Source organism: Gasterosteus aculeatus, chromosome 15, assembly GCF_964276395.1.
Source record: "Gasterosteus aculeatus chromosome 15, fGasAcu3.hap1.1, whole genome shotgun sequence".
NCBI classification, from domain to species: domain Eukaryota; kingdom Metazoa; phylum Chordata; class Actinopteri; order Perciformes; family Gasterosteidae; genus Gasterosteus; species Gasterosteus aculeatus.
Genome location: NC_135703.1, coordinates 3252377 through 3481363, shown reverse-complemented (window position 1 = coordinate 3481363; position 228987 = coordinate 3252377). Strand labels below are relative to the sequence as shown.

Here is a 228987-nt window from a genome sequence, read left to right as displayed (position 1 = left end):
GTGGAAGACGAGGACAGCTTCCATAATTCAGATGGCCGTTTTTTAACTGTGAAACACAGGCCGGAGTCGTCGGAGAAGATGCTGAGCAGATACCCACTAAATAGGAAAGTACGTCATTTGCAAAGCATTTTGAATTGCTGTTCATCAGTACGTGTGTGTGTGTGTGTGTGTCTGCGTGTGTGAGCAAACTGACATAAAACACACACTGCAGCACTGGCAGCCCTCGTTGGCAGATGTGTTCTTCCCTGAAGGACCCTCGACATCAATACAGTCCATGTGTGTGTGCGCTGTCATATCATTATAGTGACATTTTATTTCATAGTTTATTACATCTTTCCCTCCGAACGCTGACATCTGTCAGTCACACCACTTGTAGTATGTTATTGAACTAGATCCATCAGTCACGGATCCTTATTGGGATGCTAGAGGTCTGACGCCGTCTTTCTCACTCCCAAGTTCCATATTTATGTTTTACACGACAAATACCTGCATATCATCTCCTGGATTAATGACCTCGTCCTTCGATTTCTGCAGAAAAACAGGTCTCATGTTCTCGTCGGTGGAAGGAGGGGGGGGGTCACGGGGGGGGGGGGGATCCGTTACACGTCCAAGGTCAGGACGTGACCGCGGCTGCTGACTGACGGAATGCTGCTGATGGCCGCAGTGCGGACGCACAGCGATGTGAAGGTGTGAGCCGTGCTGAAGAGGCGGCTCGTGTTCTGTTGCGCTGATGGGGCGAGACGAGTGCACGTCCAGCTGTGACGCGGGGACGCCAGACTGGAGGGGGACGGATGAGCAGTAAGAGCAGCGTGCAAATGGGACTCTCCAAGCTCGTACATTGTGATTGGGAATTAGAAATATTCATTACAGAAGCTCATCAACCTGAAGAATCTGTATCGCACACGTCGTCATTTTGGGAAATGTCCACCTGTGTCTTTCTATTGAAAGTGACTGACGAGGTAATCAGTATTTTATGTCTGTCCATTACTTTTAAAGAGGAAATTGTAGGCGGGGTTATATAGTTGGAGGTTTTTAAGAAATTTAAAAGTATTCCCAGAATGCCAACAATCCCTTTGACCCAAACACAGTGATCCTAATCACGTTTGACTTTTCTGCAGGCAATAAACCCTTCGATGGGATCCGAAGATATGTGGGCTTAATCCTGCAGACGAGCACGGAGAGGGTGAGAGCATCCCAGAGAGGATCAGACAGTGTGTGAGGCGAGGAGAGAGATGCACGACTCAACCGTATCGCCGCCTCACCTTCAACCTCGCTTCACCCGATGACGCCAACACCGTTTTCTGATTAACACAATATTGCACCATGAGACAAAGAGAAACACGGATGCCACACGTGGACCATCGAGGGGTACCAACGCGGTCGCTGATCACGCTATTCAACCACCAGGTGGTCCTGGCCGCTTCATGCAGGTGAAGATAATTACAAAATGCTGATTTGATCACACGATCGAGTGCCTCACAAGTACTGAAGAGCGATAAAAATAAATAAAAAGAACTTGAGAGATGATTTGCGGCAGCACTTGAGCCGTGAGCAGAAACACATAACCGATGATGACAATGAAAAGAGTAATTGAATAATTTAATCTCACTTGCTCCTCCTGTATGAATAATGCATGCTATTATCCCCGCAGCGTCTAAACGGGGCTGACACTGATGCTGACTAATGCAAGTCGAGGAAGGACACGGAGGTAAGTCTCTCAGAAGCTTTCCAGGACCCCCCCCCCCCCCCCTCCTCCTTCTCCATTCTTCTGAGCAGCTTTGGTCTTCCACTCCATGGTCCATTTACTCCTCCTGGGATGTCGGCCAGAGTCCGCTTGCGTCCCTCGGAGGAGCGCTGGGGGGGGGGGGGGGGGGGCGAGTAGGGAAACGGGTCCCTGGGTGACCTTCCGTCGTCGGCTGCCGCCGCTTAGGTCGCCCGAACAGCACGAGTCACCCGAACAGCACGAGTCACCCGAACAGCACGAGTCACCTGAACAGCACGAGTCACGCTCTGAGGGAGCTAAATGCTCAACATCGGCTCACCGTGCTGGTGTTCGGCCGGTGTGCCTCAAGGCCGCGTGTTAGCGCGCCAACGTGTGCCCGGTTGTCAGTGAACACAGTTCTACGGCTGTGAGGAGGAGGCCGTTGGTTTGCTTCTTCGCAGTGGTTTGGTGCAAACAAAGCACTGGTGGATTGAAATGGAACCCCGTCGTGAGTCTAATTCATTTATTGGTGTGGGGGGGGCGGATGCAGCGGGAGCAGCAGCTGTTGATGCTCAAAACGGTATCTGAACTCAACCGCTCGCCGTGGCCACGATTCAAAACACAAAGCACCGATGTTGCTCCTTTAGTGCTCTTGAACCTGTTTTTTTTTTTCAATTATTTGTTTTTTGTGTTAGAGGACTTCCTTTCGCTTTACCACCTCAGGCACAGCAGGCGAGTGATGTCTGAAGAGGGGCCGCTCCATCTTTATATCTCTGAGCGGCCCTGAGGTTCATAATGTGGCGAGCGATTCGATAATTTTTGCTCTCGACGGCACCGAAAAGGGAAAACAGATACGGGAATGTCATCTGATCCTCCGCGGAAGCCTCAAGTGCGTTCCACAGGTCATTTCCGCGTGACACCCGCTTATAAAAGCAATTTACTGATGTTTTTCACTCAGCTTTATTATTACATTTTGTGCCCCAGGACGTGGCTGTTAGCTTAGACAGCTTTAGGTTATTGTGCACATAAAAACAAGGCAGGCCGTTGTCACCAGAGTCCAAATCCCGTATTAAAGTTTTGTTGTTATCTGAAATGGGTTTTGTGGTTCCGTCGTTATCTCGCGCTGAAATAAATGCAACGTTAACTTATTGATTTAAGGTACAACTGCGGCTGCATTATCCCCATTGACCATATTTTACTTCTGTTATTTCTGACAGCAGAGGAAACATTGGAATTGTAATATAATAGCGACAGTAAATCTGCAATCGATTTTTTCTTTTTTTTTATGTGACTGGGAATAGTTGATAAATATGCGTTTGCGGCAGTTTGCTTAAACCACTTCTTAAGAAGTCTGGAACAAAGCTTTGCACACATCTTCACACCTTCAGAAGAAAGCCAGAGCAGCTACCTCGGACTTTCTTCTCACATCGCTCCCACCCAGGAGCTCAGAGCAACTTCGACCAATTAGCACACGGCACCACGGGGAGTGAATCTCATCAATAAACCAGGGCACATTATTTAGGATGGAAATGAAAGATTCATGCTCGGTTGAGACTCCTACAAAAGACAAGCGGAGCTCTTTGAACCATCACAGAGGACTTTACGAATTACCCCGGGTCCCTCCTCAAACTTGTGAAGGGATGTCACTCGACATTTACGGCATTGGCCCGGCTGTACGAGGCCACGCTTCCCACAGCCGGGGCGTCGCCACTTCTCAGCAGTCGGGGGGGGGCATCTGTGTTTATTTTCCATTAAGAGTGGCTCTCTCATCTCCCTCCTCATCAAGGACACGCTTTAAGGTATGCGCGTCAATTCATTATTTAAGGGTGTCAAAGTGGGCAGACATCACGGAGGAAAATCAAGGAAAGTCGTACACTGCACTGGCATCTCGTGCCCACGGCGACGTCAGGCGGCGGCAAGACAGCGTGGGCTCGTCGGCGGGGAACTCGTGTGATTCAATGCCCGATTCCTGGAGCAGCGTATGCGTGTGAGGGCCAAGTCGTTCGGCCGCTCGATGGTCGGAATGCTGAATTGTGTGTGTGTGTGTGTGTGTGTAGCACGCGGGGGCCGCGTGGCGGGAACTGGCTACGCGCCCAAAATAAACACCTTGGAGTTGCTTAAGCGGCCCGCGGGCGTCGGCCCGCTGAGGACTCCTGACAGACATCTCAACCAATTAGCATTCGGCACCTCGCCCCCGCGGCTTTGAACGGACTATTTTAATGCCGAGAACAAACAGACGATCGGCGACTATCGCGCGCGCTACACCTGGCGAGCCGCTCAAACACGCCGCCGCCGCGGAGATTCTCACTGAAACGGCCGTCGTCAGCGGTGCCATGACGGAGGAGAATGGCGGTGACGGTGGATTCAGGAGAGTCTGTCGGTGTTTCTGAGCGTCAGCTCGAAGGTCGAGGGGCTTTGAAGGGGCTTAACGCGACAGCGTCCCGTGATCTGGAGGGGTGTGAAAGGCTTCGACAACTCGTCGTGGCGACGGCGTGTCTCGCGTGACATTTAGACAGAGTGCGTCACGGGTTCTTTTATTTGTCGAGGCCTTCTGAGGAGCGTGATGGTTTTTGCCATTTTGTGTTTGTTGAAGACACTTTTGAATTGTTTTAAACACAAAGACTGAAACTGAATTTGATGATTTCAAACTTTTTCTGCAGGTGTCTTTTGAATGACGTTCAAGTGTGAAGTGTGACCTGAGACGATAACAGAACCGTCGCTTGTGGATCCCTGTGAGGAATAACCTGTCCGAGAAGTCTTATCTCGTTAACATATTCAGCAATGTGCAATTTGTCGACAGGTTGATAAGACACGCAAACCCACCGGTGCAGCCGGAGGGACAGAATGTGACCGGAAGCTCTTCAGATATCTGCGTCGTGATGAGGGCAGGAGGAAGAAGGACGTTAATCTTTCTTATTCTATTCTAATAAAGGTCCATTAGATATAGGGAGAGAGAAAATGAACAAAATACACTAAAGAGAGGACATTGTGGAAAAAAAGAAGCTTTTGAGCTTTTGTTTAAAATGTTTAATTCCAACTGGATTCATTTGCGATTTACACAATAATGCTGGGGTTAATTGAGGTGTCTGTTTAAAGAGCTTTGGGAAAATTATCTTATTTAAAGAAAAAAAAAGGAAAAAAAAGTACAACCACATTTAAAAAGACTGATAAAAGCAACAGGTGGAGAGCAGCATGAATAACAGACGTGTGAAGTGTATTAATTTGATTCTGCAAATGTCATTTCCCTCCCTGCTGGGCTGCGCTGTTGTTAAACTCCAGAAGAAATCAACGTTTGTCCACGGAAAGTGACAAAAAACTGACTAAATTAAGAGAAAATTCACAACACAGGCGGTGCTGGAAGTTGACTGCTGCCTAATGTGTTGCAACCTTTAAACATCTCCACTCAGCCTGCAGGGACGTCTTCTTAAACCTCCATCCTCATCGGGAGCGACGGAGGAACCGCCTTTGAAGCTGCTTTTTTGGCCCAACGCATGTCCAACTCCTTTGTCCCTCTGGCGCCATTAGAAAGGCCCGACCGCGTTGGCCTCTCGGCCCAGCGAGGGGCTAAGCTGCTGTGATTTGTGGCTTCAGAGCAGCGAGCAGAGGCGGTCCCGCCATGTGGCCGTCGGGGGGGCCCGATAATGAGGGCAGGTTGCCTCATTAAAAGCCACGAGGTTGGCACACAACGGAGGGCCGACATCAAAAGCCCCCGCGCTGACTTTAGGTTTGCCGCCGCCCACATTCCTTTGACCGCAGCGCAAACGCCACGCGGAAACGCCGCCGCCGCCGCCGCTGCACTCGCATTCTGTGACCGTTAAAAAGGCAGCTGTGTGCTTCCTTCTGGGAGTAATGAGTAACTAAGAATTAAAATGAGGAAACTAAATGGTTTCTGGTTGGGGACGCAGGTCCGTGAACCCGAGATACCGTCGAATGAACCAATTCGTACCCTTCAGGTCCTTTCGAGTGATTAATAAAGTAAAGTGAAATAATTGCCTTTTGAAGGCGTGCTGCGATTTGGGAGTCAGGAAGCTGCCGTGTTCTTCTTTTGCACAATAACATCATTTACACCTGGGGTTCCGTTCCATACTGTTCCGCCATCGACTGAGTCATTGAAGAAATACTGCTGTACTCCTTCAGAAGGCATTTGGCCACTGAGCTGTATGGAGTCACAGGGGGGGAGGAGCGTGGAGGGGGAGGTGGGGGGGTGATGATGGGGGACGATGATGGGGGTGATGGTGCGTGAGTGCGACAGGAAGCGGAGGAGATGAGCTCTGACAGCTCCGCTCCACCACTGCTGGACAGCAAATGTCAGCAGCCAGACGGCACGTGCACAGAGCGGCGGGGAGGGCGAGGAGGCGGGGCCTTCCTGGTCATGTGTCCGTCATCTTTTCCCCGGGCTTTTTGACTCAGGTGTAGGAGATTTAACGGGCTTCCGGGCACCGAGCGCTTTGAGGGCCCCCCCCCACCCCCTCCTGAGCGTGTCCGTCGGCGGGTGAGTGCTGCAGACACCTGGTGGTCCTGAGGCCACGCGGAGGCCGCTGGGGGGGGCACGAACGAAGAGAAGCAGATGCACTTTGCACTCGGGCATGAAACGCTTTCCGTGGACTGAGATACGGAGCGAGAGGGGGTGGGGGGGGGGGGAGGGCAGATAGACAGCGAACAGCGACAGAAAGAAGACAAGTTCAGTGAGTCACTAAAACGTGAAACACTGTCTGTCTGTTCTCGTGGAGATGAGTCACGGTGGATTAATGTCTTATTTTAAAAACGTTTTCCCCATCGTCATGTCGTTGCAGCATGAATGGCATGGTACACTTCGGAGATATGTTAATTCATTTGTGAATATTTCATCCAGACTTAGAGGGTATCTCTCGGAAGGTTGAGAGCAGCAAGCTTGAGCCCACAGTGAGAAGCCTCCTCCTCCTCTTCTTCCTTCTCCTCCTCCTCCCTTGCACCCGGTGATGCCAATACTCAGAACGAACATTGTCGAGTTAAAAATGCAATGGATAAATCATTTCCTTTTTCACAAAACAATAATGACAACAACGGCACGATGCCTCTGTGCCTCGTATCCTTTTGTCCCCGTTTGCTCGGCGGCTCTGTGCCGCGAGGAGCGGCTGCTCGTCAGCGTCCGAGTGACTCATTTAGTTAGTTTTTATTTGAGTGTCGTTTGTTTGCAGACTCGAATGAAGAAAAAGAGCAAACGAGAGCCAGCAGCAGCTTTTCCCCCTTATTGCTTGTCTTTGGATCTGGCACAATGAAATGGATTTTTTTTTTAAAAGGACATTCATCTACAATGACCCATGTGCTGCATTTTGCAGCGAAACTGTTCCTGAATACTGTAATGCCAATAAAGAGCTGAGCTGACCCACTGGTCTCATGTATAACAGACCCACTGGTGGAATCGATTGCCTCATCTGGCTCGAGTTACCAACCGTACGTGTACCCAAATTATTCCTACTGAACAATCAGGTAATGTTCCTCGTTTGATGAATACTAGATTTAGTGAACTACCTTCAGGCAAGTTAAAGAAACATTTAGTAAATAATTGTTTAGAATGTGATCATACCGTGGTTATCGCCATCTTACCTGCATTTTCTGTTTTAACTTTTTCCGTTAAGCCAAATTATCCGGCTTCCTATCGGACGAACACGACACCAGATCACACAAAGCGACTAGTGAGGCGTCGTGGAGTCTTCTCAAATAGGCCTGTGGGTCAGCCGGCGTTCTCACTGTTGGGAGGAAGAAAACTCTAAAGTGGGTCGTGCTGTTTTCGGTCGCAGTATCGACAGTAATGGTGTCATCCGAGCCGCGTGTGGGAATGGATGTTCAAATTAAAAAGTATCTGTGTGAAAGCCGCCCGTTCTGAGGGAAAAGTTATTTTCCTTTGATTAAGTAACAAGTCGCAAACGTCGCAGCGCTTTGAGGTGACGTTTCCTCTCAGAGCTGGAATGAGTTCTGTCTTTTGGAGAAATCATTTGTGTAATTGCAAACAAAAGCTGGACCACTTGTGTTTGCGTGGCCGGTGGTTCAGGAGGACGGAATTTAATCAGAGAGGCTCATTTCTTCCGAACAATTAAAGACGATATTCTGTTGATGCAATTTTGAGCAGAATGAGAAGTTGGTGAGCTCGAGTGTGAAATTGAGAGTTGGCTCAAACTTGATGGGACAATAAAAGGCTTTGTTAATTAAGGCAAATTGTGGTGTTGCAGCGGCCGAGTCACATGACTCGCGTAACAATGCCTCAATATGTGTAGAAAACAACAACAACATTAAACAGTATCCTCTTTCGGCTGAATGCCGTCACCATAATCAACTAAACCACGACACAATTGCAAAGCTTCCGCTCGCGGAGACGCGATGCAGCCTGAGCAGAAACTGTGGCTGGCGGCTTATAGATTTTTCCACTTTGAGGAATCGTGGATTCACCGGAAACATGCTGCACCTCAGGATACCGCGTGAGAGACGGGCCCCTCCTACGAGGACACGGTCTGCGGATGAAGCAGATTAGAACAATGTCCCGGGGATGGACAAAGGAAGTCCTCTCACCGGGGCAGCAGAGGGAACAAGCCGAGCCACTGGGACGAACTGTGGGTATGAATTAGTCAACAGGGTCCTGTTTTATACGTGTGTAAGTGAAGACTTCTTGTCGCTGCGACGTGAAGGATCTGGTTCACTGAAGGTCGGATGTGGCGCCTTCTCTCTCTGTAGGAGTTTTACGTCTGAGGAAGCGGCAGATGGAGGCATTCAACAGGTGGTCCCGAATTACAGTGATTAAAAAAGACACTGACAGTCGTGCAAAGGAAGAACAACGTGGGAGCGCGGCTGAGAGAGGGAGGGATCGGACACTTATTCATTATTTCCACTGTCTCTTTCTCCGTTGCTTTCTTCTCTGGCTGCATGGGGCAAGCTTTCTTCCAAAGGTGTTTCATTTTCCTTTCTTCTCCTTTCAGACGGTGGAAAATTTGGCTCCCGCTCACAAGATTCTCTGCCACGTTGGCCGAGCTCATTTGAAGCCTCGGCACTCTTTTTTTTTTTTTTTTTTTTGGTGGCCGACAGATAATAAAGACAGATGGTGACTGGACGACCTGATAGGGACTGGAGGGTGTCTGGACATGTTGTACGCAGTGTCCAGAAGGGGATTTGTGTCGACACGACCACGTATGAGTATCACACATCTGCAAAGACGATGCCGCCAAATGGGAAGTAAACTCTGAGCTGAGCTTACTTGTTTTTCTGCAAACATGCAAGCGTGCGTGTGTTCCCCTAAAGCACGTGCTTTCCCTCTTTTCTTTTTATTCATCCCACCAAATGATACATCAGAGAAATTCATATTAATATTTACTGCATAAATGATGACGATCAGACTAAATAACACTTTAGTGACCTGAAGCTTTACCACAATGGCAGACAAAGACAGAGCTTATGTCTTAGTCTTGTTTTTTTTTGTCCGTTTCCACCCTTATTTTGAAAGTTAATGTGTCAGGTCTACTTCCTGGCCTCTGTCTTAACCCACCTGCTTTTTTTTCCAAAGCACACCAAAGTGCCGTCGGTCAATTAGTTCCTCGTGCATTTCGAGTGTGTTTTCCCGTGTCAGGTCAGGCCTCAGCAGCTCGTCTCTGTGGCTCAGTCTTGTGCTTCCTTTCACTTCTAGTTATTGCAACAATAGCAGCTCAATCAAAACTGCCTTTACCACCCAATCTCCTCTGTCCTTGCGACATTAAAGTTGCATTATGGAGAGGGAGGCTGAAGGCTGTCTGCTGCATGGGTGAACAAAAGAGGTGTCTCGCTCCTTTGCAGCGACGTGGATGCTGCTTCTTGACTCTAATGTTGGTGAACACTTAATGCCGTCGTGACTCAAACGCAAAGCTTTGATCAAAATGAGGTGATTTGCTCAAAAGCGCCACGATCATCAGAAGGTGTGAAACAAGGTTATTTGTGCAGCAAATAGCTGGAAACAGGAGGCCGTCGTGTGCATCCAGGTTGTTTATACCCGGAGATAAAAGCGAGCGCCGCGGGGGACTAATGAATGAACTGAAAATACGACGTATCGGCAAATCATTATGTCGAAAGGACCTTTCGCTCGGGGAACATGGAGGCAAGCCTGCAGATGAAGATTTGTTGCACATCAAAGCCTTGATGAGAGAAGGACATCAGAAGAGTAATTTCTTTCGGCCATTGTGCAGAGACACGTATGCCGAGGAGCGAATAGATTAAAGGGGCATCCAAAGTGACATATTGATTGTTTCTGGTTTTTCTGCCGGATCTTTGTAGTTAAAAAAAGCTACTCTCTAATTTGGCAAATCAAGGAAAGTATAAGGGCAATATAAAATGAAATGAAGTTGCATTTCAGGGACACAACGCACCTTCACGGCAAGTAAAAACACTTATTTCTTTTGACATGTGGCTGCACAATTGGGTTATGAGATGAACCAGCGGCCGTGGACGGTGCACAGATGGAATCCATCTCTGCCTGTGTTCAAGTCCTTCGCCATCTTTTCTCTCTCAGAGGAGTGAAGCGAGCAGACAAGTGACCTGTGGGAGAAACAAGCCATGCGTTACGGAGGCAGATGTGCAGAGAGGATGATCTCCAGAAGTAAAAATCCCTTACAGGTTTCTTGTGTTGGAAAACACTCATTTGTTATCAGAGGGGCTGCTTTGTTTCACTTATCAGTTTTTAATGAGAAAGTTAAGAATTATTTCAATCAACAGGGCAGATCCTCCCTGTATATCCAATATGAATAAGCTCGTGAGGCTATAACGTGTTGGTTGTCCGCACCTGCTCTTTTTGTGCTCTGAGTGTTGACGTGGGGCTTAAAACACACGACTATGCAGTAAACTTTGAGTCGGTCAGCGATTTGACGGTAATGGTGAGCCAGGTGTCTGTCCTTTGGCCGGATGCCTGGAAATGGCTTCAGATTGGACTGTCAGCCAGGATGGAGCGGTCGGGTGGAGACACGCGGTGCTCCGTGGAGGGATTTTCATGAAAGGCATCCATCATGCCATTGGTGCGTCGCTCTGACCTGGTCGCAAAATCATTTCAGGGTGGGAGCTGCCCAATGTTAAGTGTCAGGAGCGTCATCTATCTATCGTCTGCTCACTGACTGTCTGTATTTATTGATATATTATTATTTTTCTAGATCGTTTAATAGTAAATACATTTGATTTAAATTAATTGGGCCGAGCGTTCTCAACCTTTTTGGTGCATCTCACATTAACAAAAAACAAAATTAGAGAGAAATCAATCATATGTTTTCTTATGTTCTGGCATCCCGTCTGGACTGTGTTGGGAAACACGTTATTAGACTATACAATATATTTGCTTTACTGTAAATCCCGATAAATTAAGAAATTAAGAAAACTGGATCATTCTTTACCAATATTGGAAATTGGATCAAGAGCCAATTTCATCTCCGACCTCATGAAAACGAGCCAGTGACATAAATGAAGCGAGGGAAAATATGCTCAGTGTATTATACAATTCACAAACTGGATTCATTAGTTTTTCATTTATTAATGTATCTCTCTGGGGATTTGATGGGACCTCATGGGACAGATCAGCAGCCATCATCTGGATTAAAACATACGAGGACTTTTTGTCAATCCAGGTCATCCGCTGAATGCCAATCGAATAAATCCACGATCGGCACAATGCCTGCTGTATATACACGTGCGCGCACCAACACACACGTGCAAAGGTCCCATTAAAAAAAAAACATCTGTCACTTCAGTGGTCTGCTTATCTCACCCAGCCATGTCGCCCCCCCCCCGAGAGCACAAAGGCATCGGCGGTGTTTAATGTCCAGCAGATGAGTTTGTCGCTGCCCACGACGCTGATCACACACAGCCGTTTCCGTCCAACGCACACGCAACAGACATGCCGTTGGACGTAATTAATGCCTCATGTGATAAAACCAGACAAAAGCAAGTCATGGCCTCACTTCACTCTGACTTAACGCCACCCTCAGCCAGCTCCACACACACACACACACACACACACACACACACACACACACACACACATCGCACACCTCCCTACCGCCCCCACACCTTCCTAAACAGACCCATAGTGACTCGGCCACCTCCTCACCCCACCCCCTCTGTGGACTGAGCTGCATGCTCACTGTCCCGAAAACATGATGAGCCAGAGCAGATGCAGCGGCAGCAGTGGCAGCAGCAGAGCGGCAGCGGCAGCAGCAGAGCGGCAGCGGCGGCAGCAGAGCGGCAGCACCTGGCTCAGGCGTCACGCAGCCTCTCAGTGACATTCTGCTTCGACTTGGCTGAGAGAGGCAGCTCATCCAGCTCAGCTCCCGCTGGGAGGAAAAGTTCTCCCATGTCCTCTCTCTTCGGCTGCCGAGCCGATTGTCATAATTAGCGAATGACTGAGGGAGGATGCTCTGCAACTTGAGGACACTTTTCTCATCTGGTCGCGGCGCGGCAGCGTCAGATGGCCGAGGGGGAACGTGATGCCGTTACTGTGTGCCTCCTGGTCTCCACCCTCATCCCGCTCTTCGTCCGTTTTTTTTCCTCCTCTGCCTCCGTGCGCAGACTTTTGCCTCGGACCATTCTGGCACGCGAGGGTCGAGCGGGCAGGAATTTCCCATCCACCTCCAATGCTCTCTCCAGCTGTGTGGTGAACCTGCTGCTCAGCGCCACACTTGACCCGAAGGCTTCCCGGGCAAAACAAAGGAATTAACCATGAACTTCACTCTCACCAGGAGACACAGTGTGCCAATGGACAGGGAGCTGTGAGATCTGTGGAAAGTTAACTGTGAGTACGTCCGTCTCTTATTACCTCTTATTTTCCATCAGTGACTCATTTCACATCCGCCAGAGAATTGTGATTGATTGAATATGCACTTTTGATGAATGCACAAATGCATGACCTGGATTTAAGGAGATGCAGCATCATCATGTGTGCACCAGTGCATGTCTGAGAGGTCTCCGCATGTATTTTTAATGTGGGCTTTTACCGTAATGAAAGCAACACAGGATGTGCTGCCTAACAGATTTGTGTGCTTCTCTTCTTCTGGAAGACGTTGTTGTATGCAGAGATTAGATCAGATTGCACAAGTATTTATTTAGTTACATTCCTGATGCATTTGAAAGGCTATACTAGTTATTTTTGAATTCATCAAGGGAATGTGTGCTTCCAAATGCTGGTCGGTAGGTCTGTAGAAAAATCCTCATTTCAACTGCGTAGAGCTAAAATTCCCCCCTAAAAAATTGAACTGCCTTTTGTATTTCTTTCCACCCCCCAAAAATGAGATCAACCAACGTTTCCTGGTTCTCACCGCCTTTGCCCTACTTCTCCTCGGTTTGGTGGAAATGAAAAAAGCACGAAGTGAAGCGTGATTTTAACGACCACACATGCCTCACAAATGTAAATGTAAAAAAACAAGAAGTTGTTACCGTAAAAGAAGTAATGGTTTGGTGATTAAATTGTGAAATTATCGATGGTGGTCTAGGATTTGTCCAGCAGAGAACAACTACAGCACCAGATAATTTGCTCTAATTTCACATATAAACGTATATTTAGTGTATATTAACAATGTAGTGAGTGTACCCTCAAGGGGCAACACTTCCATCATTTGAATGGAAATTAATATTTGAACAGTGTGGAGATTATTCAAACTATTACACTTGTTAGATGTGACATCAGCAGAAATTAGGTGCACTACGAGTTGGGAGAAATTATAGACACAGAGACACAACAGACAATCGTCTTTAGAAAGCTACTACAAGAACGCAAATTACTTTATAGCCTGATCATTAACCAAAATGATGGGGCGTTAATGAAATGTTCTTGTTTCTCATGAAAAATAACTCCCTGAAACGTTCTGCATTTGTTTTTCATTCCCTTAAGTACCTGCCAGAACCACTGGAGCGCCCATAAGCAGATCACAATATTCATCTAGTGATCAGCGGTTCTCTCCGGGGAAGAGATTTAGCCTGAATGATGATCCAAATCAAAAGAAGGGAAGACATTTTAACCTTGAACAAACAAAAGGCAGAACGCATTCCCCCTTTTGTTTGCCACAAACAATGGCCCACTGATAAATAATTCAGGTTGCATGTGTAGGTCCCGGGTCTCGCATTTAACATTTAGAATCCTCTTTCATTCTCCTCCTCCCGCACAACACACAGAATGATCCCAGCATTACTTGTATTCTCATCCTGAACGCCACATGTGCAGGAATCTCAAACACGGGTCAGCGAGCCGACGACGGCGGGATGTAACGAGCGAGCCAAATAGCTCCGGGGCTCATTTGCATTTCATACGTACTCGCCACGCGGACAGACTTTGACTTTCCTTTGCTCCCTCTGTCTCCTTCTTTGGTTCCTCTCATCTTCTTTCCCTTTCTTCCATAAACGCCGAACACACACACACACAATTGATTTTCTGTTTGCAGCGTGTAGATAGAAAAAGGTCACGTATGACTGGGAGGCCAAGTGGAGGCCGGCCTATGGCGAAACATGCCCTCAGCACGGAGGCACCGGACAGATTTTTGGACACTTAATCAGTGGATCAATGACCATTAGTTTGTGCTTTGCTCTCACAGTATTCTAAGTGAACGTCTAATACTCTTAGGATGTATCCATAATGAGAAGGTTTTCATAAAGAGGGAGGGGAAGACATGTATTTGGTATTGATTTATTCTCATGGGTATTACTTCTTTATTCTCGGACACTGCGTGACCCAGGTCCCGATACAGGCGCCATGCTACCAGATGTTATGCAGCACTGCGACGCTTTTATTAACAGACGTTTTGACCAGACAGCATGCAAAGCTCTCTCCCGCCTCGTGATACTGAACTGCATCCAAAACAAAGTTGGTAAAGAGGCCACAACAGAACACATTCTCTATTTATAGCGATGCAAAATCCGTGTTTACCCCACACTCTGAGCTCTGAGTGTACCATCAAGACGCTTCCTGCTCCGATTTAGAAGCTATTAGCAGGCTTGACCTGTTGAGGTCAGAAGGTTAAACAAGTCCATTCCAACGTGTATGAAGGTTATAACTAATTCATGATTCTTTGTGTCATCACAAGGTTCATTTAGTTTTGGTTCAGAATAGAAACACTAATAATAAAACCCACCACCCTCTTTTCATCCCGTCCTGTGCTGCACTGACTTTGGTCCCTACAGTTTAAAATGAGTCATAGAAGACTACAGAGAGCACAGAGTGCTGCGTGGATGACGTACTTTACCATCTCACTGGTTACCGCCACAGAAAGCCGATGGAATTCTCCTTCACTGGATTTTGGAACACTTCAGAAAGTCTCAAGTCACAAAATCCTCACAAATAAACAGCACTTTCAAGATTTTAAAAGTTGAAAGTTGAACAAAAGCGCATTACTCAGAAGGAGGCCGTCAATGCTGACTTGTTGCGAGGTCATTAGCTATTCAGCCCCTTCATAGTTGTGTGTTGTTGTGCGAGTGGTTTCTGTCAAGACAATCGATAAGAACGGTTCGTTCATCCCAGGAAGCAGCAGAGACGCATTCATTACATCTTCTTCACTATCAGTGTGATGATGTGGGGCTTTTGAGAGATGCAATATGAGAGGCGCCATTCTGCAACAAGAGGAGGACAACCCCAGTCCAGCGGGAGGACCCCCCACTCGGTGACAGGAATGTTATTTGTGTGGCCCCTCTGGCTGCTGCTGGCACGCCGGTTAACCATGGCGCCGTCAAACGAGTGAGGAAATTATTTTTCTCAATTACCGCGAGGTGATTCGCCTCAAGCGTTGCATTGTGGTCTGAATTGTGATGGCACTGGGGACTGCAGTTACCTGTGAGCGCTTCACATTCGTCTTTGTTATTTTAGACACGTTCAATGCTGATTAGTCCAAAGCTCATTATGAAGAGAACACACAATGTGATTTGATGTACTGAGTTGGACGTAATCTATGTTTGGCTTTGGATACAGAAAGACTGACATTTAGTTGTTTAAGCAATGTTGAAATGAAAATGTTTAAAGAGAAAAGACGAAGTATAGTGCAGGAAGAGGGAATGGCTTCGTTGCATTTTCCAGGAGATGCAACTGAAACGTCGTAGCAAAAACGATAGCAATGGAATATGTATGTTTTGTATATTTCTTCTTTTAAGGATGCATGACAAACACCGGTTTGACATTTATTTTTAAAGTGCAAAACATGAAGGTCTTACACTATTTTCAGTCTCCAGCATGAATATGTGACGCTCATTATGCTGATTTAATCTATTTAGTGGCAGCAAATAAACATTTAAGGAATAACATTTTGCTTCTTCTTCTCACCAGGAGACCGGAAATGCCAAATTGAAACACTCTTGTCATGATTGGATTTTAATTAACAAAAGGAGACCATGGAGGGAGACGGCGTCCTGAACTCCACTGTAAACACCACCGCCATGGATTTCCACCCGGTCAGCCACAACCTGTGGGAGGTGATCTCCATCGCGACTGTGTCGGCCGTGGTCAGCCTCATCACCGTCGTGGGGAACGTGCTGGTGATGCTCTCCTTCAAGGTCAACAGTCAGCTGAAGACAGTGAACAATTACTACCTGCTGAGTCTGGCAGCCGCCGACCTCATCATAGGTGTCTTCTCCATGAATCTCTACACCTCGTATATACTGATGGGCTACTGGGCCCTGGGGAACCTCGCTTGTGACCTGTGGCTGGCGCTGGACTACGTCGCCAGTAACGCCTCGGTCATGAACCTGTTGGTGATCAGTTTCGACAGATACTTTTCCATCACTAGGCCGCTGACCTACAGGGCCAAGCGGACCCCCAAGCGAGCCGGGATCATGATAGGTTTGGCCTGGATGGTGTCGCTTGTTCTGTGGGCCCCGCCTATTCTCTGCTGGCAATACTTTGTGGGGAAACGGACGGTCCCTGAGAGGCAATGCCAGATCCAGTTTTTCTCTGAGCCCGTGATAACCTTTGGGACAGCTATCGCCGCCTTTTATATTCCTGTATCGGTCATGACGATCCTATATTGTCGAATCTACAAGGAGACAGAGAAGAGAACCAAAGATCTGGCAGAGCTGCAGGGGATTAACTTCCCCACCGACGCCGGGGTCGCCCAGCCTCAGAAGCCCATCGTCAGGTCATGTTTTAGCTGTAAATTGAGGTCGACCTCACACGACAGGAATCAGGCCTCTTGGTCCTCCTCCAGCAGAAGCAATGCGGCCAAGTCGGCGGCCACCACCAACGACGAGTGGTCCAAAGCTGGTCAGCTGACCACCTTCAACAGCTACGCCTCGTCCGAGGACGAGGACAGGCCCGCGTCTCCGGGGAGCTTCCAGCCCTCCTTCAGGAACAAGGCTTGCGAGACCATCAAGGGTGGAGTGGGCAGCGAGAGCGAGCAGCTCAGCAGCTATGAGGAGGACAGCTTCTTCCAGACGCCACCCAAAAGCAGCTCCAAGAAGAGCGGCAAGTGCGTGTCCTACAAGTTCAAGCCTGCGGCCAAAGACGCTCCCGTGGAGCACCGCGGCAAGAACGGAGACACCAAAATGGCGTCGTCGGCGTTCTCCTCCGCCGAGTCCATGAGCGTCCCGTCCGCCTCCTCGACGTCTAAGCCCATAGACGCCACGCTGAAGAGCCAGATCACCAAGAGGAAGAGGATGGTGCTGATCAAGGAGAGGAAGGCGGCTCAGACTCTCAGCGCCATCCTGCTGGCGTTCATCCTAACGTGGACGCCTTACAACATCATGGTGCTTATTTCCACCTTCTGCTCGGACTGCATTCCCCTCTCCCTCTGGCACCTCGGCTACTGGCTGTGCTACGTCAATAGCACCGTCAACCCCATGTGCTACGCCCTTTGCAACAAGACCTTCCAAAAGACCTTTCGAATGCTCTTACTTTGCCAGTGGAAGAAGAAGAGGATTGAGGAGAAGCTGCACTGGTACGGACAAAACCCCGTCGTCAGCTCCAAACTGACATGAACTATTGTTATTTTTAAATACAGGATATTGCTGTAAATAAAATGTTAATCTTGGCTTCACGAACTATATCAAGGAGCTGGTTCAATTTGTAATTTAAATGGTTCATTAATCGATAGGTCTGCAGCAGTATATGTTGATTACTGCTCAAACATTGGAAATGGAAAAAACACATAAAATTGCCCCAACAAAGTCAAAACAAAACACATTTTAGGGATTCCGTGGGTATTGTGCCAGTGCTGAAGACGCACATTTTGGAATTGTGGTTTTATTTTAAAGGGCTAATACATGTCGTCCTGATGTCAGAAACTTGATGATAATCAAAGCCTTTTCACGTGTGCTATTGCAATTTAAGGATGAGCGAATATGCCTCCAACTTCCTTGTTTTCACGTCTCATCCGCTGCGTTTTCTGTCCTGCTTCATCTCAGTGAACAATATTGAGTAATAATTCCATAAATTAAAATACAAATATGACTCAACGCTTCTGATCCAGCGCACAAAATTAAATACTTATTTTACTCATACTTGCTAAATAATGTCAATGTTTACAACTATTGTGGAGGATTCAAAAGTACACTTTGTTTCTTACAAGTTTATTAGTTTTCCTCCTCCGGATATTTTCTTTTTCCATGAGCATTGAAATACAGTACAATACATTTGTTTTCTGTGAATATCTGTAGCTTAATCAATATGCCATCATATCTTCACTGTACTTCTGGCAAACTTGTAATGTTCTGTGACAAAGAAAATGCTGTTTGTGAAATGTTCTTCTGTGTCAGCATTGGATGGGAGCTATTTTACATCCTTCATAAGCTACAATGTCATGAAACACTTTTTTTGTAGTCGTGATAATAAAGAAATATGCACTTGCAACGTGGGGAATGGTGACCTGCTTGGCTTCATGGTGATCGATGCAGACAAATCTACAGCTAAAACCCGCCAGCATTTTTATACTGTGTTCAAAATCTGTGATCCACTTTCCTGTTCTCTGTATTTTGTGATCATTTCAATAAAACGTGGTGAATTTAATGTCCAGACAAATGGAGTGATGCAGCTCTCTGTTGGGTTCGCTGCAAAGAAGACTTTTCTCTTGGGCCCCCCAGTAGTTGCCAAACTGTCACAAACCCTGTGTCCTCACAGCTCATCCTTCTTGCAGGTTTCGCTTTGAATCAGTTTAACGGTGTCCGTGGGCCTCACCATCATCCACGCGTACTTGCACAGCCGCTCCTTGTTGCAGTCCTTCTGCCAGTAGATGACGTTCCTGCGGTTGAGGTTGGCGCCGGCGCAGGCGTCGTACCACCAACCTCCTCCCGGCACCCCCTGAAACTCCAGCTTAGCACAGTTTTGGAAGTAGTTGTCATTGTCTCGGTCTTTGGTGGTGAATCTCTGGTTGTCGTGCAGGTAGTTCTCTGTGTCCAGGGTGAGAGCGTCTACAGCCGTGCCCTGGAACAACCCCAGCCTCAGCCTGTAGGCCGACGATTCGTCCTCCACCAGGAACGGATCGTACTCCCCCGTCTTGGTGACGGCGTCTCGGTCCACCAGCTTCACTCCCAGCTTAAAGCGCCCGGGGCCGCTGGTGAGCTGATGGAGGTAATTGTTCCCCAGCCAGTGGTCGCCGGTTACGGCCCCGAAGCCGTCCTTGTACTCAGCCCAGGTGCGATCAAAGTTCACGCTGCTGTTGACGGTGATGTGCTGCACCACGGTCCAGCCTCCCTCCTGCATTGCGCAGTAGACCACGATGGGGGAGTCCCCGGGTTTGATCAGGTACACACCGTCCAGAGCCTGGCCCGAGGACCTCATCAGCATTTCATGGCAGTCTCTGGGCAGCACTGTCGGGTAAATAAACATATTAGGCCATAACTGTCTAGATCGGAGTGGAGACAGACTGTACACCAGTGCCATTTTTTGGTATTTTTGTGTTTCACCATGCTCACATGAAAACATATTTACAGGTATTTCTATTGAAGTTAATTCATTTCAAATAAATCACATTTTTATAATAATAAATTGACACTTTGTTGTCAAGAGCGAAATGAGTAAAAAAAGTCTTCTCAACCAACTCTTTGCAATAAAATAACCAAATGATTTGCTGCCACTCTGTGAACAGTTTAGCTCACAGCGCGCTGGTAAACAACAACAATCCGTCATTACGTTGATGGCATCTCAAAGTCTCCCAGGTTCAACCTTGACCAATGGCAGGACCGTTCCCTCCGCTGGTCTGACATGCTACGTGACTAAGATACGGGATGAGCCGTAACATGTGTCATTAATGAGTCACTGAGAAATTCTACAGGCTGGAATTTGACCCACAGGAGAATCCACACTGATATAATCTGAGATAAAGGCGATGCAAACTCTAAAAGCAATCGCTGGATTGTTTCACACCCTGAACCACCGTTGCCAGCTAGAGTTTCTAAAGATTCTGGACGGATAATAGGAACCAGAGAATTGAGATAAAACCAGCAAAGAGAAGAGGATTGGTACGCGCCTCTCATCCCGCGGTTCAGCACCACGTCGTGTGCATCCGGTGGAAGGAGGATCAGGTTCTCGGCTTGGAGACGCTCCCCGACGACTCCGGTCACACCGAGCAGCAGCAGCAGGGCCTCCGCCAGCAGCCAGCACATCCTCCGCTTCATCCTCCGCTGTCCTCTAGTCGTCACAAAACCACGGCCTTCAGTCAACGGCCCCGAACGCCCGAACCCAGCTGACTGTAATAATAAGCAGCGCGCTAAAAACATTACAGCACCGAGGAAAGTGTTACCTTGAGTGAATGCGGCGTGGAGACGTGTCGTCCTCTCCCACGCTCCCCCGACTGCGGTCGAATGCAAACAGTCTGCTGCTGACAGTTCACAGAATGGCAGGTCTGTTTTTTTTTTTTTACACAGCTGCCCTGTCACAGCTGGACTTCAGCCTCCGGTTCACATCTCGACGCGCAGACACCCACCAGTCACTTATCTGTGTCAAGTGAGATAAAGCCTCATGTGAACGGGGCTCGGTAAGCCCATATCTCTTGACGTTACCAAATCCCGTCAGGACTGAATGAGTCTGAAGTCCGGGTGACGCTGAGTCGGTTTGAATTAGATGCGTCGCTGCTGATCAGTAGCCGTGAATTCAAGTGAAGCCCATTGATGGGTTAAAAGTGCAGCACGTCCGGGTTAAAAACACGTCAGCGCTATCTTCTCCCACCGGAAAGAGGCTGATCACAACTGTGTTGATTGTAACAAATATAAATACCAACAATACACTAAAGTTGAAAAAAAACTAACTTTATTCATCATCAGTGGTGCAATAACATACAACAGCTACACACAGAAGCCTCTTATGTTTTTTTGATTCAACTTGAACTGCACAGTGATGAAACTCTTCTCGTTGCCCATAATTACAACATCCTATAGTAAAAACGTAAAGAGACAATTAAGTAAAATTCATATTGCACATTATCAATATTTCAACCGTTCAAGTTCATCTGCCGGCCCAAAAATCCATCACGATCTAGAGTTACAGTACGGTAAAACCAACTCCAACCGAGAAAGATCCGCTGTCCTTCTCTCTGTCGCCGCTAGGTAAGTTGAGACAGGAAGGAGTCAATGACCTGAGGGAGAAGAATGAGAAAATGCAAAGGCAACAATGGCCGGGGTAATGATTTTATTCATCTGTGCGGCTCTGACCTTTGTCATGTCTCCAGCAGGTCCGGGAACAGATTTTAGTAAAGGTTCCTGGTGCCAGAGCTCCGCCAACTGCTGATTAAAGGCCTGGAAATTTCTGTAATGAAGTTTAATAAATACTTTGTCACAAAGGTTGCGTATAATAATCTACACATTAGGCCAAATTTTTGTTAGGCCACTTTTGTTAAAAGGGGCAAATTCTGTCAACCGCTGAGCCATGCTGCGTGCATTTATATTTGGTCGACTGTTTCAGTTAAATACATGCAGTATTTATTCGTCTCAATGATCATACAGCTCAGGAAACAACACTTACTTATCCAGCGGAAGTTCAGTCGATCCACCATAGCCGCTGGTTTTTAGGTCCCGCCACCAGTTCTTCAAAACTGAAATTATCCACTTTAACCCAACTATTAAATACCTGTGAGAATAAAAGGCAATACTTATTTGATTAGTGTTTGTTGTCATCATCCTTCCACGTATTGTCGTTTTATAATGACTACAGTGCAAAGCCCTACACCGTGGTAGGAATACTCACTCTTCATATGGATTGGTGAGAACCTTCCTGACTAAAGGAAAGAGGTCAACACAACAACCAATGGTGACGCTGGGAGAGGCCTCGTCAATGCTGCAGAGGAAAAGTGATCGAGTTAATGGCGGCTCCACTTGTGGACGGTGTCGGCCCGACATATTTCACCCACCTTTTGATGATCAACGGGAGGAGATCAACAAACACAGCGATGTCTTGTATCCTGTGCAAAAACAGGGTGCTTTAGAGACCCAAGCAAAAATACCGCGCGTGGCGTTTTTTTAAACAGACTGGACCTAACGTACCTCAAAAAGTACGTCAGCAGCTCTCCGACACTTCTCCGCCACAACGTTTGAGATACTTTCAGTCTCAGATTTCTTCCAAAGAGCACATTGGACATTGTGCTGTGGTCCCTTGTGAGCTGAAACACATGGTGTGGTTCACATTACCACAAAGAAACACAAGAGACAGAAATACAGTCTGAGCTGGGAAAGCGTTCCTGACCTCAGTGAGTGAACTGTGGGCGGCTAGTTCAGAACCAGTCTTCCCAGTCTCTGGGTTGTTGTCGACTTGGAGTGGGAACTCCCACAGGTCCACGTCCTGCACGCACTTCATCTCATTCTCCTTATCGTGCATTTTCCCGATGGCGGGCTGCTTCCTCCGGGTCACTGTCAGGTGATGGGTCTTCCTCTTACAGGACACCACCCGCTTCACTTTACCCGGGTTGTTCCCAGAGCGACTCACCGGATGCCTGAGCAAGGTCAAATGTTCAAAGTTCATTTGAAAACCAAAGCGCATCATGTACTTGCAGTTACGTAGCCACAAAACATGCAACGACATACCGCTTCATGTTGAGCTGCTCATTTTTACCGCAGTCCATCTGCACAGAAAAATACATTCAGCACGGTGACAAATAACACATCAAAAGAGGCTGAGCTTATTTAACTACGTCAGTGTGTTTTCATGCATTTCCAGCTCACAACTTTTGTGTCTCTCCGACAAGGATGCGAGTCAGGTTCCAGATTTTGGTACTCTTCATCCTCACTGTTGGAGTCCATCATATCTAGACGAAAAGAAACCTTAATCAGTCTTAATACATTTCTAGACCTAATTAATACGAGCACACAGATATTGGGGTAAAGTCACCTCAGTATGAACATCACAATGTATGTTGCCCATTATTCCCAGCAATCATTTTGTCTTTAGTCGTTTAAAAATTAAAAATTAAAAAACTAATGCAGTTTTATTGGATTGTCAGACCAAAACACGTGAAAACACCATTTCCCACAAGCCACCTGCGCGTGACGTAACAAGGAACTGCTCCCCGGCAACAGCCGAGTTGTGTTGTGAGTGTTTGTTAAGTTAGTCATTTAACATTTAGCTGAATTATTCGCGTCAGCGTGTGTTCGAGGCCTATTGTGCGTTTAGTTCACAGAGATGAATGAAACTAAGTTATTGTATTCGCAGCGTTAACTTACGGACGCAGCGCCTGTTAACAACAGTGAGCAACGTTAAATATGTCGCCTGCTAACAGCTAACATTAAGCTAACATTAAGTTAACATTAAGTCGGCTGACGTTGGATAGAAATGCTTCCGCAAATAATCCATAATATGACAATATGTGACACAAATCGCCTAATTTATCCCGGACGGCGTCGCTCACCTTGTTTTCCATTCCTACGCGGACACAATACTATAAAACCTTCCCTTTGATTCTTTTTAGGCTACTGACAATTACTTGTTAACATCCGATTCCAGCGGCCGATTGTCCGCCCGAATCAGAGAATAAAGCGTCCCGTTCATGGTGCAGCGTGTGGCGCGCGCCCTCTAGCGACCACCGGGACACTCGTGGTGCGAAACCCCAAAACCAAACCTTTCGTTGAGGTGTCTATTATGATTTGTGCTTAGAGGCCTTCCCAATTAGCTGTAATGCGTTCAGCGTAGCTACTGAAAAGGCGTCAGCTGATCCGGGTGTTTGGGCTCAAATGAGCGTGTGCCTTTTCTTTTATCAGCACCGGAGCGGTTCTGCAAAAAAGGCGCTTCATTGACCTCAGTCAAGCTGGGGCTTGTGAGATCATCTCGGCCGTGCTTGAGCTCACTTCCCTGAATGCACAATGAAAGAGCCTCGGCAGCTTCTGTTGACACGTCGTCTCTGTGTCTAAGCTGACTCCGTGGTTTCAGTTCTGCAGGCTCATCGTCCGGGTTGATTGCTGCAGAGATCATCATCATCATCATCATCATCAGAGAAGCGAAACATGGCCTTCGCTGTGTGAACTGGCGCTGAGGTCAGGCCTGATGTTGACTTTGCAAAACAGCCTCTATCAATAGACTTGTCATGTGATGTTTGGCACGAAAGCCTTGGGCCATGTGATTTCAGCGACAGGATTGTTTCATTTCCTCTGTGCGTGTGTGTGTGTGTGTGTCTGTTGCTACTTTAAACAGGTTGCTGTTCTCGCAGGGCAGCGTTGATTAAAATGATGTCCGTTCAAGCTGCCTGTGCCTTGCTCAGCCTTGCGCCCCTGTTGGTGCTTGGTGATCCCCCCATTTGGACCCAGCCAGAGCAAGTGCACCTCTCTTATCCAGGCAAGTGTTTGAACAGTTTCCATCAGCCTCCCGTCTTTTTCATTTAGGATACACTTTTCTGTTTCACGGAACAGAAAAGTGTTTGTGGACTCTGGCGAGGAAGAGCGAAAGATGTACATCCACAGGGTCACTCTCACAGACCTCAAGCCTGCCGCTACCTACGGTGGGTGCCGCTTAAATACGACTCGCTTCCTCTCACAGCACCACGCCACCATGTCGGAAAGGCTTCTTTTTTTTCTCACTCACGGGTCATTTCAGTCTACCACTGCGGGAGTGATGACGGCTGGAGCGATGTGTTCTCCTTCGCCGCTCTGAACGACAGCGCCAGCTTCAGCCCCCGATTCGCTCTGTACGGCGACCTGGGCAACGAGAACCCTCAGTCGCTGGCTCGGCTGCAGAAGGAGACTCAGCTCGGCATGTATGATGCCATCCTGCACATAGGTGAGCTCTCCGCTGATAAAGAAGATCGCCAAAGGTCAAAGCAGTCAGGAAGGCGACGTTTTAACAGCTGTTTTCTCAGGCGTTTGTGATCCACAGATACCTGGCACAACACTAGCATGAATCCAAAATGTGTTATTATAATATACTGATGGTTGCGTGCCAGTCATTTGCTCCCTCCATTGCTTGTGGGCACTTGGAATCTAAAGAGATAATAGTTGAGTCAAAATGAGTTTGCCTAAAAGAAAATGAAAGAACATTATCTTTAATTCTTTGCCTTTTGTTGGCTTTTCAAATGAAACGTTACGTTAAACACTGTTTTACAGCCACTTTACACGGTTACAGAGAATATAATTCTTCTTTTGTTTGAGGCTGGCCACAGTCCGCTTGTCAGAGTATTCAAGTTATTGGTCAATATTTTAGTTGAGAAGATTGATAGCATTGTTATGACTGCACACAAAGCACAAAGTAAATCAGCCAAAAGCCTGCTGGCGTCTCTAAAGTTCACCATATGAAATTCGTTTTAAACCAGTAAACAAATTGTCAACTATCCATTTTGGATTTTGCATTAAACACAATATAATGTGTCAGGTAATGAGCTTTAAGCGTGCTGGCTGGCAAGTTTATTAACTATGTTTCCAGTCGTAATGCTTATTGAAGCTGGCTGTTGCTGTATAATTAGTGACATACATGAGAACATTATTTTTGTGTGAAATTGTTCTGCAAGAAATCTATTGAGTGTATTTCCTTAAATGTTGAACTATTACATAATAGTTTAATAAATGTAATAAGTGCATTATTCCTATGATCAAGATGTAAGCGCAGCTTGTTTCTGCTGCACAGATATTTCTATTGCTTTTACTGTGGGAGAGAGAATCACCGTTCATCCCCTTTTCTTTTGTTTCCAGGTGACTTTGCCTACGACATGCATGAGGTACTTTACTCTTCTGTCTTTTCAATATCATTAACTGATCCTGATTGTTCCCAGTTAAGGTAAATGACAGCGAATGTCTGTCAGCAACAGCGTATATTCTTAAAGCCCTTCTTCTACTCCTCTACTTCCACAATGACGGATGAGATAAGCCGCCTCGAGACTCGCCGCAGTTTGTTACGGGTGGATATGAAGGCTCTCGGCTGCAGTCGGGACACGCAGCTCATGATTAGCGTTACTCTCAAGCGCCGTAAGCCTGCGGTGAAAGATGATAGTCGGGGTCATGTCGCCCAAGTATTTCTGAAATCCAATAAGCGTCATTCAAAACCCAGATTGTTGAGTCTCAATAACACATTTGCTAATCTGAAAACACCGACTGTCTGTGATATTTGGCATAAATTTGTCTCGGATACTTTTTCCTGAATTTACGCCTTGCATTAATCATGTATTTTTTGTTTTTTTCTCCTAAAAAAAAAAAAAAAGACCCTGAATGCTGACATCAGACTACTGCGCACATAAATAACCATAATTCCTCCAAGCTGCGTTTTATAACTGGAATGTGAAAGTAAAGCTTCTGGCTGCACTGATATTATGAACAGAAGAACAGAGAGACGATTTCATCCGAAAGGTCATTCGTGTTTGTGGCAGTTAACCCCCGACGCGCCATCAGAAGCTGCACATCCGTGTTGTTTGATTATGACGCAGAACTTGAATAGGAGTAAAATAAAAACGTGAGGTTCCGCAGTGACAGACGCTACAAACTTTGCGGTCAAACAGGATAATTTCTACGTCGCTTTTCCAGGACAACGCCAGGATCGGAGATGAGTTCATGAGGCAGATTCAGTCCATCGCCGCCTACGTGCCCTACATGACCTGTCCAGGCAACCACGAGTCGGCATAGTAGGTGCAAGCCCGTTTCCTTTTTTGTTTTTCTTCAAGGGGCCAGCGTGTCGGACCCCCTGGCTCGTGTGGTTTCAGATGGCGACCCGTTGGAAACCCGTCTCTAAAGACGGTGTTGCGGTTGTTGATTTTTTTTTTGGACTCTGTGAATATGACAGGGCTCATTCTAGGCTCATAAAAACACAGCAGAGCTTTGATTCAGCTGATTATACTTTGATGAAAAACATGATAATAAATATTGTTTATGCCAATGGACGTCCCAAAGCTTCACGCCGTGGGACGTTCACAGTCGGTGAGACAACATGGAAGCTGTGCGACTGTCTCCTGTCTGTCTTCTGCTCTCGATTAGCTAACGGTTTCCTTTGTGTTTACATATTAAGCTGCCACATTCTGCTCCGGGGCCTAAGTATGATTAATGGGTTTTGGGTAAAAATAGCAGTGCATCCACATCGGTGAGAGACGCTTGCCAGAGACCTCGTGACTAATTGCATTCGGAGCTGGCGACTTATTTCTGTGTGGACCCGCGAAAAAGAACCTTTTTCTAGCGAAGCCGCTCGTCATCGAACGCGTCGCTTACTTGAGAATTCTTCCGGGCCGAGAGACAACAGGACCGATGAGTCCATTTGCGCAACTTAAAATCATCGTCATTTGATGATGTTTGAAAAAAACGAAATCTGAAACGTTTGCTGGATCCAGCGTCACAAATGCGAGGATTTGAATTCGGCCTCAATGGAAGTAAATTGGATATCTTTCAATTTTCAAGTCCGGAAGCCAGATAAATTGTATTTTGACGATGACACGTCGCATGTTGAATAAAAATATGAATTTGTTGCAGCCCTAAACAACTTAACAACCTTATAGTACATTGATGTGCTGACATTTATATTATCTTGGTCCCTGTTAGCTTTTTTTCATGCCCCACAATGTAAATAATTATTTTGTGTTTTACATTTTTGACCGAATAGCAAAGAAAAATGTGCTGCTTGTTTGAAATATTATTGCAAAATACCCCATAATAAGTCAGGTTGTTTTGTTTAGGATGATTAAAGACGTGGGGAGACGAAGCCCCAGATGCTTTTCCTCCCGAGGAGTAGCAGTTTAATGAATCCATAAATTTCCAGCACATGTGCCGGAGTCACTTGTGCGTTCACAGCTGCCTGCATAATATTTACCCGCCGCTGCTACGCTGAGGCGCTGCTCGCCGTGTCAAATGTGACTGCTGCCTGCTCTCTGTCGAGGAGCTGCTAACGGTAGTCTCTTTTTCTTGGCTCCGCGTCGTCATATCAAGAACGAGCTCGCCGCGTTACCCGACCAGAGATCCCGCTCCCCTCGCTCCCTCTCTAGAAGTGTGTTTTGCTCTGTGGTTTTGTCTGGAATCCAAATATTTCCTGCAGTTCTCTTCCTAGCGGCCCGGCGCGCTCCCCCTCGCTCCGCTCCTCTGTGACTTCCACTGCTTCCTTTTAATGTCCGTGAGCGTCTGGATTAAAGGGGAGATTTGATTGAGAGGGAGAAATCTTGTCGGGTCAGTTTAAGACTTGATTTTGACGATCGCCCATTTTATTTTATTTTTTTCCATCATGTTGGAATAGAAAAGCAAACACACATGGGAATAAGCAAACCTCTTATTCCAGAGGAATGTGCTACGTTGGTCTCCCGTAGTGCAGGTTAATGGAACTCATGTTCTAGAGACCTTTGATTCATTCAAATGGATGCTAAATGTGACGTTTATTTCGATTGGACGCTGCACATCGCTGCCCGTACGCGTCCTCTCCACACGATGGGAGTGTTGACCCATTCAGGGACTGTTTGGTTCAATGCTGTGACCGAGAACTTCAGACCACGAGTTTCTGTCGATGCATTTGGTTGCAAATGCAAATTTGGTTGCAAATGCATCGATGCTCATAATAGTTTGACACCTTTTGAGATCACAGTCCACAGGCTGCCTCTGCTGGGTCATCACACTGACTGTCTCATCATCGTCAAACTCATCTGTATTACCAACGGTCACTCATGATCCATTTCCATCCCTTGCCGTTGACCTCTGACCCCACTGGTTTCTAGTTACCCCTCTCCCTACCATAAAAACAATTCTGCCCTTTGTTTCCTCCTTATGTAAGATTCTTAATGCCCCGTTGAGAGGAATGGCTCCGGCTTTAATGCTTAAATTAAAAAGCGTGTGAAGAGACTGGCGAAATGGCGCGAGGGACAGCTCTGCATGAAGATCGCTGTGATTCTGCACTCTTGGGTGATTTTGAATGTTTCTCAATGATGTCGCCCGGAGCCTCGAAAGGAGTTGTGAAGAAGACTGTAGCTCACTGCGAGCATCTTCCCGTATCTGCACCGCGTACGAACCGCCGCGCCAGGGCTGAACCGCCCGACGTCCATCCCATCTAAATCCGTTCCTTTCAAGAGGTCCCACGGTTTTTTAGAGGGGTATATTTAGAGGCCTTTCTTCTTGATTGACAGGTGTAGTGCGCTCAGCCCCGATGCCTCCAACTCGCTCGACCCATCTGGGGCCCGCCCGCGCTGCCCGAGTTTGAGCCTGCGCTTCGAGCCCTCCTATCGGGAGCCGATAGGCTGAAGCCGCAGAATCTACGTCCGTGTTTTTCTGCAGCCTCTCATTTGGACAGGCAGCCACTGATACGTTGGCGACAGCAAATTGTACGGTTTCTCAGAATAGCTCTCAGTTTGAAGCAGATGTCACCGCCACAGCTTGACGGTCAACTTTATCCACTGATTTACCACCCAGAGTTTTCTACAGAGATGAGATGAATACAGAGAAGTGACACGAAACAAATGAACTGCACCAATACGAGGCACTTACTTTAAGAAATGCTGGCTAATTTTTATTTCATAGCAAAGCTAAAAATGTCATTCATGCCACGAAATGAGTGACCGTGCCGTCAGTCCCTCTAACTCTTGTCATACCTTTTTGTTTCTTTGCAGTAACTTCTCCAACTACAGGAATCGGTTCAGCATGCCAGGCCGGACTGAGAGCCTGTGGTACAGGTACGGCACAACAGAACCCGTTGGCTTCATGGAACGACACGATGTCTGGCTGAGTCAGCTGTTGGGCTTTGATGGGTTTAAACAGCAGGTGAAAAGTGAAGGCTGGCAGCTCAGACACAGAATGAGTGTGTTTTCCAACCCGGGCCCCATGTGAAGCATCAGCGGAAGGTTTACCAATACGCTGCTGTGCGCATTAACGAGCAGGAACGCTCTCCTGTCTCAGGGACCTGGGGACCGGTACGAATGGGCCAGACATCTATCCAGTTGACTTATAGTCCTCCTCCTCTCACAACGTAAGATAATACCTGGCTGGACCACAGGCGGCTGCCCGCTGGAGGAGCCTCCTGGCTGAGAGCCTGAAACCCCGCGCCTGCCACTGGAAACTGTGGGTTCATAACATGTCGCACACATGTACAGAACACGTGGTTTTCCGTTGCCGTGGAGGACGAACACGTGGGCACTCTTATTGCAGCAGGGAGGTGGATCTGCATTCAGCAGCAAAATGTCGAGAGACGAAACGTTGCCTGGACTTTTCACACTCATGCGGCATTTAAAGGGGGGGGGGGGGGGGGGGTTCGTTCTTGCCAACGCGCCGACTTTCAGCGGGCCTTCTCCACTGTGTCGTAGTCGGCGTATCATTTTAACGAATCATGTGTCCGCAGCTGGAACCTGGGGTCGGCGCACATCATCTCCGTCTCCACTGAGGTTTATTTCTATCTGGAATTCGGCCAGGATCTGATCTTCAAGCAGCACGAGTGGCTGAGGAAAGACCTGGAGGTTGGTGACCACACCAGTTACACGTGTGAGCGACGCTGCCCTCCTTTGTTTTCACACGTTTTCCCTCTTCGTGCCGTGGTGCTGGTTAACCCCTAACCTGTTTCTCTCTCCAATGTAAACCTACCGATTTCCATTTTCTGTTGCAACACTCGAGTGTCCTCTGCGAATAGCAACGCGCCATGAGGTACGCATGTCTTCACCGCTCCGTTCTCCCACCCTAGGAGGCCAACAAGCCAGAGAACCGAGCCCTGCGCCCGTGGATCATCACCATGGGACACAGGCCCATGTACTGCTCCGACGACGACCAGGACGACTGCACCACGTTTGACTCCTATGTGTGTGAACCACACGCTCCATTACTTCTCCCCATCTGCTACCGCGTTAACACACATTGGCATGTTGTAATGACAACTACCGGTTCTTTCGCACCGCCGGATAACGACTACTGGTGATCAGGTCGACTCCTTCAGACAGGTCGGTTTTTATTATAAGAAACAAGGAGTGAGGAGAAGCTGCGTGAAGCAGGAGGCAACTACTTTGGTCACAAGTGTGGATGTTCCTGTTGTAATGACTTTCGCTGCATTCCAGACAGCAGACTTTTTTATTACCCAAAATGTAACTATAGATAGTTTGGTACGATGAATATGTCCCAAAATATATTATATCGTCACCTTAAACGTGTTTTATCGCCTACAAAGAACTCCTAGTTTATTTTCCAGTGTGTTCTTTAGCAGCACTTGTGTCTCTCCTTAGGCTTTTATTTTATCACGATTAAGCTATTTGTAGGATTTGTTCTGCTGACTTTAAATACCTCTGGAAGGAGCCCATGAGCCCATTGAGGGAATGCTCTCATAATCACTGCAATTTGGACCAAATAGCTTCCTCTCAGACTTACTTCCTTCAGCGCTTGGCACAGTTTGGAATGAGGCTCTCAGTTTGTGCTTCAAGGTCGCAGGTAGTGCTTCAAGGTCGCAGGTAGGGTTTCATATGCTAATATCAGGTCACGCTGACATCGTTCCTCTCTGTTCTGTAGGTCCGACTGGGACGGAATGACACAGAACCGCCAGCTCCGGGTCTGGAGGATCTATTCTACCGCTATGGTACGGTCTCTATTCGACAACCAGCCCTGTGCTGCTAATGGGTGTGTAAGATTACAACCTCAATGGATTAATGAACCAACAGTTGCTGAGAGCAGAGAAATCCAAACATCCTTTATTAAAAAAGCAGGACTTTGTACTGGCTGATATCCCAACAGCCCATTTTGCAAATGTTTTTTCTGTATTATATTTCCCAGGCTTTTGTTCATTGCTTTTTAATTTATTTAACTTGTGATGGTGGAAGCTTTAGTTGCTCTGATTTTAGGCTTTCGTTAAGATTGTTGAACAGCTCTCAAAAGGCAGAGGATCTGAGGAACATTCGATTACACAGCAAAATGTGAAGGCCCAAATGAGCTGGGCAGATATCTGTTTTTAATGGGAGGCTGCTCAACATCATCAAATCTTCTGCACAGGGGTGGATGTGGAGTTGTGGGCACACGAGCACACGTATGAGCGGCTTTGGCCCGTCTACGGCGACCAGGTCAGCACCTGCATTCTTTATTCGCCACACATTCTTACATCTGCCGTCTTTGTTTTGAATCAGTGAAAGACGCTTTGCATGTTTTTCTCTTTTAGGTGTACAAAGGAAGCAAAGAGCAGCCTTATGTGAACCCGAAAGCTCCCGTGCACATCATCACAGGCTCCGCTGTAAGTCACTTGACACCATTGCTTTTCCCTCGCGGATCAACGCGGAAATTGACGGCGGCGTTTACAAAAACAATGTCACGTATTGTTCGCAGTCTCCGCGTCCCTCTGTCTTCCATTTAGTTCAGCACCAGCTGTTCTCTGATGTGGTGAGCGCTGCGTGCTTCATCCCCCGACCACAGAGGGATTAGTCGTCGGCATCGAAATGCGGCCGGAGGCACGCCGGGGCTCGGCTACAGCAGTGGACGTGACGCAGAACGCGGCGCATCGCCGTCGGTTTAATTTTGACTGCTGATTTCCCCCCCGCAGGGCTGCAGAGAGAAGACCGACAGGTTCAACCCAAACCCCAAAGAGTGGAGCGCTTTTCGCAGCACGGACTACGGCTACACCCGCATGCAGGTGGTCAACGGCACCCACCTTTACCTGGAGCAGGTCTCCGATGACCAGGTGAGCACACGTGGAGAGCAAAGCTTCTAAAGGTCAAAGAGAATTGGGTAATAACAAAGAGTTGTCTGTGTTGCAGTACGGGAAGGTGATTGACAGCATATGGGTGGAGAAGGAACAGCATGGCTTCTCTGCGTGGAAATAAGGACCGCCGTGGATAATTTAAACTTAAGACAAGCACACTTGTTCCGCTGCGTCATTGTGCACTCGAGATGGAGGTATTCATCCTTATTCATTCAGCTTTCTAAATTAAGATGCAGTCAAACCTTTGATTTCAGATATTTTTCACCTTGTTTTATCCATTTAGAAGAAAACTTGATCACCTGTAAATGAATATAATGAAACATGGGTTTAAATCATTTTTTCCTGTAAAAACCATCATCTATGTAGTCCTACTGGAGCCTTTAGTTGAACTCGTCATTGCTGCTTGAATACCCCCAACGGCCCCTCACGCACAACCTTATGATAGAAGTTCCTTTGGAGAAAAGGCCCCCCGACCACTGAGTTCCTCACCTTCGACCTGCTCGTGCTACACTCCGTACGCGAGGAAGTGCAGACTGCATAGACCGGGTGGAGGAGGTGGGAGGAGGGGGGAGGGGGAGACTGTGGTCCAATTGTTGTAATTATTTATAATTCTTAACGGCCACATTTATAGTCTAGTAAAAGATGGTTATTTTCCAGTCAGTCATGCATGTCCAGCGCATTGTGCGAAATGGACGGATGGAAAGTTCTTGCCTTAAATAACGAGCCCGTTGCATCACGTTCCTCATCACTGAGAAAACGGACGAAAACCCCCCCCCCGCAATGCAGTGAAAAAAAGAGCCGGGAAAAGATACCAAGTTCCTTCAGATCGCCTGCCTGATTGTCAACCATGAGGTGCGTTTTACCGGGTATGGAGGAACTGCAGGTTTCTAACGAGGCTACAGACTTTCTAGCCCTTCCTCTTGTGCTCCAGTTATTCCTCTCAAACAAGTCAGATCTTCTTTCTTTCTGTCTTCACACTTTACCCATTTACCAGAAACAAAACCGACCAAAAACCTATTCACATACCAGCTGCTCGTCACCGGTTGTGTACAGTGGATTTGTTGTAACCAGTGGAAGAGGTCGAGGAGTTGAGGTGTCCTCTAACGGCAGTTTAATGTGCAGCATTTGACTGGAATGTGACCCATTAGTCCTCATTAGGTCAGTGCAGCTCTGCCACAACCTCACAGGGAACTTCATTGCAGCGCGCTAATTTCCGATGATACGTCAACAGCTACTTATCCTATCCTGAGCTAATGGCTCAATAAACTAAAAGCAATGAGCTCTCTGAAGACCGCACGAGAGACTGGGAAGTATATTTCTCTTTAAATACACCGAACAGCCGTGAAGCGACTCTACAAGACTCCCTCCGAATTCCCTTCAGTTAAAGTCTTCAATCAATTTCTCTCCACGGGTGATCAAGGGGCGGCTTTTGATCACAGGGTTGAAGTGGGCAGACTGAGGACTCGTGTAATGAATTCAGTGCCCTCAGACGCCGGATCTCGGGGACTTTTCATCCATCCAGAGTCTCCGTTTACTTCCAGAACCAGAGCGCCGCTATTAAGCACCCTCAGACCACCAGCTAGACAGACCGCCAAGTATTCTCGTCGTGATTGTACTCACAACATCAACACCGCAATGAGTTACAGGGCATCTGGATAGGACATCAACAGGAACACAGCATGCACACAATATATACTATATATAAGTCAATCCGAGGCAAACGTAAACCAGCTGAACAGCACAGATTATCACCTTGTTTTGTTTGTTTTTCCTTATGTACCAAAATGGGACAACAATCTGTCTTTCAAACTGCAACTCTTGTTTTGTACAATGCCTCAACTTGAACCTTTAATAAAGTTATGAACAATCAAATTAGTTCTCTTTAACTTTAGTTGTAATGTCAGGCCTTTTTTCTGTTATGAATCACTACAGCCGTGTACTGGCATGTAGCTAAAACACTACAGCCGTGTACTGGCATGTAGCTAAAACACTACAGCCGTGTACTGGCATGTAGCTAAAACACTACAGCTGTGTACTGGCATGTAGCTAAAACACTACAGCTGTGTACTGGCATGTAGCTAAAACGCTACAGCTGTGAAGTGGCATGTGGCTAAAATACTACAGCTGTGTACTGGCATGTAGCTAAAACACTACAGCTGTGTACTGGCATGTAGCTAAAACACTACAGCTGTGAAGTGGCATGTGGCTAAAATACTACAGCTGTGTACTGGCATGTAGCTAAAACACTACAGCTGTGAAGTGGCATGTAGCTAAAATACTGCAGCTGTGTACTGGCATGTGGCTAAAATACTACAGCTGTGTACTGGCATGTAGCTAAAACACTACAGCTGTGTACTGGCATGTAGCTAAAACACTACAGCTGTGAAGTGGCATGTGACTCAAAGGCAGGAAGATGAAAGGAGAAGTCTTAAAGAAATAGACGAATGGTAAAAAATGTAACCAAATGGGTGGTTGACACAACTAAGGATTAGAAAATAAATGGCTTATAAAGATCAGCAGTGAGAACAAAGCTTGAAACCTTCTCGATCCTCCTGCTAGATTAAAAAAACTTGACCAGAATGAACTTAATTAGGCCCATTGACTGTTGGGTTTCATGATCAGTCTAGTAGCTTGATTCACCATTCATCCAACAAATATAGTGCACGTTCTACCACTATTTACAGATGGAAATGTTCCCGTGCAGTTCTGACCACAAGCACATAAACAGGCGTTACCAGAAGAAGCTCCGTGGCTCCCTGCAGACATCCATCTGAGCCCTGCAGACATCCATCTGAGCCCTGCAGACATCCATCTGAGCCCTGCAGACATCCATCTGAGCCCTGCAGACATCCATCGCGATGCGCACTGCTGCGATTCATCAGGACGACATCAGGCCAACCACTACTCTAAGAAGGACGCAGCATAGCTCTTGTCCTGCATGCAGACGAGACACTAAGACTCCTCTCAGTCTGCAGGAAGTGCTGCCTTCGAGCCGGGGGGGGGGGGGCTGAGATTCAACTCATTAACTTTTGAGCCTCAACACTTCAGGGGCCTCGAGAGCCCAACGCGCCGCGTCCCTCGGTTCAAGAAATCTGTGTTTGGGTCCGTTGATTCCCCAAAAAATTGTCCTTCAGCATCCACGCTTAATGCGGGGACGCTGAAATCACTCGGCCTGATCCGTCAACATACGGCGGGCGACTTCTCGCCGGTGACTGACTGTGAAGAAAGCCTCGCTGCGCTGAGATGAGCGGAGATCGTGCGATTCAGAAACTATGTGGCGTTGTGGGCTTTTGTCTTGTGATCACACCTGACCTTCAGCGGGAGCTGGAGACGTCCCCTGCTCCTTAAGTGGTAGAGACGACTTGAGCTGCAGAGAGCTTTTGCTTTTCTCACAGACTGTCTCTGCTGTCCAAGTGCTTTCCCAGAATGCAGCGTGCTTTTTGAGAACAATGCCGGGCTCGTTACTCCTATCCTGTGTCCCAAATGTTACGCATGCCAGGCCGTCCATCTGTCTGTCTTCTTTAACTGTGATTGGTGTTATTATCTCAAGTTTGGCTCTGAATATCAGCAGGGCTTGTCATCGTTGGACCTTTTGTTAACAAAGCAACGCTCCTGCCAATCCTGGTCTGATCTGGAGCTCAGGCTGCGTGGAGGTGAATAGTCTACCTTTGTTGTTTCTGTACAAAGGCATCACTCTATCGGCACTTGAGATCTGAGCTCTAGCAAAGGAAAGGTCAGCGCGGGGTTTACATGACTGGTGTTTTACAGGAACGGTAACACAAGCCCTCCTTTAAAAGCTCTGGTTTTGAAACCGTTAAGATGGGAATGAGGTGATTAGCGGTCATAATGGGTTTTGCACTCAAAGCTCTAAACCTTTTACCCCTTTTAAAAATGTCTTGAGGAGAGTCTGAGGAGTCTTTGAGTACGATTGAGGCGTGTGTGGACGCCGTGCTTCACATTTGGGACCAAATAAAAGGGGTGGAGCAATCCAGGAAATCATCTAACGTTGTAACAATATAAGACACAAGAGAAAAATCTCATTTTAGGCATAACATGTTACCTTATTTTCCTTAAGAAACCGATGCAGGATCTAATGGATCTTTAAGCGCTCAGCTTATGTAAGATGTTATTTTTACCCATCCACCTGAATTACGTCTGTCATTAAAGACTCGCCTCTCACCTCCAAGGTCGTGTGGGTTTGGAGTGCAGCAGTGAACACGAGAACACTCAGGGTAGCTCCATGTCATCCCCAGCTTTTGGCAAACGTCTTGGCCAAAAAGTGTTGCTCTGGATGAAGTGGACAGATATGCAGGGGATCTTTTGAACGCTGTGTCCACCTTAAAAGCCACATTTGGTGCTGTAGAGGTAATCATCCCGGGTAGACCGTATCCGGTGTTGTTTTTAAAAGAGTGCGATCACACTGGATGGTCCTTCTGACGATAAAGTGGTTTTCAATGTTTACGGAGAAATTCAAAATGTGTGATCTCCGGTGTACTTTGGAAAAAGAAGAAGCTTGTCGGGTGGGAACGGAGTAAAAAAACAGACGTCTCCGATCCCTGGACAGAAGATATTCAAAGAATCTGTTGCGCAAAAGTAGACTGTTTTGTCATTAGAGGACGTTCGTGTCCATGGCCTGATGACGTGCTACATTCAGAATCAGACACAGCACCTGTCCTCCGTCTACACTCGTTACCTCAGCTCTGTCTGCGCAGATCATCTACACCAACCTGGGCTTGGATTTAGGGATGGTGCAATGTATGCTGTGGGTATCAGCACTAGGGAACTATGGTCCTTGCGCGTCCAGACTGGGGATCCCTTGACTTGTCCTCTTGCGCCACCATCATGGAACCCAACTCTTTCACACGCGTGGCAAAGGCCTCGACCACCTTGATACTCAGACTATCGACCCAACTAACCTCACTCCTCATGCCAAACCCTAACTAACCCAACCACCAAAGGCTGGTGGGTCATGCCCACCGTTCGGGGGGGGTCCGATGAGTCGTTCTACTCGATAAGTAGCCATGTGCTCCATGTTTGTTGGAGGGAAAGTGCGTATTTTAGGAACAATGGGTGTTTTGTTTCAGCACAACGTGCCAACCTTTTGGGTAATGACGCGCAGCAACAACAGGAAGTTCCCCAACGGTTGACATTTTTCTTCATCACAAGCGGCAAAGGCAGCTAACAAAAACCCGTCTCGGAGCGTTTGTTCTACCTACCAATGGGTACGTTTGATCACCCATTAAATGGACGAAGGCATGAATATCGAGAGAAGCAAATCCTCGCGTGGCTGGGAATTGGTTTTGTGTGGCCACTGGCCGCCGAAGGTGCTTGTTTAAACAGACCCAGACTGAAAGGCTTAACGACCACGCTGACAGCAGTCATTCGAGATGTCTAGAGGCTGCAGCGCTGTGGCCCCGAGAGCGAGAGAGCGGGCGGGCGAGAGTGAAAGGGGGTAGATGTTGTGGTTTGCCGTGTCTTCATTTACGCTCCAGAGAAAAGAGACGCACGAGATTCGTTTTTAAATGTGACTTAAATATTTGTTCTCCCACCAAACCTAAACCAACAGAAAGAAGGATACACAGTGGACGCCCGCTGTGTTTTTCCCGCCACCTCAAACGTGTTCTGCCGTTTGCTCCAATGTCATCTCAATTAAACATAAGCACGAGGACGGAGAGCAGCGCGGACTTAAAAGTAGGTTCGTGTTTTTGGAAGGTAGTGGTGAGCTTGGATTACATCCTAAATATAATTGCACATATATTTTGGACTAACTTTTGCTGATTTGATTGATTCCCACAAACCCATGAGCTATTTTCTCGTGCCTAACATGTGCTGACCCGCGTCGGATGAGCATATGAAGAGACAGAACCAAGTATAGCCGTCCATTTTCCAAAAATAAAAGACAGTGCTGCAGTCAAAGGTTTGTATTTTCACTACATATACCCCAAAGGTTCTTTAGCGTAATAATCACTGACCTGATCTTTAGCTATGCCAATCCGCAGTCTCAGTCTCTGCAGGAGTTCACCTGTACATGAAATGTTGTACACATTGACATGTGGGGTTTAATGGCTTATCAGAGCTTTTGTCTCATAATGCACCAAAAGAATGGTTTAAACTAGAGATTACCATAGAAGAAGGGTTCAAGAAAGGCTTTGAAGGTGCACGATGCAAGATGTGGAGCGTTTCTCAGCGGCTCGTAACCAACAGTGTTAGCGGCGCCAGCTGCAGGGAAAGTGCTGACCGAAGCAACAGCGCTAACCCGCGTGGAACCCGCGTGGAACCTGAAGGGTCGGTTCCGAATGATAATGCTCCGACTGTCGTATATTGCTCAAGGTCAGCAGCAGGTCTGCGGAATTTCAGAATGAGGCACGATGGGAAAAAGAGCTTGAACAAATGCAACAGAGTGAATAGAAGAAACCCCCGAAAAGCCAAATCCTGTTTGTCATTGAGGGCGAGTGCTCCCAATTTTGCAGAACCGTGGCTTCGCCCTCCACATTCCAGCATTAAACTGTTCCTTTTGGAAATCTTTTTTGCTTTATCTCAAAGTTCAATGAAGTTTTTTTTTTCCCCAGACTCAGCAGCCGTCCACAGTTCGTCCCCCCCGCTTTTTGAAAAAGGGCCGTCTTATGAGAAGTTTAATATGACGTCTGGCTTCACTTTTAGGCATGTGGTTAGTGCAGAGGAAGACACGGGTTGATGCTTTAAGCAACAAGGATGCAGTATCACATGTGGGATGCACATGATGGAGCAGCGGGCCGCTGCTTTAGTCCGTATTGCGCCACCAGACAGAAACACACTCATCTGAACGATCCATCTGAAAGAGCTTACTTTCGCCAGACTGCAGGAAGTGACGGGAGAAATAAGCTGTGTCAGCAGCTCATTGCAACACCTCTCAAGTGTCTTAATTTTGGCGAACATAAAGCGTGCACGAGGCCGGCCGAGGGTCAACATTAAGGTGAGATCTTATTCTTTGGGTTTGGGTTAGTACTTCCTGTCTTTGATCTGTGTGTCCATAAGATTTGTCCTCTCTGCCAGACGCAAACGATCATTGACTGAGACACTGAGACCCCCTTTTTCCCTTCAACAGAAAGTAAAGGCTCCAAACCCCAGTCGCTCCGTCCTGCGCGGAGGCCCGATTCGCTCCTTTCAGCTGTGTGACGGAGAGCCCTCGCGTCTCACTCCCACTGTCCTCCATGGCCTCGCCGTTTGACCCGCTGCCAACTTGGACGCGCTTCCTCCCAGTGAGCTTCACATGCAGCCTTTCTGCATAGCAACAGTTTGTGGACAGACACTCTGAGGAATACACATGAAAAAGAGCACAAACAGATGGGCTGTGGAAGTGAAGTGATTTGCATTTTTCCAAACGATTGAACCGCCCTTTTCTGCATGTTGATTCTGGAGAATTTTAATCAAAAATGAAAGTTCCCGGATCAATGATACTGGCACTATGCCGTCTCCACTAGTGAGCATCAACACGTGCAGAGCGAACAATTGACTCTTTCACGAGGTGGCAGTTGAGAAAATTCCATCGAATTGGTCCAACAATAAAAAATAAAAAAAACGTGCAAGTTGTCGGATCCAGCTGAAGTGTTGCACAAAGACTGAGCCCTGAGAAGACAGGAACAAAGGAGCGGGACTGCAGATGTCGAGGACTTGTTTGTATTTGTCAGAATTCAGAGGGAGAGAGCAATAACTGAAGGCTTACGCAAGACCGGCCCTGCAGCGCCGCCTTCGTCGGCTCCTTTATGAACTGATCTCAGCGGACTTTCCACAGCAGGATGTTTGAAGAGACAAGAAAAAGGAACCCTGATTGAGACGAAATGACCTCAGAATCCAGAGACACTTTCTCCCCCCCGAGAGAGCTCTGAAGAAGGTTCCCACTTTGTATATTTGCGAGTTTCGAACTAATGTCTTCCCTTTCTCACCTGATCTGTGCGACGTGGAATGTCCGACTCAGCAGTCACGGAAGTCAAGTGGGAGGAACATTTACTCTGGCCGGTGTACAGACGCATGGTGTCATTCAGGCCACATATCAGCTTGTACTTGGAGGCAGAACCCGGACATCATTAGTAGATACATTCTGGTGTCAACTGTGTTTGGTCATTAGTTCCACAGCCATTCCCTCACCGGGACGACGCCGCCCTGCAGGAGGACGATGAGGACGATGAGACCTGCCTGTCCTTCGGCCAGTGGAATGAGAAAACGAAGCACCTCGGTTTTTAAAAACATTCAATAATGGAGTCCAGTCGTCCGTGATCAAAAGCTCTGACAAAAAACAGAGACTTCCCTTTGGTGTTATGATGTGTTTCAGTTCCGTGCAATAAGATGAAGAAGGTTCCAACTCACGGGATGCATCTCCAAAATAACCCATCCGAGGTTGTCCACATGCTCCCTTTCAGTGCAGCTGCCTCGTGGATGAGCGCCTCCTGAGCGTGCAAGAGGCGCGAGCCTCACGCCGTGACGAGGGAGACCTTCCACTCTGCCGATTCCAATTAGAAAAGTCTGTCCTTAAATACCCCCAAACACGTTCACTTTCTAGATCGCTTTTAAAGTTTTTACAGCCATTTGCATCCCGCCGGGAAGTTCGATAACTTTAATAGTCTTTTTCTTTCTCCTGCCCTAAATCTGACGTGTCTAATAATTTGGTTTATGGTGCGATACCTTTTAAATCTTTATATGGTATTCACGTCCATACGAGGCGTATAACTTTTAACGGTATTGCATCATAAGCCAAATTATCATTACCAAACAGAATACCGTAACGTGTAGTAAGGAGGTGTTCAGTCAATCGGTCCTTGTTGCTCAGACAGTTGCTCATTTTAACCCTGAAGGTGGCCTCCCAAAGAGAAAATGGCGCCGAACCTCGACGGCGCGTTCACCTTCGACTGCCACTGCGGGGAAAACAAACGCTTGAAAGGAGGCAGTAAAAATAAATTTGCAGCATTAGTGCTTCGGGAGCCAGAACACACAAGGTTTGTTTGAACAAAAAGCCATTAAACAAAACACGTGAATCACCGTTGGCCTTAGGAACACAAGTGTAATCACGGGTTTAATGGTTGGAGGCCTTTTCGCCTGCGGCGGACGCGTCCGTAGAAGGGCGAAGTTGGGGGGGGGGGGGGGGGGGGTGATGTCAGAGGGTAGCGATCCGGCAGCCGGTCTCTTGCGGATTCCCGGGCGATATCGGGGATGACGGAGACCAGCTGCTGGCTCGGTGACTCACTTTTACCTCAGCGGGGAGAAGGAGGGAAGGAGGGAAGGAGAGAAGGAGAGAAGGAAGTGGGAAAGCGGCGGCTTTCGGGGCCAGACAAAGAACAGACGCGGCGGGGCGAAGAGGCCGAAGCGACACTTTAAATCAGCTCGTGCTGTTCTTTTCCTTTGGCAACCAGCCGACCGAGTAAACAAAGTGTTATGTAAAAGTATTCCATCTTTCCGGCTACCTCTGCAATCAGCGGCGCGTCACAGGAGGCTGGAAACTTGGAACGGTTTGTGTGGCCTTTATCTTTGTGTCTAAATCACAGCAGCCCACATGTGCATGATGCGTCACTATACGATAATCGTGCGTTCCGACGGGTGAAAATGGATCAGCGGCGCTGGTTTTCTTTCCGAACCGGTAGGGACACATATCAAGGTGTCCTGGACAGAACTGAACTTCTGCTGTCCTCGGCTTAATGGAGCCGTATAGGTGCTTTTCAGCTCATTGTCTCACAGTCGTCATCGGCTTTGTCTCCACAAGCAGCCAGATGTTTCTGTGTGCCGCTGAGCCCCGTGTGGAATCACAGACGGACGCGCTTGGATACGGAATTATATGAGGAATTATTCGTCTTATTGTAGTCACGTCTGATGAGTGCTGATGTTGTGTAAATAGCCGTTTGTTTCCTGACAACAGCTGCATCCTCCTGACGGTGATGTCATGTCCGAAGCCTGTTGTTCTGCCTCCAATCTCCCGGATGTGAATTCACACAGTGTCTTAAAACAGTAAGATGAAAAGTTTTGACCAATAATATTCGCCGAGGCCAAGGTTTTTATACCTGTGCTGCTCCTCCGGCGAAGCCCCGAGCTACTGTGTGATTCTTACTTTTCACACAGCCGGTACGAAACTACTCAGTCACAGCAACAAATGTACTTTTATCCAACGGGCGTCGCTCCCACGGCTCCTACGGGCTTGTTGCCGTTTCCCCGTTCGAATGGAATCCACTGATACGGCCGCATTGTTGACCGCAGCCGAACCCGATTTAATGCATGAACTCCGGCATCCCTCACACACGCACAAACTCACACACACACTCACACTCACACACACACACACATTTCCCTTTGAAATCAACGAGCCAGTTCTCCTCTAAGATTTCCCCTTGTTAAAGGAGCGCAGAGCTTTAAGGTCTGATGGTTCCACTGTGACGATGTTTGTCCCAGACGTTACGTGTGTGTGTGTGTGTGTGTGTGTGTGTGTGTTTGATGAAAACAGCCTTGGCTTTGAGGCCTTCCCCCGCACAACTTGCCACCCCCGCGAACAGAGCGACTGGGTTTACACACACACACACACACACACAGTCGCCCTCGCAGCTCAGTAGCTCGTCTCCGGGTCCCACTGGGAATATGACTCAACCGGGAGCGACAACCAATCGGCGCATTCGGCGAGCAACAATCTCATGACATCAGCCGTGACTGCGTCGGAAAGAACCTTCGGAGGATAAACACATTTGGGACTCTCACAGTCTGCGAATGAGACGGGACGGACACGGATAGAACTGTTCCTCCGGGAAACTGATGCAAACGCACAAACAACAAACACGCCACGGCGCAGATAAAAGCCAGCAACATGGCGGGGAAACGCGGCACGTACCAGCGTGTCTCGGGCCTCGCGCGGAACCCGCCGTCCTCCGTCGTGCGTCTCCCACCGTGAAAAGGTCTCAGAAAATCAAACACACCGGGACCACTCGGCCGGGAGTGTGTGTGTGTGTGTGTGTGTGTGTGTGTGCTGGATTTGTCAATGGAGGTGGCTGGAATGTGTGGTATGGCTGACGGCGGAGCCACCAGCAGGCAAACGGGAACAATCTGCTGCCCGTTAATCCGCCGCGAGAACAAACAAGCTGGTTTTGTGTTTGCCAAAGCGAAGTTGTCGAGCTCGTGTGACTCAAAAGGAAAGAGAGACGAACACGCCGGACTGCGCTGATACCGGTGGTGGTTTCGGCAGGACGTGACTTCTCAAATGAAGGTTCTCTACTCGGCCCGTAACGTCCGAGGGGCCGCTCGCTTCTTGATTATCTGATGGTGCGTTTGCTGAATTTCCAATGAGTCAGATGTTTCCACAAAACGAACGGCCGGTTTTAATTTTTGGAACAATGCGTGCAGAGAAATGTGATTCGTCTTTTTACAATAAACGATCTCGTGTAAAAACTCCGAGACGTTGATTCCAGAAATGATCCTGACGATGCTGCTACGTTGTTTTGTTTCTCCCCACAATCACATTTCTTCTGTGCTGATTAGTGAACATTGTGATTGTAATACTATAATAATAAGATATTAACCCTTCTTTGGGAATAAGATTACAGAAACATAAGAAAGGACAATAAGAGAACAGATTTTTCAATCTGTGGATATTTGCATATACCTGCAATGAATACGCACGGTGAGAATGCAGTGTTTCACAACAGTACGTTGCAGTAAAAAAAGGATTTTCTAGCAGGAAGTGCAAACGATGGATGAGAAGGCGAGCGCAGCTTTAACGTGCTGATTACTGGAAGCACAAGCGTCGTGTGAGCAATCTACAAAGGTTCATCGTGTTCCCGAGCAGGAGGGGGAACATTATCTCGATCAGCTCGATGTTCCCCTCAGACGCGTCGGGGAGTTTTAGTGTCTTTGAGCTGATTGTTCTGCATTTCTCTACCAAACCTTCACGCCATCTGCACAGAACCAGACAACGCGCACAAACAGTCCGCAAACCAGCAGACGGTAAGTGGTGAGATTATTGGACTTGGCCAGACACTCGACACCACGCTTTTATTCCCTCACGCCACATTCAGTTGGTGCTCGGCGGAAAATAATACAATGTGCTTCGTGCAGAAGCAGCTACGACCACTTGTCTCCAAATGTGACGCGCGGTTTGTGACATGAATCGGTGTAAATCAATATAGTTTCACACCGTGAGGCAGGAAAAGCTTTCAGTTTGGGACGTGACGTCGTACATTAAGCTGCGCACAGCAAAATTCTTTCAGTTCGTCTTCCGGTGTTCGGCAAAAGTGTTGAAATCACACCGCAGAGCGTCGATTCAACTCTTACAGAGTCAATTGTACAAAAGAGCTGGAGTCAATATTCAGTGTCAAGATCAGATTCATTTGCGACACTTCGTAGAGTTAAATGAGCTCTTTAATATGTTTGAAATGTAACCGTACGGCGTCACACTTGGTGTTAAATCTACGTACTGTGGAGTAGAGATGGTGACCCAGGAACCACAAGGTCGGTGGTTTGAACCCCGACTGCTACGTGTTCCATGTCAAAGTGTCCCTGAGCAAAACACCTAAGCCCTAATTGCTCCTGGGCTAAAATGTAAGAACCATGGGTTAAAAATGCAATGCAAACACTGGGCAGATTTATTTTTGACACCTATTACTTCGTTGAGTGTTGATTTAACACTGACGAGATTGGGACAATATAACCACCAGCTTACAGTTCAAATTGAATCTCACAGAGTCACTTTAACTCTCTGAAATTCGCTGCGTGAAGAGGGAACTTTGGTAATGAAATAGAGCAAATAGCTGGTGAACAAAGCCGGCTGTTCTTGTTGGCTGCGCATTTCTTCCCGGCAAGTGTCCTGGACGCTTTCCGAAGTGTCTCCCAGCAGAGGCCTGAACTCCGGGCCGTGATGAACGAGTGCTGAAATTCCCTCTCACTCTCTGGTGGTTCTTTTAAACACAGCCGATGTCGTCAGGGGCCGCGCTCACACGGAGTTCAGATGAGGACGACGGGGCAGAACAAATCGTTTTAAAGCAAAGGCGACCGTGTTCATGTGCAGCTCCTCTCCGGTGGGCCACGGCGTTCCTGCCCCGAACGCCATCACACTCACGCCTGCTTGCAGACAGACACCCAAACAGTATTTACATTTGTCCGGGTGACCAAAGCATTCCGCCACCAGCCAAAGCCGCTTGGACTTACGTAACGGACGTAACGGCGTGGTGTTTAATCCCAATGAGCGGATGAACTGCTCGCGGTGACGTCGGCACGGATCCGTGGCGGTCAGGTGACTTGCTTCTGCTCCACAAGTTCAGCTTGTTTTCGACAATAGATGCGTGGGAATAGGAATTTAATAAAAAGCTCCATGAAAGGAGCATTTGGGGGCGAAAAGGAATCCTGGTGGTGATACGACTTCTCTTTAAAGGAGTCTGTGGTTTTTAGTTCTTTGTGTGTGGCGCATATAAAAACCTGAAGCAGCATAATTACTCTACCTGAATGCCAATACACAATTTGGGAGGAAATTAAACTAATTTACAAGTTTTATCCACAATGTGAAATATATAGAAACCTTTATTTCATTTTCTAAATTTAATTTAAGCGATCATTCGACTCCGGCTGCACGTTATGGCTTCGTTGTTCATTCATTACTCATTGAATGAGACGGATGATAGTTTACTTTATTGAGAGAATTCATGTCAATCCACCCGATGGATGTTGAGATATTTCAGAGATGACATCATGAGAGCAGCTTTGTGTGAGTCGTTTGAGTCATCAGCCCATTGAGATGAATAAATGTTCATAATTAGGCCTCAACAAGCAGTTTGAGGATCACGTTTTGCCGCCCGTGAATAGACGATGGTTCGTTTTGGCTCTAAAATGTCGATACTTAATGTGTATTATTGAGTAAAACGCGCTGCGGAGACGTTTTCATTCTGCAATGCAACGCTTTCATTTTACGTGCATAATAAACTTAAGCACAGTGGTAAGTTGCGAGTTCCAAATTCATTTATTCCCTTTATAGTGCTATGCAAATAAAATTGCCTTGCCTTAATTGAGGGCAAACAGGGCTCGTTGTGGCAGCATGGGCTTTTGCACTAAATGCATTTCTTTTGTGTGAATGACTCCTTTCCACTGACAGACACGGCGGTGCAGGCGTCACAGGGCGATAAGAGCATATTAGGGATAAAACTATTGCACATAATGAATTATAAATAATGAATATGACGTAGTTTAATGTAGGACATTTTTGTTGTTTCTTTCCTTAATTAATATGTGGAGGAAAACGCACCGATACACAAAAAGGTCCCTCGCCAGATTTGAACTGGTGAGATTATATTTACCACGTTTAGGATGTGGACACATTGCTGCGTTATATATCTTCCTTGTTTAAAATGACCTCTGACTAGTCAGACATGAGTGGTGTCCATCTCAAAACGACTGCTCCAATCCCTTTAATTGAAGTCTTAACTCACCTTTCTTAATTCATGACCGGAGCAAATGAACTAAGTATTTATTGTTCCCCGATGTGCTGACCGGCTGCTAATCTTTGCCATTTCCTTCACTTAGAACCCTCAACCACGTAGTAATTGTTATGCTGCTGCAGACTTATCTAATGAGATCCCCCTCAGAAGAAGCCCTGAGAGGTTGAATCTGCCCCGGAGGCCTTTCTACGATAGAACAAGGAACCACTGCACGGTGCCGAGCCACGGAAAGTCTCCTTGTTAATGAGGATAATTGAGCTTATGTGGTTGTCTTAGCTTTACTTCCCCCTGTTGTGTCTGTTTACAATGAAGCGGGTCGTTTTGGCGTCGACCAGTGGAACATTGTATGTAATTCTCACGTGTTTACGGCTCTTTGTTAATGTAATGAATGGAGTCATTGTTCCCACCTGTGTCCACTCACCTGTAAGCGGCGCGCTGCCTCGCGCTTTGAGCTCGTCTGTGATCCTCCGGGATGCGTTGTTGATGAAGACCTTTATTAAAGCAGCGCTTATCAGTTTTTCTCCCTTTCAACGTGGCTCTCAAAGAGCAACCAATGAGAAACGTTCCCTTTATTCCGACCCTTGAAGCGCCGGCTCTGTGATCCGCGGCCGATCTCTCTCCGACGGGGCGACGGCCACGTGCATCATCGCCTGGAGGCTTTAAAACGGTCGATAAGGCTTCGCTTCAAATTCTCCCCTAATCTCAGAAACAGACACGGGGCAGCGTGTTGTCCTCTTCGGATGTCCTGATCAGTGGAGCATGTGTGGGGTGTTTTTTATTATCTATCTGTGACATGTACCTGGACATCAGTTTTTCCCTTTCGTCCCGTGATGTTATCGAGACCACAGACGAGAGCGTTACGTAGCTTCCTGACCTGGCACACACACACACACACACACCCCGCCGTCCACGTGTGGCGGCGGCAGCGGCGGAGGCTGTGATGGAAATCTCTGTTCAACCTGGCGGCGAAGGCCCCGGGCGCAGAAGTCAGAGTCGCTAACGGGCCGGTGCCCAGTATTTGCGGCGCGGGTGTGTATTTCCCTGCCTCTCCAGAGCAAAATCAAAACAAAGGCAGCGGTGCTATCGGAGCACTAAGTGATTCAGCAGAAGGAAATCGGTTGTCTGATGTCTACGGAGAGCTTTGTGCAGCGGCATGCGCACAAGTTTTCCATGATTGCATGTTCAAATCACAGTATACCGCTCTCTGTGAGCTACTGGAATGCAGTGTACACATATATATATATATATATATATATATATATATATATAATGTGTGTGTGTGTGTGTGTGTGCAGCCATGTTTCCAGGATCTAAAGCTATTTGGCCTCTTAAAATAAATGGTGGAATTCTTCTTGGCTGCACATTTCCATTCTCGCCCCGGATGTCTCCGTGTACCTACGCTGAACAACGGGAGATTTTCCTCACGCCTGCAAGCGGCGCGCCAGCCGTAACTCAGCCGTACGGTAAATGATACAAACTGCAAATGTCCACAGAAGTGGAAGGAACGGTCCTGACATTCTTTTCACCGCGGGGGGGTTTCAGCGGCGCGGAATCGTATTTGTGTTTCGTCACCAAACGGGAAACTTCTTGCTGTTTCACGCTGTGACTTTGAGTGAAACACAGAAAGAAACAGTGTGAAAATCCTGCTTGGACGTCGACAGACTGCAAGAGAAGAGCTGGAAGCAGGAGGCCGCTCTCGCTCTGTTGACCCCCACAACTTTCCAAGAGGTTTTTTTTTCTTCAGTTAAGTTGAGTAGAAATTTGGCTGTGAGATCCCCTATTACTGTTGTAGGTATAGGCACAATCAGCTTTTCCATGTGGTGGACATTCCAGGCCACATCTGTTTTCAATACAGCCAAATGTCCAGCTGTTTCAGACATACAGGCTACCAGTCTTCTCCCAGTCAGTCCACCGGAGCTGCAAATCTAAATCGCATCAACGTTGATTGAATCCTTGCTGCGTTTTTTAGAACAGGCTTATTGAATATACATATATTGTTGAGCATTTGCAGCAGCATATTTGGGTCGATTAAACCTAAATATATCCGAACCCACTTGTTTACTCCTTTTCTGACCCTGCGAGCATTTTTTTTTTCTCTCATGTCGAATTGAAATCAAACGAAACCATGGCGTCTTTTGCCGTCTCGCCGTAGAGCGCTTTGTCCTCTGTGGAGAAAGGTGCTTCCGGTTGACCTCCACCAATGAGCGGGCGCTTCACTGCCTCTGGGGGGCAGTAACGAGCTGGGCCTCCCACAATGCACCAAACGGTCCCCCCCCCTCCCCCCCGAAACGAGGCTCCGTGCGGCCTGGACACGAGGCTTTGACTTTGTGACGCCACAACTTGTTTGGCGGCCGATCCAGAAAAGACACAATGGCGACATGCAAACACCTCTGAAGGCAAAAGGGAAGTCATCTAAATGTTTCCTCCCCTTATCATCCCCAAAATAGCCCCTTTGCCGTCAAGCTGCACAGGTCCCTTCGTTTATCGATGAACCCGCTCATTGGGTTTGTTGTATTTGTGGGTTTAACAATCAACACATCTTCCTGCCCACTTGACAAACAGTCAAACTAATTCCCACAATTCTCAGTCCGGGGAGTCGAGTCCTGATTTACAGCAAGTCGACGAGCTGTGCGCGTCCACGTCCGACCGCTTAAGTCAATAAGGGCCTGATCGGCTTCCAGCGCCCCCCCCCACCCGTCCCCCCCCGGGGCGCAACTGTTTTACAGATGGGGAGCGCAATGCTGATAAATTCATCCCCTGCAGCTTTGGCAACTCGCTTATTTAAAAACCTCCCTCGGTAATGTGGACCGTCGTATTTTCAGGGAAATAAAAAACGATATTCAACCGCTGCCTCAGCAGTTTTAAAGACAGATTCCAGATAAAGGGTCCTGCAGTAAGGGAGGGAATTACCAGCCTGGAAACTACTTGTTTTGGGATTTTTTTCTTTTAAAAAAACATTCCTGTCAGTTTCTACAGCGGGCCGATAAAAACTGCTCTGAAACGTTTTTAAAGCAGGGGAAAGCTTACGTGACTTAGTGAGAGGTGAACTATAAACTATATGAAAGCTATACAGCGGCGCTGGGTAATAAGTGAAAATTAGTGTGGTTAACACTTCCATTTGCCACGGCCAAAATATGAACTGAATTATAGGTTGAAGCATTCAAGTAATTCATGCCCCATAAATGCAATCCGTGCTCCTTTTGCCAAATATCCGTTCGCTCCAGATATAATATACTCACGATATCCTTCACTGTATTGGGTTTGACAGGTTTGTCACCATGTGGCCTTTTCTTTTGTTTCATTCATACTTACGGTTTGCTAATTTTCCATCGCTGACTTTGCATTCGCCGGCCACCAAGTCCACTTCTGGCTCCGCAGGCTTTTTTTCATAGTTCTAGATTATAGACGTTTGCAATGCATCAGATTATTTCTACACCAACTGATACTTGTTCTTCATGAATGTAATCTAACATCACAGGTCGTTCCCTTCTCCAAACAGTGATGTATTCTTTGGCTTGGCACACTGCTCGGTTTTTCCCGACTTTTTGTTATCATGAGTTGCACGTCCAGGTATCAGCTGCAATCATCAAATGTGGATAGTTCAAAAAATAATTCCTTTTTGGAAAAACAGAAGGACTAAAAGCCACAGTAACTCACGTTCTGTTGGAAAAATCACTGCTACTTGACCACGTTCACGGCCTGTTAGTTATGCAACATGCCATGTAAATTCTACACAATCATTACATGCAAGCATTGCTATGAGTGGTGATACAGATCTAAGAATATTCTAGTATGTTATTGCATTCAAATTTGTATCCATTTAAGCCTCTTCAGCGCTGATCGGCTGATGGGAAGAAATGGGTAAACAAAGATGCCGCTTCCTTAAATTCCAGCAAACCTGGCATGCGTTCTTCAGTCGGAGTGGACGCGGACCAGCTGGGCCTCAGCGGTGGACCACACTGGAAAATCTTCTGTCAGCGACGCCCATCAGGCCCCCGTCAGCCAGAGGGCGGACTGCCTGCCGTGCGCCCAGTCAACAAAGAAGGGAGACAGACGAGTGGAGCTTTCGCCCCAAAAATAAAAAAAAAAAGCACCGAGGTGACTCAACCGAGGTTGGCCGTGAAGGGGGTGTCGGCGCCAATTCTGTACGGAATGCTCAGCGAGTTAGTCAGAGCACAGCTGCAGAGATTAATCTTCCCTCTCCAAGGTGTAAAGAAACAAATATTGTTATGTTCATTTGCGATATCCTTTTAAAATAAAAAAAAACTCATAAATACGCTATGAACTGACTAGTTTCAGTAACAGCCCATTCTCTAACATTTTAAACTGTTAAACTGCGGATATGCTGCTCATGTCACGCAGTTCGTTAAACAATTTGTTCAAAAGGTCAAACTTTATTGAGTAATTAAACACAACAGGTCAACATTTTACAAGGACTGGCTGTGAATCCTCACCTTCAACCCAACTCTGACCCCTGCAACCAGAAACACCACAGAGGACACACACACACGCACACGCACACGCACACGCACACACACACGCACACGCACGCCTTGAGCCGGTGGTGGTTTGCGTTGCTGAGGTGTACAGTAACAGCGCTCCTGTGCAGACAGGAGAGGCGGCGGCGCTGGCCTGGGACACATGAGAACCCCCCAGGGGGCAAAACGGGAATCTAATAAATCCTTCAGCCGGCAGAGAAGGAGGCGCTGCGTGAAAACCGTTAAAAGCGCTCGGCTCCCGTGGCCTCATGTTCAACACTCTGCTGTCAACCTCTTTTGTGTTTGTTGGGATGCTACAAATGTCTTTTATAATGTCACGTGACAACTGAAGGAAGGTCTTTGTCGTACGGAGTAAAACACTTCAGGTTTTATCATGATCCATATGGATCAGCCAAACGTTATTCAAATATCATTAATAATGAGATTACAGTGATTTATGGGTACTAAGGCTCTGTTGTCATGACTAGGATCACTGTCAGTAGGGGCTAAAACTTTATGATATATTAAACCTTTACGTCAGGAAGCGGAGGTGAAAATGAGCACTTTGTGAATCTGTTTCTGCAGAATCTGTTTATATCATTTCAGGTATGTGTGTATGAGTTTGTTGGACTTTTAGGATAGACCCGTCTCTCCTTATTACAACCTAAAAGATAAATAGATACCGTGATGACAAGTGAATAATACGGGGCCTTTGGGTCTTTGTCTGCAGGGCGCCCGGGTCCTACCGGCAGCTTTTCCTCACCTTCTGCTGTCTAATGGGGTTTTGGAAACACACATTCTTGCAGGGGGCTCCAGTAGCTGCTGCTGCTGCTGCTGCTGCTCATTGCAGCGACCCAAGAGGCAACGCACCCCCCTTTATTGACCCCCCCCCCACCGGTTGGAGCGCCGCCGGAAAATGTCAGTCACGAGACTCCAACATCTGCAACCCGAGGGAGGCAAAACACTCCGCTTCAGTTCCTCTACTTTCCCCCCGACGCGGCACGTCGCTTGGGCCCGGACCCCCAACCCCCCCGCGGAGTATCACACGCAGAGCGCTGAGTGAGGAAGTCTCGCCTTGAACGAATCGGTGGGTTCGAGACGAGCTCTGCTCTGGTCTCACCTGTCAGCGGCCTCAACCGACATCACCCGCAGGTCTCTGGGTAACTCCGGCTTCGACCTTTCCGGTGATTTGGAACGTTGTGCAACCCGTGGTATTTTTAAATCTCTATATTTAAAAATATCGAGAGTTCTCGCCCCTTTTCCTCCCTCTACAATCATCTGTTAAAGATATCTGTCTTCAGACTTTTGGACGTGGTACTGGACCGTGAAGCTGTGGATCTGTGGTGCAGATTTGGAAATAAAACACACCGACGGAGCTCACGGAGACAGAAAACGTTTATGTGATTAACAGGGGGAATAAACCAGAGAGGTTCATACTGTAGATAATGCAAACTGCAGCCTAATAATCTCGTGGTAGGAGCCTTTAAAACATAAAGAAGTCAGGGGGGCAAATGCAGGAATGTGTCCAGCATGTGTTTTTGTTTAGTTGCTCTGTTACCTTTAACACAAAAAAAGAGTCCTGTGCTGCCCCGCATGCACCCGACGTCGACCTGCATCCAGATCTAATGGAATAAACACCCAAGCTGCTCCCCGATCTGTTCACTGACTCAGAGGAGACATGTTTATACTTTTTTTTATATGCAGCTGTCTGCTGACTAAACAGAGCGGCGGTGTGCACATTTCCATTTCATGTGAAGAACCGTATGAGCTGGACTTTCTTTAGGTTTAACTTAACTTGGCGAATACGTTTTTCCTTTCCTCCTTGTTTGTAGAAGCATCCAACCTCACCTCTACTTCAACGCTGCCGTGCAACAAAAAAACACAAAAAAAACATGGCGTCTCCACTTGGCCCCCGGAGGCCTGGCGGCGCAGGCTTCAGCTTTACCGTAAAAGCTCAAACATGACAGGCAGAGAGTTACAGCTGCAGCTGTGGAGGGAACCTCCGAACTGTGTGGCACGGAAAACTCCGAACAAGAGGAGGGGTTTCCTGGTACCCGATGACCTGATGCTTCGGGCCCATATTTCGGAGAAATCTCCCGCGTCAGGTCAGAGAGAGAGACCCTAAAAGGCATATTTTTGCTTGTGCTAGTAAATCTGTTTGGGTGTCGTTTCCTGGCATAGTGGGGGGGGGCACACTTTGGACACCATCATGATCCAAAACGTCTTATCTGATTATTGGGACAACGCAACACACATCTGGCAAACACATGGAGTTTAGCAACTAAAACTGAAATCACTTCACAAATATTTATCTATAAACTCTTCATAAACTCCTCAGTCCTCCCTACTTTCCAGCGAACGCTTGGAAACGTGTAATTATTTCCTCACAGTGTCACAATATGTGTTTGGTTCAGACGTGTTCTAAACTGACCGATTTATCGGGAACCTTGGGAGTGTTTTTGAACGTCAAGCGTAATAGGTCTTATCTTGAACATGACGAACATCAAAAAGAGCAACGAACACCACCTGCGTGTGCCAGCGTGTCCCCGCATTAGACACCGTTTCATCATCGCTTTCCCAGCAGCCGGTACACGAGTCGTCCCTGTGGCTCGGTAGCAGGAACCCTAAAGTGAGGCTCATATTTTACACGGAGATGGGCTTGAGAACCAGTGCCCCCCCCCCACCCCTCTCTCTCTCTCCAGGGATAAATAATACAGTGTAAATGTAGCAGTGGAAGCAGCAAGTAGCAGTGGAATCTAAAAAAAACATTTTATATATATTCCATACAACCCTTTTCATTTTAAGATGATTAATTACCGGCCCGTCGCGCACAGCTCCACGTTTATTGCTCTGCTTGGCCTGTGGTGGTTCGTTGATGGTGAACCACCAGATGTTTTAGTGGCCTCCTGAGCAGCCGAGGCAACAGAGACTGAGCTGCTGCTGCTGCTGCTGAGGGAGGACTCGCGTTCGGACGAGCTGCAACAACATCCGGCGTGTAATGTTGAATTTAAGGAAGTGAGACGTGGGAGCTCAGAAGTCCATGCCCCCCCCCCTCCGTGAGCTCCGTCGGTGTGTTTTATTTCCAAATCTGCACCACAGATCCACAGCTTCATGGTCCAGATCCACGTCCAAAAGTCTGAAGACAGATATCTTTAACAGATGATTGTAGAGGGAGGAAAAGGAGCGAGAACTCTCGATATTTTTAAATATCGAGATTTAAAAATACCACGGGTTGCACAACGTTCCAAATCACCGGAAAGGTCAAAGCCGGAGTTACCCAGAGACCTGCGGGTGATGTCGGTTGAGGCCGCTGACAGGTGAGACCAGAGCAGAGCTCGTCTCGAACCCACCGATTCGTTCAAGGCGAGACTTCCTCACTCAGCGCTCTGCATAGGATACTCCGCGGGAGAGGGGGGGGGGGGGGGGTCCAGTTCTTTTGAGTCGCGTTAGGTGTCCCCGCAAAGCGTCTCTCCCTCGTCCGCGTTGTGCAGCACGAGTGGCTCCACCGCCATAGAACCACCTGAAACGACTTCTTTTTTTTTTAAGGGAGCACCAATAACTCATCTCAATGTAAACATGCACAAGCATGACAGGCTCTCAACAGCCCCCCCGCAGCGTGTAGGAAGAACACTGTGGGGATTGCAGTGATGCATTTTCAAGATGTAGGGACAACAAACAGCAGTCAGCACTTCCTTCAAGTGCTTTGCAAGCTGCTGGAGGCCTTAAAGGCCCAGCGGTAACAGACAAAGAGCCGGGACAATATCTGCGTCGGGTCCGTCCTCGTTGACTTTGTGGATTATTCACTGGGAGCTCGTCCAAGGAGCTGATTGACGGAAAGTAGAACGAGAGGAAAATGGAAAATTCGAGGGGTTGAGGCCGCAAATAACGCATTTGTTTGAATTGTTTTGAATGTGCATCAGCGCCTCATGGCAGAGGACAGCTTGTACGTTAAAAGTTGTTGTGTCTGATGCTTTTCCGGTCCGACCTGGCAGACGCCTCGCGTCTTCTTCCAGACGCTGACTGGAAGAAGCTCGTGCTAAGACAACTAAAATAAACTGCTGCCATTACTTAACTTCTTCCTTGTGACCCTCATAGTCTGTTGATGAGTTTCCTGGGGAAGAGCAGCGGAATGGCTCTGAACGCCCCCCCCACGTGGACCCCCGCTCCGCTCAGCCGACTGTTTTGAATCAGCGGTAAATTCTGCACGCTGCAATTACAGAGCGACCGCTCAAGCGTCACGTGCGTGGAGCAACCAGAAGGGCTTGTGTGTGTTTGTGACATTACAAGAAAACACCCCAAACTTTATGTTTTGTAGTTTAAACCTGTAGACATCTCCCGAAAAGGAGACCGGAGGCAACCGGTGCAGAAGTGTGTGACCTTGAGCTTCAGGCAAATCTCTGCGATAAAGCTACTGGAAAAGAAGAAATCCCTCCTGGTTCTGCTCAGCAAAAACATCTGCATGAATGGAAGGAATTCCAAAAATAGGGCAGATTTAGCCGCTTAACAAAAATATTCCTACCCTCCAAAAACAATGATGAAAAGGATCTGCAGCGGGACTTGAAGAGGATCCCACTAATCTCAGGGGAAGGAATGGTGCCCTTTGAGTTGTGTTGATTCAGGTCGAAAATGAATATTTGACGGCACTGCGCAAGTAGTTATTTTGTTTTTTTTATCTTCAGAGTAGGTCAGGCGTCAGTGAGGGACTCTTCATCCTACACATACGCAACGATGTCTTTCAAGAATGCTCTCTGTTTGTTCTTCACACCCTGTTACTTCCAAGCACCTGAGTAAGTGCCCAGGAATGTGAGAAGTAAAGCTCTCCAAATAAATGTATGTGGCCTAAAGATTTGTGAGTGTTTATTTAGTCTGGACCTGTGGACGAATGGAGCCTGGAGGATGAACTTCTCGCTACAACGTACATTGTTTCTTTACTATATGTCAATTTTGCGCTAAAACAGAAATAAGTAGTAATACGCAAGAGATGTGTTGCTCACACACTCTCATTACAAGGTGATAATAAGCTCGCTTACGCCGCGTTTTATGGTCCCCGACTATATGATGTTTAAAGCAAACCTCAATGATTTGTATATCGGCGTTTTTCATCTTAATAAGTTGTGAAACATTAAGTTTTTTTAGGCTGCACACATCAAATACACTTTAACACACACTATGCTATGATTGTGTTTTCGGAAGCTGCACTAAAGTTTCAGATGCATTTCTGAGGGTTTGAATGAAGTTTAGAATTACCGCCTGACTTGTGCAACGACATTCTCTGCATGTTTTCCGACATTGTTGCGTTTTGAAAAATCCACAAAGTAATCTGGGACTAAATAGTTTGCCCAACTTCAGAAGTCGTGCAAAGATCCAATTAAAAGCCGGCCGTAGATGCAGCATGGCAGGACTTCCTGCGGGCTCGTACCACCATGGAGTTATTGACCTGTGATGCAACGGGAAACATGCAAAGTGTCCGGGTCAGAATCGCGTGAGCATACTTCCTAAAATTGGTGTGGAATTTTATGAGAAGGACAAAAAAAAAAACATTTTTTAAAAACTCTTGTGTTTTGCAATAGAGCCGGATGTCTTCTGACCGATTCCTGATGAAAGAGCCTCCACGCAGAGCTTACTGTGAAGGAGAAGATTGCAGCGGGACCTTTGCACCTGAATGTTTCCATTTTTGCATCACATCATCTAGCAATAAATTTTGAGTCAGCCGCTTCCCGTTACTGGATCTCCATGACTCCTCCATGGCTTCCCTTGTCAAAGTAGCTTCTAGTTGACACTAGTGGATCGTTTTTTAATAGCCAGATGTCTTTGGTCTGTAGCTCAGCTGAATGAAAGATAATCTTAACAATCTGCTGGATGTGTGAACCGGCGACTGTTTGCTGACTTAACTGACCCCTAATTGATCAATAACTAAGTCTTCTTGAATAAGGCTCTAATACGTATTGGCCTCCTGACTTGGTGTTGTCCTGAAGTCGAGTTTCCATTGAATCAAGTTGAGCGGTGAGCAGTTGTTCATCCGTCGTGCGCCTGCGCGGTCATGAGGATTTCACAAACCCGAACCAAAACACCTTTAGATCCCTGCGCGGGTTCTTCTTCTCGTCCGTCAGCCCGCTGGTCGAGGGTTCATCGAGCAGAGGGCCGACGTGCCCGTGCTCGAGGAGCCCCCCCTCGGAGAAACTTCTCGGAGAGTCCGTCCCACATTTTACGACTCCGACATCACTTGCCGGAATCCAGCCGACTCAACTGCAACCGATGAATCGCTTTCCTCCCATGCACACGTGGAGAGGGGGTGCTAGCTTAAACGCCGCCGCCGCCGCCACACAAATCCTCCTCTCGGGTCGTTCGGGCTGTTCGAAGCGTCAAAGGCAAGCGATTGATTAACGTTTTAGACATTCACACACAGACGGAACAGGCTCTTATAATACTGTCACGCCAGCCCCGAAGCCACTGGTAATATCCATATTTCCTCCTCTCGTCCCTCCAACGCCAAGGAGGGATCACAATCAATGATTTACGGAGGGTCCGGAGGGTCCAAGTCACTCGAGTGTTCTGTCATCTGCCCAAAACAAAACAGAAAAAGCGTTTAGTCTGGCGACAAATGGTATCGTACAATTCCCAGATCTACTTGGAGGAGGATTAAGCCACCCTGTTATATGTGAGTTATTAAAGTATGTTGCGCACAAAGTTCAACACAGAGCCGACCGCGGAAGATTTACGGATCCATTTAAACAGCTGGCGATGATGGTGATCGCTGATCAAAGGTGACCTCGCCGGCGACCTTGCCCATGGTGCATCAGTGACTCGTGTTCTTCGTGTCCGTCACTGGCAAACCTGACAGGCCCCTTACGCACACTTTCCACTTCCACCTCTCGAGCCGCTTTCTTCTTCGAAAAAATGTGAGTCACAGGAGGCCGGTGGCCCCACGGGGCAGGTTCTGTGGCAGATAAGAGCGATGCGTTGCAGCAAGCCCCCCCCCCCCCGCTTGCCAAATCGAAGTTGTCAATACACGCCGCTCCCTCCCAACACACGCGCTTCTGTTTTTTTCTCTCTTTGTGTTTAAACGCACGTATGTGGACGTCCCGGTGGAGCCCATCCAGACGAACGGTGCCGCACGTGTCTGATGAATTAGTCATTGCAGATGACGGTGAATTTTGGGAGAAAGTCTAAACCTGTCTGTTGGATAACAGCAACACGAGTGCGTCATATGGACCCTAAAAACCTCCGGCACGCTGTTACCATGCTGTCATAAACACACGCACAAAAACAATGCTGCTTTTAATGCTCACGGTGTGCAAGTAAGGTTTTAATTTAACATGAAATAAATTATTTGTGTTACATTGTATTGTAAGTGAGTAGTAATGTTTATGAGTGGAGTGCGAAGACAAATCCGCTCAAGCCCAAACCTATATTTATTTGGTTTTTGTTCTCATAAACACTGGTGGTACCACCAGCTGAAGCCTGAGGCGACGTAAAAAGTTAAATACTGCAGAGTAATGACTTTTCAATCTCTTCACCTGCCTGCTGGATTTCACCTTAGTCATCAATTAACCGGTGTGTGTGTGTGTGTGTGTGTGTGTGTGTGTGTGTGTGTGTGTGTGTGTGTGTGAGGCGTAGCTCCCCTGTTGTTTGTGGGAACGTCTCCGTTGCCGTGGAGTTCTGTCCTCCTCGAGGTCAGAAGTTTGGATTCGTTTTGGACTTCAAGCACAATTTGGCTGGTTTACGATACGTCCCTTCGGCGTCATGGAAACAGCGCTTCTTCGTTATTACCTCTCAACGCGTCCCGGGGCGCCGTGTCTCTATTTGACGTCTCAGGTTGGCCTGAGCGTGTTCCAGCAACGGTTGCTGCTCACGCCGAGTATCTAATAAACAAAAAACCTGCACCGGCTGGTTCTTAATCAGCACGCATCTCTAAACAGACCTACTGGGTTTAAATATTAGAGATGTTGTCTTCTTTGACAGAGAGCCGTGTGTTTGTGTGAATATATTATACATTAAACAAAGTCAGACACATTCAGCTGAATCGGTGAGGTACAAAGATCCAAACCACATGAGGTCACCGTTCCCTGTCAGTTTTTAAGGGTTTTTTTTTTTATCTTGAGCTCATGCAGAAAGGAGCCGACAAATTCTGCGATTAAACGCAAACAAACTCTCCCACACACTGGCGAGCCGCTGGCGAGCCCGCCCCCGCTCGGAAACTAACGCGGAGGGACACACTCCGAGTAAACACTCGCTATCTGTCTGCGCTGGCTCCGGCCAGCCCGCTCGAGTGCTTTCACCTCCAACACGGCCTTGTCAGTTGCACACCTCCCACGCCGCGAGCTCACGGCCCCACGCCCGCTGCGACGCCGCCAGTCACACCTGCCCCCCCCCCCCCGATGCCCCAAGGATTCTTTCCCCCACGAAGAGGCCGGAGGCTCCTTTGCCACCTTCGTCCCATTTCACAGCCGCGCAGCCGTTTTTCCATGTGAGAGACAATGTGAGCAGTGAAGCAGCATCGCTGCCGCGTCACTTCCTGTAGGAGGGTTTTTTTAGCCGAGGGGGGGGAGTGTTAAGCGGCGTGGGTCCAAAATGGCCCCGGGGGTGGTCATAAAAAGTGTGGCGTTTCCGGTGGTGCGCACACACCGGCTGGAGAGCCGCCGTCCAGATGTTGGGTCGCATCGTAGCCACGGCTGAGGACGGCGCTGAAGTGACAGCAGTCTGTCCCGAGGATCGGTCTGGGAGAGAAGAGAGAGAGAAAGAGGGCAAAGGTCAACTGCTAAGCCATAAACAATGGCATCATTTTGAAGGAAACTGAGCAAATGTTTTAGTTTATAAAAATCGATCAAATGGTCAGTGGTGAAAAGTGACTTTGAGTTTTTTAGGTGCTATTTCACTTTTCGTCCACTTTATACTTCTGCTACACTACATGTTGGGGACATTACTGTACACGGCTACAATGTTAACCTTACAAACTTACATTTTAAATATATTTAAGCAAACATGCCGAGTTAGTAAAATACACACATGCTTGGTGTGAACGTGCGTGTTTCTGACATTCAAATAACTATTTTTACACTTTATAGACATAAGGGGACCTTTGAAGCCACTACATAGTCATCACTCAGTGAGTGAATGAGAAGAACACATGAAACCAGTAACCTAATTACATTTTTTATGCCATGAATCTAAGCTGGAATTAATTCATATCAGGGTTAGGCTTCAAGGTTATGGAATACAATGTTTTACATTACTTCTAAATCCTCTAAAACCAGTCTACCGAATTAATTGGCCTGCTCATTTAGAATCATTAAAATATCTTTATTTATTTATTTAAATGACAGCCTTATAAAGTAAGGACCATTCGACTCTGACTTGACCGGAAACGACCAAATCTTGGCGCCGGTGCGTGTGCTAAATATTTGTCCGGTGATGGAAATGTCTCAGGAATGCCTTTTTTTCCTCCTCCGTGTGTGTGTGTGTGTGTGTGTGTGTGTGTGTGTGTGTGTGTGTGTGTGCGTCGCGGATGTTCCTCTGACAGGCTGTGAGGTAAGAAGATAAGCCCCGCCCTCTTTTCCACGCAGCCTCCCCATTGGTGCAGACGAGCCCTCAGGAATGTCCTCGGACCGTTTAAGTAGCGCTCGTATCGCTGAAACCAGTCAGTAGAATAAGTCCAAGCAGCGGAATAAACCCCGGAGAGGAGCTCACGGAGACTTTTCACCCGACCAGTTGATGCGCTTCAACGAGTTCTAAAGGAAGAGAGACGGGACACTGAGTCCAGCAAGCGAGCACTTTCTTCTCATCTATTTTTGGAGGGGATTTTTATTTTTTAAAAAGGTTTGTAGACTATTTTAACAATTAACGTTTTTTTTTTTAATGGCAATATGTCTCACAGATGTGTCCCGTAACGGCGTGTTTGTTGTTGTGTTGTCAGCAGGGGCCACTTGAGGTTTAGGAATGATGCTGTGGGGCATCTGTGTGCTGTTGATGCTTTGGAGCTGTGAAGGAGCCAGATTGGCAGGTGAGAAGGGAAACGTTTGTTATCAATCCTTCCTTTTTTGGCCTGTAAAGGTAGTTCCCAATTTAATAAAATAATATAATACCAGTTGGGACGCTATAGTATCATTTCAATATAATAAAGTTTCTTATAATGATTTTATTTTTGGTAATACTAAATATAATATACATGTATTTAATTTTTCATTTTGGTTTAATGCATTTTCATGCACACGGTCATTATGAGATTTTTTTTTTCTTCTTTGCCCGCAGAGAGTCGAGGCGATAACAGTGTATATGACCTATTTGAAATGGCCCGGGTAAACAAGAGACACAACGGAGTGACTTTGGTCAAAGGTGTCGACCCCCACAGCCCTGCATACAAGGTCCTCAACGCAGACCTCATCCCCCCGGTGCCAGACAGCTACCTCAGGGACCTCCTGGACTCTATCCAGGCCGAGAGGGGCTTCCTCCTCCTGGTCAACCTGAAGCAGTTCAAGAAGACCCGGGGCAGCCTTTTGACCATCGAGAAGAAGGACGGCTCCGGATCCATTTTCGAGATCATCTCCAACGGCAAGGCGAACACTCTGGACGTGGTCTACTCCACTCTGAGCCAGCAGCAGGTCGTGTCCATCGAGGATGCTGACTTGGCCACCGGACACTGGAAGAACGTCACGCTGTTTGTCCAGGATGACCGGGTGCAGCTTTTCGTCGGCTGCGAGGAGATCAACGTGTCAGAGATGGATTTGCCAATCTCCAAAGTGCTGTCCCAGGAGTTGGCCGACGTTGCAAGGCTCAGGATCGGAAAGGGAGTCGTGAGAGACAAATTCATGGTAAGTTCTAAGTGATTCGGCTCGCCCAATTACTTGCGATGAAAAGTAACATTTGGTCCTGTAAGAAAATGTCTTGACTGTAATTCATTGTCCCGCAGGGAGTGCTTCAAAACTTCCGCTTCATCTTTGGGACCCCTCTGGATGCTATACTGAGAAATAAGGGATGCCAGAGTGGAGGTACGTCTGAATAGATCAAGACCGTTCGTCCGTCGACTGACTATCTTGTGCTCCAGTGAACAGAAATTAACGTGTCCTCTTTCCTCTCTGCAGCTACCTTAACTGACGTCCTCACCCTGAACAACCCGGTCAACGGCTCCAGCCCAGCCATTAGGGCCGATTACACCGGCCACAGAACCAAAGGTGAGACCCCCCCCCCTCGACCCCACCCTGAAAGTTTGTCTCCGTTCCTCTCAACCGGTGAAGTCAATCATTGGACCGTCCTTCCCCTGCATTCAGATCCGCAGGCTGTCTGCGGCTTCTTTTGTGAGGACATCGCCGGAATGTTCAAGGAGCTCAAGGGACTCGGCGTTGTCGTTAAACAGCTGTCGAATGAACTGCGCAAAGTGGTAAGCTCCAGGCTCTGCTCTCCGTCAGCATTTGCTCCTTTTTCTCCTCCCGTCTCCGTCTTTAAAGCATTCCCCGGCCACTTGTCGCTGTAATGGCGGTCTCTGGCCGAGTCCTTAATGAGACCCATCTGAATACACAAATATGTTTGGCTCTCGGTCACGTTTGCACTGCTTCAATAGCGGCAAGGCGATGTCTTAATCACGCTGTCGGTCAGTGATTCATTTGAATCGGAACTTTGGCAGAGGGAAACTTTTCCGTGCTCCGTCCTGAGAAACTCTCTCTCTCTCCCTCTGTTCCCCTCCAGTCTGAGGACAGCACGCTGCTGAAAAATCAAATGAACATCCCCGGTGGAATTTGCATCCACAACGGATTCGAACACAAGGACAAAGATGAATGGACCGTGGATAGCTGCACCGAGTGCACCTGCCAGGTGAGCGTCACACCACACCTGCTGGAATGCGACCTTTAAGCAAGCCGGCCCGAAGAAAGACGCCGCCGTGTCTCCTGTGTCCCTGCTGTTATGAAGTGATAATAGTGTCCGTGTCAGCGCCTTGCTCTGTAACAGCATCTATTCTGCCTGAAAGCCTCCAACACTTCTTCTTCATTAGCAACAAAGCAGCATGGGGGCTTTTCTTTCTTCCTCCAACAACCTCTAGTGAAGGTTGCTCATGCATTGTGTAATTAGTTAGAGTGTGAGTGAGGATTAGGTTTTCTATCAAGGTGTTATGTCACAGATAAACATCCCTCCATCATGAATCAGAGCATTAAGGCTTGGAATAGCACCAGCTCAGTCGGCTCCCACATTATTCTTGGACTAATTCAACTCTTCCTCTGTCCAGAACTCTGCTACCGTGTGTCGCAAAATCTCCTGCCCTCTGATGCCGTGTGCCAACGCCACCGTGCCAGATGGAGAGTGCTGCCCTCGCTGTGGACCAAGTGAGACTCCTTCTGAATCTGCTTCGGAACTTTCATCTCATTGTCTTGGTTCCCCTTTTGAGATATCATTTCCTCCGTACAGTCACAGAGGATGGCTGGTCCCCCTGGTCCGACTGGACCCATTGTTCGGTGACTTGTGGCCGGGGCATCCAGCAGCGCGGGCGCTCCTGTGACCGCATCAACAGCAACTGCGAGGGCACCTCCGTCCAGACCCGTGACTGCTACCCTCAGGAATGCGACAAACGCTGTAAGTTCGCGCAACATTTTAAAATATTTTTTTTTTTACCCCATTGCGGCGATAGACGTTCACCGTTTGAGAGCGCTATGAATTAATCGGGCATGCGTTGCTCACAGTCAAACAGGACGGCGGTTGGAGCCACTGGTCTCCCTGGTCATCGTGCTCCGTGACCTGCGGCGAGGGCGTCATCACCCGGATACGCCTCTGCAACTCTCCCACGCCGCAGATGGGGGGCAGGGACTGCCAGGGGGAAGGGCGTCAAACGGAAATCTGCCAAAAGTCACCCTGTCCTGGTGGGTTGAATTTCAGTTGCAAAGTATCAACAATGTGTGAGTGTATCTGGAGTCAAGGGAACAAACTGAACAATGTTTTCATGATACCCTTTAGTCAATGGAGGTTGGGGACCTTGGTCACCATGGGACACTTGCACTGTTACCTGTGGCGGAGGAGTCCAGACCCGCAAACGTCTCTGCTCCGACCCTGTCCCCAAATATGGAGGAAAGGATTGCGTTGGGGATGCCTCCCTGTCTCAATTGTGCAACAAACAGGACTGCCCTATTGGTAAGCAGGCTTTGATGTTCAACCAAAATCAGATTAAGTCATTCGCAGCAGCTTTCCCTTTTTTAAAGTGCCGTTTATTTTTCTCTACAGATGGTTGTCTCTCCAGTCCTTGCTTCCCCGGAGCAAAGTGCGCCAGCTTCCCCGACGGCTCTTTCAGGTGTGGCAGGTGTCCACCCGGCTTCTCTGGGAACGGCGTCGCCTGCAAAGACATCGATGAATGTAAAGAGGTGCCCGATGCTTGCCACACCCATAACGGAGTCCATCGCTGTGAGAACACCGAGCCCGGTTACAACTGCCTTCCCTGCCCTGCGCGCTTCTCTGGTCCTCAGCCCTTCGGAAGAGGAGTGGAACAGGCGACTGCTAAAAAACAGGTTAGAGTTATTACTCGCTCACTGTGCCTGTGGCTTGTAGGTTAGCTGCTTCCAGTTTCTTTTTTTTTAACAGTGTCATTTTCTTTAGGTCTGCAAACCCCGTAACCCCTGCCAAGACGGGAGCCACGACTGCCATAGGAATGCAAACTGCATCTACTTGGGCGTCTTTTCCGAGTCCATGTACCGCTGCGAGTGCAAGCCAGGGTACGCTGGGAACGGCCGTATTTGCGGAGAGGACAGTGACCTTGACGGATGGCCAAACATTGACCTGCATTGTGTGGAGAACGCCACCTACCACTGCAAGAAGGTAGGCAGACCCCACATGGACCGGCGTGAATATCTGGACTCTATTGTTGTAAAGAGTGTCTCCTTAACTGCTCCTTTGTTCCTTTACAGGACAACTGCCCCAACCTTCCCAACTCCGGCCAGGAAGATCATGACAAAGATGGCCTGGGTGATGAATGTGACCGCGATGATGACAACGATGGGATCCCCGATGATAGGGTGAGTCATCACGGCAGTTTATTTAAGCCCCAGAGTGTGCTTTCCTCAGAGGCCAGACGTAGCAATCAGACGCAGCCATGATTCCTTTGGGCAGTAGGAATGTAAAGTCTCTGTGTTTTTGTGCTTTCACCAGAGTGGAAAACATGTAGCAGTGCATGAAGCCAGGATTAAGAACTCTGTGGCTTTTTGGCCATATTTCTTAGTGTGGATTTGGAAAGTTAGGCGAAAAAGAAAAATGCTGTGCTTGCAGTGGAACATCACAAAAAGTAGAACAAGTAGAGTTTTGTTCCTGTACATACAGTTGATTTCAGTAATGATCCATTTGAGTCATTTCATTGTGGGTTTTGATTTCTCTTTAAAAATTAGGACAACTGCCCAAGAGTGTACAACCCTGCGCAGTATGACGCAGACAGAGACGACATTGGCGACAGCTGTGACAACTGCGTGTACGAGGCCAACACCGATCAAACGGACACTGACAACAATGGCGAGGGCGATGCCTGCGCTGTTGACATTGATGGCGATGGTAAGTGTTTTTTTCTTCAAATGCCTTTCATTCAGTTTTTTTACAGTCCTGTGAGCTTAAATGAGTCGTAATCGTGTCACCCATTAGGCATTCTGAACGAGAACGACAACTGCCCGTATGTTTACAACGTGGATCAGAGAGATACCGACAGGGACGGGGTGGGTGATCACTGCGACAACTGCCCTCTGGAGCACAACCCCGACCAGGTAAACTACACTCTCGTCCGTCCATAACAACCCATGCTGGTTAACGTAGATCACTGTTTCGCTTGACTATGTTCAGATAGTAATGTGCCGACTTTGAGGGTAAAATACCACAGTGCCTCCTCTCCATTCATCCCGCTTTGGAACAAATATGTAATTCTGATGAAGTGCAAGGGCACCGCTCGCTTGTCTGAAAGGACATTGCTTGCATACCTGAAAACAAGGGGCTTCCTTCAGACCAGCGGCACCTGATACATCAGTTGAAGCGAGGACAAGAGTCTTACAGTGTGAGCGGGAAATCTCATCATAAAGGAATTCTGTTCTCCTGCAGTTCGACTCTGACTCAGATCGCGTAGGAGACAAGTGCGACAACAACCAGGACATTGACGAGGATGGTCACCAGAACAACTTGGACAACTGCCCCTACATACCCAATGCCAACCAGGCGGACCACGACAAGGACGGCAAGGGTGACGCATGCGACCACGACGACGACAACGACGGCATTCCCGACGACAAGGACAACTGCAGGCTGGCGTTCAACCCGGATCAGCTGGACTCTGACGGTGAGTCATTCTGTCAACGTTGTGTCATGTGTGCTCTTTTGTTTGACGTCGGTGGAATCTACCTGATAAATAGTCCCTTTGTTTAGTTTTGTTGCTCCTTTTCCATCTTTGATTTCCATGTTCCGTCTTTTCCTCTCAGGCAACGGCCGCGGTGATGTGTGCAAAGACGATTTTGACCAAGACAACATTCTGGACATCCATGACGTGTGCCCGGAGAACTTTGCCATCAGCGAAACAGACTTCCGCAGATTCCAAATGGTTCCTCTGGACCCCAAGGGCACGTCCCAGATTGACCCCAACTGGGTGGTCCGGCATCAGGGCAAGGAGTTGGTGCAGACCGTCAACTGCGACCCCGGCATTGCTGTTGGTGCGTAATACACAGTCAGACCTTCTTCTGCGTGGACATAAAGTGGTAGCAAACCTCCTCTAAACCATCTCTTTAATGGATTCAGGTTACGACGAGTTCAGCGCAGTGGACTTCAGTGGAACGTTCTTCGTCAACACGGACAGAGATGACGACTACGCTGGTTTCGTGTTTGGCTACCAGTCGAGCTCCCGGTTCTACACAGTGATGTGGAAACAGATCACACAGACCTACTGGTCGCACACGCCCACAAGAGCTCAAGGCTACTCGGGCCTGTCAATCAAAGTGGTCAACTCCACCACTGGGCCCGGTGAGCATCTGAGGAACGCCCTGTGGCACACTGGAGACACCGCAGGACAGGTTGGTGTACATTCATTGAGTTTGATATTGTTCAACTAGTTGGATCCTTTTCTGAGTCTAAGCATGGAAAATCTTACTTTTCAGGTTCGCACTTTGTGGCACGACCCCAAGAACATTGGCTGGAAGGACTTCACTGCCTACAGATGGCATCTGACCCACAGGCCCACGTCTGGACTTATTAGGTGAGTTCAAAACCTCAGAGGCACGACCCCTCGTTCAGTTACAAGATCTGCATCATTTGTGCCATAGTGGCATTGAGCTCATGTGACTACATTTTCTTTTTTAGAGTGGTCATGTATGAAGGCAAGAGGATCATGGCCGATTCTGGGAACATCTACGACAAGACGTACGCCGGTGGGCGACTAGGGTTGTACGTCTTCTCTCAGGAGATGGTTTACTTCTCAGACCTCAAATACGAATGCAGAGGTAAGCACCAAGCGATTATTTAATATTTTAAAAAGAACGGTTACATTTCCTTTCACTTTATTTTTAACATATTTTCTCCTATAATTTCTTTCAGATACATAATTGGAGCACAGGACCTTCTAGCAGACTGTCCGTTGGTATGAATATATAATACAAGACCTGGACCGATATCTCTTTAACCTTTTTTCTTTTGAGAACTGCACATTGGAGGAATGACGAGCAAGTGAGTTAATATGAGGTAAACTGACCTCAGGACATAACGCCAAATGAAAGTTCAATGATGATTCTGCACCAAACTCCACATGAGCACAGCTCTGTTGAGAAGAAATTGGCCCTCTCACTTTGTTGCTCTGATCCGCGTTGAAGGGGGAACCCGCGTCTTGTTGCTTTGCACAACTTAACTGTCGGCAGAATTGTTCTGCGGACAAATGACCAAAGGGGAGAGTGTTACATGGTTTTAAATATTATTTTTGAGCATTAGTAGACATCTGCTGTGGTATGTCGGTATGAAGAGAGCAGTAGGACAACTCCTTGGCTTGAAGGAACTGTTGAGGGACCAAACTGACTGTTGCTATCAAAGAGAGTGAATGTGGTTTGTGTGTTTGTGCATGTGTGCCACCCAACGAGACAACTGTATTATGAGTTTTCATTTTGACTTCCTTTAAAGACCCCGCCACCCAAAAACATTCAAACTTCTTCTCAGGAAAGAGCACTAGAAGAGACGAGGAGAGCACAAAATTCAGGACGGCACAGGGCTCTGGAACAGCTGCACGTAACACTGCTTTGGAGCCACGATTCTTAGTAAATATTATGTTCATACCTCTAATCTTTACTGAGTGTGTGAAGGGATTTATACAGAGCGGGCCAGTCTTTTTCCTTCCCGAGTAAACCTTTGCAAGTAGGGCTGTTTTTGGCTAATGGCAAGATGAAACAATACATTAGACCCAAACAGTTAAAGATCACTTATAGTATCTGTAAACATCCATATCGCGTGCATGACTGGTGTGCCTGAGCTTTTGTTTATAGGCCTACATTTCTGACAGGGGGAAATCAAAGGAAACCCTTCATGTACAAATATTACCTCATTAATTATTTTTGTATTGAGGCCTGCAATGCACAAGAATCACATGTCTTAGCATCAGAGTATAAATTGGTTGGCTTATATATTTTTTTTAAGCGAGACTTTAGTATCATTTTTTTATTCTGTGTGTATATAAGATATTTTTGTAGAAGCCCAAACAGGAACATAAAGGATTAAATACATGTTATCTGAATGTTGTGCTATATGTATTTCCTGTGCTTTTGTTTTGATAAATTATTGTGTTTGTTTTATGTTGAGTTTATTTCATTTGTGTAGATGTATGCTATTTAAATAATTTATCTAGAAGCGTAGCCTCATATGGAAGCGTTTCTGTCTGTAAAAACTTATTTGCACACTGACATGAGGATGTCTTTGTTTTTTTGTATGTCTTTTTTAATTATCAGTGACGCTTTTCTATAAACTTTGTACTATAGTTCCTACCCAAAGTGCCGTTCATTTCTTTTACATATTATTTTGTAATGTCAACTGAACAATAAACACTTTGAAAAGGTGCCGTGGTCGGCTGATGTCATTGTGGGCAAAGAGTTGAACAGTTTCACTTCTTTCCCAATGGTCTCTGGACGTCTTGCACTCTGATTGAAGCCCTCTCCCAAGAAAAGCAGAGGGAGCCGAGCCACGCTGGAATCCACTAGTTGAGTCTGGTGAAGCTTTGGGGAAAGGGAATATTCTTGGGAGTCAGCTGCAGGAAAACTCAACATGAAGTATAAACTGCTTACAGAGCGCGTCCATGCAGATCTGCTCCGCTCCTACCAGCGAGAATGTGCATTGACATTCTACAGTTTCTCGTGCGAGGCCGCTGATGTCTGTGCTCCACAGGGCCTGAAATAAGCCGCAGCCCAAGGCAACGGTGAAAACACAGACGGCCTCAGCGCGCCGCGGCTTCCTTACATTAGAAGTGATCTCATCCCCACCGCATAAAGCTCCCTGTGTTTCCATTGCCCCAAATGAGTACCATATCTTCCAGGCATGTTGTGCTGCACTCACAAAGTGTTGTGAATCTTACGGACTGAAAACTGATGTCAGTTGTTGGTCTGATGTGTGCTCTGTCGCACCTGTTCTGATCCCCGGGCAGATAACGCACGCTTGACCTTGGAGGATCACCTGTTTTCAGCCCAGAGGAATGTGGGATAATTCCTGGCCGGTTAGAGGGGGTGGGGGGGGGGGGTCTCAGAATGTCTGGGTGAGGGGAAGGGTGAGGCGAACAGGCCCGTAGGTGTCCCGTGCCGGTGAGAGAGGGGGGCGAGGCGAGGAACCCTGGAGCCGAGATCGGCCAGCTGGAGACGCGAGAAGGAGAAAGTGGGAACCGTGTCAGCAGTGTTCAAAGTCTCCCCAACAAACGACGAGTCAACATCCTCAATGCTGCCCATCGTCTGTCCGTTTCAGACACTTCAGTAGAAGATCCCACTAATCTGTCCCGAACTGGAGCAGATCACCTGCGGAGGCAGGAATGACAGGAATGCCGAGATTTTTCTGAGTGGGACTTTCGATCATCACTCGTGTGGGGAAAAGCTCATCCCCGTTTTCCTCATTAACGAACAAGGCAACTTCAGAACTTCTCTAGTTTAATAAAAGTAAACCGAATGCAGTGTTCAGATTTCACTGTTTTGAGTTTGTATGTGAGCTGTAGAACATTCTGCGGCCACAGTACCCCGTTATTACATTTAATAGCTGTGATTTTCTGTTCTCATCTATGATACTCAGGTTGTTGGAAGCCTGCAGTGCTGCTGCGTTTCCTCGAGCAAAGGACTTAAACACAAAATAACAACAATGGGACGCGATCCTGCTGCATATTGAAAACAAGGAAACCAAAAATAGAAGTTCACAGGGTGGAAGCAACACATTTCAACATATTCTCATTACAGTTACAACGCAGAGGGAGTCCTGATGAATTGTGTGAGAAAGAAGAAAGGAAACATTCAGTAGCATCAGCAGGAAAAAGCTGAGGGTGTTTCTTCAAAAGCACAGGAAATGTTTGTTATAAATGTTACATTACATTACAAAATGTATGAGTAAATGGGTTCAAATCAGCAGCACTTTTATTACAATATTATAGTACTGTTTACAGAATAACCGAAAGTTAGAAAAGCATTTAAAAAATAAAAGAAGACCCACGGCTTTCTTAGGGCCTCATTGTGTGGTGTCAATTGTCTCGAGATCCTGGGTCGGTTCCTCCGTCAGCTCACATCCACCCAGCAGACTAAGTAACTGCTCCTCCGTCAGGTCTGCCGAGCCGTTCTGCAGGAGGACACAAATATAACGTATGTAGGGGGATTCAAGAAATATATATATGATTTTAGACCACGGGGGGAAATGAAAAGAAGAATATGTGCACACAGAAGCGTCTTACAAGCAACCGTGTACAGTACGCCGCATCCAGGTCACATGGCCTTATTACAGGATATCCGCAGCTTAGCAGCTGTCCCCAAAAATCCCCCCAAAATGTGTTCCCAGTAAGAACATCCTTCGCTGGGCTTAAAACTCAGTTCTTGATAATGTGTTGGATGAATGCATGAACTGTGATGACAGTGGCAGTTAATAATAATATTGCCGCGCCTCTTCCTTGTGCATAGTTGGAAGTAGTCGGGGGAAAAACACTTCATGATATCAGACTCCTATTGGAAGTGCAGGAGAGTTGGAAGGGAAAAGCCAACCTTTTTAGAGTGGATTATGAGGAAATGGTTCAGAATGAAATACATGTTGTCTTATTATGGTGATAAACAACTACTAATTAGACTAATTAGAGTTTATGTGGATCCTTGTTTTTTGTTACTGCTTATTTACAGTTATTTGCTCTTGTTTTTATCCCGTGTTTCCCTCCTGTGAATTTTCAGTTGCGGGACAAATAAAGGATTATCCTGTCTTATAATAATAATAAGGTGAAACATGATCAATTTACCTATGCTCAAGTGCTCATAGTTGGCATCTGTTCACGTGAGAACATTACGTTCTCACTTTACATTACATTACATGTCAGTTAGCTGACGCTTTTATACAGAGCGACTTTCAATAAGTGCATTTCAACCATAAGGATACAAACCCAGAAGAACAACAAAGGGCAATTTCGAATGTTGTACTTTGCTGCAAGAACCCAATATTCTAATAATATCGACTCATTGCCTTTCATCACCTTGACAGTCTACCAAAAACATGTCACGGCTAATAATTATCCTCCTTCTTTTTGCATGTGCACTTTTGTTCCCCGCCGTCATCACGTGCTGAACAAAGTGTCCCTGGCCCCGGAGCAGAAATGTCCCAATTATCCCGTCCCTGATTCAGACGCCAGTCAAGGCAGAAATAATAGATTCTTTTGGCAGCGGAAGGAGCTGTGAAGACAGCAGTGACACATCACCAATTTATGAAGTGTAAAATAGCGTGAGTGAGTCCAATGGCCGCTCTCCTTTCCGACGGGTTCTGGTCTCCATCAGGTCCTGAGAGAAACATCTGTAGCTGCGAAACGTTCCCACTGCGCTCACCAGTTCAACCGCTAACGTTGTGTGTCTGCTGTGTGATGCACGGGAAGGTGGGACGGCCCACTCACAGCGTCTGCCTGCAGAGAATCTGTTTCAGATTAGCACAAAGACACATCGCACGGGCGTCAACTCACTTCATCTCGTTTTGGATCAAACAACACGAGACACCACGCACTAATTAGTGAGCTTCAGAGGAGCTGGATGGGTCCTTTCTTTACTTTTGCGTTGTGCATCTAATTCTCTGCAATGAAGAGACAAAGAGTATTTCCTCTAATGTCAAGTTCATCATTAGAAAAATATAAATTAGTTCAAAAGCAAACCTGAAAAGTGTGTGCATCCTCTCAGACTGAGTCCTGAGAGAATATTACGCCCATGCAGTTGTTTTCCAGACACTCGAGACACATCACGTCGCTGTTTCTTATCCGTTACCACTATAAGGTAACGCTGTCTATCGTCTGTATTCCCCATAGGACCCGACCGCCCTCTAACACCCTTCAGCCCCTCGGCGGGACCCAGTGGCAGATAGACATCTCTACCAGACAAACGCTTATGCGTGAACAAAGTCCTGCAGAATGTAATAACAGACACCCGTCAGATCACGACAGGTTGGGCCACGTTGCTCATTCAGACCCGAGCAATTACTTGCTCTTTCAAACGTAAAGGAGGCCGCAGGCACCGTGGACACATTCCATGTTTTTATCCTTTGAAATGCGCGGAGCAAGACACGGCCCTTTGCCTGTAGACTTGACCTTGACCTCCACATAGTGGAAGGGGAAAGGAAAAGAAAAAAAAACATATCCAATGGTTTGTGCACCAGCAGCACACTTAGCGTCTAGGAATTTGGGATTCACTCAGCTGCCCTACCAGGTTCATTGTGTGTTTTAATAGGTACAACTGACACCCGCCCACAGAAAAAAAGAAAACTTGCTTGGAACTGTATCATAAATTTGCACAGACATCAGCGAGGCATTCCTGCAACTTGAAACTCATGGCCTCCCCCCAAAAAAACACTGGTCAATTACAGGTCTGTCAGGATTTGACTGCTCAAGGGGCAATAAAAAAAAGAACCCCACTGGCTAGAGCATTAATGGCCAGAAATAACTTTAACTGGTCCCAGCCGGTTCGATGGGAACTACAAGTTAGACTTTCCAAGAAAAGAAGATGTAGGAGAATAAGTGTTTTGTTTTTTTTACGGCTGTGACAGAACGCTGTGAGTCTTTGGTTGAACCTCAGGTGCCCTCAGTGGGCGGGAGGCCGAGGGTGACTTCCTGTCCGTCTAACACCAGTACCACAGTCCGCCTCCCAGTTAACACCGCTAGTAAACAGCAGACCGAAGCACCGCGAAACACATCAAGGCTGCGCAAATTAAATACCCAATGTGATAATTGGCCCTTTTATCGGAACTTTTTTTTTTCAGCTGCCATGAATGTCTTGTCTGGTAACCGTTGGCAACGCCGAGTGTAGCTGTGTAATGTGTAGCCGTGTAGCTGTAATATCCAAACGGAACTCTTTTGGCTCAAAGATGACCATCTTACCTTGACAGCTTTCTGGAAAGACGGAAACTCCATCGTCCATGTTTTGCTAACACTGACATACTGAACACATCCTGAGAAAGGAATAACAATGGAAAAAACATGCAAGCATAACAATATATGGTTTTATAATCACCTCTTTGTTCAAATGCATTGAAATACTTTCCCCTCACTTCTTTTCCCCTGATGCACAGAGAGATCTTGTGAACATTTGGATCGATTCGAGTCGGAACAACAAGGCCGTCAACGGGGGGGGGGGGGGGGGGGGGAATTGCTTTGACGTGGCGGCTCGTGAACCCGACAATTTATTTCAGTTATTTATGCTCCGAGCGCGAGCGATTCCACGAGCGTTAGGAACAGCCGTTGCTGCGGGCGCAGAGTCCCTCGACTGGCTTATCGCTAAAGTCGGTGAGTCTTGAAAAAAAAAAAAAAGAGTCCAATAAATCCCCAAGCGCAAGATGTCTGGAGATAATTGTCCAAATTCCAATATTACAGCTCCAGACATCCCGTACTGCTTTCCCACCTGCTATCCAGACCCGGCGGGCTAATCGAGTCAGCCTCGGTCTGACCTGACGCCCTGTGCTGAAGGGAAACCTCCGTCGGTAGCACCCACGGGGACCATGAGGTCAGTGTTGTTCTCCGTCCTGCAGACGGGAGACGTCCAGCTCTGGGTAAACCTCTCAACCTTCAGACAAAGGCTCCGGCCTACTGTACCGTCTCGGATTATCAGCTGCTGATGAATCTGACGAAGCCAGAACGGTCGGGCCCTTCGGCTACAAGCCGGACCGGTTTACCACAAGCGCGGGCCGCTCAGCTTTCACGGTCCTCTGACATCGTTCACATAACTCACCTCTATTGGACATAAAGTTGTCTATTTTCAGGTGATTTACCATGTGTGCGAACATCACTTGGTCTCGGCCGCTCACTAGTGAAAACGTCTCCAATTCAGGAGATCATGAAGTGTTTAAAAAGAGAGCAGACAGTGTGATCAGGCCCGAAGCCAGAAGCCAGAAGCCAGAAGCCAGAAGCCAGAAGCCGTGGCAGGGGCAGAGAAGTTTGAGAGAAGTTTGAGAGAAGTTTAAGAGAAGTTGGGAGCAAAAGAATGTCTTTCTGGCCTCCTGTGGAAAAAGAGTTGTGAAAGGGCAGTGTTTGATAAGACCTACGCCAACAGATGCGGGCCAACTCTGACTTGTCGGTGTTCAAGGTTCTAACTTTGGAAGAAGTCACTTCAACAACTGGAAATAAATACGTTCTAGTCGGTAAATGATATGGAAACCTGGCTGATATGAAGCTAAATTGTATGATTGATGATGTCTTCCTGATCAGACCAAGATCGCCCCGCTGAGACCATCCGGCCTTACTGTAAACGTTGGGATTGTCCTTCCTTTTGCCGTTGATCCAGGAACGCGGCCAAACGAGGCTGCAGGAAAACTGGCACCGGGTCAGCTGTTGAGTTCACACATTTAGCTTTAACACTTGAAAATAACCCCGCTGAACCCTACGTGCCGTTAACCGAGAACAATGGCAGCCGCGTAGCAATGATACCTTTCTCTTTCTCCATCAGGCACAGGCAAATATCACCGCCGACGGAACAAAAAAAAAGGGAAAACTAAAGCCGCAGGAGGAGATTCTTCGGTCAAGAGATACGTTTCGCTGGAATGGGAGTTTTGTTTGGATTGAGAGAAAGGAGAAGCAGAGATGACGCACACAATAACAAGTCTCACATCTGAATCCAAGACTACGCGTCTTTTGTTTAAATAAATCACCGCGAAAGGGGAAATTAGGTAGGTCTCTAGACAAACATTTGAATTCTTAACATCGCCAGCTGGAGTCGATCAAACTGAAGCGGAGCACCGAATCTGTGGTCACCGATAAAATGTAGGAGACTAACTAACATTTTCCACCTTTCCAGACTAAACATAGAGCAGCAAACTTCTTCTGAGGGAAAAACGTGACATCCAATCCTTCCTGGTAGAGTTTTCTGCATGTGTATGAAAGATTTCAAATATATACTTAAAACAAATGAATAAATTGCCATCCCCTTTGACTTTTAGTTTCCTTGTTTGGAATCCAGGAAGGATCTTCTAATCTACTGGCGTCATCATCGACTGTAAGCAGGGACGTCTTCTTTAACAGGTTCGACACACAAAGAAACAAAGGGCAGCACGTAGGCCACAGGAGAAAAAGCGTATCATCCTGGTGATGTAAGACAGAGTATCGCTATTATTACTATTAAAAAACAAAAACTAAATATATCCACACACTAATTTCTCCTTGGTTATCGTGCTCCTGCAGTGCACCGGAGAACTACGCACGAAGCCTGCACGGTTGCTTCAGCCCTCAGGTGTGAAAAGGCCGCCGAAGAAAACATTTGACTCACGGATGTGACACAAATCAACTTTATGAGTTTCCTGGAGCTGCTTGGAACTCTTCAAGAATGTCCTCCCAGACAAATTCCGTTCGAATAAATCTTTTCCAACCTGAAAACACACCCGGTGGCACAGAGAACACAGTGAGTGGGCGGTTTGCGTTGCAGTCGCTTGCCGGGTTTAATCATTTAGTGGCTGTAACATGCAGTGAGAACACGGTTTTTCTTAATTAGGTTCTGTTTGCATGGCACGGTGCCTTGTTTGATGTCAGGGTGTGACTGTCGCTTGTTGTTTTTATTACCTCGCTGTGTGCGAGCATCTTTCATCTTTAAATTAGGCACATACATGATCACGTCGCGCTCCATCACTGTGAGAACCGATGTAATTTGGACGCCATCGAGAGAAGCTCAAAACACTCTCAAATCTTTTCCTTTTCTTTCCAACAGAATAAATGTCAGAGAGAGCAGAACTCAGAGCCTTTTGTTCTTGAGGCATTCTTGTGTTGTACCTTTAGCTGCAGGAGTCGCTTGTAACTCTGCAGTAGCTCCTAGAAGCAGACGTAGCTCAATGGTTTTTAGGGAAGTCTGTGGAGGCTGGACATCGAATCTAAGCCAAGAATGTTTTAAAGCAATGGAATCGCCAAAAGGGAAAGACATTCCACTCCTCACTGAAAACAAATGTAAATCCACATTCGACATGAACTGTGAAGTTAATATTTTAGCTGTTAGCAGGGCTCAACGCTAACGTCGTCTTTTTCCAGAAGCCTCAACGGTGAATCCAGCGAGTCAAAGGTTCCTTGTTCATCCATTTCCTCCCTTTTCTTTTACCTCCATGCGGATTCCCTCCACAGAGCCATCACTTCTTTGGATTGTGGGCACCTTAAGCAACAGCAACATCAGCCCGCCCCTCTGTAATCCCCACTGATGGCAACCAAAGTCCAACAATCGGCAGCTAATACCTCAAAATAGTGTCCACGGGCAACACCCGCTGTTGAGCACTGACTAGGGATGCAACCGGAGAAGGGAAATGGAGAAAAGGAGGAAAGATGTGTGTGTGTGTGTGTGTGTGTGAACACAAGTAGCTGCTTTGAACTCACAGTCATCTCCTGGCCCTGGTTCAGCATCTCCAGCTGCTGTTGGATCTCGTGGAGCCGCCTCTCCTGCCCTCTCCTCTCCTTTATATCCTGCAGGACCGTCTCTCCTGGCTGCAGATCCCCATAACACTTCCAGCCAGCCTCCGAGCCCCGGCCCTGACACACACCACACACACACACACACACACATCTAATCACGCGTGTTCCGGTCCTCTCCTGCTTATGGCTTTCACTTGGAAACATTTAAATAGAGATCAGAATCAGACAGTTTCATCACAACCAATTTGAGTGAGGGTTTCGCTTTGCTGCGAGCCGCTGGAGCTGCAGTGTGCGTATCTCTGACCCCAAGGTTTTTATCTCTGGGGTCCGTTCCAAAGTGTAAAACTTCCCTGCTTTTCAGAGCAAAGACGTACGGCCTACATGGGTCCAACATAAATCACACATTTATTGCAAACACATGCACTAGGTTGACACAATGGACTTCGAGCTGCAGCCGAGGCAAATTGAAATGGGTCAGGGGGGGAAACGGGAGACTCGTGCCTGCAGGACCATCCACAGCAAGAGACTTGACGGACAAGACAGAGAACGACACAAAGTAAAGCCATCAGATTCACATGACACGTTTAGTTCCAACTGCTCATATCCGTCCCCACCCCGCCCAACATTTAACGCATTTATAAGTATATACGGCTAAATGAATAATACGGTCGGGATTGACCAGTACGTGACCTCCAAGAATACACAATTACTCCATAAAAGCAGAAGCTCGGTTGAAGAACCGGTCGCGTCTGAGAGGATGTTGCCAACCGCAGGTCTGTTTTTGAGTGTCAGTCCAGTGCCATGTGGTGGAAATCTCCATCTCTCTCGGTAAGTCTGGATGCCTGGCATCCTCGTGTGTGTGTAATAATGTTGAAATTGATGGACGTTTAATCAAATGTTGACATCTCAATAGGGACGTGAGTGGTTACCGGAGACAGAAGGGCCGGGCTAATTTTCGTGAAATATAACTACATGTTACTAAATCTATCTTGACACATTCATGACAGGATGTAATCTTATTTAAACCTCGGGTTAAGAGAGTCCCGTTAAGTGGAGCCATGTAGGAAAAAACAGCGATGCCTACTGAACTAATACTACGTTTTAAGCCTAACTTTAATATTTCAATCTCGACAAAAACCCGCTGATTTTTCTAAAGTGTGTGTGGCCTACGCCTCCCTATAGGGGAATAATGAGAGCTTCCATCTGAAGCCTCTTTTAAGTGGTCGTTGGTAGAACCCTTTGGTTAAGACTACAAAAGCCAGGACCACGGCGGCATCAGACTCCTGTCCTGCACCGGAGTGAGAAATGCAGCGTTCCAACCAGGAAAAATAAAAATTAAAGTCTAGCTTTCCCACCATCCTCACACCACTAAATGCATGGTTCAAAAAAAGCCCAAATCTTTGGGAGAAACTGTTTATTTGATTTGGAAACGACAGCTGCCCTACTTTATAAGAAGTACTAGACTGCAGCTTTTAAAATGATCTGTGGGGATAAACAACGGTAGATAAATCAGTGAACGAATCTGGCGTGTGTGTCACATATTTTCTTACTAAACAAATTATCTGTTGCTAAATTAACACCCTATAGAGTCTAGTGGGTTTAAGGGAGAGTCCACAGTCTCTTTGCATAAACAAAGCGAGATGTTTCCGCCGAGTGCACGTCACCTTTCACCTTCTCCTCCCTCTACCTCTGCTTTCCTTTTGCTTTCCCATTGTATGAAAAAAAAATAATCATTTGCCAATTTCTGTGAGCAAAACCATCAGTAGTACATCACTTGTGTGAGATAACTTGATAACTTACATTCATCGAGCGATCAATTTACTGATTGCAATTCGAGGCGGTGCATTCCATTCCCTGGTTGTCATGGTGTGAAAGGCATGAAATAAGGTGAATTGCGGGGATTATTTTGTGTTTGTAATTCCAAATGAATCTTGGATGACACTCAGTAACAGGCAGTGAGTGTAGCTTGAAGTTCCCTTTAATGGAGCATTTATATACCTCGTCGATTAAATTAGTTTAGTTAAATAGTGGGTTGTGCTGTTGCCTGGAGCTTCTTTCTCTCTCCAATCTGGATTTCATCTGTGGTGCCATTTGCCAAATATAACAGCTGGATCCTCTCATGCAGACGTGTTCTCAGATGCATCAAGACAACAGGACAAATAATTATAGGTGAACTTAATGTACACGTGTCCTGCTGCTATGTGTGTTTATATAAACCAGCAGCTGAGCCAGACCTGTTTGCCTCAGGTCCCTTCTTATAGTTGGTATTTAGGTGAACAAGAACCACTGGGAGAGTTTAATGAACTCGTTCGTACACTGAAAATGAGCTAAATATGGGCGGCGTGCTATAATGCACCTAATCCAAGGAAGTGTCAGCAGTAAAATAACCAGTGCTACTACATTCAAACAAACTCATTAGGACAACGTGTTGTGTTCTAAACAAAGTTCTGCGTGCAAACCAGAGACGCGCGGATAATCTGTCACGGGAAGGAAAATAGAGACTTCTGGGCGTCTGCCGTGCATCTGCAGACATGATGCATGAACAATGAGGGACCGATTTGTATTGACTGGAGAACATACGCGAGGGAGAGCGCTCCTCCTCGAGCAGCCTCGTCCGCGCGCTGCAAAGGGACGACCAAGCAGCCGTATACCGACTCGCCGAGAAGACGTCCGCGTTGTTCACAACAGCGCGCTTCTCTCCTCCTCTCTCCCTCTGGCCTCTCGGCGGCTCCGGCTGCGCCACGTGGACGCGGGACACCCGCCAAGGCCTGTCTGCACGCCTTTGCCGCGAGCGCTCCCTGCGAGAGCTCACGGGTAAGCTGTTCGGAAGCAACGGCTGAGAGTCTCTTCACTTGTCTGATCTTTCCGTTGTTTCCCTCTCTGATATCTGGCCGAGCCGCGACCCGCAGTCATCTGCAGAGATCCGAGGCAGGCGCCGCAGCACCGATGCCTGCCATGCGTGTCATGCACCTGTACCTGCGTGGCGACAAGAGCAGGGCAGTGCAAGTCGATCCTTCACCCTCCCCTGTCACGAGGTCCAACTCTTTGCTAAATGCTAATGTGAAGCAGTGCCAATCCAATCAATGTAATGCCGCTTCATAAGAGACGAGGTGAGGGTTTGTTCCCCGTCCTGAAAACGTCCCAGATATGGAATTTGTTTGTCTGAGTCATGTTTTCCTGCTCCAGAGATCATCTTTTCAGATGTCAATGTTATGGATCTGTGCTGGATGGCTTGGTGATGGCTGCACATTCCTGACGTGTTAGAAGATTCACATGTGGGTCATCTGGACGGTACACTTGCTTTTTCTCCCAAAACTAAGGGTGGTCTGCAGCCATCACTTTTTCACAGATCAAAACCTCCTGGTTGGTGCGTTCTAAAATCCCAAAAGCCTGTTGTGAAATGTGATTCAGGGATAAAATATCCACCCTACCGGTGTGTTCTCAGTATCGTAGACGGATCCAAAGAAGAAACCGAGGTCGCCAAATGTTTGATCTGTTTGAAGTTTTCACTACGCGGGTTATGAAAGAAAATCTGTCTACGGCTTTTGCCGAGACCTCCAGCCTCAAGTTGCCAATATGTGGTGATTTAAAGTGCCAAATAATTACAGACAAAATAAATTCAAAGTGATTACAAAGCCAATGGTGTAAAATACCATCTGCAGGGTAAAACGTCTTTCTGCAGCTCTCGTGCCCCCGATTGACACTGCATGGAGTTATGGAACTCATTATGTAGTTTTCTGGATCCGGCCCGCCGGGGGGGGGGGGGGGGGCCAGTGCGGCCCGTCGGATGACTTGCTCAGTGTGAAAATGACAGAAAGACATCAATTTAATTTCTATAAAAGTAGCTGCTATTCCTAAAAAGTCCACTGGGGGTCGCACTGACTTGCAGTTCGTTCCGGCCCCATCGATTTGCCCCAAACAATGTGCGGGCTGCTGTCCATTTGTTAGCTGTAAGCTAATTGCATCTTTAAATCCACTTTAAAAACGTCTCCCCATGTTTCGGCCAAACACACAGACGCTTTGAAGCCGATTGGTTACCAGGCCATGCTAGCTGTTCCCCTCTGTCTCCAGTCTTTGTGCTAAGCTAACGGATTGCTGGCTTCATGTTTACCGTAGAGACATCAGAGTGGTATCAAGTGTCCCAAAATGTCTATTCCTTCAAAAACAGAGAACAGTGTGTTGCAATAGTGTTTTTAAATGCCTTAAGTGAGGGGAAATGGGGAAATCTTTTGAGAATAATTTATTGTTAGCAGATGATTTTGTGACTGACTAATCCACCAGGGAGAATATGAATAAGTGGAAGAGTCGAAAGTAACCAACTCAACCATTTAGGAACAACCGCCTCTGTGGGTAACACCTACTGGAGGGGCGCTAAGAATAAGAAAACCATAAAGTGGGTCTATATACCCATATATATATATATAAGGGTGTGGAGTTAAACTCATGAAGAACAGCAAGATGACAAACCTGTCATTTAATTAACCGTTACCTTAATGCAGCCGCAAACGCTGCAAAGATGGTTCTGATCATGACAATTGACTATTTATACCTCTGCCATCATGGTTGTGTTAAGGTCAGCATTTATCCCAGCACAGCTTACACTTGATGATATAAAATAAGAACTAGCCCACATTTACATGAATACAACGTGACCAAAGCGTTCCCACAGCTGTTTAATTACACCGCCCGGACCAAATAAGATAAATTTGCAAACTATCTGACCACATTGTGTCGGTCAAAAAGGGCGTTTTCGGTCCAAAACCTCTGCTCCCTCACTTAACATTTGCTGCTCATCAGCAACCACACAATGTGACTAAGTGACCCCGTCGTCCTACTTTCAAATATAGACAACCAATGCACAACAAAAACACAGTTACCACGCAAACGTAGAGGGAGTTGAACCGATGCAATCAAATGCTCTGGGACGGTGACGGAATAGCATGTCGTATAATGCCATTCACTCGTTTTCATTGTAACCACATTTAAGAGAATAGCCTCTGTAATTCTGACACACACACACACACACACGTCACCAAACACCCAACACAGCTAGGTCTCATGACAGAATCCCCGTCTCCTGGCTTCAGACTGTGGGTGGTGCAGGCATTACCGCACAGCGGTACAGTAGGAGGGGTGTGCTGCGCGTTAAGCCTCCGTGCCAACAGATGGCTTCAATGACGGAAGGCCTATTTTGGCTGAAAGCCTGAGAAAACGGGAGAAAGCGAAGAACGCTTGAGCAGCAACGCTGTCACGAGCACAATACCAACGGGGTCGATCTATTGAAGTCAGATCAGAAGAGGGTTTTTGTGCTAGCCTGACCAGAAGTATCAACCAGAGGCAAGGAAAACACGGCAAGACCTCGGGCCGTGACTCACCGCGCGGCCGTACGCTGAGTGATACCGCGCTTCTACAAACACTCACTCTGTGGTTCATGGCAACGCGAGAGGGATTTTTTGGTCCTTCGCATTCAGTCACAGCGTAACATGTGCACCTGCCACATCGACTTAAAGACAACGACGGAGAGAAGCGGGAAATAGCTGGTCCCAGTGTGCTTTACTGCGAATTGTCTGTTCAAGACAACTGTAAAAATATAGAGGTACAACGTTTTCTTCGTCTTCACTGTTTCCCAACGATGTTACAAACATTTCTGCATACATATCTCCAAGTGAAAAAGTTCCTCCTTCCCTAGAGGTGGCCTTCCTCTACCTCCACTAGCTCCGTAGTTAGGACCCGATTGGGGCAGTCGGGCCGTTTCTCGCAGGCTCAAGCAAATGAGCCACTTAGCCAAGAGGCGCTGACGCTAAGGCGACAGCACAGGAATGCGCCGGCTGTTTTTCATCAGTGAAATATCTATCGGGACGTATTGGAGAAGGACGCCGCCAAGTTCTGAGCTCACAGATTCAAGCCTTGACTGATCCTTTATGAGGGAGAGGTCGCTGGGGGGGGAGGTGAATGAGTCCCTCTCCCACGTAAGCCGTGACGTATCTGACACGGCCAGAAAACAAGAGACAACAGCGAACTCGTGATTTAATATCAAGGGGGGATCAGAGTTTCAGCTGCGTTAAAACAGATGATCTCGTGTTGTGTGCTTTGGAGACTGGTCTGAAAGGAGCGAGCAAACGAGAAGGTTTCTGAATCAGCTTCAGCCGGGAGGTCAGAGAATGAAGCCAACTGCAGGAACAAAAGCGTTTCTATTTTTAGGGCCACCTTTAGGATTTACGGGGCACCGGTGTGGAATGGGTGACCGGCTGGGACAGAGATTTATTGTGAGTGCAGTCCATCTTTAATACGCACCACGCCAGGGAGACGGGGTAACGGCCGGGTGAAGAAGCAGACTTTTAAATCATTATAAGTACGGCGCACGCCAACCTTTTACCTTTTTACCCAAACACAAGAAAATATTTCAAATGCTGCGTCCTCTCATGTTGAGTTATCTATTAACGTAACTTAATATATCTTAAAAGACATCATTGGAAGCACTAATGGAGAGCAGATGGTGGATGGACGATGGGGAGTTTTACTTACCCCAAAACTCTTTCAGCCAGGAGAGATGATGAAAGGGGGGGAGGAAGGAAAGCAGGTTACACACAGTAACATCTGCCTCTCAGTTTCCTACTACTGAAATCAACTCAGCATCATGTGGGAGGATTATTGACTCACCATTAATCAGAATATCTGGCATTTAATCTGTCGGCTGTATCCCAACCAGATATTAAGAATCTTTATTATCCAAACAGATAGCTGGAGCAAATAAATTACCTCAATATAACATGTTAAGCTTCATTTGGGTGAATAGGTGGGAACATTTGCAATGGGAAATTGGGAAATAATTAGGCCGGCAACCCAAATACTCCAGAAGCTGTGACATAGATGGTGAGCTATTCCTGCATTGGGACTTTTTCCTTGTCCGGGTCCAGTAGTCGTAGTGGAAAACGGCACCATAGGTTCACGAGACTGCATTATAAAGTTTTATTGACTTTGGAAAACAGGATTTTTCCACTGAACTACAATGTAAATGATGAACATGCCATCTGGCATTTAACATGTAGTGAGATAAGGAGTTAAATAACTGAGCTCACGTCTAGGCGCAGGCCTGAACCTGGGACCACGGCAAAGAAAGGTTCTACAGTCACGTATAATAGTTGAGGCAGTTCTCCATATTAATGTGTAGATTAAACAACAAACAGCATTTAAAGGTAGAACATCTGGGATAATTTACTAGATATTACTAATTACTAAAAACAAGATTATGGGCAATCAGCTATGAAAGAAGATTTATTTCTAAGTAATTCATTGCTCGTATAGTTTAATGGAGCCAATGACCCACAAGAGACTTTATGTGGCCTTCTTATGGAAACTAGGAAAAGTGGATGGAAAGTGAGGCAACACTCTGTTCCAAGTTGGAGCAGCTTACATAATGCCCCCCCCCCCCTCATGAAGGAGGGATCGACTCCCCGGGGGTCAGTTAACAAAGGATTTTACGAGCCGTTGCCATCGATGCCACACTGAGCTTGTATACCACATAGCGGCCTCGCCTTTGTGCAGTGTTTGATGGTGTCTGGGGCAGTTGGCAGCCGTTGCTGTTCCGTCGCACACATACCTGGCACATGCTACGGTTTGCATACGAGCTCCGCGCAGAGAGAAGGTCTCCAGCGGGAAGGAGAAGCCGGATTTTGGAGTCGATGTCAGTCAGCTGCTGCAGGTCCGACGGCTCGGGGGTGTAACCCTGGCCCGTCCGCACTGACACAGCCCAGACGTCCTCCTGGAAGACAACCACTGCCAAAATAGGTCATGGCCCACTGGGTTATGAGCCCGCCCCGTTTGTTGGCGGCCTTAATGGCGGACCGATGAGCGCGAACGCTTTTTCCTATTCAGCATCTTTGCGACGATGGTGATGTCTGGAACGGGGAAGGGTTACAATTCTGAGTTCATCCCTCTTCTAGCCGAATGCGGAAAAGGTGCGTTTGTCCCAGAGAGACTCTACTTGTGTCCGGTGGGACAAGGTGGGCTGCTGGTGATGAGCTCATCCCGACCCCGGGGTCAGATAAGCTCATCCAGGAAGGTTTTGATGCCAAAAACGATCACAACTCCGTGAAGGAAACAGCTGTGAGGAGGGAGGAGAAAACTGGCAGAATAAAACAACAAACACAGCAACAATATTTTATTTCATTTCCGTTATTGTGCATTGTGCATGATTTTTTTTATTTTATTACTCTTATTATATATTTTTCATGTATTGCACTTGCGTTGTGCTTTGTAGTCACACTTTTATCTTGAACTACTAAAACAAGAAGCCAAGTCAGTATATTACCCACGTCAAACTTTTCCTCTGATAAAGAAAGCCATCACGTCCACTGCTGCACCGAAATGCTCCGTTTTATTGATTTATCGCCGTGGGTTACCGCTTAAAGCCCAACTTGTTAGGACGTGAGTCAGCAACAGAACAAAAGAATGTGTGAGGAGAACATTGAGCAGCAGCTCGTGGTGGACGTGTCCAGTTCTGCCAAAAACCCGAGTGCTGTCCTCGGGAAAGGAAGACGCTTCGCTGGCAAAAGTCCCTGTGAAATGAATAATGTGCTGAAGGCAATGTGAACAGAAGGCCTCGCAATAACAGGAAGTCTTTCTCCTTCCAATAAATAAAAACCAGAGCATCTGCACTCCTCTCAGTTTGTTGTCTGCCACCGCGAATGGCTGCAGCGTTGTTCTGAAGGTCAAGGCAAACATCTTAAATAGAGCGGCCAGACATGAATAACAGACGCTGTGGCGAGCTGCGCCGTGGATGCACAACGGTCGGGGGTCAAGCTAAACACATCCGAGTGTGAGAGGGAACGCACTGGCTTTCCCAACAGGCTTCGCGCGGGACTCTAAGCGGGCCTCGCAGCCGCCAAAAGAGCTGTTAAAGCCAACTCTGGAAAAAAAAATAAAGAGTGAGACGGGTGTTTGTTGTTTTTGAAGTGCGTCGGTCTGCCGGGTCGCAGATGAATCCATCGAAGGAAAACAAGAGGCCTCATGCTCTTCTCCTCAAAGCTCCATCAGCACTGTGTGGCTGTGAGTTTGGGGTATATGAAAGAACCTGCCCCCCCCCCCCCCCGGCTCGTAACCAGCTAACTGCTAACTGCTTCACGGCGTCAAAAGGCCTCCGGAGCTTCCAAGTGTTCATTAAGACATTGACGTCTGAGCAGTTCTACCGGGGGACAAAGTCTGGCCGAGTGACTGAGTGTGCTTAATAGCGGCATTGAAAAGGAAAAAATGTGAGCGTGACATATTCCAAGAAATAACATCAAGGAAGAAATCACACGAATGTAAATGTTGGATCAGAACGTTGGGCAGAAGCAGCGGAAGGGACGGGTTCCGCCCGCTGCTCCACACAAGACATGTTGGACATGAGGGGGACGCATTAAGACGGACTCATCCTACAGCATGTGTTGTCTGTACCTGGCTGTCTGCGTCTCCGGCACCGTCCTCGTCCCCTCCGTCTACTCCTTCCAACAGCTCGGCCAGATGCTCTTTCTCTCCGCGAGTCAAAACCACTTGGTCCCCTTCGCCAATCACCAGCTGAAACAAAAGAAAGGGGCTCAGCGTTCATCCATTCATATCCTTTCTTTTAAACCGGAGACAAATATCTTTGGGTTCATTCGCCAGAACGTCAACTTACAAACCTCAATGTTTCTCTTGACAAAGTCTTTCTGTTTCTTCCTGCTGGGGGAGGTTGCACAGAGGCTGCCTTCCAGCTGCTCTCCCCCAGCATCCCCGCCGCGTACTTCAGAAGACTCCATCCAGCCGTCGGACTTCTTGTCACCTGTCAGGCACGCCGCGTTTTACATTACAAAAGGTAAGTATTAGAAAAAAAGAAAGGCAAAACTCTGACCAACGTGATTAAAGAGTGAAATTTCAAAATATTTGTAGCTAAAGATGTGCGATTCTACCGCTTTGCCCTGCTGGGCTGCACAGCGGGTGTGAAGACGAGCAGCTAACCGGCCACAACGTTCAGAGAAACATTCTGCACTGCTCCCGGGCCGCTGTTCTTTTCTTTCATCCTTTTATCAATGTCATAAAAACCTCATCCCTTCAAATGTTCATTAATGTTATGCATTGAATGCAGAATGGAGTTATCTTCATCCAAAAAACGTTATCTCTAAGTTCCACAAAGTCATGGCGCCATCAAGTGTACAAACGAGTACATGAAGAGCTAGAAATGTTATATGCAACAACGTATGCGGCTCTTTTCTTTTTTGTTTTATTCTCCCTAACTAACGCTGTTTTTATTGTGTTGTCCGTGTCTGATGTGCTCACAGTCGGGAACTTGAGTTTCAAACAAGGGCACAAAGTCGTCCTCATCTTCGATCCCTTTAGGACGAAAAAAAGACAGGGACACATTGAGGTGGTCGCATAGTCACGGCATGAAGAATAAACCTTTCATTGCTGATGGCTCACCAGTGGATGCTTCCAGAGCCCAAAACAACCTGGTGTTCATTGTTTCTTGTGCACCCTCAGAGTGACCTTCAGGTTTATTCTGCTGCAGAAAGAAACAACTTTAACAGAGTGACAAATAACGGTGATGCTGCAGTGAACCGGTGGCGTACGCGGAGTGAATGCAACAAATGTGTCTACCAGGAACTCCTGCCAAAGTTTTGCTTGAAGTTCTTTCCTTTGACGCTTGACTTGCTTTTCTGTGCAGATCTTTGCAGACAGGATTTCATCGAGTCGTCTCATTTCATCCATTGCTCTCCGTAGTCTGGAATCTTCATTCCGTTCATCGCCAAGTTTAACGGGATCCTGAACTAAACAACGCAGACGTTAATAAGAATTGGATCTTACAACGAAGTGTGCAGCTTTTATGAATAAAATTCTCACTTTTGTCAGGACCTCTGGCTGATGAGGCGGTCGTGGTTCCTTCAGAGCGGCTCTGGATGAAAATTCACCAATGTCGTCAGTCAAAAATAACGTGTGTGATTAATGTCAATGTATTGACTTAACTTAACGTCAATTACCTCGATATCAGCATCATCTTTGGTCAACACAACGAGGGAAAATGGAGTAATGCGACCCATTCTGTCACTGTGTGGCAAAGCCAAGCTCGACGCACGGCTGCTGGTTTGATCGCTCGATGCAGGGCGAGAAATGTCATCTAAACTACCTCTGATAATTTCCATGGTGTGGTCTCGAGATGTATTTTGTTTGTAAACCACAACAAAAACACCGAAAACTAATCGCTATTATTAAACAACGGATTGCTAAATAGAGCCACTTGTAAACAGAAAACCTGCTGAGTTTGTCCGCCACTTCTGGTAACCATGGACGCAAACACTCCCGGATGTTGTAACTATGGCCACTGGGCGAGGTGGAGGCGGGTCAGCTGATGCCCGCATCGATGCAGCTAGCTAGCTAGCGTAGCTGGTAACGGGCTAGCAGATAGAGAGCTAACGTTAGCTTAGCTAGGGGGTTAGCTGTAGCGGCACCGCTCGGCTCGTTAAATCACACGACAGCCGGTCGGGCAGCGGCTTTAAATGTCGTCGATGTAGCTGATTTCTCGTCCGTAACATGCCCGCGGTGTGAGAGAGCGAGGCCGGGGGGTTCGAGGCAGTGTTTTTCAGGTGGGTACCGTTTTTCACGTTCAGCTAGCGGTAGCACACCAGGAAGGCTAACGGTTAGCATTGATTGTCCCAGGTAGCTAACGTTATCCTAACAGATAATCCCATCTAATATGTGCTCTGTTGGAGTCATATATTCACATGGTGGTAACTGAGCTCCAACAAGCAGCTAACCATCATCGCTATAACAGAGTGTGTAATTAACGGGGCTATATTGGGTTTTGTTGTGTCCCGCTAACACACGGAGCTTTTCTAGCTAATAGGTTGTAACGGAAATGGGTGTGTAGCCACTGGATCCGTTCATTCACATGTTATATTTCATATGTTGGGGTGTAACGAGCTAAAGTCGTTGCTACGCTGACTCGATCCACGGTATTCACCGATGAATCGTCCTCGGTCCGTAATAAACGCTAGCTCGGTACAAGATTCACGTTAGACCAGTGACGCTGGTGTTTTATTTCCCTGCGGCAGGTGATCGAAGCTTCGTGTTTGGCCCTTTCGTCCTGATGCATTTACGCCATGTTCTAATTACAACATCTTCTTCCCACACCAGGTTGAATTGACTCTGCGGGGGGAAGATGTGCAATGGAATGACAGAGTCGATATCAAAAGCCTGTGGGGCCCACAGCTCAGCTGAGAGGTTCTGTTTGCTGCTGCTGATGTTGACTGCAGTGTCCCCTGGGCAAGGATCAGGTGAGAGGAGACAGGACAAAAAAACGCAGTGCATTACGTCTGTATTGTATTGTGTATTTTCAAATCACTGGATGTATCGCTTGTTCCTAATCAACTGGCCCAAACGTTGATTTACACATATGCCAGATTATCTTTCCAGATGTGTTCCGTGTTTATCATCATCATTAAGATCACCAATAAACATCCCTATAATTAACTGATTCAATGTCATATATGTGTTCTTTTTTGGTGTGGTTTACTAAACATTTACTATGGTTGGGTATTATAAACATGTCTTGAGCTACTTTTAAAGCTTTGCAGTTGTTAAATATATTAAAACCAACTTAGATTTCCACCATGATATCTCAAGCACTCGGCGTTTGGGTACCGCGTATCCAGCCACGTTCAAGCGCTATTCACTGTAATAATTCTCCTCATAACTGTAGCAGCTTAACAGCATTTCTCCTTTTTCCGGTCTTCATTTCCCAGAATGTGTGAGGCCGTATATGGTCCCGAACAGCTGGGTAAACCTCACCGAAAACAACAGAGGCTCGTTCCCCGCAGGCACAGTGCTGCAGTACAGCTGTGACCCCGGTTACCTGCCGGACGGACCCAGCATCCTCACCTGCAGCGCAACGGGACGCTGGACCTCCGATCCTCCTCACTGCATACGCAGCGGTGGTAAGACATTTGCTCCGCCGCTGTCTTTTCTACTCCGTCAACAACTACTCAGTAGAGCCAACAAAAAAAGTAGAAACCTCTTTTGTGTGCCTTCAATGTGTTTATGAATTTCTATCCCGTCAGCGTGCTTACCCCTCTCCAAACCCCAAAACGGGGGCTACACCTGCCACCCGTCCCCCTGCCGGATGTTTTCCCACGGCACCGTGATCGAGTTCTTCTGTGATGAGCGCTTCGTTCTCAGTGGGGACTACAACTACCTGACCTGTCAGGACGGGCAGTGGGACGGGCCCATGCAGATCAGTTGTGTTAGCCAAGGTCGGTCAGTCCTCAAACTCGGGTGTTGGAAAAGGTCAATACGCGGGTCCCGTCGGCCAAATAATGCCCCAAATGTGGGAGTTATTACACATGGTGCAATATATATATATATAATGCGCACTGTCATCGTTTCGTCCTTCTTCAACACAAATAATCTTTGCATGAAATCACTTGTTTTTACACGACTGATAATATTTTTAAATAAATGTGCTATTAATTGTACTTTTGACTCTTGTCTGTTCTTTAAGGTTGCGTAAGGCCCTCTACCGTGCAGCATGGCTCAACTAACCTGACCGACAGCAACAGGAGCTTGTTCCCCGTGAGCACGGTGCTGCAGTACAGCTGCGACCCCGGTTACCTGCCCGTCGGAGCCAGCTTCCTCACCTGCAACCCAATGGGACGCTGGACCTCTGAGCCTCCTCGCTGTATACGCAGTGACGGTAAAAAAACCAACCTCCTCACTGCGCTGTCTACATTTCCGCCACTCTGGACACCTGGTATTGCCACGTAACCCAGATCAGATCGACTTTATATGTGTGTCAGCGTTTAAAAGCCTTCAGAATAGATTCATTGTCACTCTGGTCAAACAAAAGCCACTCGACGAGAGGTCAGAGACGCATCATTGTCTAGAATCAACGTCCAGCCTCTGCAATAACAGGACACACGCGGCCCTGATTGTAGCATAGTCTCCATAAATGTCTCCATAAAAGCCATTAACTGTATTTTGGACTGTTTTCTCTTCGTGAAGGGTGTATACGGCCCTCTACCGTCCAGCATGGCTCTACTAATCTGACGGATACGAACAGGAGCTCGTTCCCTGTGGGAACAGTACTGGAGTACAGCTGTGACCCCGGTTACCTGCCCGACGGACCCAGCTTCCTCACCTGCTCCACGCTGGGACACTGGTCCTCGGAACCTCCTCGCTGTATCCGCACTGACGGTAAAGGCGGCGTATTTTTTACTGTGCTTTGATCCTCCATCATTTGAGCTAGTAGGTGTCATCGTGCAGCGTTGAGGTAAATGCATTTTACGCTCTCCCCTCTAGTGTGCCAGCCTCCATTCCAGCCGCAGAGCGGGGGCTACACCTGCCACCCCGCCCCGTGCCAGAGACTTTCCCACGGCACTGTGATAGAGTATTTCTGCGAGGAAGGCTACGTTCTGAAGGGAGACTACAAATACCTGACCTGTCAGTATGGGGAGTGGGACAGCCAAATGAAGGTCAGCTGCCTCATGGAGCAAGGTAAACGGGAGTGGGAGGGAGGGGGTTACACATGTGAACAACTAGATGATTAAACAAGTTGTGCATTGATGACTGACAATTGTTACCCGTCTCACAGGCCGCAGTCCAACTTTACCGTTAGGGATGCCGGCTTTGTCCATAGTGGCATCCACTGCCAGCTCAGTGGCCCTGATCCTGCTGCTGCTGGTGCTGTTTGTACTTCTACAGCCGAAGCTCAAGTCCCTCCATCGGTGAGTTGGCGCTCAAAACATGCCATGCACTCCTGAACGGCCAGGAGAGTAACAATTTGATTCTTTTCATTTGTTTATCCACACCCAGACGTGATCACGGGGTGTCCGGCCAGCCCGTGTCGATCATGGTGGAAGGAGTCCAGGTGTCTCTGCCCTCGTACGAGGAGGCTGTGAGTGCGTGCGGGGCGCCGGCCTCGCCTCTCGCCTGCGAGTCCCGCGTCCAGATCGTGCTGTCCGAGGGTCAGCGTGCCACAGCGCCCGAGGCCGGCCCCTCCAGGCCTTCGTCCCGCAAACAGCAGCAGTCAGAGATGGCCGTCGTGCACCCCGTGCCATCGTCCTCCTCCTCCTCACCATCATCCTCTGCCCGGGTCCTAGAGCATGCAGGTGCCGCCGCGCCTTCGTCCTCTGCAGGCGGTGACCAACACAGCCCGTGTCTGGACTCTGAGATGGACTACTCTGATGGTAAAGCCCTCTTTCAACATGAATTTTTACTTACCTAGAAGTCTACTCTTGGCAGTGATGAAAATGTGTCTGTGCTCCACAGATATGCCGTTGCTGAAGGAGGCCTGAAAAATGCAGCAATCCTTCGGACTCCCCGTTCTGGCGAGCGGGACGCTTCTTCTTGTTCTCCACAGCTGTCAAAACAGACGAGGCTCTTTGTGACTCTGTGGGTTCCTCGGATCAGTTCCTCGGTCCGTCCCAAAGGAGGCCCGAGAAGGGGATTCACGTCTACATACATGCTTCGCATCTTGTTTTTGAGAGGAATTCCTGCACAACATGGTGTACGTCCAACGTCCGGAGCTCGCAAGTTTTTTTAAATGTCAAAAACGGAAAGAACAGCCAGCGCCTGCAGGAGTGGGTCTTACAAGGCTGAAGCGTTTCAGTTGAATGGGCAAAACCTGCAAAAGTATTATTTGCATGTGTCTTGGTTGCTGTTACTTTTCGAGGGGCACGTTGGCAAAGCTGCATGAAATCCAGGTCGTCTACATTTTGTCCCAAGTCATGCACACTTTGTTGTTTTCAACATTTTTTTTCTTTTTTTTCCAGATAATTGTTTCAATTGTTAATCATTACTCACATTGTTGCAGATGCTATTGTACAGTTCGAGGCTGCTTTTCCCTTTTGCTGTGTTTTTCATCGGATCGAGGGCAAACATTTTAAGAGGCTACATTTGACCTTGTTCAAGTGTTCACATGTATTGTCTGGTCCTCAATGGCCTTAGCTTCCCACTTCTATGCACGGGTCTCTATAATGTGTAAGATGAAGAGTTTTAAAAATGAATGCTGGTTAAAAAACCTGCACTGCTTAGTGATTTAATGTGTGGCTTTGTCAGACACATCACTTGTACACCAGAAAATATTATTTAATTTATTCAGACTGCTTGTACATTGTAGAAAATAATGTAAAATAATCGTAATGTTTTAAGTTCAAAACGGGGAACTAAGATGTTTATTTATTAACTCGTGACCAGAGAGCTGTTGATCAGCTGTGGTTTTATTTGATGCTTCCACAACTCTTGGAAACATTAAAAAACAAGTATATATCTTTTCACTTGTGGTTCTACTGCAGACCCGTCATGTGACTGTAAATATAGTTACACAAAAATGAGAAGGTGTCCGATTAAGTCAGTGTTCACTTTGTTTGCCTCCCCGTTGAATTTGCTTTTAACCCAGGATTTGATTCATGTTTCTTGTTTTTGTGAAGATGTTTCTTTTTAATATATGTAAAATTATTTAAGTTACATGTAAGTCTGTATATAACATACGCTCGTTTTGAATAAACATTATTTAAGGTGTCCGAATTGAATATTCCCTTTTCACATCCCTTTGGTCTCATTGAGTTCAAAGTCTCAAAAGTTATTCACACTCACGGTGCCAGTCGTTCCAATTAGCTGCAGATCTTAATAAATATAAATACAAAATGTCATTATTCTGAGTTGTTGGCTAGCAGGCGCCACCTGGCATTATCATTGCATGAAATTGATCAAGAACAGAAAACAGTCTTTATGCCAGTATCACAGGCCTAGGAGAAGACCACGCAGACGATGTGGAGATCTCGGCGTCTCTTCCTGGTTTCCCTCTGCGGCGCCGGGGTCGTCCGCTGTCAAACGGTCACGCCTGCATCAACTCCTCCGATCTGACGCCAACGGCCTCTGTGCAAAAGAAGCCACGTGTTAGACTTGCGGAGCGAGCCGTCGTGAAGCTTTCCAGCGCCACTCTAGAAAAACACAAAAGGCAGCTGTGACCTTTACCCTCGGCCGGCGGCTTGAAGGCCCGGTAACATCTGAAGCACAGGGTCAGGAGGAGCGCCTCCATACACTGGAATGTAATGTAGATCAGGGGGAAGAGGAACATGGGGCCGATGACATCGGGGGCAAAGGTCACTTTTAGGATGGCGACGCACAGCTGGATGTTCTGGCACCCTGTTTCCATGGAGACGGTCCTGCAGTATCTGGAAAGAGGAGAGTCCCTCGCCGTTGGTTTTGATACGGCGTTATTGCATTTCCTACCAGAATGCACCAGTTCTAAAGGCTACCAGAGAAAACAAATACTTGACATTACTAAAGATAATTTCAACATACAATAATCTAATTGGAAACTTTAGTGTAAGAAGTCAGAGCCTTTACGTAAGTAAAATAACATAGTTATTCAGTGGTTAATTACTAAAATGTACTTGATAAAACAGACAGGTTTTACCTTTGCAAAATGATTATTCCACTATTACTGATGCAGGTGCCATTTTACATGTTTACTATTGTGTAGTTAATTCTTTAAGTGCAGCATTTTTGTCCATATAGAAAATAGATGCTGTGCTAAATGTATCAGAGTGAGAAGCACTTCTCTCTGTAATGTAATGGAGTAGAAGTGTAATGTAGAATGAAATGGAACACGAGGCTTAAACCCACAAACAGAAGTATTCACAGAATTCTGCTCAATTTTTGCATTATCTTCACAAAATGCTATTTTCACCTCTTCAGGCCTTCCGGAAATTGAATTGAATTGTGTGTAAAAGCAACTCCAGACGAAGGCGAGTGTGCGCACGCTTACTGTTGGCTGAGCCTGCACATGACGGACATGACGTATCCCAGCGTGAAGCCGATCAGCGGCATCAGTGCACCCACGGCCAGAACATCTGGAGTGAGGACCATCCACATAAAGTCTTTGGCGAGGATACCAGACAGGACGAACGCGGCGATGCTGGAGATTATCAGCACAGTGAGGCCGACCTGTCGACGAAGGGACGACGTGTTTACCTCCTCCAATGGTGTACACACACACACACACGCACACACACACACACACACACACACACACACACACAGCTGCATCAACTATTGAGTCAAGTATCAGGAGTCTCACTTTCATGACCACCGGCGCGTACCGGGGTCTGTAGTGGTTGATGGCGATGCCGACGGAACAGGACGCCAGGGTGAGCACCAGAGCGTAGACGATGCGCACGTACGGCACGGCGCTTTCCAGGCCGCTGAAGCCTTGGGAGTAGACGAAGAGCAGCAGGGGCATCAGGACCAGCGCGGCGATGCTGGAGCAAGTGGTCATCACGATGCTGCGAGAGAGGAGGAGAAGAAGCGTTAGTGGGGGGGGGGATCTGAACGTCGCTCGTGGTGCCACAGTTTTTTACCTGAGGTTCATGTCGCCCTTCAAGGCCAGGGAGAAGATGTTTGAGAGGTTTCCCCCCGGGCAGCAGCCGCAGATGAGCACGGCCACGGCCTTGACGGGGTCCATCCGCAGCGCTTTGGCCAGAGCGAACGCGGTCAGGGGCATGACGCCGAACTGAGCCAGCAGCGCGATGCCCACCCCTTTGGGCTTGAGGAGATGGGCCTTGATTTTGTAAATCTCCATGGTACAGCCGAGGGAAATCATGGTGACGAAGAGTATGACGATGGAGAGGACGTTGATGGCTTTGTTTAGGGGGGAGAGTTCGTTCGGGAATCCCACGCTGCCGTTACCGGAGACGTTCCCCGCGGAGACTTGAGTCAGGTTCATCTTCGTGCTGCGGCTTTCACCTGTCGCACAAAGCGAATAGGACACAATCACATCGACAGCGAAGCAATTGCAGACTATAAATATTGACCTTATTATTAACGTGTGCAGGCGCTTGCATTTCATTTCAGTATTTGGTTAGAAAGTTTAAAGCTATTGTATTGTATTCTCCGGTCGGAAGAAATTCCTCATTTGGACATTTTGTCCAAATGAGGAATTTCTTGGTGATATCTTACAATCCCCTTCAGTATCTTCAAAACAACTTGTTGAAGTAAAAACCACAGTTCCTTCAAGCCATTCTGTTTTTAGATTTTTTTCAATAGTTGCCCATCGTGCGATTAATTGATTAAAATGTTCAAAATGTTTGAGCATCCCTGTTATACCTGTAAAGAGCCAAATACTTAATTGTTGTCTTACTGTCAAATAATTCTGTGAAAAGATCAAAACCACCAACGCCTCCGTCTCTCATTACACAGCGTCAATTTAACACTTAAAGTAAAGTTTAGCACCGGGCCAGTGAACCTACGGACCCGACGCTGAACATTTACATCAACACTTCGGCTAAATTGGAGGTACTTACTCTTGCTGCAATAACTCTGAAAGTCAATATACTTTGGCAACACATATTTGACACTAGTGAATTTAATGTATGCTTTTGCATTTTCAAGCCAATTTGTTTCTACAGCAAACAGATTTCAAAAACCCGCCCAGTTATTGTCGAATGTTACTTAAACATACATTAACTGGGCATCAGTGGGAAACTATTTTTAGTGGCGCATCCAACATGATCATGTAAATAAACTACAGTCCTTATTTTAATAAATAAACACATTGATGAAAAGTGGTCATATGCATGCTTTTGCTAATTTGCTGGATTTTAATAACCATTATGTTTTGGTCAGAAACCAACATGGGTTGGAGTTGTTTGTTAGTTAGTTGACTACCGACTTCACCACCCAATGAAGCTCTGAAGAAAAGAAGCTGCCACTTATTGTGTGTTGACAGAGTGATGGGACCTTATGTAATCCTACATATCTATCAAAGGATGTTGTGCATCCGCTCAGCTGCCTGTAAACCCAAAACAGCTGGAAGCCCTTTTTTGGTTCAAATCGTTTCGTATAATGCATTTAAATGTCGTGAAGGCAAATACCTCTATCTCTAAACTAAAAGACATTATTGTTGCACTATTCATTTATTACAAAACATGGCAAATTTAGTTTGGTTTAAAACAACTCCCGGATTGCACTTTGATATGTGACTGCACAAGTTTTCAATTTAGCCGTGTTAATGAATGTATCACACATTGCAGCACTATGGCTCTTTTTCCAAGATTCTAGTAGTTCTATGACACTGGAAACGTCACAGGTATTAACAAGCATGATGCATCTAGACAAAACTTCAGCCTTTTACTCTTCTTTTTCTCATTTTCGTCAAATTTGCCGGCGAAAACCTACGAATGAAACACTTTCAATCGGAACGTGTAAAAAGAAACGCTGAGGAAGGATGAAAAGCACTTTCTTACTTTAACTTCAGGGCAGCTTCTTCCACTTCGCCGTGCGCACACTCGTTTCCATCTCTCCTCACATTCTTGTTTCTTAACTACTTTTCACCCCCCCCCCCACCCCCCTCATTCACCCTCCCCTGATTCACCCTCCCCTCGCTGTCACATGGGCTCATAGCAACACCAGTACGTGTGAACTCCAGTAGTTATCCACTCCAGCCACTGATACTATTATCTGTACTTCTTAGACAGAATTCCAGCGAATCCTGCTCTTCAGCCGGTTGGTGGAAGTCATCCACACACCGAGGTTGTTCCCCTATTTCCTCGCTTTCGGGGCTCCCTGGGAAGTTTTGGGCTCTAAAATGTTCAAAGGGTTTGCGTCTAAAGAGGGAATGTTCTCACTCGTTGTTGCTTGCATGTGTGAACAAACCCTCTATTAATATTACGCAACCAGGCAGACTAACTGTGTTGTTAGTCTTTTCAAAAGGGGGCCTCTTTTTACTGCGGGACTTGGGTGCTTTGTCCGGGAAGACCTTTCATTTACAACTCACCGAGCTGATGTGGGTTTTTAAGGCCCAAACGTTGCTGCCTCGCTATCTGAAGCACGATTGAGATCCGGGAAAAATTAAAGGGTTTAAAAAGTCAAATGATGAAGTCAAATGTAATCTTGCAGGAACAATTGCTTGAATGATACAATCTTGGTACTCCCACACGCGGAGAGCTCGGGTGAATGATATCACCGACAAAACATGATACAACTTGTTATTGAACCTGACAGAAAATGAGCAAACGGGGGGTTCAGTCTTTACGGTAGCGGGTTGTCTTCCCCCGGCTCCCTGCGGAGTAACGGATTCACTTCAGAATTCTCACCCTTACCTGCAGAGCGCTGCATATATACTAGTCAAGGTCAGGTCGAACCTGTTGAATGGTCTCTCCGCCCCACGCACCGGCCCAGTTATTGGGTTGCGGTGACCGAGCCGTAGAGACAGAAGCTCCGAAGCAATTACATTTTTATAGCTTTCTGCTTCTGTCGAGAACTTTCTGACCTCTAGTCTGTAAAAAGTGCAATAGAGAGTAAGTAAGGTGTGCTGATATGTTGTAGATATACCCTCTGTTATCTAAATATTCATTGTAATAGCAAACATTGTGGTGTTGATTGAGTTTTCTTAAAGGACTAAATTGTGTTAAACTTTGTCTTATTGAAATGCATCAATGCCCTGATAGTAAAGCTGCAGTAGGTGTGTATAAGCAGTGATGTTTGCTGCAGAAGCTATTTAAAGGTCCTATCGAGGCAAGTTGTGCAGTGATGAATGGTGAGCGGGGGAGGGCAGCCATGGCGAGCTAGTGCACCATCTGGCCACATAATTATTTGCCAGGATAATATTCTAGTTTATTGCTGCAAACACTTTGGACCACAACAGCACATACTGTCCCTTATTACTGCAGAGCCCTGTGTTCATGTTGGGGTATTTTTGGAGAGACTGTTATCAAACGAGACTGTGTGTTGTTCAGGCCATCACTGAAGCATCTGTTACACTCTGATGAGATGCCGTTACTAATATATTTATTCATACATGTGCAGAAAAAGAACATTGTGATCCATTTGAGAAATAAACATCCCGACACCCGCCGACTCTGCCACTTGTAGGCTATAACGGTACTGCGAGGTGGGCGCGTTCAAATCCGCGGCATTGTGGGAAATGCAGTTCACCTTCCCGGCGGCGTCGCCCGCGAAAGGCAGAGCGCGCGTTGGCGAATGACTGCATTGCCCACAATGCTTTGTGTTGTTGCGCCTGCGCTGTTTATGTTTCCCCGTCCATGTGTAGGCGAATCACGTGTGGAGAAACCGTTTCTCGTCATGTCTCGGCTGTAGCGAAGCCCCCGTGCTACCTCTTATTATTTGCCTCCAGTTGTCGACGCACTTTGTTTTGACAGCTGCTTGTTTACTTTTCTCGTAGCGCTTTACCGAAGAATGAGCGAAAACGATGACATCGACGTCGACAGCGATGTATGTGGTTTAGTTTCCTCTGGAAGTAGCTAGCCAAACTGTTAGCCGAACAGCAACTTTAACATTCCTGCCAACCTTCAGCTATCGGATTGAGTTAGCTAGCTAAGCTAGTTGGGTTTAGACACTAGATTTTCAGACAAATCTGGGAAAGAAACATTTTTGAAGCGCTAACTGGCTGGCAGGGCTTTTAATCAGCGTCGAACACATCGGTCTGAGGAGTAGGTTGCCCCGTTTTCTGGTGTCAAGTGGGGTCAAGTGAGCCGTCGTTCCGCGCGACCCAGTTGAACCGACCATCGATCAGATTTTGTCGCGCCGCTTTTTGTGTCGTTACGGTACAGGTGCTGGGAGCACCCGTTGACGTCACAATTACGTCAGACCGACTGGCTCGGGATTAGGTTACACATAACATACAAAACAACACTTTCAAGTGCGATACATTCTACGGTACTTATTTTAAATACGTCGTTGAATTCATCCTTCCAATTTAAATGGGTTTCGTAATCCTGAGACAGTTCACTTTTGTTTGTTCACATAAGTTTTGAGTTATGATAAAAACAGTTTGGTTAACGTGGATTGCTGCTCAGATGGACGTTGTCAGTTGTTGCATTAAAGGTGACATTTAATAGATTCATATGCTGTATTATCCCCTCTCTTCCAATGTGAGGATTTATCGTAGTTGGCGTAACTTCAATTTTGCAAGTCTTTAAAACGTCCATCTTGGGCGCTTAAAGCGACGTCACCGTATTTACACGAATACACGCGCAGCAAGCCCCGACGCGGCTGCGAAAACAGGACCAGCCGAGCGCGTTCACGTGTTCTTGTTTTGCCCATCACGGACATGCCAAGTCCAGGTCCCACTTCCCTGCAGCTTTCTGGACCAAATGTATTCAAAAGTGTTCCACCAAAGGGAGACCGTGCACAGCTTTTGAAGCATACTTATACAAGATCAATACTCAACATGCTAATTGGAATTCCCCGTGGTTTACAAACCCGCAGCATTTAATTACACAGCCGCTGTTGTTTAACAGACAATGTATTCCGATCATCGATCTGGTCCCATATTTCTCAGAGCCATTCCCCTCCCCCCCTTTGGTTTAAGCTTCCAGCTTCCGATCCTCTTACCACAGTAAACATAAATAATGTGATGCAAGCCCACAGTTCAATGTCACAGGATAGTCAAGTCTTAATATGCAAATATTCAAATGTTACAACCTGCTTATAAGGGCCGTTCTTATTAACACATGTCAACACAAAATCACGATCGTCATTTTATCCTGTTCTATATTTATGCTGTCTATGCATTTCACTTTTTTTGTTAGTTGTATGATAACAAACTATGAGGAGATTCATTCCGATTTGTTTTGCCTTATTCAGCTCTTTTAACGTTAGACACACGTTATACAAATATACACCCAAGTATGCATGTATTTTGTCGTCAGGTGAGTTAACTCCTGCAAGCGATTGAGCCTGACATTAGTTTGTTTTTTTTGGCCTCTAGCGGTCCTGCTCAGTCAGTTTTTAGGCATTGTTGTTATTATTGAGTTCCCGTAAAGTTGTTGGACAAAGTGCCCAGACTGTCAGGACACGCTGCTCCACCTTTTAAGCAACTAAAAGCACCCTTCAGATGAGATTCTGCAAACAGATGACATCACAACTCACCTGTAATTTAAAGCTGCAGAGTTTGCATATCTTCAGCCTTCACATTTGGATGTGTTATAATTCGCAAAGTGTCCTGTGTGTATGTGACACACATTTCTAAGCGTAAACTCCCGCCTGTCCCTTCGTAGGCAGACAAGCGAGCCCATCACAACGCGCTGGAGCGCAAACGCAGGGACCACATTAAAGACAGCTTCCACGGCCTACGAGACTCTGTGCCTGCGTTACAAGGGGAGAAGGTGAGCGTAAGTTATATGCATTTCCTACATTCCATATTCCAGCAAATATGTTGAAGAGGCATAAAAACATACAGGTGCCAAACAGTCAGGATGAAACGGTTAGCTTTTATTTCCGTTTGTGCGGAATGTTGCTCCGGGGCTTTGTTTAGTCCCTTATGTAATGCACATAAACAGTGTATGCGAGCTGAAGACGGTGAGCAGCACGAAGCTCAAAGGACGAATGCATTTCTCTGCTGCAGCAAGCGAGAACGCAGCGTTTCTCATCTCGCACCGCTGTACTTTATAACTGTCGTCTCTGCAGACGTGGTCACTACGCGAAGTCCACAGCTCGTTTAATACGTCCATGATATTCAACCCCCTTATCTTACATTATTTAACTTTGTACCCATTAAAGCCAAAGCTGTTCAATTTGAGACCTCACCGAAAGATCTGCTAGTGTCCACAGGCCGTTTCCTTAGTCTTTAAATCGTTCAAGTTAATTCTAAGAGCTGCAGGAAATGTTGTTTGATGACCAACATGCAACATTTTGTGCTAAAGGTTGCTGACCTCTCGAAATAATCCTGTTGTTTATTTAACCATTATTAGATAATTAACAACTTATTGAAAGATCTGTGCATGACACTGTGATCTTTGTATACCTGTTTTTGCACAATTGATGTTGTTCTCCCTGAACAAACAGACACTGCAGCTTTTCCCCACGGCTTTCTGAAATTTTTGCTGACAGAGTTCTGTCAAACAGGCTTCCCGAGCACAGATTCTAGACAAAGCCACCGAGTACATCCAGTACATGAGACGAAAAAACCAAACCCACCAGCAAGACATCGATGACTTAAAGAAGCAAAATGCAGTGTTGGAGCAGCAAGGTAAGTGGTGGAATTGTCTGTTTTTTTCTTCTCATCTTGTCATTTTCGCCGTGTTTTATTTACGACCCTCGGGTCACTTCCATTGAGCAGCATTTGGATTCAGATCGACTGCGTCCTCCTTTGTTTCTGCGAATTGCAGTGCGAGCCCTGGAGAAGGCAAAGGGCAACACTCAGCTGCAGACAAACTCCTCCTCCGACAGCAGCTTGTACACGAACCGCAAAGGCAGCGCCGTGTCGGCCTTCGACGGCGGCTCCGACTCCAGCTCCGACTCGGAGCCGGACGAGCCGCCCAACAGGAAGAAGCTGCGCGTGGAGCCCAGCTAGACTCGGCTCAACCCCCGGCTCTCCAAACAGACTCTTTATGCCCCCCCCTCCCTCCCCCCGGCCGCCGAATCCTCTCGCCTGTCCGCACTCAAGTCCCGCCTTCTAACGGCGGTCCACGAGGCGAGGTGGAGGCTGCGTGAGAGGGATGCTAGTATGTATAAAAAAAGAGAAATAAAAAAAAACGCTTCTACCTTCTTTCCTCCTGGCGAGCATCCCGTCACTCCATCCAACGACTCTCAAGACCCCCAACGTGAGGCAGCTGTGCAGTTTTTGAAGGACTTTTTTTTTTTTTTTTTTTTCTACCTTTCATAATCAAATGTGGAGATGACAAGGTATTAAACAAACATATGTCTGTGTTTCTCCTTTGGTTGTTTTTCACAACCTCTGCAATCTTCTGGAGTTATGAGACTTTTTGATCTTTGACGAAGTGGTGATAACGGGTTAGTTTACCTTTTTAATATTCCTACTTTTCCAAAAAAAACAAAAAGAACAGAATGTGAAGTTGCTTTTGACGTGATGTAACGCGCGGTGCAACACCCCCCCTCACTCAGTGTAGGTGACTGAAGCCTTTGTCTTAGAAAATGAACCCTTCTATTTATAGTGACGCACCGACATTCATTTCTCCCCGTTATGTTTGATCTCTAGAATGTTTGGCTTGAGATTTTCCAGAGAACACAGGAGGAGGAACAAGTTGACCTGCTGTTTTAATGGAGTTCCCACAGGTACAACTATTTATTTTTTCCTCTATTTTTATTACTATCAGATGAAAAATGAGTATCGCAACAGCAAAAAAAAAAAAAAAAGACCCCCTATTGGATACCGAATGTTACACAATGCAAGTGAAGGGCAGCGACCTTTTATTTTTGTTAATGGAAGTCCATTTCCGTGTGTAGTACGTAACGCTGTATACTCTTTAATGGTGTCAGTTCTGCAAAGGAAAGCCTTTGCTTGAAATGTTTGCCCGTGCCGGGAACGTTCAACTTTATTTCTTTTCTGTCCTTTTTTGCAGAGGTAAATTAGCGTGTACGTAATCAATATTTGTTTGTTCCATTCCGTGGAAATTACAGGTATGTTGTACATACTGCCAACAGATGTCTTGCAAGTTAAGGCATACCTTTATTATGAGACTATAAATAAACTATTTTATCCTTTTGGGATGTATTTGTGACTCAACACGTTTTTAATCACGTCCTGTGAGAGCTTTGCTACATTTGATGTGTTTATGGAGGGAAATGTCAGAGTGAACTTCGCTTCCCGGTTAAGGAAATAATCACACGTTCATTATATTTAACAAGGTGCTGATAGAAGCCAGTGACGAGTGAAAATCCACTGGAGACTTTTCAGGATGTTGAATGTCTCTAAATCACTTACTGTGAAATGTGGAATGAGCCTCAGTACTTATGATAGCCGGTTAAAGCCCTGCGTATACACTTTGTTTAACTATGAAGTTTGGGACGAGTTCATGTGTCCCAGCTGACACACACACACACACACACACACACACACACACACACACACACACACACACACACACACACACACACAAGGGGGCAGGTTCCGTGGTGCCTTCTGGGGGCGTGGGACACGTTTCAGAACGCGAGTCTTTAACTGACAATCCGATGAACTCAAATGCAACAACAGCACGCTGATCTATATTATTGTTAGAAAAAGCCACTGAAACAACCAGCTTATACGTCATGTCACTTCTGAGCTAATCTAAAATCCCCACATCCGTATCTCCCGAGTGCACAGCCGGGAGTTTTATTTTTCCGAGGGTCAGTGAAGGCAGCGCGCAGCCACAGCGCTCCCCGAGCTCCATGGAAGGGTCACGCCTGTGCTTCAGCTTCTGGTCATGGCTAAGCAGTACGACGTGTTGTTCAGGCTGCTCATGCTCGGGGACTCGGGGGTCGGGAAGACGTGCATGCTGCGCAGGTTCACGGAGAGTTACTTTGATTCTTCACACATTTCCACCATCGGTAAGACATCCGACCAGCGGCCCAAGCGCATCCCGTCGCCCCGCGCCTCCAGCTGCGGGTGGAACCCGGTGAACGTCACTCAGCTGATTGATGACTTTTTAGCTGAACTTTCCGAACAATCGTCAGTTTTACCTTCTTTTTTTGTTGTTTAAAGTATAAGCAGGCCTGCTCAGCTTGTGGGGATTATCGAGCCACAACGACGCTGAAACTTAGTGAATAAACACCCAAGTGATTAGAAAGCTGCTCTGAAAAAGGCCCCAAAAGTGAAGGATGCCAGAGAGTTCTGAAAAAAAGATCTTTATCCCCACAGTTACAATAAGAAGAAAAAAATAGTCTTTCATGTGCTGTTATTTATTCAGAAAATGGCTCACGTTGGTGCTCAGACTGGGTAAAAGACTAATGATGTTACACACAAAGGAGTAAATCATTTCTGCATCAGCAAGGAAAAACAGTCAGCCAATGCTTCCGTGGGGAGCGATTTCAGGCTATTCAGGCTAAAAGGTTTGTGGAGAGACTTTAACGTGGGATTAAACCCACTTGTCGTTGTGTGAAAGCTCTTCTGGACGCGTGATGGTTGTCGTAATTGGTCATTATTATTGGTTGCTCCATTCCTGAGATAATAACCCACATATCTTCTATACATTCAGGATAGATCATCTCAAAACTGCAGAAAGTATGTAGGACGAGCAACCAAAAATAATCCTATCTGTGTGTGTGTGTGTGGACTCAACAACCGAAGTCAATCGCAGTAAATGAACTGTATGGGATCTTTCCTTTTAATGTATCCTGCGCGTACGCGTCTTGTCGGCAACACTCACACGTCACATTTCTTGGCCCTGTGGCCTTGTCACATCCCTTGTGGATGCTCGGTGATTTACAAGCTGACAGCATGCAGTGTCCTTCAGAAGGGGTAATTGTGTCTGAGCCGGCGGAGGACTTTCATTTACTCCGTCAAGTGATTCCAGTTTGACCTCGTGAGGGGGGGGTCGCGGTTTGCATCATGAAATCTCAATATCGTCTTTCTCCTTGTTTTTTTTGTTTTTTTTTCCCATTTCGTAGGAGTTGATTTCAAAATGAGAACACTAGAATTAGATGGAACCAGGGTGCGGGTGCAGATATGGTAAGTTCCGTCCAATTCTCCTGCATGCACAGAATAATCCCGACCAGCACGCTGTGTAATCTCCCTCTGCGGATGTGTGTGTGTGTGCAGGGACACGGCGGGTCAGGAACGCTATCAGACCATAACCAAGCAGTACTACAGGCGCGCACAGGTGATGCCACGCCCGAGCGGCCTTCCCAGGTCACCGTAGCGGCCGTTCCCTAACGCTTCTTCGTGGCTTCCCGTCCAGGGCATCATCTTCGTCTACGACATCACGAGCGAGTCCTCCTTCCAGCACCTGGTGAAGTGGGCCGGCGACGTGGACGAAGTGAGTGCTCCGCGTGAGCTGCGAGACCGTGAGGTCATTCCGCCCGCTTGTCTGTCCTGTCTTTTGTTTTGCTGCAGTACGCGCCGGGCAAGGTGCAGAAGATCTTGGTGGGGAACAAGTCGGACGAGGAGACGAGTAGGAAGGTATCGAAGGACCAAGGAAGCAAGGTGATTCAACCGTATTCTTGTGGGTTTCATATGGTCTCATTTTGCATTTCACTCGCGTCATGACGGATCGTGAGGAATAATATCCATCGGGAAGTAAGTAGGTTGCAATGATAACATTATCAGGATTAAATGGACCTTTCTAAAGGATGCACAGCTAAATCTGAGTTGTGTTTTATTAGTTTGGCAAGTAGTTCACTATGATATAATCACAACATGAAAATGAGCCATGGGGCAAAGTCAAAATACAATACAATCAAATCAAAATTTTAAAAATGCCCCTTTAAACTTACCTTATTAAACGTATTAACTTTATCACACATGGGACTCACTGACACTTTTTGTGAAAACCAATACATTTTTAATAAGATCATCATTAATCCTAATGTCCCCCTGCACAATTTACAATAAATAAAACCTAGTGTGTGTCTGTTCTATTTGCATAACTCTACAGGAATAACGTATTAATGTATATGCACAGAACGTGTTATTTTATTTACATACTTCCTAAATTCCCCTTTTTGATTTGCTGATTTCTCACCGTATCCACCTGGATATTGTAGCTGGCCGAAACCTATGGGATGGAGTTCTTTGAGACCAGTGCTTCCACCAGCGATAACATCAGTGAGGCAAGACACGAGACGCACGAGAAACGATCCGCCGCGCGAGAGACGTGAACAAACACTGCGGGGGGGGGAAATAAAAACCCAGCTGCATTCTTGCTTATTGTCTCGTGCGTTTCTCGTCCTTCAGGCGTTCACTCGCATGACACAACTGGTGCTGCGGGCTCACGAGCGCGACGTGGACGACTTGTTGGGCTCCCTGGATGATTACCTGGAGAAGGCGTCTTTGGAAGAAGAGAAAGGCGGCGATGCTCAGAAGACCTGCGCCTGTTAGACGAGGGACGTAATGTGGCTCCTCGTGCTTTAGCTTCACACACATCGTTCCTTTGCTCCGCCTTTCGTTGATCGATATTTCCATCTGCTCGACGGGTCTCGCTAAGCGAACAATGCACATGCTCGATAGATTTACCCTGAGCAAATATACTGTGCAGCCTCAGATTGACGGGAAAAATCTGAATGCGTTTCTAAGAAATCAAATTTGCAGCGAGACGGCAAACTCTAACCAAGCATTTCCGCAAGGGAGACCGCTTTGTGCCGTATTCAGTGCATGTATGTGTGTGTATGTCCGTGGCTTGGCCGACTGTCTGTTACATTGATAAGCATTGTTACGATTGCTTATATTACTGGCGCCCCAGATATTCATCATCTTAATGTAACGGTTGAAGCTCAAGGATGTTACAAAAAAAACAATGTTTAAGTTAATAAATTGCCGTATTTAAAACTGAAGTATTGGGTGTATCGGCCTTGCTGAGTCACTATATTTGGGATTGAGAGTGAGGTTAGGACGTCCACGGAGAGTTCAGACAGGTTCATGTATTTTTTATCAGCTGCTGAGAAAGACACATTAAATTTTTAAGGAAATCTGAAACGATGTCATAGATAGCAAAGCCAAATTTATGCCATTATACACAGTCCATTTCACAAATGTATCTTTACAATGAGGACGTCAAATACATGCCCAGGGGAGCACTCACTCAATTGTCACAAAACAATTACAATAGCTGTAAAACTAAAAATTAAACGCCTTTCACAGCTCATCTGAAATGAAATAAAAGCACCTCATTGTAAAACGTACAGAAACCCACTTTGTGTTTTTGTATGTTTTACAATGCAGCTATCGGAACCCGTTAAAGAGGCATGTTTGTGTGCTGAGGATTAGTTTCCTGCAGTCATTCTACACCCCTGCAAGGCGGGTGGGTCAGGTGTCACCTGGGTCAGGTGGCCGAGCAGCGGGACACAGTCGCAGGTTGAGATCCCGGCTGGAACGCAGCGACAGTCGAGATGACCTTCATCGCCAAGACCTTCTACGACCTGAGAGCCACCACGCTGGAGGGGGACTCGGTGGACTTCAACGTGCTACGGGGACGCGTGGTCCTCATCGAGAATGTGGCCTCTCTCTGAGGCACCACCCCCCGGGACTACAGCGAGCTCAACCAGCTGCAGACCAAGTACCCCCATCGGCTGGTGGTCCTGGGCTTCCCCTGTAACCAGTTTGGGTATCAGGTTAGTTGAGCAGCGTGGTCTGGGTTGACCTTCCAACCTCTGGGCCAGATGATGACCTTAAATGCAGATGATGACGTTGTTGTTTTAAAATCCATGTCTAACCGGCTGTAGGAGTTTAGCCACGCTGTTATCCCCAATATGATGCTTAAACTAAGTCATTACAATGCTACTGTGTACAAAATAACTGGACAATATGAAGAAAAGGGCAAACTGTTTTGCAGGAGAACTGCAAAAACGATGAGATCCTGAATTCCTTGAAACACGTGCGTCCAGGCGGCGGCTTTCAACCCACCTTCACCATCTGTGAGAAGTGCGACGTGAACGGGACGGGCACCCACCCGGTCTTTGCCTATCTCAAAGATAAGCTCCCCTATCCCGACGATGACCCCACCTCCCTCGCGGACGACCCCAAGTTTCTGGTTTGGAGTCCCGTCAGCAGGACGGACGTCTCGTGGAACTTTGAGAAGTTTCTCGTTGGGCCGGAGGGAGAACCCTTTAAAAGATACAGCAAAAGGTTCCCCACCATTGACATCGAGCCCGACATCCAAAGACTGTTAAGATTAACCAAAAACTAAGAGTGGTCTCCACCTCTCGCAATCAGAGCAAATATGCCGTCCTCCTCACTTTTAAGCCTTATTAAATGACGGTGGTATTCTAAAAAAAACTAAGGGAATAGTATCTGATGGCTTTTAAGTGCTTAAGAGTAGTGGAGGAATATATTTGATGTAGAAGGAATTCTGTCAATTAAGAAACTTGAAGATATGTACTTTTTATCCCTGTCTTACCAAAGTCCGGCCAGCAGGTGGTGCTACTGATTTGATCATACAAGTAGACAACTCCTGTCATGCGTTTGTAAATTAACATTTACCCCACACACACACACACACACACACACACGAAATGTGTGCACTGGATTAAACCCTGAGAATCAATATGTTCTCTCATTGATGTGTCTTCCTTTAATCGGCCCGTGTAACCAGTGAGGCACAGCCTATGACGATGTGTTGCTCTGATGCAAGGTTGACAAAAATAGATGTTGCCATGTCTGACACTGCTCTGCGTGGGCATAATGAGGCTCGACAAACGGTGGGAAGGGGCGTGTAATCGTCAGGCATGCTTTCGTTGCACATTTAAACCCTTTGCATCGTGCATCCTCTCTGCGGCTCATTTGTTGAGATCTTCTTTCTTCTACGTTTCCCAGTAAGATCTGCTGACACCAGTAGCCTGCGCAGCAGCAGGAATGCTTTGCCGCCACAATGACACTCGGAGGCATGCCCTGAATCGTGCATCTAGAAGAGCATTTCCAGCATAGATTTTCTCAGCACAGCACGCTCTGCAGCTTAGCAGTGGGGTTTTATGCACATCCACTCACGTCCACATCGGAGGATGATGTCATAGCCACAAGCTACACAGGCCAGGCAGAGACTCAATGTCTTTGGCAGGTTGCTGCAGGGAACACCCGTACAACAAGCAGTCGTCTGACACTGGTTTAGATGGTTGTAGATAGCTTAACCTCTTCTAACGTCTTTGCATACCACATTTAAATGTTTGTAACATCAGGATGCACAGGGGCATTTTACTAATATTTGTTCCACAGGCCAATTGGTCTTTGCCTTACAGCCCCGTATTGTTGTCTATTAGTAATAGCAATTATTGGAGGAGGAGGGCCAGGGGCCTCTCCTCCACACTGAGCTGCTCCCCAACACACGCAGCTTGCAGAAAAATACAACCAAAGATTGTGTAAGTGTGAGCGATTAATCGCTCAATTAAATTCCCCAAACTCTAATGTATTATTTATAATTGAAATGCACTTATTGAAAGTCGCTTTGGATAAAAGCGTCAGCTAAATGACGTGTAATGTAATGTAACATATCATCAAAATAATATAATACAACTAACTCACACATGATCTTAGTTCAAATGTAACAAAATGCATCCCTCAACAATGTATTATTTGCATGTGTTGAGGTCCAAATAACCCATTGAGTAACTGGAGCAAATTATATAAATAATATAAATGAGAAAGCTATTCTTTAGCTTCTTTACAGTTCTGCCTGATATCAGATAAGAAAAAAGCTTGCATTAGGACAGCTCCGCCCCTCCATTATTTCAACTTGAATTATATATGCATCTTTAACAGAAATGGCTATAAGCAGATCAAAGGGTTCCGCTCTGCAGCTCACGTGCGTTACGTCACATTTCGGCGGAAAGATCTAAAATAACTTTTACTCAAATGTGACCAAACCCCGACATAACAAACGACACAATAATAAACACGTGACCTGCTCAACCAGCTACAGGTGAGCGCTGTTGCCACGGTAACGTTTGCTTCTGCCCACCGAGGCTTCTCGCGAGACTCCGGGGCCTGGAGGGGAAGAGAGAGGGAGAGAGAGCGAGGTAGAGAGGGGGAGAGAGGGAGAGAGGGGGGGGGAGTCAGCCTGCATGATCTCATCCCTCCGGCAGCTGCATAGCGCAGCCACGCAAAGCCGTAACTTTCTATCAAACTTCCAAGTTGCCCGTCGGAGGACGACACCGGGCCGTTTCCCGGCGTCAACCGGAACCAACACGTTTCGCTCCCCCCTCCACCCCCACCCCGTCCTCCTCCCCTCGAGAAGGTGAAGAAGCGCGCGGCTCCCGGACCTCACGGGGAGGCTTTTTTTTTTGGGGTTGTTTGTCGTAACGAGTTGAAACAAAAGGAGGAAAAAGCCCCCCTCGCGTGGCGCGCCGTCCAGGAGCTGCGGGGGGCGGAGACGAGGAAAGGTGAGCCGGGGAAGGGAGCGCGCGCGCGCGCGGCGGCGGCGGCGGCGCGAGGTGCACGACGTTAAACGCAACATCTGTCCGCGGACGATGCTTCTGTCCGCGTGCAGCCGGGGCGCGAGCAGTGCCGGTGTTTTGGGCTCTTAACTAACCCGGGCCCGGTAATGCACCTTTAAAAAAAAAATTACCCGACAATCACCGGGTCACAGCACGCCGCGTCAAGGGCATTGATCCCCGTCTGCACCGCTGCACAGGTGGGACATCACACGTCACCTACACAGGATGGGTCTTGTGTAAATATCAGTGTATTTTAGTCAGGGTCCGATTTCCTTGCGCCACATCTGCCCGTAGCTCTGATTTGTTTCTGTTGCTTGTGATTAGGCCGAGCAGGTTATAATAATCAGACCATGTTGCATTATGCACAAACAGAGGTGTCTCCTATGGTCGTGGTCCCCCGTGACGCTATGATCAGGTGTTGATCCAATCGGTCTCTCTCGGTCTCTCCATTTGCTGATTTTATTCATGCATAATGTGCAGAACAAACCCACAGAGCAGCCTCTGTTTTTCTCCATTCTGGTTGCAGCATAGGCCGGTTATACAGATGCTTACATGATAGAACAGGAGATATTTGGCCACGCGGAGCAGGAAGGCAAACACAAGTTAGTTTAATTAGTAACAGGCAGGAAACGGCACTCAAAGTCCACGTTTTCAAGATACCAGCCCCGGTCACAACTGTGCAGGTGGGCCGTGGAACATCCCCCTCCAACGGAGTCGATGGCTGGTTGGAGTTGGATAAGTTGGCCGTGAGTCAGGTGGAAGAAAGGAAGCTTTGGCGTCTAGCTTGTGGCGAGGATCAGGGATTTTCAGCATTCCTAATAGGCTTAGTTGACCTGCAGCGCGGTTAGGCATGACTGATCATACACTGCAATGTTTACTAGTGAGTCTATAATCTCTGCTTTGTCCCATCTAAATCATAGCTATTAACCACACTGGACTGCTTCTTGCTTTCTCTGATGGGATTTCTTTTAAGGGAATGAGCTCATGCAAAGGCAGGAGCTTTGTATCAAGCCCTGTTTTATTACGCCACAATGCTGCTGACTGAAATCCCGTTCTAGGTTGAGATAAGACATGAACGCGTGGGACTTGACACATCTCATTTAGGGAGGTCAGGTCCAAAGATCAGCCCGCTCTCGCCAAAAGGCCTCAACATGCGAACGTAACAAAAACCCGACCTGAACGTCAACATGACCTTAAGAAAGAAGCCGGTGCTTCCCACGTCTAACGGCGGTGTTTCTATTTTCCCTTCTTGCATCATACTTGTTGACAATAACAATAGTTATTGTGCAGTATTTGTGGGAGAGGCGCTCTAACGTGCACAGAGGGATGCTTCCTGTTGCTAAACCGAGCTTGTGTTTCTTTTGTCTCTTGTGCGTCGGCTCGAAGGGAATACGGCTCGAGCAGAGATAAAAGACAAGGGGAGCATTGTGCTGCTTTATTATTTGCCACGCTGGAATGTGTGTGCTGCAATTATGCTAAGTGGCCATCATGAAATGCTTGAGTTAACAATTTTAATGAATGGTGTAAAGAATAACGATTCATCGCCTTGTGATTGATTCTCAAGTCGAAAGTGAACTTATTTTTTTTAATCGTTTTGAGTAACGTATGAAGTTGGTTTTTGATCAGTCATTTTATGTCTTTCCCGACCTGATCTTTTGGACACATCCATTGCCTAACCCTAACCCTAACCCTGGGCGTATCGCACATACCCTTCAGAAAGGGGCCCCGGATCACCTGGTTGCACCGGTGTGTGTGTGTGTGTGTGTGTGTGTGCGTGTGTGTGTGTGTGGTTCTCAAGGCCATTTCCTTCACGCTGGTTTATTCTACGGCCGACGCCAAAAGTGAGTCGTGTGTTGACGGGTGTTGACGCATCCTTCTGGGGCATGAAACAACAAAAAAAGCTCTGACGGGTTTGAGATGACTGATGGGTCTGTCTGGTGTGAGTCACTGCTCGTCAGAAGTCAAATGACACGATAGCGCCGGTGTCTTTTCGCTGGTAACCGGCGGGCGTTGATGGCGTTTGACCGTAACAAAGTGCGACTACCGGTCCGCGTTTCCTGCTTTGCTAAACTGCCGGAATGCGCCGTCTTTGTCCGCCGAGCACCAGCCCGACGGATGAAAGCAGAGGGCTCGGCGGCGACAATGGGGGATGATGTAACCCCTTTGCAGCGCGCTGTCACAGAGAAAATGCACGCACACAAGGGGAAAGTCCCCCCCCCCCCCCCCCCTTCCCGGTCACCCCGGCTACCACAGTTCCGGGAATTCTGGCCTCCCAAAAGAAACGCTCGCTAATCCCGACGCTGTAATTATCTACGTCTGACATTCTGTTGACCGCCACCGAGGAGTTCAGCAGCAAGACTCTGGTCTGGACCTTTCATGTACCCGATTGACAGTTTGTGTGTCCATTTGGTGGTCCGTCCCGTAGTAAAGCTGCCCCTCTGGGCCTGGGTTCTATCACGTGGCTTCCAACTCTCAACCCCCACCCCCCAAACCAAAAGCCCACAGGCAAGCAGGTATCAGACGCTGATCTCAAGAGAGAGAGCGAGAGAGATTATTATAAAAAAAAAACAGAACTTTCCACAATAACATCTGGAATTCTGATGATGCGTTGCTGCAGGCCACATCTCCGCTATTACGCAGCGGCGGCGTGCTCGGCGTTGTCTCGACACGTCCTGCCTGTTGCTACACTGTCTCCGTGCTCGGCCTGCGACGGATCGCACAGACGAATCCAACCTTTTTCCCAAAAGTGGAGTCAAAGGTCCGTGGCCCTCGTGCGAGCCGGCCTGGAAGTGAACCCCCAACCCTCCCCACGCCGGAGAGGCTTCTGGGCCGCTGTTCCTCCTGCGGACAGAAATCTGAGAAGCTGGCAGGAATGCGCACAGATCTCGATGCGCAGACAGGTCTGTTCAGCCCGTCCTCATTCCTCCGCGCGCTCACAACTGTTTGTTTGTTTGTCGCTTTCGGGTGCCACTTTTAACACGCGACTGGTAGTAACGCCGCGGCGTGAGGTTTTTCCCACTCAACGCTGCCTGAGCTGTTTCTAATTTCTCTCTGTATAGTTTGTGTGGTGCTTTGTTTCCTTTTACTGGGGGGAAAAAGAAATCCCTCCTCACATTGCTCCGAAAATTCCACATCCTTTGCTTTGGAAGCGGGGAGTCCATTTCCATCCGGTGAGTTCCTGCTCTGCTCCCATGGGGGGGGAAAGGAGACCACTGCTTGATTCGGAGGACTTCTTGAACAAATACTCGTTTCAAGTGGACTGAGTGAAGTGAGGGGGGTGGGGGGGGTCTCACTGTCACTGTTCCTGCAGGATTTCCACGCAGCTCAGTTTAAAAAGCTCTGAACAAGAAACACACTCCCGTTATGTTACGATATGGAACCGACTGTGGAGTTTATTAGCAGAACCGTATCTGATGAATTAGTCCATAGTTTCTTTTTCCAAGTCGCTCCAGGTGCAAAAGGCAGATAGGGCCGGCTAATAACAGACGTGGCTGCTTTCCCGGCCTTTCCTCCCTGGCTGCCTGTTTCCTGTGTGTTTCATTGATGTATTCCAGGATACCAGGACCTGCAGAATACACGCAGGCCAATTCAGCAAGTTTACTGTTTCTGCTGGGTGGGAGGAAAGGTGGCGGTGCTGTAGCCGTGTTTGTGTTTACCTGTAAACGTCCTGGTCTGCTGTTGTGCCCCGAGGGGTTGTGTGGGGGTGTGTTTTCATTGCATTTTGCTTCTCTCTGTGTCAATAGACTCAGACTACAGCAGAACGATTACTGGGACAACTGTTGTCTGATTTAACAACCTTGGTTTGAACGCCTTTTTCTCGCCCGCGTGTTTTCATTATTGCGAACAAAAGTATTGACAAGACCGCTGATAAGACGCTGTTCTCATGACGCCGCCTGCACGGTTGCTAAATTGCCGAGAAGCCCTCGGGCACTGGTCCCCACAAAGAATGCCTTGCATTAGCACAGCAGCGTTCTCGCCGATGTTGAAGGATACTCGTTAATCACCTTGACTCTCGCCTTCCCCTCGGTGAGCGAGAAGGAACCTCTCTCACTGCTCAGTCTGTCGCGACCGCTTTAGTTGATGTGCTTCGTCCCGATTGCTGCAGAGGTGTAATCGCTGGCCCGAGCAGCTGTCGGATTGATCGAGAAGATCGGGTTGTCCCGACAAAATGAAGTCAGAGGGTGTGCAGAGCGTCTTGTGATGGATCGGGGGTCGCATTCTCCGGAGGGCCTGTTTTTTTTTTTTTTTAAATAGCCGGCGGTCAGTGACGTGCAGCTCGTGTTTCTCATGTTTGCTCAGCAAGGGTCCCGACCCCCCCCCCCCCCCCCCCCCCCAAACGTCACATCAAACCGCCCCAACAGCTGCTCTTTCATAACACCACCTCGCCACAAACCCGTCCAGACAGCGCCATCAAAACAAAGAGCCAAACGATGCCATTCAAGTGTTCCATTTTTAAAATGCCACCTCAGCAGCTCAAAGACTTCCACGTGTGGGTGTCATGTTCCCTGTGAGCTGCTGCTTTGTTGCCGCCGATGTTTCCATCCTCTTCTCCCAGCGGACGGTTATCTGATCCGAGCATTTAGTGGTTTCTGTGTTTTAGCGACAAGGTGCGAGGTTGCTGTCGACTGTGAACGCTTTATAATTGGTCAGTTTGCAGCACATTCAAATGCACGTTGTTGGGGTGGTGTCCTGAACAGGACTCTGTCCTCGTACGCGTCCCCTGTGACCCGTCCGGTTCGCTACCTGTGTAATCAGGCAGAGGATGCGAGGGGACGGGGCAGTGGCTGACTTCCAACCATCACCGACATCCGTCATATTGACCGTTGCGCCGGGACGATCCGTCAGGCTGCTGTCGACTGACCTCGCTGCTCACACACACACACATTCAACACCAAGAGCTCATCCCATGTTCCCTCTTTGCCGTCGGAAATACAGTAAATGCAGTAAAAACGCAACGACAAAAGCAGCGTGGCCCAATCAGGAAACCGACTTTATCCTCCTCTGAACCCAAACGTTTTAGCGTTGGTTCGTTTCCGTCGGGAACATTGGGAGCCACGTGTTTGGTATTCAAATCAATATTTGGATGTGTCTTGCAAACGTGTTGTCTCTACGCACAATAATTTTTTTCAGGGACATAATTGGCTGCGTCCCATTTTTATTTCCACTGCTAGCGGCTCGGGGCCAGAGGAGGGACCAGCTTCCACTGGCACGAGGCAAAGGACCACAAACACTCGCATGCACAAGGCAGAGTTCTCTGGCATGCAGTGTGTCTGTGTTTGTGTGTGTGTGTGTCTGTGTTTCTGCATGACCAATGCATGACCAGCTGGAACGTCACCAGCTTTTGCACAATCGAAATAGCGTGAATGTGATTGACGTTCCGATTGACCCCCCCCGTTGATCCCAGTTCAAACGTTCCGCACAGCGACAGCTCCTGCCGCCGCCGGCCGTGACGTGACATTGATCCGGTGGAGCGGCCTGAGTGCAATCCGAACATGCTAGACGCACGCGACGTTGCCCTAATCTGATTAGTTCTGCTCGTGAGCGGAGAATGAAGTAATAGCAGGCTTGGGAAGTGCTTGGCGGGCCGAGCCCCCCCCCCCGTCTCCTGGCATGTGGAGAGGCTGAATTATAGAGCGCGAACGCACAGACTATTCACTGGGCCCGCCTCCTCGCATCCTCACTGTTAATTATGCTGCTTTCTGCATTCCTTCTATTTTAATCCTCAATTGATGGAACCCCCCCACCCCCCACCCGCCCTCCTCTGCTGCTGTGCTGGGGGTATTTGTCTTGTAACACATCCACAGCTTTTCAGATGCTAAGCAGAGCATATATTCCTTTTTTTCCTCGGGCGAAACGCGAGGACGATATAAACACCTCCTTGGCCCACACGGCCAAACGCTGCTGGGAAATGCTCCCAATGCATAAGTGGCCCGGTTGCACACTTGGGCAATGCAAGATGTAGTCAAACGTCAACAGCAGCTGCATTTTTACTACAATATGCAAGTATTCCAAGTTGTTGGAATACAAACAGGAAAGGCAATTCTCCAAAATGTTACAGTCCGTTCATTAAACATGGGTACTCGCAGCTTTTTGGGGATTTGTTTAGCTCTTCATCACCTTTTATAAAAAGATTAAGAAGAGCAAAAGTTGTGTCTGAGAGGTCAACAAATCAAAGCCTCGATCTTCTGTCTATTTGGCAACGAGAATATACAATAATCCGTCTCTGGCCTCCCATCTGCAAACACTGGGGCACATTATTGCACTCAATCCAACTGGAAACATTAATACTATACATCGTAATATATATATATTATTTAATTGTTATTGCAATAAGGGAGGTCAGAAGACCGTTTGGGGAGATTGTTTTGATCTGAATTTCAAAATGAGAAAAGATCATCTTTGAGACGCGTATTACAGAAATAGCGTCTCTACGAGGCAGCACGGGACAGAAGAGCTGTCTTTGATGTTTGCGGGAACAGAAAGCAGTTTGAGTTTTCTTTTTCCGTACAGCTGTCGTCCCGTGGGTTTAATCTTTGAGTTCTTCAACAGAATCAGTTTTTATTTTCTCATTTTCCTGGTTTGTCTCGGTGTGTGAGAGCCTTTTTCTCTCTGCGTGTACCTGTCCGTGTGCAGGAGAGCTCACTGGCTCTCTAATGGAGTCTTGTGGGGCGGGGAGATGGAAAGTGCCGCCCGCAGCGGACCTCCCCTTTTAAACCTCCGCTCCCAAACCGCCGTGGCATCCAGGCAGCAGCCTCGTCCGAATTTTTGACATTCCTCCCCAGGCAGCAGCAGACTACTTCCTCCCCATTTCTCTTCACAGCGCAGCCTTTGAAAGGCTGACGGGGCCACGTCTCAACCTCCTCATCAGACACAAGTCAGAAATAAAACCACTTCACTAAACCAAAGCTCGGTCTTTGTACGTGAACGTACTTATGGAACATGCAGTCTTAAAGTTTCTGTTCTTGAACTTAATCAGCTAAAATATAAAGTCTGACGTTCTCTTCTGTTAGACAGTTAGATTTAAACTTCTTTTCCGTGGACAAGCAGACCACACAAGCCGTTAGCAGTGTGATCAGCTTTCATTTCGAGGCAAATGACCCTCCAGGAGTCGGGACAAGGACTGTCTTTGTTCAACTCCCGGCCCACCCAGATAACAACATTGGAAACGGCACTGGGGTTCCCATTTCTCACTATAAACACCGTCGAGTGTTTCAAGGGTCCATTTATCCAGCGCTCTCACCCACCTCCCTCCCGGGGGGGGGTGGGGGGGAGCTCTCTGTGGATAAGAAGAGGAGAAGCATCGAGGACACGCTGCTGGAAATAACGGCAATGAATATATCCTGTCGCTCCCCCGGACCCGTCTTCTCGTGCGAGGCAGTGAGTGAAATTCACTTTGCCAGCGGTTCGCTGTGCCCATTACTCACCGCGCCGCGCTGATAGCGAGGAGGCCTGGAGACGGGGGGGGGGGCAGGGCAGGGCAGCACATCACAGAACAATGGACGATGATGGATGTGGATTCACCGCCACCGGTTTCTCAAGTGCTCCAACTACATGCAGGGTTCTGCCTTTCGTGTGTGTGTGTGTGTGTGTGTGTGTGTGTGTGTGTGTGTGTGTGTGTGTGTGTGGTCGATTGGACAATTTTGCCGCTTCAGCCACCGTTTTGGTTGCTGATATTTTCACAGATCACAACTCTGCTGCAAAGTTGAGAAGACTGCAGCGGTAAAGCGATGGCAGACGTTAAAGTGTTGTGGAACTGACGGTGACGAGCAGTGTTGCACTTTGCTCTAAAGAATTTGCCCAAACATGCACAACCCCCCCCCCCCCCCCTCCCCCCTCCCCCCCCGCTCCGGCTGCCGTTCATCACTTCCTCCTCTGACATTGGTGGAATTCCAGGATGTCGGCCGGCGGTTGCGTGATGCCTGGTGTCGTTTGTCTGCCAGCGGGCTCGGCTGTTTTCCTCGTTCCTGCTCGGGTTCGTAGCCGAATGCACAGCCAGCAGGAGAGGAACCCAGCAACCAGAAAATAAACACTTCATTTAAACTTCCCGTGCGCCTGCTGTAAGCCACGGGTTCAATCGGCGCACCTCGGTGGATGTGCGGCGACCTCAGTTTGTCTCTCGCGGGCTGAAAGCGACGTCCTCGACAGGAAGTGCCGGTGTGGCGGTGGATTTATTGCTGCCGCCGCCGAATGGTTCGCCTCCTGAAGTCTCCGTTCTCTCTGTCCGGCGCGTCGCTCCGTCTGGAGGAGTAACTGTATCCTGATGCGTTCATCGGGGTTCTTACCCCAAATCTCAGTCATCTGTCAGTGCGTATGTGTCCCACTCTCACAGCCTTCTTGCCTCTTCTCGCCGCCAACGCATCCTTCTAATTCTTTTGAATCTCTGATCGTTTCCAAATCCTTGTTCAGTGTTTTTAAACCCCACCTCTACTGTTTCCTGGCAGGCCTCATGTACGCAGCCACAGTGAGGTCCCCCCCCCCCCCAGCCAGGCCACTTTCAAAGACTTCACTCCGTTTGGAAAGGGGCCCCCCGGCTTTGCCCGGGACAGAGGGACCTTTTGTGCCTGCTGCCCAACAGCCCAGTCAGGCCTTAGAGCAGGGGGAAGACTGGGAGACGGGGGGGGGTGGGGGGTGAGCCAACAGGCTAAATGGTGGGGTGTCAGCCAAACGACCCCCTTTAGCCCCGTTCAAGCGCGCAGTAATTACAAGCTTGTAGCGCGATGCTTTGGCTCCTTTGTCTCCGCTCTGTAACACTTGCCCAGTCCACTGGGACTTCATTCCCTCTCTTGTTTGATAGACGCAGGACCAGGAGGAGTCTTTCACCTCCAGGGGGCGCCGTCTTTGAGCGGTGACTCAGGCCCTCGCTCGGATATTTGTGCGTCAGATCAGAGAAACTGAGACCCCGGTTTGACTCATCGTCACAGTTGTGCTGACTGACTGCTGCCTGTTATTCCATGTGGTACGTCTGAGTCACACTTTACATCAGAGGACGCTCCTTTGCGTGCGGACTTGTCGCCCCATGGACCCAAACAACAAGTTGTAGCACCTCGGAGGTGTGACGTGACGTCACTAACGCTTCGCCTGCGTCTCCGCTCACCTGACGGACCAATCCGGGATGTCAGAGACCCGATTACAAGACGCTGATCTAATTTAGTCAACGGGATCAGGCTGTCTGGACGTGCCCCATAGAGCTGTGGGGAAAAAAAAGCACCGCTTGGTTCAGCAGGGAGCGGGTAAGGGACGGCAGGAAGGTTTTGGAAGAAGCGTCATGTGGCGGCCGTCCTTAACTAAAGCGATTTGTCTCACAAGCCCTCATACGATTTTATCAATTTATCAACCGAACCTCCCCAAAGAATAACTCCTCTTTGTATATGGACGAGGAATGAATCATTCAGCAGGAACTAACTTACGGAATGAATCTCAGTTGTCCAACGAGAACAAAACGGTCGTCTAATGAAGAGGGGGGCGCCTTGGTGGGGGCGCCTCCCGCCACGCAGCCCAATGCCGTATTCCGTCCTTCTGACGCGACCGCCTGTGTTTCCTCCAGCGAGCCGCTTTCTAGGAAGTGTGTGAGAGCTCGTTTTGTGTGTGTGTGTGTGTGTGTGTGTGTGTGTGTCAGTAGGACGCAACTCTTTTTCGGGGGATTCATTAATAAGTTTTAATCTGTGCCCCAAATAATTGGTGGCCATTCATTAGAGGAATTTATAGTGGGGAACCTTCCCTATGCGACGGATGTAAGATCTTTTTCTTTTCGTGTTATTTGAGTTTCTGGCTGCAGATCTCTCGTGTCATGTAACCATGAGGGTTTGACCGCTCTGGTTTGAATCTGAACATTTTAATTTGCTGCTCTTTGCTCTGAGTTTCCACGGTAAACCTCCTAAAAGGGATTTCTTGCTTGGTCGCCCTCTTCATTACAGTTTTATGTTTGTGGTTCAAAAAAGTAAAGAACCGTCAAATATAAAAGCATATTTTCTATTTTGCCACTTTGAAGTCTCTGCAGCAGAAAGGGCGTCGAGCCCGACGCACAATGTTTGTAAGGGGGGGGGGGGATGCTCCGCCTCGGGTGCTCTGACAACCGAATCATCTCCAGAGCCTTGAGATTTTACTAAAACAATGTTTGAATTATAAAACAAACTGCATTGTCTTGGGGACACACAAGCCATCTCCCATTGTGATAATAAAAATATATATTCCATTTACCTTTTCAAAATAAAAGTCCTCCTCTACCGGTCTATGGTGTAATTTGCACGTAGACCTTTTTGAAGAATAGTAAATCATTTATTCATTTGCTATTCGCATGCGTTCACTACATGCACGTGTGTGCGTTAACATAAGGCGGGCGGTGCTGTCGGGTTGGCGCGTGGAGGAGGCGGCGCCGTGGGTCCGTCACACAGCACAGTTGGCTGGTGGCTAATGTGATCACAGGCCGGCGCGGCGCTGCAAGCGGAGCCGTAACCTCTCCCAGTGTCTCACTGTTAAATTGGCCCGATTTGTCAGGCGGAGCCCTTTTGCTTTTTGATGTGCTGCTCGGGATATTCGATCACTGAAAAAAAAAAAAAAAAACTGCGGCCCTGCATCACAATCGACCAACGTTTCCTGCTGGAGGGGCGAGCGTAGAGACGTCAGTCAAGTCACAAGAGTCAGTGACTTTTTTACTTCAGTATATATATATATTGTCCTATTGTAAGAACACCAACTAATCTCTGATCACAGCCAATCAGATACACTCATCTTGTTTCTCAATACTTACTATTTCAGCAATTTATTAATTTAATACTTGATACATCCAGATCGCTCGTTGCCGGTGAAGGAAAGTAACATTAGTCAGGAAACGGATGTATTTGTGATTATTTTCCCTCCAGACCCTGATTATTTTTTCTTTTCTTTTCGGGACAGTTCGGAGAAGGACCCGCGTGGTGACCGCGTCGACACAGGAAGCAGCATGAAGGCCTGAACGCCGGGGAGGCGGGTTTTCCTCCCGCACGCTCTTATTTCCTGCCTCCATCCACACAATATGACCTGCACATGAAGTCGGGGAGCAGCTTCCCATCCCACAGGCATCCATGTTCCCCCGCTGAGCGCCTTTAGCCTCCTGCACTGGTGCCATGACCAGCCTGAAGAGTCCGCCGATGGAGCGCACGGCCGGGGGTTCGGAGTTTTACAGCCGCCACCTCCGTATGGCCAACGGAGGGGCCGCGCCCGGCGGCCACGCCGCCGCGAGCACCGGGGTGCCCAAGATGGGCGTGCGGGCTCGGGTGGCCGAGTGGCCCCCGAGAAAAGACATGGCGGGGGTCTTGTGGGCCGAGGCCTCTGCCGCGCCGCCCGCCAGCAAAAGCCACATCAAGCTGGGCTCCGTGATGAACCCTCAGGACTCGTCGATGCTGCGTAACATCCACAACACCTTGAAGAACCGGACCCAGGCCCACGCCAACAACTACAGCGCCGACGCCCGGCACCTGGCCCCGGCGGATCGCCGAGGCCCCGCGCACAGGAACCCGCGGCAGAGGCGCATCCGCCAGCGCAGCAACAGCGATATGACCGTCGGCGAGATGGAAGGCAGCGGAGACAGCGGAGAGGACTGGGCCCCGGCGCCGGGGGCCAAGTGGTCGCCGCTCCACCGCGAGTACGGCAGCACTTCATCGATTGATCAGCACGCAGCAGCTGGAGAGAGCTTCTTCGAAATGCTCCGGGCCTACCAAGGGGACCAGGTGGACCAGGTGGACCAGCGCAGCCCCGCTCCACAGAAGCTGGAGGACATGCTGGCCGTCGGGCCCAAGCAGGCCGGCGTCGGCGTCGATCCGCGGGAGGACGACGACGCCCCGGCTCCTAAAGCCAGGGACAAGACCCCGAAGAGAAGAGCTAAATCAGAGACTGGGGGGGAGTCGATATTCCGGAAACTTCGGAGCGCGCGGGGCGATTCCGACTCCCCCAGAGCGGGGTCCGACGTAGAGGACAGCCGGGCGGAGGACGCGGGCCCCCCTTTCAAGCCCTGGGTGTGTCAGAAAAGCTTCGCCCACTACGACGTCCAAAGCATGCTGTTTGACCTCAACGAAGTCACCCAGCTGCGGCAGATCGCGGGAAAGAGGAAAAACACCACCACGGGGGCGTCCGCGGCCGCCGTGGCCTCGGCCACCTCCACCCTGTCGTCCACGCACAGCCTGCCGTACAGCTCCCCCGGGGGGAGCCAGGAGGACCTCAGCTCCCGGGACAGTCCCGGCCTGGACGCCGGGGACGAACCGAGCAACGAAATGCTGCTCGGCTGCCCCTGCTTCCGCAACGAGATAGGCGCCGACGGCAACGGGAGGCGCAGGCCGCTGGCGGGCGGGGCGGCGGCGGCGGCGTACGGAGCCGTTCACAACGGCTCGGGGACCCTGAGCGGGGAGGGGAACCTGTATGAGACGTCGGCGAGCACGCACTGCACCAACGCCGGGGTGGCGGTGCTGGAGGGACCAAAGGAAGGGCCCAGCACGCTCAGCGAAAAGGGCAAGCAGTACATCGTGGAGCACGTGGACCTGGGGGCCTACTACTACAGGAAGTTCTTCTACCTGAGGGGTAAGGGCCCGTTTACTGCTTTTTCATCATGTCCTCAACCCCACGCGGGAATTCCGTGTTGTCTTTTTGTCCTTTTTCGCCCGTTCATCTGCCGCTTCCTCCGCCTCAGAGCACTGGAACTACTTTGGGATGGACGAGGCGCTCGGGCCGGTGGCGGTGAGCCTGCGCAGGGAGAAGCTGGAGGATGAAAAGGAGCACGGCCAGCAGTACAACTACCGTCTGATCTTCAGAACCAGCGAGGTCAGCCGCGGTCTCCCATCCTTCCTGCAGCCCAAACTCAACATTTTGGTCTTTTATCCTTTTGTTGATTCCCGTTCATCATTTATAAACATCAAATCACCTTTTCTATTAGAGAAAAGTTACAATAACTTTAGTAAATGCTGTTAATTATAGTTTTTAAAGAGAAAAATGGAATCGGCAAAGAAAGTTGCTATCGATGCATGCGTGTGTGTGTGTGTGTAGTTCGCCTGCCTCACATACAAGGCAGGCCGGCCCGAGGCCAAGTCCGCCTCAGTCCCCTGTTCCTCGTTACGTAACCAGCGCCGGGACCATTCAGCTGTCTCCTAATATCAGCAATGTGTGGGGGGACGTGACGAAGTGCACTCATCTTCGAGGGCTGTCAGGGCCCAACAGCCTCAAACCGCTTTAACCGCTCTGTGAGTGTTTCAGTGAAAATAGGCCGTCTCTCCCAGCGTCCTGCGTTTGGGACTCTCAGACAGGGTGGGGGTGGGGGGGGTAAAGGCACCTGCCCGGGGATGTTTGGCCCACCTCCCTGTCCTACCTTCCAAACATGGGGAACACAGGTCGATTGTAAAAGCAGCTCATAGCAGAGATGGGCTCGGCCCCCTCCAGCTGCTGATGCTCGCTGGGTGATTCGAGTTCACTCCCACAGTCCGGCACAATGCAGACTTTGTGAGGACAGAATTCCCTCCCACCTCTTCCTCCTCAGGTCCACTTTCCATTTACCTAACTGCTTGGGTCGTTAACTGTCTTGCTGTTTCATGGCAACTTCAAAAAAAAAAGCGGCAGCTCTTTCCATCAGTTCTTTCTCTTCTCAAACTCGTCTCCGTAATCCCCTCCGTCTCCCTCCATCCAGCTGACCACGCTTCGAGGTTCTGTCCTGGAGGACGCGGTGCCCTCCACCTCCAAGCACGGCACCACGCGCGGGCTGCCCGTCAAGGAGGTTCTGGAGTACGTTCTGCCCGAGCTGGATCTGTCCTGTCTGAGACTGGCCCTCAACACGCCCAAAGTCACCGAGCAGCTGATGAAACTGGACGAACAAGGGGTGGGAAGATGGAGCAGATTTTCACTGAAATCTGAACTTTTTCCAACAATTGCTTTTCTTGGATTTTTACAGAAGGATCATTTTTTGTTATTTCTTACGTTGAGCTCTGTTCTGGTCCCGTTTGCTTGGTTGCTGCCCCCCCCAGCTGAGTTTCCAGGTGAAGGTGGGGGTGATGTACTGCAGAGCGGGCCAGAGCACAGAGGAGGAGATGTACAACAACGAGACGGCCGGTCCCGCCCTGGAGGAGTTCCTACAACTGTTGGGGGAGACGGTTCGCCTCAAGGGCTTCACCAAGTACAGAGCCCAGCTGGATACCAAAAGTAACAACACACCTCTAGATCTCTCTCACACACACACACACACACTTTTTCCTGAGTTGAGCCTGGTCACAAATGAAACTGAACCAGTGACTTCAGCTTTTTAATTACCAATTTTAATTAGTTTCATGTTACGCTAAACTCTGTAGCGCTTGTACTTTGCTCTTTTATGTTACTGTTAGTCAAATATCTTCCTATCACAATTATTTGTTTGTTTTCCCAACAGCATTGTCTGCTTTACTGTTTTTTTCTCTCCCCATGCATCCTTTTGTTTCTGGTGTGCTCTCTGCAAAGGGCGTAGATATGCTGTCATTCAATCTTAACCTAATTAACTAAGAAATATGACTTAATTCAAACAAACATTTTGGTAAATATTTGAAAAAATGTTGAATTCTGATTCATTGCATTGTTCCTACGAAAAATGGATGACATTTTTCAATCTGATATTTTTTTGAATTTCTTTCATGTCATTTTACGGCCTTTATGCCTTTTTTTACATCTCATTTCTCGACCCAATATATTTTGATTTTTTTTTTTTACCTTTAAACTTGTAAACTTCTTTCCATGACATATTTAAACCTAATACTTGAGATTTTTTTAATTATTTTTTCTGACATTTTTTTATCTAATACTATCTAATAACGTTTTTTGATTATTGATTATCATTTTCGGGCTTAATATATTTTGACTTTTTTTCCATTAAATTTACAATCTTGAATATTTTGACTTTTCTTTCCATGACATATTTCAACCTTGTTATTTTTGGATTTATTTTCATGAGATTTCTTGATCAAATATTTTCAGGATTTCTTCAATATATCAATCCACAGGTTGTGTAGCTGTTTTGCATCTTGTCTTGCACAAAATACACATGTGCAATTTGTGTCAACACTGCATTGCTATTTGCCCCTGCAGCGGATTCCACGGGCACCCACTCTCTGTACACGACTTACAAGGACTATGAGATCATGTTCCATGTGTCGACTCTGCTGCCTCACACACCCAACAACAAACAACAGGTAGAGAAAACAAAGCTCTTCTCATTTAGAGGAACATTTGACTTTTGTTTCCATATAATTAAATGCACTACAGGATTGTTGCGACTTCGCTTCCGTATTCAAGCCCCTTCCCCTCTAGACTTCTCTAACTAGGACTGTGTTGTTTTCACATGACTAGCTGCTGAGGAAGCGTCACATAGGGAACGACATTGTGACCATCGTGTTCCAGGAGCCCGGCGCTCACCCCTTCACCCCGAAGACCATTCGCTCTCACTTCCAACATGTCTTCATCGTTGTGAGGGTGCACGACCCGTGCTCTGACAACACATGCTACAGGTGGGATTTTCATCTGTTCTTTTTTCAACAGCTCATTTGAGGTGTACTGTAAATGTGTCACGATGTGGTATTTACCCATGTATGTATGTATGAAACTGTTTCACTCTGAGATCAAGTTAAAACTCTTTTAAATATGAAACAATCATTAAGAAATTTATGAATTAACTCCGTCGACGCGTATGAATTAATGAATAACTATCTACAAACCTGGGCCTTTTTAAAGTGGGTCAAACTGTGTTTTTAACTGCCCTCTCAGTGCAGTACGGGGCCTTTTTGTGTGGAAGCTCTACACCACTTTCAGTGCTACAATGGCATTGAGACAAACGCGACGACTGGAAGGCACGGGTCAAACATGAAAGCTTGTTGCGTGACTGTCTTGTCGCTCCCAATTGTGCATGGTCACGTTTACGGCATGTCTCCATCAGTATAAATTATGAGAGAAGGATCAAATTGAATAGATTGGCCCTGCAGTAGCTGTCCAGCTGATAGGAGTCTTCCTCCTCCTCCTCCTCCTCCTCCTCCTCGCCTTCTTCTCCGCTGGCTGAGTCTTGTGATGATTACAGTGCAACTCTGTGGCGTTTGCACTCATGCATTCCTAAACCAACACAAACACACACACACACACACACACACACACACACATGCATGCATATGAAGCACACACACAGTCGCTCCCTCTCTCGCTCCTGTTTATCGTTTTTACCTCGTTCTCGTGCCCACTTGCACACGGTTGCACACACACACACATGCACGCACTTTTCCCCCCCCACGCACACAAATTCCCAGAAAGGCTCACTCTTCACACACCCATATACAATACAAGCCTCCCCCTTCTTCTCCTCCCTCCCTCCCTGCCTCCCTGCCTCCCTGCCTGCCACTTTGCCTTTGGGCAGCGTGAGCCGGAATGGTCTGAAGGAGTTAGCGCCATGCGCATGAAGTGCTCTCTTCGCCCCGGACATGCATGTGAGCGGGGCGGATTGTCGGGAGCAGAGTCCCTCAGAGCTCACAGAGTCCGTCTCGGGAGTGGACGGGTCGAGCCGGCCTTCTGTCCCTCAGCTCGCACCCGCGTCAAATCTGAGCTGATTTATTCGGAGCCCTTCTTTCCAACCAGTGGACACCGTGATTCTGGTTTACGGAGAGGAGAACGGGTGAACCGACAGCTCCCCCCGGGTTGCTTTTTGGATGAAATGGAGAGGCGCGAGACACCGAATCCCTGAGGACCACTTACCCCACCCGGAGAAACCCACACGAGCTTTTGGGCTTCTCCTCCTGTCCCTCGCATCGAAGAGTTTCGCTCTCTCCTTTCATGGATTCCTTTCCCCCGACGGTCTGGAAATAATTCTGCATCCACACAAGAGAACGCGGGACACAGCGGCGTGCTGCACTGTGCCGAGTGGAATACTTTGTGTGTGGGATTGTAGCCGCAGAAGAGAATTCAGGATATTGAGCAGCGGTTCTCAGTAAGAACATGGTTGCCTTTGGGTGACCCGAGAGGTAAGTTGTACCCTGCCGGGGGTTTGTGTTGATCTTGAGCCGGTTTTGTTTGAAACCCACGGCGAGCGAATCGTGCAGTTGTTTGACTTTGCGGCGACTCGCATGGTTCCGATCGATCCACGTTCCCAAACACACAAAGTTGTTGAACACCCAAATACTGGCTCGAATCTGCCCTGTTTCATCTGCGTCTTCATATACAGTGACTGCGGAGTATCTTTTATTAATAGAAATTAGGAGGCACAGATATATTAGGTCGCTTTGACTCATTTAGTTATTAATAGCCTGTTGTTGCCTGCTGCTGCTGCTGCTGCTGCTGCTGCTGCGTTTTGGGTAATGCTCGGGTCACGTCGAGCCAGACCGGAGCATTAGAGGAGTAGGTGGCCCGGGGCCAGCGGGGTGCTAATCTGCTGCTTTCAACCGCTGCCTGCAAGTCACGCGGGGCCAGCGAGGCGGATTGCATAACCGCCCCTTTTGTTTAGGGAATGTAGGCCGTTGTGTGCCGGCCGGCTTTAGACGCAGCATCGCCTCCCATCCCCGCGATGCAGCAGAGAGCGGCAGCGTGCCGGCGCTGGGCGTCGCCTTGTCGACTCTGATTGAATGTTTGTAGTAGTTGCACGCCGCGTGCGGTCAGGCGCAGTTTGTGACTTTTCTGCTGAAGGCTACGACTTGTTATCCACTTGAATGGAGAGGATGGGGATTTGTCCGGACTGTCCCATCAGCTTGTTCACGCGTTAATGGTCAGTGTTTGCACTGCTGACTGTATCTGCACATGTATAGCCTCTATTTATGCAGCATGTCGTCTCCATAGTAAATGAATCCCAGTGTGGTTTAAAAACCCAGTTTTCTGATCTTTGTAAACAACGACGATGACACGACCGTCCAACGGAAGGAGAGTCGTCGTGTGCAAATGGAATTCGAGCAGCAGAGGCAGCTACTCTCCCAAGTGGAACAGGTCGGAGGCAACAATACCTTCGAGGGAAACTGTGCAAAGATGTTTCCAGCGTGATGATGCGAAGCCCCGGGGCTGTCAGTCCTCACAGACTGTGGATCTCCTATAATGCAATGTTCACTTTTAGGATTCTCCTATTTGAATGCGTTATAAATATAAATCCGATATATTTCCATTTGATTGACAGGAGTAATCAACACCATGCTTTTAATGTGCACTCCTGCAAAGGCCTATAAATGTTTGTTCACTTACTACAGCGATGACTATAACCGTTTGCCCTCTTGTTCCACTCCTGCAGTGTGGCGGTAACTCGTTCCCAGGACGTCCCCTCCTTCGGACCCCCGATCCCCAAGGGCGTGACCTTCCCCAAGTCCACTGTCTTCAGGGACTTCCTGTTGGGCAAAGTCATCAACGCCGAGAACGCGGCGCACAAGTCGGATAAGTTTGGCGCCATGGCAACCCGCACCCGGCAGGAGTACCTTCGCGAACTGGCCGAGCGCCACGTGACCAGCACGCCGGTGGAGCCCACCGGGAAGTTCCCCTTCATCTCTTTGGCGCACAAGCGGCGGGAGAAGGCGCGGCCGTACAGCGGCGCCGAGCTGCGCAGCCTGGGGGCCGTGACCTGGCAGGTGCACGCCGAAGACCAGGTAGCCGGCGCCGAGCGCCAGTGCCTGCTGGCCGTCTCCAACGACTTCGTCATCCTGCTGGACCAGGAGGCCAAAGCGGTCGTGTTCAACTGCGCCACGCGGGACGTGATCGGCTGGTCGACGGGGAGCCCCGCCTCCATGAAGGTGTACTACGAGCGCGGGGAGAGCGTGTCGCTGCGCTCCATCAACAACAACACGGAGGACTTTGGCGAGGTGGTCAAGAGACTGGAGGTCAGTGGGGCGCCGCTCGTTAGCCGCAACCACCTGCTGTAGGCGTCGCAGGTCATTTGCTAACATTTTTATGTTGTTTTTATTTTGTGCGCTTGTCTCCGCTGGGGGCGGGATTAAAGGTAGTGTCGGATGTGGTTGCCTTTAAAGGTTTGTTGGTTTTATCTGCAGAGGACACTTTGGTATAACAAATGTCTCCGTAGCTGCTGACCAAGGGCAGTCAGACCACGGAGATGACCCTGCGCCGCAACGCCTTGGGCCAGCTGGGCTTTCACGTCAACTTCGAGGGCATCGTCGCGGAGGTGGAGCCCTACGGCCACGCCTGGCACGCCGGGCTCCGTCAGGGCAGCCGCCTGGTGGAGATCTGCAAGGTGTCGGTGGCCTCGCTGTCCCACGAGCAGATGATCGACCTGCTGCGCACCTCCGTCACCGTGAAGGTGGTCATCATCCCCCCGCACGAGGACTCCACACCACGCAGGTGGGGGCGGATACGTGTGATCCATCCTGTTTGTCTGTGGCTGGCGCCCCCCCCCCCCCCCCCACTCCCCCCCCTCCCCATTCTGACCGTGAGCTCTTTTCCGTGCCACCAGAGGCTGCTCCGAAATCTACCACATGCCGCTGGTGGACTACAAGAACCACAAGGAGGGAATGCCCTACGAGTTGAAGTTCCCCTTCCGCCCCGCCGCCGCCAACAACAACAACACCACCGCCACCAAGTGGCCGCGCACGTCGTCCAGCCCCCAGACGCGCGCCGCCGGCGTGGGAACGCTGATCAAGGCCCCGTCGTCAGACTTCGGGGACCGCAGCTCGGCTGTCATCCCCCGGAGCGTGTCCAGCGACGGGCGGCCCCTCCACCCCAAAAGGTCGCGAAAGTAATCACGCAAAATGAAAACGAAAGCGACGCGGCGGCGCGCGGTTACTCTTTAATGACATCCTGGCGGGCGTCCTCGCAGGTACTCCCCGGGGAACGACAACTACGCCCTCGCCTGCTCCATCGCGATGGGCCGCACGACGCACAGCACGAACCCCCTCGCCAGCCTCCCCTACACGGACGCCGTCAGCTCCCACCAGTGGAGGCAGAAGTCTATGCCCGATGGGTGAGTTCCTCTCACCCCCCCCCCCCCCCCCCCCGTTATGGCCCACGTGCTAAGTTGGGCGACATGGGTGACCCTTCCTTCACCTCCCGTCTAGGTTCAATAACAACAGCTGCCAGTCCCCTGTGGCGTCAGTGCGGCAGCTGGCAGGTGACGGGCTCAATGGGAACAAGGCGAGCTCTGGTGTTGGATGGTCCCGAACTGGGGAGAGGGACAAAACCAGCGCAGGTAAGAAGAACCGGCTGTGGTCCTTAAACATTAGGTGACCACTCGTCCGCAGAACTCAGTACCCATAAGTCTTTGCCTTCCGCAGAGGCCAAAGGCGTGATTCCCAGGCTGCAATCAGAACATGGCAGTAACCCGTCTCCGAACAAAAGCCCCAAGGTGAGCGCTCAGGTGGAGTGAGCTGCTGATTTCTTAATAACTGTGAAAACGCCGTAAACGCCGACCGGATTTCTCGTCCCCGAACAGACGGACGCTCCGTATTCGTCCAGCCAGTCCAGCAGCAACACCCTCTCCAGCAACGCCTCCAGCTCCGCGCACAGCGACGAGAAGTGGTACGACGTGGGCTCCCGCTCGGCAGCGGGCGGCGACCTCGAGCTCAACGGCTACCTCCAGGGCGCCTCCGCCGACAGCGGCATCGACGCCGCCTCCTTCACCGCCACGCAGAGCAGCACGGCCTCCTCCACCGCCGCCTTCAGGGCCAGAGACCAGAGCCACGGGCGGGAGGACGCGGCGGGCAAGCCGGACTCCCTCGCCGTCGCCGTCGGGGGCGGCCCGAGTGACGCCGCCTCCCACTGCAGGTGTGCATCGATGTTCCGTTAAACAAAATGAATCAAAAGTGTCCCGTCTTTGATGTTGGTGTAACAAGATGTCTCCTCCCCCCTTTTTCTCCAGCACACTCCGCTCAGGGAGCCCCATGGACCAGGGGCAGGACGAGGCGGCCACCTCCCCCACGTCGCCAGGCAGCAAGAGCTTCTACCCGCGTCAGGGAGCCACCTCCAAGTACCTGATCGGGTGGCGGAAACCCGGAGGGACCGTCAACTCCGTCGACTTCGGCAGCACTCGCAAGTAAGACGTCCCCCTTCGGCGCCGTTTATTCCCTGTTGTCTTGTGTTGATGTTTGAGGGAACTGAGCAAAGGAACGATTATTACAATATATATATATATTTTTTTTTAATGGCGGCTAACAATGCCACCATGTGGCGTTGCTGGGTTTGAAACTGTGAAACTGTGCTTTGGTTCCCACAGAATGATGACTAAACATAATTGCGTGTGTGTGTGTCAGCGTTTGGCTCAAAGGGCGATTGCATCATCTGTGGTTGATGCAGCTGCTGTTTTTCTCCCCGTACGGATGTTCCGTGTGAAGCAGCCAAGTGGTTGTGTGTCTCCAGCCTGCTCGTAATCCTCCACGGATTCACATCTACCTGCAGAATGTTAACTGCACACCTCTTAATCCTGAGCCTCCGCTGCTGCTGACCCGCTGTACCGCGTGTTAATCGGATCGAAGAGGTGTTGAATCTTTCTGCCTTCCCGTCCCCAGACGGCACCAGAGTGACGGCCTGCTGGGCGGTCAGCCGCAGCTCCGGGCCAACCTCCGGGGCTCCCAGTCGCCGCAGCGGCACGCCGCCAAGTCCAGCCTGGAAGAGGACTTGAAGAAGCTCATCACGCTCGACAGCCCGCCGCCCACCACCAGCGAAGAGAAGGTACTGAGGCCGGCCGCGGGGCAGTTGGCCGTCCCGATGGGCGGCACAGCGATTCCTCAAAACGATTTTCCTTCACCTGTGTCCGTTCCCCCCCCCTGAAGCCGTTGTTTCCGGGTCCGCCGCCCACCCGCCGCTCCCTCCAGCGGACGCTGTCGGACGAGAGCATCTACAGCGGGCAGAGGGAGCCGTCCACCAACGGACAGCGGGACACGCCCACCGACCTTCTGTTCAGCTGCGCCACCGTGCCGCGCTCGCCCACCGCTCGCCACGGGCCGAGCCGGCGAGCGTCACACAAGTCCCTGGGTGGGTGTCCGGTCTGCAGCCGGCGCCACGGCGCATACTTTGCCAAACCCTCGGCCAAAACGGCCAAACGCTCTCCGTTTGTCCGTCTGTGATCTTACTTTGCCGTGTTTTCCCTCCCAGGAGACCTGTCGGCCCCGGAGAGCTCAGAGATGGAGCTGGAGAGGAAGAGGCAGCAGCTGCAGGACGCCGCCCTCATGCCCCTGCCGGACACCGGGGCAGACGGCCCGCTGGACTGGGCCCACCTGGTGGACGCCGCCAAGGCCTTTGAGGGTGAGCGCTCTAATGTCGGCTGCCACCAGAAGAGGGCGCTGTTAGTCCGTTTTCGATCCTCCTCCAGGTCTAACCGTGCGTCTTCTGACGGTCCTTTTTTTATTTTATTTTCGTTATTCAGAGCAGCGGCTGGTCTTCCTTGCAGCCCAAGAGGAGAGCGCTGTGGCGGAGAGCGCTGTGGCTGAGAGCGCGGCAGCCACCAGTCCGCAGCAGGCCGAGCCTCAGGCGGCCCCGCTGAGACAGCCCTCGCCTGGGTAAGGCGCCTCGGCACCGCCGTTTGCTTTAATCCGCTGGTTTAAATTTCAGTCCAGTGCGACACCGCAGCGGCTGATGTTCCAAATCGCTCTCCCGTTCGGGTTCTCTGCAGGCCGAACAATAAAATCAGCCACACGTAAACGTCCACAGGAGTCGAAAGGGCAACTTTGGATCGTGGCGCCGCTTTTTGGCGCTGCCTCGCTTTGATGTGTCAGTATTCGTTCCAGCTAATGTCCCGCTTGTCCCTTCTTCTCAGAGAGACTCCCGCCTGCCTGATGGGGAAGGTCGGCCAGCTGGAGTCCATGGTCAAAGTGCTGCAGGAAGACTTAAAGAAAGTGAGTCATCTCTCCACGAGAATGAGACACGTTGACTCGCGGTGCGATGAATCAGAAGTCCGTTTAAATGGGACTCAGTGTGAGGCATCGTCAACGTATTTGTAAAGCACATTTCAATAACAAGGCATATAAAGTGTCAAAACCATCCAAATGAAATTCAAAGAAATAAAGAAACATTAAAAACAGACATAAACAAGCTTAAAATAGAACAAAAGTAAGAAGCATCCACTTGAATCTGGTCTTAATGTGAAGCTGATGAAGGTCCCAGCGTTGTGTGAGCGTTGTTCTCCAGACGTGGATTTGTAGAACTAGGCTGTTTTGAATCACCGGAACCAATGAACTAAAGTCCGTAAGCCTGTTTGTTGAGGCGAGTGGAAGCCTAAGATCGCTGCTCACGCCCGTCTCCGTCCCCACCAGGAGAGGGACGCCAAGACGTCGCTGCAGGCTCAGATCCAGAGCCTCCGGGAGGACAACCAGCGGCTCCTGGAGGAGTCGTACAGCGCCTCCGCCAAGCTCAAGAAGTTCACCGAGTGGGTCTTTAACACCATCGACATGAACTGACGCTTTGAGCGCTGCTCGAGTTCATCGCCGCACGTCACAGACACACAACACACGCACACACACAACAGAGTTACTCAAGAAACCAGTGCCAACGTGGACCGACGCGTCATCCGTCTACAGCCTTGTGGATCTTTGGAAGGGTCAAACTGTGTGTATGTGTGTGTGTGTTTCGACCAGCATGACCTTCCCCTCCTCGCTGAATAAATATGATGTTTTGTGTCGTTGCATGTCGGAGACGGTAACAACCGAGAGGAATTTAAAAAGCCACCGTTCCCATTTATCTCCCCAGCTAACCTCATTACGAGACGACAGCCTTCCAATTAAAAAGGCCCCGGCACAAGTTCAGATGATGAAAGTAGCCCCTCGTCTCTCTGGTAGCGCTCCACACTCTGTGAGAGTCAAGTGACGGCGCGTTGTGAGCGGTTCATTTTGTACTACTAACCGAAAGGAAGGTCGAGACGATGGGGGACGGACGTCCTCCCACGTGGGACGGCGCCCTGTCTCTCAGAGACCAGGCGGGACAGGCCCCTCTGCATCACACTGTAATGAGACAACGTGTAAATGGACCACTGGTCACTAACTGATGTACTGTATAACGTTCACCTCGGTGTCACTTATTCAGATTATTGTAAATATATAATGTTAATGTCTATTTTCTCACCTCTGCCCTCGATGTGCGTGTGAAGAGTATTTATGACAAAGATGTTGGCCAAGAAAAGAGAAAAACAATCAAATGCAGTCGGAGATCCGCATGTAGTAATAATGGTCAGATGCCGCTATAAGAATATATATTCATACATATATATGTCTATACATATATATGTAGATACTTTTACTCCAAACTGAGTTTTAAACTTAATGTCCTCCCACTTTATGCAGTGGATTGATTGACAGCGCCACCTGCTGACAACATGCCCTCCATCCGCAGCATGCTTCAACGTCTCAATCTGGTCCTTATTCTCGACACTAAATCGGTACTGTTCAATATACGACTACACGGTGAGATAATGTGTGAATCCTAAAAATGTCACCTACAGTTGTCTGTAGTGTGTAAACCTGCTTGTAAACCAGAGCTGGATTTGTTCTGCAGAAAGTCCTTATTTAAGCCCCCGAACTGTTCCTTTTGTACTCCGATACCGTGCCAACTGTACATAAAGAGAGTTTGATATTCATCCGAATTTGCACCTTCATCCTTGATTTTAAAAGAATATTTATCTTTACTGGCTGGGACGCAGTGGAGAATGAAAGGCGCTATATGAAAGATGGACAGCGGGGACGTGAGACGAATGAGTCCCGGGCCTCTGGCGCCGCCATTATGAACGCGTGTGACGGATGTGATCCTTTCCATTCAGCTGTGATGTGTAAAAAAAAATGTTTATATCTATTAAAGATATTTTGTTTGAATTACACTCGGCCTCACGGTGTGTGTTTTTTTGCCGTGGTGGACATAATGGGACGAAGACCCAATGAATATTAATTTAAAGACAAAGATCTTGATCTGAAAAGTAAATAAAACCGCAGACCAAAACAGGAAGTGATTCCCCCGCTGGGGGGGGGCCGCGTGGGAGTAGACAGACTTGATTAACACGTGCACCTCGTCGTCATCACAAACACTCCTTCATCCTTCAATCCATCCCCTTAGTAATGAAGCCCTCCGTGTGCCGTGTGTGAGCCGCGTGGTGGAGCATTAATGCAGATTATAGCAGGGCTGCCCCCCCCCCTATCTTATGACAGATTACAGAAGGCCGGAGCGGCTCGTGGGACAGTGTGGGTCATTTGCTGTAATCGGGGTCGACGGGTGGGGCAGGGTGGGGTGGGATACGGCCACAACACGGTGGCGGGTGGGACGTGATGTACATCGTCTGCTCCTTAGTGCTATGAAAGTATTCCAGGAATGTGTGGGGGGAGGCAGGACGCTTTCACGTCGGTATCAGCACGCTGCCACTCACGCGGGTGATTGACCTCCGTCTCCCTTGGTTACCGCATTCACTGAGGAAAAGCAGTTTGGGATCTCACAAGTTCATCTTCTTTGGCCTGAAGGGGATATTTCTTCTCCTCTCGGTGCACGAGGAATATTTGAATCGCCTCAAATATTTTCAGAAGCCATAAAGAGGCGGGATATCTGCTTGTGTGCGTCTGTGTGTGTGTGTGTGTGTGTGTGTGTGTGTGTGTGTGTGTGTGTGTGTGTGTGTGTGTGTGTGTGCACGCGTTCACATTCGTGGCCGTTTCTGGAGTTTCCTCCTCGGGGGCTTTTGGGATCTCATTTGTTTTGTTCCACAAAAAAGGTTAATTTGTTTGAGTTTGCCATTTGGGCTTGACTGATTCCAGAGGCAAGGGGAGGGAGGAGGGGGGAGGAGGGGGGTGGGGGGCTGCAGACCAAAATAGAGTTCACGTGTTCCATCCTCATGCACAAAAAAAGCACATTTATTGTAATGTCAAAAGGATGGATACGCTTTGAATCTACAATCGGGGGGCGCGTTACCTCTGAGGTCGCTCCCCCAAAGAGTCGGTGATATATTCATCGCCTGCGTCCGTGTCTGTGCTCAAAAACAGGAACTTATTTTTATATCAGCGTTTCAATATCTCCTGATGAAATGTTTCTCATTTTCAGCATCAGTGGGCGCTGCTGCAGTGTGCGTCTCTCGTTCCTGCTTTCCTCTATGTTGTGTATCCACTGCACGCACGCACGCACACACACACACACACACACACACACACACACACACACACACACACACACACACACACACACACTGCCTTTCTCCTCCCTCTATTTTCCTCTTTATACTCTCTCTAATTCCTTCATCCCTCCCCCTTTTCAACTTGATCTGCTCTCTATTGCACAGCATCTCCCTCCCTCCCCCCCCCTCTCTCTCTCTCTCTCTCTCTCTCTGTCTCTCTCTTAAACACACGCACACACACACACACACACACTCTTGTGCTCTCGCTCAGGCTCCAGCACACGCAGACGGAGAGGGAGAGGGGGGACGATCGGGATGCACGCATGTGAGGATCTCCTGAACTGCCGGGGCAAGGCAGGACATTTAAAGAGCGAAGAAGAGGAGGAAGAGGAGGAGGGGTAGAAATAGAGGAATACTGCAGTGACCGGCCAGCTTCTCTCTCTCTCTCTCTCTCTCCCTCTCGCTGCTTTCATCACCCCCTTCTTCTTCATCCCCTTCTCTGCCCCTTTGCCAATTACACCATGAACCTGCCTGCTGCTTGTCGCTGAGGGACGAGGCGTCGTTTGGCTCCTGAGGTAATGCGCGTTCCAGTGACTGTCAGTAAGTGTCGCCCGCTGAGAGTCGCGCGTGGGTCCTCGGTGCAACTGGAGCGCGGCTTGTCGTCATGTGTGAACAGTGCGTTCAGTTTGTTTCAGTTCGCCGGGTGTGCATTGGCTTGTTCATTTGGGCTGTTGTTGCAGGGAGTGAGGGGGGGGGCTTTGAATATGTGTGCAGTGTTCTTTTGTGTTTGTTGTGCGCGTGCACAGGCAAACCGCATGCACTGTGCAGGAGGGCACGTGGGTTCTCTCCACCCTCAAGTGTTTCCGTCCACTCCACCGTGACACACGCCTCGCGGTTAACGTCAGCTTTGACCCGCACGCTGGAGCAACTGCATTGGGAGGAAGTTGGTTTTCTAAAAACCACGAGGGAGCCGCCGGCTGGCCGGTGTTTTCTTTTAAACGGGTGCCGGTCCATCCATATTCCGCCGGGTCCTTTCCCCGTGCGGACAGATTAGCTGTCTAATGTGCTCAGGCTCCTAAAAAAAAAAAAAGAGCACCGGCGCGCTGGCCAATGGGGAGCGCCGCGGCGCTCCCGCCCCGCGCGGCGCTCCCGGTGGCGACAACAAACAGCGAGAGCGGGCGATTACTTACGCGCCGCCTGCGGGCTTTTAATACGTCAAAGTGTTCGACGGCGGCGACTAAGCCACCGTTCGGTTCACCTCTGCCGCTGTGCACGGCGACGGGGCGCTTGATTTTAAGGCGGTTATGTGCGTTTGTTCACTCGACCGTTCCGAGGCCCCTTGATTGTTTTGTGTGTGAAGGTTCCACGTCTGTGTCCCCGCCGCTTTCTGGCCCTCAGCAGCTTGTCACGGTTCTTATTCAAGCACAACTAGCTGTTGAGAGTGAGGCCCAGTGAGCCATGTGATTGTTATTATTTATTTATTTTGTTGGCCTGGCGGCTTTTAATCTTTGTTTTTAAGTGCTGAAAATCCGTGTCGGACTGCGTGATCCACCCCCTCGTTCCTCAGCATGATCCCGGGACTAATAGACGGTTTATCCCCTTTTAATGCACACAGGAACCTTCAGTGGCGAAGGCCGGAGGTCGGCGTAGGAATTAATTCCCCTCAGAGGGGGAGGGAGGGGAGACGGGGAGAGTTTGAATCTCTCATAGAACTTTTTTTTTTTCATATGTTGCAGCTATTGCACCATGTGTGGGGAAGATGCGTTTCTTTTGAGTTTCTGTATCCGTCACAAGCAGCGATGTCACAGCATCCGTCTAATGCATCAATGTGCTCGGGGCCCGGCGGACCAGAGCTAAACACCACATGTAATCAACACCCGCTAACGCGTTCAGACGCAGCGGCTCGCATTGACCACAGACGCACGCTCAGCATCACCTCGGTGACTGTTTATTAATTAACAACACCAGTGTGTGTGTGGGGGGTGGGGGGGGTTATGTTTTTTGTTAAAGAGAGATGACTCATCTCCTCAAGGCCGCATTGACTTTGTGTTGTCGGCAAACATCTGTGCTGTATACATAATTACCCCGAGCCGTGCCCCGTCTGTGTTCGTTTGAATCTCCACTGTTTCGATAGCTGTCCGTTACTTTTAGCTGTTTTCCTTCCCTTCATCCTCATCTCAACTGCGTATCGATTCCTTCTACTCCGTGTATTTAACCATTAATCTTAACCCAAGTGATTTTAGACCGCTCTGCTCGGGCCAACCCGTCGCATGTGTCCCGGAGCTGCTCTTCTATCTTCCCCGGTATCCACAGAAGCGCCCCACAGGTGCGCCTGGTCAGCTCCCGCTCGGCGGCTTAGTTAATATTCCGCTTGCGTCGGCCCACCTCAGCGCTCTTGTCTGTGCACGCTGACAGGCGCTCCCCCTTCCCAGACAGAAAGACGCGTTTTTGGGCAGCTGAATGTCAGGACCAGTGAGAAGCTGGAGGAATCGTGGTGTTGGGGGGGGGGAAATAGAAATGCCAAGTCGTCGTCTTGGGTTCTCCTTCTGATGTGCTGAGCTGTACGAGCTGATGTGGCTCGTCTGTTTCTTTGACAGGACGTGGTCGTGAACATGGCGGAGGGGTCCAGGGACCAGGCAGGAGTGGGCGCCACTGATTCAGAGGAGGACTCCCCCAATATGATCGTCTACAGGAAGGTAAGGCAGCCTGTGTGTGTGTGTGTATGTGTGTGTGTGTGTGTGTACGGACAGACATTGGCTGCATACATGCCCCGCAGACCGGCTCCCGACTGACCCCGGGTCAGTGTGTGTCTGCCTGACACTCCAGCGTCAGGAGGCCTCTCTGCCGCTGGACTCAACTTAAACCCTCCAAAATCAGAGCGGGGGGGGGGGGCCGGGGCAGTCGGTGGTCTTTTTTTGTCGTGTAATTGCCTCGGCCCCCCGGGGACCTTCATTTCAACGGTTGCTGTTTGAAAGGAGAGCGCGGGGACCCTCATTACGTGGATGCTGGGCCGAGAGGAAGTAGCTGCTTCTTGAGAGGCGGGATCGGGAAACGGCTGACGGGGGAGGGGGGTTTGGGGGGGGGGGGGGGGGTTTCCTCCTCAACCAACAAAACAGCTCGTTATTTCTCTGCCAGGACTCTGACAGCCTGTTTTGGCCAAAAGAAGAAAAAAAAGCTTCTTTTGATTAGACTTAAAGCAGCGGATCAGCTGCTACACCACTTAGCCTGCTGTCGTGATTACAACAAAAAAAAGTCTCTATAAGTGGACAGATCCCGTCCCACTGTCCCAGTTCTGTCGTCTCCTCCTGCTCCTAACGACGGTCCATTCACAAACAGATTAGCGGAGGGACGGGCGGGACAGGAAGTGGGAACCGTCGTTGCCGCCGGCCGCGTCTTTCAGCCGTACGCCGCTGCAGGCTTTAGGGCTTAGTGACTCGCAGCATTTCCCTGCAAAACCTCCATCTTTGTAAAAAAACAAAAAACGCAACTCGAGTCTGCAGCTCGCAGAGAAATAAAATCCGGACCTTCTTTGACCCGGGTGAATCTCTTGGGCTGATAACTACGCTGCTGAACGTTAGCGACAGTGTATTGCCGGCAACAATTCACCCGTCTGCTGGAGGTCGCTCCACCTGCTTGGTAGTAATCGTAACGCACAATCAAATAAGAAGTATCTTCTTCCTCGGAGTTTCCTTCAGGATGCTAAATCTGTTTGTGTACTGCATGTGGGCATTCGAGCCGGTGTCTGTTAGTTGCATTCATTGTTCATTGCATTTTGCCGTTATCCCCCATGTATTCTAAGAAGCTGCAGGGATGTAAACCGGCGCATCATTACGTAACGCCACGCAGGCCCGGAGGCGACGCATTTAAGAGGCTTGGTTTTTTTTCTTCTTTTTACTGCTGCCTGAAGAAACATACATCATTTCATGTTTGACTCACACGCAGCGACAGCAGACAGATTTTTCTCCGAGTGACGGGATCTCTCTCTCCCACCCTTCCTGTTTTCAAAATTAGATTTTGGATTCAAAGTGTTTGAGGATGAAAGCGTAGGAAGTAGAAGCAGAGGCGTTTTGCTTGTGCAAAGAAAGAATTGTTTGATTAAAAAAAACCAATATAAATATATACGTCTCCGTCATAGCGCGGTGTTATGTTTGGTACATCTGCTCCACTCGCTACCTGGAGACGTCACACAGGCCAGAGGAATAAGAGGTGCCGGGTCACAGCCTCCACCGACCTCCGGGTCTGAGGGGCAGATGGCCGCCGATATGCTCGGCCGCCCGCGGCCCCGGGGCCCCTGTCAGCTGCGAGACGGCGCCTCACTGCACGGAGCAACTGCACGTGAAATGCACGGAGGGCCCTTTTTAAAGCACCTTTATTTAAATGGCCACATCTACTGCAGATCTGTCGAGTTAAGGGAGTTTAGATGGAGGTAAATGTGATGTGTTGGGGGGGGACAGTGTAGGTGCTGCAGTACATCCCTGCTCTGTCTCTGTGTCTCTCCTCCCACGAAAAAGAGTCAAGTGAAGCAAAAACAATCCAATAACTGCAGGATGTCTTTCGGTCTGACACGAGTAGGTTGCGCTCATACTGTAAATGCACACTCACACACTCACACACACACACACACACACAACTCGTGCACAAGCTTAATGCAACTTTAATGCACACTTCCCCCGTCCTGGTTGTTGTGTTTTTCCTCGCTGCAGACGGACGATGGCACAGCGGATGAACCGAATTGGCACCAAGAAACACACAATGTAGGGAGTGGATGCGTCGACTACGCTGCAGGGAAATGCAATTAAGCTCCAGGGTAGAGTCCTGTTTACTCCTCTGATGGGGCCAAGCTCGCAAACTATTAATAGCTAACATTTCCCTTTTTTTCATTAAGAAAATGCAACGTTTGATTGGATAATACAACCCGCAGCTTGAAGGCGGGTATCAAAGCCGTAGCTGTGCATCACACACAACCTTTACCCCGAGGAGTCTGAGGAGCCATTAATGGGTAAATATCAGTAATGAGCCTTGCTGGGAAGTTCAAAGTCACCGCTGGGTGCTCGTGGCCTTTGGGTGAGTGTGTAAGCCTCAGCACTCTATTGGCAGCGAGTACAGATTTCGTGTTTTCTAATTTAACACGATAGATTTTCTCCACTGGTAAAGCGCGCTGCTCTAAAAACTCCATCCGTGAGCGTGCAGATATTAGAGTTGTGCTCAAAGCACGGCTGTTGCTAAGGACCAAACCCAGAGAGCCGCTAATCGTTCTTTAAAAATTAATTTTGCTACCTCCACACTTTCCCTCTTTTCAGCCGTTCTTATACTCTTAATTAATAATTTAAGCTTCTCTTTGGAAATAATCTGGTCCTCTGAGACATCACATCCCTCCGTTAATTTATTCATATCCTGTATATTTTTAGTATTTTCTTTCTCATGACTCATATGTGGGCTTCTAAATGTGGAGAGAGGATAATTAAAGAGAGAAATTATATAAAGAAGGCGATTTTAATGCTACAACAAAGACAGATTTCTGAATTGACCGTATAGTGTCGTCATCGCACCCGTTTCATGCCTTCAGGCTGAGCTGAACGATTGATGGGGAAGAAGAAATTATCGCCAATGCCAGCGGGACGATATTAAAGACCGGACGCAAAGAGAGTTCCCTCTCTCAATCTGTAAAAGAAACGTCCCCGCCGGAGGGAGTCTCCCTCGACTGAAGATGAAATCCGTGTAAAGAGTTGCTCCACCCACCAGCGCCGGAGACGGGCCGCTGGTCCGGTTTTGGGGGTCAGCGGGCGTTCGCTCTGCTGGTCCCCTCTCTGCGAGAGGGGCCCAGGGCCGCACGGAGGCCGCTCTCCTCTTTTAAGTCTAACCGCCGTCCGAGGTGTCGCTGCTCGCTGTTGCCCGTACTGCACTTAAGATAGCCGGGTCCATCCGGACGCGGACGCGGTTTTATCACGCGTGAGCGCTTTGACGCCGTCTCCTACTTGGTCCCGTCGGGATGCTCTCCAACTCAAAGAGATAAAACGACAGTAACCGTGTGGAGCTCTTGCATGAGCACGTGTTTCATGTGTTGGACGTCTCTTCGTGGCTGAAATAAAGTCCCTCCCTGAGCCAAGGCCGCTTGGAATCCCACTAGGGCGCCACCTCAAACGCCTCCTCCTGCGCTCTGACTGACCCCTGCATCTCTGCAGGAGCTCGATTTAAACACTAGAAATATGGAGAGAATCGCCACAATGGACTAATGTTTCCTGTCAGCGTCTCCGGGTTGATGTGTAATAGCATCGGAGAGGAAACTGGTGGCCAGTCAATCTGATGATGATGATGCTAATAAACAATAAACCCCTGAGTCATCACACACAGTAAAATACTGATTGTTTGTGGAAGCGGTTCTGGCTGAAGCTCGTGGCGGTCTGACAGCGGGGGGGGCAAACTGCAGCCCTGTGGCAGTGCTGACACGCTGCATCAGTGAGGAAAAGAAAGAGCTCGGACAAGAAAAGCTGCATTCGCAGCAACGACAGTTTGATATCTTTTAATAGAAGTATTGGAACAAACGGTATCAAAGCGAAAAGAGCATGAATGCTTATAAATATAAGCCCAGGAACAAGCTTCTTAGTTAGTACATCAACGTTGCTTTTAAACATGAAAAGTGATTTCATGTTGAAGACGTACGCCAGCTATGCATCTTCCACCCATTTCCAAAACAACAACAAAAACCTAATTTACCAAAGGGTTTACTTTGCAATTGCATTAAGCTTTTCTGCGATCGTTATTTATATATTTATTGCGTCATTAAGCCACAGAGACGGATTCACTTTGTGAACTGATCTAGTTTTCAAGGCCGATGAGCTCTGGTCATTAAAGAGGCTACATCATGTTCAGCAGGATATGCGCAGAAAGCTGCTTTCACTCAGTCCGGCTGATGGAGATGGAACAGTTGACCGAGGACACCGACGTAGACGGCTGCCGCAAAGGAACGACTTTGGAGGAGCATTGAAAGGAAATATGCTGAGCGATGAGGAACCTCAGAGTTCGGATGCACGCCGGCGTCTCGCTGCGGCATCCACGCTTCCTCTTTCACATCTTCTTCACGCTTCAAATTTCCTGACTTTTTCAAACCTCGAGGGGTCGTGTCTGGAAGTGCTCCTCCCCGTGTCCCATTTTCCCTCCGACTGCACCGCTAACCACAGGAAAGGCGCATTTAGTCACCGCTCACAGCTGCTTTTTTTTGTTGATGGTACACCGACGGTGACGAGGACGTCCTCGCTACGCCAAATCCAGCCGAGGGAAGTGTGCTCCTCCGATGGTTGGGTGCCTCATTTGACTCCCCACGCTGCAACAAAACAACAAATACACGCACATGACCTTCAAATGGCCTCTGATTGCCACTTCATCGAGGAGAATGAAATACGCTACAGCAACAGCAGCCGTACAGACGCGCAGTTCTCTCACACACACTTCGGATAGATAGGAATGAGTTTCCCTTAAAATAGAAGGTGTGACTCACGCGGCGGAGAGGGACAGCGTGCCATCCGTGCCCTGTTGAACCTCAGGTAATGATGCGCTGTCTGCTGTCTCTGGGTGGAGGCGGAAGCCGGGGATGAATCACCGCGGCCCGGCTAGTATGACTCAACAGCCCACGGAGGCGGGATCACAACATTTGGCCCAAATTTGAGTTCAGTTCAGACCCCCCCTCCCCCCCTCCCTCACCCCTCTCACCCGCCGGACTCTGCAGCTCGGCCTCTCGGGGGATCCCTCGGTCGAGTTGCACTCTGTCACCACGATGCCCCAAAAATTAATTGGACGAATGACCGCGGCGTCCTCGCGTGTTTGTCTGGTTCGGTCGCTCACTGGAGACGGCGGAGACCCCGAACTGAGTCGGTGGCGTCGTGGCGGCTGTTTGACAATGCGTGAGTGGATTTCCCCTTTTTCTTTCAAGGGACAGCCACGTCCTTGTGGCCGACCTTGCTGTTGACGGCTGGACTTGGTCAAAGGGCATTTTTCTTTTTGCCTGAATCCATTTTCCTCAGGCGTCACATGACATGAGATCTCTTTTACACCTGGCAGGCAACATGAGCCTTAATTCCACTCTCACCGCTCTGAATCTGACGGATCGACGGCAGCGGAGGGAGTTGGGGGGGGGGTCGCTTCAAGCTGGTAACAACCGCCATCGATTGAGCTGCAGCCACAGCGAGAGGGAGGCGGTCACGCCGCTGCAGTCGCGTGGTAACACGAGAGCTAACGTGGTTATTCCAAGTAATCACATTACTGTAACACCGGTTATGGGTTGTTATTTAGCCTTAATGGAACTAATGTTTTAGATTTTACCGTAAATCTTCTGCATATACACAAATGATGGACGAGGGCAGCAGGCTCGGTAGTCCATCCGTCTTTGTTTAAAACAGGTCGATGACCTTTTTGCAATTAAGGCGAGAGACAGTGAATTCAATAGCTCCTTTCTTTTAGTTAAACCTGCTGTATGATATTTTATTCATAGGTAATGATAGGAAGAGCTTTCAGCCGTGTCAAATGGCCACACATTTAAGTCCCAAAGCGCGCGTCGCTGTGCAGATTCCCGTCACAAACCCTCGCTGAATCACATCGCACACATGAAAACAGAAAAGCACACCTCACTTGTGAAATATGTTGAATCGCAAAAGCGGTGGCCAGCTCCTTTCTGGCAATTGTATTCGGTACTTCGAGGGGGCGTACAGGTTAGATTGCAAATTCTAGCTTGGCGGAGATAATAGCAGGTTGTTATTTCACTCCCCTGAGGTGAAATAATAACAGATTCATGGACACGTTTGCTTCAGCTTTCACCGAAGACGGTTTGTTAACAGATTGAGATTTGATGCATTAAAATACTCCGCTGTGTTTTTTTTTATTGATTCTGTCATTCAGTCAGTTAATTAGCCTCGAAGACGAACGGCTAACCCGTGCCGTCACGCAGCACATTTTGCTGTTGCCCTTTGCGGCGAGCGTAGGAGCTTCCCTGGGATCCTTCAGGCCTCATTCGCTTTCATTAAAAGACAATTACGGGATGGAAATTGGACGAGTGGCGTGTGAGTGAGAGGATGACGGAGTGACGGAGGCCCATTCTGCAGACAGGTTCTCTGCAGGTCCCTTTAAAGCAGAGCGGTGCCCCCCCCCCCCCCCCCGGGACTGAGGGCACAGAATTACCGGTGTGTGTGTGTGTGTGTGTGTGTGTGTGTGTGTGTGTGTGTGTGTGTGTGTGTGTGTGTGTGTGTGTGTGTGTGTGTGTGTGTGTGTGTGTGTGTGCCGGTGCCCGGTGCCCTTGCGAGATGAGCAGGACTCCGTTGCTGCCACTGGAAATCTTGTTTTCACAGACTTTCTCCAGATCCCCCGAGAAAAATTATCCTGCTATGCTGTTCCGTAATTAACTGGCGTTAAGTGTTGGCGAATGTCCGACTGCGGCCGCGGCCTGAGTGAGTTTCTGTGAGAGGCCACACAGGTACACGAGCTGCTCAGGGCCGACGGTGGAAAGGAGGACGGAGCGTAATGATGCACATCGGAGCTGTTAAAATCCTCTAATATCGCAGCAGCCATGACAGGAAGTCCATCCATTGTTGAAGGTTCAGGGGCCAGAAGCATTTGGAGCCCAGGAATGAAATGTGTTAGAGACATACGCTTTCTCCAAGTCGAAAGCAGATGATGTCACAGAATGGCGACACGAAAAAGCAGGCATCTATTGGAGGACACATCTTGTCGTCTCCAATAAGCTCCTCAGATGCTTCGAGTGTCAATAGTGTGCATCAGCGTTCCAAATACAAGGATTCTGTGGGAATGATTTAGAGTTTTGATGGTGCACTGCCAGCTGGATGAAGATGAAGTATGATCTGGTTTAAATATTGAAAGAAAGGAGTTACGTCGTCTACCTCCAAAAGCCCGAAGCTCTCCTCTCCTGGGAGATTACTCAGCTCCGCGATGATAGGGTTTGTCTCCAGTGTCTCAAACATCAAGCACAGGCCTGTGTCCCCCCCCCCCCCCCCGCCCCCCATGGCGCCGCTCCTCTCCTCTCTCATCTGCAACCCAATTACCAGCGGGCCTTAAGGAATGGCGCATCGGGGGACGACGCCAATATCAAAAGGTGGACAGATGGTCCCGAGGTTTTACCACCTCAAACCAATCTCCATTAACTGGTGTCGTATATGAACATATGAAGGCAGAGTGAAGACTCTATCGACTAAGAAAGTGGAAAATATTCAAACTGAAACTCAAATTCAGTGTCACCTTTTGTGTAAAAGCAGCTTCCGCGAGCCACCGAGCTCCTCCGTTGGCGGCAGCAGATAGAGATGTGCCCGGTCTGACCCCCCGTGGCGCCTCAGAGCGGCGCGGCGGCGTCGTCCATCGCCACTCGCCCTGCACTGTCACACCATTGTCGATTTCCACTTTTCCATTTTGCGTAACAGTGTTGCCGCTGTGACTTATGCATCTGACTGAAGCTAATAAATGATAGAAAACCCCCCTCTGGAAGGAGCTACTTTGAAACTGACAATGAGGAAGAAAGCATCTGTTCTCTCTCTCTCTCTCCACACCGACTGCTTCTGCTGTTCATAACTCGTAATAATAAAATGCCAATAGCCGTCTTTTCCCATTTCTTTCCTAATCACGGACTGCTGGCTGTAAGAATACGGAACCTCATTAGGAACCAAACCTTTACAAAGTCCCGCAGGCACTCAACATGCAGATGGTGTGAGAGGTGTTGGCGGTGGAAGCACCTTCCCTGCATGTGAATTGCTGTTCATCAATGATCGGAGGTAAATCCTGGGTGAACTGCAGGTAACGTGATTCTCTCTCTCTCTCTCTCTCTCGCAGCAAATTACCTTTTTCCGGCTCGTTGTATGAAGCAGAGAAAAAACACTGGCCGATAAAAGCGTCCGGCCGAGTGTCTGGCGGCTCACTTGCGACCCATGTCTCTTTTTAAAAGTCGCCTCTGTATCTGCACAGACCACTTCGTTTCAGAGTGGGCAATCTGTTCCGGGAGCCGCCGGCTCCCGTTTTCCCCACACTCGAGCCCTTAGCAACCCATCGAGTATCTAACAACAGACATTTACAAGAGAGGAGATGATCTTTTTCCGTCCTCCTCGAGAAAGGTGACCGATGAGTCACCGCGGTTTGCGGGCAGGCTTATGCTCCCTCTCTCTCTCTCTCTCTCGTGTGGCCGGCCTTTGCAGAGCAGATTTTCACTCTGTATTTCCATCACAAGAATTATGCCGGCTGCAAAGCTTTGATTTTAAGTGCTTCCCTTTTGATTTGGGAGGACATGAGCTTGTTATTTCCTCTTTTTAAAAAGCAAAGAAAGCAGCCGCGGCGAGCATATCGCTGCCGTCCGGCGAGCATGACCTGTAATTATTTACCCAAACGGGCTTCCTGCCAAAGCTGGAGCCCAACGCGACAAACTTTTAATTGCTTTGCTCTTTTTGCCACTGTGTCGCCGTGGAGACGGAGAGACCCCGAGCCAACGCGTGGACACCGACCCGTCGTGGCCTGGATGAAAGCCTCCGTCCCCGTGCGTCACGTTGGGGGGGGTTTGAAGAGAGACGGACTCCTCTGGACGTTTCCCCTGAGGGGGGCGTCCAGCTGGTCGGGCAATCAGGCACCAGCTAATTGGACTCTCCGCTCGGTCCTGCAGCGCTCGGGCCTCGTTGTCAGCAGAGGGTTCTTGTTGTCGCTGAGGAGGCCCGCCGACGCCCGGGCCGTGTGATTAAATTACACATGAATCCGCGGGGGCGACACCTGGCCTCGGAGGGAGGGAGAGGGGCCGAGAGAAATCGCAACCTCATTTCGAGGGGCCGCTTCCAAAGGCCCGTTTCCCGAGCATTGATTTCTGATGCTCCCACTGTGACCTCAGCCTTTAGCAAAACGTAGGGGATCCGTTTAGCAGAACAATACGGAGACGCGCTCTGGGATTAACCCCCGGCGGGCGTTTCTCAATATGAGTGAGCGGGATTCCTTTCCTCCACGTGCAAACCGTTCTTTCTGGTGCCTTCACAACGATCACAGGGATTAAACGTGGGAGGTTTTGGGCAAAAAGGGGAAACGGCTTCACTGGCGTGTGAAGTACATGTTTCCGTCAGACAGACATAATGGGAAAAGCGTTTCCCTGCAGGGCGTCCTGAGGTGAGATGGACGAGTGAACGCGCGTCCTCCTGCAGGACACGGTTGACGCCTCACTGGAATGCGACGTCACACGTGCAGGAAGCGATTAGTTCTTGAGAATCGGCAACAGTCTCGCCCCCCCGAACCGAACCGCGGCGCCACGCAGGCCGGGCTCTTCCAGTCCGCGTGCACGGATCCAGCTGAGCGCCTCTCGCGGCTCCCTCGTCATGACTTGGCACGCCGGGAGTGTTGGACGGAGGCTTCGGCAGGCTTTGTCCTCGCTGCGTTCCCCGCGGGCAGACGCGCACCAGCTGGATCTCACTCACTTGTGCACACGGCACGGCGAAGACGTCAATACGGCACCGGGGAAAAGGTGTTGCGTGACCGGTTTGTGTACTTTGGAGGAGTTACTTAACAATAGCTGGCGAGCTGTAGGCCAGGACAGAACTTTAATGTTGCTGCCATGTTTTAGTGTTATTAAGAATAATTTAAAAGGGGGGGACGAGGAGAATTTGAGATTAGAACCTTAATGACGCGTGATTTTATTGGCAATCAGAAGGAACTGGTCATAACACAACGTTGGTTTGTCTGTTGAAGATCTGCAGAACATTATTTCTGAACGTGTGACAAAAAACAAAATAATTCCAATGGGTTGGCTGATATTTGTGTACTTATAGTCCATGTGTTTTCTTCAAAAGTCGGTGGCATTTATCCGTGAAGATTAACTACAGTAGCAGATAAGGCAATTATTTAGAATGTCCCTGTAGTACTTTGAGTTGTGCTTATTGGCTTATTATTTCCTCATAAACGGAAGAATGCCTTCGTCTTCTGTCGGATTATCGGGGCACGCTGCTGCGTTTCCACTTAGCAGCAAAACCCAACTAGATGCTCTCATTTATGCACAATGTGATACAGTCCTAATGAGTCCTTCTACAAGCGCGCTCGTTCTGGTCTTTGATTATGGAGAATGCTCCATGTGATCAGACAGCAGAAGGAACGCGGGTTACTTTACGTTTATTTAAGACTTCTCTTAAAACCTCTCCGAGCCTCCTCTCTATTTCACCCTCAAAAGGCTTCCGCGAAACCATCTCCAAGCCCAGGACGCCTGACCCCCCCCCCTTGGCCCGTCAGCCGGACCCGAATGTCTCTCAACACTAAGGAGTGTGCCCCGAGCCCCGCTGGTGACCGCTGAATATTTAACGCCGCCATTACCGCCCGATGCATCTTTTAGCAGCTGTCTCATTTCTGAAGACTGGGCCGCTTTTTAATACCTTCATCTCGGGCCGTTCTTGGAGGAACCCGGTTCCACGTGTCTTGGAGGTTATTTACGTCCCCGACGCTCTCATTGAGGTTTTGTCTCACTTCATTAAGCTAACCCAATTACAAAACCATGTAACGGGAAGTAATGATCTCGTTTCAGGCATTACGGCGTGCAGGTCTTCCCTGACATTAATGTGGAGTAAATGCTTTTCATTAACTGGCTTCAGGCGTTCGCCTCCTTCTGCTCCCTCACGTTCTCCCCCCTGACCTTTGACCTGGCGCGCGTGTGCCAGATAGACCTCATATAAGAGCCCCTCAGGCCCGTGGAGGACAACGTGAGCAGAGGACACGCAGACAATGAGCACAACACTCGGACACACGTGTTCGGCAAAGGCAAACATACGGTGGCAAGAGACACACACACACACACACGTGTTCCCCTGACAATCATTCACAGAGCTCGGTGGCGGCGGGCAGAGTGCCTGTTATCGCGCGCTAGCTGAATTTGATTTAACCCCCCCCCCCCCCCCCTCTCCAACAAAAAAAAAACACTGCACACCCGGCAGCAAACACCATTAGCTTGCACGTCCACGAGATACGACGGGCACTTTGTGCAGCCGGGCCGAGCACTTGTGGTCTGATCTCATCCTACGTGGAGATAATGAGTCCTTCTGTCTGCGCTGCTGCACCCAGTTCCAAGGTCCATTATTGCACCAGGACACGAGGACCCAAACGTCCGCGCGGTGCTGCTTCGTCTCGGGGGGGGGGGATGTGAGGATTCCCGGGTCGATCGCAGCGGATTTCAAAGCTTTGAGACCCCCCCCCCTCACGTCTTTTGTCTCGCTCGTTCTTCAAAAGGAAAGTTTGCGCCGCGTCATCCCCCCTGATTGGCTCGTGTAAATCACCTCACGCGCACGTGAAGGCGAAGGGGGGGCGGTGATGACGCCAGGCGGTGATTCTCCACAGTGGACGTTCAATAATGAATGACTCTCTCTCTCTCTCTTATGGGGAGAGATCGGTAATGGTGTTGCCATGCAGCTCTCTCTCTCTCTCTCTCTCTCTCGCCTCCCCACTCGGCATCATGTGTCTTATTAAAGTGCAGCTGGGTGTTTTGTTGTGGATTGATGGCGTGTATGACTCGTCCTTTTAATGCTTCTCCAGGGGAGATGGTTACCGTTCGAATGAACTGGTTGAGTAAATGTGCTGCTGCCTCTTACTGCGCGACGTTCCAGGAGATGTTTCGCTTTTCTTGTGTTAAAGCTGCAAAAGGCTGCAGAACTAAAGAACAGCAAGCAGGGACACAACATTTTTTACACATTTGACACATATTCTAACTGCAACGCATGTAATAGTGCAGATGGTTGGCTGCAAGGGTGCAACATCAATATTGTAGATCTACAACAAAACCCTGACTACTCACATGAAAGCCTGAGTGAGTCTGTGCGCTGCATAAACAACATATTCCAGGAACGACCAACACCGCTGGTTTAAAGTAAGTAACCTGTGTCTCTATATGGGTCTCCGTTGGTGTGTGTCCGTACACTCGTTTCCCGTGTGCGCTCTCCCCCCCCGTGTCGTGTCGAGCGGTGCAGAGCCTAATTTTGGGCGGCGGATGTGCGTCTGGGGCCGCGACGGCCTTCTGACGCAGCCTCATGTCGGTGATAAATAAATCGACCCACCGCGTGGCGTCATTACCTGCCAGTTGTTGTGTGCATCAGTGAATCGTTTCATCGACTTAACCTTTGACCTGCTCCGTCCCTAAGGAGTGAGTTTCACAGAGCGCCTTCCCTCCATGCAGATCACCATCGCACTCGTCAATGATTCCATCGTAATAACGGATAAGTTCACTGTGAAAGGCCTTACTCATCGTAACAAACATCTGCAACCTCAGATGTAAATAATGACTTCACAAATCCTTATATTGGATGTTTAATTCCCCAAAATAACCACGCACAATAACCTCAGTTGTGTAGCCGGAGGCCTTTTCTTATTTCGCCCTTACTCGTTAGCACTCTAACCCGTTCGGCTTTCCCACAGATCGAAGGCATCGTCACAAGAATACAAGATGAGAAGGCCGGAGGTGTGGCCATCCGCACGGTCAAAAGCTTCCTCTCCAAGATCCCCAGTGTGGTGTCAGGTTGGTGTTGGTGTGCATGGGCCTGTCTGTATATCTATATATATATATTTACTGTGTGTGTGCGCTCGTGTACGACATGTGAGTCACCAGTGTCGGACGGCGTGCTCGCTCCACATTGCTTCACATTGCCCACCACCCTCCCACTCCCGGCCCGATGGCCTCTCCGTCTTTCCCGGCGGCAGAACGAAAAAGCCGAATGTTTGCGCCGTTCCAGCCGCGGGCCTGCAGACCCGTCAACATTAACCCTCACACACCTGCACGGCGTTGACAAAGACGCCCTCCAGCTAACCAAGCTCCTTCTCTGAATGCCAGGGGCGGACATCGTTCAGTGGCTGATGAAGAACCTCTCCATCGAGGACCCAGGTAAGGCCGCCGAGACCTCTGTCGGTGAAGCGCCGGCCCGGCGGGGCCTCAATGGGACGGGGACGCTTTATCTGTGGGCTTTCTCTCACGCCGACAGCTGAGGCCATCCACCTGGGGAGTCTCGTCGCCGCCCACGGCTACATCTTCCCCATCTCTGACCACGTCCTGACGCTTAAGGACGACGGGACCCTCTATCGCTTTCAGGTACGGGCCGCTCCTCGCTCGACATGCGTGGGACGCGTTTGTTGCGCGACGGCGAACGAGAGCAATCCTCTCTGAGCCTATTAGTCACCGCGCCAAGGTCGCTCCTGCACATCCGTCCCCGCCGGGACGCCGCGTCAGAGCGGGAGGTGGGAGTGTGGGAGGGAGGCGGGGGGCTTGGACCTGCGGACCTGCCGGGCCAGCTGCGCGGCTTGTTAGAGGAGTTTTCCCTTTCTTTCTTCGCTCCGTATCATCCGGCATGAACCGTTTGACAGGTTCCTCCGACGGCTCCGCGGTGACTCATCGCTGTGTGGCGGCGCCATTAGCATCTCCGAGCAGTGAGCCGGCAGCACACTGGCTCTTCCCTTTTCACTGTCACCAGCCTACCCCCTGACCCCCCCCCCCCCCCCCCCCCCTTCCCCACTGCACCCTCCCCAATCCACCTCTGAATGCTTCACCTCCAATGCTCAGGATTAAAAGACATTATTGTCCCGCTCGCTCATTCGACCGGTGCTAAAAATGTTCCCTGCGATGTCGTCGTGACGCAACGGGCCCACGTCATCCCAGCGTGTGAAAAGAGGCGCCGGCCTTCGCCGGGCTTTAAGCGTAATGGCAGATGACTTTTAGCTTTGCTTGGTGTTCTGTAAGGAGACGTCTTTCTGGAACGAGGCCCACGTTTAATGGCTTCTTTTGCTTTTTTTCAACTTCATTCTCCGTTGTTAATGAGAGTTTGCATGTTGACCTTTTTTGTTTCACTACACCCGAACAAGCCCGCTCAGCCGTGCCGGCCGTTTGCGCTTCATGCTAATTGACATTATGAGAAATAACGGGAGTGAAATATGTAGTTGAGTACCATCAATTTCTAACTCTGCCCTGTTATTAAGAATGCATGACGGATGCGAGTGATTCATTATTAATGGACTTGGAAATGAACTCTGAATGTGTAATATTGGTTGCAATAGACAATTAAATATGAATAGAGAGAATATATATATATATATATAGCCCCGCTGGCAAGATATTTATGTGCAGCACGTGGACGTCAAGGATAACCGCCAAGCAACGAGCTGTTTTTTAACCTCGTGCAGGAATGCAGAGGCAGCGTGGGAGGAGAGAGAAATGAGATCCCAACATCCATATCGGAGGATATTATTGTTCTTTTCGACAATAAAAATGATGCTCATTGTGATCATTTGCGTAAGTAAACATGCCCTGTTTCTGTTTCCGTCCCCGTCTGCTTTCATCAGTCTCCGTACTTCTGGCCTTCAAACTGTTGGGAGCCCGAGAACACCGACTACGGTGAGTCGCGCCGGCGCTTGTCCCAGGGAGACCAGGTCTCACTGCAGATCTGTTGTCGACACTGTTGTCTGACTCATTTTGTTACGCTCTTTCTCCTGCAGCCATTTACCTGTGCAAGCGCACCATGCAGAATAAGGCCAGGCTGGAGCTGGCTGACTATGAGGCTGTAGGTACAAACAAAAGCGCTGCTCTTGCTTTTTATACAGCGGCAACCCACTGCACTTCTATCTGCTGAATTACCGTCCAGTAGACGTACATTCACTTTGTGCCAGCTTGCTCATTAGTAGCTACTCTTTTTAATGATGCCATGTACTGTATATTTGACAGATGCTTGTTTGAGTGGTGTCATTAACAATGTGCAGTTCAGTAGGAAGCGTCAATCGGAGTACGTTATTAAGGTGTAAAGAGTTTGCGAAGCTTTTATTGATTTTACTCGAGCAAAACGTATCATGTGACAGTTGGTGGGTTTGTTCCGTTGTTGCTTTTTATCTGCTGCGCCTCAGATCGTAGAGATCTAAACCAGTGAAACATGACACGTTAATTAGTGAGTTTAAAAGGTGAGTTTTTCCCAAAAAGAAAAAAAATCCTCATTTCTGGTCTTGCAGCTTCATCATGTAAGGGCCTTGAGTTCCTGCTTTCTCAACCCCAACCTCCCCCCTCTTCCCCCCCCACCAGGAGAACCTCGCCCGGCTGCAGAGGGCTTTTGCCCGTAAGTGGGAGTTTATCTTCATGCAAGCCGAGGCCCAAGTCAAGTGAGTAGATGAGCGCATGTATGAATCAGAAAATGTTGATCAAATTTGATGCATTCTTACTCGCAAAAAATGCATCAGACGTCCCCCAGTGGAACTAAACGAACACAAACACCATTAGTTAACGTCTTTGTAAGACTCCCACCTGCTGGCTTGCATGTGTAAGTACAGCGTCGGTGTCTCTCGTCCTTTTCCCTTTAGTGGACATTCCCTTTTCTCTTGTCCGCAAAAGCACCAGTCAGAGCGACGATGTTGACAATATTTCACAGTTCTCCGTTTTAATTGTGTGCTTTGTTGACAGGATCGACAGGAAGAAGGACAAGGCTGATAGAAAGATCCTGGACAGCCAGGAGAGGGCCTTCTGGGACGTCCATCGACCGGTGGTGAGTTATGACCAAAGGGAAAGGAACGGGGGGGTCAGATGCTGCAACAGTGAAAGAATGGCCATGAATAAAGAGGAAAGAAAAGAGGCGCCGTGACGTGGGTAGAACATTTCAGCATTTCAAGCTAAAAAAGCAGCGATCAGTGTGCCGTCGCTGAATAAAAACGTCCTTTTATTGTGGGCGGAGACGATCCGCCGTCATCTGAACTGGGAACGTGTTGTGCCTCCCCCAGCCGGGCTGTGTCAACACCACGGAGATGGACATCCGCAAGTGCCGGAGAGAACGGAACCCCCACCGGGTGAAAAAGGTGAGGGGAGGAAGCGACGACGGCCTTTCGAACCGTAGTGCAGCTTTATTTTACTAAACCTTTCCTAATGACAAGAGCACCAGTTTGTTTATGTTTGTTTAAATGTCTCAGATTAGATTTTTTTTATATTTACGGGGGCCGGACAAGCATATGTGTCAAAGAAATAGAAGGAGAGCCTTTAGGATTCTTCCCATCCTTATAAGTGTGATCTGTGAGTAAATGTAAACGAGGGCCCCAAATTGCTGCGTTTAAAACTACGTTTTAACGATGACGCCACCGAGATCCCGCTGCAACGCGTTCGCTGATCCGTCACGGTACCAAACGCGTCTCTGGTCCTCTCCAGTCGGTCTACGGGGTCACAGACGACGGCCAGAGCCAGCCGAGCCCCGTCCACGTCAGCTCCCAGCCGGCGAGGAAGGCCACCAGAGAGGACGTTCAGAAGGAGGTAAGGTCTCCCTCCTCCCCCCGTGGGTCATTACCAGCAGGCCGCCTCGCCCATCCGTCACAGCGACAGCCGGCGACGCAGACTGATGAGCCGTTACCTCCTTTAGCTTCCTCATTATCCCCCCCTCTACTCTGTCAGATCACCTTCTTGAACATCCAGCTGGACAGACACTGCATGAAGGTTTCCAAAGTGGCCGACAGTCTGATGAGCTACACGGAGCAGTTCATGGAGTACGACCCCTTCGTGTCGGCCCCCGAGCCCTCCAACCCCTGGGTCAGCGACGACGCTTCCTTCTGGGACTTGGAGGCCAGGTGAGCCGCGTCGGCACGCTGGGAGTTCACCAGCGCACCTCCGCTTTGCCCCGTTCTCTCTAATCGGTTTTCCTTGTGGGCAGTCGAGACCCCAGCCAGCAGCGCGTGAAGAAGTGGGGCTTCTCTCTGGAGGAGGCGCTGAAGGATCCGGCGGGACGAGACCAGTTCCTGAAGTTCCTCGAGTCCGAGTTCAGCTCAGAGAACCTGAGGTGAGGGTGACAAGTGTCTGTCACCGTTATTTATATTGACAATGGATCACATGGTTGCTTCACAGGACATTTGTGCCACGTTCCTTCATAGATACGAAGCTTTTTATAACTTCTTTTCTTCTGCTCCACACAATTTGCATCCAACAGCATTGCGTATAAACATTATGTTTGCTGCATATTATATATACTGTGTTTAATAAACATCCGGCGGCGCTGTTGTAGGTTCTGGTTAGCGGTGCAGGATCTGAAGCGGCGCCCCCTGCAGGACGTGTCCGCCCGCGCGCAGGAGATCTGGCAGGAGTTCCTGGCCGACGGCGCGCCGAGCTCCATCAACCTGGACTCGCACAGCTTCGAGCGCACCAGCCAGAACCTCAGGGACCCCGGCAGATACAGCTACGAGGACGCCCAGGTGGACGGCGTCACGCATGACGGCACGCGCGTACATGACTGCATGTGTTTGGAGCTCTACTTTCTAATTGAAAAGATGTTTTTCCATGCAGTACATCCCACACACACACACACACACAGTCTCCCAAGGAGACACTGAACCCTTCGACCCCTCTTGTGATACAAAGGTGGATGAATGAATGAGGGGGGGGGGCAGAAGGAGAGAGAATGACTTGAGTGTGTTTGTGCCAGGGCCTAACAAGGCGAATAACGGCCATGAATGGGTGGTCCGGTCGGCCCGTCATGAATTCCTCTGGTTCAGAGTGGAGTCGGCGGTGTGTGTGTGTGTGTGTGTGTGTGTGTGTGTGTGGCGTGGAGGACGGTGCGCGCCGACCGGCTGAATGTGTGCACGCGTGGAATTAGCATGATGCGACCTCCTTTGCTTCCCAACGTTCACTCACGGTTTTGTTCTTTCCGTCGCAGGAGCACATATTCAAGCTGATGAAAAGTGACAGCTATGCGCGCTTCTTGCGATCCAACGCCTACCAAGACCTCCTGTTAGCCAGAAAGAAGGTGAGCCCTGACCCCCCCCCCCAACCTGCTCCCATTTCACCACCAAATGTTCTGTCTTATTGTTGCTTTTAGTTCCTTATGAAATATCCATGTGAATCTGATCGCACTGTGATACAACACAGGTTGTATCACAGGCCCATTTCATTGTCTTTAACAGTTCTTAGCAAGATGATCTTGTCCTTAAGTCCTTAAGAGGCAAAACAAGCGCGCCCAAGATGCAGGTGCACGGTAACTACTGAATGTACATAAGTATGTAAAATTACGTCACGTTATGAACACAGACAAACCGCTGTAGAAAAGAGGGGCAACAGTCATGCTGTGAATAGTTTTTCTTGTGTATATTTGTTGTATAGTGTGAGTGGGACAGCTCGACGCTAACATCGCTACTAAGGAGCTTTTCATTGAATCACAGCAGCTCGTGCTATTAATCTGCTCCTCCTGCCCGGCCCGTCGCTGCCCCCCCCCCCCCCCCCCCCCACTCCACCCATTTTTTGCGATGCTTCCTCACTAACTAACTCATCCCCCTCCCTCCCCTCAACACTCGTACCTGATCCAAACACCCCCCTCCCTTCCCCAAAAACAGCATCCAGCAGACACTGAACAGGGCCGCCGCACCTCCCTGGAGAAGTTCACCCGCAGCGTGGTAAGTCTTAAGTCTTCGGCTGCTCGATTTACAAACCACACCGGCCGGCTCGCCGTCAGAGGCTTTTGCAACGAGTCACATCACGTCTCATCACATGTCGCAGGGGGGGGAAACAAGATAACACGCCACGTCACGCGAAATGGTCACCGTGCCCAGTCACGCGTGTGTTGTGTTTTTTTTCGGTCGACCTCGCAGGGCAAGTCGCTGACGGGGAAGCGGCTCACGGGCCTGATGCAGTCGTCCTGACGGAGCCACAGCCGGGACGCTGGTTGGATCGGCGAGGGCCCTCTCGTTCTCCGCTGCCAGGATCTGCTGCCGTACTGGTGGTGCGGATCAACTGAGGGGAAGACACTGCTGACCCGGGGGAGGCTGAGCCTGAGTCGACCCACCGCGCAGAATAAGCACATTCGAGACGAGGGCCGCCCTCTTTCATCCCCTCGTCAGCCAACTAGCTGTTAACGTTTATATCGTTTCTCATTTTGTTTACGTGTTGACTGGATATTAAAAGCACATACGTGGTGTAACATTCTTTGATACATTTAACAGCTGGTGGCCGCGGGATTTGCAAAGAGTTGAGACTTGTTTTCCTAAACAGCCGGAGGCCAAGGAGGTCAAAAGGTCACCTCAACACAGACTCAAACCTACAGTGTTTCTCTGTACTCTCGAGGCAGCCTGCAATACAGAACCTGAGAGGCCACCTTTTTTGGGGACATATATCCTTTTTATAACCTTTTACGTTTCTATTATATCTGTTCATTATAAAGCACATGAAATGTCATTTAAATAGTTTTTGCAGTGATCAGAAATATAACATCTACAATAGACTTTGAAGATATAACTCCAGCGGAAATAACGTTCCATGCTTCATTACATTCCGAAATCTGGCATAAGGGCTTAATGTAGCATTTGCACTGTTGCGTGTTCCATTCATGTGTCTTTGTCGAGGATGCGTTGTTTGTACAACAGTGCTTCGTAACGACACTTATGGAAGAGATTTAATCCAGTTAGTTAAACAAAACTTTCCCGCTTCAAGTTCCAAACAGGCTTCGGGTTTCAGGCTGCACAGGCAAATAAACACAGAGAGTCTGTGTGAATCACATCGATTTGAGCTTTCCTTTAGTCCGCCAGTGCACACATGCGCAACAGCATCCACCTGCTAGTCGGGCTCACGCCAGTAGAGTCTCCAGTGCCATGGGTCCATCTAGTGGTGGTTACACCACAGGACCAGTAAAGACCAGTATGAAACCGTGTGCATTGACAGACTCCCAGTTGGTCTCCGATCATGGATGTAGTTTAAAACATGGGATCTTCAATGTTTTGTTGCTTTTTTTTCTCTTTTTTTTTTTTTTTTACTGCATGAACATCATTTGTCTAGTCAGAACAATGGAACCCGCCCACACCTGTGGGGCGCCATGTGTGCTGTGACATGCTAATAGTTGTCATGCGGTGGTGGTGGGGGTGTGGGGGGGCAAAATGGAAGAAGGAGGTTGGACTCTTCAAAGACAGCACACGGAGCGAGGAACCACCCCCCCCCCCCCCCCCCCCCGCCCCCCCCCCACGAGGCCAGTGGCTGCTGCAGTGACAGACGACACCGCTGAATGAGTGCATCACGTACTGTTTTCTATTAGTGACTATTTACCAAATGTTATTCTCGGCACAAACACAATGAGCACCGACACTCGGTGCGTCGTAGATTGACTTTATTTCCTTATCCAAAAGCACACTTTCTTGTAATATGGGCACATTACTATGCATGTAACATGTTCAGGGCATTTAGTGCTTTCAGTTTCTCAGTCAGGAGGACGACTACTGACACTTCAACAACACTCGAGCACCTGCCATCTATTCATGGGTACCAAATAATAAAAAGAAGCTCTGGACCTGTCTGCCCGCTGCCAAGCTGTTTTGTTTGACATGTCAGCTTAGGTGCTGTATATATATATGTGTGTATTCCTATTTGCATGAGTTTCTTGATACGTGGTGCATTTTACTCAGGTTTGTCTGTGTTTGCTGACACACACACACACACACACACACACACACACACACACTTACTTTCCTTGAGAGGGACTTAGAAGCCAGTTTTAAAGTTTGCTGCAATATTATAGTTGAGATCAATGCGTAATGAATAAAGGATCCAATGAAGTAATTGTATAATATTAAAAAGTACTTAAAGAACAAAAAAATTCTACATGAAGGGGTTATTTAGTTAATGAAAAAGTGAAATATTTAGAAGTAAAAGTATTGCCATTGGTCCAATATTTAGATGAAAAATCACATTGTCAAAAAAAGAATACTACAAAAACTCAAGTGCAGAATGTTGAAAAAGTCCTAAAATAGAATATTTGAGAAAGTCAACTGTAATTCATACTGATTGAATTTTATTTTTCTAACTCAATATCATAAATTCAAAATCTGCCTCACTGGGCTTTAAGATATTAACATACAACGTATTCCATCCGTGGGACCTTCTGCACTAGATGTAGTGTGCAAAATAAAAAACATGACATCACAGTTAATCCATATTGGAGAAAGGACACAAACAAAAGCAATAGCACTGCTAATAGCAGAAAGAATATAAATAGTATCAGCCCAGGTAGACATTGAATAGAGCAGAAATGAAAGCATTAATAGTAAAAAGCCGAGTGATTAACGTTATTCGGAGCAGTCCGGATGGATCCCGGCAGCAGCAGCACGCGGTCCATGGAAACCTGGGAGGCAAGAATAAAGTCATACTATAGCATTTCAGAAGGAAATGTCAAATTCATAAAATAGTATTTTGACTCATACTGTATTGTGTTGAAAGTAAAGTCATAAAAGGTCATTGTTCACTTTACCTTAAAAAGTCCCAAGTGCATGTCACGCATGCATGTTGCATGGCAGAAAAGAAATATATATATAAAAAAAGTCAGTTTTTTTTTTTAAACATACTAAAGCACGTTGAAAAGAAGAAAAAAAAGTATTTATATATTACATCATAAATTTCCTTGTAACATATTACAGAAAACACGCACCATAAAAAATGGAAAATAATTGCATTTCATAAAAAGCACGTAAAAAATATATCGTATAGTTCTTCAAAAAAACCTTTTTCAAAAAACACGTCTTAGTATGTTAGGGCTTAAAAAAAGTCAGCGACAACAAATCATTGATTTACAACTAAATAAAAATTCTGTGGTACGATATAAAATGGGATTTATGTTCATAAAAATGCCCTTTTATAGCGCGTTAGTGAAAGTCAAAGTATAAGTCAACCAGTCAAGTTGTAGCTTACATCATTGTCTGGAGATTAATCCATTCTCCATTTCTTAGTCCTGGACGTACTTTTCCTCTCTCATTTTTTTCACCTCATATCGATCCTGAGATACAAACTATATTGTAATCAGCTTCACTCTCAAAACGTCAGTGTCAGAAAAACAGCATCCAACGTCACCATTCATTCTTTATTTTTTTTTCAGAACAATAAAAATAGTTTAACAAACAAAGACTTCTTCATCCTCTCCATTTCGGCTCATATTTACAGCTGAAGATGAAACAAACGCAGAGTCATGTCCGTTTCACCTCCTCTTGGCCCCGCCCCCTTCTTCCCCCCGCAGGCTTGGACGAGAGCACCAGGGCCTATTGCTGTGTCTTTGACGAGGTATGCAGGCTTTTCAATGATTCCGGAGCGGACGCCCCCCGACTTTTTGCATCTGGGACCTTCTCCTATTGTTCAGAAGTGCACCGACCGCCGGCGGGAGACATCGAGCAGGCTGCGATTGACGAACACGTGCTTCCACTTAACCGGCATGACTTTGGAAGATAAAAAAAAAAAAAAAAAAGACGCGATGACCCATCTCACTGTGGACACGCCGCCCACGAAAGAAGAGCCAGGCTGAAGTGAGGAGTCCCGGATCCATTCTTTGTCCGTGTTGCGTGAAGGGTCCCTGAGGGAAGCGAAGAAACACGGTTCGAACGCGCAAACATGGTTGGCTTCATAAAACGGAGTGGCTTTTTTGTTGTTGTTGTTGTCGTTTTTACATTGTAGCGACGCTGAATGAGCACGTGGAAGGAACCAGACCTCTTTATGTGCAACGTGTGGTTTTTGATGTAGATTTGCAAGCACCTTCTAAATGTCATAAAGCAAGCAGGCCGTCCAAAGCACTCAACGGAAATGTCGGTGCGTCTGAGCAGAGTTTTGCCTCTCGAGCAACAATGAACGGGAGAGGATTCTCGGCTGCCGTCGATCGCAACCCGCGGAGACAGAAGATTTCCAAACGGAGAGCCGAGGCTTTACATGGCGAGTGTGATCAGCAGAGACCGGACAGAGATGAAGCTGGTTATTGCAAATGTTTTCCTAAAGCATCCCAAAGCCCTGGATACAAATCACATGAATCGGGAGTAAGCCGCTGACCAATCAGCAGCGGAGGAAATGAAAGACGCCTGAGTAGTTGTGGCTATTGTGCACCTGATCCGGACAGCGGCATCAATACAAACCCAAGAAGTTGTTCTACTCAAAACTTTAAAGAGATCAAAACATAGAAATATTTTACACAACAGAGAAAAGACGCAAAAAAAAAGGAGCTGAAATTACTGAGAGGACCAGTAGATAGAGAGCAAGAGCAGAGGGGGAGAGAAGGTGGTTAATACAGTAGTCCAGAGGTCTCTGTGTAATAGTGGTGGTTTCGAGCACCATGTTTATGGCTGGGGGGCGTCAGGGGATCGCCGGTTCAATCGGGGCGGCGGGTCATGGCTGTCACAGCGGCAGGCCGGCACAGTGATGAGGGATAACGACGTCTTAGCGTCACATCGGATCACACAGTTGCCGAGCAGGGGAGGGGGGGGTGGGGAGCGGGGGCGAGAGGGGAGGGAGGGGCGACCTTCGACCGCGGGGCCCCGAATGCACAGAAGGTCCAAAAAAGGGTCCGGCCTCAACTGCTCGGCGGAGCTCCGGCGCGGTGCAGCAAGGAGCAAAGCGAAGCTGGATCAACTCGCATTTCCAATGTTCAGGAGGGATCAATACGCATCGCAGAGGGAGCTTCAGTCGAATCGCCCAGCCGGCACATTTCCGTTCATCCGCTTCAGTCGGGCCGCTTTTCGACCCAAAATCAGAAGGGACGCCAAGGCTCATTTGTTTCTTTCCAGAGTTTAATCCTCTTCTTCTCTGGCCTCCTCCACCTCTGGGCCCATGTGCTGCTCCTACAGCACACAACAGACAGCACGGGTCAGACTCACACTTGTGTCCGTGCCTGCAGCCATGAGGGGGCTGAGTGCTAACAATAAGCATGCTAACACTTACCATGTGCACTACCTTAGTTTAGCATTGTGCTAATTAGAGCAACACCCCCACATGGCAGCACAGTCAGGACTTGTTAAAGATAGTGTATTTTGGACCAGCAGACCCCCCCCTAAATGAAACGTACGCTGGTGAGACTGCAGCTTACCTTTGATTCACTTAGCCGTCTTTGTCTGTAAAGACTAGATTTAAAACACGGCCGGTGGCCGTCCGCCTCATTGGTTCCTTCATTTTGGTACAAGTGTAATCCAGGGTGAGAGCGCAGTCACAGTCACAAGCAGCCGGTCGCTCCGGTACGACGTCCGAGCGTCACACAAGCGCACCTTATAATTTATGCCTAATTGTCAATTGTTTGAATTCCTCCAGTGTTTTTTTTCTTTCTTTTTTGTTCGTAACGTGTGTGCTTCGTCTCCTCCGGTGACGGAACAAAAAAAAAAATCCAACTGCACCTTTTGCTTCGCTAAGAGGCCGAGACGCTTGTCAAGAAACACTGACAGTCGTTCATAGCCTTCAAAGTTTACATATATATATATATATATATATATATATATATATATATATACACATATATATATATATACATATATATATATATATATATATACATATATATATAGATATATATACACACATACATATATATATTTATATATAAAACATGTTCATAAATTATTCAACAATGTTCAGTAGATAAAATAACACTTCTGTCCTGAAATGATCACTTTGTGCTTTCTGCAAACAAAAAACATTAAAAAAAAAAGAAGCAGCAGATTTTAGCCAGAGGTTAATCCATATAAAAAAAAAATTAAAAAAAGTCTCTTTGAATCTAGACGGTTGTCTCTATCTGTGCCGGTTGGATATTCCGTTGCCGTTTGCCGCCGGCTCCTCCAGCTCGTCGTCCTCGAAGCCGTGGAAGGTGGAGGTGTCGCTCTCCGAGGTGGTGCCGAACAGCTCCTCCGCTCCAGTGAAGGCCGCGTCGTCCTTCTCCTCCGCGCGGCCGGCTGGCCAACGGGAGAGCACAGGGAACGTCAACGTGCATCCGCGTCTACTCATCAACGCGCCGCGACGTGTCGGCTCACAACTCACCTTTGCATTGGCAGGTTGAGAAGGGAGACCCGGATTTACCCGTTTTCTTTAGTGAGCCCTGGCATTTAGTACAGTAGTTGTTGGGAACGCCGGTCCCACCCGGACCCCTTTGACCTAAAAAAAAAAAAAAAAAAACATAAATAAAAGTATGGCCACAGCCAGGAGCATTAGCGTTAGCATGAGAGCGGGGCCGTCTGGTAGGCGAGACGTGGTCGAGGTGCGACGTCTTACGCTTGTGTCGCTCCGCCTGTTGTGCGGCGGGCGCTTTGGAGGCCGCGGAGCTCCTCGCGCCGCCTCGGCCCTCCTCGGCGAGGTGCGAGTGGGTGTAGTGGTAGCTCAGTCCCGTGCGGTTCCTGTAGCGCTTCGCGCAGACTGAAACAAAGATGGCGGACGCTCAGCACCGACCTTCACTTCAGGGTCGAGACACATTTAATTAACCCATCCAACAGACGGATGAACACGGGCACTTTTCAGCCTGAGGTACAAATAGACTGCAAAGGGGCGCAAAATATTAACAAATGTACGGAGATTAAAAAACAAACAAAATGAAGGTACCTGAAGTCGAAGATTTTGAGTTCTGCTTTTGTTTGTATCTGTCTGAAACAAAAAGTAAAGTGAAGGGTAAGTGAAATGAGGCTTTTCAGAAGAAATACCGTCGACCTGGAGTTTCCACAGACATCTGTGAGAGAGTACAACAAGCTCAACTTCCTCCTCTGGTTCCTGTTTTCTTTTTAAAGGGGCGACTGTGGATATTATTAACACATAAAAAATGTAGAGCGAAGTAAGAAGTCCGGGTGCTCTTTTAGAAAAGGTCGTTAAGGAAAAAATGCTGAATGTATCTCAATAATAAAAGTAATGATGGTCTGTAGAAAAAAATGTCTTGTTTCAACGTCATAGTAAAGCAAATCCTAGGATATGATTGAATCGCCTGTTGTTAAAATCTCCAAAACGTCAAAGCATTAAAAAGGTTTATTGAAGAACGTCCTCAAACAGATCCAGTGGAAAGAAAATGTCCTTTTAACTGTGACAAAGGGGACCAAATTGAAGTGCGTGAGAATTTTTATTTTAAGGCATTACAAAATGACAGGGAGCCTTAATACAGTTTAAATAAAACATAATTTTACTAAAAATGCTCAATCAACTTATACTGAAACTGACATTGTACATTGAGCACTGCACATGACAAATACTTCACACAAGAACACAGCTGAGAATTGACCTCTACTTACTGTCACAGACGTATGGCTTGTCATCATCCATGTCCGCCTTCCTGCGGCCCGATCCCCGACCCTGAGGAAAAAGGGTCAAACCAATAATGAAACAAAACTGTGTTTTCCTATAAGGGGAGATGCACATAGAAGTAGCATAAAAACAGGGGAAACAAAATGGAAAGTAAAACAGCGATGAAACAAACAGAAAACAAAACCCACTGAATAATAATTATTTATTTATTTAAATCACTACCCATATTTTCAGCATGCACATCATTTAATAAACAAAAAAAATGTCAAATTTTGGGGGCAATCTATAAAGAACCCAGAACCGTTCAACACACCGATGAAGCAGTTCTTCTTAAACCTTGCAGCTTGTGTGAAGGGGAGACTTACTCTTCCTTTGCCCCGATGTCTCCTCTTAGGGGTGTTCACCTCAAAGTCGTCGTCGTCGTCGTGGAACGCATCTTCTGCGGCGTCGGCCTCCAGAACCCTCTGAGGCGGAGACACAGAGACAGGACGATCAGCAACAACGGAGGGGACAGATGAATTGTTCTCCACCCCCGTGTGTCTGAAGCAAAGACCAGAGACTATTTATTTAAAATGAACAGTCTGCCTCGGTCCCACTGACCGTCCTTCCTCGGACTCCAGTTGAGACGTGACGACCAACAAAAGGCACAACTCGTACGCGCGGCGCCACCGAACGAATCAGCAGAACTCGCACGTATAAATAACCAGTGAACGGGAACTCAAAGCGAAGCGGTCCAAAGACGCCTCGCGGTAACGGGCCCCAGCGGGTCGAGTTGCCTTGACAACCAGTTAGGGCACAACACTCCACTCGCACACACTCTGAAAGTCGGCGCCCGGATGCGGCGCTTCAGACGGCTTCCCACCTGGATCTCCAGCAGGCTCTCCTCGTCGTTCTTGGAGTTGTTCCTTTTGTCCAGACCTTCCCCTCGTAGCAGGGCCTCCAGCGTGGTGCTCTGGGCCGGCAGGGGGTCCTTGGACATGAGGCCGCCGTCTGCGCAGAGACACACGGCAGCATGAGTCATCACCACCCAAGTTCTGTTAGACATCTGTTGCTCCCAGCCACAGGTACGTGAAGGACGTGATGTGAAGCTGCTGCTCGTTAAACACTGAAAAAGAAACCGCAGCCCAACAACTATCATCAAAGCACAATATTACTATTACTCAAGAGCTGTCAGCGACGCTGCGCGGTGCAGACATGAGGCCGACTCCGTCTGCAGGAACCTCAGCAGTTAAGTGGCTTATTGCATGCAGACGTCTCCTCCTACGGTTCATTCGAGGACTCAAACCAGCGGCGTAGGAGGCGAGCAGGTTGAGCCGACAAGGCAGCGCGAACAGAAGCTGCGGATGTGCGGATCTTATTTACACAACCTTCTTCTCCTCGATGTTTTAACGCGCCTGCCTCTTTCTGTCGGCCCTTCATCTCGCCACTGCGCCCACGAGGAAGACTCACTGAGCGACGACGCACGTGAGGAGCAGAAACGACAAGCTCCCCTCGAATAATGCCCCCCCCCCCTCCCTTCCACCATTGTGTCTGCACACACGTTGACTTTCAACTCCCCGCGACGAGACAGACGCCACCTCCCCCCTCCCGACCCCTGGGAGCTGGGGGGGGGGGGGGGGGGAGGCTAAAAATAGAGCCGGCAGCAGCCCGCAGCGGGGAGCTTGATTCTGCATGCAGCCCCCGTCAGTCAGCCTGCCGCGCCAGCGAGTCGGAGTCGGGCTGCTGCCCTGTGGCGGGCCACCTGCAGGTTGAGTCAGGGTTTGTCCCCCCCCCACCTGCACCAAGTGGTGTGGTCGCATCAGTGGGAAACAATGGGCTACACAGGGATGCGTCTGGCGAACAAAGGCTTGACTCGCGTGTCGTCGCTCAAGCTCACTTTCTCTTTCTAGGCCCCCGCTGCACTTTCTCAACTTTCCAATCATTTGCCTTCCCACAATGCAATGCAGACATTCTAAGCTCGATGGAAGCCACAGCCTTGGCCACGTGCGTGATTCTGTCCTTTGTCCCGGCCGTCCCTGTGGGACAGTGGGACATCCCAGGCCATTACAGTGAGCTCTGGATCACCATCACAACAGAATGCACGCCACGAGGTGTGGGGGGGGCGGAGTTGTCAGAGCAAAAGAGACAAAACCAATCGGCGGGGGAGGTGGTGAGGAGGCCAAACGTGTCGAGTGAGCGGTTTCCAGTGGCAGCCAGAGAAAGCTAAATTGAATTCCATAACATTTATTAAATAGTGTCTGCAGCGGCCAAACTCCTCCTCGCTGCTCCCAGCGGTCGTAAATCTGATTACATGTTCTACTTCTCACAAAACAGGTTTACCAGCCGGGATGAACACGGACACATTTCATCCTGTGGAAGGAAAAAATAATAATAATAAAAGAGTGACAGGCGGCCGGTTCTGCTCGGTGCGCCGGCAGTTTATTCCAGGAGTTGGTGGGAGACGGCGGAGGATGGACGGCGGAGGATGGGGGGGGGGGTCTGCCGGGTCTTACCGAGCTGGAGGCCGTAGATGCCCAGGCGCGTATCCGTGGCGTTGTGCAGTCGTCTCTTCTTTCGCCAGCAGCGGGCGGGGTACGTGTACATCTGCCCGGCTGCGACGCCTGCACAGGAACAGTGGTGAACAAACAAGCTCAAACAGGACAGTTTGAGCTGAAACACATTGATGATAGAAGGAGAAAAAAAAAAAGTTTTAAGAAGGTTCTTTTTGCAATAAAAGAAACGCATGATTAACGATTACAGATACGAAGGACGGTTCCACACGGAGGGTTCGAGTCAAATCAACGATGGGTTGACAACGCTTTATTTTTCCCTCAATTACTGAGATGATTACAGACGCCGATGTTCACAGCTTCCAAATTACCCTTTTGTTTTATTGGATAGCTTTTGGCTTTGGACTGTCGGTTTGAAGATGTTACCTTGGGGTGTGTTCACATTTTGAGAGTTGGTTGGTAAATTAACTTGAATGATTGACTAATTAATATTCTTTTTAAAAAGTGAATCAATCAATAATGAAAATGCCTGTTAGAAACATAGTTAATAGCTTTAGATAATGTGGACAAATTGACAAACTTAATGGACCCAGCGGCCGTCCTACTGGTTTACCCACCGGGGCTGCGGTGATGCCGCTGCATCCAGATGTAGCAGTTGTTCTGGGCCACGCCGGTCTGCGAGTCCAGGAACGGCAGGCGCACGCTGCGTTCGGCGCACAGGCGAGCGTTGTAGCTGCGGCACTGCTCAATGGCGTCCTTGTAGAACTGGTCGCCCAACCTGCAGGGGGAGGGGGGGGGGGGGGACGGGTGAGGTCGTGAGTCGGGGGTCGGCGGCGCCAGGGAGGAGGGGGGGGGGGGGGGGGCGACGTGATCGAGGAGCGGACCGTAACGTGATCACAGAGTCTCGGACGGGCTCATGCCGTGGAAATGCTCCTCCGCCCGAAGCGACGACGCGCCCGTCCGCCCCCGCGCTCCTGATCGCAACCCTCAAACCGACAGCTGAGCCCCGCGGGGGTTTGGGTTTGGGGGGGGGGGGGGTACCCAGTTACAACGCGGCTCCCACTCGTGAGGGTAAACGTGTTGTTACATCGGTGTGTCTGGTCTCTCCCACTGTAGTTCCACTTTTCTTAGCACCACTGAGACTTTGCCAGTCGCCCGGGGCTTCAATGTTAATATTCAGAGTGAGTTGGGGGGGGTTCACATTCAAGCACTCAATCGCTGCCACGCGCCTTGTATAGTAATTAGCCCACTTAATTAATCTCAGATGAGCGCCTCGCACGGGGGCAGGTTCTAATTTGACTACATCCAGAGACGGAGGGGGGGACGGGGGCGCTAAACGCTCCAAAAATCACAGCAAGGTGCTTTGTGAGTGATTTCCACAGCCCGCTGCGCTTATATCACAGCCACTGCTTCTGCGAGCACGGACCTCGCCACGTCGCCACAACGAAGTTCCTCCACGTGTTCTCAATTACATTAGCGAGACGGCCATTTTGGACCGAAACTTAATGAGCTGCGTGGCTGCGAGTCGAGCCTGGAATCTTAAAACAGGAGGTGGAGGCCGATGTGTCAGCGCCTCCCAAGTCCTGCTCTCCCTCTCTCTCTCCCTCCCTCTCTCTCTCTCCCTCCCTCCGCATTCACCTCCACCCCTTCGATGAGGCGACGTCCAGCAGATAAACAGCCGCGTCAGGAATGCCGTCGCCGCACAAAAGCCCACGGCTCCGCGGCTCGGACAAAGCCGCAGTGTGCGAGGCTTCTGGGAAAGAGAGGGCTCCGTGTCAGTGTGACTGAGAAGAGCAAACAGTCACAGGTATCCGGCGAGCGCCGGGGGGGGGTGATGGGAGGAGAAAAATAAAACCAGAACACGACGGGATCCAAAACGCTTTGGCTTAATTGTAAATAAGCACAGCACTACTACACTTTCTCATCCTTAACGGCGCAGGAAGGAAGGGATTTACCCCAAACAACCGCAGATCTGCACAAGCCAGGCTACAGGGGAGGGGATGGAGATCTGCCTCAAGTGAAATGTGCATGGCCCGGTTGGGAGGGGGCGGGTGGGGGTGATGGAGAACAAAGAAGTGGCGGAAGTCTCCCGGAGGGTGCCGACTCTGCACCGAGCAGCAGGTGCACTGGTTTGGGTGAGATATCTTTCTGACACTTCCGATGAGTGTAAGAGAGCCACACATCCAACAAGGCAGGGGGAGGGCAGGAGGGAGGGGGGGGGGGGTGACACAGACGTGCAAAAAACACACACACATGTGCGTGCACACCAACAACCACACTGTTTTGGGGTACATGTTTCTGTGTTTTCAGTCTTTGGAAAGACATTGAAGGAATAATCCCATGGAATTGAGCAGCATCCCTAAAACGAAGTACGAACCCTTACTTACAAGAGGAAAAACAACCAGTGCAGTTTTTTAAATTCATCACACAAGGGGTTCAGAGCACCACAGGTCCAGATAACCTCTTGGCTTGTGTGCAAACTCAGGGCGCACTATTGCTTTCTTTTTGTCAGATTTCCCCGTGTTCCCAGATCACAACAATTCAATCTGGTTATCTATAGTTCCACCAGGAACAAATCTGTGATAAATCACAATGATCCTGCAAAATGTCGCTTTGAACCAAGTGCTTTTAGGGCTCAAAGCGGTGCCTCAGAGTGCGTGTGTGCCACACATCCTCAGTGTCTCCCAGCCGAGTAGACGCGAGTGCAAACGCCAATCCTGTGCCCATCCTCGCGTTCCTGCCTACGGTTTGTTTGGTCACATGGCCGTGACCGTAATTCCGACACGTGTCGACGTCCAATTTGCATTTGTGATGACAAACTTTACTTGGCAGCTCACAGAGGCTGTGAGTGACCGTGGCGGCCGTGGACGAACCCCAGTGTGGACCGACGGCAGAGAACGAAAAAGAAACACAACCTTTGGGTCTTTTCAGCTTTTCTCTGGAGGTCTCTCAAAATGTGCAGGTGCACTGCTCCTTCACAGGAAGCTAGAGCCACCACATAAAAACCAAGGGGGAGGGGGCGAGGGCGGGCCTACACCCGCCGCTTCATCCTGCCGACAACCGCTGATCACCAATCACAACACAGTGCAGCTGAGGGCAGGAATGAAACCGGAATAAAACACCTCCGCGTGATACGCCACCAAAGCGTGCTCAGCCAACGACAAGGTAGCTGGCGAACGGGGGGGGGGGAAGGAGCCCGCCGGCGTAACGCCAGCAGAGCTGCGGCTGGAAGACGTGTCCAGCTGTGGCTAAAATGTTAATGAGCGGCTTTGGGGAATTTTAATCAAATATTCCAGACTCCATTTTAATCAGCAGATTGCGGAGATTAAAACGTCCTCCCGTGCTCACAGGAGGGACAGACGCCGCACGGGCGTGTTCGCGGGCCTGCACGCCGCAGCTTCAGCCGCCACTCTGCAACAAAGTCAAACCAGGGTTTCATTTCCCTCAAGTGAATCATCTTAATACAAAAAAGAAGAGAAAAAAAAGGTCAAAATGGTCCACGGGAGCGACATCCAATTAGTGTCGAGTGTGACTAATTATAATCTGAAAAACGTGTGAAATGAAGTCAGAAACCCGAGACGGAGGCTAATTATAGCCCGTCGAAGCCCTTCATTAAGCACAGTTGATGGCGAGGAGACCTTCCACATCACAACGCTAAAGCGCCTGCAAGATGACACAGTAGACACGCACAAAAGCTTGTTGGGACACAAGAGGGGGAAACAGCCCAACAAGGCAATAATGGAAATGTGCCTTTTCAATTAATAACTCTGCTCATCTACCATTCACGTCGGGCCACTCCACCTTCAAGTGCTTCACGGAGCTGTCGAGGTTTCCAGAGGGAGCTGGCTTCCATCGAACGGTGCAACTCACAATGAAAGTGCGTGCAACTAATGTCAAGAAAAACATTAGACATTTTGCATTTAGCAGAGAGCACCGTGCAATGAGCGTGCAGCTGGGGGTTGTCTTGCTGAAGACAATGAACAGTTGGGTTAAATTATTATGAGTAACAAGGCTTCCAATTGGATGTGTGCAAAAAACCAAAAAACATCCTCTGCAACAGCAGAGCTCAACGTCCAATGCAAATGCATAGTTTGAAATGGCCCATCAGGTAAACAAGAACATCCTGCAGGCTTCCCCGCGGGCACTGTAACAATGTCCCAACAACAATGGCAACAGCGCGGGCGGCGCACGGTCCGCTCTCCTCGAGCTCACGGCGCACGGGGGAGCAGATGGTTCGCCCGCTCGTGCCCAACACTTCCCTCCCGGTCGCAGCATCTCTCCGACAGATGGGCCCGGGATCCCGGTTCCAAGCTAATCTCTAGCGCTCCTCCACTTAAAGGCGCAGCGGAGCGTCCCCCTCCCCTCCCTCTCTCTCTCTCTCCTCCCTCCCCTCCCTCCTCCGCGGTCCCACGCGCGCAGCCCCAGACCCCGATAACGCGTCGATACGGGCCGAGTGCTCCGAGTCACGTCCGACAGAATGTGCGTGCGCGCGGCAACAAAAACGCAAAACAAATTAGGAGAGCAACCCGGGAGGGAGGGAGAGAGAGAGAGAGAGGGAGAGAGAGAAGAACGGGACGTCGGGCGCGAGGCTAACTTACAGTAACGCGTGGAAGTGGTCAAACCGTACGGCGGAACAAAGGGGCAAATGGAGAGGAAAAAGGTGGAGCTTTTATGTTGTTATGTTTAAGTTGGGGGGGGGGGATAAAAGCGGCTATAAGGCGCGTGCTGTTCGAGCACGCAGTGACGAGCCGTTCCCACCGGCACGCGCACATCGCCGCTGTCACTTTGGTCGATTTCAGCAGCCAGCGCAGCGAATACAAAATGCCTCCTCCCCGCCGCGTCTGCGCTCCGAGGAGCCCAAGTTGACATGTCGACAATTTGCACCAACTAAAAACGACTTTCGGAATGTCCGATGATATTTCCGCCCCCCCACCACCACCACCACCCCTCCCTCCAAAACACCCCCTCGACACCCACCCTCTCTGCCCAACCCAGCACGAAGAAAATCGGCTTTTAATGATTCGGTGCAGGGGTAAAAAAAAAAAAAAAAAAAGGCACGTTGTCGACAGTTTTACTAATAAATGTACAGCCCAGGAAAGACGACACTGCGTTGTGTTCAAGCCGCACGGAAGAAAAGCTCCTCCATTGCGGTCTAAAAGCCGGCCGAACGTACGCGTTTCCGACTAAATGTTAAAACGGTGTGGAATAAAAGAACTATGCGAGGCTACTTTGCCATGCAAGAAGTACACCAAAATGAATTTAGACAGCCTAATCCGCCAAACGAACGTGCTGAAAAACACATGCACGAACCGCCAGTTCTAATGTACAAGTTGGCAACAAAGTAATTGTTCACAATCACCCAAATGTCTTTTATTACTTACGCTTTTAGTGGATTCTGAATGACAGCCGCCATTTTGCTACAATGTAACGCAATATCGGCGTCTTGCAGTTCTGAGGGAAACCTACGCCATCTGACCAATGGGAGCTCGGGGTGAAATCGTGGACCAATAGAACTGCAGCTTGCACGGGCGGGGCGTGGCCTCACGGGGTAAACTGTCAAAATTATTTTAAAGGGTTTTCCCTTCTATTTGTATTGTACACAACTGAATAACATCACTTTTAAAGAGACCCTCGCTGCAGCTCGGGTGAGTATCAAGTATCAGTTTCCCCGTGACGTAGTGAACGCATACAGCGCAAGTGGCTCAGAGGAGCAACACGGGAGCTTTCTGTTAAATTATTTATTAAAATAAATCTAAATCATTTATCATCATCAATAAGCACCGAGCAAATAGTTTCCCCCTCACTTGATGTGAAGCGGCAGCGTTGGAAAGGAGGGGAAGCGAGGCTCACGGTTGTGCACACGGTCTGTTCCTCCCACATACTGTACAGTAAGTGGTTCTACACAGACATATTGAAACACACACACACACACACACACACACACAAGACAAAGAGGCAATAGCAGATTCTTTCTTTGACTAATGGGAGCTGAAACAACTTTAATCTTAGGCAAATCTTCCATCAGTTTAGTATGCACACATCGTTATTTATATTGTATCAATGGTTCCAACTTGATGAGGTTGATGCGCATCCAACATGATCAGAAAAAAACTGGACTTTACTAGATAAAATGTCTGGAACAACAAATTGCCCTTTTTTTTGTACATTACGTGTAGTTTTTCCTATTCTATACTGTGCAATATACAGCACCTCCAAGGAGTGTGTGCGCGTGTGTGTGCGTGTGTGTGTGTGTGATGCAACATTCAGACAGATAAATCTATTTTCAGAAAAGGCAGACAAAACATTTTCTCATCAGACGTCAAAACCAAAAATGTCAAAGCTAGGAGCAAAGGGAGAAATCACTTTATCTACAAAGCTTACAATTGACAAAGACCCCTTTTTTTTCTAATTTTAACACCAAAGTACAAGCGTGTGTCAAAGGCATCACCTTGTGCTTTGTAGGACATCCACACGTAAAGCTCTCAAGTCTCTAAACATGGTTCAAAAGTATTTCATTCCTACAACCGAGCGCCGTTTTCTTCTGTGTAATGCCTAAAGAGAAAGGACAAAAAGGCGAGTGGTTTGCATACAGTCGCTACAAAGATATAAATAGCTGTACGTTAATTAATGTCAACAATGAAAACCAGAAAACAAAAAAACAAAAAATACATTATCAATAACGGAGGTGAAGTAACGGAAAAGTAGCAAAAAGCTAAAACAACTAAAATATGCTTTCCTGTCAGTCGGTGCCTACAGAGGCGTGTAACACGTAAAGCTGGTTTGAAAACAAAATTGGATCTTTTCCCTTTTCGGCAAACCAACGTAAATATCTAGAAAACAATGAAAATCAAGCTGTCAAGAAATCAAATTTGAACATGAAATACGTAGTATAACAGGGATGGTAAAGGAGACAGCGAGGCTCATTCAGAGATCATCCTCTGAACAAGTGGGAGGTCGTGGATCTCACACTGTCCTGCATGCCAGAGTGTTGTTGTTTTTTTAAAATCTTCAATACATAAATCATTTTTAGCGGTTCAAATTTACACTCCTAACGTAGTTCTATGTTTTCATACATCCACACATTACATGATACAATCTAAACATTATACCAGCACAGACATAGTGACCTGAATGATATTTGGCACACCAGATTTCCACAATCTAGTCCCAACGTGGCAGATTTTCAGCTCGGCTTGGGACGGACTGGTTGATCATCTGAATATCTGGATTTTGGCCATGGTAAGCAACAGCCTATAACAGCTGAAAAAGGCTTAGTGCAAAAACTATGATGTTGCAATACAGCATGCAATGGAACCTGCAGATACACCTGCACGGATATAAAATATCTCCTCGCCATTACACGTCATCAGAGAAATGATAATAATAAGAATTGCTGGGAACTAATAACACCTCAACTAACTAATACCATTAAAATTATACATTTTTTAATATATTTTCTCATAGTAGAAAAATAAGCTCAACAGCTTTATTTAACGTAAAATTAGGGACTTGTGTAAATAAGAATCCAAATGTTCACTCCGAATGATCAGAGTGGTAATGTAGAGCTTCCCACTCAGTCAAGTAACTCACAAGTTCCAGCTGTTGCACAAAAGGCCACAGGAACTCTGCTAAACATCCTATATGCCTAAATTCTTCCTTTACCACAGAAACGAGACAGAACCTTGCGATTGATGGAGGTGAAGCAGTGACGGACTGCGAGCCGGGTGAGCGGTCGGTCAGTCGGTCGCTTGGTTGGTCGGTCCTCTCTGGTGCTCTGAGGAAGGAAGGACCTTCCCTGTTAAAGGTCTCCGGGTTTCTGGTTGCAGCCGGTGCAAACGCGCACGGGGTGGTCCCAGCCGCGGGACGGGACCGAGCGGCGCTCCGGGGAGCAGTCGTCGCACACTCCCTGTCCGCAGGCGCGGCAGTGGTGCTTGGACAGCTTGGCAGTGAACTCGCGCTGGCAGTTGTGGCAGGACAGGATGTCCTGGTCGGGCACCCAGTAGGCGGGACGAGCGGCATCTTTCACTAGGCCTGCGTGGGGGGGGAGGAGGGGAAGAGGGGAGGAGGGGGGGGGGTCACGTAACATGAGCACACGGAGATCACATATAGTATCAGGTGACACTTTTACATTTGCAAAACGCACAGGGGTCACTTTAAACTTTATAGTGCTGACATTTAAAGGAACGGCGGGACATATTTGGACATATCGAGAACCCTGTCATGTCTGTTAGCTTAGCTTAGCATAGCAAGACCGGCACAGAGAGAGAACTGGGAGCCTAATTCCTTCCAAGAAACTGTGGACCAACATTACATTTACTGAATGTGACTGCTGAATATACTTGAATATCAGGTTGCCGATGTCCAAAGCCAAGTGATTGACGTTATTTCGGGTTGGTTCAATCCGTACGAAAAGCAAAGTGTGAGAGAGGCGAGATGTGGTTCCACACGGGGTCGCGTCCTGGACATTTTCTTGGCCGGAAGCAATGACTTCCTGAAATCTCTGTTGGTTGCCTGGCAACTGCTCCCGGCCAAGAAACCCAGCCGTCCAGCACATAGCCTCTCCCTGAAACGTAAATTTCCCAAAATGTTGAGTTATTCCTTTAATTGAGGGGTGCATTCAAGTACTGTAATTAAAATACTAGCCCGTGCAGATTGTTTCTATTATTAGTTACCATTGCTTGACTTTAGCTTCATCCATGCTGTTTTTTTCCTGACAATTTTTTTGAAGTGCACCATAACCTCAACCGTCTTGGTTTTGGTATCCATGGAAACCTGGAATTAAGATGTGGGTTTGGAAGTAGGTATTTTACTGTGATTGGAGCAGACCTTGCTCCGAGGTATATTTTAGGTTATGATGGATCTGGAGAACCTTTCGGCAAAATATCAAGTTATCGACTCCGTAATCGATATAGATCTTATTTAGGAGCCTCGTGAGCATATAATAAAACAGTCTATGAGAAATCTTTATGCATTCAACGTCAAGAAAACTCAATACATTTATACTATACAGCAAACGTGATTTTAAACAGGGTATCTCTTTCGCCTTCGCACTAAGACTAACCAGGATTAGGTAGCAGAGCACTTCTAAATGGAGCCACTGACATTTCCACGAGAGATAGTAAATGGCAGATTAAGCTTCTGTGTCTACGAGGATGTGGGAGGGTTTTAAATCCATAAAACCTTTTTATTGGCAGAAATGAGTTAAAAAACAAATGCAACATCACTCATATGAGTCTTAATAATACACAATGTCCAAGCAGTAGAACACAGCGGGCTGTTTGGACCGTAGGCTTTCAGTAATTGAACAAAGCACTATTAGCCCATCAGCGCATCCTGTGTTCCTTATAAGGGAAGCTTTGCCATTGATGCTCCTACGTGACATATTTAAGAGTTAAAACTAAAAAACAGGCCCCTGAAAATAAGCAGTTTACACGTCAGCCACCAGAGGGCGTCGTATCCCCTCGGCCTCGGTTACCGGCTCATTTTGTCGCGTTACCTAACGGTCCCCTTTAGGTTTTGTTTTGGGCAACACTCACCGAGTGGGATGTCAATCGCGGTCGCCACGACCCCGAAGGTGTTGGTGACGGCCTCGCCGACCTTCCTGGCCAGGGTTCCGCCTTCCTCCTCCTCGGGCTCCGCCTCCAGCAGCTCTGCACAGAGGAAACATCTGCGCTCAGCCAAACGTCACTCAGAAGACGACGGAAACAAACAAAACCCAATTGACATGCCGGAGAGCGGGGCGCATACCCGCGTACGCCGCTCTCTGTTCGAAGCAGCCGTCGCAGACCCGGACGGGGGCGAGGCCCCAGCCCCTCTCGGGGACGGGCGCCGCTTTGGAAGAGCAGCGGTCGCAGAAGCCCTCTCCGCAGGCACGGCAGTGATGCTTGGTGTTGTTGTCCTGGAAGACCGCGTGACACTTATGGCACACCTTGTAGAAGGGGAAAAAAAACACAATAACAACAGCAGCTTTTATTGACCGAGGCCTGCGGGGAAGCGGACACGCTCGGAGTCCATCTGACTTTTTTTTTTATCTCCTGACCCGCAGCCCTTGCGTAATAGGCAAAGATCCCCACAGGCAGTAAACGTAGCCTCGGGACACAAAAGTGTTGACTTGGCTGGTGGCGGCGGGCGGCAGAGGGCGGGGCTGTGCGTGCGTGTCACTCACCGAGATGAGGGAGTTGGGTTTCCAGTAGGCGGGGGCGATCTGATCCGTCAGCCAGGAGGAGACGGCCTTGGCGGGCTTGACGCTGAGCTCTGACACGGACTGGGCCACCAGGTTGACTCCGTCCAGGAGACGCTGAGCTGCATTGCCGTTGTCCTTTAAAAAGCCCTGCGACTGCAAAACAGAGGCACACGCGTAGACAAATGGTTCCCGGGCTCTGTATGATTACAAACGGCACCGTGAAGAGATCAAGTAGCTTGGTTGTTTTACCCCCGGCCACAGATGCTGGATCTCAGTGCGGACAACCGTATCCACGGGGTCCTGGTTCCCGTACCAGTATTGGCGGCTCCGATAGGTCACCCCGCAGTTGGGACATTCGATGACGTACCTTGACATACATCAGATCATGTAAACGTGCGTGTCGTGTGTGTCACACGTAACCCTGCGGGTCATCCGGCTGCTACTCACCCGGACCAGGCGTACTTGGCGAGGCCCAACCACGGAGAATCGGAGGAGGCTGAGGTCTTAGGGACAACTACCACTTCCTTCCCCCCTTCATAGCAAGCCTAAAGTGACACGACACACACCAGCTTTATGCTAATCAATCGTGCAACAAAAGAAAGTACACAGTCAGCGGGATAGAGAAACCTTTTAGTGATGTCGGTACTTACCTTACAGGTATAAATGCGATTATCGTACTGAAGAGAGTAACGGCAACGATGCTTTGCCTCATGGCACACGCCTTCTTCCAAGTGGTTCATGCTGTTCTTGCAGCCGGACCTGGTACAAAAGTAGAACCCCACAATGTTTAACAGTCAGAAGGGCAAGAGGCTTTTGTTTTCACAGGGAAGACGGTACTGACCCGCAGCTGAGGCACAGGCAGGAGCAGGTGAAGTACTCGTCGGGAAAGAAGCAGCTGTGAGCCACCAGCTCGCCGGTAATCTCTCCATTGAAGCGCTCGCTGAGTGCCTGTAGGAGAGTCGAGGACACGCGGGCACAAGCGCGTGGGATCAGGTGGAAACAGAATATTAAGGCTTTTTAACAATAACCTAGCTGATATTCAAGCAGGCGTGCATCTCTACCTGCAGGGCTTTGAAGATGACCACCGGCGTGCGCGGGGAACGGGTGGCGTTGTTGTCCAGGAGCTGCTCCAGCTTATTCTGCAGGCCGCGGAAGTCGGTCGGGGGGCTGAGGGTCTGCGTGCCCCAGTACTGAACGGAGCTGAAGGCCTCTGGGAAACGGGAAAGCTTCTTGAAGCGCTCCGACAGCAGCCGGTCCACCGACTCGGATGACTTTTCTACAACACGGACGGAGCGGTTACTACGGAGGGTCAGACTTGCACAGTAGAGGCACAACGCAAAGCTTAAAGTGCCGCGCTTCTTTGAAACATTTATGATATGTGAGAGAAAAATATTACATCTAATAGTAAAATGTTCCCTTCACCCTCCTTCCTCCTTTGAAAGGGTTGTGGCTCCCTCATAAGAAGTGAATACACTGAAATAAATGAATAAATACACTAAATCCCTCATTGTTTTTCAAGTGTTAAGCTAAAAACATGTTACGTTAACCCTTTTTTGTCCTAAATGTGATCTTTCCACATTTCACTAATAGTTGGAATGTAGATTGTTACCCGGAGGGACGTTAAAAAAACAGGTTGCAGGCTCATATTTCGCTGCAGCTGAAATGATCTACAGAGCTTGAACCTCCGTTCACTTTAAAGGCCTCGCCCCGTGTACCTGAACCGAGCAGCTTAGTGTGGACGGTTTCGTGGAAGATGACCACCGCGGGGCCCAGAGTGGACAGCGGGACGTCCAGGCCGCAGCGAGCCGTGGTGGCTTTCAGCTCCTTGGTGAAATGCTTCAGGTAAGCGTCCGACGCATCCCCGAGGAACTTGAAGAGGTCGTCGTGGAGTCGGTCGGCGTGGGTGCGGTAGATGATGAGGTCGGAGATGGCGAGGACCTTGAGCAGGAGGCGGGTCCTCTGGCCCTGTTTGGAGCTGTTCCCGAGCAGCCCCTCCGTGTCGATGACCACCACTTTACGGAAGGGGTCGAGCGCCGCCCACACGCCTACCGTGCAGGACTCCTGAGCGGGAGAGGTTTTGAATACTTCTCTGCCCATGAAGAAGGCGTGGTTCAGGGTGTGAGATTTGCCTTCTCCCGTGTTGCCAAAGATGGACACCACCTTCAGCAGCTGGTCGGGGTTACAGCTGAGGCTCTTTACAAACGCAGATTCCTCTTTTACCTTCCGGGGGAAACAAGAGCATTTGTTAATTCGTTTCGGCCTTTTTATTCCGTTGCTACACTTGACGTATAAGAGTCCTGAACAAACTCACCTGCATTTCCTCGTTCTCATCAACCAGGAGAAAACTGGAGATCTTCTCCAGGAGTTTTGCTCGATGAGATTTGCCGTCATCGGGTACTTGTGCGGCAAGCAGGCCGGCGGCGGCGGCGGCTGGCGGGCCGGCAGGCACGGCAGACGTCTGGACAGAGACGTCCTCGGCCGGTTTAGGTGGTGGGGGGTAAGACATGAGCTGGTGTTTCTTCTTGTTGCCTCCACTGTGGGTGCGTTTCTGGCAGTCCTGGCACAAGTTGACCTTGCAGTTGGGGCAGCGGACCGCCGAGCGATGGCGCTTGCTGCCGTCTCCATTGCCCCCTTTACAGCTGTCACAGTAGGGGACGTGTCCCGGTCCGATCCGAACCCGCGCGTGGTGCTTCAGGCGCTCCTGGCTGTGGAGCTCGAGCTCACAGCGGACACACTGCAACCTTTTGCATTCGTCGCACTCAAACGCAGCCTCCTCAGAGCCCCCGCAGGCGTAACTCTCCTGACATATTAGGCCGGTATTGACTCCCTTATCTGAAGATGAGCCATGACCACTCATTGTTTCTTACGCGGAAAACTTGAAAACAGAGCGGTGCTTACTCTGACAGCCTTTATAACAGCACCAGCTATTTCTAATTTCAGTTAGTGCAAATTGTACAACATATAACAACAACAACAACAATAATAAAATCAACCTACTGCATGGTCACAGCACTGCCGATCCACTGACTAACAGATAAAATAATCAACAATAATACTATTAATCGAACTGGGTTTCTGCAGCATGGATTTCAAACACTCACAATGGAAATAATAATGTTATTTAGTGCAACAACCGGTGAGGCAATGAGCCAGAAGCAGCTGACTCCTTGAGTTACACCAGATATGTTTTTAGCTCGGACCCAAAGGTAGCATTTAGCTTAGCATCAAACACGTCAAATGTCCCAGGCTAGCCTACACAACTACATAAAAACACGAACATGTAGTGTGACACGTCATACAGTACTGACCGAGACAATGAACGGATGAATGTGCAATTGTTGATGCTAACAACAGGCTAGCTAGCAAACGGACCCACAATGGCTCGCTGGGATCACTGGGCATCCGGAGGTCAACACTTTACGACCAGCTGGTTTCGACGGACAGTGTTGACCAAACGAAATAAATGTAATTATCGGGCCAGCGAGCTCCAACACTTCACATCCGTGGAAACAATCAGCTAGCCGCAAGTCTGTCAACTGAGCTGTGACAACATATCAACAAAAACAACCAGCGGTCGATGTCACGAGCGCGGATATCAGCGGACTCTTTTGCTTTGAAACGGGAGGGAAATCCGCGCTATTCCATTTAAAAGTCTTTAAAAGTGTTACTGCATTTGAATCCTTCCGAGCGGTGTCATTGTTTTGTTCTTCGGACCCCCTCCCCAGCAGGTTTCTCTAGCTGCGCTATTTTGTTGCCAGGTCAGATCAGCTGATCAGATTATTTTCAGTCACAGGGTCAGGGGAGGTCGCGGTGCATGACGGGAAACGTAGTTCTACGCAGAGGAGCTTCTCTTAAAAAGGAAGACGCACAACCGCATACGAAAATGATTTGAATAAATACTGGGATATTTTTTATATTGCATAGTTGTTTAATGTTTATACTCTATCTATTGTACTTTTTTGTTGTCCTTCTTTTGTTTTTTCGTATTTATGATGAATGTCGAAAACAAAGTTGAAACTAGAGTAAAAATAAACAATCTGATTCTGATATTATTTCCCAGACCTTGTATTTTTTTTTCTTTTGTGTTCTGACACAAAAAAAAATCAAAAAAGATCACAAGGTCTAAGTTGTTGTGGCAAATACCCGCTAATGTAGCAATTTGAATATTTGAATGAATCATGTCTTTTTCTTTAATATCACAATCATAGTGGGTGAATTGTAATGAGACTTCTTCAGTCATTGTAGCCAAGACATTTCCAAGTGGGGGCTTGTTTAAAAGTCATTGTGTTAAACAATTGTGAGCATAAGCTTTCAAACAGAGGCTGGTTTTAAATGGCTTTTGTCTTGTAAAGTAGCACTTCAAAGTATCAGCAGGTGACCATTCGTCTTAAATGAGCTTTGTGTTTTCCCTCCATTTCTACTAACAGCTTCCTTCTTATGCAGGGTCTGCAGAAAACATGTCTTGCAATTTGATTATTAAAGCCACTAAAAACAAAACACCCACTTGCAGTTAAACAGGGGTTGTATGGTGCATTTATTACAAACCTTAAATTACAAACAAATAAAACATCAACGACAGGACGGAGAAGACTTGATAAGCAGGATGTGGCCTCGCATGAAGATTGTCACATTGAATGTCAACGCAGGCTGTCGATGATCATTTAGTGTTTCATTGCACAAAATTCACACTGTGGAGAATGTTTGAGAAGAATGCACAGTGTGTCATGAGACTCCCCAGACGAGCTGTGTCCATTTAGCAGCGTAAAAACAATCCACTCTTTGACCCCCCCAAATCAGATTAATCTAAAGATTTTCCTCCATCCGGAATCACAAAACGTCTTGAAGCGTTTGTGCAGGCCGAGCCGCGTGGACGCTCTACCCGCGGTGTGCTGGTGCTTGATGGCGGCGCGTATGGCCCGGTCGAACACGTCTTTGAGGTTGTGCTGCGTGAGAGCAGAACACTCCACGTAGCCCTGAGCTCTGATCCTGCGTGCCACCTTTGTGGCCCGGCTGGCGTTCACTGGCTTGGCGCTCCGCTGGTCCAGGCGAACGAGGACGTCCGCGTTGTGGCAAAGGTCTGACTGAGTCCCAACCAGGAGGACGGGAGAGGTTCTGTTGTCGGCTCGGATCTGCGGGATCCATTTAGAGGTGACGTTGTCCAAGGAGACGGGGTGGACCAGGCTGAAGCAGAGGACGAAGACGTCCACGTGGGCGTGGCATAGAGAGCGAAGATGACCAAACTCCTCCTGTCGGATGTAAATTGGCGAGAGATGAGGAGGAAAGGTCTGGCGAGATCCCATTGTGGTGTGGGACACTTACCTGTCCTGCAGTATCTATCAGCTTGATACGAGTTGGAACGCCGTCCACGTGAACCACACCTGTGCGCCAAATAGAAACCACGGTCATCTCTGAGTCAAGCCCGGCTTTAACCTTTGACAGAATGACCTTCACTCACCAGTGAAAACATCAAACGCCGTCCGTCTGTAATCGCTGTTGTATCCGTTGAAGATGTAACTGATGATCATGCTGGTCTTCCCAACCGCTCCGTCACCGACCAGCATGCAGCTCAGCTCCTCCCTCAGCCGGCTGGGTTTATCAAACCTCTGACAGGCCATCTTTCCACGTGTGTTCAAGCTACTCCATGTTTCCGAGCAGGAGTTACTGTAAAAGACGCGTCCTCTCCCGCAGGGGCCAGTTGGGGCCAGTAAAGGAGAAAGGACCCCTCGATTTTGAAAGAACAAAGGCACCCAATCAGACGAGAGACACCCCAGAAGATAGTCTGTTTCCATTTGATGCTGATTAACATAGTCCCGCCCACCAACAGGCCTGACTGCAACTCTCACCCGCCATATTAATGAGCCTAATAATATACCTTGTGAACTAGTTTCACAATATGTAAGTATGTTGTTAGTTAACTAAAGTGAGTTTAATAAGTAGAATATATATATGTATATTGCTTAAATACACTGCTGTGTAATAACTGTGTCATTTGTATGTTACTGATTCATAAAAGCTGGTGCTGCATTTATATTTGCATGTGCGCTCATTAAATTGGGCTACTTTGCTATTCAATAGTTGAGTGTAATACAATTGCTGATCCCTAGAGGAGGATGTTGCCTCGGAAATGACTTTAGCACGTCAGTGCTTTTTGAGATTAGATTAGATTCAACTTTATTGTCATTGCACAGGGTACAAGTACTGAGGCAACGAAATGCAGTTTAACATCCAACATCCATCTGTTTCTCCTGAACTTTTTGAGATTTCGCGGATGGTCTGACACATTATTTCTTGTGTGTGTGTGTGTGTGTGTGTGTGTGTGTGTGTGTGTGTGTGTGTGTGTGTTTGGTCTTGCAGTGGGAAAGGGAATTCTCATCAATCTCAAAATTCCATTTATTAATTCACTCAATTATTGTTGGCACAACAGATCTGTTTGCTCTCCATTTCCCACCTTACTAACTTTTCCCCCTGAATTGGTGTATTGTTAATATGTTTTTTTTTATATTTAAATGTAATTCTCGGAAGGCGGATTCATTCTCATGTGTAATGGAGGTGAAGGGTACAGCTGAGGGAGCATTGTTAGACTTTCACCAGCTGCAGTTTATGGCAGAAACCCCGTTGGTCATTTTTCATCCTGTCGGTTTTCGGGGTGACTGAGTTCGTTAGTAAACCAAAGGAAAGGAAAGGAAAATAAACACAAACTCAAACATTCACACGTGCTTCACATATCATTTATATGATAATGCCTAAATCAAAAGTAGTGATCATTTGGATTATACCATCAGGTGCAAGGTAACCCTGACATGTTATTTCCAAGCATGAACCCCGTTTACGAGCAGACAGCTTCAGTGGCGTTCCTGATGAAGTTGCACTTATTCCTGATCCTAATGTGACTATTTGTTGGTGAATGTGTGACATTATTTGGTTAGTTGCACTGCCTCTCTTGCATGGAGCTGCTTCTGGTCCACAGTTGTAAAGATCATGATTATATTCATGAAGAGAATAAATGAGCAGGTGATGATGCACATAATCGAAGCCTTCAGGTCATCGCCACATAGCAATCCTTGTCTCGACCTTACGAAGCACGTTTTAATTGTCAAAATGATATTAATCGCATGGTTTATAATAAATACACAATATCGTACTGCATTTGCTTTGATAAAGCTCATTACTGCAGTTATATAGCTTTGAGACATCAGAGCTGCATCCATTAAAACGCTCTTAATGCCCATTATCAGTGTTGCAGTGCAGAATAACTGTAAGTAAGCGTAAAACAGGCTTTTAGAGATCGTTGCACATTTGTGGGTAAAAAATGCAGCTTTACACAATGTGCTGTTCCTTATCTGTCTGAGCCTGCAGGAAGCTCCGCGTGCATTGTGTTGTAAGGTCCCTGCTTCCTGTTTGCCGGCGTCCCTTGTTCACTCGTTCTTTGCTCCCTTTCTCTCCCCCCTTTTCCCACCACCTGTGCTGTGTGAGTGATAGACTTTATTCCCCACAGTCAGAGGACAACATCTGGTCCCCCCCCCTACACCCCCCGCTCAACACACGTCATATTGTCAGCTCGGCTCCCATGCTGCACCTCTGGCAGCTGTGAGTCACAATGCGTGTGTTCCTTCAGCCAAGGTAAATGTCAAACACAGGAAACGGTCTTTAAATATCTCCACATCCAAAGATGCTCTTTCCTGCAGCAGCCACTTTCATCACAGATCAACCAGTCGACTGCTACTCAACGCCGCGAATGCAAATGTGTTTGCGTGCACCTGAGCCCGTGCGGCTCATGACTTTGTGTTATTAAAAAACATGTTTTGGTTGTGCATTCTCACGCTCCGTCTCCCTCTACATGACTAGACATGCAGAAATGCATCGTGACACAGATTTATGAAGGTAATCTGCTTAGAAAGTGTCTCTCAATGTGTGCAGCTTAGAGAGGGCCCCCGCCTCGCACACAGCACGCCTAAAAAATGCCTTCCTCTCACGTCGACTGATTCATGAATTATTGCAAGAAAAAGATCAACTCAAACGTCCCTCTTGTGTCTCCTGAACTGCTGCTCTGGTTGTTGACAAGTAAACAGGTAACTAGTAACTAGTTCAAATTCATTACTACATTTGTTCTGACAACAACAGAGAAATCTGCCATATAGGTGTTAAAAGATTAAGCCCCTCCCTAAGCCAGAGATCAGCGCGGCGCACCGCAGACACAAAACAAGTGGCTGACACCGAGATGGAGCAATAAACAAGCCGTTGGAATAGCATTTACTGCATAATGTCTCTTTAAGTAGATATCGCCTATAGGCTCTTAAGTGGTGAGGATTAGAGCGGGAGGGGTGCTTCCATCACGCTGAGACCTCTCACAATGGAAATGCCCCCCCCTGTATTCTTTAGCTCCCAGCCGTGACCCCAAAGTCGCGGCAAAAGCCGTGACCCCAAAGTCGCGGCTGGGAGACATTTTACCTTGCTAAGCATGCATTTGCCATTATCTTTGCCATACCGTGGACAAAACATCCCAAACGCTAAGCTAACAGCTAACGGCTCTGCGGGGCATTAGTGGCAGGAAATGCAAATGTCAGTATGCTAGAATGCTCATAATGTAGCTTGTTGCCTAGCAGCCAGATACAACCCACTACCCACCACAACTCAAATCCCAGCACTGCACCAAGTGGTTGATGGGAATTCCGACCTGTGTGGACCCCCCCACCCCCATCCCTGCACCACCTCTCAGCTGACCCCCGTGGGTTCTTGACTTGTAGCCAGCGATTGCAGGAAAGCATAAATCCCTCCTGTGAATGATTGCAGCCGTGTGAATGAGGATGTACGTGCCTGGCCTTTTTTTTTCTCCATTGGATCAGTGCATCTGCAGTTAATCTGAATTAATATAGTTTTTGTTTTTTTTAAATCATTTTGATCTGAACCAGCTTAGGGTAAGTCAGCATGTCCCAATTTCTAAGTAAAGCCTAAGTGTTTCGGGGCTTTTGTTGGCCAGCGAGCAGACCCGTCAATTTAGTTACTCCTGCTCCATTAAACCCTGGCGGGGGTCCAGAAGCAGCGGACTAATCCTACTTTACCCTCCGGAGAGCATCACAGGGGGCCCGTCCTCCATGCCCCTCGGGATGTACAGTCGGCCGGCTTCAAAACAGTCAAACAAGTGTCCTTCGATCCATTGTACCGAAGTGTTCTACTCTTAGTATTTAATACCTGACAGTGATTTCACACATTTAGTAGTGAAAGTTAAATCTCATAGAGAAAAATCTTGCGATTTGAGACCATGGATTTAGGGGTTTAGCAGAGTAATATTGTATATAAATACCTTCCCAGGTCAGATAAGCAGATGTGATGATATATAGGATCAAAGACCTTTTTCCTTTGGAAGCTGTTGAAGTTACGATGATTCCACGTACAAATGCACATTCCCATCAGTCCGTCAACATGTGAATGCTTGATCCGAGGGATTCCAGGGAGCTGATAACAACATCACCAGGGGTCTGACCCTTTGGCCTTTGAAGCATCTGTGTTTTCTTCTTCTTCTTCTTCTAGTTTCAATTGGCTCCACATCAATCCACACAGCAGCATACGTCCTTGCGGAGCCCGATTAGAATCCATTTAAACAGGAAGCCGTGCCGCAATTGGCTGATTAACATGAGAACACAATCTTTTCAAAGGGATAAAACTTCCCAAACAACAAATTACATTGCATCATTACTTGCCATTACACACTTAAGAAAGCATTTGACTCAGACTGAAGATATAAGTAAACTAATAAACTTATAAAGTTTGTGTTGGTCAGAACAACTACGTCTTCATGGCTTATTTTGATGAGTTCGTTAATTCGTTGATTGCAAAATTGGATTTTTCAAAGTACTGCCAAATCAGTGCCCTTTTATTGCATTGGATTAGTTGTGTGATACAGCAGCACAAAGTCTGTGAGACTCGCTCCGTGCAGCTGCTTGATTGTGCGCTGCAGAGTAGCACCGTAAAGTGGCATTGATTTTTAACCTCTGTGAGCGTGTGGGAAACAGAGCTGCCTTTCCTGCTCTTTGAGAGAAAACACTCCAGAGGAAAATGGCAGGAAATCTCAGGGGTCTTTTGATTCAGTGCTGAGAAAGTGAGTGAGAGTACCTGAGAGCTGAGACTCCGAGGAGGGAAACGTCAAGAGGTCAATTAGAAAGTCCTCCACAAGGTCATTCAAAAAAACAACAACTATCAAATAGTGCAGTTTGGGGTAAAATGAGCAAACTTTTAACGTATAACTTTTCAGAATCGTTTGTGTCCGCCGACAGGGGGGGCTGGAGTCCCGCCCACTTTGGGCCTTTTCCCCCTCTGTTCCCGCTTCCCCTTTGGTACACAAGATTTCTCTCATCAACCAACAAAACAGAGTGGATGCCAGCCTTTTACTTTAGATTAGATAGAAACACCAGAAATATTATACACAGGCATTCATCTTAAAATCCATCCATTTCTTAACCAGATTTAAGGAAAGAAAGACTCAAAGCACATTTAAATATTCCCCGCACAGAGTTTCTCGAAGCCCTCGTAGTTCCCTTGCTTTCTAAATTTAGCAGCAGTTGAAATACTTTAGCTGTTCTGGTGTGGCCTTTCGAGGGGAAATATTATGCAATCGTTTTTTTATTCATGGCATGTGTTGACGTCCAGAGAGAAAGGTAAGTAAATATAGCGAGTTGGCCAATCATTCCCCAGCAAGGGCTACTATGTGAACACGGTGTTCTGTTTTTACCAAAAACAAGACCCTCCCCTTTTTCTGCACTGGGTGTCAGCACTCCACCGCTAAGTCATTGTGTTGTTTCATCTAAAAGCCAAAATATAAACTGACTTATTAAGAAAATAAAGAATGAACAAAGAAAGCCGGCCGTGTCCTCAGCTTTGGGTTGCCGCTTGGCCAAATGTCACCGTGACATTTCCCCCGGCGCTGGAAAACCCCACCGGCTGCACCCAATTGTCGTGCTCTGACCAAGAATACCACCACCACCACCACCACCGTGCTCGGCGTGAAGGGACCACGCCGGTCGCTGCCATGCGTTCAGAGTTGGAGCGGACGAGGAAACACATGCGCACCTTCTCCCTCGGCCTAGTTTAATAACTCGTAGGCCACACAAACATCCTCCACATCCAGAACACATGCAAATGTGAGGTGTCAACATGGGCTTCTACGTGGTACTTTGCTATCAATAATTTCCAACAGAACTTGTGTAACATTTTGAAATACTTGTGCTTCGAGTGGGGCCACGATGAAAAGTTCACTCGCAGATGACGTCTCCTCTCGGGGCCTGAAACCCCTCAGCCGGGCGCAATGAGCTGTGGTGGGTTCCAGTATGAAAGACATTAAGGAAATCTAATTAAGAGCAGCCATTAAGTGCCATTCCTCGGGGATAAAGCAGGCTAATGAAGCAGGAGGCAGCTCTCTGGCTGGAGATTTAATTTTGTCAAGCCTGGTTCGGTCTCCATGCCTGGCTCCAAACAGATTGGATTAAAAGGCCCAGCGGGCGTGAGTCATGTTCTCTTTGAATGAGAAGAAACAGTTTGCACATCAACCACTGGCGATGATGAATGGATTAAAGAGCGGTGTTTATCACAGCGCAGTGATGGATGACTTTAAAATGTTTTGTTTCTCAAACCAGACGAGCATCAGCTCACGCCCTGAACACAAGTCAGAAACGGTCTTTTGATCTGAGCGCAGAAGAAAACACAAAGGGTAACTTTGGTTATTTTCAACCTATTTTCCCCAGTTTTAACGTCTATGGAGTAATGAAGACATCTATTTGGAATTTGGTCCAGTATCGAGCCAGAATGCAGGAGGCTTCAGACGATAAACAAGCTGCAAGTACTTGAGGAAGCCCGTCGTTGGGTAAAAATACCTCGGTTCTAACCTCGTTTCATGGAGGAACATAGTTTCTGTGGGTTTATGTCGCCTTCTGCCACTGTTTGTGGCTTCCTAAAGGACGGCCTTCCTCTTGTGGCCTCCGTGACCGCACGGCACTCACGTCCACCGGCAGGAACCCAGCGAGGAGCGAGGTGACCCTCAGCAGAGAGAGGCCCACCTCCCAGTATAGGAGCGGATGGACTCCATTAGCGGCACAATTACTTTCTCTTTAACACACTTCCAGGGTGACCTTCAGCCCGCCCGCTCACCAAGCCAAGGTCAGGGGGTCAGGGTTCAGGCTGGGCACACATTATCATGCAGGTGGCAGCTCCAAAAAGCATCAGCAGGAAGAATGTTTTTGGGGGATGTGCGACCACTATTCTGGGTCATAATGGGCATCCTCAGGACATGACCTCAACCTCCACGTCTGACACCGCGTCCTGGGGAGCAAGTGACCTCGTGAAAGGTAATCACATTGATGTGGGGTTCAAATATAATCGGCAGCATTTGTACTGTATCTTGCAATTTGATGTCGATGGATTATGCTGTTATTTTACGTTGTTTCGCTGTATATTCAATGCTGATGCATGAATAATAGCCAAGGCAAGGCAATTTTATTTGTATAGCACTTTTCATACACAAGGCAGACTCAAAGTGCTTCACATCATAACATTTCATACAATAAAGTGAAATAAAATGCAGGAATTAAAAGACAATTAAAAACAGCAAATAAAATTATAAATTAAAATCTTATTTAAATTGTTTAATTAAAGGCAGAGGTTAAAAGTGCAATGTAGGTACAATTTAGCAGAAGGCGAAGCTGAACATAAAAGTTTTCAGTCTTGTTTTAAACGTGGTCAGAGGGGCAAGTCTTAAATCTTCAGGAAGTTTATTCCATCTGTTTGTTGCGTAGTAACTAAATGATGCTTTCCCATGATTTGTATTTACTCTGGGAATCACTAACAGATTGGTGTCAGAAGATCTTAGTGATCTTGAAGGCTTATGTAGTGGAAGCATATCAGTGATATACTTTGGCTCTAAACCATGTAGTGATTTAATAGACAGTCATGTGGAAATGCTCCTCTCTTTGTGAAAGAGCATCCTCCTACTCGGTTACCCTGGGGTTCCATATTCCCTCTGCGTGTCTCCAAAGAGCCCTAACAGGGCGGTAAGGGTCTCTATTGATCAACTCAAATCTTTATTGTTAGAACTCCAAATGACAGAGCAGTAAATCTAAATGCTCTAATGCAACATAATTGATCTTAGATTGCATGTAGAAAAAACATGTTCCAGACTGCATGTCCACATTTAAAACAGCCTTCATAGCGTGAAGGATTAGCGTTACTATTGAACAAGCTAACTGTATTGTTTAATCAGAGACAGCTTTAATCACCTTTTAATGTTTCCACCTAGTGGATACCTTCACTGGCAACAACAAATGAATGAGAGAAAATAGAATTTGTACCAGGAGATGAGATCATTTTGTTGGGCGCTACATGTTACAACACCGTTTTATGACATGTTATCTGAAGCCGCGGACACGTGCGTGTTGTTGACTCATCCCTCTCCGCCTGCGTGTCTCGTTAGCCTCGTTGGAAACAAAACGCCGCGTCTCAGGCGGCACGGAGAACGCGGTGTGATTTTGGCCCGAGCAGAGAACGGACTCTCAGAGGCAGAGCCATAAAGCGTTCTTTCCAGTGCCTGGATGCTTTCTTGGACCGTTGAGCGGTGAGCCACATACCAAGCATGTGGGCAAGTTAATCCACGGTGCAAACCTTTTTTTTTTTATTAAGCCTGACATGTGGCATGTGCACATGTTATTGAAACGTGACCAACGTCAAAGAAACTCCATCTGCAGCCCCCCCACCTCTCAATGTAGCCCCTTTGCCCTCTGCCTACACATAGCAGCATGCAGGCGGTCACTGTTTGCACTCTTATTCTAGTGGTGCATGATTTATACTTAATTTACATCAAATGTAGATATATTCCAGATATTTTCCTGCATATTTGTTGTACCTGAGAACTTCGGGGTTTGGAAGAGTTTGAGGAAGGCTGAACAACAGGAGTTTGAGCTTTAAGGAACCGTGGCCGGTTCTTGCCACGTCTCGTTTACAGCTGTACGTTCCTCAGCAACGGGATGAAGCATTTCATTATAAACGCCAATTGCTCAATGCCGATTTCAGGTTGTTGTTTTTTTAATATGTGTGAATGTACACGGTACAAATGTTTGGTTTTCAACCGTCAATTTCAGTCCTGAAGGTCAAAAGGCCACAACTGTGTGAGGTTCTGTTACGCCCTGGAAACAGGGGATGTCCTCCTTGAAAGCAAATCAATACAAGCTCATTCCCCTTTGACCTGAAACATTAACAACTGTAACACTGGAGCGTGATGGAGGCGCCTCATGGACCCCCCCCCCCCGGCAGAAGGGACTTTTGTTCAGGCGGCGCCATCACGAATGCTCAGAACAGCCGCCTCGATGGAGAAGAGATGCTCGTCCTCCGCATCGGGACAGCAGCGCCTCATGAACTCCGCCAGGCGGACCAGGTATTCCGTGTTGTGTCCCGTGTTGCCCCTGCAGGAGGCAATCTGGGCGGCGATCTCCTGGTCCGGGGCCGGGCCGAGGTAGATGGGGTTGTCGGACGTGGCGATGTAGACCAGGGCCGACAGGGCGCCCTGACCCTCCTCCTTAGGGGTGAACTCCACCGTCTCCGTCATGTAACCCCCCAACACGACCTCCCTCACGTTAAGGTACTGGAGGGACTCTTGGATCTGGGAGGCAGTCACCTCGTAGGCAACTCCCCATGTGCAGGACTGTGGGGGAAGCAGGTGGAGGAGGGATGTCAACGGGAGAACAAATACACCATCTAATGATTGTGCATGTCATGTGAAACCCACACAAGTGCATTCATTTAGCTGTTAGTCTACATTTACAGCAGAAAAAAACGTGATGATACACTTGCAGCTTCCAAATGAAGGAACCGTACCTCCTGATCCTCCACTAGTGTGGCCACTCTACCTGGCTGTGGAGGAGACGGGCAATGAAAAAAAACATACTTGACACACAGAAAAATGAATAAATAAACAACTCAGATCATCACAAAACATTGGATTGAATTGGACAGCAAACCAGTTGTTTTGTGAATCTCACCTTTTCCTTCCCCCCTCGATGGAAATTATCTCCGTGCCAGAAGCGCCGTTTGTATCCTCTGATGAAGCCAACTGTGCGCCTCTTGTATGTAAATTCGGGTTTCCACACTAAGGAGCCATATCCGAAAATCCACAGGTTCGTCTTTTCATTCATAGTGTCCTGTGGTTTCATTGCGGTGCTGTTTATGTGTCTCGTCCCGTCATTTCCTCCCTCGTTTCTGTCGTCATGTGCCGAGTGCGTGTTTTCCCAAATCTAATTGCGTATTTATAGAAAGGCTCGAGTGTCTAGTTATTATTTCATCATCGGGAAGTTTCTCCTGCTGATGAACACACTCGCGTATTTGTTTTTTCCGAGCGCGTCACAGCGAGACGCTTTCGACCAATCGAATTGTCGGAGGGGCGGGCTCAGCAAACAGATTAACCAATCAGGGTGAATTTAGTTTAGCACCGAATACCAGCGCGTTCCTATGAAATTGAAGTGAAGCCTTATACTTTGTGCAGAATTTACAGTAGATGTAAAGGTACCAACACAACAACAAATACCTTTGAGATCAATTAAAAATGAAAAAAAGTGTAAATATCTATGTTTTTTCTTGTGACATGACCGTGATCAATATATTTCTTTCACATCATGTTCAACGCCATACAAACTTGTTTTGTTCCAACAATTATATTCATTAAAAAAAGCATTGTGAGTTGGTGACAGTACCTATAAATACCTGGGATTGTTATGTACGTCCTGTCCTAAGCTCATTAAGTGGATGTGCTCAGGTCTGAACAGCTCCCACGGGGCCAGCACAGGATGAACACCTCATGACTGCCTGAGATCTTTTGTCCTCTGCTTATATCTGCACGGCGGTAAGTTTGTCAAGGAAACTGTTTTCTTGGAACTTCACACAAAGCGCATCGCCCCCAGGTGGTACGTAACCAACATTGCTCCACTCCACTAACTAAACCAATCCCCTCGATATTACCTGAAGGAGTTCAGGGGATTCGAGGGCTCTGCGTCGACCCGGTTGAGCGGCCTCTGTTTGCTGTGCTCGGTGGTGAAAGGTATATGTCGGGTTTTATTGTGTTCCTCACGTCTCGCTCTGTCCCCTCCTCCTTTTAGGTGATGTTCAAGAAATGCAAAAGGCAGTTTGGAGAAGCCGTCACGTGCTGCAGAAAGGCCCCGAGGACTCTTTATTTTCATTTACAGATGTTTCTTTTCAAAATGTCTATTTTCGTTTGGGTAGCCTAAATCCTTCCTGCTCGCATTATGATTTCACATCACAGCGTTACAGACGTCATGCACAACCATCAGAAAAGCTACGAGGCCTAATAGTTCTGTATCTAGACACAATGAGGCCACCTCGACGGCAGCTGAGCATCTAAACGATCTCAACATTTAAATCACGCATGTACACTGGACCAACAAAAACAAACCGTGTACCAGATATGTGTTCATTGTTTCTTTTTATAACAAAAAAATAATACAAATAAAACACCCACGACGCTTTAAAAATAAATTCACCTTTTTTCTGGGCATCAACTTAAAAACAGATGTACAATCCATACTTATAAATATACACTATATACAAAATAATCTTATTAAACACAGAAGGAGAAAACTAGTGCTTCATATGCTTAAATTACTAATGAAATACTAATCTTACAAAATAACATTAATGGTTTAGTAATTTCCTCTGAAGGCGTCCTTGGTACGATAGTCGATTCATGTGTTTCTTTGCATATGGTAAAGCGAGTTTCCCTGCACGGCGCTGCAGCACATTGCATCATTTGATATATTCATGTTGCTTTGCAAAGGACTCGAGATAAGGCGGGGCACAAGGTTTTTAAACACACATGATATATATATATATAAGGCTTTGTGATCAAGGCTGCATACATTCTTCATACAAAAATTGATTAACAAATTTCATAACCCTTTATCCTTCACAAATGAACCGTTTTCAGTAGTTTTAGTCCCTTTCTGATTGAGCTCAATGCTGATTTTGTTTGTTTGTTTGCATAGCGCATTGCAGGCCACAAACGAAACCTCCCTCAGCAGGTTCGTTGGCAGCAATTTGTATTTGTTGATCGCTGATTACTGCAACAAGGTGGAGAGAAGAGAGTCCTCTAATCAACACGCGGGCGTGAACATCCTGGCATGTTGCCCGTTTGGGTTTGTGTCCAAAACAATCGAAAGGCGCATCCACAAGTAAGATTTGCTGATTGTTCAAAGTCTTTTTAGTCTTTACATTCTCACCGAGATTAGTAGCTTCAGTTCGTTTGATTGTTCCGAGGAGCAACACCTGCTCCATCCAGTTGTCAGGTTTTCAAAGCAGCAACTCCCATTTAAATAAATCCCAGTCTCTCCACACTTGTAAACAGTCCACAAGAAATCCAAAGTTGACCGTGGATGATCATTTTCATTTTATTATACCTGAAAAAGAAGCAGATGGAAAGAGCTTAACGATTGAAATGTGGCCTGGACACGACGGGGAAAAAAAAGAGGAAATAGACTTATAGTGAAAAAGCTTTACCTCGGTTGCAATGATGCATTCGTTTTTCTCCTCTGCTCCAAACACAGACTGGTACATCGAATTGCTGGAAGAACATATCGTTGATATTCTACACTCTGGCCTTTCTCTGCGGAGGGAAGATACACCACGTTAGTTTTTAGAGCACAAAAACAAAAGAGGTCTCACAATATTCAGTCTCAATTGATCTTCTAATCCACATCCAAACAAAACCCACCACAGGGTAAAAGAACCACAACAGAAACGGAAAAAAAAGTTTAGTCCCTTACCTGTACATTCGACTCAAATGCTTTTTCTCTTCTATTGTCTTTTCACAGTTTTCATCTTTGTCCAAAAGGGACATGTCGTCCTTGTACCCGGGGGAGGTTTTATAGTCCAGGTGGTAGTGGTTGATGTATTTGTGATTAGACTTTTCCCTGGGACAGTCCACCTCGCAATCCACCTTTTTATTGGTGTTCTTGAGCTCCAGAGTAGAGATGAGGTTCTCTCTCTGAAAGTCCACCTTGGAGAGGTTGTTCATGGTCTCCGAGTCCTGCTCCTTCCTCCTCCGCTTCCTCACGTGCCGTATTAACGCCACCGCCGCGCAGAGGAGCGCCAGAACCGCCACCAGGCCCACGCCCAGGCAGACGGCCGCCAGGCTCAGCTGGTCCCCGGACTCCCAGCCTACGTTCGGGCTTGGGGTGACGGGCGGAGGCGCGGCGCTGGACTGGCACCGGGGGCCGACGTAGCGGCCGGGGCAGGCGCAGGCGGGCCGGCCCTCGGCTCCGGCGGTGCAGGTGCCGCCGTTCAGGCAGGGCCGGGAGGCGCAGCGGTCGGCGGGCTTCTCGCAGTGGCGGCCCGTGCGGCCCGGCGGGCAGGCGCAGGTGTAGTCGTTGATGCCGTCCACGCAGGTGGAGCCGTTGGCGCAGGGGTCCCGGGCGCACTCGTTGATGTTGACCTCGCAGCGCAGACCCGCGAAGCCCGAGCGGCAGCTGCACAGTCGGAGGGCACCGTGGCTCACGCAATGGCCGCCTGTGCGAAACGAAACAAGCGTTACGAAAGACTCCCTCGTCTCAAGAGTGTTCACGACACACGCACATCTGGAGAGGGAATGAGGCATTACCATTGGTGCATTGCAGCGAGGTGCATTTATCCACTTTCCTCTCACAGTTAAGTCCGGTGTAGCCCGGCAGACACTCGCATATGTAAGTGTTTCCGTTGTCGTGCTCTCTGCATTCGCCACCGTGAAAGCAGGGTGCATCTGCGCAGGTCAGCATCCTGTGTTCACAGTGTGTCCCTTCGAACCCTCGTGGACACGCACACCTATAGCCGTTCTTAGAGTCCTGCAGAGGAAAAAGACATAAAGTTTATCAAAAAGCTCCCCGTCAGATGTTTTCTTTATCGCATCCTGTTCGCGGCTGCCCCGACGAACCCTATTATCCTTAGTTTGACTTCTATTTACAGTACACACTCTGTGAACTGGGTCATCTACTGACTTGACAATCGATAGCATCCTCCTGGACTAGCAGATAGAGTGAGGCAAAAACAAAAACAGGAAAGCCTGTGTTGTGGGAAAGGAGGCAGAGAGACTTCCGGACTCACCAGGCAGTGGCCTCCATTGCGACAGGGCTGGCTATCACACTCCCTAACCTCCAAGTCACAGTTAACCCCGTTGAAGCCGGGCATGCAGGCGCAGGTGTAACTGCCCTGGCCGGTGTTCATACACGTGGCGCCGTTGGCACAGGGTTTGTGATGGGTGCAGTAGTTCAGATCTGCAAAAACAAATGGGTGGAAGTGTGAAAAGGCACCGCCCCTGGAGCTGCGTTCGTTTATTCGGAGAGAGTGCAAAGAGACGGTTTTCACGCACCTTGGTCGCAGAAGATGCCTCCCCAGCCCTCCTTGCAGGTGCACTGCCACGGCTCTTTACAGGTACCGTGTTTACAGGATGGATGGAGTTTACACACATCACAAAAGGGCCCCTGCCAGCCTTTTCTGCATCTGTACGTACATAAAACAGCACAACATGAACCGTTGGCTCGTGCACAAGTGAACGCGCATGTCCCATGACAGAGACATTGCCCACTGTTATTGTTTTATACGTGTATTTCATAATCCGTACAGATGATTTTGTACAGAAAAACAAATAAATACATAGAAAAAGTAAAATACAGTGTTTGGCTTTTGGGAGATAATTAGGATCAGAGCTGTTATTTCCACAGTTGTTGTAAATGTGTATTATTGTGTTTGCTGTGGATCCCTGACGCCAACAGACACAGGAATCTAAATGTAAGTCTGAATAACACTCACTTGCACTCGCCAGGTAAGGTGCAGTTTCCGTTCCTTTCGTTGCATCCTCCGAGACAGATGGCTGAAATAAAACAGGGATGTCAGGTTTCGCATTTCCAATAAGCTTCGACAGACTTTTTTCTACCTGAACGTGTCATTATTGGTAAATGATTGGCGCGCGTGCTTTGTGGTGCCATTGACGGTGCGCATTGGTGTTTTAAAAAAAAAAATTTTTATCGTGTTAAACGGCTGTTTAGTGCGGAGCAGCTGCTTGTTCTCTAAAAAAAAAAAAAAAAAAAAAACGGGACAGCTGTCCCATTGTTGTCGGTGGGCAGCTCGAGTCCCTGTTTGCAGCTGCTGCCCTACACCGCTCCAACAATAGAGCCCGCAATTTAGTGACGCGTGGCGGGCGATAATGCCGCGATTAACCCCGGCGCGCGCTGCCGGGCGACCACCGCCCGGGATTAAAAGCGCACGCTCCCTCAGAGAAAGTGTGTCGTCAAATTTCACCCTAATCGCTCCTCTCCAAAAAAAAAAAAAAAAAAACGCACCTGTGATGACGTAACAGGTCATTTAGACATTAGCGCTCTAAACGTTATTTGGACTCACCAGCGTGTCTTAAATGACACGCCGTCTTCATTTACAAAGCGAAAACGAGGTCGCGTTGCTGTTGCGCTTACGTTCTTGGCAGTATTCTCCCTTCCATCCGGGCAGACAGGCGATTTGCCCGTCGGGCCTGCAGGTGTAGTGGCCGAAGTGGTCGTCCCTCGGAGCGCATATTTTGGAGCACGTGTCCCCGTAGTAATGCTCGCTGCAGATGAAGCGGTAAGAGTACCTCAGCTCCGTCTGCGACCCCCTCTGCACCTCCGGGGTCCACTCGTGCCCTATTCCCAGCTTCCTTTTGATGTCAAAAGAACTGATCAAGGATTCGGGGTTGGGGGTATCTGCGAGGAAGAGAACGCCAGACACACAGTGATCATTTTAAAGCAAAAGCAGTTGCACAGATGCTCTATTGTGGTTCATTTAACAATACGCAATCTATTGCTCTGCTATCGCCTCGTTGTGAAGGACCTATCAAATAAAGGTGTAAAATCCAGGAAAAGGCTGCCATGGGATTTTTTCTGGCCAGGCTTCCTATTCTCACTCAAGCCCTCCACACTTTCCCATGCGTGCCAAAAATAAACACAAGGGAAGTGCAATTGTGTTGGAGAGATTTGATTGTGAAGAATTGTCGTGTGACTCATAAGTGCATCCTAACAAACACGCATCCATTAGGGCTGAAAACGCCAGATGCATTTGCCAGGACGTTATGTGAAGGTCAGCGACGAAATGTGGAACAGTTAAAAGTCATTGGAGGCTGCACGAGGCACGCCTCCCTCTGGCGGAGGACCGGCCGCGCGCGTCTCCTCACCTGCAGGTGGGACCGCTGCGGGAGAATACCGGGCTTCGATCAGCAACGAGAAAGCACCCTGCGGGGGACAAACGAGGACATAAACGTCACGGAAATGGACCGATTTACATATGCAAAATACTTATTTACATAGGTAATAAAATAGTGTTTTTTTTTTCATTTCATGACTAAAGTCAATCTGCATTTAGGATGCGCACATGCAGCCGGTTCCGTGGTTCCGCGGCCGGACAGGTGTTCTTACCGGCCAGGTGAAGTTGAGCGGCAGACGCAGCACGGCGTCCCGCTTGACGCTGAAGGAGTCGCTGCCCAGAACAGGTGTGGTGACTTTGCCAAATAAACAGTCTCCAGGGGACACCACGGTCTGGAAGTTCTTCAAACAAACCCTGAAATAAGTCCTGCAGCCGGTCATGCTGCAACTAAGTCCATTTGCCAGCAAACCTTTAGTATTCTGAAAGTGATGGAGATCTAATTCGAACACGCCTGATCCCAGAACCTAAAATGACACAAAGAGTGAGCACAACAGAATACTGCGAGGTTCGTTCCTAAAATAAATATGATCCAAGTTACAAAAGATAAAACAAACAGGCTACCTGAGTAAATGAAGATACAACTATTGCGAGGACAAGTGGGAACCAAACGGCCATTCTTTAGAGTTTGATGTGCGTATCCTTAAAAAATATGTTTGTCCTCTCCCCAAAAAACGCTCCTATTCCAAATGGTGATGCCCAAAAAAAAATCGGAGTGACGACAAATAACGTAATCGGAATAAATATAATCCTCCTTCCGAAGCCTGTGTGACAAGATCCAGCTCCACAAGCCGTATCCAGAGGAAGAAAGAGAAAAGCAGTTATCCAGTGCTGGAGGTTAGACACGTATCAGTAACGTCAATATCCACAAGTGACTCTGTCTGCGGTCTTTATGTTGTCCATCCATCGTTCCGGTCAGATGTGGTTTGAGTTTGCTGTGCGGATGCGAGACTTGTGCTGCCGACAGTGATGCGAGCATGTGGCGGAGCATCAGCGCATACTGGCTCCCAGTGAGGGGTGTCAGACGTCCCTCCCAGTTTATATACCGCAGTGTGGTACCATTACGCACGCCAGTCAGTCAATAAACACCGCCCCCTCGCCTCGGCAACTTCCCTCTGCCTGAGAACATCACCATCGCCCATTGTGTTTTTAGCCAAATATGAACAGTGTGTTGCAGAGCCACATTGAAATGGTGAAAGGAAAATCAGGTGATCAATGTAAATTAACCCTTGACTGGGATTCAACGGCACATTAAACTGTAAATAAACTGGATCATCCGGATTGTGCGCGCATTTACGCTCCGGGAAGCTCCACGTGCCTCTCGAGCGTGTGACATCATCCTTCTTCCTTTCTTGATTTGTTTGTTTGTTTAAGCCAGAGAAGACGGAGCAGAAGAGATAACTGCACAGCTGTATGATAATGGGCTCGTGTTGCAAACATAAATCAGATGGGGAACAAACAGGCGTTTTTTAAAGGACTTGTGGCGCGTAAATGATGATGAAGATGAGACGTCTGGTACTGTATCGATTTAAAAACCATATAATGATAATATGAGATGATGTTTCTTTGGGAAATCTTTACTCACATGCCCCACACAGACTTTGTTATTTAGAAAATATAAATAATCGAGAGTTTTAGTGTTTCAGAAAGCTTTTGTTGACACATAAACACACATTGTGTTGCAGAAGGACAATAGCAGAACCCATTTAAACTTGTTTGTTTTGCTAACAAAAAAGACAATAACAAGCGCAAGCGCCCAGCTGTTCGGGTACTTTGTTTAGCATCAAAACCAATAATGCCCTCAATTCAAAGCCCATTTGTATATATTAAAGCGGAGATTGTATCCGACATTTAGGGTAACTCTGTTTGTTGAACTAACATCCACTATAGAGCCGAAGGAAAGAAACTTTCCTCTCCTTTCATGTAGAATTGTTCCGAGAGGGAAGCTGAAAAAAAAATGAACTCAAAACAGTATATAGAGCCTGCTAAGCAAATAAATTCCAAATGCCATATACATTTTTATCACACCAAAGTCATGCTGGGCACAGGCATTGTTACCTTCATCACCCCTGCAACAGGACAACTTGTCCGGGAGGATTCAGTGAGGGAACAGGATTCAGGAGCCGTTCCCTGGCCGGGAAGGTGACTGCAGGCTGAACAGCTCTCCTGCCGAGATGACTTCATCCCTAAACCCCGTCTCCCCCCCTCCTCCCCCCTCTCCTCCCCCACCCACCCCCACCTTTGACTTATAGGTTTGAAGTTCTACTCCAGCGCAGAGACAATGGACTATTGAGTGTCGAGCAGTGTGAGTAAGAGGCCCGGACATCTCAAAGCTGTGCTGTATTGAAGCGTTTGCCGTTCCCACCATTGACTGAGTCACGCAGATCCTGTGGACGGCCGATGCTGTGCAGCCGTTCAATCTACTCCTGTTCCCCGTTGAGCATGAAAGTGACTGTAACGCACTCGCGTACGAGAGATCTTACTAGTTCGTGTGACTGCGTTGGAGTCCCATCAATCAGCTAAAGGCTGCTCCCGCCCTCCCTTCATACACGTGAAAACATTCACACCTTTTAATATTTGATGGATCACGGTTAAGGTTTCCCAACTTAAGCTCAGGTTACAACTCTATGTAAAGCTTTTGGATTGTGTTGAACAAGCAGCGATGCTCAGATTGGATCTTCTTGGTGCCGAACGAAGGAAAACGTCGGCTTGGTGTATAACAGCCTTCTATACGTCACGCCTCACTAATATTTACATGTTAATAAGGGTTTATTAATAGACAGGAGGTCTGGCCAAAATAAAAGGTCATTTTAGCTGAATTAGTTCTTTTCTTATATGCAAACAATAATATAACGGACTCTGGAATAAACACAGCCATGGAAACAGAATCAACCCACATGTTCCATCTCAGCTTTGTTTATAGAACATCCTTCTTCTTAATGACAATGTTTTATAAAGCTGACTTCTGAGTGTTATATGGCTTTTCAGCTGGCATCCAAACCCCCAAAAATAACATTTTGATGGGAAAACGAAGAGGTGTGAGAACGCCTGTGGATTTATTAGGCAAGTTGCTCTTTTAAAGCGTCTGATGCAATTGTTTGATTCTTTGTCAGACAGATGTTTTCCTTCTCAGCTGTTTTTGGAAGTTATAACGAGATGTTTGAAACCAAATGGAAAATAATACAAATTTAACCCAATTTTCAATCTGCGCCTGATCTTTTCTTTAATTTTTCAATTGAAAAAACATCAGTCACACAATGTCGATACTTATTTATATCCCCAAAACATGATAATTAGTACGTCTCTCATTAACATGCAGATCAAAAGGCCTTCTTCAATTAATTGAGATGTCCTCCGCTAAATGCTAATATTTAATGCTGGACAGAGTGCGACTCAAACAGTGAACCCGATGCCACGAGGAACAAGTCACCTGGCCGTCTTTCACAGGTGAAAACGTTCAGTTCAGTGGCCTCAACCGTCTCAGGCTGCCGAAACCTAAGCGAGCGCGATGCGTGAATTAGCTACAGTGCTAACAGATGGCCCCTTTCGGGTCCAGAAATCTGCCCCGGTTCAATGTGGGGCAGTTTAACACTTCTTCACAGCGCATTTGATCCCCACGCCCCAATCTGTCGGGCCAATCAATGGGGCTTTTGAAGCGCGCTGCCAATGGATCTGAGGCATCCGAGCACGTCGCCCTCAGAGGAGAAACCACCTGCCGGGGGCAATTAGAAAAGCGAGGGGTGGTTTCCTTCCGTCCTGCCCTAATACTGCCTTACGGATACAAAAGGTCTCTACAGCTTTTTTTGGGGGGTGGGAGGGGGGGATTGTTGAAATAAGTGGGTAATAAGTGTACCATTTAATGTCGCTGTAAACGAGAATGAATTTACAACCACGTGACATACATATATATATATTACCAAATGGACCCATGTTGGACCTCAAAGGGATTTCTGATTGGCATCGTATGGATGCGTGTTTACAGTCAGTTTGAACCTTCAGCTGACGTCAGGCAACCCAACGTCATGGTTGCCTTTTAACAAGAGTCCTGGTCTGCAGCGGAACTTTCCAGCCACCCTCTTGCTGTGCTATTGACAAAACAAGTACCATGTCGGTACTCCTCCACCCTCACAATGGAACCAACAACACAATTCCGCCACTGAAACCGCTGTTTCCAAACGTCACACCTGCGCCCGAGTGCAGCGACCGAGGAGACGTCGGTGGGTGATGTGATCGTGTAAACGTTGGTAGACTGAGGAGTATTTTTACAGGAAAAGACACGTTTTTGAAAGACTCTTGCTTGCATAAATCATGCGGGTGATCTGAGGGCCACATGTGCAACAGCTGTCGGTGGGCCGGAGGGCCAAGAGACAGCAGCACATCGCACCGCCACCCCTTCAATAGTTGATATTGATCAGACCAGCTCCACCCTTGGACACACGGTCAGCAAGGACATGTAAGCGAGCCCACTTCTGCCTCTCGATCCAAACGTGTGTCCCAGCGAGCTTTTGAGTGATTACCAGGCTAATCGGGTGTCGCTGGAAGAAGCCGCTGTCTTTCTTGCCAGATCCAAAGCATCAAGAGAGAACCTCGCCGCAGGAAAAGGAAAGAGATAAACGGGGGACATGAAAGCGAGCGCTGGTGTGAAACGGGACTGTTAAAAGCACCATTGCAGATAATCCATCAGGAAGATCAGCCTGACTATGAAGCCTCGGTGTCACCAGGGGAAGTTCAACATAATCAGTAAACAGCATAATCATGACAATCATCTAGTAATTTCACCTTGGCATCTCATGCTGTTAGATGCTGGGTTTTGGTGTGATAAGAGCCTTTGACCCCGGTTCAATTATCCAGAGACTTAATAATCTCTTATCTGCTTTTTCTTCCTGCACTTCCTGACCGGGGGGCACATGGCCTCTATAGCACAGGACACTATATTATTGTTTATTTATACAGACGGATCTAGAGGTATTTTCGGCGGGGTCTGTTGTTATTTCCTCTCACGATTTGAAAATCCTATTTGTCCCTTTTCCATTTGGTCTGCACACGAGCGGCTCCTGGGACTTTGCTGTGCTGCCGTTGCCCGTGTCGTTTAATGCGCGAGCACGCGTGTGCGCGCGCGAAGGTGAGAGCAATCTCACGAACCCGCCTTTTCCCCACCCCGCCGAATTGACCTTTTGTTTGTATTCCATTTAGCTGGCTTGAACTGCAGTTGACCCCATAACTACTCACTGTGTACACACAAAGCCATCTCCACTCTGCAGGATAAACAGCAGATGCAGATCCTTTTGTGCGGAGCGATTGTTACCCGAGTCAACCCCCGACGCCGTGGTATTAACAGCGGTGTAAAGCACAGATGGAAGATGTACGTTTGCACGGATAGTTTGTGTTTCTGCGGCCGCCGAGCGAATGGGACCCACGCCGTGTTTGACATCACTTAGGCCTCTGTCCGTGCTGAGACAACAGGCGCTGGCTGGACGGGGGTTTTGATTGGTTCTCTCAGCGGGAGCCCGGTGGCGAGGAGTCCGCCGCGGCCCTGTTGGTCCAGCAGCGGCTCGTTGAGGTTGGTTCTTCGCCGGTGACACCGCGGCGAAGGGCTGCGTGTTCACGCTGACGGATGCGTTCTCACGGACTCTAACCAGCGCAGTGCGGCGGGGAAGCGCTCGGCCTTATTTGTGAAGCTGGCCCACCGGGGGCCCCGGGGGGAGTTCACTCGCCGCCGTGCCTAATAGTGTTTCTCCAACTTGACCCGCAAGTCCCAAGTTACCCCGGTTGTTACCCCTCGGACTTGGCTCTCATGGCCAATTTTCATGTCTCTGTCCAATATTTGACATCTCTCAAGAACTCTGTGCTCTCCTGTTCACACTTGAAAAACAGCGATATGTTCACATTTTAAACAGCTTTCAGTCTTATGAGGAAAAAGCCCTGGATAATGAACGTGTGAAAGGGGCGACCCCTCGCGAAGTGCTGAAATAACGCTACCCGTTACGTCGCTCCTAGATGCGCACATCAGGACGTCTTATGTTTTCGTTGGCGCACTTGGTAATGGATTAAGATAAATTGTTAACTGTTCCACGCATATTAATCTTTCTGTTCAGAGTTTGTGTTCTCATACATTACGTGATGATTTATTAGCCGGGGTGATGAATGACGCTGATAGTATAAGTGTTGACCCAGCACATTTTAACAGTTGTTGGTTCTTGCAGCCACACTGCAAAACACGGCGCAGTGCAATACAGCGAAGCTAACTACATTACATGTATGTAGTTGTGCAGGTTTTCACGATGTATCATCAAGACAAAGTTGTTTTTTTGCAATAAAGGAAACGATAATGCATCTCAGCAGTGGTACCCCAGAGACTGCCACAATATTTGAGCAAAACTAAATGTTGTCTAACTATTAACCGGACTGCGATAGCAGGAATAGCATAGCAATAGCACAGGCTAACAGGCTAACAGTTACTCATTCTATTGCGCTCAGGCACATTAACCTGACATGTGTCTATGTGATTATCTTATTTTGTTGGGCTTCGTTGAAAATAGAAAGCTAGAATTTAGTGTGAATTTAGTGTGAATTTAGTGTGAATTTAGTGTGAATTTATTGTGTGGTGTGTAATGGAAAGCCGTCTTTGTTGACACGTCCATCATTGGCGTGGAACTTTTGCTCTCCCTGGTTGTGGTGGTGACAAGTGTCCACTGGTCACTTTTTTTTTTGTCGTTAGCCTCCGCCCTCCACCTCCCGCCCTCTCGCCCTCGCCCCATCCTCGGCCTTACCCCGAGCCTGGGAGCGGAATTCTGGGAACATTTTTCCATGTGAAATGCCGAGGTTCAGTCGAGGGGTGTGACGCCAGTGCATTGTTCCAGCAGCAAAAAAAGGAACCGCTTGTGATGAGGCCAATTCCTGTTGGTCCCAAAAAAACAGGCACTTTCTCACACCGACTTCCTTCCTCATTGGACAGCACAAAACAATCCCAGACCAACCAACAGAGCTGAGAAGAAAGGAGAGACAATGCGAGAGCAGTCGGAGCGGTGAGATTGCATTTGAAGAGACGTTCAGGTGTCCTCTGCGATCGGCCGCCGTCACCTGACTGCCTTTATCTGCGGTGCGAGGCCTCTCCGCAAGACACGTTTACGCTTGTGCACCGTATGTTTGACAGTGAGGGGCTCTCATCTCTCGGCATCACTTTCGAGAGCCTTCCAGGCGGCGTTTCACCGCGCGTTTGCCTTTACCTCCACCGGCCGCCTTGAACCTCGCCGTGGTGTTGTGAGTTATACTCGACTGATTGAGAGAGCAGAGACTCAGGAAGCACCTGCCTGTGCGGAGGGCCCGGGCATTCAAGCGACCCCGCTCACATCAGGTTGTTTCCTTGTTTACATAGTCTCCCCCGCGGCTCCCCCCGTCGCAAGGCCGCCATTGGCTGCCCCCGGGCCACTCCTTTTTCCACCGCGTTCATTGATCTTAAGAGGGCTCGCCACTTCGCCGTTCCTCCTTTCCCACCGGAATGAGCGTGTGGAGGAGAACCTCGACAGGGGGATTGGTTTAACACGCTAAAAACTTAAAAAGTCCTGCCTGACCTCTCACTCCTGCCCTCACAGCACAAACAGGGCGGCCTTGAAGGCCCCCCTCCCCCCAGATCTGGGGGGGGGGGGGGGGAGAATCCTGTTGAGACGGTGCTTCGCTGCACTACACAACAGCATTTCTAAGAGCAAAGTTATTGAATTGAATTGCTGCTGGATGTTTTCTTTCCCCCCCCCCGTTGATATAATTACAATTAAATTGCTGCCTGGCATCAGTGGAGATGGCGGCAGGTGGGCCAGGCACAGGTGCCGTCTGTAATTGTAGCGCGCATGAGATGCAAAAATGATTATCTAAGTCAAATCAACCTCTGCAGATGTGCATCTAAGGTGTTTTGTTAAATGTTTGTTCTCCCCAGGAGGGCCGAGCTGAGCATTGTGTGCCTGCGACAGAGACAAACACTTTGGTTTTTGGGTTCATACCCTTGTTGTACTATAATGTTGGTGGAGATCAAAGTGTCCTGGAAAGGCTTCGGCTCACGCGTTGAAGCATTTCACGCTCAATCGACTTTGTAAAACAGTAAACATCTTTCTCACAGTTTTGGTGCAACATTAGTCTTTAGCGACACCCTCCTGATGGACATTTTCCTCCACAGACAAGCCGCCCTCCTTCTCTCTCCTTACTATCTTGTTATCTCAGCAAGTGTTTCCCCCGAGCACCTCGATCGTCTCTGGGACATGTGGTAGAAGTTGCGTCGCGTCCGCGGGGTATTGTTCTCCCGCGGTTTGGCCACCGTAAATTAGCTGGAAACGATTTGTCGGACATGGGGAGAGGGGGTGGGGGGGGGGGAGGATAAAAGACAACAACAGAACGAGGGCCCTGATGTGGCCCCGGCACTGAACCGTACACTGAACAGATACGTTAATGGTCTCTGTAATTGCTGCAATTCGGGCTATTAAAAAAAATATATTACCCAGTGCATTTAACTACTGGCCAACTCGAAGAATTTCTAATTTGACTGTTTACGCTTGATGCCACGCCAGTACCTTGGTATTTCCATATTCATCACTGTGACAAGCTGATGAACGGCAAGAGGTTGTTATATGTAATAACTAAATGGAGAAAATGTTCCGTGTATTGCAAAACGTTCTAACCAAGTTCTAGTTCCGACTACAAAGGGAACGGTGCATTTGGTTAAATGAAAAGTGTGTTTGTTTAAAACTGCCGGAAGAACCTCCCCTGTTGATTCCGCAGGCTGATTCCCACTGAGCATCAACACGCTTTGCTTTAATGAGGGAATTCCTGAAGTTCAGAGGATGTCTCACGCACATCCTGGCCCTTAATCAGCCGCCACGCTCTCACCTATATCATCCAGCTGCCGCTGCAGCGACCTATTCTGGGAAGAGTTGACAGATCCTTCTACTCCCTGGTCCATGCGGGGAGGCGCAGGCCGGCAGGGAGTTGAATCTTTTTCAACTATGCCTACTATGCGTCTCTGGCGTCGCTGGGATTTTCGGTCGGGATCTATACCCTGTTGCATCCCCTCGGGGGGGAGTCCTACTGTCACAGCCAATGTTCCCATGGACGGGAATGACCGGCGGGGATATTGAGATTGACAGTGAGCAGATCGGGACCGGAGGTCAAAAGGTCTCCGAAGAGTCAGAGCCGCCAGAGAATAAAAACACGCAGGCAAAGTTGGCCCTGCAGCATCAGGATGCCCTGTAGCTGTGACATGGGAACAACCCCCCCCCCCACCCCGAACTATACGCCTGTAGCCCCACCCCCCCCCCCCCTGCAAAAGGTCCCGTTTGCAGCCGAGGCGCTCCCCGCTACCCCGTGCGTACACGGCTGAACTATGCTGGGAACCGGCTAACTTAAGCACACAACCCCTGATACACACAGAAGCGCATAACGAAGCGCTGCGAGGGGAAAAGGGACCCTGGCAGTCATCAGAAGCGTGAAAAATTGCCGTGATTCCGTAGAAAAACAACAACCCCCCCCCCGCTGTAAAACATTACTGCAAGTGTAGAGGAAATCAGAAGGAAGTGCCTCCCTTATAAGAGAGTGGATTGTTCTCTGGCTTCGATTGTTTACGCAAAGCCGAGCACGTTTGCTTGGGTTTTGTCACATTGTATCAGTGCTTCCAGTTTTGTACAGGAGCAAATAGTGCATGTCTCATTTTGAATTAGCTGTGCATTTCTTGATTTCCTTACGGACAAAAATGGAAAACTCCAGGAATGGATAATACTTGAAAGCCCCACAATGTGTGTTGGGTCTCTTTTGTTCTTGTCCTTCGGTTGTATCTGTTGCAGAAGCAAACCGATTAAGATGCGACAGCTCTGCTGGTTCGGCTCAGAGCTCGTTGGACGGACGTGTGTGAGGTGGATGTTTTTGCTTTAGATCCCGACCGAATGCAATAATGATGAATAAAGGAAGATTTTCATATTGGCCCGTGGGAAATGTTGGTGCATCAACTATTTGTTCACAGACTAAAAGGAGATCTGATCTCCCAAAATGTTTTTTCTTTTTCTTAATTTGCTGTATAGGCCACGCGGCAACAGTCTGAATGCACGGACTGTCCTAACAACGGCATCCAACATCCAAAGCAGCGACAGTAGCCAGGAGAAAGACCGATAAGCATCAGGGCCACATTCAGCCGGGTTTCCTGTTTGTCCTTTGGGAGAGAGGGACTCTCTGCTGGTAAACCTATCAGGGCACAAAGGAGAATGGGACCCTCCGTAGACAGCGCGGCTCCTCCTCGGACAATACGGCCGGGGGACAATGCGGGAGTTCTGCTCGACGGTCCTGCCTGCCGAGTGTGCCGAACGGTTTAAACGAGTGTTAAATACGTGCCTTTACATTACGACACACGTTTACTTTTCCACTGTAAAAGACGTGGCATCAGATGACATCGTCTGTAAGTGACGTCATGGCGCCATGAAAACCCGCTGACTCAAATCTTACCGAAAACTTACAGCCGTGCTGTAATCTTCTCAGTCGCACAACGAAATTTAGACATTGTGTCATTTCCCTTTCTAGCCGGCACCCCTCCCTCCCCCTGAAAGGGTGTCATCCCCCCCCGGTGTAACTCACAGCGGGGAGTTTGTCACTGTCAGACATCACAATGCTCATTGTTCTCATGGCCGACTCTGGTTGACAACCCGAGAACGATGCATGAAAGATTCATGTACGACTGATAATCTGACTCGTGAAACATGCAAACCAGCAAATGCCGTTTGTGTGTGTGTGTGTGTGTGTGTGTGTGTGTGTGTTTGCAGGATGAGGCAGGAAAAAATCTTTTATATGCATCATGTCACGTCACTACGACCCACTCCTGGTTTCCCACAGCCCGGCGTACCTGTGGCTGACCCCCCCTCCCCTCCCTAACAGTACTTCTCACCCCTCCCTCTTCTCAGATTGAAGTAAAAACCTGGAAACCATTTTGTTTCCCTTTTTCCTCTGGAGCCCTGGTAATGAGGGGAAAGTGCTCTGGCCCTGCTGCCACCGGCAGCAAACGCAGAGGCATGATGGGAAACTGAGAGACTTGAGGCAAAAATGTCTCCTTTTAGGGCTCTGTGGTCTCTGTTACACCCACACTCCGCAGCCACCAATCTCAAAAGATGAAATAGCGTGTGGCTCTTATCTTTATTTACACAATGTAAAGTATTTTTTATGCATACATGAGAATGAGTCAAAAAAGCACCGACTTCTCAAAGAGGAAAATCCACTCAAACTACTTCAATGTTCGTTTTTGTAGAATGTCATTGTCTCCCACGACCTTGTACTGATTATCCAACAAGCTCATTTCTGCCCCCTGATTGTTTTAATTGGGGTGTTTTTGTGTCGCGTCCACTCCACATCGCCACCATCCAGTTTGACTCTGGGCATCGGTTCAGCAATCACTGCAAGCCTGTTGTTGATGAGGAGATTGTGTACTAATTCTGCTTATTCAAGGATAAAACCCACTCTGTAATTAACCAATAGTCAATCAGAAAAGAAAATGCAGCTTGTTTTGGAGGTTGTTCAAGGGTTCAATTAGAAAGATGTAACGTCTTCGAAAAGCATGGCTGTTAATTAAAAGACGAACAGGGATCCAGCTGTGGGCGAGTGGCACACACACACACACACACACACACACACACGCACACACACACACAGCGTCTCCTCCATAAATCAGTGAGACATCTACCAAACAAACATGGCTGCCACAAAGATCCCCATCAGTGAGAATGGAGGCGTTCGCGGCCCGCGGGTTTTACAGCGTGCGTCACTGGTAATCGTGTCGGCCTAACTGGCCCTCAGGGTCGGCGAGGTCGGTAGCACACACGCCTGAACAAACAGACTAAACGCACGCGCTCACCTCGTGGTTTCACTCGCCGAGCGGTGAATCAGAAAATAGTGGACAGTAGCGACCGTGTTGCGTGACGTCGGACATGAAAAGCAGGCTGGCCTTCCTCTGATGCCTTCAGATGGTTGCGATAATTAGCTGCCCCACTTCATCCCCATTACACCAGCAGCACCAAAACACTTGGCTCTCATTAGAGCCGGGCCTTTGTCCGCCAGCAGCCAGCAAACCATTTCGCCTTCCCCGACACGACACAAAGAGAGGGGAGGTAAAACAGTTTACCCACAAATCTCCCTCGGCGTGCCCACTGGTTCACTCCTACCTATTCAAGCAGGGAAGCAAAGGCCATCTGCTCGTTTTATACTTCTGCCTCAAAAACACATTCACGGATTCTATTGCAGTCGGCCAGCAGATTACTGCACCAACCGCCTGCCTGAACTCCCGCCAGAACAAATCCCACAGAAGGCCGGGGCGGACTGAGCCGGCGCGGTGGAAGGTGGCCGTGGCTCTGAATGTGCAGAAGTGGACTTAGCGATAGCTGAAGCATTAGCGAAAACAAACGACGGTTCCGTTTGATCTGATCCGCCCAGTTTGTTCTCCTCCGGTCACTTTCTTTCATTTTTCACTCGTCACTTTTGTCACTTACGCTAGTGCACTTTATTTTTTTAATATTTTAAATTTTTATCTTTCTCTTATTTTAAACTAACCCATAGCCTTATTCTACTAACCCATAGAATTATCATTTTATTTTATTACTCGTGCACTGCTGTCTTGTTGTCCATTGTTATACCGTCTACTGTCACGCACCAACCCCCAAGTCAAATTCCTTGTATGTACGACATATTTTGGCAATAAATGTTTCCTGATTCCTGATTAAATTCATTTCAATTCATTTTATTTTGTATTGCCCAAAATCAGAGGGCTTTACAGTCTGTACACATACGACATCCTCTGTCCCGAAACCCACCATCGGCACAGGAAAAACTCCCCCCCCCCAAAAAAGACTCCTGATTATGTCCCTCCATCGTGTCCCTCTCTCTTCGAGGGTCCGTAGGACTTTCCATTCACGCTGCAGTGGCGGCGTGCTTTTGGACCGGTGACTTTTGGGGGCCTTTGCACACTTTGGCCCGTGCGACTGGGTGCCATGTGGGGCCAAACGAGCACACATTAATCCACGCTCCGTATGAATATTCAGATACAGCTGTCTGCGACACGGCGACAGCAGCTGGCGCTCTCGGGGGCCCACGGATATCGGGCCTGGACAGAAGACGCTGCATCTGGGCCAAGACGGGCCCAGAATCCACCCTAACCCCAGGCCGTCACGGCCCCGCCACGCGAGGGGGGGTTCATGACTCAATAAACGCCGATGACACTCTCAGCAGCTCAGGAAATAGCCGGATGAATTGCTTTTTTAAATTTGAATACGTCATGGTTAAAACGTTTTCAGTTATTTGTTCCATTTCTCGTCATTATAATCCCATCGGGCTCCAGGAATCTACAAAACGCTTGGCATCGCTTTGAGGATCACGTTCCATTTTACATTTAGAGCTTTCGATGAGCTCGGACACCTGGTTGTTTCTAGAACACTGCTTAAATAAAGCAGAATGGTCCCATTTTTCATCAAGGTTAAATCTCAAAAGTCTAAGATGACATTCACATTGTCCCGTGCGACTTGAATGCCATTTGCCCTTTTTAATTACCCGGCTTAATCTCGTACTAATCCAATGATATTGCCACGACAAGTAACGCAGGTCCGGGTGGGAAGACAAAGCCCTCTGTGGTGAAAGAGTGTGTGTGTGTGTGTGTGTGTGTGTTTGGTGCGCCTGACGTTGCCGCCTCCCCAACAGTCTGCTGGTCGGCCCTGACAACACGCCGCCGCCGCCGTGCCAGGCTGTCAGCGCGCCAGGGCCAGAGAGCAGCTGCCAGGCCAAACCAGCGGGCACTAATTCAGCCTCACCCCCCCTCCTCCATCCCTTCTTCCTCCTCCTCATCTGTGCATGCACACACCCACACACCTTACACAATGCTGGCTTTAATTATGACCAACTTGCCAAGAGCTGATCCCCTCCTCCCCATCTTTTTTAATCAAAGACATTTGTAGCCGAGGGCGTTGCCAACGCTCTAATAACCAGAATTTTCTGTGGGGGGGGGGGGGGGGGAAACACCTTTTTTCTTTGACCTACAGTGATCTTTTTAAATCAAGCAAACCCTGGAAATCTCTCAAAGCCAGCGATGCAAAATAATCTGTTAATAATGATAATTAATAATCCATTTCTGTTTGATGCGGTAGATTAATCGCAGTAATATATTAGTTCAAAGTTAAGATATTGACAGCACGTCCTTTTTTTTACCTACTCACACCTCAATAAATAAAATTTGGGGAAAATTGAAATTTGGAACTGATGATGGAGCCAGAGGGAACGTCAACGTCAGTCTAAAAGGCGGCGGGCAAACCGGCCAGTCGGCGTTTCCATCGTGTCTGATAAAACGTTCGATGGTGTACCGGCCCGTCTCCCACCTGAAGGCCGCGGCGAGGCCCTGAGCTCCCCGCTGCCACGGCAAAGACGCATATTGCTCCATCAGTGCACGCGTGGTGTTTGCGTGAATGTGTGCATATCCTCCTGGCTGCAGGGGGACACACACACACACACACACCGGAGGTACGGCCGGCTGAAATATTGATGCTGCGTTTTGTTCTCGTTTTTGCTGTACTTGAGCGGCCATCTGGATAGATCGGCCTTTCTCACGTTAAATATTAATTCTCCCTTTTGAATATCAACGGGGTAAAAGTCAAAAAAAGGTCATTTTGTAATGTGAGAGAGAGAGAGAGAGAGAGAAGGGTGGTGTTTGTTGGTGGTGGGGGAGGAGCAGGACTCAACAATAGGTTTTTCCTAACAGATGGAAGATTGGCTGCACGGTTTTAGTTCGGTGTCATAGTGGAACCTGATATCTGATTATATTCCCCCCCGGCTCAGGGACACAAAGGGATTACATGTGGTTATATGAATAATGAAATTGAGATTATATTGTTGACACACATCTAATTTGTTGGACCGTGAATGGAGAAAACCGCCGATCAAACCCGTCTCTCGAGCCAAATTAAAGAGGTCGCTTCTGGCCACGTCTGCCACCTACAGCAGCTCTGCTATGAAACGAGGCGGGTAATTGGCGGAGAAACGTCCGCGTGGCAGGACTCAATCGGGGGTAAACATGTTGAAAGCTCACAAACAATCTCCTTATTGTCGGGCGGTGCGTTCGGCATTAACGGAGCAGCGCACCGTGATCTGTGTGTGCACTTTGAGGGCGAACTCAGCGATTCGTTTTAACCACGTGCTTCAGAGTGCAAACCAGCGAGCAGCATGACAGTTTTTGTAAATTCTCTCTGCTCTGAATAAATTGACAAAAGCCTATTAATTATGAACAAATTCGTAGCCTCGCACTGGTTAAGAGGAGGAATGGTTGCCTGGGAGCTTTGACCCGCGCTGGAGGCCTCCTTGCTTGGACGTTGGCGGTAACCGGAGCCGCTTGCAGCCTGACAGTAATATGATGGAGAATAAATAAGGCGATTCTACAGGGGGAGACGGCGCGTTTTGGGTGCCGCCACAAGGTTGCAACAGCGAAGAAACGCGCACGTGTCTGGTTGGCTTGCAAAATAATAATCTTTGTAACACTGTTGTACAATGGTGCAGAAATAACGCCAGAAACGACGAAAAATGTCCTTACGTTTGAAAATACAGAATATTTGTGATGACCGTTGTTTGTAGTGGGGGGGGGGGGTGCATTTCCATTAACACCTTTAGCAAACAGCAGCGCTGCAGGTTCCCACAGCTCAGTCAAAACAATAAATCGGCCTCACACGGTTAATCCACCATTTTCGGATGCTGTATCAACACAGCTGGACATCCTAAAGTTTGTGTTTATGTCTGTGCACTACCTTTCCTACCCGGCTCTAAATATAGCTCGCCAGCATCCTGCTGTGATGCTGAAGGTGCAGTCATCTTTCCCCTCCGAAGGACACAACACTGTCTGAAGTTAGTGAGCAGGGAGGGAGGGAGGGAGGGGGGATTGGAAGGAGGGGGCGGGGGGGGGGGGGGTTGGGGAGGAAGCGGTGACTACTGTGTGACAAGCGCCCTGTTCCTTCCTCCCAGGCCTGAGAAACAGGAAGTGCTGCACATAAGGCATTATTGTGACGGAGAGGAAATGCAAGGTCCTCTAAAATAAGAGCTCCAATCTGGTTCTCAATGACAAGAGCTGGTCCGTCCACAGAGACCCCCCCCACACACACACACACACACAACCTCCTCCACAACACCACCTCATATTCTGTGACCATGCACGACAAAAGACACGGGCCTTCAAATTCTGGAAGTGGTTGAGTGCAGCAGCTGACGGATGAGAATCCGCTCTCAGGTCGTGTGCTGCACCCACATGACAGGTCGAGGCCACGGCAGCGTTTCAAAGGCGGCGTCTGGGCAGATCCATCGCGCTCGGGTTCAACAGAGGCTGAGGAGGAGCCGGTTGCTAAGAGAGACGCGCGGCTTTATGGGGGGGGCTGCCTCCCAGTTAATTAAAACCCTCCTTCACCCGTTTCACGCTTTCAATTAGGGAACTCTGGAAAGGGCCCAAGCCTCTGGATGGAGAAAACCATAGCAATAAGATGTGATTAACATGCCCTGCCCCCCCCCCCTCCCATTGAGGCTACGGCAACACCCTGCTGTTGTGTCCATGCCTGATTTGGATCCCAGGCATTGAGCTCTTATGGTTCTGATTCTGTGCGACTTGAAGGGATAAGATGTGCCGTTATAGAACAGGTGCTGGCCCGTGTTGTGTTGGTCGGTGTCACACTCGGCCCGGGTCGAGTCTAATGGGTTTCTTTGGTCATTTCTAATCAAAAGAAACGTCAGCAAGCAACGTCTTTGCCCGATTAAGAGCAGATCCATCAATGTCAGCCGCTGTTTTTCACAATCAATTAACCGTAAAAACAGCAGCCAAGCTGTACTGGAAATACAGCACGCTCAGCGCGTTACGTTCTACGGACAATGTGGAGCCACTTGAGTGGTTTTCTTTAACGTCTAGATGATCTGAATGCTAAAGTTAACAAATTAAACAGAAGTGTTTAGGGGCAAATCACACAAATACAACTCAAGGAAAAAGGAACATGTTTAGTGATGAACACAGATATACGAGCATGCAAAATCCAAACTATGTTTTTTGCTCTCAAGATACTATTTACTAGATTTATAGTATATCAGGAGGCACAATTAGAAGGACAAACAATAAATAAATCGAACCTCACAACGCTGGCAGGTTTTAAACAAAGCTCAGCACAAAACACAACGTGTACTGCCATCTGCTGGACACTTCTAGTAATAAACAATATAACATCTGTAACACACCGTTATCTTCCAACTGAACCAATGACATGCATTATGTCGGTGATGCTACTTCTTATTAGCACAAAAAGGAGGCTGTGTATTTAAACAATATAACATCTGTAATACTGTGACCGTATAACTTCAACAGCTGAAAAGTGAGGATGAGATGGACTCAGGCGTCCTTCGGCAGGTCAGCTCGAGCATCACTTTATGCCTAAAAGGAGCCGCCCCCATCCTACCAGGAGTCGTTACGCCCCCCATTTTCTGGGTGGGTTTCTGATCTTGTGACACCGGGAGAAGGAACCCTCTTCCGAAGGCACAGGGCGGCGGGGGGGCCGCGTGCCTTCTTCCAAAAGGACTTCCTCCACCTGTTATGTCCATCAGTACCTCAGCGTTCCCTCCACCTGCACCAAGAGACACGGGGGCGTTAATGGGCATGTGATCCCTGAGGTCCGATGAGTCGAGTGGGACTGGAGCCGGATCTGCCGATTCAACATCCACAGAAAACCCATCGCTGGCTCTCGGAGGGCTCGGCGTCGGGAGGGGAGGGATCGCGGGCGAAGGCGACTCCACAGTCAGGCGTTGGTGGGCGTTGTTCTCTGCGGGTAAAGTCTGGGACGGAGACCGGGGGTTGAAGCGATCCAGCAGGCCTCGCTCGGTGACAGGGTAGTGGTCGACAGCCCACTCCTGTCGCATTTTCTCCAGCTGTTTGAGCTCTCTGGGCAGCTCAAACACGCTCTCCTGAGGATGCAAACAGGTAGAGCGTTCAAAGGAGGTGCTTCCAGGACCAGTTTCCCCATTTCCCTCTTTGAGTAATAAAACATGTCAAACCAGCTTTTGGTTGCTGCCATTGCTCCTTTTGTCAATTCTGCCTGTCAATTCTGACTAACACAATTAAAATACACTAGTCTGATTTAAATCAGCTGAGGCTGATTTAAGCAATAAAAGCACATCCAATGGATTTAAGGAACAACTACAACAACAACAAGTACATATCGGCATGTAATATGGAGAAGAATTTATAATACATTACAATTACAATACGCAATGCCTGATTAATTGATTCATCCACCAATGTTACATTTTACAAACTAAACACCCTGGAAATGTGGTCATTGGTGAATCGCCCACCATGCCGACATGCTGCAATTCATCAGGTTCATAGTAGCCGCTGTTGAGGTATGAATCCACCAGGGCCACGTAGTCTATCATGAGAGAATCCAGCAGCACCAGTCTGAGAGGGAGGAGGTGGATCACCGACAGAGCCATCACCTTAAGCAGGGGCATAGGACACGGCCGCTTGTACAACATCTCCCTTTCTTCCTGTGAACACACACACACACGATTCCAGCATACAGATGCAACTGTACAGCAAATAAAACCACCTTGATGAGACTCTACTGTGCCTTGGTGAGCTGGGACTTTATCTGAAGGGATGAGAGTTGAGACGGGGGCACCTTCAGATGGAGACTAACCACCTCCTGCAGAGTACTGACCCTGTCGGGAAGTAGACCTCCCGTCTTATAGGAGAAGCCCATGACATCCGCAACCTGAACACATAAAAAGGAAGGGCAGAGTAGGCTTAACTATAACACACACGAGGGAAGATCACCCGCAGGAAATGCCGCACATTTACCTGCGTATCGAAGACGTTGGCCAGCTTCACTCCAAACTGAACACTCAGACATCCAGCGATGGCTCTGCAGTCATGGATGACCTGAACAATATGTACACTCACCATAGAGGTCTTGGTAACAATCAGCACAGTGACTGAGCAGGATTTCTAGTGTTTTTTTTAACGATACTAACCTTCAGTATGTGCTTACTTTGCAGGATCATAGAAAGGCCGTTCTTAAAGGCCCGATCTCCAAGTATCATGATATCAAACAGGTAAACCTTCGTTTTAGTGGCAATCTAGATGAAGGCAAATCAGCTTAAATTATTTTCTACTTTTTGTCATTCTTGTGATGAAGGAGAAACCCGGAGCGTAGGACAGAAGGAAAAACCCCAAAGGGAAGAATGCAGAAGTTCTCACCTGCAGCCAACACAGTCTGTCGTGCTTAAATAACTCGACTCCATCAGCGCCCACGCCGATCACATGCTGCTTCTTGATGTGCATCACCTGATGACGCGTTTTTACATAAAGTCCACATATATTTGTATCCTGAAAAGTATTGAGTAATTCAGGGGATTTATAGAAACTTACAGCAGACCCAAACTTCTCATAAAACTCATCGATGACTATGAAGTTGACGTAGTCCTCGTTGTCTTCATCGTCATCTATAGAAAAAAAAAAAGGAACCTCTCAATGATGAGTGAGTGAATCATTTCTGTTTGGGAGACACGGACATCAACTGGAGGGGTGGTGGCATTTTAAATGAATATTACAAAAACACGTTCAATTGTTGTCTTACCGAATGAGAGTGTCTTCATGCACGGCTGGAACGTTTCCAAGCTCAAATGCTCTTCCAGTCTGTGATGTTCGATGTTTCTGCACAACACAAACGCGTCACAGGTAAATATCCACGTCTGATTGTGATGCAAAAAAAATAAATAAAAAATGACAACATCGTTTGTTGATTATTTACCCGCTGTCAGTGTTTGCCTCACTGGGAAATTCCACTTTGAATTAAAATCATGCAAAAAGAAGGACACGTCAGACGTCAACACTTATAATTAAAACACTTTTGTTGTTGTTGATTGTTGTTAATCATAGTTTTATAACTAACGTTACCACTTGAGGGAACTTACCATTGATAATCTCATGACCGAAGAACAGCTTGGATCCAGGAATCTGACAGCCGTTACTGGCACAAACAACTGGAGCAAAAACCGAACGTTACGTCACGTTAACGTGCAGGAGTTACCGCAGAGAACCTGTAACCCGATCGCATTCAGGTACTAAAACAATTATTATGGGGGGATTTAACAAGTGCTAATAACAACAATGCTAATGGATGCTTTTTTTTTTTACCGTCCCCCAAAACCAGCGTTTTGTTGTGATTGATCCGTTGGACGACGCCGAAGTACGAGGAGGACTTCAGGGTCAGTTTGATGAATTTCCCCCTGAAGAAATGCAACAACTTGGCGTTGTCCAAATCCATGAAGGTGTGTCGGTCACCACTGAACGGCACAGAAACTGCTTTAAAAAATACCCGCCTGTAGCTAGCGGCTAGGCTAACAACTTGTCCGTTAGCGTCAGTCTGGTTCAGAGGGCCCGCGTGACGCCCGCCACGCGCGTTTTGACGTCGTTCGTGTTCTTCTTCTTCTTCTACTTCTTCTTCTTCTTCGTGGTTTTTTGCGCGTTGCGACCGTTAATTTACGTGGAAGGTCAATGTTGCGTTCAAGTGCTTCTCGTTAACTTCACCATCGCCTTCCTCCTGAACCAACGGCATGCATTATGTCGGTAATACTTCTTAGACAAGGCAAGGCAAGTTTATTTGTGTAGCGCTTTTCATACACAAGGCAGACTCAAAGTGCTTCACATCAGAACATTTCATACAATAAAGTGAAATAAAATGCAGGAATTAAAAGGCAATTAAAAACAGCAAATACAATTATAAATTAAAATCTTATTTAAATTGTTTAATTGAAGGCAGAGGTTAAAAGTGCAATGCAGGTAAAATTTAGCAGAAGGCGAGGCTGAACATAAAAGTTTTCAGTCTTGTTTTAAACGTGGTCAGAGTTGGGGCAACTCTTAAATCTTCAGGAAGTTTATTCCAGCTGTTTGTTGCGTAGTAACTAAATGATGCTTTCCCATGATTTGTATTTACTCTGGGAATCACTAACAGATTGGTGTCAGAAGATCTTAGTGATCTTGAAGGCTTATGTAGTGGAAGCATATCAGTGATATACTTTGGCCCTAAACCATGTAGTGATTTATATGTGAGCAGTAGGATTTTGAAATTAATTCTCTGACATACTGGGAGCCAATGTAAGGATTTAAGAATTGGTGTAATGTGCTCACATTTTTTGGTCTTTGTTAGCACAACATAGCATTGAGGCTGTTTAATATGTAACACAAAGGGTCACGTGTGCTTCAACACCACACGGGAGGCTGCGTGTATATATTTGGGTATATATTCTTCATAAACCAAAAACAGGTATCTACTTTTCCGATGAGTTGACAAAAGCAAGATATTGATTATACACATTTTGAAGCCATTTTTTTTAGCAAACAGTTTCTGCTCAGATATAATCCCAGTTTTACAGAGTCTGTGATACTCATAAACTTAGAGTAAGTTAAACATGCATTCAAACTTGATCTATTTCTTCATATTACTGAGCGTCAGTCAGTCAAAAGGTGTGATAGCATCCACCAGGTGGTGTTCACAGCCACTAAAACACTAACTAACAAAACCTCACCCTTAATCCACATGACAAAAGAATGTGCACAGGACAATATTCCAGTTGTCTGCGTTGAACCGTTATGTTACATCCGTAAAGAAGCACAGGATCGCCCAAAATGTTGAATATATTATAATAAGATCTCAATAACGCCTCATTCTACGCTACATTGAAGACATAAATCACCACCTCGGGTGATGCCCTAACCGGTGCCTGATCATCTCTAAATATCGCAGTTTGCAAATTATATTTCACCTTTCATTAGAACATGTAAGTCAAGATAATTAGAAGTTGATGCATGTAGATTATTTTGAAATGAAAGCAAATGTTACAAGGTTAAGACCAATAATAAAAACTTCCATAGAAATGTTTTAATTTCTAACTTAACATGTGGTTATTGGAGTACAAGAGATATGGTCCACCCAAATTTATCATGTGACGTCAGAATCTGTGCCATGAAAATCAAAGAGTAATGAACACTGCCTCGCTCACGGCAAATCATACAACATGTGCCGATTGTTTGGGCTTGTAGGATATTAGAAACAAATTGACGACCCGGTTCACAAAATTAATAAAATGCATATAGTGTACACCAGAATACAGCCAGGATTCTGGAACTGTGTAATCAATAAAGTAATGACAATATTGTAAAACTACTGTAATTTTGCAACTGTAATAGAATAATACCAATGTACAGTTATGATTGTATTTGATGTAATGTAATCAACTGGAATGCATGCATGTAATACTTGAACAACTGATATTGACTAAGGGTTATTCGAAATCCGAGTTACATTGAACTCACCAGAAGACCACTCCCAGAGGTGTGGAAACTTTCACACCTTTAAGCATTGGTATAAATACCTGTCGGAACCATTGTTCTCGAGTTCGCTGGTGGAGGCGACAGACGGGCACTAGGGATGCTCAAAGGACTGACCTGGGGCCTGTTGGTCGCTGAGACCAGCGGCTCCTCAGCTGAGATGTTCTTTTTACCACAACACCATCTCTTTTTATTAAATACATCTGATTTGACCTTTTGATCAGCGATGACCTCTGTCCGTCCGGCGTTTCTTCATTTTTGAACACAACAGGCTTTTCTATTGTATCTCTGTCATGAGAAAGGAGTGAGATCAGATTTAGTTTTCGCCGCACGAGGGCCGGCTTAGGGCCTCAGTGGCTGGTCTGAGTGCAGACAAGCTATCTTATCAGTAGCAGCCAGCTGCTGATACGCTGGTTCTCATGCCAGCAGCCGGTGGAAACTCACAAACTCAAACTTCTGCCGCTCTGTGCGCCTCGTCCAAGGGAGGACTCTCCCTCTGGAGCAAAGGCTCCGAAGCCATCCAACAGTGTGCTTTTTTGCTTAAACTTGAGAAAAACATGAGACACTGGTGTGTCCAAACACACCAGATATAGTTTTTGTCAAAGTAATGACATTGTTTTTCCTGAATAATCAAATCTTTTTATGACCCTTGTCTGTCGCCTCAGCCATAAAATGTCCACGGACTCACTGTTGCTATTTATTGGTATAATGTCTAACTGAATCCCTTATCACACAGTTCTCTCCCACACCCGGAGACGTGTTGTGAGCCTCTTCTTGAAGCAGGAAACCTCGTCCCTGGACCACCTGCCACCCAGAGAAGCCTCCGTGGAAACCCACAGCCACTGTTATCTCCAGAGAGGAAGGTCCACCCTGTTCCTGTTCGGCAGACTGAACAAATAAAAAGCTTTTTGTAAACTACAACAGGGATCACACCCCAGATACTCTCCTGTCCCCGCAGAGACGAGGACTAGACGGTGTTTTTAATGGACGTGAACGTAGAAAGTATATCTGTAGTGACGGAAAGCCTGTCTATTTTTATTTTTTATTTTAATTTTTAGCTGCATTTTAAACGAACGCCTTTAAATTAAAGGTTGTACAAAATAAAATAAAGCAAAAGAAAGGCGCACGCGGCGGCGCGGCGCGGTGTGAGTGACAGGCGCCGCCGCCGCCCACTGGCGGGCGAGCCAGGTGACCTCATCGTGTCGCGTGCGTCGACGAGTCGGCACAACGCTGCCGAGAGCGCGCGGAGGCGCGCCGAGCCGAGCCGAGCCGAGCCGAGCTGAGCGATGCCATGCTCCCATCGAGGAGAACGCAGATGGACAGCCTGGTTCAGCCGCTCGTCGCCCAGTACCTCGCCATGGGCTGTCAATCAGGAGAGAAGAAACCCAACGAAAGTACGACACCGGACGAGAAGGGGAAGGACGACGCGTAAGTGTCGTTTTATTTGTGTGTGTGTGAGTGTGTGGGGTGTAAGTTAGTAACTTAAATGATCGGAGTTGTGCTCCGGGTTCTTAGTGGACCGTTTGTTTTCTTTCATTTGTGCCCAAACGGTGCCTGGAGAGGAACCTTCAGGACGCCCGCTGGCTTTACGCGCAGGTTACCGCCGACTTGCTGCACTTAAAATGCACACGTTTCGCGTTTATATGTTTCGAATTCCTTCTTGTTTATTGGTCATTCTACAGGTTGAACTGGATGTCCGCAATCAACCGGTATTTCCCTGAGTTGAAAGGAAGGAAATGAGAACAATGAATAGCTAAATTCCACTGGGGTTCCTAAATTCGAACAATGGCCACAACTGCACTGATCGTTTCATGTGTCGTCAGCTGTGGTCCGACGAGCTCACGGTTGGTGGGACGAGGAGCCTCTCCCCCCCCCTCACTCTTCTCCTGTTTGGTGTTCCTCCAGGAGAGCGTCTCCAGGATGCATCTCCAGGTCTAGAGTTTCTCCTCCGGGCCGACCTCACAGGTTCCACAAGCCCGGCCCGGCCCAAAGCGCCCCGGTGAAGTCCATGATGCCCCTGGGTCCCCTCACCAAGGGGGGGAGCTGGGAGGACCTCATCCAGGCCTGTCTGCAGTGCTTCGGTGAGTTATCGTTGTGTGGTGAGGGTATGTGATTGGTGGTCCGTGTAACACTGAAGTCGTTGGTGAAGTTCGTGCGGCGCTTTTGTTGAGAAGAACGCGGCGATAACACGCCCTGGCTGAGGAGTGATCGCATGTTGTTGTTTCCCAGAAGTCAGGGTTCTTCCCACCTTTTTTCCCGGCATACGGCTGCAAACCTCCAACAAGTTTAGGCAGGCCTTTAAAAAAAATGGAGTAGGCATTTGAAAGTGAAATATTGTCAACACAGTTGAACGGATTTTATGTTTTGAAGTAGAAATTTGTTCCGTTGATGCTTCCCAGTCGATTTACTTATTTTTTTTTCACCGCCTCATACGCGTTGCTGACCACGTGTGTCCTAATTTACTTCACGACTGTATCGTGCAATGAATCCGTTGAGTGAATGAGTCCGTTTCAATGATATGTCGGGTTTTTTTGGTTGTTTTTTTTAAATGAGAAGGAGCGGCGGCGAGCGTGATCATCGGCTTCATGAAGTTGTCAGGATCGCTCCCAGAGTTCTGGTGATTGTGTCTCTGCACAGACAAGCTTTCAAATTGCCGTTGCCTGGTTACACAAATGGAGCAAGAGCAACGGAGAGGCGTCACAATGGGCCGCACATAAAATGACATCCCGTAAGTGCGTTTATCTGTGGAGAAGGTGAGAGCGGGGCAGTAACGACAGCCTGCTGCTCGTTTCAGACCCACAAAGGGGCACCGAATGAATCGGAGGAGGAAGAGCTCTGGACCCCTGTGGTGCGGCATCGCAGCGTTCTCTGGAACACTTGCTGGAAGCAATTTCAAAACGTGAGATCCAAACGCACACACGCGCGCGCGCCTCAAGATGGCCTTTCGCGGAGCACGAGTGTGTCATCAGGGGGAGAGGAGGGGGGGTTTTCCTCAAGCGGCTTCTCCTGATACAAAAACTGAACGCAGCACCGCACCTCCTGAGCCCACATCACAGGCGAAGCCCCGAGGGCCCCCACCCACGCCCTCTCCCCCTCCCCAGTCCTGCCACCTTTTCAAATGTGAGGGTTCACGTAGGAGCTATTTGAAGGATTACCTGATGGCGGCTTCAAGCCTGGGCATGAGGCCCAAAGGTCAGCGCCCCCGAGCGGCGTCCTCAGAGGCTCGCCGGCCTTTGAAATGCGGCACTGTGAGGTGTGGATCAATAGCTGTTGACATCGTCTCTCTCTCTCTCTCGACCACACTGCACGCTCCCAACATGCCCGACGTTGAGCTGATTCACGCGAATAATACATTTTATTTTACACTCAAATTGTGTTTATACTAGATATAATTAATTAAATATTCGTTATGTTGGTTGCATGGAAAGCCCTTAAGCTCTAACGACGAACTCTTCCATCAAATCCTCCTTTTGCAAATGTGTTCATCATTTCGAGTGATTTTAAATTGAATAGCATTGAACTATTATTTCAATACTATTTATTATTATTAAACTATTTCAGAAAAAGAAAGAGGGTCATGTATTCGCTTTTCATGACATTGGCCTTTGTGTTTTGGAAAGAAACTATTCGGGCAACGTACTTCAAAGGTCAACAAAGGTCAACACATGACCAGAAAATGACAATATGGGAAACTACTATAAAGAACACTGTAACAATGCAGTGCAATATAACTCTACTACGCAAAGTATAACTAATTATTCCAAATAATAGAACTGTACAGTTTTGTGTGAGATTTGTAAAAACATTGATTGAAAAGTTGAATATGCGGGTTAATAGTCCACGGTGATCAACGTGAGCAGGTATCAGATGTGGGTAGAGATTACATTTCTTCACTTTTAGCTTTGTTCTTTGCCTGACTGCTGACTCGTTTTTGCACTCTCTTCTATATATATATATATATATATATATATATATATATATATATATATATATATATATACACACATTGCTTTGATACAATCTGTAAAACTACACACTCTTTCTAGTGTGGTACCAGCTTTTCACATCAAAACAAAGTCCTTACTGCCAGTCCTGCTCACTTTGGAGCTGTTTGTTCAGAGTGCAGGGAAATAATCACCATCCTGCGTGTGATTTGGTGAAAACAAGGGAACCATCCCGGCTCAAGGCCTCTGTCAAAACAAGGAAGAGCGACGTGCAGGTCTGGAGCGGGCGATGCGCGCCTGAGATAACCTCAGAAGCCAGCCAGGCGCTGCGTGCCCTTGGCTGTGTTTATCGCCCTGCGGTCTCACGCTGTTCCAGCGCGGCGAGCGGCAGCTTTCCTCATTTTTCCAGTCAGGAACAGACAGCAGAGGAGGGATTTCCTCCTGCAATTAACCCTGCGCAGGGAGGGTTAGCGGTTGGAAAGTTGTGAAAAAAGACGGTGGTGCAACTGTTTACTTGACGGAGAGTCATGGCTTCCTGTTGTGCACGTGCCGTAGGACTGACTTTGGCTGATTCACAACCTGACACCTGTTAACGAAACCGCGCGCTGACTTCAACTGCATCATAGCGTCACTAAACAGCGGCCCTGGTGTCGCGCTTCTTCTCTTCTTCTCTTCCTGACTTGACTGCTGGGTGAAATTGTAATTCACTGCCCTCAGCGGCTGCGTGTTACAAACACAAACACACCCCGTGCAGGATGTGAGGGCTGGATTAGTCAGCGGCAGCTGGAGTGGTGAGTCGCTTACCGATAACAAAGATTAGAAAACATGTTGCCATGGCGTCCGAGGTATTTCCAAGGTGATATGGTTTAAAAGTGGGTCCACAGATGCCCGGTGTCCTTGATGGTGTCGAGATACTGGTTCAGCGATTAAGGGAAACAGCATGGGAACGTACACGCTTTCAAAACCATTTTCCTTCTCCGCTGATTGTGGAAGCCTAAAATGTACCGAGATAAATGGATCGTATTTTTCGAGATGCAGTTAAAAGTCCGCTGCCATTTCCCCGCATGCAGCGGCGGTCTCACGATAAGTGGCGTGTCGCTCCTCTTAAGCGGGCAGGAAAAAGTGCGTTTTCTGCCATTAAAGGTCGGACCTGCCGCTGCGATGTGACGTTTTGTGCGCATTAAGGCCGCGGCCGCCCAGGGACCTTCTCACTGCGTGGTCTCAAGATGTCAGCTGTAGCCGAGCATCAGACCACCGAGATAAGGAAAGGTGGTCTGGCCACAATGGGAGGAAGTGAGATATACACAAGGAAAAGGGAAGCAAAGAAGGTAGTGAGACCAGCAGGCCGCAGAGGTTCACACAATCAGAGGAAGGGGCAAATCTTCACAAACGGGCACGACAAAACGTCGTCGTTTCAGCGGGACACACACAGGTGAGGTGGCGTCTGGCAGAGTACAACGTTTGTATTCAAAGGAAATATCAAGCATCGTGTCTGAAGCACTGCAGCCATAGACAAGAGCAGTCAGTATTTTTCCTCACTTGCCACAGCACACTGGGTGAGATGTTCCTGCATTACTCCTTAGTTCATAATAGTACCAAATAAAAGTACAATTTAATCCTGCTTGAATAATGTTTTATTTTTTGAAGATGAAAGTCTATATTTGTTGTTATGAATTTGTGAAAGCGCAGCAATGATCGCTGCCACCTAAACGACGGACACCTTGTATCCCCTCTGATTCAACGGCCACTTTAAGGGGATGACGTCGTTTTTCCTCCGCTTCGCAGCTTTGAGGCTAACTCCTAAAGCGTGTTTCTGTCTTGCAGACTCGGACGGCGGCGTGTGCGGAAGCGGCCACCTGTTGAACATCACCCTGGCCATGCACCGTATCCACATCTCCTCCTGTGAGCTGCTGGACAAACTCACCACCCAATATCCTTCAGCCGCCCCACACCAAGCTGCAACCGCGCCATTCCCAACAACGCATCGGACGATCGTGAGCGCCGGCTGTAACTCCGGATCGGAATCCCCTTGGCTCCGCCGGGTGCTGCTTTCCTCTGGTTGTCAACGGCAACCGGCGATGGAGCTCGTACATTGGCTCGCGACGGCCTGCAGCTGACGCGTGTAAAAACTCATGCCGTCGGCTGCCGCTCCGCCCCGCGCTGTCAGTAACAATGAATTGTGTCCACGGCCGCCACCTTTTCCGGGTCTCTTTTTTAAAACGCTTGATTGTCATTCATTTATTTTGGTGGTGTTGTGGCTTGAGTAGAGGCCCCGCGAGCTGCGCTTTCATTCAGGAAGTGGCAGTGACATCA

General features: G+C 48.3%; 20 protein-coding genes across 44 annotated transcripts in view; 10 read left to right on the top strand and 10 right to left on the bottom strand.

The window, feature by feature from the left end:
- The first annotated feature begins 11838 nt into the window (after positions 1–11838).
- chrm5a (cholinergic receptor, muscarinic 5a) lies at positions 11839–18652 on the top strand. The gene is made up of 2 exons (XM_040198916.2): positions 11839–12470; positions 15981–18652. The coding sequence occupies exon 2, from the start codon at positions 16046–16048 to the stop codon at positions 17624–17626; it is 1581 nt and encodes a 526-aa protein (XP_040054850.2). The 5' UTR covers positions 11839–12470; positions 15981–16045; the 3' UTR covers positions 17627–18652.
- On the bottom strand, positions 18202–20719 carry LOC120832573 (fibrinogen-like protein 1-like protein). Its single transcript, XM_040198967.2, has 3 exons — positions 20386–20719; positions 20113–20273; positions 18202–19453 (listed from the first exon to the last, which is right to left on the bottom strand). Exons 2-3 carry the CDS (start codon positions 20258–20260, stop codon positions 18759–18761), a joined length of 843 nt encoding a protein of 280 aa, XP_040054901.2. The 5' UTR covers positions 20261–20273; positions 20386–20719; the 3' UTR covers positions 18202–18758.
- A 150-nt stretch (positions 20720–20869) lies between these two features.
- LOC120832578 (KATNB1-like protein 1) lies at positions 20870–43629 on the bottom strand. Of its 4 annotated transcripts, none has more exons than XM_040198976.2 (10): positions 43504–43629; positions 22796–22878; positions 22658–22695; positions 22320–22566; positions 22121–22236; positions 21988–22038; positions 21825–21914; positions 21603–21707; positions 21293–21386; positions 20870–21216 (listed from the first exon to the last, which is right to left on the bottom strand). In XM_040198976.2, the coding sequence occupies exons 2-10, from the start codon at positions 22874–22876 to the stop codon at positions 21184–21186; spliced, it is 855 nt and encodes a 284-aa protein (XP_040054910.2). In that variant the 5' UTR covers positions 22877–22878; positions 43504–43629; the 3' UTR covers positions 20870–21183. The 4 variants fall into 4 exon arrangements, with proteins under 4 accessions (XP_040054910.2, XP_077945555.1, XP_077945554.1 ...); XM_078089429.1 differs by lacking the exon at positions 43504–43629 and adding an exon at positions 23479–23926; XM_078089428.1 differs by having other exon boundaries at positions 21096–21386; positions 43504–43606.
- Positions 23102–36850, top strand: acp7 (acid phosphatase 7, tartrate resistant (putative)). 2 transcript variants are annotated; one of them, XR_013452762.1, is made up of 15 exons: positions 23102–23161; positions 23997–24100; positions 24258–24561; positions 24657–24839; positions 25745–25770; positions 26570–26667; positions 29614–29676; positions 30339–30453; positions 30675–30788; positions 31487–31553; positions 31964–32031; positions 32127–32198; positions 32505–32642; positions 32719–32857; positions 35348–36850. XR_013452762.1 is itself a non-coding variant. In XM_078089425.1 (14 exons), exons 3-14 carry the CDS (start codon positions 24510–24512, stop codon positions 32782–32784), a joined length of 1062 nt encoding a protein of 353 aa, XP_077945551.1. In that variant the 5' UTR covers positions 23102–23161; positions 23997–24100; positions 24258–24509; the 3' UTR covers positions 32785–34535. The 2 variants fall into 2 exon arrangements, 1 of the variants encoding a protein (XP_077945551.1); XM_078089425.1 differs by lacking the exon at positions 35348–36850 and having other exon boundaries at positions 32719–34535.
- A 17577-nt stretch (positions 43630–61206) lies between the features above and the next one.
- On the top strand, positions 61207–69592 carry thbs1a (thrombospondin 1a). 4 transcript variants are annotated; one of them, XM_040198860.2, is made up of 22 exons: positions 61207–61386; positions 61487–61570; positions 61819–62378; positions 62477–62555; positions 62649–62738; positions 62835–62944; positions 63250–63375; positions 63785–63881; positions 63964–64128; positions 64236–64412; positions 64507–64680; positions 64771–65051; positions 65140–65358; positions 65448–65555; positions 65922–66081; positions 66169–66287; positions 66616–66850; positions 66990–67217; positions 67303–67574; positions 67659–67756; positions 67861–68000; positions 68095–69592. In XM_040198860.2, exons 2-22 carry the CDS (start codon positions 61507–61509, stop codon positions 68100–68102), a joined length of 3510 nt encoding a protein of 1169 aa, XP_040054794.2. In that variant the 5' UTR covers positions 61207–61386; positions 61487–61506; the 3' UTR covers positions 68103–69592. The 4 variants fall into 4 exon arrangements, with proteins under 4 accessions (XP_040054794.2, XP_040054793.2, XP_077945550.1 ...); XM_040198859.2 differs by having other exon boundaries at positions 61484–61570; XM_078089424.1 differs by having other exon boundaries at positions 61242–61383; positions 61486–61570.
- A 1322-nt stretch (positions 69593–70914) lies between these two features.
- Positions 70915–88939, bottom strand: fsip1 (fibrous sheath interacting protein 1). Of its 2 annotated transcripts, none has more exons than XM_040198947.2 (10): positions 88597–88939; positions 88460–88511; positions 88217–88386; positions 88040–88121; positions 87899–87952; positions 87265–87404; positions 87041–87160; positions 85206–85367; positions 77570–77722; positions 70915–71337 (listed from the first exon to the last, which is right to left on the bottom strand). In XM_040198947.2, the coding sequence occupies exons 1-10, from the start codon at positions 88756–88758 to the stop codon at positions 71230–71232; spliced, it is 1203 nt and encodes a 400-aa protein (XP_040054881.2). In that variant the 5' UTR covers positions 88759–88939; the 3' UTR covers positions 70915–71229. The 2 variants fall into 2 exon arrangements, with proteins under 2 accessions (XP_040054881.2, XP_040054883.2); XM_040198949.2 differs by having other exon boundaries at positions 88040–88118; positions 88597–88921.
- A 15-nt stretch (positions 88940–88954) lies between these two features.
- LOC120832540 (sushi domain-containing protein 4) lies at positions 88955–94131 on the top strand. Its single transcript, XM_040198909.2, has 10 exons — positions 88955–89199; positions 89750–89889; positions 90358–90549; positions 90673–90864; positions 91113–91304; positions 91613–91804; positions 91910–92104; positions 92202–92334; positions 92423–92796; positions 92879–94131. Exons 2-10 carry the CDS (start codon positions 89775–89777, stop codon positions 92902–92904), a joined length of 1611 nt encoding a protein of 536 aa, XP_040054843.2. The 5' UTR covers positions 88955–89199; positions 89750–89774; the 3' UTR covers positions 92905–94131.
- LOC120832571 (hepatic sodium/bile acid cotransporter) lies at positions 94021–98219 on the bottom strand. The gene is made up of 6 exons (XM_040198963.2): positions 97858–98219; positions 95974–96358; positions 95694–95898; positions 95382–95560; positions 94586–94785; positions 94021–94486 (listed from the first exon to the last, which is right to left on the bottom strand). The coding sequence occupies exons 2-6, from the start codon at positions 96336–96338 to the stop codon at positions 94446–94448; spliced, it is 990 nt and encodes a 329-aa protein (XP_040054897.1). The 5' UTR covers positions 96339–96358; positions 97858–98219; the 3' UTR covers positions 94021–94445.
- A 1310-nt stretch (positions 98220–99529) lies between these two features.
- Positions 99530–104087, top strand: LOC120832598 (protein max). 4 transcript variants are annotated; one of them, XM_040199007.2, is made up of 4 exons: positions 99530–99844; positions 101632–101739; positions 102464–102602; positions 102742–104087. In XM_040199007.2, exons 1-4 carry the CDS (start codon positions 99809–99811, stop codon positions 102924–102926), a joined length of 468 nt encoding a protein of 155 aa, XP_040054941.2. In that variant the 5' UTR covers positions 99530–99808; the 3' UTR covers positions 102927–104087. The 4 variants fall into 4 exon arrangements, with proteins under 4 accessions (XP_040054941.2, XP_040054943.2, XP_040054942.2 ...); XM_040199009.2 differs by having other exon boundaries at positions 99578–99844; positions 102479–102602; XM_040199008.2 differs by having other exon boundaries at positions 99578–99844; positions 101632–101745; positions 102479–102602.
- Positions 104088–104693: 606 nt separating this feature from the next.
- On the top strand, positions 104694–107852 carry LOC120832582 (ras-related protein Rab-15). 5 transcript variants are annotated; one of them, XM_040198984.2, is made up of 7 exons: positions 104694–104902; positions 105962–106022; positions 106113–106173; positions 106252–106329; positions 106407–106496; positions 107057–107117; positions 107247–107852. In XM_040198984.2, exons 1-7 carry the CDS (start codon positions 104779–104781, stop codon positions 107321–107323), a joined length of 552 nt encoding a protein of 183 aa, XP_040054918.1. In that variant the 5' UTR covers positions 104694–104778; the 3' UTR covers positions 107324–107852. The 5 variants fall into 5 exon arrangements, with proteins under 5 accessions (XP_040054918.1, XP_077945548.1, XP_040054915.2 ...); XM_040198982.2 differs by having other exon boundaries at positions 104696–104902; positions 107057–107122; XM_078089422.1 differs by lacking the exon at positions 107057–107117.
- Positions 107853–108397: 545 nt separating this feature from the next.
- Positions 108398–109553, top strand: gpx2 (glutathione peroxidase 2). The gene is made up of 2 exons (XM_040198998.2): positions 108398–108619; positions 108841–109553. Exons 1-2 carry the CDS (start codon positions 108398–108400, stop codon positions 109192–109194), a joined length of 576 nt encoding a protein of 191 aa, XP_040054932.2. The 3' UTR covers positions 109195–109553.
- A 1409-nt stretch (positions 109554–110962) lies between these two features.
- On the top strand, positions 110963–136169 carry LOC120833176 (signal-induced proliferation-associated 1-like protein 1). 4 transcript variants are annotated; one of them, XM_078089418.1, is made up of 21 exons: positions 110963–111379; positions 122327–123982; positions 124092–124222; positions 125079–125267; positions 125413–125587; positions 126500–126603; positions 126761–126918; positions 129660–130239; positions 130440–130714; positions 130827–131099; positions 131190–131333; positions 131428–131558; positions 131644–131714; positions 131802–132133; positions 132228–132401; positions 132874–133036; positions 133138–133339; positions 133460–133609; positions 133731–133863; positions 134121–134199; positions 134617–136169. In XM_078089418.1, exons 2-21 carry the CDS (start codon positions 122536–122538, stop codon positions 134758–134760), a joined length of 5055 nt encoding a protein of 1684 aa, XP_077945544.1. In that variant the 5' UTR covers positions 110963–111379; positions 122327–122535; the 3' UTR covers positions 134761–136169. The 4 variants fall into 4 exon arrangements, with proteins under 4 accessions (XP_077945544.1, XP_077945545.1, XP_077945546.1 ...); XM_078089419.1 differs by having other exon boundaries at positions 111005–111630; XM_078089420.1 differs by lacking the exon at positions 110963–111379 and adding an exon at positions 113583–114333.
- A 1434-nt stretch (positions 136170–137603) lies between these two features.
- LOC120832552 (regulator of G-protein signaling 6) lies at positions 137604–160702 on the top strand. 5 transcript variants are annotated; one of them, XM_078089416.1, is made up of 17 exons: positions 137604–138016; positions 140039–140137; positions 152847–152946; positions 153259–153309; positions 153407–153513; positions 154758–154809; positions 154911–154975; positions 155485–155561; positions 155860–155941; positions 156174–156248; positions 156592–156693; positions 156832–157004; positions 157088–157213; positions 157436–157622; positions 158084–158173; positions 158757–158816; positions 159012–160702. In XM_078089416.1, exons 2-17 carry the CDS (start codon positions 140054–140056, stop codon positions 159060–159062), a joined length of 1482 nt encoding a protein of 493 aa, XP_077945542.1. In that variant the 5' UTR covers positions 137604–138016; positions 140039–140053; the 3' UTR covers positions 159063–160702. The 5 variants fall into 5 exon arrangements, with proteins under 5 accessions (XP_077945542.1, XP_077945540.1, XP_040054865.1 ...); XM_078089414.1 differs by having other exon boundaries at positions 157436–157652; XM_078089415.1 differs by having other exon boundaries at positions 137901–138041; positions 157436–157652.
- A 1543-nt stretch (positions 160703–162245) lies between these two features.
- Positions 162246–174428, bottom strand: LOC120832564 (zinc finger protein DPF3). The gene is made up of 11 exons (XM_040198955.2): positions 174290–174428; positions 169526–169686; positions 168912–169019; positions 167282–167409; positions 166785–166883; positions 166407–166467; positions 165733–165774; positions 165409–165549; positions 165178–165291; positions 164240–165092; positions 162246–163994 (listed from the first exon to the last, which is right to left on the bottom strand). The coding sequence occupies exons 1-10, from the start codon at positions 174319–174321 to the stop codon at positions 164932–164934; spliced, it is 1047 nt and encodes a 348-aa protein (XP_040054889.1). The 5' UTR covers positions 174322–174428; the 3' UTR covers positions 162246–163994; positions 164240–164931.
- A 449-nt stretch (positions 174429–174877) lies between these two features.
- LOC120832528 (zinc finger FYVE domain-containing protein 1) lies at positions 174878–182906 on the bottom strand. Of its 3 annotated transcripts, XR_005714223.2 has the most exons (12): positions 181403–182906; positions 180807–181311; positions 180153–180367; positions 179933–180039; positions 179742–179850; positions 179539–179636; positions 179341–179458; positions 179074–179244; positions 178656–178836; positions 178445–178558; positions 177581–177680; positions 177412–177471 (listed from the first exon to the last, which is right to left on the bottom strand). XR_005714223.2 is itself a non-coding variant. In XM_040198880.2 (11 exons), the coding sequence occupies exons 1-11, from the start codon at positions 181946–181948 to the stop codon at positions 176707–176709; spliced, it is 2397 nt and encodes a 798-aa protein (XP_040054814.2). In that variant the 5' UTR covers positions 181949–182906; the 3' UTR covers positions 174878–176706. The 3 variants fall into 3 exon arrangements, 2 of the variants coding, with proteins under 2 accessions (XP_040054814.2, XP_040054813.2); XM_040198880.2 differs by lacking the exons at positions 177412–177471; positions 177581–177680 and adding an exon at positions 174878–176939; XM_040198879.2 differs by having other exon boundaries at positions 177412–177680.
- A 695-nt stretch (positions 182907–183601) lies between these two features.
- LOC120832579 (rho-related GTP-binding protein RhoV) lies at positions 183602–184999 on the bottom strand. The gene is made up of 3 exons (XM_040198977.2): positions 184547–184999; positions 184411–184469; positions 183602–184337 (listed from the first exon to the last, which is right to left on the bottom strand). Exons 1-3 carry the CDS (start codon positions 184878–184880, stop codon positions 183885–183887), a joined length of 846 nt encoding a protein of 281 aa, XP_040054911.2. The 5' UTR covers positions 184881–184999; the 3' UTR covers positions 183602–183884.
- An 8138-nt stretch (positions 185000–193137) lies between these two features.
- LOC120832588 (glutathione-specific gamma-glutamylcyclotransferase 1) lies at positions 193138–194470 on the bottom strand. Its single transcript, XM_040198995.2, has 3 exons — positions 194109–194470; positions 193945–193980; positions 193138–193771 (listed from the first exon to the last, which is right to left on the bottom strand). Exons 1-3 carry the CDS (start codon positions 194277–194279, stop codon positions 193397–193399), a joined length of 582 nt encoding a protein of 193 aa, XP_040054929.1. The 5' UTR covers positions 194280–194470; the 3' UTR covers positions 193138–193396.
- A 788-nt stretch (positions 194471–195258) lies between these two features.
- Positions 195259–202467, bottom strand: LOC120832533 (delta-like protein 4). The gene is made up of 11 exons (XM_040198889.2): positions 200896–202467; positions 200547–200798; positions 200306–200363; positions 199575–199838; positions 198916–198976; positions 198476–198606; positions 198211–198380; positions 197732–197951; positions 196899–197640; positions 196633–196738; positions 195259–196532 (listed from the first exon to the last, which is right to left on the bottom strand). Exons 1-11 carry the CDS (start codon positions 200947–200949, stop codon positions 196527–196529), a joined length of 2064 nt encoding a protein of 687 aa, XP_040054823.2. The 5' UTR covers positions 200950–202467; the 3' UTR covers positions 195259–196526.
- A 14869-nt stretch (positions 202468–217336) lies between these two features.
- exd1 (exonuclease 3'-5' domain containing 1) lies at positions 217337–220934 on the bottom strand. Its single transcript, XM_040198913.2, has 11 exons — positions 220538–220934; positions 220315–220383; positions 220152–220185; positions 219978–220054; positions 219770–219843; positions 219599–219685; positions 219373–219477; positions 219200–219280; positions 218970–219113; positions 218695–218886; positions 217337–218304 (listed from the first exon to the last, which is right to left on the bottom strand). Exons 1-11 carry the CDS (start codon positions 220665–220667, stop codon positions 217705–217707), a joined length of 1593 nt encoding a protein of 530 aa, XP_040054847.2. The 5' UTR covers positions 220668–220934; the 3' UTR covers positions 217337–217704.
- A 2532-nt stretch (positions 220935–223466) lies between these two features.
- The window catches only part of LOC120832526 (RAS guanyl-releasing protein 1), a 13530-nt gene continuing 8009 nt past the window's right edge, over positions 223467–228987 (top strand). The window contains exons 1-3 of the mRNA XM_078089413.1: positions 223467–224158; positions 224636–224811; positions 228499–228606. Of these exons, the coding sequence (XP_077945539.1) occupies positions 224022–224158; positions 224636–224811; positions 228499–228606 (421 nt within the window). The 5' untranslated portion in view covers positions 223467–224021. The remainder of the gene's footprint in view (positions 224159–224635; positions 224812–228498; positions 228607–228987) is intronic.

Coding starts and splice junctions, on each gene's coding strand:
- LOC120832540 (XM_040198909.2), top strand. CDS start 89,775: ATGTGCAATGGAATGACAGAGTCGATATCAAAAGCCTGTGGGGCCCAC. Junction 90,865..91,112: donor GATCAGTTGTGTTAGCCAAG/GTCGGTCAGTCC, acceptor CTGTTCTTTAAG/GTTGCGTAAGGCCCTCTACC. Junction 91,305..91,612: donor TCGCTGTATACGCAGTGACG/GTAAAAAAACCA, acceptor CTCTTCGTGAAG/GGTGTATACGGCCCTCTACC.
- LOC120832579 (XM_040198977.2), bottom strand. CDS start 184,880: ATGGAAACAGACTATCTTCTGGGGTGTCTCTCGTCTGATTGGGTGCCT. Junction 184,470..184,546: donor GGCGTTTGATGTTTTCACTG/GTGAGTGAAGGT, acceptor TTTGGCGCACAG/GTGTGGTTCACGTGGACGGC. Junction 184,338..184,410: donor TGATAGATACTGCAGGACAG/GTAAGTGTCCCA, acceptor TACATCCGACAG/GAGGAGTTTGGTCATCTTCG.
- LOC120832552 (XM_078089414.1), top strand. CDS start 140,054: ATGGCGGAGGGGTCCAGGGACCAGGCAGGAGTGGGCGCCACTGATTCA. Junction 156,694..156,831: donor GAGAGGACGTTCAGAAGGAG/GTAAGGTCTCCC, acceptor CTACTCTGTCAG/ATCACCTTCTTGAACATCCA. Junction 157,653..158,083: donor TCACGCATGACGGCACGCGC/GTACATGACTGC, acceptor TTTCCGTCGCAG/GAGCACATATTCAAGCTGAT.
- LOC120832588 (XM_040198995.2), bottom strand. CDS start 194,279: ATGAAACCACAGGACACTATGAATGAAAAGACGAACCTGTGGATTTTC. Junction 193,981..194,108: donor ATCGAGGGGGGAAGGAAAAG/GTGAGATTCACA, acceptor TCTCCTCCACAG/CCAGGTAGAGTGGCCACACT. Junction 193,772..193,944: donor CACTAGTGGAGGATCAGGAG/GTACGGTTCCTT, acceptor CTTCCCCCACAG/TCCTGCACATGGGGAGTTGC.
- chrm5a (XM_040198916.2), top strand. CDS start 16,046: ATGGAGGGAGACGGCGTCCTGAACTCCACTGTAAACACCACCGCCATG.
- LOC120832598 (XM_040199006.2), top strand. CDS start 99,809: ATGAGCGAAAACGATGACATCGACGTCGACAGCGAT. Junction 101,746..102,463: donor TACAAGGGGAGAAGGTGAGC/GTAAGTTATATG, acceptor TTTTGCTGACAG/AGTTCTGTCAAACAGGCTTC. Junction 102,603..102,741: donor TGCAGTGTTGGAGCAGCAAG/GTAAGTGGTGGA, acceptor TGCGAATTGCAG/TGCGAGCCCTGGAGAAGGCA.
- LOC120832571 (XM_040198963.2), bottom strand. CDS start 96,338: ATGAACCTGACTCAAGTCTCCGCGGGGAACGTCTCCGGTAACGGCAGC. Junction 95,899..95,973: donor AAGGGCGACATGAACCTCAG/GTAAAAAACTGT, acceptor CCTCTCTCGCAG/CATCGTGATGACCACTTGCT. Junction 95,561..95,693: donor ACGCGCCGGTGGTCATGAAA/GTGAGACTCCTG, acceptor CTTCGTCGACAG/GTCGGCCTCACTGTGCTGAT.
- fsip1 (XM_040198947.2), bottom strand. CDS start 88,758: ATGGAAATTATCAGAGGTAGTTTAGATGACATTTCTCGCCCTGCATCG. Junction 88,512..88,596: donor AAGATGATGCTGATATCGAG/GTAATTGACGTT, acceptor ATTTTCATCCAG/AGCCGCTCTGAAGGAACCAC. Junction 87,405..87,898: donor TGAAACTCAAGTTCCCGACT/GTGAGCACATCA, acceptor CGTGCCTGACAG/GTGACAAGAAGTCCGACGGC.
- LOC120832528 (XM_040198880.2), bottom strand. CDS start 181,948: ATGAGTGGTCATGGCTCATCTTCAGATAAGGGAGTCAATACCGGCCTA. Junction 181,312..181,402: donor ATGAGAACGAGGAAATGCAG/GTGAGTTTGTTC, acceptor TTCCCCCGGAAG/GTAAAAGAGGAATCTGCGTT. Junction 179,851..179,932: donor TGCCTGTGCCTCAGCTGCGG/GTCAGTACCGTC, acceptor CTTTTGTACCAG/GTCCGGCTGCAAGAACAGCA.
- acp7 (XM_078089425.1), top strand. CDS start 24,510: ATGTACATCCACAGGGTCACTCTCACAGACCTCAAGCCTGCCGCTACC. Junction 30,789..31,486: donor GCACCACGTTTGACTCCTAT/GTGTGTGAACCA, acceptor TCTGTTCTGTAG/GTCCGACTGGGACGGAATGA. Junction 32,643..32,718: donor AGCAGGTCTCCGATGACCAG/GTGAGCACACGT, acceptor TCTGTGTTGCAG/TACGGGAAGGTGATTGACAG.
- LOC120832582 (XM_040198981.2), top strand. CDS start 104,779: ATGGCTAAGCAGTACGACGTGTTGTTCAGGCTGCTCATGCTCGGGGAC. Junction 104,903..105,961: donor TTCACACATTTCCACCATCG/GTAAGACATCCG, acceptor CCCATTTCGTAG/GAGTTGATTTCAAAATGAGA. Junction 106,497..107,056: donor CGAAGGACCAAGGAAGCAAG/GTGATTCAACCG, acceptor TGGATATTGTAG/CTGGCCGAAACCTATGGGAT.
- LOC120832533 (XM_040198889.2), bottom strand. CDS start 200,949: ATGGCCGTTTGGTTCCCACTTGTCCTCGCAATAGTTGTATCTTCATTT. Junction 198,977..199,574: donor GGGAGAATACTGCCAAGAAC/GTAAGCGCAACA, acceptor GTTTTATTTCAG/CCATCTGTCTCGGAGGATGC. Junction 197,952..198,210: donor GCAATGGAGGCCACTGCCTG/GTGAGTCCGGAA, acceptor TTTCCTCTGCAG/GACTCTAAGAACGGCTATAG.
- thbs1a (XM_040198860.2), top strand. CDS start 61,507: ATGATGCTGTGGGGCATCTGTGTGCTGTTGATGCTTTGGAGCTGTGAA. Junction 65,359..65,447: donor CCACCTACCACTGCAAGAAG/GTAGGCAGACCC, acceptor GTTCCTTTACAG/GACAACTGCCCCAACCTTCC. Junction 66,082..66,168: donor TGTTGACATTGATGGCGATG/GTAAGTGTTTTT, acceptor GTCACCCATTAG/GCATTCTGAACGAGAACGAC.
- LOC120832573 (XM_040198967.2), bottom strand. CDS start 20,260: ATGAAGCGGAGGATGTGCTGGCTGCTGGCGGAGGCCCTGCTGCTGCTG. Junction 19,454..20,112: donor GCTGAACCGCGGGATGAGAG/GCGCGTACCAAT, acceptor TTTACCCGACAG/TGCTGCCCAGAGACTGCCAT.
- LOC120832564 (XM_040198955.2), bottom strand. CDS start 174,321: ATGGCGGCTGTCATTCAGAATCCACTAAAAGC. Junction 169,020..169,525: donor GCGGCATCACCGCAGCCCCG/GTGGGTAAACCA, acceptor GTTCCTGTGCAG/GCGTCGCAGCCGGGCAGATG. Junction 166,468..166,784: donor GACATCGGGGCAAAGGAAGA/GTAAGTCTCCCC, acceptor CTTTTTCCTCAG/GGTCGGGGATCGGGCCGCAG.
- LOC120833176 (XM_078089418.1), top strand. CDS start 122,536: ATGACCAGCCTGAAGAGTCCGCCGATGGAGCGCACGGCCGGGGGTTCG. Junction 130,715..130,826: donor GAGGACTCCACACCACGCAG/GTGGGGGCGGAT, acceptor CCGTGCCACCAG/AGGCTGCTCCGAAATCTACC. Junction 132,402..132,873: donor GACTTCGGCAGCACTCGCAA/GTAAGACGTCCC, acceptor TCCCGTCCCCAG/ACGGCACCAGAGTGACGGCC.
- LOC120832578 (XM_078089428.1), bottom strand. CDS start 22,876: ATGATGGACTCCAACAGTGAGGATGAAGAGTACCAAAATCTGGAACCT. Junction 22,696..22,795: donor GTCGGAGAGACACAAAAGTT/GTGAGCTGGAAA, acceptor TTTTCTGTGCAG/ATGGACTGCGGTAAAAATGA. Junction 22,567..22,657: donor GAGCAGCTCAACATGAAGCG/GTATGTCGTTGC, acceptor GACCTTGCTCAG/GCATCCGGTGAGTCGCTCTG.
- exd1 (XM_040198913.2), bottom strand. CDS start 220,667: ATGGATTTGGACAACGCCAAGTTGTTGCATTTCTTCAGGGGGAAATTC. Junction 219,844..219,977: donor CATGAAGACACTCTCATTCG/GTAAGACAACAA, acceptor TTTTTTCTATAG/ATGACGATGAAGACAACGAG. Junction 219,686..219,769: donor ATGAGAAGTTTGGGTCTGCT/GTAAGTTTCTAT, acceptor ACGCGTCATCAG/GTGATGCACATCAAGAAGCA.